Source organism: Staurois parvus, unplaced genomic scaffold (genome assembly GCF_062004578.1).
Source record: "Staurois parvus isolate SC_StPar_1 unplaced genomic scaffold, SC_StPar_1.0 ptg000181l, whole genome shotgun sequence".
NCBI lineage: Eukaryota > Metazoa > Chordata > Amphibia > Anura > Ranidae > Staurois > Staurois parvus.
In genome coordinates, this window is record NW_028317977.1 from 38,333 (window position 1) to 326,690 (window position 288,358).

The 288,358-nt window shown below is 42.0% G+C and overlaps 1 protein-coding gene across 1 annotated transcript; it reads right to left on the bottom strand.

The window, feature by feature from the left end:
* Window positions 1–67,281: 67,281 nt before the first annotated feature.
* STAG2 (STAG2 cohesin complex component) lies at window positions 67,282–230,969 on the bottom strand. Its single transcript, XM_089677198.1, has 35 exons — window positions 230,745–230,969; window positions 150,208–150,342; window positions 149,927–149,983; window positions 149,164–149,242; window positions 148,935–149,078; window positions 144,391–144,487; window positions 142,053–142,129; window positions 141,770–141,974; window positions 141,446–141,597; window positions 127,211–127,284; window positions 126,988–127,111; window positions 126,085–126,183; window positions 125,919–125,998; window positions 123,852–123,959; window positions 122,166–122,277; window positions 116,205–116,322; window positions 109,227–109,330; window positions 106,473–106,565; window positions 105,628–105,717; window positions 105,257–105,460; window positions 104,411–104,481; window positions 103,466–103,553; window positions 103,297–103,377; window positions 103,118–103,210; window positions 97,953–98,127; window positions 92,221–92,360; window positions 88,209–88,310; window positions 82,862–83,010; window positions 79,996–80,124; window positions 79,438–79,643; window positions 79,164–79,350; window positions 78,962–79,075; window positions 72,252–72,378; window positions 70,134–70,211; window positions 67,282–69,171 (listed from the first exon to the last, which is right to left on the bottom strand). The coding sequence occupies exons 2-35, from the start codon at window positions 150,249–150,251 to the stop codon at window positions 69,148–69,150; spliced, it is 3,825 nt and encodes a 1,274-aa protein (XP_089533324.1). The 5' UTR covers window positions 150,252–150,342; window positions 230,745–230,969; the 3' UTR covers window positions 67,282–69,147.
* Between the last annotated feature and the right edge of the window lie 57,389 nt (window positions 230,970–288,358).

Consider the following 288,358-nt stretch of genomic DNA (forward strand, 5'->3'; position numbering starts at 1 on the left):
GGGAGGACATCATATGACATCCTCCAAGAATGAGATAACCGCCTTGTGTCCATCATTACCTTATATGGCAGGCTGGAGGCGGTTAATTTACAGCATTTTTTTCACACTTGCCTAAGACTTTTGCAAAGTACTGTACATGCAATATCCACAGTGGATATTAAAAGGGTTACCTGAAGTTGAACTATGCTTCAGAATTGAGTATTCTCTGCTGCTTTGTTAACAAGGTTGCAAGGGGACAAGAGAAAGTCCTTTTAGTAATAGTCATTTTTTTTTTATATTTTATTTTTTTATACATTATGACATTTATAATATTATGAAATATGTATTGCAGTCTAGCTATAGGCTAAGAAAGAGAAAACAATCTCAGAGAGGCGTAAGAATTTGTACTTAGCCCTCCTGCTGAGCTGTCTCTTCTACACTATATTTCATGGACAACCCTGATTATCCTAACCATGGAAACAACTGGTATTAAAATGCTTCACTTAATGTAATCAGTTTGAAATTCCAGGCCTCATTTACAGCTTTGGTCCAAAGATGTTCTAAATGGCATATTTAACAAGTGTTTTTAGTGCTGTAGACCTTTATGATGCTTTTGAATACTTTGCACAAACCCACTGTTTGTTCATTCTGGGAATCATTTTGTTTGTTTTCTGAACTTTCTCAGATGAATGGTTATGGCTCCCCCAATCGGAGGCTTTGCAGATCAGATTTGCCTAGAATTTAGAGGTAGTACACATTACCAGCTTAAATGTGTGGGGTTTTTTTTGTTTTTTTTTGGCAGGTGTACCTTTTGCAAGAATCAAATTTTTATTTATTTTTTCAGTGAAGAAAGAACAATGTGTGTAAAGGAATAGACAAGGCTGTACTATATAACTAGTCTTTCACCACTAAAGTGATCCTAACATCGAATAATATGTTTTTTGCGCCTATGAATCAGATGTTAAAATCATTAGTGTTCTTTTCTATTCTGTTCTATTTATGTTTATGTTCTGTTCTATTCAAATTCTAATTTATTTTATATGAATTTCAGAAGATTTATATTTCTATTTTACGTCCATCCAGTTTAACAATAAAAATAAAAAAAAGTTATAATCCTATACCACAGTTGATCCAGAAGAAGGCAAAAAACCCAGCAAAGCATGATCCAATTTGCTCCTGCAGGGGAAAAAATTCCTTCCTGATCCCCCGGATCAACTTTACCTATAAATGTTAGTATCTAGTTATATTCTGTGTATCCAAGAAAAAATCCAGGCCTTTTTTAAAGCAATCCACTGAGCTGTCCAGAACCAACTCTTGAGGAAGTCACATTTTCACACCTCTTACTGTGAAGAAACCTTTCCGAATTTTGAGATTAAATCTCTTTCCCTCCAGACGGAAAGAGTGCCCCCTTGTCCTCTGTGATGACCTCAGGGTGAATAGCTCTACATTGAGTTCACTATATGAACCACTGATGTATTTATACATGTTGATCATATCCCCCCTTATGTATTATACATGTTGATCATATCCCCCTTAATCTCCTCTTCTCAAGAGAGAATAAATTCAGTTTCTCTAATCTTTCCTCATAGCTGAGCTCCTCCATGCCTCTTATCAGTTTGGTTGCCCTTCTCTGTACTTTCTTCAGTTCCCCAATGTTCTTTTTGAGAATTGGTGCCCAAAACTGAACTGCATATTCCAGATGAGGTCTTACTAATGATTTGTACAGGGGTAAAATGATATCTCTCTCTGGAGTCTATACCTCTTTTAATACAAGAGAGGATTTTGCTCGCTTTAGAAACCGCAGCTTTGCATTGCATGCCATTATTAAGCTTGTGATCTACCAGAACCCCCATATCCTTCTCCACCATTGATTCCCCCAGTTGTACCCCCCTAGTATGTATGATGCATGCATATTCTTAGCCCCCAAGTGCATAACTGTACATTTATCAACACTAAACCTCATTTGCCACATAGTTGATGCTGTTCTATTTTATTTTCTGTTCTTTTCCCTATTATTTTTCTATTGTATTCTTTTCCCTTATTTTCTATTCTTTTATTTTGTTCTGTTCTTTTCTATCTTCATATTTTTTTTTTTGTTTTATTCTATTCTTGTTTTCAAATTCTATTTCAGTTTCAAATTTAATTCGAATTTTGTACATAATTTGTTTAGTTATTTCAGATTCATTTAAATTCGTTACTATTGTAATTTGGAAATTTGGACACCTCTCTGAATAACGAAAAATTAATCCAAATTTCAAAAAAAAAAAAAAGTGTAGCCTGGCCCAGCCAGCAGCACCAATGTCAGTGTAAAAGAAATAGTGATTGTGTAGGAATACAAGTCACAGGAAGAGGTGCTGCTGGGCCAAGGAGAGGATCACTGGAAAGCTTGTACTGTGCACAGTCACATGGAGAGCCAGAGAAAGATAACTGGGGTGTAGAGAGACGCTGGCGTTGCATGTGGAGTAAGGGACTATTTCCTATTTTCCTGCCCAGGTTGGACTTTTCTGAAGTTGTGGTGCCCAGATTGTAGAACTGCAAGACCAAGAGTGCTGCAAAGGAGAACCTCTCCCAGCAATGCCTGCTGTTTCCTTCGGGGTCGCTACTACTGTGCTCACTTCTAACTGTGCAACTCTTATTTGTCCACGTTTTCCTTCATTGTTCAGTATTCTAGTTACTTGCTCTACTGTATGTGTTGCCTGAATCAACACCCTTTCTTTCACCCTTGGTGCGTCTGACACTGCAGTACTGCCTAGAGGGTTGTTAACACCAGGAACAGGGGAACCCAAACCGCAATTCCTTCATGAGTAAGCCTTACAAATGCTTATTTCAGGACAAAGTCCAAAAAACATGGAAGATTAAAATAAAGTGAGGTTTCTAACAGTTTCAATTGAAAAATAAGAATTTTTCAGCATTAAAGTTTTTTGCCATTAAGTGCCTGATACACAGCTGTCCAGCATGCAGCACTAATTGCCCCACTTGGATTGGCCACTTGTACCATGAATGCACCCCACTTGATATGAGCGCACTCCTAGCACAGCAGTAACATAAACTTCAGTCTAGGTAAAAGACGTTGCTTATAGGACATAGCATAGCCCTCAGGAAAGCTTCTGGATTGTATGTGGCATGCTGATCCCCACCCCCCCATGCTTGTCCCTCCTGAGTGATGTCCCTCACAGGCACCTGGGGCAGGCAGGAGGGGCGTGCCGGAGGGAATCAGTGCAGAACAGTGATGCAAGTTGTTTCCCTCTACAGTTTGACTGTCAGCAATGTTAGAATGCAATCTACATGTCTTCTGCTTGTGATGGACAGGCAGAACGTGGCAGAAGCCATGGGGACCTCTTGCGGAACCCAGATGAGAAATACCCCTCTAGATGTTGGTTTCACCATTTTACTGAGAGGAGGAAAAGAAAAACCAATTAAATGGCCAGTCTATAGGTAAATATTATGCTATGATGGTGGACAACATTAATTGGCTGTTTTTAAAGATGATTAAGATAGACTAATTTGTCAAATGTACCCTCTTACCTGTGAATTAAGGCATGAGAAGAAGACAAAGTAGCATCTACTGTATCCCAAGAATCACTCAGCTGTAGGAAGTACAAGATAGAGCTCACAAGCAAACTAAATTGGATCCTTTCCCCTGCAGTGCCTCCAGGTTGCAGAAATGCAGATTTCTCTTGTCTGAGAACTGTATTGAGAAGTAGTGTTACTTGAATTGTATTCCAGGATTTGCTTGCCTTCAGTGCATATTCCATGCTTCTTTTTTTTTTTTTTTCTTTTTATTATTTCTAATTTTTCTGGAAGAAAACAATGGACAATTTTTTTAATTTTTTTTTTCCAGGCCTTCCCATCTGTACTTGTGTTCTTTTTTTTTTCTTATGTCTGCTATCCCATAGGTGTCTTGTCATTGATCGACCTAGGGGTGGTGCCCCCTTAGATTTCAGTTTCACACTGCAAGCAACTCCCCTCCCTCATGGATGTTGTGCCCGGGCAAGGTTGCCAACCATCCATCAGGAGAAGCTGGAGCTACAACACCTATCTGTTGACACTTGCAATGCCCAGCCAGTACACCCCCAGCCCCCTCCCCATCAACAGGAAAGGAGAGAGGGCTCAGTCTGCTCCGCCTCCTCCCACCCCTATCTCCTGTGCCTGCCCCGCCCACACTGCAATCTTCCATAGTACAGCAGCTGGCAGCTACATCATGGCTGCATGAATGATGCCTCTTGCCTGAGCCTGCATATACCAGGCTGAGGTGAGTGAGCAGTTCACTGAACTCTCCCCATCTCCCTCCCTTCTCTCCTTCATCTGTCTCCCCCCTACTCATTCTTCTAAGAGCTCCACTAACTTGCCCAGTTGATTTCATGTCCAGTTAGCACTTAGGGAAAACTGAACTCTGATGTAAGGGAGCACTCCGCTGGATTCTGATTAAGAGGTCACTCTGCCAGGCTCTTATGTAATGGGGCACTCTGCTGGATTGTGGTGTAAGGGGGCACTCTGTAAGGGAGGACTCTGATGTATGGTGGTAGAACTCTGGGGACACTGATGTAACGTGGGAATTTGGAGACACGGATGTAAGGGAAGGACTCTGATGTATAAGGGAAATGCTGCTGGGAACTTTGATGTAAGGGAGGAGTCTGTTGTGAACATGGCACCCATCCTGACTGCTGCACTCCATATGTTTTGTTTTTTACTTGCTTCTGACCCCTGCACTCTATACATTATGCTTGACATAGATCTGACCCAGGTATTCATTGTCTCAACAGTTGCTGATTTTAATCAAGTTGTTCTTTAAGGTAGCCTCAGTAAGGCATTAGTCTTTTTTTTTTTTTTCGTTCAACCAGTAGATTGAACTCAAGGTGGATGGGGGAATCACTTCTGCTGAAATATTGTGATCTGACAGTGAGGAGACTTCCCTCCCATCAGAATACACTGATCACTGCTGAAAGCCACAGCCAATGGTGCTGATAGAGCAGAAATTTTCCTAAAGGCTGGCTGTACAGAAGTCAATTGCCCATACAGGGATCAAAATTCATCTGGTGCCTAAGACAAAAATATAATGTTTTTGTGTGCATAAAAACACATGTAATGGAAAAATTTAATTTAATAAAATATACAGTATATGTACAGGTACATCACTGGACTTTTAGTGGTTATTTTGGGGTTGTTATTGTGGTGGTGGTGGTTGTTTTGGCCTAAAGCGCCATGTGATGAGGTATAAGCTGAAATGCATTTGAATCTGGAACACTGTGTCATTTTATATGTAGCCAATAAAGATCGATTGTCAAGAGTACTCTAAGTGGCTGGCTATTTATGCTATGGATTCATTCTGGGAATTGAATGTCCTAGCCAGAGCCCCGGTTTCCAGCCCATGAGCTCTCAATACAGCAGTTGAGCTGGGGTAAGATTTGTTTCAGTACAAAATTGCAACACCCCCCATTTTATTCTCAAAAAAATATACAATGTCTGGGGGGGGTTCTCACTGATTTTTACATGTAAACAAAAAGTGCCAGAAAAAGCCTGGTCTTATAGTGATTGTAAACCCTCACCTATAGAAATGAAAGGCAAACCACTCGTATGTACATATTATAAATACCTTTTTTTGTTTCCCCTTTTTTATAAGTGATTACATTCCCTCTTTTCTCAGTTTAATAAGAGCTGGGGGAGGAGAAACAGTGGCACACAGATCTTCCCTATAAAATGCTATGCAGTTTTTTGTTTTTTATAGGAGAGCAGAGGGACTGGCAGTAACACCAGGGATTTCACACAAAAGAATGAGTAAAGACAGGATACACTTTCATACATACTTATTTGCTACCACTAGATGGCCTACACAGCCCAATTTCAGTTCCCATTTAGCTGATTTTCATTGTACAGATGTTTTTGATCCAAGTAATGGAGAGATTTACTTATAAATCAAGATCATCCACTATGAAAACTATTACAGGGAGAATCTCCCTTGCCACTCTCACCCTGAACACTCCACATTCCTCTCAGTCTGAACACTCTTCATAAAGTGCAGCAAAAGAAATGCAGCTAATATGATATAACAATGTTTAAGCATCCTTGAACTTAATTTGTTTCACAAATTGCTGAATATAAAATCGTGAAGTAGACAGAGTATTTGATACAAGTTGCAGACAACCATTTTCTATTTCAATACAAGAGCAGCAATTTCAGCCTCTCCTCAACAACAGAAAAACTCAACTTCAGTCAAAACGTTTTATTTAGTTTAAAAGATAGTGCAGGGGTAGATTATTGTCAGGTTTGTATTGCCATCCATGTCCCCACTGGGAAGACTTGCCTTCACTTCCTGTCAGCACAAAATCATATTTAGTGAGTTATGAAGTGTTAGAACAAGGCAGGTTATACGTTGTTGTTGTGACAATCCAGCACCTATTTCTTGTACAAGCATTGTAGAGACAGGGAGTGAGGGAAAATATCCCTAATGGGGACACAGACACAAGTTAAGGCCTGACACAAAGGCCCTGATTCACTAAGATGTGAGTGTAATAGCAGAGACTGACCATTCAGGCAGACTCCGGTCAATCAATCAGTCGTCTGACCAGCGTCTAGCAAGCTCATTGACGAGCGTCTATTGACTACTTTGCTATCACTGGCACATTTTTAGGTGCAATACCGGATATGTTCGCTAGATGGTGCACAAGCGCGGGCTTTATTTACATTGGCGTTTTCATGATGGCAAAAGAATTCTTAGAATGTTTTAAATACACCTGTACACCTGTATTAGAATTTTCTATTTTCTTCTATTTATTTTCTTGCTGTGTCTCCAAAATGATCAGGAAACTAATGCATTTACTAATGAATGTCAAACATTCTGTACTCAAATGTTAAACATTTACACACTTATATCTCAAATAATTTATATACTTCTAATTTCCCAATATAATTATATATCTTCATTCTCTTTAATCACGTAACTATTCTATGGTAAAGACAAGTGCAGCGCTATAAATGCATGTGATCAATAATGAACGCATGTAAAAACCAAAAAGTGCAAAGAATTGCAACAATGATGTAATATTGTAAATGGTGCTAAAATAAGTTCATAGAATCATTCCTGAATAATGGAATGTCCTTCGTGTGAGAGTACCAACTCAGAGAGTGCCTATGAATGGCACGTGTGGTCTCTCCGTGACGGACAGTAGTGCATGAACTCGTGAAAGGTAAACCACCCTTGGGACTGGTCTACACTCACCAGAACAAAAGTATTAATGTGTATGGGTTATACACTCCACACATCTGGGGGTGCAGCGGTATGCTGGCAGTTATGGGTTAGTCATCCAGCTCCATCCATCCATCCATCAGGGTGGGTGCCCAAATGGTCCTGGGGAGGAATTAGCTCAGCCACAGGAGCCAGAAAGGTGCTCAATAGTGTAGTACACTGTCACAGGGGTGGATGACCTTTCACGAGTTCATGCACTACTGTTCGTGGTTATATTTATCTTGTGTAATACCATTTTAGTAGTCTATATCATGTGACCAGCGCTCGCTCTATCATTTTCAAACAATGGAACTATTCTACATTATAACTCAAACTGTGTCTCCCACAGTGGTTTAGTGGTTAGAGCTCAGAACTTACAGCACTTGGGTCATGGGTTCTAATCCCGGTCATGGCTACATCCTAAAAAATGGAGATCAATTTTCTGGGTTGTGTCAGTGCCAGGAATATTGATCAAACAATTATGATTTTGCCTAATGACTAGAAAGTGGATGAATGTACTCTTCTGCCAATTAGGAAATGTGCAAGTTTCATGCCGTGTATATTTCATTGTAACATTTTTCTCTTTTAAATCTGTCTCCTTATACAACTTGACCCCCTCCCCCACCCCGCCATCACCTGTCCCATATGCAAATCTATGGATCACCGCCCCACTCTTTAACTATCTATTTACTGATCAAGTGAATGTGTCTCATTTTCTATCAGCTACAGCTCAGATCTCACATTATTATACAATTGCTGATTGTATCTCACCACTAGTCTGATTGAATTCACAATTCCTGGTCAGTCCCGTTCCCTGACCTCTAATAAACTTTAGGGCCAGTTCACACTACATGTGTTTCAGTTGCTTTTTCGGCATCACAAACGCACAGAAAGAAGGTTATATGGTTGTCAATGTCATAGTTCACATCAGCGCTTGCATTTTCAGTGCATTGCAGGTGCTGTAAACAAAGTTGACCACGCTGCATTGTTTCTGCACAGAACTGTACTGGAACACATTGAAACGTCCTTGAATGTACTAAAACGCACATGTCCCTAACTACATTGAATACAAAGAAAATAGAAAAAAATAAGTGGAAGGGATATAAAAATGCAATGTAAACATGTCCAAAATGCATTCAAAATGTACTGGAACACACTAAACATGCATGCCAAAAGGGCATGAAAAAACCCCATCAGGAACACATCTAGACTGTTTCTATAGTGTGAACCAGCCCTTAGGACTTGTTCACACCATTGGTGGTGCAGAAACGCATGCAAGAACACACATTTTCCAGCACAGCAAAGAAATGCAATGCCCTATGTAGATGTGCGCAGGTACCATGATGAAAACGTTGTTGCACCTACACACGTCTATTAAAAACAGCCCCATTCACAGCCACAAATACGCATGGCACCACACTACTGTGCGGTTAGGTGCGACACACTTGGAAAATAACATAAAAATAAGCCAACATGGCTAAAACATATCTTGAAAATATGGGGACTCTGATATCCGGCGACAGTCCGTTCACGAACAAGAAGCAATTCTGCACCCCTAAAACCAACATAGAGGAAAGGGATGGTCAAATTGCTGTGCTGCTTCCAAACCACCTCTGGCATGCCAGGGTCATTATGCAGGTCCTCGATGCCAGTTCTTGCCTGCGGCCACAAAATATCCACTGGCCACGAGTGAAGGTGAGTGGAGGACGTGAAGGTGGATTTCTACCAGCTTCAACCGCAAGCAGTACCACTCCTGAAAAATGAGAGCAAATAATCATTGACACGTCATCATGACAGTCAATTCTCAGTGCAGGCTAGCTAGAGTGTCTTTCCTTTTTAACCATTTCAAGAGTTCAAGGAAACATTCTTGGAGCATCTACTGTGTTTGGAAAGGCCAAAGGTCCCCCCCTCCCCCAGGCACACTAATGCTTATGCAGGCCATAGACGGGGAGAAAAACGGCCGATTTTTCTTTTAAAAAATGAAAAATTGGTTGTTCAAGCGGCCGACGTTGCCAGCAATGGTATAAAAAAAAATCGGCCGATTTTCATCCCGTCTACAGCCGGCAAAAAGTGTCTCTGCAGAGAGCTCCGCTATTTCTTTGACAGTTCCTTGACATTTACAGCGGTTGCAACAATGTATCTATTTGTATCCATTTAGGATACAGATGTTTTTATTCGGAAACAAATAGATACAATGTTGCAACCGCTGTAAATGTCAAGGAACTGTCAAAGAAATAGCGGAGCTCTCTGCAGGGACACTTTTTGCCATACTGGAATTCCTCTCATTTTTCATCCTCTTCTTCTTCTTCATCATCATCCTCTTCTTCTTTTTCATCATCATCCTCTTCTTCTTCATCCTCTTCTTCTTCATCATCTTCATCCTCTTCTTCTTCATCATCTTGATCATCATCATCCTCTTCTTCTTCTTCTTCATCATCATCCTCTTATTCTTCTTCATCATCATCCTCCTCTTCATCATCATCTTCTTCTTCTTCTTCTTCTTCATCATCATCCTCTTCTTCTTCATCATCATCCTCTTCATCATCATCATCATCCTCTTCATCATCATCATCATCATCATCCTCTTCTTCTTCTTCTTCATCATCCTCTTCTTCTTCTTCATCATCATCATCCTCTTCTTCTTCATCATCATCCTCTTCTTCTTCATCATCATCATCCTCTTCTTCTTCATCATCTTCTTCATCATCATCATCCTCTTCTTCATCTTCTTCTTCTTCATCATCATCATCATCATCATCCTCTTCTTCATCATCATCATCCTCTTCTTCTTCATCATCATCATCCTCTTCTTCTTCTTCTTCATCATCATCCTCTTCTTCTTCTTCATCCTCTTCTTCTTCTTCTTCATCATCATCATCCTCTTCTTCTTCTTCATCATCATCCTCTTCTTCATCCTCTTCTTCTTTTTCTTCTTTTTGTCTTCCTCTTGCAGGTCACTGCTCATGTGCAGATTTTTTATCAGTAAAAAATCGGCCAATTTGCCCATCATTGCCGCGAAAATCGGCCGATCGGCAAATTCGGCCGTTTTTTTTTCCAACTTTACCGAAAAAAAAAAATCTGCCAAAATACCGAAAAACAGCCGAACAAATAGCCCACTAACGATCCGAAAATCGGCCGATTTTATTTTCGGACGAAAAATCGGCCAATTTTCGACCCATCTATGGCCTGCATAAGATATGGTGTGGCCCTAGGGTCAATGTGTGTTTAGAATACTTCCAAAATGCACATACAAAAACACTCCATCCAAATGCATGTTGCATTTCTATAGCATGTTAAACAGAAAAAAAATGCACTTACATAATGTTAACATGCGCAAGTAAAAGTAGACAAAATCCACATCCTTTTATTCTGGCTTCACATACATGCATTGTGGTCTAACACCGCACTCCTGGGCAAATCACATGCAATTTGTGTGCGTTGCAATTAGAGACAAACATTTTGCACACCTCAAATTGCACCGCATCCGGGCCAAAAATGTGCAGGACCCTTTTTCAGGGTATGCACATGTATTGTACTGTCCAAGGCATTGCACACTAACGCATTGCACACTAAAAATGTCAAATACGTTAGTGTGTACAGTGCATGAGTGTAAAATGCTTTAGTGTGTACAGTGCATGAGTGTAAAATGCTTTAGTGCACACTGCAGTGTACAACGCATTGCACACTGTAATACACTGTAATACCGTGTACACCCACACATTGTAGACTGTAATGCACTGTACACTGTCATGCAGGATGGAGCTACGCATTGCACACTGTGATACGCTGTCCACTGTCATGCAGAATCCAGCAACGCATTGCACACTGTAATACCATGTACACCAACACATTGTAGAATGTAATGCATTATACGCAGTATACATGTCCAGATATTCAAAGATTAGCCATGAAGGCCTAGCTGGTTACCTATTGGGCGACCGCAGATAGCCGAATAACGCTACACTGCATCCAGGCAGCTCTGGGAGGGTGTCATATGACATCCTGGCAGAACGCGCTCTCCGTGATTGCTGTGTCCTAAGGACACAGCTGATCACGTGATGTGGTAAAGGCCAATCACAGCGGCTTTTTACCATGTGATCAGCCATGTCCAATGACACGCTGATCACCGGGAAATGCATTTGCCGGGTCTTGGCTGCACTTTCATCACGCTATCAGAATGTGTGGAAAGTACTGCCGAGAACCAGCAGTTATCAAAGCAGGGGTCGGCCCCGATGATCAGTGCCCACCAGTGCCACCCAACAGTTACGCCCACCTGTGGCCAGCAGTGCCACCCACCAGTGCTGCCTCATCAACGCACATCAGTGTTGCTAAATTACCAGTTTACCAAATGTTATAATATAAACAGACTTTTATTCATTATGAGCTATTTTGTGGTTTATCGAGCAAAAAGTAAAACACACAGCAGCAAGTCAATACCACCCAAAGAAAGCTCTATTTGTCTGAAAAAACTGATATAAATTTAAGATGGGTACAATGTGGCATGACCGCACAATTGTCATTCAAAGGGTAACAGTGCAGAAAGATGAAAATTGGCCAGGACAGGAAGGGGGTAGGAGTACCCAGTAGGCAAGTGGTTAATATCATTGACCCATCAATACCCAGGAGCTAATGTACAGATAAGTAGCATGTGCACCAAGTGAGATTCTGCTAGGCCCCACCCACAAAATTGCAATTACCTGTCCCTCACATGTTATAAACATGTTTGCAATGGCCACACTTACTGTACATATAAGGATCATCTCCTCAGTTGAGAACTGTGCTCTCGCCATGTCCAAATGCCAATAAGGTTATCAAAATTTTCAACCAACACAAAACCTCCAACCACTTGTCATCCACTTACACTCCCCACAACCACTTCCGGGTGCGCGCGCACGTGATGACGGACTTCCAGGATAGCCGTTCATGCGCCATGCGGACACCTGTTTGGTGCTTATTTGTTTGCAATCGCGCATTTTTATGTGCGGCTATGATAGCTTTCGCAAATGTGTGTTTCTTATTGATTTGTTTTTTTTAACCTTGGCTAATATTTGTTGCCAAAGGCCAAAAATAAACAAAGTGTGAACTATTTTATTACTGTAAATCGAATTGTAGAAAACCTGTAGCTGGCTGCACAGTGAATGTGACATTCATTAGTACATAACAATATTGTGGTGCAAGTGGGTTTTTTTTTTTTGGTTTTGAAAAAGCCAGTTTGCACACACTTGCATATTCACGCTCTTACAAGCTACATTTGAGCAGATTATATAAGTATACAAAGTAACTATTAAGGTTGTTCATATATTGAACATAAAAAACACAAAAACATCGGTCAAATATTTATTGATCAAATATATCGTCATTTATTTGGTCAGCAGGAACAAGTAGGTACAGTCAATATCTTGGTGAGTCACAAAAATAGGATTGATGTGGCAAAAATAAAACACTCCTGCTCATAAGAGCTTACAATCTAAAGATACTTCTAGTGAACTGTGTGTGCACAGGTTATAGCAGGAAACAAAGGGGAAGATGAATCAAGTAACATTTTCATGCACATAGGATTTACTTACACAATCACTTAGTATAAAGATCCATTCAAAAAAAAAAAGTCTTCAGATCAAAATATCAAGAAAACAAAGCATGTGAAAAAAAACCCTCCCACCTCTACAAATCCCCTCCCACCTCTACAAATCCCCTACACATACATTTGTCAGCAGGTTTGTCAGAAAAATGCATTGGAGTCTAAATAAGCAAACAAAATTAAAACAAGGGCAGGTTTTAAACAAAACGATTGACATGTGTGAGGCTTTCAATGCAAAGAGAAAAAACACAATCATTGTGCAATAACACACAAACACACTTTACAAGGCCAAAAATATGCAAACATTTCCAGCCCACTTCCAAACACAGCCTGAGTGGTGTCTGGGGCAATTCAGCACAAAATCTCTTCCTCCCCCAAACCACTACAAGCAAGGACTTAGTCACAAACCACCCGGCCTAGTAACAAGCCAAATCACTCCCTACTGCACATCTTTATATAAGCTAGGTTGTATTTGGAGTGTGCCAAACAAGGCCCCACACCCAATGAAGCCACACCCACCACTGACCTTAGTTTGGTCAGTGAAAGTGTTTTCACCTGATGAATCCGCTTCCTACCTGCATTAACCCTTGGTATACAGGCCCCACAAATCAGAAAGATATATACAGTGAAATGTACGTGTGCAGCATACAACAGAACACTGAGCAGGGATGTGAAAGGGAACCCCAATTGGAACCGTTATTGCTACTATGGTCACAATTCCCTCCAGATTCTCGCATGAGTTAAGACAGTCACATGACCACATCTTGTATGCAATACTGAAAATGACAAATCGATTTGACTAGTATGGTGAATTTCCCATCAATTGGCAAAACACTCCAGAAATCAAACATCACCAAACATTACACTCTGGGCAAAGCTGATTTACAAATCCTGCGACTTACAGTAAAGTTGACCATTTCAATGCAATTTTCAAGACATCTGACACAGATCTCTATGCAAATTGCCACTAAAGTAGTACATGTACTACTATAGAAATCAATGTTTGAAACGCACCCATGTGGTCGCTCTAATAGCAGACAATAGGGTGCGACTTTGCAGACGATTTACAACTTGCATGTTGTGCAAATCACATGCCAAGTCCCACTCAATGTGCACGCTATTGGAGCGTTCATATTGTTGTGGTTCAAACTTGGTTGGAGCCGCAAGTAATAATAGAGTAATGAATACACTACTTTTCATGCAATTTGCTGAGAGATCGGTGTCGATTGTCTTGCAAATTGCACTTGAAATCACCATGTACCCCGACTTTGAAATCATGCAACTTCTATGCAAGTCACATGATGTGACTGTGGTGTCAATAACACCACTTAGAAATCTGCTTTAATGTGACCGGGTAGCCCCCAGTAACATTGTTTGCGATTGCCATGCAATTGGCATTACAGGCGACTTGCAAATCGTAGACCAAGTCGCACCCTATTGGCCACTGTAGGCTCTGTTCACATCCAATTGGATTGTGAACTCGTGCAACTTCACTGTAAGTTGGACAATTGCCGCATCGGATTAGATGTGACAGTGGTGTTAGCCCCCAGTAACATTGTGTGCAATTTGCCATGCAAAGGGCAAGTTGCTGGCCATGCCAATCGCATGACAAGTCGCATCCAGGGTGTGCAATTTCAGGTGCGATTTGTGAATTGACATCGTACCTGATATTGGATATAATGAATGTGAATGTGAGTGTATTAACGTACGCCATTTGTTGCAGTGAGAGTTCAAAGGTATTTGAAGATTTTGGCCATTTATTAGCAATTTAACATCTAGACTCAAATAGAAATCGCAATGCTACACACAATTGAAAACACAACTAGTTAGTAATTCTCTAGAAAACACAGTAAAATTGGCAACTTAAACAGTAATTTTCATTTGCATATAGTGTGAACGAAGCAGGAAAATTAACAAAGGAAATAAATCTTTGAAGGCGTGCGGTCTGCTTTGCATTTGGTGGAAAAATCCATACCAGTATTTGTGACAAGTTTGATGTGTGGATTCACCAACCAAGTCTTTTCTCTCTCGCTCACTCTTCTTTGTCTCACTGGCTTGCTCTTCTCTCTCCTGTATGTCTCTCTTTATCACTCTTCAGTATGTTTTTCTCGCTCACTCTTCTTCATCTCACTGGCTCGCTCTTCTCTCTCTCTGTCAGCTCTTTGCTTGCCAAATCCTTCACAAAAGTGGGTTGAGTGTAAACCATCATTATCAAATCTATTAGTGCTCCAGGCTCTTATCTTACCCCATTGTATGACATTCACATAAGGTACAGCTTTGAAGGTGTTTCAACAGACAAGGCCTCATTCTAATTCACATTTTAGGGATCACTTAGACAGAAAGCAAAGATGTTGCCAGAACATCTATTTGAAGACAGCCACACACGGAGATCATACTACTTCCTTGCCGTGGTTGGGATTCAAACCGACAACCCTAGACTTATGAGGCAGTAGTGCTAACCACTAATCCACGGAGCTACATTGCTAATCCAGCCTGTATTTCTGTGCTATGAATCAATCCTAGGTCCCTGGGCAAGTTCAGTGTAACTACCAGATATCTCCAATGTGACACAAATGTTGTGCTATGTTGCCAATTCACATGTATGATGGTTCTATGTATCCCAATACAAAGGATTGCAATACTAATACAGGCGTACCTCGGTTTACCAATGCCTCAGGGAACGTCATATTTGGGGTACAAATGCCAAGCCATTTCAGTCAATTGGTCTGTTTACAAATGTTTGAATAATTTGGTATGGACATGTGGCCTGGTATGGTTCAGGAGGGGGGGAGGCGCTCGCTTGTCCCCCCCCCCCTTTCCTGACCTGCTGGGCTGCATGCTCAGATAAGTATCTGTTATGGATTTTGGGGGGTACCCCATGCTGTTTTTTATTTAATTTCAGCGTGGAGTTACCCCTTAACATCCATACGAGACCCGAAGGGCTTAGTATGGATGAGGGGGGGACCCCACGCCGGGTTTTTTACAAATTGTTTATAATTCCCTGCAATACTTTTACATCAACTGTCAGTGGGGAACTCCGCCGACAGCTGAAACATGAGCGCTGCATTTGTTTTCGCTACTAAAATGCTGCATGAGTTGATAACATAACTCATGCGGGATTGTAGGAGCGACAGCCATGTGTTAATGTTTCAACTGTCAGCGGGGTTCCCCACTGACAGCTGAATGTAAAAAAAAAAAAAAAAAGCGTGGGGTCCCCCCTCCCATCCATACCAAGCCCTTCGGATCTGGTATGGATATTAAGGGGGAACTCCACGCTGAAATAAAAAAAAACAGCTTGGGGATCCCCCCAAAATCCATACCAGACCCTTATCCGAGCATGCAGCCCGGCAGGTCAGGAAAGGGGGGGGGGCGAGCGAGCGCCCCCCCTCCTGAACTATACCAGGCCACCTGCCCTCAACATGGGGGGTGCTTTGGGGAAGGGGGGCTCCCCCCCAAAGCACCTTGTCCCCATGTTAATGGGGACAAGGGCCTCTTCCGTTATTGGGATAATTGGTCAGCCATTTTTTGGGATTTTAGCATATTTTGTTTACCAGTAAAGTTGAATTTTTTGTTCCAAATTTACTGATAAAAAAAATGTGCCAAAATCCCGAAAAACAGCTGACCAATTAACCCACTAACGGCCCGAAAATCGTTCGATTTTCTTTTCGGCAGAAAAATCGGCCGATTTTAGACCCATCTATGGCCTGCTTTACATGGGTCTAAAATCGTCCGCAAAAAAAATCGGCTGATTTTCAGCCCGTTAGTGGGTTAATTGGTCAGCCATTTTTGGGGATTTTGCAACTTTTTTTAATTGGTAAATTTGGATAAAAATTGGCCGATTTTGCAGATCGGCCGATTTTAGCTGCAATGATCGGCAAATTGGCTGATCTTTTAACAGATAAATAATCTGCACATGAGCCATGACCTGCAAGAAAAAGAATAAAAAAAAAGAATAAGAAAAAGAAAAATGCAGGCCTTAGATGGGGCGAAAACTGACCGTTTTAAAAAAAAAAAATCGGTTGTTCAATGGGCCGACGTTACCACCAATGGTAAAAAAATTGTTCGATTTTCGCCCCATCTACGGCCTGCAAATATAATAGCGAAGTAATTACTTCTGTCCCTGCAGAGAGCTGCGCTATTATATTTGACATTAAAAAGTATAAAGGTTGCAACATTGTATCTATTTGTATCCGAATAAAAACATCTATATCCGGAATGGATACAAATGGATACAATGTTGCAGTCTCTATACTTTTTAATGTCAAATATAATAGCGGAGCTCTCTGCAGGGACAGAAGGAATGTTTCAGCTGTCATCGGGGTTTCCCACTGACAGCTGAATTTTAAATTATTTCCGTGAATTAAATAAATAATAAAAAAAACAGCGTGGGTCCCCCCTCTCATCCATACCAAGCCCTTCAGGTCTGGTATGGGTATTAAGGGGGAACTCCACGCTGAAATTTAAAAAAAAAACAGCGTGGGTCCCCCTCAATATCCATACCAGACCCTTATCCGAGCATGCAGCCCGGCAGGTCAGGAAAGGGGGGGGGACGAGCGAGCGCCCCCCCCCCCCTCCTGAACCATACCAGGCCACATGCCCTCAACATGGGGGGGTGCTTTGAGGCAGGGGGGGCTCCCCCCCCCAAAGCACCTTGTCCCCATGTTGATGAGGACAAGGGCCTCTTCCCCACAACCCTGGCCGGTGGTTGTGGGGGTCTGCGGGCGGGGGGCTTATCAGAATCTGGAAGCCCCCTTTAACAAGGGGGCCCCCAGATCCCGCCCCCCCCCCCTATGTGAACGAGTCTGCGGTACATGGTCCCGCAGACTCCTTCACAAAAAAACTAAGTGTGGTGTAAAAAAAACACAGTACAGGGTCTTTGACAAGTCCTTTATTAAAACAATGTCCCCCGAAGTAGATCCAACGTCAATCACGGCGGCAGGGACCCGAAAAAAGAAAAAAAAAAAAGGTTCCGCTCCCGTCGGAGGCTCCCAGCCTTGTGAAGAAGAGGCTAGCTGACAGTTCTTATATAGGTATGGGGCGGGGCCAGCCGGGCACATCATCCCCGCCCCTTACCTATTTGAGAAATGTCACCCTGTCTCTCCGCTGAGGCTAACTAGCTGAATGCAGGAGACAGTCTGACATTTCTTATATAGCTATGGGGCGGGGCCAGCCGGGAACAGCAAGCATGTGACATGGGGCGGGTCACTCGGATGATGTCCCCGGCTGGCCCCGCCCCATAGCTATATAAGAAATGTCAGACTGTCTCCTGCATTCAGCTAGTTAGCCTCAGCGGAGAGACAGGGTGACATTTCTCAAATAGGTAAGGGGCGGGGATGATGTGCCCGGCTGGCCCCGCCCCATACCTATATAAGAACTGTCAGCTAGCCTCTTCTTCACATGGCTGGAAGCCTCCGACGGGAGCGGAACCTTTTTTTTTTTTTCTTTTTTCGGGTCCCTGCCGCCGCCGCCGTGATTGACGTTGGATCTACTTCGGGGGACATTGTTTTAATAAAGGACTTGTCAAAGACCCTGTACTGTGTTTTTTTTACACCACACTTTTTTTTTTTGTGAAGGAGTCTGCGGGAGCATCTACCGCAGACTCGTTCACGTAGGGGGGGGGCCGGGATCTGGGGGCCCCCTTGTTAAAGGGGGCTTCCAGATTCTGATAAGCCCCCCGCCCGCAGACCCCCACAACCACCGGCCAGGGTTGTGGGGAAGAGGCCCTTGTCCTCATCAACATGGGGACAAGGTGCTTTGGGGGGGGGAGCCCCCCTGCCTCAAAGCACCCCCCCATGTTGAGGGCATGTGGCCTGGTATGGTTCAGGAGGGGGGGGGCGCTCGCTCGTCCCCCCCCTTTCCTGACCTGCCGGGCTGCATGCTCGGATAAGGGTCTGGTATGGATATTGAGGGGGACCCACGCTGTTTTTTTTTTTAAATTTCAGCGTGGAGTTCCCCCTTAATATCCATACCAGACCTGAAGGGCTTGGTATGGATGAGAGGGGGGACCCACGCTGTTTTTTTTTTTTTTTTTTTTTATTGTGGACCTTTATTTTTACATTCAGCTGTCAAAATAAATATTATCTAGACCTTTGAAATAAGTAAAATCATTACAGAAATAATTATAAAGGATAAGAAACAAAAATAGAATCACTAGAACTAAGGAAATCTAGTTAGATTACATGAAGATATGCCGAGTGCTGTTTATTAAACACAATAGTCGCGAGCGAGTGCCGGCTCTCAGAGGAATCCACAATCAGATTCACTATTAGTCAGTGGCTAAAAAGCAAACGCCCATGGCAGAAGTCTAAAATGTGTTCTGCACATGCTCAGTTGTATCTGCCAAAGACACTGCACGGGCTTCTAGATTTTTACTGTGTCGATTTCCTTGAAAAAAACGATTTTTAACACATTTTTAATTTTTTTGGAAATAGCAGATATTGTTTAAAGTGAAGTCCTGATATTTGGCAAAGCAAATTTCTAAGTGAACATGTCTCTGCAGTGATTTTTCATGGTTTTAGACTTGCTTCTTAGCAAGTCTGTTTTGTGAGTCTGATTTCGGGCGTGTGTCTTTTTGTGAATTAGATTGGGCATCTGCTTATGGGCTCTGCTCAATAGTGAATTAGGTTGCAGGGTAAAAAATGACGGACGCCCATGAAAATTGGGCTTAAGCCCATAAATATGCGCCCACGCCCAATAGTGAATCAGGGCCAAAGTGTAAGTCTTCCTCACAAATTCTTAAATTAAAAAAAATGGCAGAAGTTAGGTTTTAATCCATGTTTTGTCCCAAAACAGTGCTTTCAAAGTGGCTGAAGTAGATATAAAACTACTAGCCATATGCTGGGCAATTCGGGAAGTAAATCTGTGGAGATCTTCATAAAGTAAGTTTACAAAAGATCATTCAGAAAAATCAGCTAAAAAAAAATTCAATTCAATGAGGAAATTAATGACTTTAAATTTTGACAATAGATACATTTTAATGTAATCTCTTTTCCTCTCACACCTGTACCCCCTTATGAACCAGAGCAGTTTTTAAATTTTTGCTGTGGACATGTTTATTTGACAATATCTTTGTCATTATGTAAGACAACAGATTATTACATACAGTATGAATAGGTCCTCCACCAACACAATACACAGCCTCTTACAAGAAGACAAGACCACAGAGCATGCGGTCTTACACAGCCTTTATAATCAATCGCATGGAAGAACAGGACCAGAAAGCTTCTTCACCTAGAGGAACCTCCACAGCTCGCACCATAAAGGTTGTACTTCAAAGTAGTGGTTTTTCAAACTTGAGAAAGAATATAGAACCATGGGCTGCTTCACCAAAAGAGAACTCCTCAGGCAGTAACGCAAGGTTAAACTTCGTTAAACCAACTTACGATGTATAAAGTGAATATAAAAGAGAAACAAAGGCTCCTCATGGCATAGTATTAGGGCAAACCAGTGTTTTAATAGAAGAAATACACTTACAAACCAACAGTAGTAAAAGCATACGGGTTTGCTTATTGTTTCCAACCGACAAAATGGCCGCAGTACGTAGCACGATGACGTCAGAGAACGTAGCCCCCCGTCAGCTCTTCCATGCAATTGATTATAAACGCTGTGTAAGACCGCATGCTTCTGGTAAGAGGTTGTATATGGTGTTGGTGGAGGACCTTTTCTTTCTGAGACATCTATCACCTTTTCCCAAAATGTGATATAAGAAGGACTTCACCATCACTTTTAAGAACTTTTTTTTTCTTTTTAAGATTTTCTTTCATTTATGCTAATTATAAGAGATTAAGTGCTACTTTTGTATAGTCTTTTATTATTATTTTTGTTACCAGCAATTTTATGTCAGCAGCTTTATTCTCTCTGAATATTAGACATTTAGCGCAGAATTATTTGTGTTTATATTACATACAGTATGTTTTTTATTTTTAAGGACAAACAAAGCTTTCATTTCATGATCCTGTTTTGCAAAAATTAACTTTACACTCAAATTATGGTTCTGGTGCAAAGCATTAAAAAGTGATTTACAAATCAAACGTTTTTTAAATTTTTGTGCTTTTTTTTAAATATTACAATATGAACATTAACAAAAAAAAAAGTTTTAAGTATTTATAGGTTAATAAACAGAAATAAAAAGGCATCAAAATAGGTGAAGAAAGAAGGAGTTAATTAAGGCTAATAAGGGTTAAAAAGGGTTAAATAGACACATTTGTCCTGTTTACTATTATCTTTGAACATGAAAATAAAAGAAAATCCCAAATTGTGGGTTGTCCCCAGAAAAGTAAATCTTACAATGGCAGGGCCGTAGATAATATTTTTTTCCTGGAGGGGTTCAGCCTTGGGTACCCAGGGGACGTTGCTTAGTGCACCTGCCTTGCTAGGTGCGGCAAAATTGTGCTAACAGTGGGAGGTACTTACTCGCTGTGTACAGGATGACATATGCCACAGTCCTTGAAACTAAAAAACATGTTTTAATTTCTGTGCTACAAGAAAGAGCCTAACAGGCATGTACAGGACTCAGCACAATGATTTGTTGAAATGAAACTCTACCATTACATATGCTTTTCTGCAAACAGCCTACCTTGAGGAACTTTAATAGGAACTACTGAGCAACCAGTATCAGCACAATACAGCAGAAATATTGCAGCGGTCAGGAGTATGTCATATACAGCCTGATGTATGCAGTCCTCTTTAGGCAAAATTATACTGGTGGCAGCAAATCCCTGTGACAGCAAACAAATAAGGGTGGGCGAAGGCCTCTCACCACACAGATGCTGCAGATGACCTCCTGATGGTGATCAATCCCCCCTACTGTAGCCAAGCGAGAGGTAGCCAGCTATGCTCTGGGCCTTCCTCTCTAACCTGCCGTCCACATGGCCCTCTGGATCAGCAGTCCATCCCCTGATGGCCAATTCTGTAGTTTGGATGGAGGTGGAAGAGCAGGCCCCACTATCCCTATAGCACAATGGAGGAGTTAAAGCTTAACTCCATGTTTACAGAGACTTTAACCACCTCCCGCCCGCCATATAGTCCAATGACGGGCGCAAGTTGGTTCTCTCGTTCTGATAGGACGTCATATGGCGTCCTTCCATTCTCACCGTGCATGCGCGGCTCAGGGAGCGCGCAGTGCGGCGATCGGTGGTGCGCTGTGTCCCTCGGACACAGCAGATCACCGATCCACGGAAATAGCTGAAGATGTCGGCTCGGTCATGTGATCAGCTGTGTCCAATCACAGCTGATCACATGTAAACAGGGAAATGCCGGTTATCGTCATTTCTCTCCTCTCGAGCTGTCACGCTTGTCTGTTTGTCCTTGCTTTTTGCATGTGTGTTTTTAGTTCATTTTTGATGCATTTTGCATTTTTTTTTTTTTTTAAATTTCGGCCAACTTGTTTCTGGGCAGATTAAAAACTTAAAATGCATCAAAAACACAACACGTGCATTTTTGCTGCATTTTCAATGCATTTCAGGCCTGGTTCGCACTAATGCAGTTTCCATTTTGTCAGTAGTTACAGTTATATTTTGAAATATTGCACATGCATTTTTGATGTGTTTTGCGTTTTTTGAATGTTTGGGGGGGTTTTTGGCCAACTTGTTGATGGGCAGATTAAAAACGCAAAATGCATTAAAAGATGGCAAATGCGGTGCACTTTCTACATGCACTTTCTGCAGTGTTCAAGTCTATTGAACCAAAAACTCAATGTTTTGCATTTAAGAAAAGAAAAAAAGGCCCTGACCCTTTTCAAGAAACGCAGCAGCTCAAAAAAGCATACGATGTGAGCATGTGAATGTGTCCCGTAAGAAACCATGTTAAATAGACTGTAGTGCGTTTCTGCAAAAAGCCCTAAAAAACGCATTGGTGTGAACCAGGCCTCAATAGGGAGGTGAATTTTTTTTTTTTTTTATTCACCAAAAATGCAGTGAGCAGGATTTCTAACATCGCAAGGGAAGCGCAACAGACCAGTGTGAAGACATACATTGAATTTAAATTGATGCATTTTTTCTTGTCGTTTTCTGTTTTTTTAACTCGAAAGCACTGCAAAAACTGCTCAGTGTGAAAAGCAGCCTATTTGCTGAAAATAAATAAATTAATACTAATTAAAAAGTCAAATATATATATATATATATATATATATATATATATATATATATATACATACACACACACACACACACTTTTTTTAAACTGTCTGTTTCAGTTTTCATCCTGAACTTTCAGTTTCGGTCCAAGAATTTTCACTAAATTGAAGCTAATAATTTTTACTTTGAAAGTTGAAAGATATATGGGGGCTTCATTTTGAAAATACTTGATTGGCTGTCTGGCATCACTACATTGAGTCTTTGACATGGAACATGCATGCAACAACTTGCTACAGTGCATCAACTCTGAAAGTACTGAAGGCACTGAATCAGCATGTCATCCAGGCAGCTTGTATGTAGAAGAGGTTCATCATGGCAGCTTCCATAGTTACAACTCTCCTTAAAGTGGTTATAAAGGAAAAAGGGTTGGTTTTTTTTTTTTGTTCTCTGCATTAACCCCTTGACGTCGACGTCACACAAATATGCGGACTCACGGAACGGGGATTTTTTCCGTGGGACCGCATATTTGCGTACCTGTCTTTGTGCTGGGAGCGTGCCGGTCGGCGCACTCCCAGTACAGAGACCGCGGTGTCACTAAGAACCCTGGGTCCCATTCTAACGATCAGGACCCGGGACTCCCGATTCCGGGTCACATGATCGCTGTGATAGCCTCTGATTGGCTATCACAGTGATCAGTCACTGTGCAGCCCGGCCCCCTTGCTTTTTTCTCTCTCAATGAATGGAGAAGAGAGCTATATTGTATCTCTCTAACTCCTGACATAGAGAGAAAAAAAAGATAAATATTAAAAAAAGAAAAATACCTAGATCAAGGTTTGATCTAGTTCAGTTCAAGGAGCACAAGAAAACGTAAAGGGTAAAAGAGGTAACCTTTGCAGAGGGTGATTCTTTGGAAACAACTTGGTTGTGTACAGACTTCATTAATAGAAAGCAGATCCTATACCCACAGCAGCTTGTAATTGGTAAACAAAGAAAAATATGAATGGGACAAGATAGATTAAACCCTGAAATGCGGTCCTGAACGTTGAATTGGGTTAACACATACTCTGTTTTCATTCTTTCTTTAGAAATAATGATTTTGGAAAAAAATACTTCTAGGTTTTTTATTGGAATTTTGCAATAATTGCAGGAAACGGGGTTCATTTTGTGGTTCTTTGCATTTTCTATTCCTTCCTAGTTAGATTAAGATAATGGGATGACCTGATGAATTGATTAATCAGAGAAACGGGTTAAGAGCACTCACAGCAGAACAGCATGAGTGTCAGTGCAACTTTAATGTAATCAGAGAAATCCTAGTATTTTTTTTTTCTAGCTGATTTTTCAGATGTTCCAGTTAGCTGACAAAATAATACAAAAATAAGAGCTTACATTTACTAGAATCTATATGTGACACAGACTCCGAGTCTTTTCTACATTGTGTTCATCCAGCTCGACAAGCATTTAAAGGATAAGTCCACCTTTTCGTGCAGAAATTCACTTTTCATAATAAATAGAAAAGTTTTCCAGGGCCATTTCTGGCCCAGCCATCCAAATGTGCTTTTCTCTCACTTGTGGTATCCACATGAGGTTCAATTTCTTGTGAGTTTATTTGAATTTTGAAATGATTTTCAGATTATCACTTCCTGTAGATCATCTCTCATAATTAATTTCATGTATGCTATCTCCCAGAAGCCTCCACTTCTTAGTTGCATCACAAAAGAGGGTTTGATAGGGTATGTTCACCACTCTGGACCACACATCTTTCATTACAATACTACATTTCACCTACTTTCTATACAATCTGAATGTGCAATCTCCAGATAACCCATCAGCAATGTAGTACAAATATCTGTCTGATTTGACACAAATTTAATAGATTGTTGAGAATAGATTGTCCTCCTATTCCATAGAAATCCCACAGGAACCCACTGTCCACTGGTTTATACCCTTTTCAGCAGACTTTGCAATAAAGAATAGGGATTTTTAGTTCACACATGTTTAGCTGACCAACTGCCTCAAAGTAATCCCTCTATGGCCAGTCCTATTCTGCTCTGCCTACACAAATGCTACGGACACAATGGCAGCGTGGGGCGAACAGACCCAAAGTGGGAGAGAGCTACTAGGTTTAGGTCTGGCCACTGGTCTACTATGCAACAGAAACCAGATATACCTGTGTGTGTAAAATAAATATATACATATACACACACTGACGCAGTTGGCCAGCCTAAACATGTATTGCAATATGTGTGAACTAAAAAACCTATTTTGTATTGCAAAGTTTGCTGGAAAGGGTAATTGGCAGGGTGAAGAGGGTTCTTCCAGAATTTCTAGTGTTAACATGTGGTTACACCCCTTTAGCACCTGATCAATAAATGCATATACAAGGATTTGAATACAGGTATATCTTGTTTTTCCTATTCCATGATTCTGGTAAATCTAAAGGACATTGTACCGAGATTGTACAATTAGATTGCATAGTGTATGGTCATCTTTATACAAGCACATAGGAAGGGGGGTGGACAGAGACACCCGTTCACATCTCCATGTAGCGAAAACTCACATTCGCATGTGTTTGTTTTGGGTATTTTAAAGCGTTTTCACTTGTCACACATAGGGCAGCCCATTCACTTGAACGTACTGTCCTACACGTAACAATCACCCCAGAGAAGCTCTAGAACTTTTTTGGAGAGGAGCAGTTTGTGATGCATTTGCCACACTTGGGGTACTTTTACCATGTAATGACAACACAAACACAATGCACATTTGCAGTGTGTTTCTGAAACACATGACAAAGCGCTCATTTTCTTTGTAGTTTGCCATGCATTCGGAAGCACATAGATGTGAATGGAGCCTCATTATTCTTGTGTTACATAGTTAGTCTGGCTGAAAAAAAGACAAAAGTCCAGCTAGTTCAACCATAAAAAAAAGTTATAATCCTACACCCACAGTTGATCAAGAGGCAAACAAATCCCCCAGCAAAGCATGATCCAATTTGTTCCTGCAGGGGAAAAAATTCCTTCCTGATCCCCCAAGAGGCAATTGGATATTCCCTGGATCAACTTTACCTATAAATGTTAGGCTCCAGTTCAGGGGCGGACTGACAACTCATGGGGCCCCGGGGCAATAGGGGATCATGGGGCCCCTGTGTCCTTGCCCAAATTCAAAAAAACCTATGAAAAAGGTACCAGGGGCATCTCGGGCAGTGCCCGAGTTTCCAAGTGGTCAGTCTGCCCCTGCTCCAGTTATATTCTGTGTATCTAGGAAAGAACCCAAGCCTTTTTTTTTTTTTTTTTTTAAATGCAGACCAATTTCACTTTCAGGCCCCATTCAGACCTAGAGTAGTGGGAGTGCCTGTTTTTTGGCTAATATTTCCAGTGACACATGTGGGGAAGCCCATTGATTTCAATGGACTGCACTATATGTAGCAAAGTAGCTGATGGGACATTTTGGGTTGATGCAGGATGCAAGTTTTTTACTGTGCTATTTTGCTGCATTTGTCACTCGTTTTTCACGTGGCAAAATGTGTGCTTGTTTGGTGTTAACAATTAATGACAATGAAAGCACAACTAGTTAATTATAGGTGTATAAAGGTGACCATACACTATACAAGCTAATTGTACAATCTCTGTGCAATCTCCTTTTAGATTTATCAAAACTTTATCAAAGGAGGACATGCCTATCTATCCAGTATACTCTGTATCTCGAATCAGGTAGGTCCTTGCACTACATAGTTGATGGTAGATCTAAAGGAGATTGTACAATCAACTTGTACAGTGGTATCATGAGCTTTACAGAACCCACACTTCTCTTGTTTTCAATACCAAGCTCTAACCACATAGGCTGTTATCTGATCGCGCCGCACACTCTGCTAAATTAATGATTTATGCAAGATGAAACTAAGGCTGACCATACATTATACAGTTTTCTTGTACGATTTTCCTTTAGCTTTATCAAAAAGCATATAATATGAGATCAAACCTAAACAACACTTTCAAATGTATCCAATTAGGCAGGCCCTTGCACTACATAGTTAAAGGTAAATCTAAAAGAAATTGTACAGAAAATTGAATAATGTATGGCCAGCCTAAGATAGAGAAAAATAATCGTTGCCTGTGTATTTAGTGAGAATGGTGATCACTGATTAACTGCTTTGGAAAACTGCACCTGTGGAAGTGGGTGGTAATGATCTGCTGGAAGGGGGGGGGAGGGAGGAAACCACAGGTGTGTACTAATGAGGTCAGCTGATGAAATCCTTTCTGTGTCTTACTGTTTTTTCTGTCCTAAAGCTTCATACCAGCAAGTGATGAAGATTTCTAAGAAATACAGCAAGGGTTACGGTAAGGCCTTATTCTCAAATACAAAGAAGGCTTTTATTTTTCTGCAGCAGAGGTATATTAACCACTTACCCTCCAGAGGATTGACCCCTCTTTCTGACCAGGCCATTTTTTGCTATACAGCGCTGCTGATCAGCGACTTATAGCTGGACTGCAGTGGGCATTCTGACACTGGGGGGAACTGACAAACTGTCACTGACATCCCCAGTGACACTAATACAGTGATCAATGCTAATAAAAAGCACTGACACTGTACTAATGACATTGGCAGGAAGGGGTTTAACATCTGGAGCAATCAATGGGTTAAATGTGTGCTGTGTGTCTTTTACGGTGTAAGCACACCACTTTGTATTGCACCGCCGGGTGCCAGTGGGGAATCTCCGGCCGGGACCCGGTGATAAACAGCTATAGCCTCCAATGGCTGCATAGGTAGGGCATGCGCGCGCCCCCTACCCAGAAATACAAAATCACATGTGTATATATATATATATGTGATCTAATGCAGCCCTGCTGCTCTGTAGCAGTAGTTCTGCTATAGGGTGGTCAGGAAGCGGTTAATGAAGACATAAATTTTCCAGTCTTTAAACTTTTGGGCACACACAACAGTAATGTCACATTCCTTTAGCTGCTGGACTGTGTGTCCTGCACTTTGAGGATATCCAACTACATCCTACATTTTATTGGAATACTTCAGCTAGAAAACTGAAAGACCTTGCTGCACTCAGTGGGGGAGATTTACTAAAGCTGGTTCACTTAGAATCTGGTGTAGCTGTGCATGGGAGCCAATCAGCTTCTAACTTCAGTTTATTCAATTAAGCTTTGGCAATAAAACCTGGAAGCTGATTGGTTTCTGTGAAGGGGTGCACCTGATTTTGCACTCTCCAGTTTTAGGTGTCCTTTTACGAAAAAGAGATCAGCGGCGATCCTGAGGATCGTTGCTAATCTCCGATCATTAGTGGTTTAGGAAACAGAGATGATCAGCGGAGAACATGTTCTCCGCTGATCATCTCGGCACACAGATGGCCAGTGTATGAATGAGCAATGTCAGCCCTTCACTGGCGATCTGTGTTCTCCCTCCAGATTCTCCAGCTCAGAGCTGAAGAATCGGAGGAACCGCACACGAAGCAGCAATAATTTACCGCTGCTTAGTAAATGGTGTTTGACTGATCTCTTACTGTAATCTCATGAGATTATAGTAAAAGCAGCCATTTTCCAGCGTTTGTAGATTGCTTCTCCCTTCATTCGGAGAACTGATCTACACCACTTCATAAAAAGGCATTCACAGGAGAATTGTTCTCCGAGAATGCCAGAGAGCTGAGCAGCGGTCATTTACCGCTGCATGATAAAAGGATACCTTAGTAAATAAACCCCAATCTGCCTTGAAAAAAATTCCCCATGATGGCACTTCAGGGTGCAACACTAAACTACTCTGCCCAATGCTCTACCTAATTTTTAAAATGGTAACTAAAGTACAATTTGTTGGGGGGGGGGATGTTGCCATAATCTGCAATTAACAACAGTATACTTTCAGATTATAGCACACACCTAGCTCCTTGCAAAGAGGATCCCAGACATCTGTAACCACTGTATCCCCCACCACCGCCATCTTCACTGCTGATTTTTCTGAGTTCCATGGCAATCCTCTTCAGCCTTTAAGCAGCCACTTTCCTGACCTATACGAAGGCTAGGTTCACATATGTGCGGACACCCACACAGAAAAATGTGGACCCGTGGGCGGCCATGAATTCTAACGACACGCCGCCTGCACTGGAAATCGCAACCGCACTGGGAACCGAGGTTTCCAAAGAAGTGCAGGGACTTCTTCCCTGCGTGTCCCGGGGCAAGGGAGTCCATTCAAATGAATGGGCTCTCATGCACGCGCAAAACGCGGCCCACACAAACGCGAATGTGAACCAGGGGTAAGTTCTGTACATACATATAGAAGTTACATTGATTCCAAAACCTGGCCAATGCCCAGCATCTGTAAAATACTGGTAATAATCCAAGAGCGTACACTATGCACCTTACCTTGTACAAAGGAAAATAACTGCTAGGGGAAAGAGGAAGATGTTTTGTTTTGGGGGGTTTTTGGCAGAAAAGGCTTTGCATGTCTCACATCCTAGCAATTTTTTAAAGTTTAATTCCGCTTTAAGAAACCCTCACTGCAAGATAGAAAGTTCCATTCACCTGCTTGCACATACAGAAGCGAAAATAAGGCACATAATAATTTCAGATAGAATATTTTGTGTTTTTTTTTTAAAAGTTCACTTTTCAAAACAGAGATACCTGTCACTTTCTGTAATGTTCTGTGTTATAATGAATACTATGAAACATTGTACCAGAATGTTTCTGGGAAGAGGACTTTGATCTGATACATATTTAGTTTTGTATGCAAATTTTATAAAATCCCCTTGCATGAAAATATCTGATAATTCTTTCAGTGGAAATGTTTCAATTAAAACATCAGTGCATTAATATAATAATTGTTCTGAAGGTCTTGAATTGCAATAGCTAACTGGGCAGTTCATCTCAACATACAGTACATAACAGAAATATTGCTATTGAGGTTTTGAAAGTGTGGCTTTCCTTTCCTGTTACAGTGAAAGATTTATTATGATATAACCCTTGCATGCTTTGAAACCTCTAAACCATTTTTTACCCACAACATATATAGATTTAGGGCCTGTACACAAACTGGTATCTGATACCTTCTTTTTTCTTGATCACTTTTATTAAAACAAAATTCAAGAAAATTAATGGGTTTCCCTTGCAGGGGTTTTTCAGCATTTCTCTTCCAACAGAAATGTACAGACTCCTGGCTTACACTTGCAGCACTGCTGCTCTAGCCTCACGTTTCAGGCCCTTGACTGTCTCATGCAGATAGTCTTCTCAAATCAACCCAGCATATTCACCTACCAGGTACTTGCTGCACCAACTTCCACTTGTCTCCTAAATGGTGCCCATGACTCGTGGACAGATACCTCATCTGTTTGCAAGGGTGGAGCCCTGAACTATAGCCGTGTCTCTAATAAAGGCCCCCATAAACCTGCATAATCAGTGTGCCAGTTGTCTGCAAAGCCTGGTCTCAGGATTGAAAACTTCATCCCTCCCAAGTCTCTACAAAGTCTCTGGACTCCAGGTCCCAAACCAGATTTTACTTACCACTGTGGAAACTGGGAAACCAGTTTCCTCTAAATGAGACCAATGCCATTGAGCCCCTCAACCTGCTTGGATGAGAACCTTTTTCCACACTGTGGCAGGGTACAGCACTGTCACTATATATAGTATACAGTCAGGTCCATAAATATTGGGACATCGACACAATTCTAACATTTGTGGCTCTATACACCACCACAATGGATTTGAAATGAAACGAACAAGATGTGCTTTAACTGCAGACTGTCAGCTTTAATTTGAGGATATTTACATCCAAATCAGGTGAACGGTGTAGGAATTACAACAGTTTGCATATGTGCCTCCCACTTGTTAAGGGACCAAAAGTAATGGGACAGAATAATAATCATAAATCAAACTTTCACTTTTTAATACTTGGTTGCAAATCCTTTGCAGTCAATTACAGCCTGAAGTCTGGAACGCATAGACATCACCAGACGCTGGGTTTCATCCCTGGTGATGCTCTGCCAGGCCTCTACTGCAACTGTCTTCAGTTCCTGCTTGTTCTTGGAGCATTTTCCCTTCAGTTTTGTCTTCAGCAAGTGAAATGCATGCTCAATCGGATTCAGGTCAGGTGATTGACTTGGCCATTGCATAACATTCCACTTCTTTTCCTTAAACTCTTTGGTTGCTTTTGCAGTATGCTTTGGGTCATTGTCCATCTGCACTGTGAAGCGGCGTCCAATGAGTTCTGAAGCATTGGCTGAATATGAGCAGATAATATTGCCCGAAACACTTCAGAATTCATCCTGCTGCTTTTTGTCAGCAGTCACATCATCAATAAATACAAGAGAACCAGTTCCATTGGCAGCCATACATGCCCACGCCATGACACTACCACCACCATGCTTCACTGATGAGGTGGTATGCTTAGGATCATGAGCAGTTCCTTTCCTTCTCCATACTCTTCTCTTCCCATCACTCTGGTACAAGTTGATCTTGGTCTCATCTGTCCATAGGATGTTGTTCCAGAACTGTGAAGGCTTTTTTAGATGTCGTTTGGCAAACTCTAATCTGGCCTTCCTGTTTTTGAGGCTCACCAATGGTTAACATCTTGTGGTGAACCCTCTGTATTCACTCTGGTGAAGTCTTCTCTTGTTGACTTTGACTCACATACACCTACCTCCTGGAGAGTGTTCTTGATCTGGCCAACTGTTGTGAAGGGTGTTTTCTTCACCAGGGAAAGAATTCTTCGGTCATCCACCACAGTTGTTTTCCGTGTTCTTCCGGGTCTTTTGGTGTTGCTGAGCTCACCGGTGCGTTCCTTCTTTTTAAGAATGTTCCAAACAGTTGTTTTGGCCACGCCTAATGTTTTTGCTATCTCTCTGATGGGTTTGTTTTGTTTTTTTTCAGCCTAATGATGGCTTGCTTCACTGATAGTGATAGCTCTTTGGATCTCATCTTGAGAGTTGACAGCAACAGATTCCAAATGCAAATAGCACACTTGAAATGAACTCTGGACCTTTTATCTGCTCATTGTAATTGGGATAATGAGGGAATAACACACACCTGGCCATGGAACAGCTGAGAAGCCAATTGTCCCATTACTTTTGGTCCCTTAACAAGTGGGAGGCACATATGCAAACTGTTGTAATTCCTGCACCGTTCACCTGATTTGGATGTAAATACCCTCAAATTAAAGCTGACAGTCTGCAGTTAAAGCACATCTTGTTCGTTTCATTTCAAATCCATTTTGGTGGTGTATAGAGCCAAAAATGTTTAGAATTGTGTCGATGTCCCAATATTTATGGACCTGAACTGTGTATGTGTGTGTATGTATGTGTGTGTGTGTGTGTGTATGTATATATATACATATATATATATAGTCAAAAGCATTTTGATATGCCTCCAAATCATTGGATTCAGGTGTTCCAATCATCTCCGTGGCCACAGGTATATAAGATCAAGCACCTTGGCATGCAGACCGCTTCTACAAACATTTGTGACAGAATGAGATGCTCTCAGGAGCTCGGTGAATTCAAGCATGGTACCGTGATAGGTTTCCACCTGTTCAATTAGTCCATCCATGGAATTTTCCTTGCTACTAAATATTCCATGGCCATCGGTTAGTGGTATTATAACAAAGTGGAAGCAACTAGGAAGAACAGCCAACTCAGCCACAAAGTGGGTAAGTCATGTAAAATGAAAGAGCAGGGTCAGTGCATGCTGAAGCACACAGTGCACACAACTGTCTGCAGAGTCAATAGCTAAAGACCTCCAAACTACATGTGGCCTTCAGATTAGCACAACAACAGTATGTAGAGAGCTTCGAGGAATGGGTTTCCATGTCCAAGCAGCTTCATCCAAGCCTTACATCATCAAGTGCAATGCAAAGCGTCGGATGCAGTGGCGTAAAGCACACCACCACTGGATTCTAGAGTAGTGGAGACATGTTCTGTGGTTAATCATGATTCTCTGTCTGGCAATCCAATGGACGTGTCTGGATTTGGCAATTGGTAGTTGCCAAGAGAATGGTACTTTCCTGACTGCATTGTGCCTGGTGTAAAGTTTGGTGGAGGGGGGATTATGGTGTGGGGTTGTTTTTCAGGGGTTGGGCTTGGCCCCTTAGTTCCAGTGAAGGGAACTCTTTAAGGCTTCAGCATACAAAGACATTTTGGACAATTTCATACTCCCAACTTGGTGGGAACAGTTTGGGGATGGCCCGATCCTGTTGCAACGTGACGGCACAACAGTGCACAAAGCAAGGTCCATAAAGACATGGATGAGTGAGTTTGGGATGGAGGAACTTGACTGGCCTGCACAGAGTCCTGACCTCAACCCGACAGAATACCTTTGGGATGAATTAGAGTGGAGACTGCGAGCCAGGCCTTCTCATCTGACATCGGTGCCTGACCTCACAAATGCGCTTGTGGAAGAATGGTCAAATATTCCCAAAGACACACTCCTAAACCTTGTGGACAGCTTTCCTTGAAGAGTTGAAGCTGTTATAGCTGCAAAGGGTGGGCTAACTCAATATTGAACTCTATGGACTAAAGGCAAGCATCCCAATACTTTTGGAAATAGTGTGTGTGTATATAATATACACACTCACCGGTCACTTTGTTAGGTACACCTTGCTAATGCCAAGAAAATATCCCCCACACCATTACATCACCACCACCAGCCTGAACCATTGGCAGTATGGAGCCATGCTTTCATGTTTTTTATGCCAAATTCTGACCCTACCATCTGAATGTCGCAGCAACCTGTGCCCATTCTCCTCTGACATCAACAAGGCATTTTCATGCACACAACTGCCACTCACCAGATATTTTATCTTTTTCAGACAATTTTCTGTAAGCCCTAGAGATGGTTGTGCGTGAAAATCCCAGTAGATCAGCAGTTTTTGAAATACTCAGACCAGCCATCTGGCACCAACAACCATGGCACATTCAAAATCACTTAAATCTCCTTTCTTCTCCATTCTGATGCTCGGTTTGAACTTCAGAAAGTCATCTTCACCATGTCTACGTGCCTACGCTGCTCAAGATGATTAAAGGAACACTTTGAATACACATCAGATCTCAATGGGGAAAAATATCATGCTTGATATCTATACTAATATGGACTGGGTAATGTGTTAGGAACGTAAGGATGCCCCATCATTTGATGGAAATAAAAATGATCAACCTAGAGTACTGAATTCAAAAACACCCCGAAAATCAAAGTGAAAAAATGTTGCAGCAGGCTATTCCATTTTGCTGAAATTTCATTGCAGCAACTCAAAATGGTACTTAGTAGTTCTGTATGGCCCCCACGTGCTTGTATGCATGCCTGACCACATTGGGGCATGCTCCTAATGAGATGAATGATGGTGTCCTGGGGTATTTCCTCCCAGATCTGGACCAGGGTATCTCTGAGCTCCTGGACAGCCTGAGGTGCAACCTGGCATTGTTGGATGGACCGAAACATGATATCCCAGAGGTGTTCTATTGGATTTAGGTCAGGCGAGCGTGGAGGCCATTCAATGGTATCAGTTCCTTCATCCTCCAGGAATTGCCTGCATACTCTTGTCACATGAGGCCAAGCATTGTCATGCACTAGGAGGAATCTAGGACACACTGCACCAGTGTAGAGTCTGACAATGGGACCAAGGATTTCATCCCGATACCTAATGACAGTCAGGGTGCCATTGTCTAACCTGTAGCGGTCTGTGTGTCCCCTTCATGGTTATGCCTACCTAGAGCATCACTGACTCACCACCAAAATGGTAATGCTGAATGATGTTACGTTCTTCACGGCTTCTCAAGACCCTTTGCCAGTGGTGGACCTGCCAATTCCGGTGTTCAATGGCAAATGCCAATTGATTTCTGTGGTGCCGGGCAGTGAGCACAGGGCCCACTAGAGGAGGTCGGGTCCCCAGGCCACCCTCATGAAGTCTGTTTCTGTTTGTTTGGTCAGAGACATTCACACCAGTGGCCTGCTGGAGTTCATTTTGTAGGGCTCTGGCAGTGCTCATCCTGTTCCTCCTTGCACAAGGAGAAGATACTGGTCCTGCTGATGGGTTAAGGACCTTCTACAGCCCTATCCAGTTCTCGAGTAACTGCCTGTCTCCTGGAATCTCCTCCATGCTCTTGAGACTGTGCAGGGAGACACAGCAAACCTTCTGGAAATGGCACGTATTGATGTGCCATCCTGGAGGAGTTGGACTGCCTGTGCAACCTCTGTGGGGTCCAGGTATCACCTCATGCTACCAGTAGTGACACTAACCCTAGCCAAATGCACAACTAGTGAAAAACGGTCAGAAAAGATGAGCAGGGGAAAAAAATGTAAGTGGCCTCCATCTGTAAAACCATTCCTGTTTTGGGGTCATCTCATTGTTGCCCATCTAGTGCACCTGTTGTTAATTTCATTAACCGCAAAGCAGCTGAAACTGATTAACCCCATCTGCTACTTAACTGACCAGATCAATATCCTGGGAGTTTAATTGACTTGATGCAATACTCTTATTAAAAATGTCTTCAATTTTTTAAAGTGTGTGTGTGTATCTATGTATGTGTATGCCTTCTAGAAGCCAGTGGGTGGAAGAGGTGGAGACCTAATATGCATATTTATGGGAGTCTTGCCAATTTCCATTATATGGAGGCTCTGGTAAAGTGGTGAGACCATCCCATGTATGACCATATATGAGATAGTCTGGCCAGGGAGAGGAGTAAGGTGGAAGATGGAGTGCTGAGGAAATTGTTGGGGACCTGGTAGAGGTCCCCTGGTTCTGGAGGACTGGCCTGCAGGCTGGGCTTGAGCTGGCTCAGAAGGGTCCATTCAGAGGTACAGCATGAACAGGATCAAGGCCTGGGAGCAAGAAGGACAGAGTGAGTACTCCCAGGGATTCACAAGAGGACAGACTGCCACAGGTAGTAAGCTTTCAAAGGACAGCGCTGTGCTTAATCCTTTATCCTTGTCCTGGGAGATCTTCAGAGCAGCCAGAAGGGCTGGTAGTGTCTGTAGGCTGTGGATCTTGGAGCAGTTCTGCAGGGGAGAGGAGACCTCTCTGCATGTAGTTTACAAGTTGAGCTGATTTTCAGAGGGGCTGCAAGTCCCTAGCCCGTACGGGGCTGTTGCTACTGATCCACAAAGACTGACAGCTTTCAAGGAAAAGAAGGATCTGTCTCTGTAAATAGGAAGGAAGTTGTCCTTGTGCATTAATTCACTCCCTATCCAAGTTATTTTCCCTAATAAAATAACAAAAAAACAAGCTCATGGACTGTTAAATGACTGTGGAAAATATGTGTTGCCTGGTTGTGCAGAGCTTAAGTGTACCTAGAAAAAAAAAAAGCAGCCCTCACAAGGGTAGCGATAGATGGATGTATAGATAGATAGATATACACACACACAAATTTGATGGTTCCCCCTACAGCTCATTGAAACATGGCTTTATTCTTCCTGAAAAGTGATGCTATTACACACAGATGTTACATATATACCTACATGCCTTTGGTGTGTCATATAGTAAGCTCTGGTTAAGAATAGGGAAAAAAAACAAATGTGGGGAATTGGGCAACAGTCAGAAGGACAACTAGGTCTTCACTGTCATTGGTAAAGCACAGTGCCAGATTTATTAATTGCACCCATTTGTGTTTTTTCCCCATATTTACAGTCTACTTTACTAAATTTGTTGCTTATGTGATCCCTGTCTAGACAGGATGTATTTCTTTACTCTTCTTATTGCTATGATGTCAGAGGTCAGGGGGTGGTTTGCTTTACTGTTCTGTGATTGGTGGACAGTATTTTAAATGTTTCTGCACTGCACTATGCACTTATCACATGCCTAACAAAGGGGTCCTTTATGGCTCCAAAACATTGCGCTTTCACCACTGTGATTGCTTTATTAAACAGTTGCATGTTATTTTCAATAACATGGCGTGCTGCTATGTGCCTTGACTAATGTTGACACCGGTTTCCAGCTGGTAGCTGCTACAGCACCCATTAAGGGTAACTCCACTTTTGTTGAGAAAAAAAAAATCCCCTCTGGCTGATACATGTACATTGCAAAGATTTTAACAAACTTTGTTGCAGATTCCTACTTCTTTCTGCCTATGAAGTAATAGCTTTTGGTTAGACAAGCTCCTATGCACAGTGATTCTGAATGGGAATTACTAATTCATTATAAGCAGCTGGTGAATTTTGAGTGTTCTGATGAGAAATGTGGCAAAGCCTACATCATTTTAATATTTATTCAATCTTAGGGAGTATCTCACCAAGAATGAAATTTTTGTTGCAGAGGATGCCTAAAAGCGCACATCCTTCATACAAGCAGGAAATTAAATTTTTGAAGGCATTCTGTACACCAACAGTGTACAAAACACCTCCAGGTTGCCATATTGCATTGAATATTACAGAAAAATACAGCACTGCAGTTCAAAGAGGAAAAGTATTTATTAACAACCCTAAATTACAATATGGCTTGTGTACCAATTTATAATTTTTTATATGCTATATTTTTCTTCCATAAAACTGGAGATACCTTTTACAGCTATCTCCAGGAACGTGTACAACGGGAATATTCTACATACTCTTCAATAGGGATGTGCTACCGTTTTAAAGGATCAGGTTTTTTTGAAGGTAAAAAAAAAATGTGCATTTTACTATTTTTTTTTTTATTTCTTTTGGGAACTTGGAAAGCATAGCACCAGTGATCATTAGATCGTTGTACAGTAACATCATACGTTACACCTTGGATATGGGTGGAACATGTAACATATTACGAAAGGTGAACTTTTCGTATAAATTGGTTGGTCCAGAATCATTATGTAGTTGGCTGTGGATTTTGGCAGTGAGTCTTCTTATTCTCTGTACAGATTAGGTCCCAGGCAGTATGTCCTGCATAGTGACATTTAAGACAGAACAGAAGTTATGCAACACACACCTCAGGTCAGCATTACTGCACAGGTATGCAGATTAGCCTAATTTTACACAAATTGAATATAAGTTAATTGGAGTGACTGGTAGGTGAATCATCATCACCAGTCCTAGATCCCACCTTTTCCCTCTGTGTGACAGATGTTCCAAAACGTTTTGGGTGCAAATCAAATGTATGAACTGTCATTTGTGCCTTCTAGAAGGAGAAACAATTTGAAAGAGGTAGGATGACAAATGTTTCCAGTAGTCAGTGAGGGAATCTGTTTTTATAAGATTGTAGTTAATATGCCAAGCAGCAAAGATAGCAAATAATGAATGATCCACCTGCAATGCAGCTGTTCTTGCATTAAGACCAGAGTAGAGACAGGAAAGAGATCAAAGATTTCCATAGTTTGAAATCCCAGCAGGCCGAAAGTACTCTGTCCTCTCTTCCATCTCTATAGAACCTCTTACTCTGTTTATCACTTGTGTATCACCGAATCAGGTCCGATTAGATCTAACCAAAGATCCATTATCTCCTGCGCTCAAGGACTCAGATCAAACAGGTGTTAGTGACAAGCAGCATGTTGTGTATTCATCCACTGGTGATCAGAGGTTGTGCAGCTCTATCATGAAGCTGGGGAAGCTTAATAAAACTGTAGAGGAAGATGAAAGAGAGAGCGCACAAACCTTGCGCATTACCTCAATAAATAGTGACTAATTTTATTAGAAAGGAAATATACTCACAAAATGATTGTATAACAGGCATAAGTAACCATAATCCAAACAGGGTTACAGGTAAATCAAAAAGGGGGGGGGATGAAGGCTAATGCGTTTCGAAGGGTGCTCCCTTCTTCATCAGAGCTGGGTTTGGCAGATAGAAACTTCAGTATGGCAGAATTCCCATGGCAAGGAGATATTCAGCCACTGAGTGTCAGTATTACAGCAGTTCAGCCTGTTTAATCTTTTTGATTTACCTGTAACCCTGTTTGGATTATGGTTACTTATGCTTTACTTTATTTGGCATTATTGCCATTGTGATCACTATATTGTGAGCTATTGGTCCCAATTTCAGGGATTCTTTTATATACTATCTATTTGTTTTTTTAATCACATCAGTACAGTCCCATTTGGACTTTTTGTTTTCACTGTTTCTTGTTATGGTACCATGTTTAGTCACTTCTTTGTTTTCACTTTAGATCCCTGAGTGGATCAGTTCACTTCACGATAAGGGATTATTATGCACAGTATGCACTAATAGTCACTTATAAACAATAACAATTGCATTTATTTATTAGACAGTAATATTCAGGGTAAGCGCTGCACCAGTATATATGTTTGTCCACTTTAGTATCCATTTGGTATATGGTTGGGTGCTAGCAACCTCCCCCCTCCCCGTTCGATAACATTGTTCATTTAGTAGTGCAGGAGGCTCATACTGTAGTTGTTTGTAATTATCAGGACCTAACGCAAGCTATGTTCAAATGTCATTAATATGGCAACCTTCCCAACTTTAGCCTTGAAAACTGTTCATTATTTTCTACCACTAAGATCACCACCTTTTGAAACAAAATGATAAATGCACAATGATTTGCAGGTTAACAATAAATGCACATAATCAGCAGAGCGCATGTGCAATGTCAGGCTCCTGCACTGTCTAAGGATAGCTGTCTGCCTGATACAGGCAAGCAGCTACTTGAGAGCAGGAAGATTGAGAGCTCGCAATTCATTGAGATATGCAAACTGTCAGCTGCAATGCCTGACAATACTTGTAGTCTATTAATTTACAGGAAACTGTGAATGAATGATGTGTCCATGTGAACAGAATCCTGCACAACCAAGCTGCATAAAGCATGCAAAGCTGTAGACTGATGTGATTATTAGGGTGCACTTACACTGGCATTTTGAACCAATCCACTATGCAGTTTAACACCTTGGACTGGTTAGTTTGTGTAGTATGAGTGCTCTGAACTGTGCCTGGGACCATCTGGGCGAAATTCACTTGTGGTCTGGTATGGTCTACTTCAGTGTGAGTGCAAATTGTGCCACAGCAAAGAACTCTCCAAAAAGGACAATGAAGTGAAACACAGATTACTGGTGTGGTTAGCAGAGGAGTGTACCCAGGAACACATCCTTAAGTCTAGTACACCCAGCGGACTGAATAAAAAAGAACGGAGGTCGCTGTAATAATTATGTGATATTAGTGCAGTGATTTCTCCCGCTGAGCTATTGTGTTCTCACTAGAGATGGGAATGCCTGGAAAAAAAAATAGAAAAATTGGAAAAAACTAAACAAAAAGTGTGGAATATGTTCTATTAAAATGATATATAATATATCTATGATATAGTCGTCACACTATATACAGTGAAGGAAATAAGTATTTGATCCCCTGCTCATTTTGAATGTTTACCCACTTACAAAGAAATGATCAATGGTCTAAAAACCGAATGGTAGGTGTATTGTAACACTGAGAGACAGAATAGCAGCAAAAATTTTAAAAGAAATGCATGTCTAACAAATGATGCACTGATTTGTATGTTCATGAGGGAAATAAGTATTTGATCCCCTATCATTCAGCAGGATTTCTGGCTACCAGGTGTCTTTCATATAAGTAACAAGCTGAGATTAGAAGCAGTCTCTTAAAGGGAGTGCTGCTAATCTAATTTTGTTAGCTGTACAAAAGACACCTGTCCACAGGAGCAATCAAACAATCAGATTCCAAACTCTCCACCATGGCAAAAACCAAAGAGCTGTCCAAGGATGTCAGAGACAAGATTGTAGACTTACACAAAGCTGGACTGGGCTACCAAACTATCGCCAAGCAGCTTGGTGAGAAGGTAGCAACAGTTGGTGTAATCATTCGCAACTGGAAGAAACACAAAACAACTATCAGTCTCCCTAGGTCTGGTGCAACATGCAAGATCTCACCTTCTGAAGTGTCAATGATCACGAGAACAGTGAGGAATACTCCCAGAACTACATGTGAGGATCTTGTCAATGATCTCCAGGCAGCTGGGACCACAGTCACCAAGAAAATAATTGGTAACACACTACACCGACAAGGATTGAAATCCTGCAGTGCCCGCAAGGTCCCTCTGCTCAAGAAAGCACATGTCCAGGCCTGCCTGAAGTTTGCCACTGAACATCTGAATGATACAGAGGAGGACTGGTTGAAAGCATTGTGGTCAGATGAGACCAAAATAGAGCCCTTTGGTATCAACTCAACTCGCCGTGTTTGGAGGAGGAGGAATGCTGCCCATGACCCCAAGAACACCATCCCAACTGCTAAACATGGTGGTGGAAACTTTCTGCTTTGGGGGTGTTTTTCTGCTAATGGGACAGGACAACTGCACCGCATCAAAGGGACGATGGACAGGGCACTGTACCGTCAAATCTTTGGTGAGAACCTTCTTCCCTCAGCCAGGGTATTGAAAATGGGTCGTGGATGGGTGTTCCAGCATGACAATGACCCAAAACACACGGCCAAGGCAACAAAGAAGTGGCTCAAGAAGAAAGACATTAAGGTCCTGGAGTGGCCTAGCCAGTCTCCAGACCTTAATCTGATTGAAAATCTGTGCAGGGAGCTGAAAGTTCGGGTTGCCAAACGTCAGCCACCAAACCTCAATGACTTGGAGAAGATCTGCCAAGAGGAGTGGGCCAAAATCCCTCCTGAGATGTGTGCAAACCTGGTGGCCAACTACAGGAAACATCTGACCTCTGTGATTGCCAACAAGGGATTTGCCACCAAGTACTAAGTCATGTTTTGTGAAGGGGATAAAATACTTATTTTCCTCATGAACATGCAAATCAGTGCATCATTTGTTAGACATGCATTTCTTTTGAATTTTTTGTTGCTATTTTGTCTCTGTGTTACAATACACCTACCATTCAATTTTTAGACTGATCATTTCTTTGTGAGTGGGCAAACATTCAAAATCAGCAGGGGATCAAATACTTATTTCCTTCACTGTAACATGAAGGCCTTAATGAAAGATTTCTGAGACTTTATGTAAAGTTCTCTCAGCTAAAGACAAGCAACTCCTAGAATACAATTCAAGTAACACCATTCTTCTTACTGCAGTTCTCAGACAAGAGAAATCTGCATTTCTGCCACTTGGGGCACTGCAGGGAAAAGGCTCCAATTTAGTTTGCTTGTGTGCTCCATCTTGTACCGCCTACATTTGGGTGATTGTTGGGATACAGTAGATGATGGTTTCTGTCCTCCTTTCAGGCCTTAATTGACAGATAATAGGGTAAATATGACAAATTAGTTTATCCTTATAACCTTTAAGACATCCTATTCATGTTCTCCACCATCACAGCATAATGTTCACCTATAGTATAGTTAGTAAATTGTTTTTTCTTTTCAGCCTCTCGCTAAAATGGTGAAACCAACAGCTAGAGCATTTGTTTTCCAACCGGGGTTCTGCCACTCTCATCTTCTGCTTGAGATGGACGGCAGATCGCATCCCCACATAGCTGACAGCTGATAGTCAAGCAGCAGAGGGGAACAACTTGCATCACTATCCCGGGGCAATCCCACTCCTCCTGTCTGTCCCAGGTGCCTGTGTGTGACGTTACTCAAGAGGGATGAGCAAGGATGGTGGATGGGTATGGGAAATGCCAGATACGATCCAGAAGCTTTCCTGAGAAACTCTGCATGAGGAAAATCCTTACAGACCCCAGTATTTTCCTTCCAGTACTGTTCCCTCCTGGCCCCCTATAATTGAGCATCTGTGCAAAAAAAAAAAGTATGCACAAGTTTCCCATTAAGGAAGAAAGTTTTAGTATTTTATTCTATTGTTTAATGCCCTAAGAAAAATTGTTATTTCTACAGCTTGATGCCCACATCAATGTTCTGTGAGCTGTACATATGAAAATGATTTCAGGGGTTTCCCGAGATCTAGGACTTTTTGCCACGGGTTCCTCAAAGGTAAATGGCTTTTTCACAGCCATTGGCTGCCAGTGCTGATCAGCTGCTAGTCAAAATGCTGATTTTTCCTTGGATAGGTAGCTGTACATGCTATCATGCTGGCTGGATTCTGCTGAAATGCCCGATATTCGGATCGTGTGTACCCAGCAATACAGTCCAGTGTGAGGGCAGACCAGAAGTGGAGAATCAAACTCGGGATCAGTTAAGGGATTCAGTGTGTGTGAACCCTTAGTTAAAAGGGAGGGAGAAAAATGGGATTTTTTGTTACTCACCATAAAATCCCTTTCTTTGAGTTCATTGATGGTTCATTATCCATGAGCAAACAGGGTTTTAGGCTCTGTCCACACCAGTGTTTTTTAGTGCTTTTTGCAGAAACACACTACAGTCCATTTAACATGGTTTCCTATGGAACATGTTTACATCTATGCTTTTTTAAGCTGCTGCATTTTTGGTAAGGGTCAGAGACTTTGTTTAAAGGCAAAAAGCAACGTTTTTACTACAATGGAGTACAATGGAGAAGCTGCACGGTGCTGCATTTTTTGCAGTTTTGCATTTTTATTCTGCCCAGCAACAACAAAAAAAGGGGCAGGTGCTGTGTCCGCCAATTAAATCAGAGAAAGGTATTTTAGGGTGAGTGACTAAAAAAAAATGCAGTTTTCTTTTACGTTTATCGACGGACATAGCTGCAAACAGGGATCTCCCCAAGCAGTGCATAAAGAGGGGCGAGCAAAACCACTAAATGGAGAAAAAAACAAAACAGGGCAACGTGCCAACTCTCCGAACCATCCCAAGGGGTGCCCAAAATCCTAAACAGCCACTTGCAAAACCTTGAAGCAAAAACTAACATCAGAGCATTCCAACATATCAGCCTTACAGAATTTAGTAAACATGCGTAGGTAACCAGGTCAGCACTGCAATGTGAGAAGCAGACGCCTGGTGTTGGAATGCCTAGGAAATGCTAACAACCCTGGTGAAGTGCACCATAACAGGGAAGGGAAGAATCCAGCCACCTAATGGCATATGCCTGCACAATCGTCGGCCGAATCCAAACGGGAAATAGTGGTAGAATTGGCCGCCAAGCCATCTGTAAACCCAAACAGAGAATCAAACCTCCAAACAGATGCCGTCACAGAAAGATACACACACAAATCAACCGAAACACAACCAGGGAATGCAGAGCCACATCAGGGTGCAACGGCTAAGGACACAGAAAAGGAAGGGAAGGACTGAAACACCACCTTGTCCTTGTGTAAAATCAGATAAGGCGGCTTACAGGACAAAGCCGCCAACTCCAACACACTCCAAGCCAAAGTGATAGCAACCAGGAAGCCAACTTTCTGTGAAAGCATAAGGCAGGGGAAATCCTGAATGCTCTCAAAGGGAGGTTCCCGAAGAGCCGATAGCACCAACTTCCATTCCCACGGTGGCAATAGGAATGCACAGGTGGCACCACATGGTGACCCCATGAATGAAAGCACAAACCAATGAGTGCATGGCCAATGGACACTGAAAGAGAACAGCACATCTGGAATATCACCTAACCGCTCCCCTGCTGCAGTCTCGGTATCCAAACATCGGTGAAATGGCCACTACCTAGGCTGCAAAAACATGGCTGCTGGCACCAAGCGCCAATCACAAGAGTGGAGCAGATGCACAAGGGGAACTAGGCAATGTCCCCGCATCCACCCTCAACAGCCATGCCCCGACGGGAATGAACACCGGGGCAGAGGCGAGGGGCGGGAATGGCAGGTGCCCAAAAGCAAGATGGCAAGCCAATAGCCTGCAATGCCGCGTCTTAGATAAGGCCGTGGAAATGACCCATAGCGGCCAAACAAGACGCAGTGTGACATTCCCAGTAGCCAAATTAACACAGACCTAACCCAGAGTGCAGAGTGTCACCCGACACGGCCCACAACCACTGGTCCTGTACCCACGAAGGGAAAGGGAGGAGGCTGCTCATAACACACAAACTGCACGCCGACCCAGTATACCCCCACGTCCCAGGAGGGGGGGGGGGATGTAGGCGCATGGTAGTGTGCACATACTTACTATGCAGGTCATGAGGTAGCCCCACAGGGTCAACCACCCCAGGGAATACCCGTGCCCTACGCCGTGCCCGGAGATGGAAGGGAGGGGGTATCTATTTAATCCAGATGGGTAGGGCTCCTTTGGCAGATCCTCCTCTCCACCGAAGTGGGGGGGGGGCTGTCGGCAAGGGGTAATACTGTGACACAGACTACTGGAGCCCAGTCATGTGCCCCCGAAAGATGTTTAACTTGCTGGCTGCCCCGGTCCAGGATGTGGCATACTTGCGGACGACTGAGCGCAGAGCTAGCAGTCTGCGCGCTGTCGCAGGTCAGACTGGGGTGACCACTGGATCTAGATTACCCAGCCCAACTTTTGATAGATCCCCAAAGGAAAAAGATTAAAGGAAAAAGCTAGAGGACCACAAGCCGCAGCATAAAAAATATGTCCATACTCCTAAACACACTAGACAGAATGACTGGGGGCCTATAGCAAAGAGGGGGTTTTATGTCCGGAGAGGACTGCTCCTAGGGGGTGTCGAGTTCTTTTCTGCCTAGTGTCCTACTCCTATAGGTGGGGCTATAAAACCCTGTTTGGTCATGGATAATGAAGCAGTGTCCGTCAATGAACATAACAGAGTCTGCTTTAAGCTGTTTGTCTGTGGTTTAAAGTGGAACTTTAAGTCAGAAAGTAAAGTCCTGCTAGGTCGCTTCAGACTGGCCCGTTTTGCAGGTATACTGTAGCTATGTAAAACTTATTAAAATCCAGTAATACACTATCTTACTCTGCTCCACCCATGCTCAATTGCTCTCTATTTTTAAGCACTTTGCCAAATTTGCAGAGGCCGGTCTGCTGACAGCCTAAAGATTTAATGTTGCTCAGGACTCTGGGCTTCAGCAACATGGCAGCATTCGACAAGAAGAAACTGACAAATCTAGCGTAATTATTAATATGGAATGTAGTTCCTTGCTAAAGAACATTATTTTTTTTATTGAGTTGCTATGGGTAAAGTTCCATTTTAAAGCCCAAAACCCCAACCACAATCATAAGCTTATCATAAAGGTACTTGCCTTTCCCCTGAAAAAATGCCAGCCTTTTACTCATGTCCCCTATTTCTGCTCTGTTTGCTCTCTTCCTCTATATGTGACTGGGCACTGCTCATTGTAGTAGTTACATGCAATGGTGCACCGACACACTTAAGAACTTGTTACATCAGCAGCCACATTATGATGAGCATTATGTGCAAGTTCATCTGTTGCGCAAATGCTCTACAGTGGACACACCACAGTGCTTTTTGAAAAAACTTTTTACATTAGAAAACATTCAACTTTGCATGGCAGCACATTGCTGCACATCATAAGACAGTGAACTAGGATAGAATGTATGTATACAATCAGCTGATGCTCAGCTGTGTCAGGTATCCATGTGTGCAAGTGTGGTGTAATGGAAATTCATAGTTAAATTAAGATTTAAAATTAAGACCCACTGAGGGTTGATACTCGTGAGCCTGGAAGACTGTATGTTGTATTCCCTCAGTAAAGTATCGCAAGATCTACAGTGGGTGCCAGCTATATTCATTTATTCACACAATAATATGCATTATGATAAAGTGATGCAGGCATACATTCTAACACTGCGTACAGACAGCACTATGGCTTGGGCGTTATCACAACGCATAGGTGTAAGGCCATTTTCCAGATTTTTAGTACAAGTTGCCTACAGTTAAGCATACCTTTTTAGCTTTTTGAAAAAGGTCCACTGCCGGCAACAAGTTATTACAGTTTTATCTTGTAGATATGGGAGAAAATTTGTATATATAAATTGTATATCTTGAACTATTCATACACCATGGCTTTTAGGCGTGTACCTTCATATGATTGGACACTAGCAAACTTTAGAGGACACACTCCCTAGGCACCTGTGTACTAGGTTCTTCTGGGACAGTTTTGGTGCAAGTAGGATCATAGTTTTCCTTTCTTGGTCTATTCTCTGTAACAGAAGAGGCAAAATTTGCACTGGTGGGAAGGCATAAATTACACTGAACTGAGACCAGGGAATTATTAAATTGGTTCTAAAGTCAAAATGTTTTTTTTACCTTAATGCATTCTATGTATTACAGTAAACCCCCCTCAAAAAAACACTTCACTGCCTGTCCTAGTCCCACATGCCCTAAACACTTATCTGGCTTCTCTCTCCATTCTACTGCTGTCCCAGCTGCAGCACTGTCCCTTCATTTCCTGGTCCCACAGGCAGCAGTGGCAGCCATAGGTGAGGAGGGAGCTGTGACATGACTAACCAGAGCTGTATGGATGCACACGGCATAGCACGGGAGTGCACCAGCACATGGCTTGCTGAGGGGGCACCTGCAGACAGGAGAAGAGAAAGCAGGTGAAGCAAGCAAGAGACTGCTCTGTGCAATATTGTTGCAGAGAGCAGGCAAGTATTACATCTCGATTTAAAAAAAAAAAATAGCATTTAGTATCACTTTTAAGACATCGAGTCCAAAGGTCAGGGATCTCTGGTTCTGGAAACAGATGCAGTTTGTTGCTGAAGCTGGAGGCTAGGGTGTCCATATCCGGAATTCCCAATTTTTGGCATATCAAATAAGATATCTGGATTAAGGGCCCATTCCATCCCACTCCAATCCAGGCTGTGTCAGCTGAGGTAGCCCGTTTTCCAGTTTTGCACTCCTGGAATTTGGACAGTGAGTTTCTGTCCATGAAACTATCGTTTGCCTGCTTCCAGGGCAGCCAGACTCCTAGTGCCCCCTTGATGGCTGATGTAATGCAAAGCCATGGCATCGTCTTGTTGATTGGGTGCCTTTCAGAGTAGGGTCCAGTGCTGCAGGATCAACTAGACGGCTCAGAGCTCTGTTTCTGCATTACCATGTTTCTTGGACTGTTAGAACAGTCCTCCCCAGTCTGGGAGACTTCCAGTTATAGGAAAACATGGCTTCGGCCCTGTTGGGAGTTGTGATCTACCAAGATAGGGAATTCCTTGCTTGGCTGCACAGGAGCATCTTGAATGTCCATGGATGTCAATGGTTCCATTTTTCTCAGAGAACCAATTACAGACCTTGCAGATTGCATGGAAAATTTGGGAATTTAAAGGAATTTGTTGAGGGATTTTAAATCTAGAATCGGATAAATACTCCCTGTTGGACTTTGATAAACAGGTTTCAGTAGAATACTTTGGACCTATCATGTGCCAGTACTGGCACAAGACTCCCTGGGACAAGAGGTGGTTCAGGGCGTTCTGCAACCCTAACTGCCCCTGGGCAGTTTTTGGTTGATTTGAAAGATCATGGTGAGGGTATCAAACTCTAATTTATCTGTGACCCAGAGATAGACAAACTGTAACAGTTACACCCCCACTCCCACCACTCTTAGGATTGAGGGTGTCCCTTCATTGTGAAGAGGACTATGGGGAAGGCTTCGTGGCCTTTGTGGGCCAGGCCTTTCACCAAATGGAAGGGCTTAACAGATAGACTGCACATTCTTTGTTTGTGAACAAGGAATGCTTTATGGGATTTTTCAGGTCTTTGTACCCAAAAGGGTATGGTGAAAGGGAAGGATCCAGCTGCACAATGATAAAGCTTTTGCACAGAGGCTACAAGTTTTTCCATGATAGCAAGCAGATTGCATGAAGCTTCCCTCTTCAATATGGTGTCAACCTGAGGAAGAAGAGACTTCCACAGCTTCCTTCAATATGTCAATATCTTCTTCATTCCTTTCTGTCTCCAGCCTTTAGGAATGCATTTTTGGATCTGACTCCAGATGAGAAACAGGAGTAGAATAGGCATGAAGTTTGAGGCCTGGACAAAGCCGGCTGTATTAAGGCCATTGTCACTCTGCGGCCTAAAGCAGAGTAAATGTTTGCCTGGCCCCTTTCACCTCGTCTCTGCCATAGCTATAAGTGAAGTTATTTCCCCATGTCCTGTAATGAATCCTCATGGAAAAGGGTGGGAGAAAGTGTCACAGTACCTTTTATAAGGGATCTAGGTGGAAAAGGACAGTAGAATATGAAACCAGTAGTGTGATGTAACACCTGGTCATCCACCTGAGCCTAAACTCTGGGTGAATGAGTTTTAGTGACATAGTTTTTAGCGTAACAGATACAGTGTAACCCCATCTTACCTGTCCACAATGCTGGACTGTATATAAGTCTAGGCTTTGCCCATCATGGTGGAAATACTCTCCTCGAATGGGTCTTCAGGGAACAGACTGCATTGCACCCTGCAGCTAACTGCATGTGTGGCACAAAGAACCAAAGTAAGTACCTGCCAGTCCACCACCACTGTATTTCCACTGTCTGTATTGGTTTTATCTTGGTTCAATAAAGTGGATTGTTTGGAGTGCAGCCGTTTGGGCGTCCTTTGTTCTCAAAAATTGTATATGTTGCAGCTTACCAATCCTTAAATGTGGTGGCTGCACTAGTGTATTTTTTTAAGTTTTCTTCCCTCTGTTTACACCTGATGATCTGGCCAGTAACACACCTCCTGTTTGAGCATGTCCCCACTGGATAAATGAGCACAGGGGACACAGCAGGCAGCAGCATTGTTAATATGGGGGGAAGAAAGTGTTAAATGTACCAGCAGATTTAAATACACAAATAGAAGCCAAACTCTAGCTCACACTATAGTTACAGCAACAGGTTTGGGATTAAGTTTTACATTAACCACCTCAGCTCCCAAAGGTTTTCCCCCCCTCCCTGACCAGGCCATTTTTCTTGCTATTCAGCACTGCGCTATTTCAACTGGTAATTGCATGGTCATGCAACACCCTACCCAAATTGATGTCCTGGGTTTATTTGTGATATAAATTAAAAAAGAACACAAATTTGGAAAAAAACATTTTCTACTTTCCGTTATAAAAAAATATCCAAACTCAAAGCTAGTTATACATTTAGGCCAAAATGTATTCTGCTATGTGTTTGGTTAAAAAACACTAAAATCCCAATACGTGTATATTAATTGGTTTGTGTGAAAGTTATACCATCTACAAACTATGGTACAGTATCTCACAAAAGTGAGTACATCCCTTACATTTTTGTAAATATTTTATTATATCTTTTCATGTGACAATACTGAAGAAATGAAACTTTGCTACATTGTAAAGTAGTGAGTGTACAGCTTGTATAACAGTGTAAATTTGCTGTCCCCTCAAAATAACTCAACACACAGCCATTAATTTCTTAACCTGCTGGCAACAAAAGTGAGTACACCTCTAAACTAAAATGTCCATATTGGGCCCAAAGTGCCAATATTTTGTGTGGCCACCATTATTTTCCAGCACTGCCTTAACCCTCTTGGGCATGGAGGTCACCAGAGCTTCACAGGTTGCCACTGGAGTTCTCTTCCACTCCTCCATGATGACATCACGGAGCTGGTGGATGTTAGAGACCTTGCGCTCCATCACCTTTACCCTCAGCATCTTTAGCAAGGCAGTGGTCATCTTGGAGGTGTGTTTGGGGTCATTATGTTGGAATACTGCCCTGCAGCCCAGTCTCTGAAGGGAGGAGATCATGCTCTGCTTCAGTATGGCACAGTACATGTTGGCATTCATACTTCCCTCAATGAACTGTAGCTCCCCAGTGCTGGCAGCACTCATGCTGCCCCAGATCATGACACTCCCACCACCATGTTTGACTGTAGCCAAGACACACTTGTCTTTGTACTCCTCACCTGGTTGCCGCTACACACGCTTGACACCATCTGAACCAAATAAGTTTATCTTGGTCTCATCAGACCACAGGACAGGTTCCAGTAATCCATGTCCTTAGTCTGTTTGTCTTCAGCAAAACTGTTTGCAGGCTTTCTTGTGCATCATCTTTAGAAGAGACTTCTTTCTGGGACAACAGCCATGGAAACCAATTTGATGCAGTGTGCTGCGTATGGTCTGAGCACTGACAGGCTGCTACCCCCCCCCCCCCCCCTCCTAACCCTTCATCCTCTGCAGCAATGTTGGCAGCACTCATACGTCTATTTCCCAAAGACCACCTCTGGATATGACGCTAAGCACATGCCCTCAACATCTTTGGTCGACCATAGCGAGGCCTGTTCTGAGGTGGAACCTGCCTGTTAAACCGCTGTATGTTCGTGGCCACCATGCAGCTCAGTTTCTGGGTATTGGCAATCTTCTTATAGCCTAGGCCATCTTTATGTAGAGCAACAATTCTTTTTTTCAGATCCTCAGTGTTCTTTGCCATGAGGTGCCATGTTGAACTTCCAGTAACCAGTATTTATTTATTTATTATTTATTTATCGAGTTTATATAGCGCCAAAGGGTTTGCTCAGCGCTGTACAATAGAGGGGGGACAATACATGAAACAGAACAGTATCATCAAACAGCACACGAGGGGTTAGAGGGCCCTACTCTTTCGAGCGTACAATCTAGGAGGGAGGGGGTAGAGGCACAGGAGGAAACGGCTGTGGGGGATGGAGTGGTAGGAGGAGGGAAGGGCAGCGGCTGTTAGGTGAGGGTGGGGTAGGCTTCCCTGAAGAGGTAGGTTTTCAGGGAGCGCCTGAAGGTGAGGAGGGAAGGTGACAGTCTGATGGATTGGGGTAGTGAGTTCCAGAGGATGGGGGAGGACCTGGAGAAGTCTTGCAGTCGTGCGTGGGAGGAGGAGACCAGGGAGCAAGATAGAAGGAGGTCCTGTGAAGAGCGAAGGGTACGGGTAGGGTGGTACCTGGGAATCAGGTCGGTGAGGTAGTTAGGGGCAGTGTTGTGAATGGCCTTATAGGTCAGGGTGAGCAATTTAAATTTAATGCGTTGGGCAATGGGGAGCCAGTGGAGGGAGAGGCAGAGGGGGGTGGCAGAGGTGGAGCGGCTGGTGAGGTGGATGAGTCTGGCCGCTGAGTTCAGGATGGTCTGAAGCGGGGAGAGCCTGCACTGGGGTAGGCCGGTGAGGAGGGAGTTGCAGTAGTCCAGGCGTGAGATAATCAGGGAGTGTACTAGTAGTTTAGTGGTGTCTGGGGTAAGGAAGGAGCGTATCTTGGCGATATTGCGGAGGTGGAGTCTGCATGTGTTTGTGAGAGATTTGATATGAGGTTGAAAGGAAAGGTTTGAGTCCAGAATGACGCCAAGGACTTTGGCTTGCTGGGCGGGATTGATGGTGGTGTTGTTGGTAGTGATGGAAAGGATGGGGGGGGGGGGGGCGCGGGCTGGGGGGAAGATGAGAAGCTCGGTTTTGGAGAGGTTGAGTTTGAGGAAATGGAGCGACATCCAGTCAGAGATGTCGTTTAGGAGGTGAGTGATGCGGGCGGAGAATGTGGGGGTGAGGTGAGGGGTGGATAGGTAGATTTGAGTATCATCGGCATAGAGGTGGTAATTGAAGCCGTGGGAGTGTATGAGTTTGCCAAGGGAGGAGGTGTAGATGGAGAAGAGAAGGGGTCCAAGGACAGAGCCCTGGGGGACCCCAACAGAGAGGGGGAGTGAGGAGGAGGTGGCACCGTTGTAGGAAATGCTGAAGGAGCGTTGGGATAGATAGGACGAGAACCAGGAGAGAGCGGTGTCTCTGATGCCAAGGGAGAGTAGTTTATTAAGGAGGAGGGGGTGGTCGACTGTGTCAAAGGCCGCGGAGAGGTCTAGGAGGAGGAGGACAGAGTAGTCGCCTTTGGCTTTGGCGGTTAGTAGATCCTTGGTGATTTTGAGGAGGGCAGTTTCGGTGGAGTGTAGGGGACGGAAGCCGGACTGTAGTGGGTCAAGGAGGTTGCTGTCAGTCAGGTGGGCGCTTAGGCGATCGAAGACCAAGCGCTCAAGGAGCTTGGAAGTGAGTGGCAGCAGGGAAATTGGTCTGAGGTTGTTGAGGTCAGTGGGGTCCAGGGAGGGCTTTTTGAGTATGGGGGTGATGTGCGCATGTTTTAGGGGGGAGGGGAAGACGCCAGTAGAGAGGGAGAGATTAAAGATGTGGGTAAATGAGCGGATGAGGGAAGAGGGGGGTGACCGGAGGAGTTGAGAGGGGATAGGGTCCAGGGGGCAGGTAGTGAGGCGGGCTTCTGAGAAGACTCTGCTGACTTCCTCAGTGGTAGTAGGGCTGAAGGAGTGCAGTGATGGGGGGGTTACGGTAGGCAGGGCCTTGGGTGTGGTGGGGGGCAGTGCCGTTGCGAGGTTAGAGGAGGGGAGAGATGAGGGGGTGATGGAAGGGGGGAGGCTAGATGGGGAGGTAGATTGCAAGTTGACTATGTCCTTGCGGATTGCGTCAATCTTGTTGTGGAGATGAGTGGCAATTTCGTGGGCGGTGAGTGAGGTACTAAGTGGAGGAGGGGGGGGGAGAGAGCAGGGAGTTGAAGGTGGAGAAGAGTCGGCGAGGGCAGGTGGAGTGGGTGTTAATCAGGTTAACAAAGTAGGCCTGCTTGGCGGCGTGGAGGGAGGAGGTGTAGGTGAGGAAGGCAGATTTGTAGAGGGAGAATGCATGAGGGGACCTGGTTTTGCGCCATAGTCTCTCCAGCGCACGGCTGCGACGTTTGTATGAGAGAGTGAGAGGGATAACACCAAATTTAACACAGCTGCTCCCCATTCAAACCTGAGACCTTGTAACACTAACAAGTCACATGACACCAGGGAGGGAAAATGGCTAAATGGGTCCAATTGGGACAATTTCACTTAGGGGTGTACTCACTTTTGTTGCCAGCAATTTAGACATTAATGGCTGTGTGTTATTTTTGAGGGGACAGCAAATTTACACTGTTGTACAAGCTGTATACTCACTACTTTACATTGTAGCAAAGTGTAATTTCTTCAGTGTTGTCACATGAAAAGATAGAAAATATTTACAAAAATGTGAGGGGGTGTACTCACTTCTGTGAGATACTGTGTATATATACAGTTGTGTTCAAAATAATAGCAGTCAGACATCACTAACCTGATCAATCACTGTTTTTGGTAGAAATTATATTTCTACATGGCAAATAATTTACGAGCAGGTGTAGTAGAGTAATAGAAAACCAAGTCATAACATGCATGCTGCTGATTCTGTGTAATTGAAAGGGGCATGTTCAAAATAATAGCAGTGTGGAGTTCTATTAGCAAGGTCATTCATTCTTTGAAAAACAGGTGGCAATTATTGCCCTTATTTAAGGAAGGAAGGCAGCAAATGTTGTACATGCTGGTTACAGTGCATTTCTCTCTGAAAGTCTGAGGAAAATGGGTCATTCCAGACATTGTTCAGAAGAACAGCGTACCTTGATTAAAAAGTTGATTGGAGAGGGGAAAACATATAAAGACGTGCAGAAAATGATAAGCTGCTCAGCTAAAATAATCGCAAATGCTTTAAAATGGCAACCAAAACCTGAAAGACGTGGAAGAAAGCGAAAAACTACCATTCAAATGGATAGAATAGCCAAAATGGCAAGGACTCAGCCAACAATCAGCTCCAGGAAGATCAAAGAAGGTCTAAAGTTACCTGTGAGTACTGTTACAATTAGAAGACGCCTAAGTAAAGCCAAGCTATCTGCAAGAAGCCCCCGCAAAGTCCTACTGTTTGAAAAAAGATGTGCTGAAGAGGTTACAATTTGCCAAAGAGCACATTGACTGGCCTAAAGAGAAATGGCGCAACATTTTGTGGACTGATGAAAGTAAGATTGTTCTTTTTGGGTCTAGTGGCCGGAGACAGTTTGTCAGACGACCCCCAAACACTGAATTCAAGCCACAGTACACTGTGAAGACAGTGAAGCATGGTTGCGCAAGCATCATGATATGGGGATGTTTCTCATACTATGGTGTTGGGCCCATTTATCGCAGACCAGGGATCATGGATCAGTTTAAATACATCAGAATACTTGAAGAGGTCATGCTGCTTTATGCTGAAGAGGAAATGCCCTTGAAATGGGTGTTCCAACAAGACAACAACCCCAAACACACCAGTAAACATGCAACATCTTGGTTCCAGACCAACAAGATTGACGTTATGGAGTGGCCAGCCCAATCCCCGGATCTTAATCCAATAGAAAACTTGTGGGGTGACATCACAAATGCAGTTTCTGTGGCAAAACCTAGAAATAGAGAAGAACTGTGGAATGTAGTCCAATCATCCTGGGCTGGAATACCTGTTCACAGGTGCCAGACGTTGGTTGACTCCATGCAACACAGATGTACAGCAGTTCTCAGAAACAGTGCTTATACAACTAAATATTGATTCGAAGGAAAGCAAAATCTTCAAACATTTTTCAGTTTATATAGTGAATGTTTGAGTTTGTAAAGAAGAATACAAACACTGCTATTTTTTTTGAACAGTCTAATATTCACTTTTCTTCAATTTTTTTAGACGAACACCACAAATTTGCTATATTTTTCTTCATGTTTTGATTTGGAATAGAATGTGTAGTGTTCCCAATGCATTTGTGTGTATGGAAATAAAAGCTATTAGAAGGATTTTGAGCTTTATTCACTTTTTTCAACACACTGCTATTATTTTGAACACACCTGTATATAGAATATATATATATATAGGAATTTACGCAGCATTTAGCACCTGAAGAAATATGATAGTCAGAAAGTAAATTGCCAGGGCAATACGAAGAAAAACCCCAAATGACCCCTTTTTGGAAAGTAGACACCCCAAGGGAATTTGCTGAGAAGCAAGTTGAGTCCATAGAAGATTTTCTGGCCACAAATTTTTTTTTAAATGACTAAAACAAATTTAATTAATTTTTTTAACCACAAAGTGTCACTTTAATGACATGAGTGCTCACGCATACCACGGGTAGGTGTGGAATGACACACCAAAAGACATTCTGCTACTTCTCCTAAGGATGGGAATACCAATTTTTGGCATAGGGTTTTGAAAATGGAAAAAAAAAAAAAATTACATTTTCGTTTTCTGTCATTTTCCAAAAACATGTGGCAACAAAAGAGATCTGCAGACCACTCACCATGCCCCTTAGCAAATACCTTGGAGTGTCTACTTTCCAAAAAGGGATCATTTGAGGGTTTGCTTCTACTATCCTGGCATTTCAGGGCCAGCGTTAGAAGTTTATGCCATACATCGCTCACTCTTCCTACCACTTGAAGACCAAGCCTTTTCTGACACTTTTTGTGTACATGAGAAAACAGTTTTTTTGCTAGAAAATTACCTTGAACCCCCAAACAGTATATCATTTTTCTTAAAGCAGAGGCCCTAGAATAAAATGGTGGGTGTTTCAAATTTTTATGCCAAGCTTTTTATTTCACACAGTAACTGCATAGCGATTTTTCAAACGCAAATGTTTTGGAAAAAATACACTTTTTTCATTTTAATGCACAAGAGCACAATATATTGCCCAATTATTTGATAACATAAAAAATATGTTACGCTGAGTAAATACAGTCAGGTCCATAAATATTGGGACATCAACACAATTCTAACATGTTTGGCTCTATACACCACCACAATGGATTTGAAATGAAACGAACAAGATGTGCTTTAACTGCAGACTGTCAGCTTTAATTTGAGGGTATTTACATCCAAATCAGGTGAACGGTGTATGAATTGCAACAGTTTGCATATGTGCCTCCCACTTGTTAAGGGGCCAAAAGTAATGGGACATAATAATAATCATAAATCAAACTTTCACTTTTTAATACTTGGTTGCAAATCCTTTGCAGTCAATTACAGCCTGAAGTCTGGAATGCATAGACATCACCAGACGCTGGGTTTCATCCCTGGTGATGCTCTGCCAGGCCTCTACTGCAACTGTCTTCAGTTCCTGCTTGTTCTTGGGGCATTTTCCCTTCAGTTTAGTCCTCAGCAAGTGAAATGCATGCTCAATCGGATTCAGGTCAGGTGATTGACTTGGCCATTGCATAACAGTCCACTTCTTTCCCTTCAAAAAGTCTTTGGTTGCTTTTGCAGTATGCTTTGGGTCATTGTCCATCTGCACTGTGAAGCGGCATCCAATGAGTTGTGAAGCATTTGGCTGAATATGAGCAGATAATATTGCCCGAAACACTTCAGAATTCATCCTGCTGCTTTTGTCAGCAGACACATCATCAATAAATACAAGAGAACCAGTTCCATTGGCAGCCATACATGCCCACGCTATGACACTACCACCACCATGCTTCACTGATGAGGTGGTATGCTTAGGATCATGAGCAGTTCCTTTCCTTCTCCATACTCTTCTCTTCCCATCACTCTGGTACAAGTTGATCTTGGTCTCATCTGTCCATAGGATGTTGTTCCAGAACTGTGAAGGCTTTTTTAGATGTCGTTTGGCAAACTCTAATCTGGCCTTCCTGTTTTTGAGGCTCACCAATGGTTTACATCTTGTGGTGAACCCTCTGTATTCACTCTGGTGGAGTCTTCTCTTGATTGTTGACTTTGACACACATACACCTACCTCCTGGAGAGTGTTCTTGATCTGGCCAACTGTTGTGAAGGGTGTTTTCTTCACCAGGGAAAGAATTCTTCGGTCATCCACCACAGTTGTTTTCCGTGGTCTTCCGGGTCTTTTGGTGTTGCTGAGCTCAGCGGTGTATTCCTTCTTTTTAAGAATGTTCCAAACAGTTGTTTTGGCCACGCCTAATGTTTTTGTTATCTCTCTGATGGGTTTGTTTTGTTTTTTCAGCCTAATGATGGCTTGCTTCACTGATAGTGACAGCTCTTTGGATCTCATCTTGAGAGTTGACAGCAACAGATTCCAAATGCAAGTAGCACACTTGAAATGAACTCTGGACCTTTTATCTGCTCATTGTAATTGGGATAATGAGGGAATAACACACACCTGGCCATGGAACAGCTGAGAAGCCAATTGTCCCATTACTTTTGGTCCCTTAACAAGTGGGAGGCACATATGCAAACTGTTGTAATTCCTACACCGTTCACCTGATTTGGATGTAAATACCCTCAAATTAAAGCTGACAGTCTGCAGTTAAAGCACATCTTGTTCGTTTCGTTTCAAATCTATTGTTGTGGTGTATAGAGCCAAAAATCTTAGAATTGTGTCGATGTCCCAATATTTATGGACCCGACTGTAGGTATCAACATGACATGCTTTAAAACGGCACATGCCTGTGCAAGGGCGACAAACTACGTACATTTTTAATATTCATAGGTTACCACTTTAGATTTACACAGGAGGTCGTGCTAGAATTACTGCCTTCAAGCTGCCGTTCGTGGTGATATGTCACATGCATGGTGCAATCTCGGTTTACAGTTTTTTTGGGTTTTTTTAAATTATTTTTACACTTTTTTTGTTATAATAGTTATATTGTTATCGCAGGGAATGTAAATATCCCCTGTGATAGCAATAGGCAGTGACAGGGAATCTTTTCTCAGAAATCTGAGGTCTATTAGACTCTAGATCTCTCCTCTGCCCTTAAAGCATCTGATTACACCAAGATGCATTTAAAAATGGCAATGTTTATATCCAGCAAAACTGAGATGATGAAATGCTCGTAGCTTCCAGTTTCTTAAGACTATAGAGGTGATTGGAGCCATTCCAGTCTCCGATCACCTTTATGGTGAGCCGGTGGAATTGCCAGCTGCTTTCTCTGGTTCCCCGGTGGGACGGGAGAACCAAAGAAAGCCATGGAAGGCGGTGGTGTGACATCCCTTCCTGCTGCTTGTAAAAACAATCCAACAGCTAATTAGCTGCTAGGATTGCTTTTAAGTAAAAGCGGACTGCCAGCTGAAAAAAACAATACCAGGACGATGCCCGTAGCTGAAGGCATCATCCTGGTATAACAAATTAAAATCCAGCAACGTACCAGTACGCGGCTGTTCCTTTTTGGGCATATATGTAACAGCAGAGAACATGGGCATATGATGGATTCTCTTTTTCTTTTTTTTTTTAATGTAATGCTCGTGTTGAGGATTAGGCCCAAAAAAAGTTTTAAATTCAGAAATGGTGATAGGTTTCCATGTAACTTGTCTGGCAAGAGCTGATGTAAAGATTATTGCTCCTGCAACGCAATGCCTGCTTTGAACTGTCATGAATAAGTTCATGACAGTTCAAAATAATAGTGATCTGTGATTGGCTATATCTGATCACATGGTACAGGGTGCTGTGATTGGCCCATGTACCATGTGAGAGCTTTGGGCCAATCACAGCTCACCAGAAAGAAAAGCAAAGCTGTTATGGATCAGATTGATTCATAACTGTATTGATAACGTGATTGTGTGATTTCTGTGTCTACCGCGCAGCACTCCCCGTGTTGGTACAGCCACTGTGCCTGTAGCTGCCACCCATGGTACAATGTGGGCGGACAGGAAGGGGTTAAATGGTTTGCCTCAACAGTGTTAACTGACATTTGCAGGGGAGCTGCTTGATTTTCTAAAGAAGAAAAAAAAAATGTAACTACAGTGTGAGCTAGAGTTTGGCTTCTATTTGTGTATTTAAATTTGCTACTACATTTAACACGCTCCTCCCAACAGATTAACAATGCTGCTGTGCCCCCTGTGCTTATTTATCCAGAGCGGGGGCACGCTAAAACAGATGGTGTGTTATGGGCCAGAGCACCAGATGAAAATAAAAAGCCTAAAAAAAGAAAACAAATACAGCCATCAAAGCTAAGAATTAGTAAGCTGCAGTATCATAAAATGTTTGCTTTTGAGTTCATTACCACTTTATTAGTTCATTGAGGCTTCCTGTCAGAATATCTGCTTGCTCGTACATCCCGTACGGCAAGCAGATATTCTGACAGGTCTACAAGAGACCTGCATGGCATCAGCAATATACTGATCACTAGTGTAATTCTTTCCAGGCTCCTGTAGACAAAAAGAACAAATGCACATTTTTTTACCTGTAAAAAAATGTGCATTTTTTTTTTTTCTAAAAGGTGAACTTAGCCTTTAAAACCCTCTATCTGCTATAGGCCTCCAGTCACTCACAAGCCGTGTTAAAGGAGAATTCCATAGAGGGGTGGGTGCTGTGTCAGTCAATGGACTCAAAAAACGGGGATATTATGGTAAAAAAAAAAATAAAAAATACAGTTTTCGCTCACATTCAATTTCTCTTCTGAATTCATGACCAAGCAGTGATGTCCCTCCAAGAAGTGCCACAATAGGGAATGGGTAAACCAACAACCACGGCAACCCCTAACCACCCCAAGGGGTGCCTGAGAGTCCCAAACAAACACCTGCAGGACATTGCGGCCAAAACTAGCATCAAAGGATACCAACATCAACTTTACAGAAATTAGTAAATGTGCACAAGCAACCAGACACCGCTGTGTAAACTTGAGACGACAGAATGCCCAGGAAGAAGTAGCTGCCCTTGCGCCGTAACCAGGAAGTGAGGTTCCCAACCCTTAATGGCATATGTCTGCACAATTGTAGGACGAATCCAATGGGAAAAAGTGGCAGAAGACGCCGCCATGCCTTACTTTGGACCAATCATGAGCACAAAAAGAGAAATCGGACCCACAAAAAGCAGCCGTTACAAAAGGGTACACACGAATCACGCAAACTACGTCCAAGGAGTGCAGGGCCACTTCCTTAGGGTGCAACAGCTGAGGACACTTATGAAGGACAATGTCTTTATTCCAGTGAAAATCTGACACCACCCTCGAAAGGAAGGAGGGGGGAGAATCGAAGCACCACCTTATCCTTGTGTAAAATCAGAAAAGATGATTCCCAGGCCAAAGCTGCCAACTCTGGTACTTGTCGTGTTTAAGTGATAGCAACTACGAAGACAGCCCTCTGTGAGAGCGTAAGCGATGGAATATCTCCAAAGGGGGGCTTCTGAGCCAAGAACACTAAATTTAAGTCCCCTTGTAGCAACGGGAAATGCCCAGGGGGCACCACATAACAGACCCCTTGAATGAAGGTGCGGACCAAGAATGCACCGGCAAGGGGTGCTGAAAGAAAACAACCAGAGCAGAGACTTGTCCAATGATCATGCTGAAAGCAAACTTCTGATCCATGCCACCTTGCAGGAAGGCCAACACCCAAGCACAAAGAGCTAGGATGGAACCACAGGGACTCGCAACAGTGATACAGGCTTTTCCAGGTGTGATGATAAATCTTCCGGGAGGTAGAGTTGGGATCACTGAACCAGATAACCCCCTGCCTTTCAATAACCATGCCGCCAAAGCAGGGTGGAGCACCAGCCCCTGGGACAGCAGATCTCTCGAAGAGACAGACACCATAGAGTGTCTGCTACTAACCATACCACGTCAGCATAGCAAAGATGGCAAGGCCAGCCTGGAACCACCAGGATGACTGGGATTCTTCTAGCCTCTAACCTGTGCAACAAAGTAGGAGGCGGAGGGATGGAAAGGTGAGATTGTACTGGTGCCACTAGCACATCTGCCAGAGGATCAGATGATCATGCCATGAACCTGGGAACGTTCTGGTTGAGGCGGGATGCTAGGAGATCCACATTTGTCATCCGCAGTGAAGACAAAGCTGATGAAACTCCTCCGGGTGTAGGGACTATTCGCCCTGATCCAGTGCCAGACAGCAGTGTAATCCAATTTCAACACCTGAAATGTGGACGGCGGACAAAGTCTCCCTGATGATATACGCCACAGTAGGGGCATTGTCTGACTGGATCCTGGTCGGCAGGCCCTTTAGGCAATCTGTCCAATACATCCCAAGCTCCAGGACATTGATGGGCAGGTGGGCTTCCTCTGGAGACCAGTGACCCTAAACTAAATCTGATCCCAGGACTCCGCAAGTGGAAGAATGTCACCAGCACACCAAGGAATCCTGAGAAGGGTACAAAACTTTATTTAGTGGTCACATTATATATACAGCGGCAATGTTTCGGAGCGACGCAGGGCTCCTTCATCAGGCAAGTGACAAGGTGTAGTGCAAACCAAGACACATTTAACAGACAATCCACCAATCAGTGAAGGCAATCTAGGCCTGACCCCAGCCCCTGGCATTATAAGCCCGCCAATTTAACCAGTTTAAACTAACTGTAAAACACTCAGATGGCAATAAACAACAGAATAACAATCTAAATATAAGAAACCAATGTCACTTTGTGAAGTAAATTAGAACGATATTAGTAACTGTAGATTTGCAATAAGTGAAGAAACAGCAGGCCATACAGTCCCAGAGGATTGTGTACATGTTGTTAAGCAATATGGAGGTGTGCAATCCAGCCTCCAATGATGACCATACCTGCACAGTGTGGGCAACTAGCTCCAGTGGTCTGTCCGATGTTGCTATGGCAACGCTGGAATGCCGAAGCGGCTGTGGGCAATGGGACACATATTAAAAGGGAGGTGGCTGAGCCCCCTAGCGTGGGGAAACAGGTGTATATGATGGAAAGAGAACAAAGTAAGTACATGTACTAGCAGAGAGAAAGGAGGACAGTCAAATGCCAGGGTGGGGGAAAAAAGAAAAAACAGCAAAAATAATAAAGGGAAAGACTTAAAAAAAAAAAATCAGAAACCGAAAAGAAGGGGAAAAAGAAGATAAAGAAAAATACAGAAATATAAATATCAAGTGTAGGCGAGCGCTGGAACTATAAAGCAGCTAGCACCAAGGTATAGGCAACAACGCATTATGGATAAATATATACAAAGTGCAGAGCTAAAATAAGTGAATGATATTATAGTGAAAATAAAGTGCAAAGTCAATCTGACATAGTGGAAAAAAAACAAAACAAATTGATCAGCAGAACAGTCAAGTGCAGCATATAAAAAATGTTCAATAAATCATTCCATAAATGTGAAGTGCAGCATAAAAGTGAGAATATATAAAGTCCATAAAATATCAGTGGAGTAAGAGCTATAAATTGTCCATAAGGATATAAGTACGGCAATCACAGTGAAATATTGTGAAGTTATCCAATAGGGGATCCACCACCTCTGTCAGATGTACACTCAACAAACATCTACCGGTAAACAGTATGTAAGCACATCTCATCTCAGCCAAGGGCAAAAAATGCAGATGGACCCTCTCCAAGATGGCCACCGTTCCGACCTTCGGCAAAGGTGGCGTGACGTCAGCAAATGCAGCTCCACTTGACGCATTTTGTATGCATGCACGTCTTCAGGGGTACGCTACTTGTATCCTTACAGACAATTTATAGCTCCTACTCCACTGATATTTTATGGAGCACCCAGGGAGCAGAGGTTAGATAGAAGGACAGCACTATAAAACTATAATGTGTGTCCCTGATAGCCAAGTGTAGGAAACGCTGAGGTTCCTTGCAGATGGAAAGGTGCAGGGAAGTGTCCTTGCTGACCACAGAAACCAGAAAATTGCCCTGGTGAAGAGGTCACCACTGAGAGAATGGGTACTATCTTCCACCCATGAACCCGCACAAAAGCCTTAAAGTCCAGGATTGGGCAAACCTCGGCTGTCTTGAGAAATGTGAACAGATTGGAATAAAATTCCAGAAACCACACTGATTCAGGCACAGGAACAACCACTCCTCAAAAGAGCATCCTGCACAGCCCCGAATAGAGCCCGCAAATGGGCCAATGAGAGCTGTTGATCGAAGGGGAAAAGACCCATCAGACGGAAAGGGATGAATTTTATTTAGGAGAGAAAAAAATTGTGCACCCACATGCCAGGAATAAGTCCGCTGGCCCGGAAACCAGCAAAGGCAACACCTCACCCTGGAAAGCAGTGAGACAAACACTACTGTTGAGGAGGACTCATCTGCAGGCTTACAGGACTTCAGGAAAAAAGATGCTTAGTGCTGTCCACAGGAGACTTAAGGAGACCTTGTCAAGGACCCATCGGAACGAAAAAACCGCATGCAGAGAAGTCGGTCCAGCCATCTCAGGTGGTTCCTTTCCCATCACGGCCCAAGGGAGGAAGAAACGCTTGCCTGATAATATCATTAAATGTAGCCCCAAACAGACAAAAGCCCTGGAAGTTCAGAATCGCCATGGACACCTTGGAGGACAGGTCAACCAACCAACAACCGAACCAAAGAACCCACCTCAGAACCACCACCAAGACTGAAGTTTGGAGAGAAGTGGGGATGTGTCAAGGGACGCGACACAAATGTACTCCAGCCCCTGGTCCATCAGCTCCACAGACGCATGAGGCATCTGGCTAGGAGTCAAGGTCTGTTTTAAAATCATGGCCCCTTTGATCAGCATCCAAGATACTAGGACCATGGCCAACACAGGCCAAAGCGCACATGGCGATGTCAAACATAGACAATGCCACCGGCCCCAGTCCTGAGATCCGCAGTGTTCCAAAAAAAAAAAAAAACCAAAAAAAAAAAAAACGGGATCACTGTGACCCTGGTGTGCAGGGAGATAGGCAGATCCACTACCAGCGGAGCAGTCCAATGCCTCAGAAGGGCTCCTTAAAAAGGTAAAAGCATTTAGGGAGCATAAATGAATGCCGCAGACTACCCCAGTCCCTGCAGACAAGTATGTTGAAATATGGGGGGTGGGGGGGAAAACAGCAGCCCAAGCCAGCTAGTGTGCACCAAAGGTGACTGGCACCCCAGCAGACGCCCCTGCGGAAGCCTCTGTAAGGCAGTAGCCCACAGACCCCCCATTTGCCTACTGGCAGGGGAACATCACATTTCTTGCCATAGTGGGCCAAGAAGGGGCACCATCCCTGTCCAGGGACCCCCTTCTGGGGTGGAGCCAGAGACAAGCAATGTGTGCTAATAAGGGAGAATAGTGCAGCACAACATGCCCACCACCAGCCCCCCTAGCGAAAGAAATCAGTCCTCTGTATTGAACCTTGCACCACACTCAGGATTCAGTCCCATGACCTGTGCATACAGAGAAAAGCCTGTACACATAGGTCCACTGATCTTGCTGGTGCATGTGTATCACTGGGCCGCTGGGTAGAACATCCCCACAGCGTGAAAGCATTCCCCTTTTTTTTTTCCCCTGGGAGTCCAGGCACCAACAAAATGGCCACTGTTCGAGGCCAACACAAAGATGGTTGACGGCTAAAGCCGATAGGGGCTGCCACAAGAGGCTAAACACAGCAGGAGAAGGGTGCATAAACATGGGCTGTATAATCAGCCCACCTAGGACCTGCCACCCCCACTTATAGCAAGTGCTGCCTACACTGCAGCGGGGGGGGGGGGGGGGGAGTGCCCATAGCCAAGACAGCGGGCAACAGAGCCACGATCAAAACTTGCGGGTGACCACGCGGTGAGCTCCCACCTGCAGGCGGGTTTAATGGGGAACCTAGTCGTCCCCCCCCCCCCCCCCCCCCAAGAAGCCCCAGTGCAGAACTAAAATAGAGTTGTGCTGGAGGAAGCCCACACATCATGTGTCTCCACAAGATGTTTAACTTACTGGCTGCCCAGGTCCAAGATGGGGCATAGTCGCGGCCGAGCAAACGCTGATGGTTTGCACACGCTCGCTGGTCAGACTGGGGTGACCACTGGATCTAGATTAGCCCTTCGCCCAGCCCGGCTGTTGATAGAAGATCTCTGCAGAAAAAAGCCAAAATTCAAAGAAAAAAAAGCTACAGGACTGCAAGTCCTATCAAGAAACAAACACATGCATATTCCTGAAGACACTAAACAGAATGACTGGAAGCCTATAGTAGAGAGAGGGTTTTAAGCCCATAGGAGGTGCCAAGTCTTTTGTCTGCCTAGTGTCCTACTCCTGTAGGTGGGGCTATAAAACCCTGCTTGGTCACAAATTCAGAAGAGAAGCTGTGTCAGTCAATGGACGTAGGAGAAATACAATTTTTGTTTTAGCAAATAATTGTTGCTGTTTTTGGTACCATATAATTATAGGAAAGAGAACCCAGAGATCTGGCAATTACTTTGACAGCTTGGCTGTTATGAGTAACAACAAATGTTCCTGTTTGTTCATTTGCCCTCATAACAGAGTGGACCCTCAATAGGAGAATAAATACCAAAGTATGCAAGAAATTAGCTATATTCCGCTGCAAAAGAAGCTACTCTGCCATAAAAGCTATTTTAAGAGGTACCCTTTCAAAGAGAAGTATGCCCAAAGCCTTTTGGCCATACTATTCTTGCGGGTCACAGAAATGCACTTACCTTTGCTCTCCTCTGACGCAGAATCACTCAACAGCAAGCTAATGCTTGCTGTTGTATGACACTACAGAGCTGATCCAGGATCTGGAGGGATCCAAACCATATTGTCGGAATCCATCTGATTGACAGCTGGCTCTAGCCATCGGCTGAGAGCTGAAGCCAGCTGCACCAACCCCCTCTCCATCACGGAACTCCAGTGAGTACTGGAGGGGCAGTGCAGAAAGCGATGACTGATGGTCACTACTCTGCTCTGAGAAAACAGAAGAGAGCTGAGCGATCAGCGGTCATGTGATTGCTCAGTTCTCATGCAGCATGGATGTTTTTCTGTTCTGGGAGAAATTTCAGTATGTTTAAAAAAACAACAAACAAACATTCTTTGACGTGACAGAGAAATGAAAACATTCAAATACTTTTTCCCTACCACAATGAACCTTAAATAGCTACATGAGGCAACATAAGGTTCAAGTATATACTTGATTACAAAACACACAACAGTGGATATGCTTAAAAAAAAAAAGCTAGAGGCCTAAAGGTTTCCTTTCTGGTATAATACTGGGATTCAGTGATATGTTCTGTTCTGTCTTACACAAGCAACTAAGGAATCTGCTAGTATAGAAACTATTCCTGACTTGTTTCTGAAACGGGCTTCATGTCTGTTCTATTTATCATTATTTCACTAAAGGGGGGGGGGGGGGGGGGGCACGTTTTTGACTGGCTTTTCTACGCATAGTATTACATATTACCAAGGAGCACTTATGAAACACAAACAGCTTACATGTAACTGGCTTCTAAAATAATTATCTCCATTTTATTTATTACTAAATGGCCTATGGTCAAATTTTGATGTGTTTTTGAAGTCCCCAACCTCTATACATTGTTAGGCTGCCCAAACACTGCAAATTTCCACCAACTCCTGGTTACAAACTGCTGGACAGAGCCTGCATCCAATCAGCTGTTTGGGTATAATAGAATAATCTAGCATGGGGAATGCCTCCAACCACGATGTTAGTGAGGATGGAGGAATCTGTTAAATTTTTTTAATTCAGCCTACAAACTAAATGAAAAGAAATCTCAGGGTATGGCCAGTAAAAAAACATCTTGCAACAATCAAATCACACTTCAGACTTTAATGCCTCCACGTTGTCAAATTTCATATTTAACTACATTCAATCACAGCATGTTTTGTGTCGTAACTGTATATTTATTTTTTCATTAGCTATACCCCCCCCCCCCCCCCCCACACACACACACACACACACACACACACACGGAGTAAGCCTATCAAGTGTTGTAAATCTCTGAAGTGAAAAATGAACAAAGCATGTCTTCCTATAGTACGTACTGTATTTGCTTTAACCCAAAGTACTAGCTGCTTTGTTCTCTTTCCTTTTTCAGCAGGATAAGGCGCCCTGCCACACCCCAAAAATGGTTCAGAATTCCAGGAGACAGCCCCATCCTCCACTGCCCAGCACACAGGTAGTGGGGGTCCTTTCCTTGCACACAGGTGTCAGATTACACTCAGCTACCTGCTCTGTTGTGCAGTGTGTGACATGAGATCCCCCACCCCTAGAAATGCTGCATTTCATCTGTGTATCACCTGAGGCCCAGTCACTTCACTGGTTATATGTAGGGGTCTAAAACCACTTAGAAAATATGTTGGCACACAAATAAGGGTAAGAGAAGAAAAGAGCGAAGTCATTTTTAAGCAAAAATGAAATATCTGAAAGAGGAAAGTAAATCGAATTAAAACATCATATACTGTAGTTTATTTTTATTCAAAAAGTTACTGTCTCAAGACATAAATACAAATCAGAAAACAGTACAGAGGACAATAGAATGTGGAGGACAACAGGTTAGGTAAATATATAAAACATTTTAGCTGGTTGAAAACAAAGCTGTAAGAACTGCTTTCACAAAGATATACTCTGCCTAGAGTAAGAAAGAAACTGACTTAAGTTTAAAATCATATATACACAGTCCTCTCAGCAGTTCTACTAAATGCAGTGGTGTGAAGGAAGAATAGGCAGTCATTTCAGACATGATTAATGCAACATGAATCAAGACGGATCAGGTTCTGTGTTAGACTGTGAGGTTTAAAACTTATATTTTAGAAGTCTCTAGTTAATTTATGGTTTTTGGCTACCTCAGCCTAAAGGTGATCATTACACAGTTTAACAGCAGTTTTTTTTTTTTTGTTTGGTTTTTTTTTTTTTTTGTTTTTTTTTTTTGTTTTTGTTTTTTTACACAAGAGAAGTTTGTGTATTGCAAGCATAAGGCATGGAATGACTTAAACCTCAGAGGAAAAAATGAAGACAACTGACAAAAAAAAAATATACACATGAAATATAACTTAAATTTTACTTTTATGTCTAGCTGCCTACGCTGGGCAAAATGAGTTGGGTTGGATGGCAAATATTGACAACTGGCTGTGAAGGATGAAGTGTAGATCAAAGCTTTTATAGAATAAAGCCAAGTGTTGCTTAGTTTCTCAACTAATTTAAAAATACAGGAAATGTACTGTAACCTGCTGGAAGTATACTTAACCTGAAGACTGCTTGCAAAGACAGATAAAACAATATAAAATACAAATTTAAAAATCAGTTCAAAGCGATTATTACCGCTTTAACTATTTTTTTTAAACATTGTTAAAACTTTCAATATATTTCTGAAACCTCAATTTAAGTTGGAATTTAAAAGTAAGAAAAAACTAAACAAACTGCGCAATTATAAAATCAGCACCAATTTATATATATATATATATATATCTCATTTTATTTAAAATTTAGAACCCTATTCCCACACTCTAATAAGCTGTATAATTTCTGTTTAAAGTTTTTTGTTTTTTTTTTTTTTCTTTTATGCAAACATACTACAATAAGCTTCTCTTTATTTGGAGACAAAATACAGTGGCACTACTGGAAGGAATTTCACAACATTACAAGTTTGGTAAAGGACAAGCAAACTTTAAAAGGTCATTAATGAGCAAGCATGGTTATGTCTGGATACCCTTAGAACCAATTACCCACTGACGGGTTTCTGGGGTAGGTGGGTGGAGGCGGAAGAATGGGGGGCGGGAGGTATTCGGTAAGGCTCCTTTATTAAAACAACATTAAAATGGCTCTGCTAAAAAAAAAGAAAGAAAAAAAAGAAAAAAAAAAGAAAAAAAAAAGTGACTGTATTTCATGAGATCAGTCTAATTTGTGACATTTTGCAAAATACAGGAAACTATTACATAACCATACTGAATTATAAATATAAATGCTATGATTTCAGCTCTTATGTGGAGTTAAGAGAACCAACATTATTCATTAAATGGGAGTTTGATTATTTAAAAAATTAATAACTAAGCATTATAACTGGACAAACTAAAATACATAAATAAAAAATTATTTTCTCCAAAATGGTACAATGTAGCTTATTTTCAAACTGTTTACTTGTCCTTTATACTTTTCAGGCATTCAAAACTGCCCGTCAATGCACTTAATCTTGGTAAGCATGTCAAATTCTCCTTAGAGAAAATTCTGTACAGAATTTTAATGTATCTACCACAAATTTGTCATTAAAAACTTCCTCTTCCATTTAAAAAAAACACTTCACCACAGAGTTGATAGATGAACTGGTATTAAAACATTGATACCCCAAGAACCTAGAGAGAAAAAAAAATGAGCGTTAGGAGTATGAAAGAGATGTGGACAGATAAGATGAATTCAAATTAATAAAAGAAGGGGGAAAAAAAGCAGTAAGGCAGCAAACCACTTAAACAAAACAATGAAAATGTTATTGAAGAACGATCTGAATCTATGAAAATGTGATATGCTGCCATCAAGTGTTTGTTATATAGAACTACGTAGTCTCTATATGGAGATGAATGTGGAAAATGTTTTTTTCTAAGTGAACGGTGGCATTCTAACAAACTTTTCTTGTGTTTACATTTTATTTTGTGTCCGTTTTTAGTTTTTTGAAGTACAGTCAAACAAATTGATACAGTAATTGTACGAAAATAAGAAAATAAGTACAGAAAAGTCAACTTAATTTGAAAACTAAAGTGGTTAATGTAGTAAATCTTTATTGCTACTATTATATGCATATATGGTTCTACTGGTAAGCTTCTAGCATAAGGAAGGCTACATGCCTCTAATAAGCTAAGAACGATGACACCAATGTTTGAAAAACCATGACGGTCTAAGCTGGTAACCTATGCAAATATTTCTGGGAGGACAGAGATCTTTTCATTTGTATTCCCCAAGAGAACTGACAGTAATGTTAAGGCCTCAAAAACATACCCAGAGTTCACAGCTTCAATACACTCCACAAGTTTATTATGGTTGTCAAATTCAGAGCCAGAAAAATTATCTCATCTATTAACCACAAACTAAAAAAATAAATCTGTGCTACACAACATCTGTCTGCTAATAATTACTACTAGAAAATGCACTATGCAGTGTGTCAAATCCATTGGGAAGATAGCAACAGTATATTAAAGTCCTATGACAGATTTAGAGAAGTCAATTTCCAGTTATGCTCGCAGACAAATGAGCAATGAAAGCCTTGGTTATGTTGTTATTTCATTATCTTTAATATGGCAGGTATTATGTATTTTAGGCTTACAGATTCATCCATGATTGAAGCAGGATCAAAGAAATCAGGTTTAAGTTCTGTTCTCTCTCTCCTGTTTTTAGATGGAGGCTAAAGAAAGGGAAACAAGTGTCATGATTAGTATTATATAAATCAGGCAAGTATAACAGACCAAATTAATGACCATTTTAACTCTAGTTAAAGTGTTTGTTACCCCTAAAATTTAAATTAATATATGCATTAAAATATACATACTGCTCAGTAACTTTTTTTTTTTTAAGCAGGGTGCTTGCAAAATACCTGGTGATTTTTTTGTTTCCTGGATTTCTGTTTCAAACTGACTATGTATGGCACAGAGGAAGATACAGCCTACATTGGTCAGTTTACATCCCTTGTATACCTACTAGGATGCAGGGTACTGTACCTACTGTGGTTAGTTTAGTGCCATGCCCCCATCTTGCCATGCTCTGTTGCTCAACAGCAAAGCCTCACTCTCAAAACTATAGTGCACACAGATGAAGAATATTCTTCCCCACTGTTTGAGCTGCCAACTGATAATTGAACCACTAGATGGATTAAGGTCAGTAGAGGAGCAGCTGTGAGATATAGAATGTTTGTTATAATGTGTGTGAGAAGGGCAGCAGGAAGAGATAGAAGCCATTATCACAGGTGGTTAGGGAGGGCTGCAGAATGCCCAGACTGGAGCGAGTGCAGTTAAGACACTGTATGAGGTGGGGGATCGGCTGAAGTACTTAAAGATAAAAGCTGGATTGCAGGTGATTGAGATGAAGACAGCTGGAGAATGTTGGAATAGAGTACATGTTGGATCACTGTGTGAGATGGAGAGCAGCTGCAGGACAGGAGGAGAGAGGATACGGCTAGTAGAGATTGCAGATGAGAAAGAGGTGCAGGCTATGTAAGGCAAGAATACAGATAGGGGACTGCCTTGCAAACAGACTGGGAATGTACTTCCTTGGTGTGTGTGACATCAGACACTGCCTACCCACTTAGTAGTAGTACATGTCTCCACTATGAGGGGGAGGGAAGTGAAGGCAGGCTATGCAGTCACATGATCACAGGATTGGAAAAAAAAAACAAAAAGTACAAAAAAACTTAGTTTTTACAAAGCTACATTTGATTATGATAATAAAAGGTTTCCTACATTAAAATGTACTATTTTTGTAGTGTGTTCACATATTCTTTAAAGCTGAACACCACAAACTGCTAAACATACAGCTGGAGGACACATATGGAAGAAGTTTTAGCTGCCAAAGGATTTGTTCTTCTGTCCGGCACAAGGACAAGCTAGACACATCACATCATCATTCTCTCTAATGAAGTTAAACTTGACCACTTTCCCTGATCTTGGTTTCCGACTGGACAGTGAAAGAGAAGCAGCAGGCTGAGGAGGTTATCTTTCCTCCTGAAGGCAAATGTACATTTAGCAATCCAGAATAGCTCAAAGTACTGAAATTTACTCTCCTTGTCTGAGTTCTACTATAAAAGGGATTGCAAGAAGCTGATAAAGATTCCATAGATTGAATTAACCTTTTTTTTTATCATTTAAATCTGCCTGGAGTCCTGTTTAAATATTAATCTTAACTATTAGAACAATGTTTTAAAAGCATAAATCACGGTTTCTTATATAGCTGGACAATGATTAATTTATAACAGAGGTTATACAACTATTTGCTAGAACGCTGCAGCTTGCATTTTAAGGTCTATTCATAATATGCAGGCCACACTGTGGAGCCTGTGGTCTGTCAGCGAGCTCTTTCTACCCAAGGCAGAAGAGAGAACTCAGTGATTGAAGTGGTGGCATAAATGACAGATAACGTTATGCCCTCTCTTCCAAGGACATTTGTAAAGCAGATCACTGTGCTTTTTAAATGTGCCAAGGGTTCTTCCCTTTTTAAAGCTGTGGTATGGCCACAGAAACACCTTATAAACAGATGGCACTTCTATTGCTTCTGCTCCTACCCACAGTGCACACTGTAAAACAACAGCATGATAAATGGGTCAACGGATTTGTTAGTTATGCTCATAAAACCATTATGGAGATAACCATTGGGGATTTTGTCACTGAAAGTTAAACAATTGACCTATTTTACATGCTATTACATATATAAGCAGTGGCTGCTCTCTACTTACCAAGTCTATATCCATTGTATCAAAGTCCATGCCTTCATTAAGATCTTCAATTCGTCCCTCTGAAGACATCATGACATCCTCAACAATAGGCTCTTCATCATCTTCCATTAAACCTGGATTGCGCCGTCTGGTTAAGGGAACAAAAAAAAAAAATTAACAATGTAAATAGTCTTTTTTACTTTACCTTGCAGTAAAATAGAGGGTCATGATTACTAGGACATTAAAGTGTTCTTTGAATCTGCAAATACAAGAAAAAAATATATTTTACTGTGTGCCTAATGAAATCTCAACCATTCAAACTTAACAGATAGCGCATAACTCCAGTTTTATTGAGAACAGAAATATCCTCCAAAAAGGTGTGCTACATACTTTACCCTTTCGCTGTCACATTTTATGCATTTTTTTTTTTTTTAAAGATTTCAGGTCTGAAAATTACTTAACATCCCTTAAAACATTATACAATTTCTGAAAGCAGACACCATGGAGAATAAAATGGTGGAGGTGACAACTTTTATATCGTGTGCAAAAGTTTTGCATAAAATACAGTAAAACTTCCATTTCAGGGCACACAATCACAATACCCTTTTTTGGCACAATATGAAGCTGTGCTAAGTAGATAGATAACCAGCATGTCGAACCTAAACACTGTGTGCACCTGCTGATAGGGACAAACTTTGGAACTCTAATAATGTTCCATAGGCAGAGCTTTAAAAGCCCCCTAGGAGTCATCAATGCTCTCACCCCAGTGTGCGTTTTTTTTTTTTTGTGTGAAAGGTTCTTTTTAATGACACAAGTTAGATCTATTTAGAAAAAAAGGTGCATATTTATTTTACAAATGAGCCTGCAAAGCATTGCAACCGTGATCAGTGGATCTTTGATACAAAGCAGGTTCTGCAGACTCCTCCTCCAGATGTAAGTATTTCAGTTAGAAGTATCAATGATCTAGGAGTGCGCTTATCACCACAGAGAACTACAAGACCGTCTGCACAGTGGTAGACAGGCCTTGTAGTTTATTCATTCACAGATATCTCTGATTGCATGATGTGGCTATGCTGTGGGGGGGGGAAAGAACTCCCTCACACTTTTGGGTGAGGAGAGAGTTTATCTGACACCATGTTACACCCTAAATATGGATGTAGTGTAACATGGTTTTGAAGATGGCGATTGCCCAGTCCTCAGCATTTTACAGCCCCCACACCACATTGGGTCCTTTGGCTGTGTCCGGCCTGTGAGGCCTCGACTGTAAGCATGCATCTCTGAGCCTGTCAGCTTCCACACTGGACCTGTGCTTGTGAAACCTAGAATGACATGCTCAGGGAGATAACTGGTAGGATGAGCAGTTTTTTTATTAAAATGTATGATATGGGAATGACTATGTGACAAATGAAAAGTCTCAGTTGGTGGGGATGAGCCAGAAATATGCCCTGACTTAAAAGACTGGCATCAGTCTTTAGAATGTTGCACTTTAACCCCATCACACCGGCACCTCCCAGCCCTTTAAGGGGTTTCTGACGCCGGGAGGCGGGGTGAGTTTTAGGGTCATGTGACCACTGTAATTGGTTGTCATGGCAGTCACATGATCGAAAAGGTTCCGATCGCAAGGAGAGATCAGGACCTTTCTGTGGGATGTCGGCACATGTGCTCGGAGAGTGCAGGGCATGCGCTCTCAGCACATTTCTTTACAAATGGTACGAAAATATGTGGCCATGTGGCGCCAAGGCCTAGCCACCGAGAGGCATATTTGCATACTGTCGACATGAAGGATGTTAAAGAAAGAGAAAACCTGACCTAAGACAATATCATGGACAGAAGCCACCATGATAGAGACCTCCCAGTTCAAGGATTCAACAGAATAATCTGGTCTACAGACAGCCTGAATTTGTCCCATGATTTGAAAATATTCCTTCGCAAGGCTTTTAAGTGGATTTGAACAAATAGAATTGCTTTGAAGGTGAATACCATCAGTCCTTTCTACAAAACAGAGAAGATCAACATTGGGAGTGAATTTGACTGTGCAGTTTTGTCAACTTCTCCTGGGGTAGAAAAAAATGAAGGGTATCCAGGAGAAAATCTAACAAAGAACACAATGGAATCAAAGATGAATTTTCAATGTTCAGGATCCAACTGAAGTCCGCAATGTGACTGACAACCTGGAGTTCAAAGATCAGAGAGGCATGTCCTCACAATAACAGACTGCCCAATTATCTGATGATTGGAAATTTTTGAAGGCCCATGACTGGTGCAAAGACAGAGGTGAAACTATTTGTAACCCATTCATCGGCTATGCCAACTACCAAATATCTGCACACCACATTAGGTATCCTCCCTACTTGTGATGTAAAAGGTGCTGTCAGACCTTGATGTGTTTGCAGATTTGTCTGCAGGCTAGGATCATTTGGTTTGCCATGGACATTTAGAACTGGGGTGTCAATCTGTGCCTTTAAAGTGGTTGAAAACCCTTATATATACCCAGTGAAGTAACTAGCCTCAGGTGATACAGAGCTGAAACAAAGCCCCCTAGATAAGTTGTACCAGTTTATCTGTTCTCTACAGTCTTGCAAAAAACACAGTTTATAGGATTTTTTTTCTCAGCAGCAGAAAGCAGGGGGTATGGACCTGATGTCTCACACAAAGCAGAGTTAGAGGGCAGAGCTCAGTGAAATCTGAGCTCTGATTGGAGAGAAGAAACACACTCCCCTTCACACAGCACACAGGAAAATGCACAGCTAAGGCCGTATGCTGGAGTTCCCTCCCTTGTTGTCCCCTTCCGGGAAAACCTATAACCACCGATTCATGCAGATATAGGAATGCGACAGCAAAAAGAAATCACCAACACTTTGGATGGTGCAAACACGCACTTTAGAAGGGCATGATTTGCTCATTCTTCAGGTCAGAGATTTACAACCACTTTAATCCTTAGTTTGGGTGGCTAGGGTAAATGAATGTTTTTTACACGATTGCTTTTTCAATTGTTTTGTTCAACTATCTTGTTCAGTGAACAGCACCAGAAATGACTGCCTGCACAGATGATTCCAATTGGGATCTTTGGGATACACAGCAGGCGCAACTCTTCCCTTCAAGTTTGACCTTGCATGTTTGGCAAATTTAATCCTGACTTGATGGGTCAAACGCAAAGCCTTTCATTTGGTATCAGACGTGCTGGAAAAGTTAGAAAAATGTGGTACTCACGACCCGTTGAACTTAGGAAGTACCAGGAAGAATATCAGGAAAATTGACCTCTGTCACTTCAGGCAGAGTGCTAGGCACACCAGACTGACTGTTGATCAATCCCTGAAAACTAGACTGCTTGAAGTGCTCCAAGATAGGCAAAAAAACAAAACAAAAAAAACCCCAAAAAATACAGTAAGAGGAGAGGTTAGTGCATGCGCTCTTCCTCATCACAATGCTGTGTCATCATGCCTGAAAAAAGAAAAATTAAGAAAGAAGGAAATTTAACACGGCGGGTTGGGCATAAACAGTGCCAAGGTGCTGAAACATTAGTTAAAGAACAGCCCAAGATGGAGGAGAGTCCCCCTTAATGACCAGCTTGCAAATTCATAAAAGTAGAAGACAAGCCAAAAGTAAAAAGGAGAACCCTTTCACAAACAGCCCAGTCAGCTACAGATTCTTTTGCATCAAATAACACACAAGCAGCCTAAGTACCAGAGGAAAGACCTCAACACAAGACTGCAAGGTACTCCCAACAGCGAGTACTCAGAGGCTTGGACAGGAACACTGCCCATGCTCTGGGCCAAATAATTTCACAAGAAATCCCCAAAAAACTGCCCAGGCCAAAAAAGCAGAATCGTGGAATATAGACAGATGATCACTGTAGACTGCAGGAACGTGGCAGAAAAAATACCAGTATAATTCCTGAACTAGGAATATTAGAAATTGGCCAACTTGAGAGACTTCCACCATTTCCAATATCTGGTCTGAATCTAACAGAAGCTGTTGATAGGTTTCCATTACTCAGCTGCAAATAATTTCCAGTAAAAAGAGCACATGAAATGGATGCACAAAAACTGCATATATCTGGGGGGATGAGGGGGGGGGGGGGGGGAGGGCAAGATTACATGCAGTTCTTGTTTGTTGGGCCCTTGTCTAACTGGACAGCAGCAAGGCGATACTAAAGATAAAGTATATACTACTTGTCCTTAATCTTAGGAGAGGAGAGCAGGTTGGAGGCAGTATGGTGTTCTTGATGCGCCCTTGCCTACCCGGACAGAAGAAAAAGAATTTGATACCTGCAGATACTGCTGCCTATTGTAGTACTGGGATACACACAGTACCTTTATTGTATTTACATTTCTTTTTTTTTTTAAATTTAAATATTTATTTATTTTTCAAATAAAGCAATACACATTTCCATAATGTAAAAATATAACATTACAAAATCTCATAAAACACTAATTTCATATCATTTTCTCCCCCTTACTCCCTTCCTTTCAACCCTCCCACCTCCCACCCCACTTTAATATACCCCTGACATCTATCTGATCGACTTGTATCTCACATCCTCTGGATACCGAGGCTTGGAAAAAAAGAAGAAAGAAAGACAGGCTAGTTGCTATATTTTCTCCTTTTCCTTGGCCTTTCCTCTTTTCTCTTCCTTTCTTCTTATCCTCTCTTTCCCTTTTCTTTATGCTTACTTACTCAGTACCTTCCTTTACCTTTACTTTGAACTCCTCCCATTTCCCCCATTTCATATGATATGTCCCCATCCTATCTTCCTGCATATAATAAAGTTTTTCCATTCTAGCAATCTGGTCCACTCTATTCATCCAATCCTCTTCCCTCGGTACCTCAACTTTACGCCAAAACCTAGGAATCAGACTTTTTGCTGCATTTAAATAGCACATTATACCCAGTTCTTTATATTTATTTCCAGGTAATATTGAGTTATGAAAAAGACAGGTTTCAGGGTCCAGTCCTATCTCTATTCCAGTGATAATCGTGATTTGATTTCTAATTTTTTCCCAATATACTTGTATTTTTGAACATTCCCACCATATGTGATACATCGTGCCCAACCCTCCACACCCTCGCCAACACCAGGGTTGGTTCTCCTCACTCAACTTGTGCTCTATCACCGGTGTAAAATACCACCTTGTCAAACATTTAAAATTCATTTCCACCTCACGCATGCTAATATTTTCGTGTACCATTCTATATATTTTCCTCTGTGTATGTTCTTCCCACTCCACTCCTAAATCCTTTTCCCATTTTTCTATATATTTTAATTTAAACTTACTATCTAAATCCATGAGAGCTTTATATGCTTTAGCAGTGCTGTGTTTCCCATCACCTCGGTCTTCTAAGTATTTCTCAAATTCATTCCACTCTTTCCTAGTTCTAAGGGGCTTCGTCAATTTCTCCACAAATTGTTTCAATTGATTATATCTCCATATATCTATCCTAGTGAAAATCATTCCCTCTTCCCTTTTCAAATCCTCCAGTGTTCTTAAGTTTACCCCCTCCATTACATCTCTCAGCTGAGCGTCTTCCTTCATAATCCATCTACCTGAAATTTCCTCTTTACCTGGGGGGAAAAAAATCTGAATTTCTTAGTGACATTAATAGTGAATTAAAATCCCATTTCCTCTGTTTGTGCATTTTATCCCACTCCCTTATTACAATTCTCGTGTATATACTCGTGCTCTCCTCTAATTCTCTAAACTGTGGTGGCACCCATACACTCCTACCCAACTCCTTTCTGCTAAGTGTATTTTCAATTGTGACCCAATGTTTACTCTTTGAATTATATGTCCAGTCAAAAATTCTTGCTAAAATGACTGCCCTGTGGTATCTTTTAAAGTCCGGTACTCCCAACCCCCCCTTTGTATTTACATTTCTAATTTAATCACTTCTGATTTTGTTTAACATTTTGTACCAAGCAAATATACTAAGTAAGTTAAGTTAGGTGGGTCAATGCTGCCATCTCCTGGATATATTTTTGAGCCACTGTAAATGCATTCAACACAAATACTGCACTCTAAACTAGAACAATGCTTTCTGCAATATATAAGCCCAAAAGAACAGCTCTAGGGAGTCAAAATTCACCTCACCTGGAGGTATATCTTTATTGCTCAAATGATTAAAAGTAGTCCTCTGAGTGTACTTGGACCGGCCGGGGATCTCATCGCTCCGCAAGTGATGTCACTGCAACCGGGACAGGGGTGGAAATAGAGCCCTGGGAGTGAGGCACAAGCTTGGCTGGTTACCACGACGTGTGCCATGCGCATGCACCCCCTTCCCGGTTGCAGTGACGTCACTTCTGGAGCAATGCAATCCCTGGCCAGTCCAAGAACGCTCAGAGGACTAGTCTCTTTTCGGTCCGGGGACGCAGGTGAGCGGACACTCCACCTCACAATGTCCTGGGTCATCATTGTTCTGCAAGCTTGAGGCACTCACTCTTCTACAACTTTTATAATGTTAATCATTTGAATAAAGAAAAACCTCTAGGTGAGGTGAATTTTGACTCCCTAGAGCTGGTCTTTTGGGCTTACATTCTACACTTCTACTAAAGATATACAGCGGCAGTGGACAAGTGGTCCTCTTATTTGAGCCCAAGCGCTTTGACCCATTGTTCCAGCTTTATGCAATATGCAGACTTTTGCTAGAAATGCTATTACATAGACTGAATTTTAGTTTTTAGTCAACTGATTAAATACCTAGCACAATAAGGCAATGTATAAATGCTTTCTTACATGGCTTGCTGTAGATTAGTCCTCAATTTCACAAAGTTCATGGCTGCTCGCTCTTGCTGTTGCCTTGCAACTTCTTCCTGCTGTCGCTGAGCAAGCATCCACGTTACCTGCGTACTGAACAAATTAAACGTCCAGAATATTATTCTTTTTATTACATTCCACATACCCTGAAATTAGATAAGTATGCACACAAAACACCTACTTGTAATCAATAGGTTGGTGGTGCTCAGGTTGCATTGGATAAACTGGCATATAACTCTCTTCCGGCCTCAATCTCTTGGGATCTCTCATAATAGTGGATGTGAGCTGTGGTGTTTGCATCATGACTGGAGTATTCATTGTCTGCTCCCGACTTAGCCACATGCTATCACTACTACTACTCTCTTCAGCTTTAAGAGAAAGTAAAGATCATCTATAAAATCACAAAGTATGACAGACAAATAGTTCATATTTGACAAATGAACAAAAAGGATTACCTTCTGGTAATTTCCGTTTCGCTGTCGCTGGTTTTGCTTTTTTACTCCTTACAGATCCACCACGTCCACTCATTCCACTCATAACAGATAAAGTGTCATCATCACCTCCAGCTAATAGGGAGTTTCTGTAAGACATCAGTGGTAACCAGACATCTTCTCGTCGAAGGGACATTTGAAATGTCATGAACTTTTCCAGGTATGCGTATCTAAAGGGGAAAAAAAAATGACAATTTAAAGAAAATACAAACAAATGACATATAAAAGTAAAATTATTAAATAGATTTCTCTTTAACATTCCATAGGCTTAGCAACTAAATTATGGAAAAGCTTTGGTTCTCTCCACTCCTCTACTTGTGTTCATCATAGTCATTATATTCATGATCCGGGTCTAGAGAACAGACACACATGCTGCACATATCAACAGGTGATACATTTAGGTTACACTGATAAAGCATTCAACAACCGCTCTATAAATAATTCATAATAATTAGAAAAGATAATTATTACACAAGTCAAGGGGAGCCTATTGAGAATACAGAGGTTCTACTAAGTACTTACACTGTTTTCTTGTCCTGTCTTAACAGTTTTGAAGAGAACTCACTCAGAATATCAAGGAAGGCCATGTTTAGTGGTGGGTGAACTTCTCCTTGTGGACTTGGCTCTTTAAAGGCAAATTCTATACCATCCCTAAAATGAATGTATACATTATTAATAGAAGACAACACAATTTGAAACAAGATATTCTTGACCGTTTTACTAGTCTAACAATTTAGTACCAATATAAGGTCGTTAAAAAGCATACAGTGGTAAATGAATCACTGCTATAAAAAAAAAAAAATACAAAAACCTACAAAATACAAAAAGATAGGAATGAGATTTTAGAGGTGGAACTAATGTAAAACTATGTAAAACAGTTAAAATATACCAAATATTTTATTAACGTAGATATTAAAAATCCATAAAATAAGTGTGGAGAAGCAGAGATGTACTTCTATACAGCTGACAGAGTCCTTTACAGAAAATCTTCTACATGTTTCGCCATCATGGCTTCTTCAAGAAGTTATATGTGTTAAGGATAATAAAAATACAAGATCAACAATGTAAGAAAAAAACTTTGTTGAACATGTATTAGTATCCTACCACGTATTACTCCTGGAATACAGCCAATATCCTAGAGCGCACAGCTCCCCTCAGGTGTAATAGGAGAAAAAGAAGAGCAATAGAGTAATAGTGCTAAAACACAATATAGCACTTGTGCGTTGAAAACACATTCGGGCTCCCAACTTACCAAACCACCAAAAGTGCCAGCTTCCAACCAGAAATATACGATCTCCAAAATATAAAGAGATCAAATGTACTTGTGGAAAGGGTTAAACCCAACCAGATCTGATAAATGCTTTTACACATTTCTCCTTCTTTATTAAGTAAAAACACTCACTAATATCAGTGTTCAAAACTTAAAATACCACACCATTGTATACCGGCAGGAAAACTATGCAGTCACTGGCCACAAGCCCCACTCCTACGTGCAATTCATCTGCAGAAGAACAGTGTGTCCTGAGAGGTTTAACCCTTTTCACGAGACCTTTTGATCTCTTTAATGCAGAAATCATGTATTTCTGGTAAGAAATTTGCACTTTTGGTAGTCTGTAAAGTTAGGAGCACCAAATCCGTTATTTCAAAGCACAAGTTTCCTATCATGCATTAGCAACCCTTTGGGCTATTTGTGGACACTGGGTGTGGACTTTATTGTTGATAAAAGTTTTATGAACACTTTATATTGATGTAATCAATTTTATTTCGTGATTATTATTTTTATTGATGTAAGCACAGCAGAAATATATTTTGTGGTGCACAGGTATTTTCAGTCACAGACTGGTTTTCACATGGTTTTGCACACCGTTTTGGTGTTACAGTTTCTTTGCTTGCCCATCTTCTTTCTTGTTACCATCTGCTTTAAAATACTTTGTTACCACATTTTTTCAAGATACTAAAAACACCTACATTGAAAAAACAAGTCATGTACATAAGTAACATTTGTAACAGATAATCCTTTATAGCAGTGGTACTCAACCTTCCTAATGCCGCGACCCTTTAATACAGTTCCTCATGTTGTGGTGACCCCCAACCATAAATTATTTACCCAGTAATTATAACTCATGAAGTGTCGTTTTACCTCCAATACTGCTGCTTTCAACACAGTAGCTGCTTTTAACAGAGTAGCCGCTTTCAACACAGCAGCTACTTTCTACACAGTAGCTGCTCTTTACACATCGGAAATATGTGTTTTCCGATGGTCTTAGGCGACCCCTGTGAAAGGGTTGTTCGACCCCCAAAGGGGTCGCGACCCACAGGTTGAGAACCACTGCTTTATAGCAAGGTTACGCTGAAAAAGCTCTGATTGGGGGGTTGGGGGTTCCAATAATCTCCCTCTGAGTGAAAATGCTCTCCAAGAAGCTTATAAAGGCTACCATGTCTACGCTCTGTCTATCAATCCCACTATCCTTCTGTTTATTCTGGGATTGATATTCCTCTTGCAGCTACTTTCAGGAAAGATGGCTATACTCTTATGGCTATTAATATTTGAAATCATAGTCACAGCAACATCAAGGTGCTTGGGAGATGGTCTTACAGCCTTTACCTTTGACATGCTAGTCTATAATTTTCTTTCAGATCCCTTCAGAAAACTCTCTCCTTAGATTTTTTGGTTCATACTCAGTGTGGGGCATTTGATAATACCAAAAAGCAGAGTGACAACTTTTTTCACATTTATATAGGCTTACTGACTGAGTACAAGACTGGAGACACTAATTACAGAAAGTAAGGGCTCATTCACACTAGCAGTTGAAGGTTCTGCCATGTTGTTACTGTTCCCCATTAGCATCAGTGGCTGGGGATGTACACATGCCATGGTCACAATGTTTTGCTTGGCAGGAATGGTACCCCTTTGTCATACGTGGTTGCGGTAAGCTAGTGCGGGGTTAAAGCAGGCAATGAGGCAGCAATTCAACTCATCACTGCCTGTCAAATGCTCTCTGAAAAAAGATCTGAACATGAATCGCTCTTAAGTAATTAAAGCATGTGAACAAGTCCTTAGTTTGCAATATCACCATTATCCAATTATTTATAATCTTAACTAAGAGTAGAAAAAACAAATCTGTCAAGCCATTTTATACTATCTTTGTAGAACAAATGATTTATAACTTTTCAGTTTCTGTGCTTCATCCATGACATACCAAAGACATGAAAGAATACATAAGACCGTTGCTTTAAGTTTCACCACATTTCAAATCAATGAGCCGTAAAGGTACAAACAAATCTGTTTGTGGCTGTAATAGATTCCTTTATACTGTTGCAACAGTAACATTACCTTTTATGACTGTTACAGCACTAAAAAAAAAAAGAAAAAAAAAAGTATAATTACTTGTGCAACATTGCAATGGCTTCTCTTGTTTTAAGCTGATCGAGTCCAAAGGTTAAAGCAAATCGTCTTGCAAGTTCTTTTATACCACTGAACGTTGGCGATGATCGATCAAAGTTATAACCATGCTCCTGTAACATCTCATTGAAAAGCTAGACAGAGGAGGGGAAAAAAAAAACCTTGTCTGTTACATTTTGTTAACACATCACAATTTAATGAAGAAACTGCATGCAGTATGATATCAATGCAAACCAAAGTCAATTTCCCCTCAGATTATATATATAAAATGGTCAATGAGGAAGAGGCTTTACTTGCTTTTAGCAAGGTTGGACTCACAGTTAGATACCCCTCTATCTTTAAAAACCATGTGATTTGATTTTATGTGTGGGGTGGAGTCAGGTGGCACCGGACCTGGAGGAACAGAAGTGTGGCAGGAGTAAGCGGATTGTCCCTTAGGAGTATATTGTTCTCAATGCGGTTTGAGTTATCTGACATGTGAGTGCATTTTTAATAAAAAATTTGTAATTTTAAAAACTACTACACTATGGCGGCTCCCATCCCATTTACAGAGGTACAGCACACCAGAAAAACCAAGTGGGCAAGCGGAGTACCTGTCAAAACCAAGTGGCATTCTACCAAATCCCCAAGGTGGGGGAAGTGCATCTAGACCTACAGGGGTTGGATAAAATTATGAAAATGCCAAGTAAAAGAACAAAATCATTAACAATATGTTGTTGGACTGCCTCTGGCATCCAAGACAGCATGAATTCTCTTGGGAGTTGACAAATATAAGTCTTGGATGGTGGATAATGTAATCTTATACCCCACTTCATGCAAAAATCATTCCAGCTTTCGCAGAAATGTCAGGAGGCAGAAAAAGAGCCCGAACCTTGTTCTACAAAACGGACCATACTGTGGAGCCAAGGGAAGGTGCAAGGCTTTGTGTGCATGCTTGTCAAACCACGTTTTGACAAAAAAACACAAAAAAACTGCTTTGTGAATTGGAGCATTATAGTCTTGCTAAATGGCGCGGTCTTCGGGAAACAATGTCTGCGGACCATGGGGTGCACATGGTCGGCCAAAATTTGTACATGGCCGCCGGCGGTGGCTCTACCTTTCAAGGTGATAATGCGACCTAAAGAACACCAAGATAGGGCTGCCCAAACCACGATTGCACTACCACCAAGCTTTACCAGGCACAAGACAGTCCTGGTCATAAGCTTGGGACAGTGTTCGCCACACGTAAACACGTCCTGTGGTTGGTGCTTCATCTGACCATATTACATCCATTGATAAATATTCCACGATTTATAGGTGTTGCACCACTCTCTCCTCTTCTGAGCATTAATATGAGTCACAAGTGGTTTGGTACATGCAGCTCACTCATGAAGGTTTTGCTTATGGAGAACTGAGATTGAGCTCTGCAGTAACTTTTGCAACAGTTTTCTTATTTCGAGTCACAATCCTGTGATCCTTTTCTCTCTTTTGGTCTGTTGACCATGCTTATGCTTTTCAGACGACATTTTCCCGGAACCTGTAAATGCTGTCAAAAACTTTAATACTGTACTGCGCGACAACGCAAATGAATTGGAAAATTCAGACACAGAGGCACCAGCTAAGCGGGCACTAACAATTTTCCCTCTTTGAAGCTCTGTAAACTTGGACATTACTAGCTGTGCACACAGTGAATGACGAAAGTGAGGCTTGCCACCTGTTAGCTAGGTGTCTCATCACACAGTGGAAGCAAAAGAATGTTATATCACTTTCAACGGGAAACTTCATCACTTTGACACCTGCACCTCATGTAGTGTTTCCATACTTTTGTCTAACCTCTGTACCTCGTAGGGGCAGGCAGTTACACAATGACAGGAAGACTCAATGAAATACCTATAGTGCTCACTACCACCCAGGTAATTCATAGATTACTACAAGCCATCAGCCGCAAAGGCTGCCGGTACTTGTAGTTCATTTGATCAGAGATCTCTGTGAATTAATGATGCAGCCGTGTGGGCAGAGCCTTACATGGCCATGTTCATTTCAAATTGTGACAATGGGTGCAGGGAGAAGGTCCCCGGGCACACTGTCACAATTAGCAGGGGGATCGAGGGAAGGCTGCAGGAGCGTGAACATGTTGTTAAATGTTCCACCCTAAAAATTGGTGGAAAATGTAACGTCTTCCCAAAGAGGAACTTAACATTTAATGGAGTTTAAAGGTTCACCTTTCATAACATGGTACATTCATATTCAGGGTGTAATACGTAATATGTTATGAATGCATTGACAACACCAGCTTTGTGAATCGAAGCATTTTACCACATCGAAACAATGGAAAGTGATCTCCTTGGGGTGAACTGGTGGCAGACACCAGTAAAATAACACTATATCCTCATTAGGGAGGAAGGTAGAAACCACTTTATGAAGACAAAAACCTTGTCTCTACATAAGGCAAAAGGGCTCCCATACAGGACAACATTAAAAGCTCTAACAGTCCTGACCTAAGTGGGTCACAAGAAGGCTACCTTTCAGGACAGTAACTTCAAGTAAATGACCCTTATAAGTACAAAATTGAGCTGTTTTAATCCACAGTTACAGAGATGATCGAATAGGGTGAACAATGTGCCTAACCGCTTTATAAAAGTACAAAACCACTATTTTACAAGAAGATATATGAAAGAAATAGATAAAGCAGATCCTGGCCTATGTTAAAGGTTAAATCTTGTTCTACCCCAACTGGAGGAGGAAGTAGGAACACAGTCCAGGAAGGAGGAACACAGTCCACCAAAAATGCAGGGGGAGAAACCACACCTCTAACATCAGTTAAAATAAGTCTTATAGGATTTATGAGCTTTGAGCACAGACAGAATTACTGAATCTGAAAACGCTGAGGCTTCAATAGCCAGGTAGAGGAGTCCTTGAGAAAAAGATCAAACCAATCTGGAAGATGCCACAGCTAAAAGACAAAAAAGGTTAGCGCACCACACTCTCCTAGACCAATCCAGAGCTACAAGAAAGACTGGAGTGCCCTCAGCCTGGATCGTTTCAAGTAGATGAGATAAAAGCTTAAGTGGAACGGTAAAAGGTCAGAGTATGTTGATCCCATTTGCACCAAGACAATTGCTGTATCTGCCATTGGGTCCTGTGTCCTGGAAACAAGTCTGCAAAGCATCTTGTTGAAACCAACATGCTAAAAAAAAAAAGCCACACTGGGCATCTCTAATGCAGATATAGGTATTGACACACCTCTTGATGAGGAGACCATTCTCCCAGGTTCAGATGTTACCTGCTGAGAAAATCTACCTGCCAATTCTCCAGCAGGTGAGCGTCATACTTGAGGCTCATTCGAGGACGGGCTGGACAGGATCTGTGGACTAAGGGACCAGATGATCAGTAAGAAATGGGGGGATGGGGTGCCCAATAAATGAACAATAAACAGACAGGGGACCAGAACTCCACTGCAACTTAGAGATTGGCATCCCTTGTGACAGTTTTCCAAAGTAAGTGAAGAAAAAACCCAGGCCTCCAACGATAACATGGACAGCGACCTGCTATGGGGGCACATAGAAAAGAAGCCGAGAGTGCTGGTGTGGGACCCCAGAGGGGGAGTTTTGGGGCTGCTCTGTGCAATAACACTGTACACAGGAGGAAGCATAACATGCTTATTATTTAAGAGTGGGAAAAAAAGTATTTGCAACTGCTTTAAGTTAAATGCCTCCTTTATGATGGAACTGAAAAAGAGGTTTGAATAGAAACCATTAAACCTTTTGATTGCGGAAACAGAAAACAATAACCCACTGGGACACTGGGAAAAATGCAGCAGCAGTAGCGAGTCTCCTAAAAACCCTTATGGCTGTATGTGCAACACATTAAATTAGTGACTACAAAAACTCACACACACAGTATATACACAACAGTGCAACACAAATGATAAAATTCTTCAACAATAAAGTCCAAACAACAACTAATCATAATGAAATCTGCTCCTGAAAATGAAATAAAGCCCTTCACCAGGTTATTCAAAGAAAATCCCAAGAAGCAACTGCTTCAATGTAATTTCTGCAGCACCAGTGAAACTTGTATGAACATCAAAGTAAAACAACGCTACCACAACTGAATCCAAGGCTTAGCAGAAGGAAGCACCTCAAAGCCTAGAAGGTCAAATCGAAGTGTAAGTATTGTAAAATCACCATACAGAATTACTGAATGGACCACACTGCCTCATCCACTTCCAATGGCACATTTGCCAATGTCCAGAGGACGACAGAAAAACCTCCAATAAAGCAGATTGTCCAAGGCTTGCTTGTATTATAAAATCACGTATAAAACCACATATACAAAAAAACATGCAAAATTTGTGCTAAAGGAGCTGCTACATGTGTGACTGGCAACATGTGAAATCACATAAACATCAAAAAATCTCTTCAGGACGACCCTTTTGGACGACAACCCTTTTGGACGAAAAGAGCAGGGATTTTTTTTTTTTTTTTGATACCTACGCTTAGATTGACCTCTCGGCTTCAAGGTCCTACCTTCTGGTAAGCCATGGATTCAGTTGTGGTGGCTTCTTAGTTTGATGGTCACAGAAGTCTCAATCATGCTGCAGAAAGTTTATTGAAACACCAGTTGTACTTTGGGATCGTTTCTGAATGTCATGGGGGAGGACTTTATTTTAATACTGAGGAGCAGTTTTCATCATTTTTAGTTTTTACTAGGATTTTATTGAAGAATGTTATTATTGCTGTATATATACTGTATATGTTGTTGGCGTTTTTGTAGTGACTAACGTAACGCATTTTATATATATCCATAAGGATTGCTGTTTTGGGGGTTTTTTCCCCCAGTAGTCTCACTATTACGGCTGCATTTTTCACACATATGCTAGCGCTGATGTCTTGCATATTATATTCAGGGATATCATCGGGAATTCTAGATTGTTTTTTCTGCTGGTTCTCACAATCTAAGTTTTTAGAGTTTTCCAAGTTTTTTCCTTGCACAAACATTTGGTATTTACACAGAAATCCCTGAATGCCTGAAAAGGAAGTCCTTCCAATACCAATGAGAGACGGATAAAAAAAGTTAAGCGAACAATTAAGGTGAAGGAGGAAGATTAAACTATTTTCCAATGTTCTGATGCCAACTCAGGCACCCATGCTTTGGCTATATGAGCTTAGCGAAAAAATGTGACAGACAACCATAGGATGGTGGATTAAGATAAAATGTATACACTCCAGTTTACAATAAGCATGGTCTCTAGATTACCCTAAGCCATAAAACATGATGAAGAAAAAAAAAAAAAGAAGACAATTTGTGCAAAGACTAAACAGAGAACAGCTATCAAAAACAGTCTACTTACCTGTTGTAAACTAAGTATAAGTGTTTTTGCACACTGAATCTTATCAATCTGTCGTGTTTTACTCATAGTCTCTTTGATGATGTCCCCATAATCATTGTAATACTAAAACAAGAGAAAATAATTGAATAAGCACCAAGACAAAAAAAAAAGTGAAAGGAAAAAAAGTTTAAAAAAAAAAAGTAAAAGCCATTTTACCAGTTCATTAGGAATAAAGTTCTATTCTAATAGTAAACCTGTCATATTCGCCACTTTATAAAGGAACATCACTGCTAAACAACAGGTAACTTGTGTGGTGTGTATGTCTTTAAATCAGTTCCTCTGTACCTGTTTCAGGCCCAGATTATATATAAAGCGTTTTTGCCTATTCCCAAGTTGAGTGTAACAGTAATTTCTTACCAGCATCAAGCCCAGCACCTTGTCCTTTTACTAACAAATGTTGAAGCTTTTACTGTCTGGGGCTCTAGTATTTGACAGTACAATTGGAGGGAGAGTATAGTCTAGTGTGAGAAGAAGCAGGGCTTTATCATTTCTTGTACAGAAGTGGAGACCCTGTAAACAGCCAGGGTCTAGATGCTAGGACAGTGTGCAGGGACAAAGGATATGGTTTGAAGCGAACACTTGGTGAAAATAAAAGGGTTACTACTACTAATCAGGGAGGGGCCTGGCCTGCAACCACTTGGTCTTATGCTCACCTCTGTCTTCCAGTCTGTCTTTAATAAATGCAGTGGAATCCCTACTAAAAATTGTATTACTTTACTGTGAACATCTAGCATCATTTAGCATAGTGGCAGAAAATGTCTTTGTTCCTTATAGAACCCAGTCAAAATCTTCTGCTCATTTTCTAGATACAGTCAGGTCCATAAATATTGGGACATCGACACAATTCTAACATTTTTGGCTCTATACACCACCGCAATGGATTTGAAATCAAACGAACAAGATGTGCTTTAACTGCAGACGGTCAGCTTTAACCACTTGAGCTCCAGAGGATTTACCCCCCTTAATGACCAGGCCTCTTTTTGCTACTCGGCGCTGCACTAATTCAACTGATAATTGCGCGGTCATGCAATGCTGCACCCAAACAAAATTTACGTCCTTTTTTTCACACAAATAGAGCTTTCTTTTGGTGGTATTTGATCACCTGTGCGCTTTTTATTTTTCACGCTATAAACAAAAAAAGGCCAAAAATTTTGAAGAAAAACAATATTTTTTACTTTCAGCTATAAAAAATATACAGTAAACTCAAAGTTAGTTATAAATTTAGGCCAAAATGTATTCTGCTGCATGTTTTTGGTAAAAAAAATCCCAATAAGTGTATATTGATTGCTTTGTGTGAAGTTATAACGTCTACAAACTATGGTATAGATACTGCAATTTACGCCATTTTTCTGCTTTACAGCGCTGCGCTAGTTTAACGGACAATTGCGCAGTCATGCAATACGTTACATAAATGAAATTTACATCCTTTTTTTCCCCACAAATTCAGCTTTCTTTCGGTGGTATTTGATCGCCTGTGCGGTTTTTATTTTTTGCGCTATAAAAAAAAAGGCTGACAATTTTGAGGAAAAAAAAACAATATTTTGGACTTTTTGCTATAAAACATGTCCAGTAAAAAAAAAATGCAAAAATCAAATTTAGTCATAAATTTCTGCCAAAATGCATTCTGCGACATGTCTTTGCTAAAAAAAAACCAATACGTGTAAATTAATTGGTTTACGTGAAAGTTATAGCGTTTACAAATGGCGGGAAAGATACTGGAATTTTAAATTTTTATTTATACTAATAATGGCGCCGATCAGCGACATATGGCGGCAATCAGCGACATATGACGGCGACCAGCGACTTATGGCGGGACTGCGGCGGACATTTTGACAATGGGGGGGAGCTGACTTGGGGTCACTGACATCCCCAGTGACACCAATACAGTGATCAGTGAAAAAAAACCACTGAAACTGTATTAATGTCACTGGGGAGGAAGGGGTTAACATTTTTAGTGTTCACTGTGTGAGGGGAGTGTTTTACTAAGGGGGCGGGGGTGTGTGCTGGACGGGGGAGGGAGGGGGGAGCTGATCGAGGGAGAGAAACTGTATTCTCCCTCTGCAGCTTGGCGGCGAACTGTCACAGAGCAGGCTGTGTGTAAACAATGCAGCCCTGCTCTGTTTCAGTGTTTACCGCTCATCGCGGGAAAACGGCCGGTAAAAACCGGCCGTGACCCGGCGGCGGGGACCCGCTGCTGACACCCGTGGGACAGGTAGGGTGGGCGCGTGCCTCCTGCCTGTTTTGTAGGCACACGTTTTAAAACGTGCTTTTGCCTACGAGCGCCGCCCTGCCACCGTTTATATGCGGTGGCTGGGCGGCATGTGGTTAATTTGAGGGTATTTACATCCAAATCAGGTGAACGGTATAGGAATTACAACAGTTTGCATATGTGCCTCCCACTTGTTAAGGGACCAAAAGTAATGGGACAGAATAATCATCATAAATCAAACTTTCACTTTTTAATACTTGGTTGCAAATCCTTTGCAGTCAATTACAGCCTGAAGTCTGGAACGCATAGACATCACCAGACGCTGGGTTTCATCCCTGGTGATGCTCTGCCAGGCCTCTACTGCAACAGTCTTCAGTTCCTGCTTGTTCTTGGGGCATTTTCCCTTCAGTTTTGTCTTCAGCAAGTGAAATGCATGCTCAATCGGATTCAGGTCAGGTGATTGACTTGGCCATTGCATAACATTCCACTTTTTTCCCTTAAAAAACTCTTTGGTTGCTTTTGCAGTATGCTTTGGGTCATTGTCCATCTGCACTGTGAAGCGGCATCCAATGAGTTCTGAAACATTTGGCTGAATATGAGCAGATAATATTGCCCGAAACACTTCAGAATTCATCCTGCTGCTTTTGTCAGCAGTCACATCAATAAATACAAGAGAAGCAGTTCCATTGGCAGCCATACATGCCCACGCCATGACACTACCACCACCATGCTTCACTGATGAGGTGGTATGCTTAGGATCATGAGCAGTTCCTTTCCTTCTCCATACTCTTCTCTTCCCATCACTCTGGTACAAGTTGATCTTGGTCTCATCTGTCCATAGGATGTTGTTCCAGAACTGTGAAGGCTTTTTTAGATGTCGTTTGGCAAACTCTAATCTGGCCTTCCTGTTTTTGAGGCTCACCAATGGTTTACATCTTGTGGTGAACCCTCTGTATTCCCTCTGGTGAAGTCTTCTCTTGATTGGTGACTTTGACACACATACACCTACCTCCTGGAGAGTGTTCTTGATCTGGCCAACTGTTGTGAAGGGTGTTTTCTTCACCAGGGAAAGAATTCTTCGGTCATCCACCACAGTTGTTTTCCATTCCCTTCCGGGTCTGTTGGTGTTGCTGAGCTCACCGATGCGTTCCTTCTTTTTAAGAATGATCCAAACAGTTTTGGCCACGCCTAATGTTTTTGCTATTTCTCTGATGGGTTTGTTTTGTTTTTTCAGCCTAACGATGGCTTGCTTCACTGATAGTGACAGCTCTTTGGATCTCATCTTGAGAGTTGACAGCAACAGATTCCAAATGCAAATAGCACACTTGAAATGAGCTCTGGACCTTTTATCTGCTCATTGTAATTGGGATATGAGGGAATAACACACACCTGGCCATGGAACAGCTGAGAAGCCAATTGTCCCATTAATTTTGGTCCCTTAACAAGTGGGAGGCACATATGCAAACTGTTGTAATTCCTACACCGTTCACTTGATTTGCATGTAAATACTCCCAAATTAAAGCTGACAGTCTGCAGTTAAAGCACATCTTGTTCGTTTAATTTTAAATCCATTGTGGTGGTGTATAGAGCCAAAAATTTTAGAATTGTGTAGATGTTCCAATATTTATGGACCTGACTGTAGATAAGGAAGGATGAGCGCTGGAATATGATTAATAGCTATAGGTGACACATGCTTTTTTTTTTTCAAACAAGGTTGCAGAAAATGCACTGGTTGAGTAATGGCAAAGGTAATCATGTACATACCCTCATGTACTGTTTGAAGATGTCCGCAGCAGTGTTCATTTCAACTACATTATATACTATGAGTTTACAGAAAGCTGCAAGCAAATTTCTTCTTTTGTGCAAAGCTTCAATCTTACTGGCCTCATCGTCCTGCTGACCATCTTAAAAACAGAAAAAAAAAATGATTAAGATTCTTTAATACATATGGAAAATAGTGGCAAATGACTGTATAGCACTGAAGGCTAAGCAGGGATTAGTTTACATGTGCAGCAAATCAAAATGTTTTACCGAGTTCCAGTAGCAGCATTGTTGCACCATGTTAGCCATCATCAAAAGCAGTAGTTTGGATTTAGGATGATATAATTTACTGGCTAGCTAAGAAAATAGTAGTACAAGCTTTCAAGGCACACCGACATCTTCTGCCTTGAAAATTTGATCTGCCATTTTATTAGCCAATAAATGGTATCGCACAAATAATAACTTACACAGAATTCCAAAATCAGTAAAGGTGATTTAATTAATGCTGAAATATCTAAACTAAGGAACCATTCATAAACATCTGATTAGATAGGCTACATATCCTACTTAAATGAACGCGTGTCCAATTGGTTTAATTCGAATTAAAGCTTATATTTTAAAAATAAAATCACTGTCACAGGTAACACATTAACAAATGGATGAAATATCAAAATTTCAATCACAAACCATCTCTGTTTTGGGCTCTAATGGCAAATATGTAGAACCATGTTTATACTGTTAGGACAAAATTATTTGTTCAAAAAAAAAAAAGTTGCCATACAAGATTAACACATTTTTCTAATTCAACTACAATACAAAATGTATGAATCCTGGGTGAAATCTGTGGGATTCTTATGTGAAAACATTTATATAAACATGAATAATAATGGTATAAACATGTATATAATTGACCCCTTAGTCATCTGCTTTATAAGCAGACAGTACCAACGCCCTAAACTTAATTCAATTAGATATTTAAGGAAAATATCTGCAAAACAATAGTAAAACATACTTGTGAAATATAAATAGGTATCTTATACTTATACACTCTATAATTCCCTGTGAAATAACACTAAAAAGTCCCACTTTCACCCTTGAAAGCATAAATCAAGTAGAATAAACCTTTTCAGTGTCAAATTATGTGAAACAAAAACCCCAAATAAAGTCCAAAAATCTTTCTCCAATTTCTGAATAAATTCACAGTATGATTCCAATAATTTCCGTGTACCTCAAAAACAAAGATAACTCAATAGTGTATTATCCTCAATAAATAAAATTAAATAAAATTCATAAATAATCAGAAAAAAAAATTCCTCATTATTTCTGTGCACAAAATGTGAAAACACTTGTGATAGTGAAACACTCATTGTAGTATTTATATATACGCTTCTCCGTGAACACTGTGTGTGCACATCTAAGTGGGTGAATCACATACCCTTCCCTAATACAGGGGTGGGCAACTGTGGCCCTCCAGCTGTTGTAGAACTACAAGTCCCATGAGGCATTGCAAAACTGACAGTTACAAGCATGACTCCCAAAGGCAGAGGCATGATGGGGCTTGTAGTTCACCAACAGCTGGAGGGCCACAGTTGCCCACCCCTGCCCTAATAAATAATAGACGAGCCTTATATGAATACAGAGATTCAGAGAGGGATATTATAGATCCACTGGCACCACATGGATACCTTGTGATCCCTCAATGCTCACTCCAAAACTCTCGCCTCCTTAAGCTCCATATCATTCATAGAAAAAGAATAAAGCCATATAGTGCAGTATGTATAGAAATATAAAGATCCACACTTTAATAATTACGCTTACATATAAAACTTTTTTTAAAAACGCATATAAATCCCATGACTCCACCTCAAGCAGCTTCCTGGAATGCCAGACTGTGATAACCACACTAAATATGGCCGCCCTGCTACTTCCGGTTTTTTGTGCAACGTCCAAAGTCACATCCCTTGACGTGATTTGTCACTTCCTTGACTTCCTCATAAGGAAGCTGCTTGAGGTGGAGTCATGGGATTTAAATGCATTTTTAAAAAGTTTTATATGTAAGCCAGAAGAGAAGAAGTGTATATATAAATACTACACTGAGTGTTTCACTATTTTGGACTTTATTTGGGTTTTTGTTTCACATAATTTGATGGACCATAAATTGAGTGCCCTGATGATCAGTGTACATGTCTCCTCTGAGGAATGCCGATTACTGGCTCTCCACTCCTCACGAGCTGTCAGCGTGAGGAGAGAAATGCCGTTAACCGGCATTTCCCCTTTTACATGCGATCAGCTGTGATTGGGCACAGCTAATCACATGACCAAGCCGACATCTTCGGCTCTTTCCGTTGATCGGTGATCCGCTGTGTGCAAGGGACAAAGCGCACCACAGATCAACGTGCTGCGGGCTCCCGGAGCCGAGCACGCGCGATTAGAGTGGGAGGACGTCATATGACGTCCTCCCAGAACGAGAGAACCGCCTTGCGCCCGTCATTACCTTATATGGCGGGCGGGGGGCAGTTAAAGGATAACTTCACCTTTCGTAACATGTTACACATTTTCAGGGTGTAATATATATTCACCCATATTCCTATACCTGCAAAAAAATGTGTAACTATTATTTTATTTCTAAAAGGTGAATTTACCCATTAAAGTGATTGTAAACCCTTACATATACCCACTAAAATGACCTCAGGTGATGCATAGCGATGAAACAAAACCACCTACATAGGTTGCACCTATTTATCTGCAGCCCTCTCTCCTCTACATCAGTTCAAAGTCAATAATTTAAACAGCATTACTGAGCTTCTAGAGGCAGAAGGCAAAGATCTGACATCATACACTGCACAGCTCAGAGAGGAAAGATCTGTGTAGCCTCAGAGCTGGATTGAAAGGAAGGGATACACCCCAAACTACACAGCACACAGGAACACATACAAAGTTGAGGATATGGTGTACTGGAGGACTTCTCCCTATCTTCCTTTTCCTTTTGGGAAAACCTTTCATCAGTGAGTCATGCAGAGAGCAGAGGAACTAGACAGCAGAGAGATATCATGCTAGGTGCCTTGGATTGAGACCCTATAAAAAAATGTGCTTTGTTCATTTTTCGCTTCAGAAGTTTACAACCACTTTTAGAGGGTTCATCTAATCTTCATAGAGAAATAGTTGGAAGAGACGATGCAAAGTCTTGTGATCATGGGCATTTTAACAGACACAAAGTAGAAAATAGCAGTGGTAGAAGAAACCAGCTGAACTTCTGGTGCACACAGCATCAAAAAGAGCTGAACAGTCTCCCCTGGAAGCTATAAGTAGAAGACCAATTCCCCAAAGGTGTCAGCTCCTCAGTCAAGAACTGAAGTGACTCAGAATCAGACAGGCTCTGTGGACTATGGCTCAGACACTCCTGAGGCCATGGGCAAATCATATAGAATTTGCAAGAGAAGGTGCCTCTGCAATTAGAGTCAACCAATAACTGGTTGATTTGGGTTATAAAGTCTTGCATGACCATGACATAAAAACCTCAGCTGAAAGGGGAGAAGATCCAACCACACCTAACAATGCCAAAGACGACTCCAAGGAAGGTGGAACCTCTAAGAGCAGAGGATAACATGATTCATGTCTGTAAACATTGGCTTGCTCAGTAAGTGTACTGTAAGCAGCCCTGGAGCCTTTAGAATGTGAGTTGGGGAATCTCGGTACATACTGTCCTCCAAGTGACTTTGAAAAACATGTTGCAACATGTAGTGAAAAAACTAAGCCCAAGCTGAGGCAAGGACTTGAGTAGGCACAAAACGAAGCAGCTGGTGCTGAGTGTCGCAGGTGACCAAGTAACTAAAAGGCGGGTAGGGGAATTAGGTAGAGATCAGTTGATTCACAAGGTGCTTCAGAAGCAGCATTGGCAGCAAGAAAGTGTTTCCTCCATGCAACACTTCACCTAAAAAGTGAATTCAGCGCTCCATCCCCTCAGCCTTAATTGTTACGGTGTAAAAAAAGTGATGGAAAAAACTTAAACATGGCACCCAATGGATATTAATGATGAAGCAACTCCCAGTACTTCAGCCCGACCAGCCTTGGGTAATGCGTGTGTTCCTCAGAGACTGGGTCACAACAAAGGCTGTGGTGTGGTCTGGACCAAGAGAGTACCCTGTGGCTAAAAATACACAAGGTCTGGAAAGAGCCACAATGCAGAGCCCAGTACGTAAAGGTCATATACAAGGCCAGACCTGCAATCTTTAGTTCAGTGTCGTCCGGGTATGGCAACCAAACCGAAAGCTGAGGATACCTTGATCCTGATAGCTGCCTTGTAGAAACTATTATGTGCAGCCTAATTGAAGTAAAAAATAAATCTATAGAGTACCTAGTAGTTTCATTGAATGAAAACAAAAAAATGGGCTAGCAAAAGAGGAATTTTGACTTGCCTGTAAATTTCTTATCTGGGAGCACATTACAGCACACCGGCAGAATATTCATATACCATGGGTTATAGCCATGTACCTTCAGGTGATTGGACGCTTTTGAGGACACACCCACTGGGCGCCTGCCCTGCAACTCTAAACAACATTTAGAATCCTAAATTTTGTAGCAAGATATGCAGAATAACCATGGAATAGATGGGAAGGTGGCCTGTGTTCTGTACGGCAGTTCAAGATATGGAATTTAAAGTCTAAATTCCTCTCATCTTAAATCGTATACGAGATGCAGGCAGAGTATCATACACCATGGGAAGCCTGCAAGCAATGAACGTGGGCAACAATTAGGCAAAAGAGAAGTGTACCAACAGGCCCAGTCAGAAGACCAAATTTCAGAGTGCTGTGAGAACCTTGCAGCCAAAAGTTGTATCTGCAGACGACTGGACGTCCTCCAGGTAAAATTTTGAAAAAGTGTGAACAGAAGGCCAGGTGGCAACCCTACACAGATGGGCTAAAGAAGCTTGGTGCCAGGAAAAGCTCAGAAACCCCCATCATTCTGGCAGAATAGGCATGAAAAAGCACAGAGGATGACTTTTCTTTGTGAACATAAGCTCTTGCAATCAGACTACTTATCCATTGTGTAATGGTGGACTTTGAATCAGAGTGTCACTTGAGAGATCACGAAGACAGAATAAACACAGAATCCATCTGTCTGATTGGAGCAGTATAGTTTAATGGCTCTATGTCCAAGCAATGTAGAGAGAATTCCTTTGAATGCTTAGTAGTAGGGCATTTGGATGGTAGGACAATGTTCTCATTGAGGTGGAATACTAAACCACCTTTTGGAGAAAGAAGGCCTTGGGGGTAAAGTCAACCTTGTCATTGCGAAGCATGATGAAAGTCTCTTTACAGGAATGGGCCGCCTGTTCAAGACATCTGACAGACATGATGGCGACCAAAAAAAAAAAAAAAAAAAAAAAAAAAAAAAGCTAACTTGCATGAGAGATCCTCTGTGGCAGTGGTCTTTCTACTGACACCCAACAATTGAGACAATATTTCTCTCACCAATACCAATGATGTGGCGTTATTCCTCCAGGCGCTATGAAAGTTTTTTTCAAGTGTAAAGTGCACTGCTGTGCTTTGGAAATGTGTAGTTTTTTTTCTAAATTTCCTTTTTAAAAGTACAGGTATAACCCTGGTAATGCAATACTGTTGCTTTTTAAGCAAGCCTCTAAAAGCAAAGCTGTAGCGAAACATTTCAGATGTCTACCAATATGGAAGTGACATTTGTATCTATGTCAAAGTCTTACAAAACATATATAGATGTACCTGAACTGCTGTTGTCATCATCCTGGTCAATGAAGACATGATCCAAAATAAAGCTGAGAAGCTCTGACTGCAGCGAAGAATCTGGTGAATACACTAGAGGCTCCATTGTTTCCCGACCTCCAACCACAATCTGATGGCTGAAGATCATTAGCACATCACAGAGAATAGTGAATGCCTGCAAAATATTGCACATAAAGATAACTTACAAAAAGAGAACAAAGTTAAAATATAGCTTTCCATGTCAACACATTCATGCATCACGTGTTTATGCACAAAGTAAAACTAAAAGGTAAAATTTTCTTTTTTGATACCGTAAGGGAGGGTTATAACCTCTGTATTTTTTTTTGTTCTCTGTGACCCATTAGAGAGAAAAAATCCCTTTAAAATTAGGGAATTCCTTACTTTCACCAGGGTCAATAGAACAAATGTCTCCAAAATTCGAGAATTTGGATGCCAGCTAATTCTCCAAGTACGTGTTGTTTTCCACATATATAAAACACTCATGCTTAGGTGCTACAGTCTTGTTTTACTCATAAGGACAAAATACTACTGTAAGTTAGTTTTTAACCACTTGCCTACTGGCACTTATACCCCGTTCCTGCCCAGGCCAATTTTCAGCTTTCAGTGCTGTCGCACTTTGAATGACAATTGCGCAGTCATGCAACACTGTACCCATATGACTTTTTTTAAATTTTTTTCACACAAATAGAGCTTTCTTTTGTAGGTATTTAATCGCCACTGGGTGTTTTATTTTTTGCGCTATAAACAAAAAAAGAGCAAACAATTTGGGGGGAAAAAAAAAACTTTTACTTTGTTTCTATTATAAAATTTTGCAAACAGATAATTTTTCTCCTTCACTGATGTGCGTTGATGAGGCTGCACTGATGAGGTGGCAAGAATAGGCAGCACTGATAATGCTGAACTGATAGGCGGCACTGATGGGTGATGCTGAATTGATGGGCGGCACTAATGGGTGGCACTGACTGGTGGCACTGCAGGGAACTGTTGGGCAGCACTGCTGGGTGGCACTGATGGGTACAGGTGGGCGACACTGCTGGGCACTGATCATCAATGACAGCGTGAAGAAAGTGCAGCCAATACCCGGCAACTGTATTTACCCAGTGATCTGCCGTGTCATTAGACACAGCTGATAATGTGGTAAAAGGCCACTGCGATTGACCGTTTAGCATATCACGTGATCAGCTGTGTCCGTAGGACACAGCGATCACTGGCGGTGCGTTCTGGAATGATGTCCATGGACGTCCTCCCAGAACTAGACAACCACGCTGTAGCTGTCTTTCTGCTATAGAGCTGCAGGGAAGAGGTTAAAGCGATGGTGTAGATGTAAATACAATTAGGTAAAATTAGAGTAACTAGAGCTTGTTTTGGAATTATACACAAGGTTCTCAAATTACTGGAGCCTTTATAGCGTTGCTGCCCAAAATCATGTAAACAGGTTCAAAAACTCTACAAACTTCCATGGGAAAATATAGATTTGCACAGATGTATTCTGTAAGTTTTTTCTCACATTTAGAAGCTTTGCATTTCTAAACTTTACTTACACTTAGGCTTTTATTTTCTCACTAAAAATGGACAGTTAAGTTAGGTCACAAAAAAAAAAACAGACCTCGCATTTTAGATGTCAGCAAGGTCCACTTGAAGGTTAATAATCAATAAACCACCTGTATGAGAAGCATCAGACAGCAAAAGCCATTGTGTGACTCCAGGGCTGTATACCAATTTTAGAGAAGTAATGTTATTGTCAGTGAAGCTGACCCAGAGATAGTAATAAGCTAAAGACAGACTTCTCATTTCAGTCTGTACATGGAAAAGCAACAGGCTCTCTCTTATCCCAATGGAGTTCCTTGCACTCTCCTTTCCTGACCCACTGTTTTGTTCATGAAAGGAAGGGAAGAAAAGCTATCATAGTGAGTATGTCTAGGTATTGGTCAGCATGGGATTCATTTTTCCTCCCATGTGACAGTAAACAGTGTTTGATTCCTAGCCGTTCAGACATCTATGCTGTCTCATAGAGGCTGGGATTGAATCTTCATACTTCTGAAAGATAAGCCTAGGATCGACTTCAAGCTTAAACAAGGCTACTTCTTCTCACTCCCACAGGTACATAGAGTACTGAGTGACTGAAAGGAAGGCAAGCATAAAAAGCTGCTAGCGCCAGCTCTCTAGTAAACATGTTGCTTTGTCTTGCATGAAGTGCACTTAAACACATGGTTTAACAAATTTACAAATGGAAACTCTGAAAAGAGGTCACTCACAGGGTTGCTGATAAAGCTGACTTCACACCCATGAGCTGTACTAATATGCACATTTTATTGTGCGTTACTTCGTGTGGCATCTCTTTCCTATAATGGAAACCCAACTCAAAAATATACAAAGTGGCAAAGCACCAGTGCACTGCATTTTTTTTTGATGTGTTGTCATGTGCTGGCAGCCTATTTTATATGAATGGACTGCACTCTAATATACACTTATTGCCAAAAGTATTGGGATGTTTGCCTTTACACGCACATGAACTTTAAGGACATCCCAGTCTTAATCTGTTGGGTTCAGGATTGAGCTGGCCCGCCCTTTACAGGTATAACAGCTTCAACTCTTCTGGGAAGGCTGTCCACAAGGTTTAGAAGTGTGTCTATGGGAATGTTTGACTGTTCTTCCAGAAGTGCATTTGTGAGGTCAGGCACTGATGTTGGACGAGAAGGGCTGGCTCACAGTCTCTGCTCTAATTCATCCCAAAAGTGTTCTAATCGGGTTGAAGTCAGGACTCTGTGCAGGCCAGTCAAGTTCCTCCACCCCAAACTCACTGATCCATGTCTTTATGGACCTTACTTTGTGACCTGGTGCGTAGTCATGTTGGAACAGGAGGGGGCCATCCTCAAACTGTTCCCACAAAGTTGAGAGCATGAAGGTGTCCAAAATGTCTTGGTATGCTGATACCTTAAGAGTTTCCTTCACTGGAACTAAGGGGCCAAGCCCAACCCCTGAAAAAAAAACCCCACACCATAATCCCTCCTCCACCAAACTTTACACTTGGCACAATGCAGTCAGGCAAGTACCATTCTTCTGGCAACCACCAAACCCAGTCATGTCCATCAGACTGCCAGAGAAGCGTATTTTGTCACTCCAGAGAACATGTCTCCACTGCTCTAGAGTCTAGTGGTGGCGTGCTTTACATCATTGCTTCCAACGCTTTGCATTGCACTTGGTGATGTAAGGCCTGGATGCAGCTGCTCTGCCATGAAAACCCATTCCATGAAGCGCTCAATGAACTGTTGTACTAATCTGAAGGCCACATGAAGTTTGGAGGTCTTTAGCTATTGACTCTGCAGACAGTTGGCGACTTCTGCGCACTGTGCACGTCAGCACACGCTGACCCCGCTCTGTCATTTTACCAGGCCTACCACTTCGTGGCTGATTTGCTGTTGTTCCCAGTTGCTTTCACTTTGTTATAATACCACTAATGGTTGACTGTGGAATATTTAGTAGCAAGGAAATTTCACGGATGGACATTTTGCATGGGTGGCAACATATCACGGTACCACACTTGAATTCACTGAGCTCCTGAGATCGACCCGTTCTTTCACAAATGTTTGTCTACATGCCTGGGTGCTTGATGTTATATACTTATGGCCATGGAGGTGATTGGAACAGCTGAATTCAATGATTTGGAGGAGTGTCCCAATACTTTTGGCAATATAGTGTATATCAGGTAATGTACCATAACCGAAAATGAGACCATACAAAGCTGCCATAGAGTTTGAACACCTCTAGGATCAGATTCCATGTATAAAGAGATCACCTCACTTTTACTGTACTTACAACTAAATGCAATATATCACTTATCTTTCATAATTAACCACTTCGCCTATCACACAAGTTCACCCCTTATGGACCAGAGCAATTTTTACAAATTTGCTATGGACTTGTTTGTTCAGCCTTAACTTTGTCATTACTTAAGATAACATAGATAGTAAGGACAAACAATGCTTTCTTTTTGTGATTTTTCTTGCAACAATTTTTTTCTGCAATCCTTAATCAAACACAACAAAACTAAAAAAACTTTTTTCTGACAAGTGTTAATTTAAAACTAGTGTTGCTGCAAGTAAAAAGTGTACATTGTATTCTGTAATTTGTCCTGTTGAAAATAACACCAAAATTATGATTCTGGTACAAAGCATTTCAAGGTTAATTTACAAATAAAAGCGTTTTCTTGTTTTTATAGGAAATGTATAAATATATGTTATATATGTAAAAACATTAACTAAAAAACAAACAAAAAAGTTTTCATGACACTTTTTTACTTGTTAGGTTGCTTTAAATGACATCAGCAAATCAGAGTTCATTACTTAAAAGGGTAAGTTCACCTTAAATGTTCCACCCTAAAACCGGGTGGAACATGTAACATGTTGCCACTGCTGCTGCCGCTACCTATAGGACCTAACACCTTCTCCTCGAACTCCTTATCACAATTTTTTAAAAATGTAGCTGCGCAGGGCTCTGCCCACCTGGCAGCGTCATTCATTCAGAGAGTTCTGTGAATGGGAGAACAAGTACGGACAGCCTTTCCAGCTGTTGGCTTGTAGTTCTCAACTACCAGATGGCTGGTGAGCACTCTAGGTAGCTCATGATTTCTTCCTGTCATTGTGTAATTGCCTGCCAGTACAAGGTACAGGCAGACCGCTTACACTGACAGTGTGCAGGAGCCCTGCATTGCACCCATTATCTGCTGATCACTGTGGTACAATGCTTTGCAGGCACCTAGTAGAAAAAATAAATTCACTTTTTTTTTCCTGCAAAAATAAGTGCATTTATCCTTAAATCTGCAGACAAATTAACAGAGTAGATAAAAGTATAACATTATGTTAATTTTAATCTTTTCTGTTCTGGTCTGGGGAGTGTTTTGATAAACACTGTCAGGCTCCTTTTTTAACAGTTTCAGCTGCCTTGTGTACTGAGCAGTCCCGGCTTTGATAAATCAGAGCTGAGAATTGCTGGGAGTTGGGGGGGTGAGGGGTCCCTGTAGCAGGGTTTACAGACTGGACATGCTACACATGCCTTGTGTACAATGAAGAAGTTCAAAATCTGGTACAGAACAGGAAAAAAAAAAAAAAGGTATTTCACAATTTGCCAAAATGATAGGTACTAACCTGTTCTTTAACAGCAGTGTGCACATTGGTAAGGTAATGTTGACATATCTGACAAAATACTCTCATTTGCCTCTTCAAATTGATCAACTCTTCCTACAAAAAAAAAAGTACCATCAGATCAAAATTTAATGCGAACTTGGCACAAAGACTAGATCAATGAAGGAATACACCACAAATACCTTCGATGAACCCGCCTCTGATATTTTTGCCAGTTGCCATAGAATCACATAATGTGTGCACTGTAAAGCATGAATGACAATCTGAAAAATAAATAAACAAGGTATATTTGAAACTCCGCTGTCATCAAGATTTTATTATGCACATAAATTCAACTAATTTCAAACAAACCTGCTCAGGCATATCTCCATTTTCTATACCAGTTTTCAAAAGCTTGTAATTGCTGCTGAATAAATCCCACCTAGAGAGGTCATGTGCACTAAAAAAAAAAAAAAAAAAAAAAAAAAAAACAATCAAACTACTGTTAGCTGTATTTTCCAGCATACACATTACATCAAATGCTGCCAGAATCTGCCTTTGTCATCCAACAATAAGCAACAAAAGAAAAATATAAGAGGTTGCCTTAGAATTATCAAAGTGAGCCCCTCATCTATAGACAATGCAAAGAACAATAGAAGCTTGTTGTAATATCTGCTGTTAAATTATCCTCACAGACATTGAGGAAGTAAAAGGAAATCTTCCTGACAGGACACAGACTTGATTCACACATGTGCAGTGCAGATTGAAGCTCAGGTTTAACAGCTAATTGATAGAGTAGTTCACAGGTTCATGTCAGGTTTACATTAGGTTCATGACAGTACTAGCTCAGGATATTATCTTGTTCATACATATGCAGTTTAGAAACGGTTCCCATAGAAGTCAATAGCCTGTAATCCGTACCTGAACCGGACTGCTCTGCTCAGAAATCAAACAGGACTCTTTTAAACCGCACTGAATCTGCACCACACATATGTGAACAGGCATCATAGGAAGCAGTGTTATATCAAATGTCATGCGGATTGGATACGGTTCAAACCGCATCCAATCCTCGTATATGTGAATGGGCACTCTCAATGCAGCACATTCAGGAATTTCGAACACAAACAAAATGTATCCTGTTCGGAGTCTTGCTATGTCCAGAATGTAAAGGTCAAGAAGCTCAAATCTAGCCAACCATCAGTCAAGTAAAAATGTTTGTTTGTTTTACTTTATTGTATAATATTACTAGGTCAACACCAGGAGAAACATCTATGTAATAAGAAACCTATACAAAATGATTTATGAAAAACACCTTACTTGTGGAAAGCGGTTATTCGTTTTAGCGTGGACAGCACTTGGTATGCATCATCTTCATCTGGCTCCTCTTCCTAGAAAGGATTATCAGAATAATACTATAAAACACAAAACTCCTAAGCTCCAAAGAGTATTCTGATAAAATGTACTTTATTTAATTAGGTTCTTTTACAAAATAAAAACATCATATGGAAGAACGGTCTGTCCAGGAAGTAATCCGTAAGACTTGCTGCTGGATGATCATGTGACTGCAGGTTCAGGCAAGTGAAAAAGGGGTTTAGAGAGTTTGTCAACTGAGTGATCATATTGGGGAGGGGGGGGGGGGGTGATTACGTTGCTACTTGAGTTGGACTTTAGAATCACCTTAAGGTTTTAGATGTATATGAATCCTTAAAGACTTACATTTAAAAAGACAAACATGTCTATACTTACCTGCTCTTTGTAGTGATTTTGCACAGAGCAGCCCCCGAACCTCCTCTTCTCAGGAACTCAATAGGCGCTCCTGGCCTCTCCTCCTGTCAGGCACCCAAGTATGCGCACTCTCCAGCCCATTCACACATGGAGCCATGGCTCAGCCCTGCCCCTTCTCTCTTCTCATTGACTCGCTGGCTGTGATTGACAGCAGCAAGAGTCAATGAGAAGAGGGAGTCCCAGGATAGTTGAGAATCCAGTGCACATCGCTGGATAGAGAGGGACCTTAAGTGAGTATTGGGGGTAGGAGCTGGGGGGGATGCTACACACAGAAGGTTTTTCACCTCCATGCATAGAATGGATGAAGGTAAAAAACCTTGAGCCTTTACAACCAATTTAATATGGAAAGATGATACATTTGAAATAAATCCCACTCACCTCTTGCAAGAAGTCCTCAAGAAGGCGATTGAATTTATCTGCCAGTTCATCAATTAACTGACTTTTCGCAATGTCCACTCTGTTAAATATTGTAAACTCTTCATTGCAAAGTGCATGGTAGGTTTTAGAACACGCTTCCAAAACATCTGTATCTGTATGCTTTTCTACAATATTCCGTATTTGCCGTAATAATGCCTCTAAATGCTTTAAAAGGAAAAAGAAACAAGAAAAAAAAATTAAGGAAAAAAAAAAATCACATCTATAAAATTTGTCCTCAGATTGCAAACATGTTTTATTTAAACAATGCATGGGAACAAGAAAGAACATTGGTGCAGAATGCATGCAATTTATGTTGGCTCATATATAGTTACCTTTTCCAAACGTCCCGTTGTATAAATTTCCAAGTCAAAATACTGCGGCAGCTGCAGAAGATTTGTCACTTTCTCTGCATCTACTGAATACTATTACAAGAAAAACACATTTGTAAATTATTTTTTCCCCATGTTTGTAACCTAATTTGGTTAGAATCGTAAGAACACAAAGCATTCGCTCTAGCAGAGATCATAGAGCTAATGGCAGGAAATTAAGCAAATGTTTACTATCTTAGTCCACCTTAAAGTGCACTGTGGAAACAGAGGGTACACAAACTTTCCTCCAGGTTTATGATCTATAAATCAATTTGTGTCTGTACTCGGACGATGCACTAAGCTCCTATTTTGCTATAAAAGAAATTCACCAGAGGTCCTAATAAAAAGAATGCATTGGGTTTATCAAATGGATTTACAAAACCAAGATGACTTAGCTCATTTCTGCTTATATATTTGTCTTTTCAAAAGCAGAGTTGATGGGATAAATATATCTCTTCTTACTAGCCACAGTAGGCGAAGCTAAGAGTTATGTAAAAGAACAATTTGCTAAAAAAGTCACCAAATAAAAACAGAGTGACTGAACCTATTTGCCTACTGAAGAATTGTTTCTGGGGGAAAATAAAAACCTTGCAGATTCAAAAAGCTATATTTAGAAATGGTTACCAAGTTTGAATCTCTAAAAGAAACACAGCAGAGGATATAAATGAAACAAAAGCATTACTGGTATCGGTACCTGAACCAGCGCACATAATATTGAAAATTACCATTTTAAAAATGACTTAATTACTACCAAAAAGAGGTTAACAAATGCTTATATATTATTATAAACACATGACAGTAGTACACACTTTTGCTAACAGCTGAGGGAGGGATACTGCAAAGAGCTCTGTAAGCCGTGTTTTGTCATCTAACTGGGATTTCTTTTCTTTCGCAGTCAACACCTAAAAAAGAAAAAAAATGAATTGGTTATATGAAACAGCTTTATTGGACTAGACAAGCTTTCAATATGTCAACATTTACAAAAAAAACTACAAAATTACAAGTAAAAAAAAAAAAATCAAGTATAACTAAAGGCAAACCTATTTACTTTTTTTAGTTCTGGATAGACAGGAGAGAGATTAGAACACCTGTAAGATTTTTATTGCTCTGTGTCCCTGGTAAGGGAGATTCGCCCTCTCTATTTGTCATCGTTATGTCATCATCAAAGGTCAAATAAAAAGAAAATCCAAAATTTTGGAAAGTCCCACAACAAGAAATGAGGGAAAACCTAATGGGGACACTAGTTATGGAAAGCCTATTTTGGATGGATGTCCTCTCCCTTCCTGTTTTGGCTATGGACCAAAGAAGTGAAGGAATACCTCCCCAATGGGACAGATGGGAAAAAAAATAAAAATTGTCCCTTACACCAACAATTTTATATATATATACATACATACATACATACATATACACACAGTTGTGTTCAAAATAATAGCAGTGTGTTGAGAAAAGTGAATAAAGCTCAAAATCCTTCTAATAGCTTTTATTTCCATACACACAAATGCATTGGGAACACTACACATTCTATTCCAAATCAAAACATGAAGAAAAATATATCAAATTTGTGTTGTTCCTCTAAAAAAATTGAAGAAAAGTGAATATTAGACTGTTCAAAAAAATAGCAGTGTTTGTATTCTTCTTTACAAACTCAAACATTCACTATATAAACTGAAAAGTTTGAAGATTTTGCTTTCCTTTGAATCACTTAATTAATATTTAGTTGTATAAGCACTGTTTCTGAGAACTGCTGTACATCTGTGTTGCATGGAGTCAACCAACGTCTGGCACCTGTGAACAGGTATTCCAGCCCAGGATGATTGGACTACATTCCACAGTTCTTCTCTATTTTTTGGTTTTGCCTCAGAAACTGCATTTTTGATGTCACCCCACAAGTTTTCTATTGGATTAAGATCCGGGGATTGGGCTGGCCACTCCATAACGTCAATCTTGTTGGTCTGGAACCAAGATGTTGCACGTTTACTGGTGTGTTTGGGGTCGTTGTCTTGTTGGAACACCCATTTCAAGGGCATTGCCTCTTCAGCATAAGGCAGCATGACCTCTTCAAGTATTCTGATGTATTCAAACTGATCCATGATCCCTGGTATGCGATAAATAGGCCCAACACCGTAGTATGAGAAACATCCCCATATCATGATGCTTGCACAACCATGCTTCACTGTCTTCACCGTGTACTCTGGCTTGAATTCAGTGTTTGGGGGTCGTCTAACAAACTGTCTCCGGCCACTAGACCCAAAAATAACAATCTTACTTTCATCAGTCCACAAAATGTTGCACCATTTCTCTTTAGGCCAGTCAATGTGCTCTTTGGCAAATTGTAACCTCTTCAGCACATGTCTTTTTCAACAGTGGGACTTTGCGGGGGCTTCTTGCAGATAGCTTGGCTTCACATAGGCGTCTTCTAATTGTAACAGTACTCACAGGTAACTTTAGACCTTCTTTGATCTTCCTGGAGCTGATTGTTGGCTGAGTCCTTGCCATTTTGGATATTCTTCTATCCATTCGAATGGTAGTTTTTCGCTTTCTTCCATGCGTTTCAGGTTTTGGTTGCCATTTTAAAGCATTTGCGATCATTTTAGCTGAGCAGCCTATCATTTTCTGCACTCCTTTATATGTTTTCCCCTCTCCAATCAAATTTTTAATCAAGGTACGCTGTTCTTCTGAACCAGCATGTCATGACTGTTGGATTTCTATTACCCTACTACACCTGCTAGTTCTTTTTTAAAATCCTCTGTTATGGCAAAATTAAACAAAAAAAAAAAAAAAAAAAAAAAAGGATTTTTGTATTGTAAAAATCTGTTTCTTGAAGTTCACAGAGGGACAGAAGAATTAAAGTTTAGAGACAGTTGGGTTATACTGAAGCTTACAAAAGGATATGGACACTGGCAAACAAAAATGAAGCTGACCTGTCTGGTATAACCTCTCCACTCCCAGCATGTCCAAGTTTTGTAGAAAGCAGTGCCCATGATAAGTTTACAAACACAGCAGTCGGACCTGTATCCCTAAGCAAAATCCATTAAATAAATTTTATGGTAAATTCATTGGGAGGCACACGATTCAAAAATCCAATAATTTTTCCTCCTGAGAAAAGGCCGAGGATGGGGCCAAACCCATCAGCCACAGGTAAGGACTACAAGGAAGTAGGGGGACAACAGTCCAGACTGTCAGTGTGAGGCCCATGAGAAGGGACACTGCGGGCCTTCCCAGAATGGTTAGTGAATCCTGTGCTGGAAAAGCACAATGCAGCACTGGGACTGCTGACCTAGCATTGGGATCTGATATGTTTCATTGCTTAACCAGGAAAACTTAGTTTAGAGTACCAGACGATGACTTGGGTTACCCATGAACCAATGTGAAAACACTGTTCTTCCACAGATACAGTACAATGAGTGTAAACATTGTCACCCTTACCCAAGACAATGGTAAGCTGCAATATATTACTTTTTTTTCATGGGATTTAATACATTTTATATCACAGCTTATTTATTTATATATTATGGATAAAAAAAGCATAAAGACGACAATTATTAAATCTTCAGAATTACCCTTTTTCCAGTTCCTCTACCAACAGGAGGATGGCATTCAGCAGCTTGTCGAATAGTACAGAGCATTATTTCAATTAGTGCACTTTCTTGCCGATCTGTGAGAGCTATAAAACAATGGAAAGCACAAATTACATATTAAAAAATTATGGTGAGAAGACATGTAGAATATATCATTTTGTACTGTACCATATTCTACGAGTTGTAAGTACTTTATTTTTGAAGAAAAAAAAAAAAAGTGATTTTTGGTTTACCTGTAAAAATCCTTTTCTTGGAGTGCATCATATGATCTCTTCATATCCATTACAATATGGTTATGCTGCCACTTTCAGGTGATTAGAATTGTACACTAGCAGAAAAAAAAAAAAAGACAGGAAATCTCCCAGGCATAACCCCTCATAACTAGGCATTGCTTCAGTTTTGTAGCAAGCCATGAAATAAGGAGAAGGGGAAGAAACCCTGTATCCATCCCACGATATAGGGTATCGTCATATCAAATTACAATAGGGATGTCCCAAAGCAATGAGTGAAGGGAAGGCAAAATGGCAATAAGTTAACAGGCCCCAATATACCCCATGTACAAAGGCAAGCGCCAAGGAATGAGAAGCAATGGGTCTCTGAAAGAGGACCCCTGATGCTGAAACTTGGCCTTTGATTGTCCTCAAAGCCAGATCCTGGCTAACCCCAGATTGGAGAAATGCCAGGATATGACCTCTGACATACTTACAAGGATGAAGTCCTCAAGCTGGGAAATACGAATATTGAGTGCAGAGACTGCAAAGATATGACCATCATACTAGCAAAAAAACTGAAGCCTTGGCTAACAGGGAGGGAGTCCTGGCAGAGGACTTCCCATCTTTTTTTTTTTCCCCCAATCACCTGAAGGTGGCAGCATAACCCTATTGCAATGGACAGGAAAGATGTTCTGTGTCCAATAATGTTCAATAAAGAAAAACTGAAACTATGCCTAGCTGGGAGGAGATTGCTTGCAGCAGAAGTCAATCACTGGGTCACGTCCGGCGATTCTTGACTGGCACTCGGTGATCGGCGCTAACGCTGAGAGGGAAGAGATCTGTGTGTAAACAACACAGATCTCTCTCCTGTCAGCATAGATATGCTGCTTTCTAAACCTAAACCTGTCTCCCTGAACCAGCACACAGCACACAATGTAAGTACAAGACAACACAGTTAACTGTTTGATCGACCCAGATGTTAACCCCTTCCTGCCCAGTGTCATTAGTACAGTGTCAGTGCTTTTTATTAGCACTGATCACTGTATTAATGTCACTGGAGATGTCAGTTGCCACCCAGTGTCAGAATGCCAACCAGCAATAAGTCGCTGATCGCCACCATTACTAGTATTAAAAAAAAAGTCAATAAAAATTCCAGTGTATATATACCACCATTTGTAGATGCTAGAACTTTCACATAAACCAATTAATTTACATTTATTGGGATTTGTTTTAGTAAAGACACGTAGCAGAATACATTTTGGCCTAAATTTATGAAGAAATTTAATTTTTTAATTGGATAGGTTTTATAGCAAAAAGTCAAAAATATTATCTTTTTTGCCCAAAATTGCCGGAAAAAAAGAAAACCTGCATAGGTGATCAAATACCAACAAAAGAAAGCTCTATTTGTGGGAACAAAATGACAAATTTCATTTATGTACAGCGTTGCATGAGCGCCCAATTGTCAGTTAAACTAACGCAGAGCTGTTTTTCAAAAAATGGCCTGGTCAAGAAGGCGGGGGGGTAAGTCTGGAGGGAAAGTGGTTAAGACATCCATTATTTTTCTGTCTGCCACTGTTTAGATTTCCATTTACTTTCAGTTTGGTCACTGAGGTAGTGAATTAACACTTCCATGCTGAGCTCAAATGGTGTCAGAAATGTGGGCCTTCTGAGGCACTGAATATCTGCATTTGTGCTGGTAGTGCATTCCATAATGCGATCTCAGCACAATGATCAAGCTGTCACCAACAGCTCCTGGTCTCATACTAAGGAATGGTCACGGTAAATGGCTATCACCATTCACTGTGATCATATATTAGACTTTTTTCATTGTTCTTGTTTGGCTAGGAGAAAAAAATTGCATGTAAAAGAAAAAAAAAAGAAAAAAGTGGTTTCATACACCATGGGTATGTACGGGCATGTACGTTCAAGTGATTGGACACTGGCAAAGCTTTAGAGGATACACCACCCGGACATCTCCCTTACAACCCTACACCACTCCATTAAGTTCTCCATGTTGTAGCAAGCAATACAGAGCAAACAAAAAAAATGGAAGGGGAGGGTATGTGAGGGAGGATGTGTCCTCTACTGTATTTGCAACATATGGAATTTAAAGATAAGTCAAAACTCCTCTTATTTTAATTGTGCAGTGCAGGACACAGGCAGAGTATTCATACACGAGATGTCCCGTAGGGTGGGCAACCACGAGGCCAACAGACCTGTGCTAACAGGCCCAACAACAAGGGTCAAAGACCCAACCTCAGACAGCTTCTGTGAGAACCTGGCAACCAAAAGCTGCATTGGCAGAAACTGGATGTCCACCTGGTAAAACTCTGAAACAGCATAAACACAAGATCAGGTGGGCTACAGAGGCTTGGTGACAAACTGCCCAGGAATTCCCACCACTGTGGGAGAATGGGCATGTAAAAGCACAGGAGGAGATTTCTCTTAGAATTTAAGTTCTTGCAACCAGACTTCATATCCATCATGCAATGGTGAACTTTAAAGCAGGGAGTTCCCATGCAAGATTCAGGGACCAAAAAAGTAATCTGTCCATCTGATTGGAGAAGAAGCCTTGACGTATACCCTAATGGCTCTGACTACATCCAGGCAATGTACAGAAAATTTCTTTGGATACTTAGGAGCAGGACACATGGATGGGAGGACAAATGTCCTCACTGACGAGGAATATTGAGACCACCTTTGGGAGAAAGGATAGCCTTGGGTGTAAGACAACCTTGTCATTGTGAGGTATAAGAAATATTCTTTACAGGAAAGGCCACCAGTTCAGAACCAGTTCTGGCTGGCCTGGCCTGTGAACAAAAAGACTACTTTGCGTAAGAGAACCTCTAAGGGAATATCCCCAATAGGTTCAAGGGGTGTTTTCTGCAGGGCAGATAAAAACCTACTGAGATCTCAAGGAACCACAAGATGCTACAAGGGGAGCACAATATGAGATAAGAAAAACAAGGCAGAGTGAAGCCACATCCATCCCACTGTGGTCAGTTTTAAGGCTGTGCTGGGAAGCACAGCCTGCTTGCCCTCCAATGGCCACAATTTGTGCTGACATGCCCCCTTGCACAGCTAATCATTGGAAATATCAGTGTAATGCTCTCTCTTTGCCTCTTACTCACCAAAGAAAGCACACCAAATCTGCACAATATAATAGAAGTTTATGGTTCGGTGCAGCTGGTCTGCAGACGCACTGTGCTGCACCCAGAGATTAGTGTGAAAGCAGCCTAATAGTTATTAACCTTTATAGATGCTAATATGACCACTGCTAAAGAGCTGTGTGTGTGTGTTTAATACACTGACCATTTTTTCCCCTCTTCCAGCTTCTGCTGGCATCGCTCTTCAGGCTGCTAGAAAGGCCCCAGATGAACTGCACTTGGTATCACTCTGCCTGGGATAGGAACTGTTGCTACAGAGGAAGCATCGGCTTATGCGGCCCCTATTCTCTCCATGGCCGTCTGCTTGCTGAGCTGCCAACACTGGCTTGATGCACTCTGATGCTCTGGGATGGTGGGTCATGATCAAAAGGGTTGCCGATGAGGGCTCTGAGGGCCACAGGTTGGGCACCCCTGATTTAGGCGATGGAAATTGAGATAGTCCAGTCCCAGATGCCCACACCAGGGATGTGGACCACAGAGATCGCCGAAAAGTGATTTCTGTTCAAAAGATGATCTGGTTCGCTTCCACTAAGGCAGCCAGACTCTTGGTGTCCCTTAATAGTTGATGTAGGCCACTGCCATGGCAATGTCTGACTGCATATTTATTGGGTGACTCTTCAAAAGGGGGGGCCAGTGCATCAGGTACAGCCTGATTGCTCTGAGCTCGAAGATGTTGATGGGAATTTAAGGACTTTCCCACTGATATCAGCTGTGACTTAGAAGCCCTGAGTCCTGAAGAGGGCAATCAGAGGTGCCAAGACTTTTGTGAACATTCTGGGAGCAGAGGATAGACCGAAAAGCAGTGCGACAAATTGGAAGTGGTTGCCTGCCACTGCAAAGCACAGAAAGCACTGATGAGGCAAGTATATAACATGCAGATACACATCTTGGATGTCCATGGATGTATTTCCCTCGTCTCAGACAGGCAATTACTGCCCTTGCAGATTCCGTGTGTATTGCTGAATTTTGAAGGAATCTGTTGAGTGATTTTAAATCCAGAAGAGAATGAATTGGGCCTTGGCTACCGCAAAGTAGTGGAATCTTGAAACTGTCTTTCTGTGGTATTGGCACAATGACTTCCTGGAACAAAAAAATAGTGCAGGGTATTTGGCAAATCCAACTTTCCTTGGGTATTTAGTGAATTAATTGAATGAGGAAAGAAGTGAGGGGTAACATTTTGAACTCTATTTTGTACTGCTCTGAAACCCACAATTGAATCCACAAGTCTGGGATACCTGGAACCTAGAAAGAGACAAAACTTTAAAAGCCCCCTTCCCCACCCCCACCACAGGAGTGAAGGCTCCAGTCTGATTGTCTACTATTGGATAGTATAGACTTATGAAATTGTGGCGTTTGTGAGTATACATCTGTTTTATCCCTCAATAAACTTCTTGTCGCTGAGGTAATGCACAAGGCTGGTGCGCCTTCTTTTGTTCTTTTTTGCAGCATTGTCCTAGACTTCCCCAGCCTTCTAAAAGGGCTGCACAGCTTTGATCATTTGGTGGATATGTTTCGCTAAGGATGGTCTGCCCACTAATTCCTGATCTGGGTCTCTGAGCACAGGAGGCGATTTGTTGTTTCCTCCCTCGGGGGTATAGAACTTCAGCAAATCTGCACCTGCAGGTACTGTCAAGAATCTGAGGGAACCCTTATCCTTATTTGGGAATGCCCAAAATTAAAAGACTTCAGGAATGAAGTAGAGAGTATGATTCAGACTATACTGGGTGTATCCCTTAATAAAGATCCAGCCGTGTAACTCGGTGAATGACTCTCCACTATCCAACAAGAAATTTAAAAACTCTGCTGAAATATTTGCTCACAGTTGCCAAGGCCTGTATTCCGAATTAATGGAAAATCACGAACTCCTCCACAATAGCTCATTGGTGGGCAAGGATTGAAGAAATACAGGAAAAGGAAAACCTCAACATGCTCCTGAAGGAACAGGAGGACAAATATTTGAAGATTTGGACTCCTTCATTCTTTTAGAAACCATCCAGTTTCTTTGACTATATGCATGGAAATACCCTGGAAAGAGACGCATCACTAGACACCCGCCCCCACCCAGCTCCACCCTCCTCTTTCCCCTTCCTTCTACCCACCTCATCTTCCTTTCCCTTTGTATACCCGCCTCCATTCTTCTGGTTCTTATCCTCTTTTACTGTTACTTTTTGTGCACTGCACACTACTGTTTACTTACTGTAAAGGTTTTCTCTCTTTTTGAATGATGAATACCTTGGATTTCAACATCCACCGATAATTGTTGATAACTTGCTGACATACCACGCAGCCTTTGTTCCTTACTATGACACATGCTCTCCTATTTCTGTGTTTTGCATTACTGGTTATATTATATGTATATCTGTGTCAACTGATTTTTCATGTGGAAAATGTTATTTAGCGCTGTTATGAACAGATCCTGTTCTGTATTGTAATGCCAAATTCCTTGAATAATAAAGTATTAAAATAAATAAGTAAATAAACTGCCCACTTGATGTATTCCTGAAAGAGAGCTGGAATTGGATGCTGAAATTGTGTTAAAGCAGGCTCCTGCTCCAACGGACAGGACATTTCATCACTCCAAGATGGAGTGTTCTGCAGGTTTTTGGCATAGCAAATGTTTACCTGTGATTTTGTATTGTCTCCCTTTTCGAGCTCACATAGTAGATTTCAGCATACAGGATAAACGTGCCCGTAAGACATATGCAGGTGTAGACTGTCTTATAACAAATTCTTGTAGGGAAAGGGCAGGAGGAAGTACCAGAGTACATTATAAGGGCTCCAGGTGAAAATGGTAGTTAAGTGTGCGACCAGTAGTCTGATGCAACACCTGGTCATCCACCTTAGACTAAGCTCTGAGTGGCTGAATTTCAGTGCCAAGTTTGAAATATGTACAAACTTACAAACACAGCCCTGTTTTTAAAGTAACAGCCAGAGCTACAGTGAGACCCTGTCTTATCTATCCACGGCACTGGAAAGCATGTCAAGTCCAGGCTTTGCCCATCATGATGGACATACTCCTGAAGGGGTCTTCAGAAGCTTGGTTCCATAGCCACTGACCACAGCCCTTGACCTGTATAGCACCCTGTGGTTAACCCAAAGCATTGCACCAAGTACCAAGATGAGCTCCCATGTAGGTCCCCATAGCATGGGGTCCAGGTACAACTCCACAGGTTTTACTGAGCTTGCGGAGGTCTAGGTACACTGTTTCTAAGCTGGCGTTCTAAAACAGTAAGGGATTAATTGAAGAATTTGAGGATAAAATAATAAATTATAATAAATAAACGAATTAAGCGAAGGGTCTTTGAAAGTGAAAAGGTCATCACCTTCAGAAACTAGCATAAAACGGAAGGCTCATGGAGTGCAGTGGGATTACAGGGGAAGCATGTCTTCTAAACTTTGCCAGGGTCTAATCCACCTGAAGATACAAGCCTATACACTATGGTGTATGAATAACTCTGCGTGTGTGATATATGATTAATATTATTTCTTTTGGTTTTTCACAGCTTTACCAGCTGTTTTACAATAATCAAACAAAAATACTTTTTAAATTCCTTCTGTAGTATCAATCGAAAAATACTTACGCTCCTCTCCATTTAAAGGGTCATCCAACAGCAAGCTATTCATACACTCCCAATCCTTTAGCAAGTCTGTGGCACAATCCCACATGCTGTCTACAAGGTATGCAGCATGTTCATGCAACTATAAAATGAGATAAATACAAAAGTTCAATGATTTAAAAAAAAAAAAAAAAAATTCAAAATAGCAAAGATGCATATACAGTGCATCCAGAAAGTGCCTACCTTTTGCCACATTTTGTTATGTTACAGCCTTATTCCAAAATGGATTAAATTCATTTTTTCCCTCAACATTCTACAAACAATAATCCATAATGACAACCAGAAAGAAGTTTTTTAAATTATTATTATACAGGATTTATATAGCGCCAACGGTTTGCTCAGAGCTTTAAATTACAGTGGGAGACAATACAGTTAAATACAAGAGGGATTTGAGGGCCCTGCTCCTTGGAGCTTACAATCTAGGAGGGAGGGGTGAATGGTACAGTAGGTAGTCACTGTGGGGGATGGAATGGTTGGAAGAGTAGAGGATTCCAGAATTAGCAGAGGGCGGGATAGGCTTCCCTGAAGAGAAAGGTTTTCACTGATCGCCGAAAGGCAAGTAGAGTAGGCGATAGTCTGATAGATTGGGTAGGGAGTTCCAGAGGATGGATGACGCCCTGGAGAAGTCTTGGAGACGAGCATGGGAGGAGGAGACAAGGGAGCTAGAGAGTAAGAAGTCTTGCGAGGAGTGGAGTGTACGGTTTGGGTGATATTTAGAGATAAGATCGGTTATGTAACTGGGGCAGTGTTGTGGCTTTATATGTCATTGTTAGAGTTCTGAATTTTATCCGTTAGGCAACTTGGACCCAGTGGAGGGATTGGCAGAGAGGGGTGGCGGATACAGAACGGTTAGTGAGGTGGATGAGTCTGGCAGAAGCGTTCATGATAGACTGAAGAGGGGATAGCCTGCGATTAGGTAGGCCAATGAGAAGGGAGTTACAGTAGTCGAGGCGTGATATGACAAGGGAGTGAATAAGTTGCTTAGTGGTTTTTGGGGTTAGGAACGTTTGTATCTTGGAGATGTTGTGGAGGTGAAGTCTACATGATTTTGTCAGCGATTGGATCTGGGGCTGGAAGGACAGATGGGAGTCTAGGATTACACCTAGTACCCTGGCGTGAGGGGATGGACTGAGGATGGTGTTAGCGATGTTTATGGTGAAGTCAGTGGGTGTTGCGCAGGCGGGGGGGGGGGGGAAGATAGATATGTGTGTCATCATCATAAATCTTTGCAATTTATTAAAAATAAAAAAAACACCACATGTACATAAGTATTCAGCCTTTGCCATGACACTCAAAATTATGCTCTGGTGCACCCTGTTCCCACTGATCATCCTTGAGATGTTTCCACAACTTGACTGGAGTCCGCCTGTGGGAAATTCAGTTGATTGGGCACGATTAGGAAAGCCATAAACGTGTCTATATAAGGTCCCACAGTTAACAGTTCATGTCAGAGCACAAACCAAACCATGAAGTCTAAGGAATTGTCCGTAGACCTCCGAAACAGGATTGTATCAAGGCACAGATCTGGGGAAGGGTACAGAAAAATGTCTGCAGCATTGAAGGTCCCAATGAGCACAGTAGCCTCCATCATCCATAAATGGAAGAAGTTTGGAACCACCCGGATTCTTCCTAGAGCGGGCCGCCCGGTCAAAATGAGCAATAGATGGAGAAGGGCCTTATCCAGGGAGGTAACCAAGTACCCGATGGTCACTCTGAAAGAGCTCCAGCGTTTCTCTGTGGAGAGAGGAGAATCTTCAAGAAGAACAACCATTTCTGCAGCACTCCACCAATCAGGTCTGTATGGTAGAGTGGCCAGATGGAAGCCACTCCTCAGTAAAAAGGCAAATGACAGCCTGCCTGGAGTTTGCAAAAAGGCACATGAGGGACTCTCAGATCATAAGAAACAAAACTCTCTGGTCTGATGAAACAAAGATTGAACTCTTTGGCCTGAATGCCAAGCGTCATGTCTGGAAGAAACCAGGCACTGCTCAGCACCTGGCCAATACCATCCCTACAGTGAAGCATGGTGGTGGCAGCATCATGCTGTGGGAATGTTTTTCAGTGGCAGGAACTGGGAGACTAGTCAGGATCGAAGGAAAGATGAATGCAGCAATGTACAGAGACATCCTTGATGAAAACCTGTTCCAGAGCGCTCTGGACCTTAGACTGGGGGTATGGCTCATCTTTCAACAGGACAACGACCCTAAGTACACAACTCACATAACAAAGAAGTGGCTACGGGCCAACTCTGTGAATGTCCTGGAGTGGCCCAGCCAGAGCACAGACTTCAACCCGATCAAACATCTCTGGAGAGATATGAAAATGGCTGTGCACTGACGCTCCCCATCCAACCCGATGGAGCTTCAGAGATACTGCAAAGAAGAATGGGAGAAATTGTCCAAAAATAGGTGTGCCAAGCTTGTAGCATCATACTCAAAACAACCTGAGGCTGTAATTGGTGCTAAAGGTGCTTCAATAAAGTATTGAGGAAAGGCTGGGAATACTTACATATATGTGTTTTTTTTCATTTCTTAATTTTTAATAAATTGAAAAACAAATAATTTCAAAACAAACTTCTTTCATGTTATAATTATGGGGTATTTATTGTTTGTAGAATGTTGAGGAAAAAAATTAATTTAATCCATTTTGGAATAAGACTATAATGTGGCAAAAGTTAAGCACTGTAAATACTTTCTAGATGCACTGCAAGTTTATGTCTTGGTACAGACACAAACATCTAACGTCTGCACAGTACAAAAAGAGAGCTTAAGCAAAAAGAAAAAAAATGCTATTTAACTACTTCAATCGCTATGGACCAGAGCAAGTTTTACATTTCTGCAAGTTGGTCTTTGCTTAACCCCTTCCCATCGGCGCCTCTCGGCCCTTTACGAGTTTCAGAAGCCGGGACGGGACGGGCGGGGTGGGGTTTAGGGATCATGTGACCGCCGTGACGCGTCATCATGGCGGTCACATGATCGGGAAAGATCAGACCAGGACCTTTCCGTGAGTACCGGACATGTGTGCTGGGAGCGCGCAGGGTGCATGCTCTCAGCACATATGTTTTTTGTTAATTGAACGCAAATGTGCGGCCGCTTGGCGTCTAGGCCCAGACGCCGGGATGCCGCACATTTGTGTGCTGCCGACGTGAAGAGGTTAAGATGACAAGGTAATGCATAAATTCTTTTAAAGACAGTAAAAACCCAACAAAACACTTTTTTCAGCAGAATTAATATAAAAATATCGATCCAGGTGTGCGTCATTAGACGTCCTTTTGAATCGCCGCTGCACAGTCGATGACCGATCTGTGTACTGGCCCGTTTAAACAACGGTTGGCTTCCTTTTATGCCATCCATTGTATACAGTTCTGTTGCTAGCTGTGATTGGTCACAGTGATCACATGGTACAGACTGGCCAATCACAGCCCATCTGTGCCATGTGATTAGCTGTGGTCAATCACAGCTAATCACAACAAAAAACATTGAATTAATCGATTTCATTCAGTTAAAATGCTTGCCTATAGCAGTAAAATTCACTGCTATAGGCAATCAAAATGTGTATAAAAAAATACTGATCCTTTCAGTCAGTGTCCTTGATTACTGCCAAGCCAGTTATATGATGCTGTACTGCACTGGTGACAGTACACTAAAAAGAAGAAAGAAAAAAAAATTTGAAAAAAATGTTTTCCAAAAAACTACGTAAAAATAAATTACAACGTCAAAAAGCTTGTCATGCCTCGTATTAAATACCTTAGACTATCTACTTTATAAAAAGGGGGATATCTGTACTGTTCTGATATTTTTGGGCATCAGGAAATAGGATTGACCGTCAGTACAGCAGGATTGATTGATTTTCAGATATATACTATAGTTTGTAGACTCTATAATTTTCCTACAGACGAAATAATATATGCTAATTTGGGTTATTTACACCAAGGAAATGTAGCAGGATACATTTTGGCCGTAACTTTTAAAGAACAATGACTTATTTGCAAAATTTTAGACAAAGAAAACCTTTTTTTATTTTTGGTCTTTATTTACCAAAAAAAATAAAAATAAAATAAAAGCCAGTGGTGATTAAATATCACCAAAAGAAATGTCTAGTTCTGTGAACAGAAGGATAAAAATTTAGTCTGGGTAAATTAACAAAACAAACAAACAAAAGTTTAAAATAAAAATAAATAGTAAAACAGAAACAAACAAAAAAATCAGCAGAAAAATTGTATTAAGGGAGGAGAAAAATAAGAAGGTTATTTGGGCTGATTAGAATAAAGTAAGGTCAATAAGGGGTTAAACAAAGGACTTTTTTTTTTTATATATGCCATGCAGCTTTAACAGACTTCATCTGCAGATCTCAGCTCATCCCTTTGATCTACAAATGAATAAACAGAATGGTAAAAAAGTAACATTATGTTACTTTGTATCTTCCTATACTGGTGCCTGAGCAATGTTGTTTATAAAAACACTGATTCAGGCTAAATACGAAAGGCATAGGAGCGCTACAATTACATAACCGAACAAACGGTAGCTGCTGTTATAAAGTGATAATCGCCTCAAATGCAAAAAGATAAATGCCCACCACACTGATGGATAACAGAAAGAGGAAGCCAGGAAAAGGCTGTTACACTCAAGTTTGAACAAAATCTTTCATAGGAGATAAACATGTGATACACAGCAAAAGTGAAGTCTCACATTAAGGCTCCAATCACACTTGTGCAACTTCAAAATCGAGCGATTTTCATTGCAACTTTGGCTTTGATCAAAAATGATTGTTTATGCTCTACAAAGTTGCATGTGTATCATTCAGGTGAGGCTTTAATGCGACTTTGGAGGGTTTACACTGAAGTATATGGCCCTCAAGTCAAACTAAAGTCAGACCAAAGTAGTGCAAAAACTACTTTCAAGTCGCTGTGACTTGATGTTGCACAGATGTCAATGGTGCTCATTGGGAAGCGTGGGGTGCGACTTGTCCCCCAAAGTCGCATGACAAATCACACACGTTTGAATGGGCTCTAAAGTAACACTACATGGAGCCTTCCTTCTGCATGGTACCTGGAAGAACAACCTTGAGCCAAATTGAGGGGGCATTTTTTTAACATCAGGAGGCTAGAAAGAGATTACCTAAATGGGCAGAGCTGCACGGAGCTAGGACATATGTTTGATGTGTTATATTGACTCACTTGCTAATCCAAGGGTCTTTCCTTGTCTGGAGCTATCCCATCTTCGAGCACAAGTAACAATGCACAATATCCATCAATCATACTTTACGTGGATTAAAACTGGCACTGAGCACTGACACAAGTGTGGACGATTAAGTTTGGTTACTGACTGTTTATATTTTTTCACTGATTTAAACTGCTTTTGTGCCAGCTGCCAAAAGGTTCTCTCAGTACTCAGCAGGGAAGGGAGACTGGACATGCTACACATGTCCAATGTACATGAGGAAGTCGTTTTGGGCAAGTGTAGCATGCCGAAAGTCTGGAACTAATTTGGGGGGGGGGGAGGATTGTCAACACAACAAAAATGAGGTTTAATCAGATTTGTGAGGCAGAGGAAGTGATTGACCAACTCTGCTGGATCAGACTAATGGCGACTCAACCACTCACAGAACCCAACCTCCGCCATAGCTAAAACCCATGGCCACAGGTAACATACATACAGATAAATTTACATATGCACTTTCAATCTCTGCATGAAGTAAAGAGATGTTTAAGTGAACTCTTGTGAAGTTGTGAATTTGAGAAGGTTAGGCCTCAAAATCAATTCAAGCGACCCACCAGATTGCAGGGAACATTAAGTTCCTGCTGAACCAAGTGAAGCTTCGGTAATAGTCTTGTTTTCAAAAAAGAACTATTAATATGTAAAGTATAAAAAATTAGAATGACTTAACATCTAACAAATAAGATTATAAGAGTGATTAATACATTACCTCACTCTCTAAAAAGAAAAAGACCAATGTCTTGACAAGATTGGCATTTGGGCTAAGCCTTCCCCTTCGTTTTAAAATCCCATCATCTTCAGGCTCTCGACAGCTAAACAACCTAGAAAAATATAAAAATTCAGCCAAATATTTTTGGTGCACATTCAAAAATCATATTACGTGACTGTTTTCAGCTCATTTTTGAAGATCCCGGTGAACGGGACCTGGTGATCATGTGATCGCTATGTAAGCAAAGCTGTTATAAATCAATGTCATTCATAACAGCTCTGCTTCTCTTCCTAATGAGCTGTGATTGGCCCACAGCAGTCACATGATACATGGGGCCAATCACAACACCCTGTACCATGTGACCAGCTCCAGCCAATCACAGATCACTATCCTGAGCTGTCAAAACTTAACTCATTCATGACAGTTCATGAATGAGTTAGGTTAATGACAGCAAACTTTGCATTGCAGTTGCAATTTCAACACCCACCGTTTTATTCTCTAGGGCCTCTGCTTTTAAAAAAAACCTATATGTTTGGGAGTTCAAAAGTAGTTTTCTAGTAAAAAACTGTTTTTTCATTGTGAACAAAAAGTGTCAGAAAAGGCTTGGTCTTCAAGAGTGGGTGATGTGTGGCATAGGCTTCTAATGTTGGCCATGAAATGCCAGGATAATAGAAACAACCCCTCCAAATGACCCTTTTTTGGAAAGTAGACATGCCAAGGTATTTGCTAAGAGGCATGATGAGAGTTTTGCTGATCTAATTTGTTGCCACAGGTTTTTGTAAAATGAAGAAAAAAACAAAAAATTTATTTTTTCTTTTCATTTTCAAAACCCTGTGACAAAAATGATATCTGTATTATAATCACCATGCCTCTTATCAAATTCCTTGGGGTGTCTACTTTCCAAAAAGGGGTGGGGTTTGTACTATCCTGGCATTTTAGAGCCTCCGAAACTGTGATAGGTAGTGGGGAAGTGATGAGAAAATATGCCCTTTGAAAGCCTGGAGTTGGTCATTGGATTTTGGGGGCTTGTATGTAGCTAGGCTGCCAAAAAGTCTCTCACATGTGTTTTGGTGTGTTATTCCACATATACCCATGGCATGCATGAGCAATATATAATTAAAGTGACAACTTTGTGTAAAAAAAATAAAAAAATTGTCAAATAAAATGTTCCATGGACTCAACATGCCTCTCTGCAAAATCCTTAGGGTGTCTACTTTACAAAAAGGGGTCATTTGGGGGGGGTTGTACTACCCTGGCATTTTAGCACCTCAAGAAATGTGATGGGCAGTCAGAAAGCTACGTAAATTCCTATATATATATATATATATATATTATAGTTAGTAGATGCTATAACGTTCACACAAACCAATTAATATACACGTATTGAGATTTTTTTGTTTTTTACCAAAGACATGTAGCAGAATACATTTTAGTCTAAATTTACGACTGTGTTTATTGGATAAATTTATAAACAAATTTTGATTATAGTGCAAAAAATAAAACCCGCAGAGGTGATCAAATACCACCAAAAGAGAGCTCTATTTGTGTGAAAAAAGGACATAAAAATTTAATTTGGGTACAGCATTGTATGATTGCGTAAGTACCAGTTGAAATAGTGCAGAACAACAAAAAATGGCCTGGTCAGGAAGGGGGGTAAATCCTCAGGAGGGCAAGTGGTTAACTTACTTTTTGTACAGAAATTCCCCTGCTGCAACAGCTACTGGTCGGTGTGCAGAATAAACCAGGTGGTAAACATTCTCACAGTCCTCAGCAGTAAGAACTTCATCACTACTTCTACAGAAAGGTAATGCACAACAAAACAATTGTTAGAAGTAATTTTAAGCTACTGTAAGAAAAAATCATAAAAACATTACACTATGAAAATATGTTATACACATACAATAGAGACTAATGACACAAACATGATTTCTGGGAATTAGACAAAATGTAAACTTTCACTGCCAACCTCCCCTACACGCAGTGCAAGGGTTAATGACTCATTTAGGCTAGAGGAACCGGAATAAGGAGAAAAACTTCTTTTATTCCTCGTTTTCGCAGGCTTCCCAGTCCAGCATTGCCCTTGAGGTGCTTCATGCACAGATTGCCTCCTCTCATACAATGACTACTTGATAAAGGCAGGAAAACCTTTGTGTCTATCCTCACTTTAAGTGATATTTAAAGTGGCTGTAAATTCAAATTTTACTTAAATTAATTTAAAAATTTAAATAAAAATTGGTTTTAGAGGAACAGCCAGTGGAAGTATTTTTTTAACTTCATAAACAGAATGCATTCAAGTAAAAAAAAAAAAAAACAACTTCTTTACAACCACTAGTTTTAGACTCCAGTCTTATTTTTTTTCCCCAGAAAACAGGTAGCAAATGACTTTTCTAAGTTCAAAGTTACTCAACTAAAATTGTCTATATTTTCTGCCCTCTATCATATGCACAATTAAGTATATGCAATAGGCAATATTTTCCTGGCAATCGCTTCCTCTCCTGCCCGAAGACAACTCTGAGTTACAAAGTCTCTCTTCTCAACTCCTTCAGTCATTGACCAACTTTAGTGGTCATCTTTAGTAACCCATTACATCTGTATTTAGGGTGTAATATCTAAAAGTAATAAAGAGCACCTGCCAGCACTAGATGACATGAGGATGAAATTACATGCGGCATAAATGTGGTCCCACCCACATGCCCAGGGAGATAACAGCAGGTAGTGATATCACAGGTACATACAGTCTGAGTTTGGCCTGATTTTGGAATACTATTGCCAAAACACAAATCAGAAGTGGAATCAGTTGAACAAAAAGGCTAGGTTCACACAACACGCAAAGGAAAATGCTCAACTTCTCTCTACTGGACAGGCTTAGAGGGATGGTGCCTTACGTTTTTACATTGCTTACATCTTCCTCCACCCCCACCAGTCCCTTTTTTTATTTTTTTTAATTTTATTGGAATGTCACCAAGTTACAATTCATTCATTGTTATGATGAGCAACAGTGCATAAAAAATCAGGGTACAATAGAGAGCTACGCAGTGGAAAAACGCAGCATGTTGCAGTTTCACACTGATCTGCCGAGCAGCAGATGGAGCAAACGGAGCACACAGGCAACCATAGTTTTCTGTGTGCCCTTGCAGAGAGCTGTTTTTTTTTTTACTGCATAAAAACCCAGTTCTCTGTAAGAGTGTGATCATGCCTTAAGAAAGATTGTAATGTTTGTAGGAATTAATTTTTAATACTTATTTGCATTTATAAGTACATGGATGTTTCGCTTTAAGAAGAAATCATGTATTTATATTAAAGCGGAGTTCCAGCTGAAAAAAAAAAAAAAAAAAAGTAAAAGCAGCTACAGTTTTTGTAGCTGCTGACTGACTTTTAAAATACAGTCACTTACCTCTCCCTCAGTCCAGTGGAGTCCTCACCACGGCTGATTTCATGGCTGTCTTCTTTCTCTGGCATCTTCAGTGTGGCTACCCAGCTGTGACAGCTTGCGGCTTCACAGCCGGGTGCCCACTGCACATGTGCGAGAAGTACTGCGCTTTGTAAATGGCCCCGTAGTCTTCTGGGACCTGTCACGCAGCAGAAGTGAGCACCTGTCAAATTCGGGTACCCGGTCCTCAAAAGGTGCCAAACCTTAATGGGGAGCAGGGGACAAAGACTTAAAGCGGAACTTCCCCTTTTGGGTGGAGCTCCACTTTAAGAGCATGGAAGTAAAATGATGTATTAGAGGTAAAATGAGAAACACAAACTCACTGTAAAACCAGCGTCAAGAGCTTTATTGCTTGCACTGCAACATCATATTCCTTATCAAGAGTCATTGATACAATTCTATCCTGCAAAAGAGAAAAGGATTCCATGATCAGATATATAAAGTTAAGAAAAAAAACTATATAAAAAGAGTAAAGTAAAAAAAAAATACCTTGAAGCGACTAGTGAACAGCTCTAGTTTGGAGTTTAGCTCTCTGTTGTAATAAAGGCCTTGCAGTGCTGTAAGGCATTTCAACCGAACTTCTCCTTGCTAAAAACAAAAATATTGGACAAACCACATTAGTAACAAAGTATACATGAAAAAAAAAAATCACAACACTTGCAACAACTGGACCAAATCGGGTGTATGACATAAAGCAGGGGTCTCCAAACTGCGGCCCAAAAGGCCCTTGGGGCACCATTTCTCCCGCTGAGACCAACAATGGGGTAGTACTTCTTCCATTGAAACCAATGCTGGGGCACTTTTCTTCCCACTAATACCAATGATGGGGCACTACTCCTCCTACTGACCATCAACCCTGCGGCCATGTTTATTCTCACTGATGCTGGGGCCAGGACATTTTCTGTCCTCGCTGGCCCTCCTAAAGTCTGAAGGACAGTATACTGGCCCTTTATTTGAAAGGTTTGGAGACCGTTGACATAAAGCATAATATAAATTACATTAAAAAAAACTGACCTGTCTTCCCAAAATAACCATGTCATATACAAACCCAATGAGTCCTACAACCCTGCACAAGGGTTACCAAAATTAATACCTTCTCCTCTATACTGATCACTCATTGCAATATGGTAAGAATACTTGCCTATTGTGATGAAAATCCTACTCTGGGCTCCACATCAGCATTTAATTACTATGGGGTTTTGTCACTATACAGTACCTGTGTGTATGATTTGTGGCAAAATTAAACAGTTATAGATCTGTGCATTTTGTTTCCATCAGACCTTGTTCTTCCTCCCTGTCTAGACTCAAGTGCATTCTTAGCTATCAGAGGTTAAGTAAATATATGTGGTGTGCAAAAGAGTAGCTTCCTCATCTACAGACACCACTGCTTACCTTATCATGCATTGTCCAACCAACATATTTTAAATAGCTGTCATTTAAGAAGGCATCACTATACATTTTCATCCAAACACCAATCTCTTCTATGCATATAGCTCTAATTTCAGCTATTGCATCTCTAAAAAAAAAAAAAAAAAAGAAGAACAAAGCATTAGGAAACAGCAGAAGCAAAACAAAGGCAGCATTTATATTTTTGGCGATACCTTATTTTACATACCGATATCTATGTACAAACACTCCTTTGAAAATTGCATTCATCATGTTTTCTATCTCGTCCTGGTTCTCTTGTAACTGTGAGGGAAATTAAAAAAACAAAAAAAGAATAGGTTTAAAAATAGCCGTAAAATAGCAAAGAGGCATGATTAAAACAGAGGCAACCAGTAAACTTTGCATATGGTGTGGTGCAGAAAGCAGCAGACAGGATACTTGAGGCAGAGTTCCAGTCTTCGGTGAAAAAAACTTAAAGTCAGCAGCTACAAAAAAAAGTAGTTGCTTACTTTTATAAAACAGCCACTCACCTGTCCTTGGGGATCCAGCGATGTCCTCAACGCAGCATTGTTTACAGTACGTCCTGTGTTCTGGCACAGGCATCTTAAGTGTGGGCACGCAGCTGTGACAGCTTTGTGGGAGAACTTCTGCTATTGATCGCAGCGGAAGTGGGAGCGGATACCTGTCAAAAATCAGGTGCCTGCCCCCCAAAGGTGCCAACCCTTAACAGGGAGCGGGACTTCAAGGCCTTAACCATTTCAATACCGTGCAATTTTACACCTTCCTGCCCAGGCCAGTTTTCAGGTTTCAGCGCTCTCACACTTTGAATGACAATTGCGCGGTCATACAACACTGTACCCAAACTAAAATTTTATCATTTTCTTCACACAACTAGAGCTTTCTTTTGGTGGTATTTAATCACCGCTGGGGTTTTTATTTTTTGCTAAATTAACAAAAAAAAGACCAAAAATTTTGAAAAAAAAAACACATTTTTCTTTGTTTCTGTTATAAAAGTTTACAAATAAATAATTGTTCTTCATAAATTTAGGCCGAGATGTATTCTGCTACATGTCTTTGGTGAAAATAACCCAAATTAGGATGTATTATTTAGTTTGTAGGAAAGTTATAGAGTTCACAGACTATGGTATAGATCTGAATATTGATCAATCCTGAAGTACTGACAGCCAATCTAATTTCTTGAGGTCCAAGAATGTCAGAACAGTACAGATATCCCCCAAATGACCCCTTTTTGCAGCGTAGACAGTCCGACGTACTTCATAAGAGGCATGGCGAGTTTTTTGAAGTTGTATTTTTTTGTCATAATTTTTCCGAAAATGAAAAAATGAAAAAAATTATTTTCACTATTTTTTTTTTACATACTGTCACCAGTGCAGTACAGCGTCATCATATAACTGGCATGGCGGTGAACAGGGACACTGACTGGTGACAGTATGAAAAAAAATATATATATATATACTTTATTTTTTTTTAATTTTTTTATTATATTTAATTTTTTATTACATCTTTTTTATTTTTTTAAGATTTTTTTTCATATTTTACTATGACCAAAATAGTACAAAATGGTACATGGTACCAGCAACGGGAGCCAGTACTCGGATCTGTCATCGGCCGTGTCCGAGGTGCACGGCCGCCAACAGATCGCACTGCTACGCCGCTCTGCACTAGCGCAAACGGCGCATGTGCGGGAGCACGCCAAATGGCGTGCACCCGGAATGGAGGAGCACATCTGAAGCCGCCGGGCGGCTAATGGTTAAGGAAGAACATACCCTTTTGGGTGGAGCTCTGCTTTAAAGAGTGGAAGAGTTATTTTCAATAATGGAGGTGGTTGTTTTGACAGCAGGGATTGTGAGCGAGGAATTAATGCTTGATGTCAGGAAAAACGTACTGGGAGCTAAGAGTTAACACAGGATGGCTGTGATCAGGGCTAGAACACCTATCAAGTTTGTAACATTATGGGTGCTTCATTACAGATTTAGTCTAACTCCTGTTGAAAAAGGACTAACAAGACATAAAAGAAACTCTCCAACAGCAACAGAGAAAGGCCAAAATTTTACTTTAACCCCTTAGTGACCGAGGGTAAAACAAATGTTAATGCCTAAGCACAATTTTGCAACTGTGAAATGTGTTAGTAAAACCATACACATCATTGCAACTACTTTGTGTATCCTGGTGGATTATACCTGCTTTTTAGATTTACAGGACAAATTGGGATTGCTTTTGGTGGTAAATGGTAAAGGATATCTCCTGATTTTTTTTTTTTATTATTATTATTATTATTATTAAAACTGGCCCAAGTAGTAGTTTTTTTTCAAATTTAGCATTATATTTCTTTCAATTACCATAATTTACCACCAAACTACAACTCAAAATAATTTTTCTACTCCTGACGATAGCAGCAATACCACATATGTGTTAGTTGTTAGCCCAGAAGCAAGGGTGCACATTTTGCATTTTTTTTTTTATCTTGCCTAAAACACACTGGCACAGATACAGATTTGTGGGGGGGGTTTCTTATTCTACCCAAAATATGTGACCTTTGACCCTGACTTTTAACCCTTACCTTGACCCCAACACTAACCCTGGAAAACCTTGATCTAGTAATTTTCTTTATCTTTTCTTTTTTATTTTATTTTATTTTTTTTACACATTTTCTATCTTCCACTCCTGCAAGGGAAAGATACAATGCATCTTTCCCTTCATTCAGAAGAAGTAGTAAACACAGGGGTGGGCTCAAAAATGACTGAACACTGTGACAGCCAATCAGAGATTCAGGGGTGTGATTAGGAGTCTCGGGTACCGATCGCTAGTATGAGACCTGGGGCTCTTGAAGGGTGCATATATATGTTTGATAGGTAGGAAGGGGTTAATATCACTTTAAAAAGAAAAATATTTTTGTTTGTGGTTTGTTTTGCTAATAAGCTGATAACAGAACTTACATGCTTGTCTTTTACAATTATTCATCTCTACACTTCCTCCTCATGCAGCCCCTTCATTGTGCTGCCCAACTTCAGGTATGTGGGTATGCCCCTGTGCCTGTCGTGACCTGTGATGTCTCCACTACATGCATGCCACAAGTCTCCTCTCAGGTATAATCACTCTCCATTAGGCAAGGCTTTTTGTAACAAGGCATAAACCAGGAAGAGCCGAGGCAGATCTCTGTGTCATGTGATGTACTCCAAGAAAAAGAATTTAAAGACGCACATAAAAATGATCAGTGGATTGAGCAAGAAAAAAAAAAAAAAGACTAGAGAACCCTAACTACACATGCGAGGTGGATGGGGAAATGCTACCGCTTTGCCACTGTATTCTGAAAGCATGGAGCTGCCAGCGCTGATCAAGCAGCAAAAATCAGAGAAGGCAGTTGTACAGAGGCCGATCAGTAGATCGACTTCTGTACATCCATCCTGCTCATACATGGATTAAAATTCGGCCAATCCAAGCTGAAGTGGCTAAATTTCAATTTATGATAAATTGCAGCAGTTAACTCGAGGTAACATCTTACAGCAGAAAGCACATCCAAAGCTCAAAGAGCCTTGGCCCTCAGCAAAGTCGCTTAAGAAGAAGCCAGCAACCCAATGTCCAAGGGTGAGATTAAATGAAGAAACCACCTTAGCTATAAATGATGGCAGAGGCTACAGAACCACCCTGTCCCAGTACAAGGCTACCATAGCACCTAAGACAATAGCAATAAACAGAAGCCTTGCTAATGGAGAGCAATTATGCCTTGGACTTCCTGTCTTGTTTATTGCCAGTGTCCAAACACCTGAAGGTGGTAACCTTACTACTTTAAGGGCTAGGAAGATGCAATTTTGACATCACAACAGCAAAGTACGGAGAGCCTTACACAGTCCCTACTCAGTCTTTCGAAAAATCGAAAAATAAATATTTAGGCTCGACATATATTTACAGCCCAGCACCATGTTTACTAGGACTTTTTAAATTGTTTGGGCCAAGCTGGCCTGAACAAACTATTTCTTTCACAAAACAGATGTGCCTTCTGGGCACACTGCATAACCACTTGTGGACCAGTGATATACCAGTGCATCGCTGGACTTTGAGTGGTTATATCTGGATGATGGCCTCATTGTTTTTTCAGCCAGCAGTCAACTTTCTTGTAAAAGCAATTCTAGTGACTAATTAGCTGTTGGATGGCTTTTAAAAGAGGCAGAAAAGGACGTTTCTCACACCTGCCAGCTTCTGCGGCTCTACCAAGCTCTCTTATTCCACCAGGAGACCTGACCTTGCAGCTGGCAGTTCCGCTGGAATTGCCCCCATCATCTCTATGGTCTGAGAAACCAGAAGTGACAAGCATTTTGTCACTTCTGGTTTTGACAGTTCTAAACAAACCCTAATGGTTTGAAAAAAAAAAGCATTGGATCATACCAGTCTTGGTATGGTACAAAGCTTTTAAGGGCAGGAGAAATATGGGGTCTAACAGACCCCAGATCTCTCAGTAAAGAGGACTTGTCACTGCCTATTGCTATCACAGGGGATATTTATATTCCCTTTGATAACAATAAAAGTGATTAAAAAAAACCCCACAACATTTAAAGGGACAGTGTAAATTTTAAAAAAAATTTAAAGCACTCCCACCCCCCATGCTAGTGCTCAAAGGTAAACGCACTCTTCAGCCCTACACACAGACATAACCAGCGATCACATCACACATGTGAGGTATCACCGCGAACAACAGATCGAGAGCAATAATTCTAGCACCAGCCCTCCAGTGTAAATCTAAAATGGTGACCTGTAAAGGCTTTTAAATCAATGCCTATGGATTATCTGTCACTGTTGCACGGGTGGGTGCCATTTGGAAGCGTGACATGTTTGCCATCTATTTGCTCACCGTAAAATCACCTTTCATATTTTAACAAAGAATTGAGTATTATATTGTGTTTTTGTGCACTATAATTCATTAAAGTCCCCCCCCCTCAAAAAAAATAGTGTTTGAAAAAAAACGCTGCACAAATACCATGTGATATAAAAAATTGCAACCCCCACCATCATATTCTCTAGGGTCTCTGCTTTAAAAAACCTATAATGTTTTGGGGTTCTAAGTAATTTTATAGCAAAAATAATGATTTTGTCATGCAAACAAAAAGTGTCAAAAAAGCCTTGGTCTTTAAGACTCGCATATCTAGTAGAGTGTGCCGTGACAGGAAAGGGTAGATATGTGATCCTAAATGACCATAAATTTGGAAAACTGTCAACCTAAGTCATCTAGGGATGGTGCAACGAGAAGCCAGTGTTTCATTGCAGGGTCCATCCAGTGAACAAATAAAATCAGTCTTCCTACAGAGGCAGTTGCTGAGAGACTCATGCTCAGAGCCTGAAACACATCCAGACAATGGAAGGGATATGCCTTTGGTAACCTGGAGCCAGAAGCCAGACAGATGGATGGATGGAAGAACAATGTCTTGGTTGTGGTCAAGGTAGAACTAACTTAGGCAAGAAGAAACTCTATGGACCGCAACACCATCTTTCTGTATCTAAAACCAGAGAGGCCTCTTGCAGGATAGGATTGCTAGTTTATATACCTGCATCACAGAGCTGATGGCTCTAAGTACACCACCTTGTTGGTAAGATTACAGAGGGAGGAAAGTCTCTTAAGATCAAATGGTGGCTTCAGAAATGCAGAGAACCAGATTCAAATCCCACAGAGTCATAGGGCGCTACATGGGGGATCACAGTCAAAGTCTCAGTAAAGGAGTGAGAGCCCAACCGTCTCTGAAACAGAACAGAAAGGACAGAAATCTGACCCTCGATAATCTTGAAAAGCAAATGCTGGTCCAGGCCCCGTTGAAGGAAGATGAGAATTTGACCTATAAACTCCTAAGGTAAAAGCCCCTAGACTCATACCAAGTACAGTGTTCCTTCCTAGCCTTTACCAAATAGAAATGATGCAGTCTCTCAAAATCATAGTGTAACCTGCCATACCGTTAGGGCCAGCAGCTGAAAAGGATGGCAAATCCATCTTTGAGACAAAACATCACGATGATGTGGAAGAGCCCAAACAGTGTCTGTTAAGAATCTTACCAGCTCACTGTACTATATTTACCAGAGACCATCATTATGATCCCGTGAAGCAGACCAGGAAGACATTAATCGGGAGAAGCCATGGAGCAGGGTGAACTAATATCAAGCAATAAATCTGTCTAGGTATTAAATTGACTTCTCCTACCATGATCAAATGTTATATATAGATGTTTGAAGTGAAAAAGAAGTATCAGAACTGCTTTAAAGGAAGGCTACTATCAGGCACAAGACTCCTCTGAAAAAAGAAGATTCAGATGACAGGTTAGCCAAAATCTGAAATCAGGGTGTCTGAAGTTTTTCCAGTGGAAGAAAAAGACTCTGGCCCTAAGCAGTGTCCAGGACTAGACCAGATACTCCAAATGAGTCGATTCCAGCAACAATTTCTGAAGGATTAGGATCTATTCTAACATCTAAATTGTCAAAACTACATTAAACAACAGAGATCAAACGGTTTTCTTTAACAGAAGGTCATCTAAGTATCCCACAATAGGGATGCTACGATAGTGAAGTAGGAGTAATAATTAGGGCCAGCATCTTGGTGATCACCTGAGGCAGCAACTAAAGGCTGAAGGTAGAAACCCAACTGGTAGTATACTGTAGGTGTCTGACAGCAAAGCATAGGCCCTGATGCACTGAAAACCCGTATATAAACACACGTTATTGATGTCAGAAAGCCTCCCAGGTGCAGGACAAAAGAAAGTCCTTGTAGATTCATGACTAGGATAAATGAAGATATTCAAAGTTTACAGTTCAAATGCCTGCACTGGATACGGATACAGTGAAAAGGGTAGAAACAAATCAAGAAACTGTGTTGCCATAGGAACTGGGGCAATGACACCTAGGTAAAGACCCAAGAAGGCTCAATGGAAATATGGTTATCTGTGCTCATACATAGGAAAAATGGATATGAGAAAGCAAGGAGGTGTAAGGGAACAACGCTCAAGTTTGTAGCCCTGGGATACCACCTCTTTCACCTAAGGGTTTAAGATACAAATTCCTCAAGTGTTTGCAAAACATGCCCAAACAGTAGATACTAAGGTCACAATGTCCTAGTCTCATGCAGAGGAAGGTTTGTTTGAGCATTCGGCAGTGCCGGAACTTGTGAGCAGACTGGAAGGTCTCAATGTGAGGAGCATTGCAGAGGTGACGCAAAAAAAAGACAATTCTTAACATTAAAGAATTTGCAGGAAGATAGGTGTTCTTACCACCGGTAATGTCCTTGATAAAATATTAGATCCACAGGGATGTTGTCCACAAAGATTAAATGTTCCTTACCTGCAGATTTTAAAGTTTAGCTCTTTACCCAAGGGACCCAAGCATGTGTACAAACATGAAATCCATGCAAGAAATAATACAGGAAGGCTTTAGTGGAGCAACAGCTATGTGCAGAATGCTTACTATAACAAAGGAATCCAAGGTTCAGTAGGGAAGTATTTTCAATATTAAAGCAAAATCAAGAACAGGGAAATAACCTCAAAACAGCCGGAGGAAAGTTAAAAAGTAGGGTTAGAAAGAAATATTTGCACATGTGCATTGCTGGAAATGGCGGCAACATAATTCCCCAGCTCCATTCCCCGCCGGTTGTTTGAGAGCTGCTAACTGCTGATATGAGACCTGCCTGGCAAACTACTGCATACAATATACCGAGAAATGGAGATAGCTGCGCTTATTGGAGGACACTCAAATGTAGCCTTAGACTCAATCATTGATAAAACCAAAAGGTCCCTTAGCCCACTCCTGTCCCTTATCCAAGACAGGAACTAAATAGGCAAGAATGCTTTATTGCTATGATATTGTAAACATCTGGAGAGAATTAAACCCCTTCAAGAAAGATGATACATTTTACTCCCATGTTCCCAAACTCTTAATCTCCATCTCAAAAGCAGAATGCCCACCCCAGAGGAAATATAGATCAAAATGTAGGGTGGCAGAATTAAAAAAGACACACTGAAAAACAAAGTGAAAAGATAATGCAGCAGGCTAGTCCATTTTGCTGAAATTTCATTGCAGCAACTCAAAAATGGTACTCAGTAGTTTGTATGGCACCCACATGCTTGTATGCATGCCTGACAACGTCAGGACATGCACCTAATGAGACGACGGATAGTGTCCTGGGGTATTTCCTCCCAGATCTGGACCAGGGCATCACTGAGCTCCTGGACTGTCTGAGGTGCAACCTGGCGGCGTCAGTTGGACCGAAAAATGATATCCCAGAGGTGTTCTATTGGATGTAGGTCAGGCGAGCGTGGGGGCCAATTCCTTCAACCTCCAAAAATTGCCTGCATACTCTCGCCACATGAGGCCGGGCATTGTTGTGCACCAGGAGGAACCAGGACCCACTGCACCAGCGTAGACAATGGGTCCAAGGATTTCATCCCAATACCTAATAGCAGTCAGGGTGTCATTGTTCAGCCTGTAGAGGTCTGTGCATCCCTCCATGGATATGCCTCCCCAGACCATCACTGACCCACCACCAAAATGGTCATGCTGAACAATGTTTCAGGTAGCATAACGTTCTCCATGGCTTCTCCAGATCTTTCACATCTGTCACATGTGCTCAGGGTGAACCTGCTCTCATCTATGAAAAGCACTGGGTGTCAGTGGTGGACCTGCCAATTCTGGTATTTAATGGCAAGGCCAATCAATCTCTATGGTGCCTGACAGTGAGAACAGGGCCCACTAGAGGATGTCAGGCCCTAAGGCAACCCTCATGAAGTCTGTTTCTGATTGTTTGGTCAGAGACATTCACACCAGTGGCCTGCTGGAGGTCATTTTGTAGGGCTTTGGCAGTGCTCATCCTGCTCCTCCTTGCACAAAGAAGCAGATACTGGTCCTGCTGATGGGTTACGGACATTCTACAGCCCTGTTCAGCTCTCCTAGAGTAACTGCCTGTCTCCTGGAATCTCCTCCATGCTCGAGACTGGCAATGGCATATATTGATGTGCCATCCTGGAGGAGTTGGACTGCCTGTGCAACCTCTATAGGGTCCAGGTATCGCCCCATGCTACCAGTAGTGACAACGACCCTAGCCAAATGCAAAACTAGTAAAAAACAGTAAGAAAAGAATAGGGGAAAAAATGTCAGTGGCCTCCAGCTGTAAAACCATTCCTGTTTTGGAGGTTGTTTCATTGTTGCCCCTCTAGTGTACCTGTTGTTAATTTCATTTCATGAACACCAAGTACCTGAAGCTGATTAACAACCCCCTCTGCTACTTAACTGACTAGATCAATATCCTAGGAGTTTAATTGACTTGATGTTATACTCTGATTAAAAAGTGTTCTTTTACTTTTTAAACTAGTGAAAGTCAGAAAAGATGAATAGGGGAAAAAATGTTCGTGACCTATAAAAACATTAATGTTTTGGGTGTTGTCTCATTGTTGCCCATCTAGTGTACCTGTTAATTTCATTAAGACCAAAGCAGCTGAAACTGATTAACCCTCTCTGCTATCTAAATGGCCAGATCAATATCCCAGGAGTGTAAATGACTTGATGCTATACTCTGATTAAAAAGGTGTTCCTTCAATTTTTTTCAGCAGTGCATATAAAGCCTGACTTGCTTTACACTACCTGCTCATTCAGCAGCACATAAGGACATTCTGGAAAGTGAAATCATGGAGGCTGAAATTTTGCAGGCCATTAAACAAACGAATGCCTCTAAAAATCTAGGCCCCGATGGCTTTTTGGCCTCTAATTGCAGAAAATGACAGCAATGCAGCAAATTATCAACAAATCTCGTTGACTGATCAATTGCAATTTGAAATTGCTAACAAAGATCTATGGCAATAGACTGAACAGATGCCTAGCACATTACATTACACACGTGGGTCAGGTCGGATTTGTCCCTGGGCATCATGCACCGCACCAAATTAGGAGAGAAATCAATCTCATCACACTCTGTTCCAACTGGGATGGAAGGGGGCAGACGGGGGATGTTATTGTCTTTGGAACTTCATAAGACCTATGAAGTTCCACGGGACTACATTCTCCTTTATAACTCCTTGGAAAGGTACTTGCGGACATGGTCCCCGTATTCTCTCTCGATTGAGCAGAATCGCTGCCATTAAAATGACCACACTTCCAAAAGTTTAATATTTTCATTTTCTTCCCATTCCAGTTCCCCCCCCCCCCCCCCCCCGCCCATCTCAAAAGATTTCAATCTCCGATCTTTAAATTTATCTGAGGCTTGAATGGCTGTAGAGTTACGCATAAAACCCTGTATGCTACAAAATATTCAGGAGCTCTGGGAGGTTCCACAACTTCAGGGATATCACAAGACAGCTCAGCTAACCCTGTTAACACAAATTTTTCCCACTTGTTATAGACCCGATTGGGTCAAGCTGGAACCCCAAGTGGGTTCCCCTCTCCACATAGATCTACTTCTGTGACCCCTGGGCATCTCCCCTCACTGCTTCTCATGGTGGACCATCAAGGGACTACACAAAATAAAAGCGGATTCCCACATGTGCGGTACGGATTGAAGCTCAGGTTTCACCGCTAATTGATAAAGTATTTGTTTACATGTTCACGGCAGGTTTAGGACAGGATTAGCTTAGGATCTTATCTTGTTCACACATATGCGGTTTAGAAACGGTTCCCATAGAAGTCAATAGCTTGTAATCCACACCTGGACTGAACTGCACTGCTCAGAAATCGGACATGACTCTTTTTAAAAACGCACTGAATCCGCACAGCCAGTGCACCAGACATATGTGAACAGGCACCAAAGGAAGCAATGTTTTTTTACATATGCAAAATGGATGCAGTTCAAACCGCATCCAATCTGCACATATGTGAAAGGGGAACCAAAACATTTCCTTGACCAGAGGGATAAAACGGATACAGAATATTTTCTCCAAACTCTTGGGATGCCCTCAAGGGAAATGTTCTGCCCTCACCAAATACTTCAGATTTGAATTCTCTTAAGCAAACCACGGACGAAGTTTCTTTGAGGACACTCTTTGAGGATAGGTGTATACGGGACACTGGCTCAAAAGGGGGCATATCAACAATGTACCTTCTTCTGTCTGACCCTTGACAGAACTACCCCACCAGTTAGCTTGGAATCGGGACCTGGGAACAGACATAGATGTTGAGGACTTACAGTGGGGATCGAAAGTCTGGGCACCCCAGCTAAACATTTGTATTAATGTGCATAAAGAAGCCAAGGAAAGATGGAAAAATCTCCAAAAGGCATCAAATTACAGATTAGACATTCTTATAATATGTCAACAAAAGTTAGATTTTATTTCCATCATTTACACTTTCAAAATAACAGAAAACAAAAAAATGGCGTCTGCAAAAGTTTGGGCACCCTGCAGAATTTATAGCATGCACTGCCCCCTTGGCTAAGCTGAGACCTGCCAGTGTCATGGATTGTTCTCAATCATCGTCTCGGAAGACCAGGTGATGTCAATCTCAAAGGTTTTAAATGCCCAGACTCATCTGACCTTATCCCAACAATCAGCACCATGGGTTCTTCTAAGCAGTTGTCTAGAAAACTGAAACTGAAAATAGTTGACGCTCACAAAGCTGGAGAAGGCTATAAGAAGATAGCAAAGCGTTTTCAGATGTCAATGTCCTCTGTTCGGAATGTAATTAAGAAATGGCAGTCATCAGGAACAGTGGAAATTAAAGCAAGATCTGGAAGACCAAGAAAAATAACAGACAGAACAGCCCGCAGGATTGTGAGAAAAACAATTCAAAACCCACGTTTGACTGCACGATCCCTCCAGAAAGATCTAGCAGACACTGGAGTTGTGGTACACTATTCCACTATAAAGAGATACTTGTACAAATATGGTCTTCATGGAAGAGTCATCAGAAGAAAACCTCTTCTACGTCCTCACCACAAAAATCATCGTTTGAACTTTGCAAATGAACATATAGACAAGCCTGATGCATTTTGGAAACAAGTTCTGTGGATGGATGAGGTTAAAATTTAACTTTTTGGCCGGAATGAGCAAAGGTACGTTTGGAGAAGAAGGGGCACAGAATTTAATGAAAAGAACCTCTGTCCAACTGTTAAGCATGGGGTTGGATCAATCATGCTTTGGGGTTGTGTTGCAGCCAGTGGCACAGGGAACATCTCACGAGTAGAAAGAAAAAGGGATTCAGTAAAATTTCAGCAAATTTTGGATGGTAACTTGATGCCATCTGTGAAAAAGCTGAAGTTAAAGAGAGGATGGCTTCTACAAATGGATAATGATCCTAAACACACCTCGAAATCCACGGGGGATTACATCAAGAGGCGTAAACTGAAGGTTTTGCCATGGCCTTCACAATCTCCTGACCTCAACATAATTGAAAATCTATGGATAGATTATTAAAAGAGCAGTGCGTGACAGACAGCCCAGAAATCTCAAAGAACTGGAAGACATTTGAAGGAAGAATGGGCAAAGATACCTCAAACAAGAATTGAAAGACTCTTGGCTGGCTACAAAAAGCGTTTACAAGCTGTGATACTTGCCAAAGGGGGCAGTACAAGATATTAACTCTGCAGGGTGCCCAAACTTTTGCAGATGCCATTTTTTTTGTTTTCTGTTATTTTGAAAGTGTAAATGATGGAAATAAAATCTAACTTTTGTTGACATATTATAAGAATGTCTAATCTGTAATTTGATGCCTTTTGGAGATTTTTCCATCTTTCCTTGGCTTCTTTATGCACATTAATACAAATTTTTAGCTGGGGTGCCCAAACTTTCAATACAAACTGTATCTAGATGGTCTTCTGTGGTGCACAAAAGTATTCTCAACCCCTTGCTGGTTGAGGCAAAGTTCTATCTCGATGGTACTTGGTGCCTGCAAGACTCGGTAAGATTTTCCCTGAGGCATCCCTGAGGGAACCATGTACCATATTTGGCGGACCTGCTCAAAAATAAAGTGCTTCTGAACTACAGAGCTTACCCTCATCTACTCTGTGACCTCTTTAACATTACTAAATATGCCAAAATTGCTCTTTTTAATGATTTGGTGGATGATATCTCTAGACACTCAATCTCTTATCTTTTAACATTTTACTCGCTGCGAAAATATCAAATGCAAAAGCCTGGAATAATCTTTTGGTGAACATTGCCACTAAACATAAGCTAAACAAAAGCTATCCTGAATAATGTTAATGAAAAGATAGCTAGTATTCTATGTTATAGGCATGACAGATTTGAAAAAAATCTGGAACCCCTGGATTGGATATGTACAATCACCTATTTGACCTGGAGGCCAACATGGGGAGTTGGGTGTCGGATTGAATGGAGCAACTTTTCCCTCTCTTACTTGTTTCTCTCCTCTACCACAATTTTATATCTAGACCCTTCTTTCCGTTCCCCCTTCTTTTGTACTAAGTTTAACATGCTTAACTGTTTTGTTATGATGGACACTTTCATATTTTACTTATTGTTTTAGACCAGTGGTCTCCAAACTGCAGCCCGGGGTCCGGATATGGCCCTTTCAATGCCTTTATCCGGCCCTTGGGATACTATTCCTCCCACTGACACCAACAATGGGGCATAATTCCTGTCACTGATACCAACAATAGGGCACTATTCCTACCACTGACACAAACAATGAAGCACTCTTCTTCCCACTGACACCAATAATGGGGTATTATTCCTCCCCCTGATACCAACAATGGGGCAATATTCCTCTCATGAACAATAGGGCATTGTTTACACTCAGGGCATTTTATACTCTTATTGGCCACAGTCCGGCCCCCTGAGATTCTGAAGTACAGCAAAATGGCCCTATGTTTAGAAAGTTTGCAGACCCCTGGTCTAGCCAATTATTTGTACTCCGAGATCAAGTTAAATTATTGAAAAAGAAAGTAATATTTTTTTACCGAAAAGTAAATGCAGAGGTAATGAGTCAGTCAACAGTAAGGGAATTCAAACATGCTTGGGACAGAGTCATAAGTCACTCAGAAAAAGATAACAAACAGCATTAAACAAAATGATTAAAAATTTAAAAAAAAAAAAAAAAGAAGGATTTCCATATCCAGCCTGAATTTACCAGTAGTTGTTGGATTCCAGAAATTCAGGGCTGTTGCAGAGAGAGATCCCCAGTATACAACTGGGGAGACCTGTGCCTGTTGGCTGGCTGGAGAACTACCACATCTGACAAGAATCTAACAGCAGCTGTTGAGGGCAGAGAAATTATTCCAAACAAGCAGAGAACAGCAGAGCTGAAGAAAAACAAGTCCACTCTCCTGAGGACACTAGCAAAAAAAACTGTGATGATGATAATAGTGGGCGAGATAAACCTATGCTGACCAATTTTTTGTTTGTTTCTCATGTTGTCCATTTCACCGGTAAGCAGCAGTATAACCTAACAGCTAAACAATTTATGTGGCCCTCAATAGACAAGATAGAATATAAAGCAAAAACTATAAGAGCAGTGGTCTACTACTAATTCTAACCTCCTTTCTCTTCTGTAGTAAAAGTTCCAGTCTGTCATTGGCCCTTTTTCCAATCATCTTGTTTCTCTCTGCCTCATACTGCCTTTGCGTATTGTCCATGTTGATACTCAAGTTCAGGGCGACATTAACCAAGGCTGTCATTAGCTTCATTGCTACAAGAAGGAATTTAAATAATTAGATAAGCCTAAAAGTCAAATCTTGGAAATATTTAACATAAGAATGAAGAGATGCAGTGGTATATCATGCAAGCATAGATAACATATAATACATTTTTCCAGTATCAGATGCAGTCAACTACATCAAGATAAAGAAGTAGATACGAACCTGCTAATGTACTTGTATGGCGAAATGCTCGAACTTGGGAATCAGAAAGTCCAGTTAGAAGAGAGATTACGGTGTCCATCATGTACTCATCATATATGATACTGTATTGACACTGGCGAACTAAAACACCAATGAACTCACAAAAACTGTATTTAAATTTCTTCCACTGTGGACCAGCCATTGTCAATGGGTAATCTCCACTATCCTATAAAGATAAACATTGCATCAACAATTACACCATAACAGCAGCATGTCAAGTGCAAAGGGAATTGAGAAACAATACCTCATCAAATTCTTCCGTCATTCTTCTGATTATTTCTGAATTTTGCATGTGACGGAACATGTCTCCAGTAACAACACCTGTTGTTCAAAGATGTAAGTCAGTTTCATAAAAAGGTTGCTTAATATTTAGAAGACAACATTCAGAACTATAAGGGGAATATGTCAGTGGTTTTGTTGATATTGCCCATAGTACAAGGAGCCTAGCTGTCCTTTACTGCTGGTTAAAGAATAAGTGCTAAAATTAACTATCATCTTCATATATTTTCTTTATGTATTTTATTAGGATTTTTTTTTTATTTTACATTTCTTTTTAGCCAGGCACATGTGAATAATCAAATAAAATTATTTTAAATGTATGGTTTTGCAGCTGAAGGTGGAAAATGTGAGTTATAATAAAACAAAATTGTAAACTGAAGCATCACACCATTGCTAAAATCTTCCATATTTAACGTTATCCCAATAAAAATGGGGGGGTTCCGTGAAGAGTAACCAACACCTTGCAGGGGGTCCAAAACCACCCCCATTCATCAGGACTTGCGATTACAATCAATATACACGGACTAGAAGTGACTTAAGACTTTTAGGCTCCAAGCACACCATCATGTTTTCATGCTCTTAGAAGCTGTTATTAGCATTTTTTTCTGCTCCTTGAAGCTAAATAGTGTTATCCTATGTTTCCATGCCGACTCTACTTTAGGCTATTAGCATTTTTTGAGCTTCATTGTCTAGGACAGCGGTTCTCAACCTGTGGGTCGTGACCCCTTTGGGGGTCGAACGACCCTTTCACAGGGGTTGCCTAAGACCATCGGAAAACACATATTTCCGATGGTCTTAGGAACCGAGACACCGCTCCTCTATCCGTCTCCAGGAGGGTCCGCCCACATGCAGATACGCCCACATGCAGATCTGCCCCCCCATGTCCCCGCTCAGCCCAATCTTCTGCAGCCCATTAAATTTACCCCTCTCCCTCGTGTTTTTCGGATGATTGGCACTGTAGCGGCAGCGATCAGGAATGTCATGAGCTGCACATTCTCCTACCCGGGGAAGAGCTGTGTTATAATGAGGAAATGTGAGGCTGTGCAGCTCCTGGAGATGAATGGCTACAATATCCTAGCTGCTGAGCCATGGCCGGCCCTCCCTGAGGCCGCCTCCCATAAGTATTCCACTGCACTGCAGGACACTACAACTTCACGTCTTGTTTCCTTGAAGAACACTCGCAGAATGACGGACTCGGCACAACAGCCTTCTGAGCGGCGTGGCTGCCAGGCGACAGGGACGCTATGTGCTTGCGATGGGGACGCTATGCACGTGTCTTGTGAGTGACGTTGACGTGGTGGGCAGGCTCTGTGCTGGAGACCGGGAAGCCGTACAGCTTACCGGCTCTCCTCTCCTCACTCGCTGTAGAATACTGCAAATTTTTCGGAAATTACATTTTTTTTGGGGGGGGGGGGGTCGCTACTTAATGACCAAAGGACAAATAGTGTGGGTCTCGTGGTTCCACAGGTTGAGAACCACTGGTCTAGAAGAAAACATTTTTTTGTAGATATTTTGGAGCATTTTTCCAGCAGAAAAAAAAAACGCTAAATGCTCCTAACTGCTTTTTTTTTTCCTCTACATGTACTGTAAAAACACTAATAAAAGGCTAACCCTCCTAAACGATACTTAAATGCTTTTACCAGTGTTTTTCATGCGTTAAATAAAAAACAAACCAGAAAAAAAAACACAAAAACAAAAAACACTAGTGTGCATGGAGCCTTAATAGTATTTCTCCCAGTAGGATAACAAACACAGGTCTTGACAGCAGTTGGTTGTTACATTAAACTACAAGCCAAGATGGTTGTGGAGAGTCTCTGGGGTATAGAAGCTGCCAGCCTGGGAACCCAATCACCTACATCAACTGATCATCTACATCAACACCAACACCTTAAGGGAAGATAGCAATACTAATAGATAGCCTTATGGGTTCGGCACCATTTTCACTCTTTCCATAACACACTTTTATAAAAACAAAATAATGTGATTTACACATGTGGAGTGTACTCCACTGGTTTCAAAAGGTATGTAGCTGGTTGCAAAGAGAAAGACAAGCAGAAAATGTGCCCAGTCACATGACATGTCAAAGTTAAATGATTGCCCCTCCTCCGATCTCAGAGCTCCTGTTGCTGCTTTGAATAAAGACAACTCTCCGAACTACCGTAAGCTCAATAGCATGGCCTGAATTTCAGGAAAAGGATGCAAAATGCAGGCTGTGGTACAGAGCAATAAACAAATATGGTACTGAAGTGCATGTTGCAAAATGACATAAAAAGCACATTAAAGTTTCAGTATATAAATCATACCTTTGCATCCAGAGCACTGAATGAAAAAGTTTATGAGATCAAGAAGTGCTACATCTCTGTTGTGTTTATATGCTTCTATCCAGTCATCCACTACAGACTATAAAAAGAATTGAAAAAGAAAGTTACAGCAAAATTACATCAAACATACCAGAATTTTTTAAAAAGTGGTCAAAAGCATTTTTAGGGTAATATATATTTCAGTTTTATTTAACAAACAAAACAAACAAAAAAAAGGGATAATTTGCAATGAGACTACAATCAATGTGGCAAGGAACAGGTCTGATCAAGGGGATAAGAAAAAATAAAAAGCACACTGCTTAGCCTTACCAAACTAATTCTGCACAATTATACAATTGCACCTTTAATCCTTTCGCTGCCAGCGCTATTTATGCTAACGGTTTGCTTTTTTTAAATTTTTTTTTGACACGTCAACTTCTACCAGAGGATTTACCCCCCTTCCTGACCAGGCCATTTTTTACGATACAGCGCTGCATTACTTTAACCAATAATTGCGCAGTCATACAACACTGTACATAAATGAAATTTGTCATTTTTTTCCCACAAATAGCTTTCTTTCCGTGCTATTTGATCACCTCTGCATTTTTTTATTTTTTTGCGCTATAAACAAATTTGACCGTCAATTTTGAAATTTTTTTTTTACTTTTTGCTATAAAACATATTCAGTAAAAAAAATAAAATAACATTTCGTCATAAATTTAGGCCGAAATATATTCTGCTACTTGTCTTTGCAAAAAATAACAAAAACCCAATACGTGTAAATTAATTAGTTTACGTGAAAGTTATAGCGTCTACAACGTCGATATATATACTGGAATGTATTTATTTTTTAATACTAGTAATAGCGGCGATCAGCAACTTATTAGCGGGACTGCAGCAGGCATTCCGACACTGGGGGGGGGGGGGGGGGGACTGACTAACTGCCACTGACATCCCAATGACACTAATACAGTGATCAGTGCTAATAAAAAGCATTGACACTGTACTAATGGCACTGGGCAGGAGGGGGTTAACATCTGCGATGATCAAAGGGTTAACTGTGTGTTGTGTTCTGTTTTACTAGAGAAACATACTGCTGTGTATTTCTCTGCTGTGCACAGAAACACACAGCATCATGTTACTGCTAGCAGGAGAGAGACCTGTGTTGTTTACACACAGGTCTTTCCCGTCAGTAATACTTGGCAATCGTCGGCGGAGAATCTCCGGCCAGGACCTGGTGATCAACATCTGTAGCCGCCAATGGTGGTGTGGGTCGGGCGGTGCCCTGTAGCAGTAGTTCTGCTGTAGGGCAGTCGGGAAGTGGTTAAAGGAGAAACAGAGAATTAAAACACAGCACATGGAACAGCATTCACATTCAATGAGCAGTGTCTCTTGAGCTATTAGCCACTGTTTTAGTTGAAATCTAAATGTCCTCTGGTCCACCACCATAACACCACAGCTGTGCACTGAGTGGGGGAGGGGGGGGGTCATAAGACTTTGGATATCAACTAAAAAAGCAGAAAGCAACACAAGGGACACTTCTCACTGAAAGCAAGTACTGTCCCTTTGCTGAATTAAAAAAATTATTTAACTTTGTCTTTAAAAAGCACATTTTAGGCCTGAAGAGTAATTAAAACCCTCACACATTAAATACTTTCTAAAAGCAGAGACACTGGAGAAAAAAAAAATGGTGGTAGTTCCCAATTTTTCTGACACAAAATATCAGCACAACTATTTATCATGGTTCATTTTTAGTAAAAAAAAGAAAGAAAGAAAAATACAGGCAAGTTAATTTTAGTACACACAAAATTGCAATACACTACTCAGTCTTTAGTAAAATATAAAAGATGCGGTCTTACTAGGAATAATAAATGATAGCTTGCGTCCACAAAATGGGGCATTTTATCACAAATACCCTAACAGTGGCAAGATCTAGGAAATAAAAACATGCTTCCCACATTGATGGTCTTAAATACCCTGAAGCTCCATATCTATTTTGAAATTCTCTTTGCCTAAATGCACTGTTCATGGCCTAAATTTCAGAACAATTGGGCCTGTTGGCTAGCAATCAATAAATGCACTGTTCATAGATGACTTGTTTTATTTTTTGTAATTCTAAATCATTCCATATACCACATAAACTATCTCATTGCGTAACAAACAAATCTAAGATCTTCTAAGGTGCACGACACAATTTCAGATGCACCATTCAATTAATCTTTCTTGTTGTTTCTGTATGTGACCTACACTTATGCAATTTGCCTAGTTCACAATACCCGGTCCCCTCCTCTCCAAAGTGACCTTCCATTCTTCTCTACCCTTGAGTAGACAGGTCGGGCATCTCTGAATAGTGCAGACTTTGAAATTTTTTCCCATCCGTCATTCTTTGCAATAAAAATATAAGCTACTGTACAGGCTTTGCATACTTAAACCAGTGTGCAGCACTAGATTTGTACTTTTTTTTTGCACTGAATTTATTTAAACTACAATAAACTATGGCTATTACTATATATATATATATATATATATATATATATATATATACACACACATATATACACACAAACATTACACATGCCTGTAAAAATGCAAAACCAAAAAAATTCCCTGCACTTAGTGTAGAAATTAAAGATATGAAACAACAGCAACACTGAAATATCCAAGTACCAGATGTCAAAACATACTAAATAGGTGATATACTTTAAAGTGTTATTCATACCAATGTAGATACAAAAACGCATTGATAAAATGAATGCAAAAGTTTTAATAAAACTAAAAATAGAAGAAAAAAAAACAAAATAGAAGACCATCAAAGAGTAAGTATATATGGAATAAAGTGCAAAAAAGCCCTAGATTGACAATATCAAACTGTGAAGGAGTGCAAATAAGTGCTCTCCATGACACCAGTGCTCACACACTCCCTACCAGATGGAGCGATTGCAAACAGATCAATTGTGCTTTGCTGTGATACAGTCACAACATAACCCAACGGCCATTCAGATTTGATATGGCTCCAGACAAATGGAAAAACAACTTACAGCGATCAAATGCACCTCATGGTGACACAGCTACAGTATCTCAAACAGCTGCACTGGCCTGCACATGGGTCAGATAAATCCTCGCTATATATTCCTCTCCAACCGTCACACTGAACATTTGCAGGCAAGAAAAAAAATTGGGAGTCACCACAAGGCGCATTTGATCTCTATATGTTGTGGTCTTTCATCTGGTCATCAGGAAAATTTGACAGTGAACCTTACAAACCTCTGCTACAAAATAATAACCAGTTCCCATCTACAACTCAAAACATGTATGCTTGGCATCAGAACAGATATTTATAGTCTCCTTTAAAGTGGCTGTAAAGGCTTAAGTTTTTCTACCTTTGTGCATTCTATGGATAAAAGGTAAAAAATGTGTGCAGCAGCTCCCCCCAGCCCCACTTAATACTTACCTGAGCCCAATCGTGAACCAGCGATGTGCATGAGAGGCTCGGCTCTCCGAGAGAGGAGGGGGGGGTCGCGTCGTGGCTTTGTGTGTGAATGGATAAGCAGAACAGCGGGAGTGAGCCTGTTTGGGTGCCCGCAAAGCAAACTGCTTGCTCTGAGGGCACTAGGCAGGAGGAAGGGACCAGGGACCCGAGAAGAGGATAATACCACTTTAATCCTGGCCTTTCAATATGGTGTGTTACTGTATAACACATTAAAGGGTTAGCACACATTTACCAGAAAAAAAAAAGTCTATGCAGATAAGGTGTACCCGTAAATAAAAATAAAATGTGCAGCTTTAACCATAATTGAAAAAAGCCATTGCTACAGGTGTAGGCCATTTACGTACCACATGAAACCTGACTGGAAAACTCCCAGGATGTTGCCAAGCGAGGCCCAGCTATAATCCTCCTTCACAGGAGTGAGCTACTGTATTTCTGATTCAAACCTCCTCATAAACACTTTCTGATGGTGCTAATTCTGAACCGATGGTGAAGGTGAACAGTAACAGTCAGGCCTTGCTTAGCAATGTCTTGAGAACTTTCTATTCAGGCTTTAAGAGGTACATTAATGGCCTACACCTATAGCAAGGGCATTATTCAACTTTAGCCAAAGCTACACAGGTTGTGTTTATTTACAGACACCCGTTATCTGCATAGACAGTTTTTTGGTAAATGTGAAATAACAAGACATCCCATCCATTGACAATGTGTTGTCAACACACAGAAACTGAAAGGCTTCATTTTTAGGCTGCATAGTATGCATTGATCCTGTGATTACACATTCGAATGGTCCTGCAGGTACCGTCCTCCCGCCAACAACCTATGTGCAGTTTAGAAACTGATAAGATTATGGCATGTCAGGCTCACATGTGGTACCCTTCTGCCTGCCTTTTAGGAGAGGGCAATCAAACCACTGATGTTAAATCTAAATGTGTAAATTTACCGGCTTTTTCATTTTACAGCAAAACCAACTTATGATCAATGTCCATATGAAAAGTTTTTTGTTTTTTTTTAATCAATCATCACAACACATTCAAAAGTGTCTGCCAAACTGTATTACCTGCATTGCACTTTTGCCCATCTTAACCACTTCAAAGAGCATCATGTTCTCCACACCATTTTGTTGGTGATGACCATTCATCCAATTGGGGCCACCAGGTCTCAAAGAACCTTTCCCTTTTTCAGTGGCATTTTTTTTTCCTTTCTGTAAGTGGAAAGAAATACAATAACTCAAGTATTTTATGCCTATTAAAATATTTTAGGTAACAAAACGAAAAAGCAGAACATACCTTTCCTTTGCCTTGTTTTGGGGCTTTACCTTCAGTGTCATCAAAGTCCGTGTCAGATGAGAAATGGGTTTCTGGGTCCCTGCATTATGATGAAAAGGCAACTTCATAATCACTTTCGATAAACAAGAATACAGGACATCATATAAACATGCCAAAGATCTACAGTACCCTTCTTATTTATATTCTTAGTATTTGCCCTTCTCGTTCCACACAAGTTACCTGCAATGTCTCCTTTCCTGTCATTACATGCTGTAAAAAGTGGCTCCCAAAAAAATGAACCAAAACATTATTGCTTGACTATAGTAAGTTATTTTGACACTAGCAGGTAATCCAAATACCACCTGACATAGGCCAGGCATGTTTGTGTTCATATCCAACACAATAGTGAGTGCCTGCACACTGTGCATAGGACTCCAGTCTGTTTGCCACATACACAAATGTTCCTTTCACTGCCTCCTGCACCTAATAACCATCTGTATCCCTCTCCACAGCTCAACTTGTAGTTTGAGTGTTTAGCAGTCAGTGGTGCTGTCACAGTGCATGCACATAATGAATTCTTTATTAGCAAAACACTGCTGTCTTGACTCTCGAAAGCCTACCACACAAAGTGTGGCAAGATGGGTCTTGGGAGTTTTGGGGGACATGCTCACCCCAACAGAAAGTGAGAACACTCCCCTACACAATTAATTCTACTTTAAGGTAAACTTTCATGGTAGACACAAAACACTTTTTACATTTTTTACAATTTATATAGAGAACATACCTGGGTGGTGGATTGCAGGAAAGTGGGCCCATATCATGAATTGAAGGATCCAGAGGCCTTTTCAAGAAACATTACAATGTGTTAATTTTATCTGATCAAATTTCTTAGGGAATCTGTTATAAAAAGGTGACTACAGCATACATAATAGTATAAAAGTTCAAAGGGAATTTCCAGTTAAATTTGAATATCCCCACTTATTTCAGAGCCTTTGTTTTCTCATTTGTTCTATCTACAAAAAAAAAAACAAAAAAAAAAAAACACGTTGATATAGAAAAACTTACTGGAGGAGACTGAAGTCTGTTTGGATTTCTGGTGCAGCTATCATTTCTTTATCATCTTCTGGAAAACCAACGTCCTTGGAATATTTGGTACATAGACCTCTTCAGAAATGTGATAACCAGAAGCAACTGTAAAATCTAAAGACAAAAATACCATTTTAGTTCTTAAAGAAACCTAAAATAAAGCATTGGTACACTAGCACGTACAAAAAAAAAAAAAAAAAAAACACTACAAAAAACAACCTATCAGAATACAAAATCACATCCATTATGTGCTAAAGCAGTTACAAAAAAAAATGCTGTTTTTGGGAGATTACATCTCATATTTAGATTATGTTTTTTTCCCCCTTTGCATGAAAAATGTGTTATGATAGGGACACTGTGTTTTATGATGAAACCCGCATTGTGAGCTAAGGTTTCTCAAGCTAAGCCAAGTTTACTTTTGGGATTTGACTCTACCAAAAAAAGAAAAACCGATATTGGTTGGTTCTATGATACACTATTAGATATCTAAAAACGTCACAACCCTAAGGCACAAACCAGATTTCAGCTATTAGGTAAATAGCAATTCTACTACCACCACCAAAAACTACAGTATGGGTAGTTGCAAGAAATGCTTAAAGGAGAACTCAAAATTTCATATTCCAAATGTGATACACAACTCCAGGAATCATGTTTAGGAAGGACTGTAAAAGTCAAGTGTAATGTGTTAATTACTTACTACCACCCTTTACTTTACAAGATACAGTCTCTGGCTCCCCCTTCCCCCCAGGGGGACTAGGAATACTAGCATTATTATAAAGTGATTACTCCTTGTCCCCGAGTATTACTTGATATAAGTATTCTGCCCTGCAGACTACCATCTTTCTGGCTACTTTTTATCAACTAATACATAGGTAACAGACATTATTGGCAAATGGTATTGCTGCATGAACAGCAGGATTTGTGGAGTACATTAAAAGAGAAGTTCACCTTTACACAAAAAATAATAAATGCACTTTTTCTGCAAGTAAAAATATGGGCATTTATTATTTTTGGTGTTTTGAGCCTGTAAAGCAGTGGTTCTCAACCTTTCTAGCGCCGCGACCCCTTAATACAGTTCCTCATGTTGTGGTGACCCCCAACCATAAAATTATTTTCGTTGCTACTTCATAACTGTAATTTTGCAGTAGGAGGAATAGTGCCACGTCATTGGTGTCATTGGGAGGAATAGTGCCCCGTCATTGGTATCAGTGGGAGGAATAGTGCCCCGTCATTGGTATCAGTGGGAGGAATAGTGCCCCATCATTGGTGTCAGTGGGAGGAATAGTGCCTCGTCATCGGTGTCAGTGGGAGGAATAGTGCCCCGTCATCGGTGTCAGTGGGAGGAATAGTGCCTCGTCATCGGTGTCAGTGAGAGGAATAGTGCCCCGTCATCGGTATCAGTGGGAGGAATAGTGCCCCATCATCGGTGTCAGTGGGAGGAATAGTGCCCCATCATCGGTGTCAGTGGGAGGAATAGTGCCCCATCATCGGTATCAGTGGGAGGAATAGTGCCCCATCATCGGTATCAGTGGGAGGAATAATGCCCCATCATCGGTGTCAGTGGGAGGAATAGTGCCCCATCATCGGTGTCAGTGGGAGGAATAGTGCCCCATCATCGGTGTCAGTGGGAGGAATAGTGCCTCATCATCGGTATCAGTGGGAGGAATAGTGCCCCATCATCGGTATCAGTGGGAGGAATAGTGCCCCATCATTGCTGTCAGTGGGAGGAGGAATAGTGCCCCATCATTGGTGTCAGTGGGAGGAGGAATAGTGCCCCATCATTGGTGTCAGTGGGAGGAGGAATAGTGCCCCATCATTGGTGTCAGTGGGAGGAGGAATAGTGCCCCATCATTGGTGTCAGTGGGAGGAGGAATAGTGCCCCATCATTGGTGTCAGTGGGGGAGGAATAGTGCCCCATCATAGGTGTCAGTGGGGGGAATAGTGCCCCATCATTGGTGTCAGTGGGGGGAATATTGCCCCATCATAGGTGTCAGTGGGGGGAATAGTGCCCCATCATAGGTGTCAGTGGGGGGAGGAATAGTGCCCCATCCTTGGTGTCAGTGGGGGGAGGAATAGTGCCCCATCCTTGGTGTCAGTGGGGGGAGGAATAGTGCCCCATCCTTGGTGTCATTTGGGGGAGGAATAGTGCCCCATCCTTGGTGTCATTTGGGGGAGGAATAGTGCCCCATCGTTGGTGTCATTTGGGGGAGGAATAGTGCCCCATCGTTGGTGTCATTTGGGGGAGGAATAGTGCCCCATCGTTGGTGTCATTTGGGGGAGGAATAGTGCCCCATCGTTGGTGTCATTTGGGGGAGGAATAGTGCCCCATCGTTGGTGTCATTTGGGGGAGGAATAGTGCCCCATCGTTGGTGTCAGTGGGAGGAATAGTGCCCCATCATTGGTGTCAGTGGGAGGAATAGTGCCCCATCGTTGGTGTCAGTGGGAGGAATAGTGCCCCATCATTGGTATTAGTGACACCAATGATGGGGCACTATTCCCACTGACACCAATGATACTTACCTTGCAGACCCCTGCTCCAGCCTGGGCTCGCTCGCTCCCTCCCTCTCCCATGGTACCGACACTTACCTGTCAGATGTCTTCCTTCACCGGCCGCTCTCCTCCTCTTCACTCGCTCGATCTTCGCGGTGCCGCTCGGCTCCTCCTCTCCAAGCTCCACCTCCTTGCCGGTGATTGGCCGCCTGTGTGCCTCTCCTGAGCTACAGTGCCGGCGGCCAATCACAGGCGAGGATTGATCTCGAGGTGTGTCCAGATGACAGGGGGGGCATGTCATCCCGCCCACACCTGGAGACGGCGGTGGCGGCGAGGAGCGGTGTCTCGGTTCCTAAGACCATCGGAAATATGTGTTTTCCGATGGTCTTAGGCGACCCCTGTGGAAACGTCGTGCGACCCCCAGGTTGAGAACCGCTGCTGTAAAGCATTGTTCCAGGGATCAGCAGATCACTGATGCCATGCAGGTCTCCTGCACACCGTCAGACATAGGATATAAATCTTTTATATAAAAAACTTAGTACTAAAGGCTGAGACTTTTTTGCAAAGAAATGCACAATACTGGTAAACCTTTCAGATGCCAATCTTTCCTGCACAGAGACCTGAAAGTGATGGTAAACAGATTTAAAAATAAATATATAAAATTTAAAAAATGGTTTTGTACAGAGCAGCCCTGATCCTCCCCTACTGGGGTCCCCCACTGGCACTTCTAGCTCCGCTTACCTTCAAGAGTGCCCCCCCATAGCAAGCCACAAAGTATAGTATACAGCACCCCAATAGCGACGTTTAAAAAAAAAAAAAAAAACTTCTGCCTTTAGAATTACTTTAAATCACTTCCTTCACCTGCCCAGGACTACATGCAGCAAGAGGCATTGTTTCCCATACATTCACAAGTTCTCAGGTACTTACTGACATGTGTGGACCGTGTACAGAGCTGTGTGTGTGCTGCACTGTGTATACTGACATGTATGAATGGTGTACTGAGCTGTAAAGCCAACTATTTTTATAATCAATTATAAATTTATTATGTCAATTAGTTGTTTTAGCCCTAACCAACTTCAGACAATTCTGAAGATAATTCCTGGTATATGAAGTCACTTTCTAAAGTGGAGTTATGGGTAAATGCTGAAAATTAAATATGTAGTCTGTCACTAGTATTAAACACAAAATTTTTTGTTCCCCACATTTATTACCCGTTTCTGTAATTGAATTTGTTATTTTCCCACTTCCTTTAACTACTTGCCCTCCAGAAGATTTACCTCCCCTCATGACCAGGCCATTTTTTGCTTTTCGGCATTGCACCATTTCAACTGGTAATTACGCGGTCATGCAATGCTGTACCCAAACAAAATTTATTTCCTTTTTTTTTTTAAATAAATAAATAGAGCTTTCTTTTGGTGGTATTTGATCACCTCTGTGGTTCTTACTTTTTGAGCTATAAACAAAAAAAAGACCAAAAATTTTGGGGAAACAAAAAAACCACATGCACATTAACTGGTTTGTGTTAAAGACAGTGTCTACAAACTATGGTATATATATTGGAATTTACAGTTTTTACTTTCTGACTGCCTATCACATTTCTTGAGGTGCTAAAATGCCAGGGCAGTACACCCCCCCCAATTACCCCTTTTTGGAAAGTAGACACCCCAAGGATTTTGCAGAGGCATGTTGAGTCCATGGAACATTTTATTTTTTGTCACAAATTTTTTGAAAATACATTTTTATTTTTTTAACCCAAAAGTTGTCACTTATTGCGCATGCATGCCATGGGTATATGTGGAATAATAGCCCAAAACACATTCTTCTACTTCTCCCAAGTATGGGGATACCACATGAGAGACTTTTTTTTGCAGCCTAGCTACATACAGGCCCAAAAATTCCAATGGCCACCTCCAGGCTTTCAAAGTGCATATTCCCTCATGTCACTTCCCCACTACCTATCACAGTTTCGGAGGCCCTAAAATGCCAGGATAGTAAAAATATCCCCCCCCCCCCGTCCCCCCCCAAATGATCCCTTTTTGGAAAGCAGACACTCCAAGAAATTTGATAAGAGGCATGGTGAGCATTTTGCAGATATCATTTTTGTCAGAGGGTTCTGAAAAAAAACAAAAAAAAAAAATACATTTTCGTTTACTTTCTTCGTTTTCCAAAAACTTGGCAACAAATGAGATCTGCAAAACACTCACCACGCCTCTTAGTTAAATACCGTGGAGGGGGCGGAAGGTTTTTCACTGTCCTAGCATTTCAGGGCCAACATTAGAAGCTAATGACACCAGGTCCACAACTGCTCACTGGTGCTGAGGGGCAGGGCCTAAACATGGCGGCGACGGAGAGCATGATGTGAGTGCTCTCCGACAACCTCCGAGCTGACCATCCCGAGAACCCTCATGGTGTGAAGCCCTACCTGAGCGAGGAGGTCTCCAAAGGGGGAGAAGCTGGCGCAGTAAAGGGAGAGGAGAGCGGGCACGGAGCTCCGGGAGGAGAACACGCTGCGGGGATCCGAGTGCAGCTGTCGGGTTGCCGGGGAAACGGAGCAGGGCGGCGTGAGCACGCTGCTCGCCGCAAAGGAGCACTGGGAAGCAGAGACGCCGGCCGGTTCCCTGACAGGAGAGGGGAGACACCAAACCAAGCCCTAAACCGGCTCGAAGGAAAGAGGGAGGACTTTGAATAAGGTGGCTGTGGGGAGCGATTGGCACTAGCTTCTTGCTGGGGCCCGCTCCCTGACCCACCCAGTAACCCTCATTAGGAGCTGACCTAACGGAGACTGGAGGGCTGGGAAGCTGAACTCGGAGAGCCAGAGAGGGGAGTTGGTCTGAGGCTGCAGAGACACGATGGTTCCCCCGGCGTTACATGAGTGGAGAGTCGTGAGGCTGAGAGGAGAAGTGACGCTGTAGGAGTAAGGGGCCAGCTGCGGAGGACCCCTGAGGGAAAGAGGAAGCTGGTTGGCGTCCTGATGTGACAGGGTGCTTCCGGCTCATAGCTGCCCATACCCCCTGGCCGGCTGTTCGATCCTGGGTCAGGGAGACCCATGAATATCAGGAGACCCATCCTGTTTCCCCGAGACGATACAGTATCGGAAACCCAGAGGAATCCCCCCCCAGGACTGAGCAGCAGTGAAGGTCCTCCACACAAGCCTGGAGTCACCGTCCTCAGAAGGGAAGGGTGAGTGAAAGCTGCTGGGAGCTTATTGTGTTGTGGACCCCTGAGTGACATAGGCGACCAAGGGGTGAAGGAGGGGAGGATTCCCAGGGGTTAGAAGAGAAGAAGAGAGGAGGCCCAGGTGTCCTAGGAGAGTAAAAGATATAGGAAAAATAGCAAGTCTATCAAGATATACAGAGGACATGAAGAACAAAGGTCCCAAGGGAGCAGGGCTCAAAGGGGCTCAAACAGGAACAATAAAGAAATTCACATCATATGGAAATATTACGCCAGAAAGGTCCCAAGGCGCAAGCGCAAAAGGGGAAATGGACACTAGTTTAGGAAATAGTCCTAGATTATCACTGGGCATGAATAGCAGTTGTAGCCAACAAATAGTGGATGGCTTGGGAAAAAAAGAATCTGATGGTGAACTACAAATACCAAATAAGAAGGAGATGATAGAAATGTTTCAAAATTTTGAAAAAACGATAAAACATGAAATGACAGCTATTCGAAATGATTTAGGGCACCTGCTATCAAGAATGGAAGAAACAGAGGAGAAAGCTAAAATCCAGGCCCAGAATATAGATAAGGAAAAAAATAAGCCAATTAGAAAATAACCAGAAAAAAATGATCTATAGGATGGAAGTTCAAGAAAACAAAGAAAGAAGGTGTAACCTTAGAATACAAGGAATCCCAGAGACTGCAAAAGGGGAAATACTATATGAACTAGTTAAAAAAAATCCTAAACTCCATAAGAGACAGACCTGAAACAGACGGAATCAAGTTAGACGGAGTGTTTAGAATAGGAAAGTTCAAACAGGCTACTGAGAAGGAAAGACCGAGAGACATAATTGTCCAGTTCCAAAAATTTGGGGTCAAAGATGAGATTTGGAAGAAGACCAAGGGAAGATCATTAATTAAGTATGGAGATTTGACTATCCAAATCTATGCGGACTTAACAGCAGAGACCCTATGGAGAAGGAGATCCCTGAAACCCCTGTTGGAGCAAATGAGAAAACAGAATGTGCAGTATAGATGGGGTACCTCAGCATCTCTAATTGGTTGGAAAAATGGGGTCACAGCGTATTTGAGATGTCCGGAGGAATTAAGGGATTTTTGTGACAGACTGGACTTGCAAAGAATGGAGATAGCTGGGTGGGAAGAAGAAAAAGAAGATAAAGGAAATACAGATGATACAAGAAAAGAGGACTGGCAGCATGTCGGGGGGAGGGGGAGGGAGGTCCCGGGGTTGGGGAGGGAAGGGAGGGAGAATTAAGTAGAAAATGATTTTTTTTTTTCTTTTTTTTTTATTCTCTCTTTCTTCCCTCTCTCGCCCCTGGTCTTTCCCCTCCGGATGTTGAGACCCTCTTGGAGGCTCCGGTTAAGGGAGGGAGGTAAAGAGTAAAGACTCTTGCTGAGTCTAGATTATAGAGAGAGGGGATCGGGGTGGTCAGAGGAGAGGTGAGCCGTACATAGGCGGAGCTTACGCCCTAAGTTTTAAATCAATGGTGGAAATAGATCCACAAATGCTTTGTAGGCAGTTTATATGCCTAAAAATGGGATGGGGAAAAAGAAGAGAGGGTGAGAGGGGTGGGGGGTGGGGTTGGGAGAGGGGGGTTTGGTGGGAGGGAGTGTGGGGAGGGGAGGATGGGTTAATAAGCTGCAAGATAGTAGGGCCTAATAGGAGGAGGTGTACTAGAGGAGAGATAGACAGAATTAAGAAGGATGGAAGAAATACAGTTTATAACATATAATGTGAATGGGTTGAACTGTCCTGGGAAAAGATTTAAGCTGTTTAAAGAGTTACATCATAGGGCAACGTCAGTGGTATTTTTACAGGAAACACATTTTGAGATAGAGTCAAATGTGAAATTAAAATCTAAATATTATCCAACATGGTATTACGCTGACTCTCCAATAAAAAGAGCAAAAGGGGTGGCAATAGGGTTGGCAAAGAATATGAGATTTGAGCTGGAGGATAGAACAACCGACCCGGAGGGGAGATTCCTGTTCTTGAGAGGTAAATTACAGGGAATCGAGTGTACGTTGGCCAATATATATTGCCCCAACAAAAAGCCGGAGATCTATTTGAAAGGTCTGTTGAAAAAATTGATAGACTTCAAAAAAGGGCGTTTGATAGTAGCAGGAGATTTAAATCTTTGTATGGACCCACAAAAGGATACAACCTCCCCTGTGCAGAGAGAAGGCGGTAGGTCTCTGAGAGCTTTGAAAAAAGCGATCCACGAGTACCAACTGGTGGACACTTGGAGAATAATGCATATGAAAGACAGAGACTATACCTTCTTCTCTAATGCACATGAGATATACTCGAGACTGGATTATATCTTAATAGATCATCAACTCATAGAACTATTGGTTAAATTAGAAATAGAGATGAGTACATTCTCGGATCACGCCCCTGTCATAATGAAAATGGGTTGGGGAAGACGGTGGACGGGAGGCCTAGGATGGAGGTTAAATGAGGCCCTTCTCTTGGATGAGGATATAGCTCAGAGGATTGGGGAAGAGATCAAGGTATATTTCAAGGAGAATGAGACAGAGGAAGTATCGACAGCCACAGTATGGGAAAGCCACAAGGTATATATAAGAGGAATTCTGATTGCAATGGGAGCAAGGAAGAAAAGAGAAAGAAGAGAGAGGGTTAGTGGGCTCTTAAAAGAAATTCTGGAGTTGGAGCAGATACAAAAGAAGAAAATAACAAGAGAATCAAGACAGAAGTTAATGGATAAAAAAAATGAGTTAGAGAGATTGTTGGATGAGGAGAAGAGAAGAGTATATAATAAAGTATTAAGTGAAAGATATAGATGGGGAGACAGGCCAGGAAAATACTTAATGAGAGCTCTGAATAAAAAGAAGAATAGAAATTATATAGAAAAGATAAAAAATCCTAAGGGGGAGTTGGTTCACTCAACTAAAGAGACTATCAAAGTGTTCACGGAGTACTAGAGAAAGTTGTATAATATTAGCCCCCAAGGCTCTCCAAAAGAAAATGGAGAGGATATCAACAAAAAAAGGGATGATATATTTAAAAAACGCAGGATTACCAAAGTTAAGTGAAGTACGATTGAACTCCTTGGATGCGGAGATTTCCCAAGATGAAATAAAAGCAGCATTAAGAAGTACAGGGGGTGGAAAAAGTCCAGGACCGGATGGGTATACAATAAAGTACTATAAAAAATATAGTGGAATATTGTTACCTAAGCTGAAGAAGTATATGAACGATCTGGGAGGGGGGATGGAGGGGAGAAGAGAATCTCTTCAGGCCCATGTTGTACTTATTCACAAGGAGGGAAAAGATCCTTCTCAGTGTTCCAGCTATAGACCAATATCATTATTGAACACCGATACTAAGTTGTACGCAAAGGTTCTAGCAAATAGGCTGAAAGATCTAATGCCGGAATGGATTCATGGAGATCAGGTGGGCTTTGTCCCAGAGAGAGAGGGTAGAGATAACGGGTTGAGAACTATGATGCTTATTCAGAAAAGTAGAAAAGGGAAAGCCCCGGAGGTACTATTGTCGATTGATGCCGAAAAGGCGTTCGACAGAGTGCATTGGGGCTTCATGATGGACAACTTAGAAGTATTGGGGATTGGAGAGAGAAAGCGGGAGTGGATAGGTAAATTATATAGGGAGCCCACCGCAATTATTACGGTAAATGGGGAGAGGTCGGAATCCATTGCGATGTCCAATGGGACAAGACAGGACTGCCCACTGTCCCCCCTGTTGTATGTTTTGTCATTGGAACCCCTGTTATCAATGATAAGGAATAGCGGAGCGGTAAAGGGAATCCAGATAGAAAATATAGAACACAAAGTAGCGGCCTTTGCGGATGACCTATTGTTTTATGTAGGCAACCCCCGAATAACATTACCAAATATAATGACGATCTTGAAGGAATATGGTGAACTATCAAATTTAAAAATTAATCCAACAAAAACAGAGATTCTGAACATCAACATATCAAAGAGTGAAAAGGAAAAGCTTCAAAAAGAATTCCCCTTTATATGGAGAGAAAAAGTTTTAAAATACCTAGGAATAAAACTTGCTATCTCATATAAACAACTGTATAGATTAAACTATATTTCTTTGATAAAGGAGATCAAGGAGGAACTAAAAATATTAGAAGGAGGAAACCCATCATGGATAGGACGTATAAACCTAGTTAAAATGATAATTATACCTAAAATACTGTATAAATTCCAAATGGTTCCAGTCAAACTCCCAGAGGCTTTTTTTAAGATAATAAAAAAAATGTTAACAAGATATATTTGGAGGAATAAAAAACCAAGAATATCATACGAAACATTGAGTAGGACTAAAGAGAAAGGGGGAATGGGTTTGCCAGATGTCAAGAGATACTATAAAGCAGTAATCTTAGCAAGAATCTACGACTGGACATTTAACCATAAGGGGAAGAGTTGGGTAAAAATTGAAAATGATTTGAGTGGGATTAGTTTGAGTAAGATGATATGGGTCCCAGCACACTATAGAAGAATTAAAGAAAACACAAGTATTTACACTTTAAATGTTTTAAGGGTATGGGATAATTTACACAAAAATATGAAATGGGAATTCAACTTCATATTAATGCCTCTTGCAAATATTGAGTATTTCCCCCCAGGAAAGGATGAGATATCAGGGAGATGGTTCAAAAGGGAAGATATCCAACTGAGAGATGTACTGGTAGAGGGGGAATTGAGACCATTTAAAGAATTAAAAGAGAAGAAGGGAGACATTTTTACTGGAATAGATGAGTGGAAATATTACCAGTTAAAATGTTTTATTGGAAAGCTACCAAAACCCCTGAGATTAAAAAAGGAGTGGAATATGTTTGAAAGACTGTTAGAATCACGTAGAGATGGGAAACATGGTATTGCTAAGATTTATAGAATACTCACAGAATTAGACACAGATACAAAGTTAATTTTTATAACAAAATGGGAAAGAGATCTGGAGGTGGTGTTAGATGAGGAGCAACAGAACAAGATATTTAGATTGATACACGAGAATGTTAGTATGAGAGATGTTGAGATTAATTATAAGTGTTTGACACGATGGCATATTACACCGAGCATTGAGCACAAAATGAGTGGGGAGAATTCAAAAATGTGTTGGAGAGGATGTGGGGAGATGGGCACGGTGTTTCACATATGGTGGCAATGTCCGAAAATTCAGGCTTTCTGGAAGACAATAGTTAAATTAATAGAAATAATAACTGGAAATGACATAGGGTTAGACCCAACGATGTGTCTCCTACATAATGTTCAGACAACAGTAAATAAATATAAAGATTCAGGCGTATGGTACTATTTAAATGCTGCAAAAGGATTGATACCCAAGTTCTGGCAGAAAACAGAGGCCACGAAGGAGGAAGACTGGATCAATAGAGTAAATCAGATTAGTAGAATGGAAAAATCCTACTATATGCAGGAAGATAGGTTGGGAATATATTATACGAGATGGGAAAAATGGGAAAAAATCAGGATTGAAAGAGAAATATAGAAAACTTTAAACTAGGAAGTCACTTAAAGTTATTGGGCCCAGAGAGATTGGTGAACTTGCAGAGGGGAGGGAGGGTAGAAACGGGTTGGGAGGGGAGGGAAAGAAAAGAGGTATTAGAAGGGGCAAAGTAGAAAGGTAATGAATATTTATATGTATTGTGTCCCTTCTTATGGAATTTTTGTAATAATATGAAAAATTTATAAATATTTAAATTTAAAAAAAAAAAAAAAAAAGAAGCTAATGCCACATACCACCCACACGTGAAGACCAAGCATTTTTCTGACACTTCATGTTCACATGAAAAAAACTTTTTTCCTAGAAAATTATTATGAAACCCCAAACATTATATTTTTTTAAGCAGAGGCCCTAGAGAATAAAATGGTGGGATTTGAAATTTTTTACATCAGCAGTATTTGCGCAGCAATTTTTCAAACACAAATAATTGGGAAAAATACACTTTTTAGAATTTTAATGCACAAAAACAATATAGTGCCCAATTGTTTGATAGCATATAAAAGATGTTATGCTGAGTACATAGATACAAAATGACATGCTTTAAAGTTGCGCATGCCCGTGCAATGGTGACAAAGTACATACATTTTTATTATCGATAGGCGATGCTTTAAAAGCCTTTAAAGGTCACCAATTTATAAATGCACAGGAGGTCTAGGGCTAGAATTACTGCCCTCGATCGTATGTTCATGGTGTACCTCACATGCATAGTGCAATCTCTGTTTACATACCGACACGGTACCAACGCTTGAGTTTGCCTTTGCGCACAAGCACAGGAAGGGGGGAGGGGCGGGGGTGATTTTTTTCTTTTTAATTTTTCTTTTTTTTACACTGTCCCTTTCTTTTTTTCTTTTTTTTTTTTTGATCACTTATTATCACAGGGAATGTAAATATCCCCTGTGATAGCACTAGGCAGTGACAGGTACTCTTTTCTGAGAAATCTGGAGTATATTAGACTCTAGATCTCTCCTCTGCCCTTAAAGCATCTAATCACACCAAGATCAGTGTAATCAGGTGCTTTCCCAATTTAAAAATGGCGCTGTTAACCTCCCTAGCAGTATGATTAAGTCAATATTTCTGTGCTCAAAGCGGTACCTTTTTTTGCATGGAAATATGTCTTTTTTTTTTATTGTAGGCCTGTAATTTTTAGGAATAACTCACTGAAATCTGTCCAAACAAGAGTCTAGTAAACATCCCGGGTATGATAAAATTTGAAACACAAAATCATAAATTATAATATAATAATCATAAAAAATATAATAAATTTAATTCAATAATATAATCAAACCAAAAACACAAATTTGAAATAGAGCGCCAAGTTTGCACATCACTGAGCTTAGTCGCAAAATCGTTTTCCCCATGAATCATCGCTCAATTCTGCAAGTGTTCTCTAGCTGGTCTAAAACCGCTTTTGACATAAAGGGAAGAAGAGTAAAAATGCAGGCAGGGCACAGGACAAAGCAGTAGGAACAAAATGTATGTGAAATGCTTTGAAACTGTAATGTTTTACTATGTGATTTTAGCGTATTTTGTGAATGTCACTTTTTAAAATTTTTAAATTTCCCGCCGGTTCCTGCCCCCGTAAGTCCCGATGCTTGCAGGGACTGGAACCCAGAAGATGGATGCCGGCATCGGCCGGAGGAGATGGCCGGGGACGCTGCAGCGGACACATCGCAGGAGTGAAGGACAAGGTAAGTGAAACTTTGAATCCCTGTAGCTCGGGGTTACCGCTTTTGGCACTGACTAATTAACCCTGAGCTACACTTGGGAATACCACCAGGGAGGTTAAAGTCCGGCGAAACAGAAATGATTAAATGCTTGTAGCTTCCAGTCTCTTGAACCATAGAGATGATTGGAGCCATTTCTGGTCTATGGTCAGCCACCAGAACTTCCGGCTGCATTCTCAGGATTCCCCCTGTGGGACAGGAGAGCCCAAGGAACTGTAGAAAATGTGGAAAGTGGCAGGGATTGTAAAAACAATCCAGCAGTTAACTGGCCACTAGGATTGCTTTTACATGAAAGCAGACCGCCAGCTGAAAAAAAACGATACCAGGTTGATGTCAGTACATTGCTGGTCCATGTTGGGTATAGAACAGCAGGGAACATGGGTAAATGATGAATCGGGTCTGTGGACCAATATGAAAGCAATTCAATCTTTTCTGTTTTGTTGAAGGTTAAGTCCAAAAAAGTTTGAAATTCAGAAACCGTGATAAGTTTTCATGCAAATTGTCTGGCAAGAGCTGAATTTGGGTGGGCGGTAATGTATTATTGTGCGTATAAATTGCCTTGGGCCAGAATCAATTGGTACAAATCTTCCATGAAAAACATCAGAGGAGCTAAACGCTAGTGCTGGCAGCGAACAGGGCTGATCTGCTAACACTGCATTTTTGGGGACACTATACAAAAAGGAGGCACTAGTATAGTTCTGTTCACGATTATATTAATCCGTACAAACACTATACTAGTAATGGCGGTGATCAGTGTGAGTGCGATAGTGAGAGCAATCTAACGCTAGCTGACCCTGGCTTGGAGAGGTGCGAACTGACTCTGACGCTATCTGACGTCACTGCTGGCAGTAATGAAGTGATCAGTGAAAAATTCTATATACTGATACTGTATATATATATATGGCACTGGCTGGGTGACTGGGTGATCATAGGGTTAATCGGGGCGATCAAAAAGTGAAATATGCTAATCTATGTGTAAAATGTAGTACTTTTACTCGGTGCCATGTTTGTTCTGCTCTCCCTGAACCCGGGGAACTCTGTGCAAACCACTGCACACAGCAGGCAAGTAAAGACATGTTTGTTATTTTACAAAAAAAAAAAATTAAAAAAATGAACTTTTAGAATCGCTTTAAGTAAAATAAGAGTATAGCAATATAATAGCGTTTCCAAATATAGCAATATAAACAAATTATGAGGTTAACTTATGACACTACATAGTCAATCAAGTGACATTACTCCTGAAAACCATTCCAATTTTTAGGCAATGCTTATTGCATAGTCCAAGTGGATCACTGAGCTGGGCTCCCACTTTTACCTGAGAAACATATCAGCTATCCTGCAATTAGAGACTGTAAGCATTTAAAGTACCCAAGGACAAATTGAGATTATATATATATATATATATATATATATATATATATATATATATACATATACATATACATACACACACACACACACACACACACACACACACATACATACATACATAAACACACACACAGGTGTACCTCGGTTAATGTAATATTCGGTTTACGAAAGAAAATCAATTGAAAATAATGCCTCGCTTTACAAATTTTTTTACGATTTTTTTTTCGCAATACAAAGTATGTCGGTGCTGATTTTTAAATGCAATTGCTGGCTTTTTATTTTCTTCACTATAGCTCACAGAATTAACTGACACTTTCCCAGGAGCTAAAGGATACTTTATTTCTTTTATCTCGGGAAACAAACTAAAAGGAAACTCTCTTTTAGCTGGGGGGAAAGTGACAGCTGATTCTCTGAGCTATAGTGAAGAAAAGAAAAAAAAGAGGCAGAAAACAGGAAAAAAAAATCTGAACTAATGGACTGCAGACATAGTACAGGAGATGACCAGAGACTGCGGACAGCACAGGGATGACCAGAGACTGCGGACAGCACAGGGATGACCAGAGACTGCGGACAGCACAGGGATGACCAGAGACTGCGGACAGCACAGGGATGACCAGAGACTGCGGACAGCACAGGGATGACCAGAGACTGCGGACAGCACAGGGATGACCAGAGACTGCGGACAGCACAGGGATGACCAGAGACTGCGGACAGCACAGGGATGACCAGAGACTGCGGACAGCACAGGGATGACCAGAGACTGCGGACAGCACAGGGATGACCAGAGACTGCGGACAGCACAGGGATGACCAGAGACTGCGGACAGCACAGGGATGACCAGAGACTGCGGACAGCACAGGGATGACCAGAGACTGCGGACAGCACAGGGATGACCAGAGACTGCGGACAGCACAGGGATGACCAGAGACTGCGGACAGCACAGGGATGACCAGAGACTGCGGACAGCACAGGGATGACCAGAGACTGCGGACAGCACAGGGATGACCAGAGACTGCGGACAGCACAGGGATGACCAGAGACTGCGGACAGCACAGGGATGACCAGAGACTGCGGACAGCACAGGGATGACCAGAGACTGCGGACAGCACAGGGATGACCAGAGACTGCGGACAGCACAGGGATGACCAGAGACTGCGGACAGCACAGGGATGACCAGAGACTGCGGACAGTACAGGGATGACCAGAGACTGCGGACAGTGCAGGGGATGACCAGAGACTGCGGACAGTGCAGGGGATGACCAGAGACTGCGGACACAGTACAGGAGATGACCAGAGACTGCGGACAGTACAGGAGATGACCAGAGACTGCGGACAGTACAGGAGATGACCAGAGACTGCGGACAGTACAGGAGATGACCAGAGACTACGGACAGTACAGGAGATGACCAGAGACTGCGGACAGTACAGGGATGACCAGAGACTGCGGACTGCACAGGGATGACCAGAGACTGCGGACAGTACAGGAGATGACCAGAGACTGCGGACAGTACAGGGATAACCAGAGACTGCGGACAGCACAGGGATGACCAGAGACTGCGGACAGTACAGGAGATGACCAGAGACTGCGGACAGTACAGGAGATGACCAGAGACTACGGACAGTACAGGAGATGACCAGAGACTGCGGACAGTACAGGGATGACCAGAGACTGCGGACTGCACAGGGATGACCAGAGACTGCGGACAGTACAGGAGATGACCAGAGACTGCGGACAGTACAGGGATAACCAGAGACTGCGGACAGCACAGGGATGACCAGAGACTGCGGACAGTACAGTACTGATGATCAGTGTAGCCCCAGCAGTACCACCTGTCAGTGTCCATCAGTGCCAGCTGTCAGTGCTCACTCATCCCACCTGCCAGTGCCAATCAATGCCTACCAGTGCACATCAATGCCACATATCAGTGCCCATCTGAGCTGCCTTTCAGTGTCACCCATCAGTGCCAGTCAGTGCCACCTATCAGTGCTGCCAATCAGTGTCGTCTATCAGTGCCATATATGAGTGCTGCCTTTCAGTGCCCATCAGTGATGCCTGTCAATGCCCATCAGTGCCACCTATCAATGCCCATCACTGCAGCCTCATTAGGGCACATCAGTGAAGGAGAAAAATCACTTATTTACAAAATTGTATAACAAAAACAAAGAAGAAAAACTTTTTTTCAAACTTTTCAGTAGTTTTTGGTTTAAGAAAAAATAAAAAACCCAGAGGTGATTAAATACCACCAAAATAAAGCTCTGTCTCAAAAAAATTATAAAAATTTCATATGGGTACAGTGTTACATGACCGCGCAATTGTCATTCAAAGTGTGACAGCGCTGAAAGCTGGAAATTGGCTTGGGCAGGAAGGGGGTATAAATGCCCTGTAGGATAGTGGTTAAAGATATATAGTTTATTATCATACAGATTTTTTTCTATCATGTTGCATGCCAACGAATGTGGCACCTTTTGATTTTGTGTGTATGGCGAATACACTGAGATACAAAAGTGACTGGTGTCACAAGAGTATTCTAATCATTACCAGCTACTACAATACACTGCATCTCTGCTTTACTGTATACAGTGGGGCAAAAAAGTATTTAGTCAGCCACCAATTGTGCAACTTCTCCCACTTAAAAAGATGAGAGAGGCCTGTAATTGGCATCATAGGTAGACCTCAACTATGAGAGACAAAATGAGAAACAAAATCCAAACAATCACATTGGCTGATTTGGAAAGAATTTATTTGCAAATTATGGTGGAAAATAAGTATTTGGTCAATATCAAAAGTTCATCTCAATACTTTGTTATATATCCTTTGTTGGCAATGACAGAGGTCAAACGTTTCCTGTAAGTCTTCACAAGGTTGGCACACACTGTTGCTGGTATGTTGGCCCATTCCTCCATGCAGATCTCCTCTAGAGCAGTGATGTTTTGGGGCTGTTGCTGGGCAACACGGACTTTCAACTCTCTCCAAAGGTTTTCTATGGGGTTGAGGTCTGGAGACTGGCTAGGCCACTCCAGGACCTTGAAATGCTTCTCACGAAGCCACTCCTTCGTTGCCCGGGCAATATGTTTGGGATCATTGTCATGTTGGAAGACCCAGCCACGTTTCATCTCCAATGCCAATGCTGATGGAAGGAGGTTTGCACTCAATATCTCACGATACATGGCCCCATTCATTCTGTCCTGTACATGGATCAGTCGTCCTGGTCCCTTTGCGGAGAAACAGCCCCAAAGCATGATGTTGCCACCCCCATGCTTCACAATAGGTATGGTGTTCTTTGGATGCAACTCAGCATTCTCTCTCCTCCAAACACGACGAGTTGTGTTTCTACCAAACAGTTCTATTTTGGTTTCATCTGACATTCTCCCAATCCTCTTTTGGATCATCCAAATGCTCTCAAGCAAACTTCAGACGGGCCCGGACATGTACTGGCTTAAGCAGGGGGACACGTCTGGCACTGCAGGATCTGAGTCCCTGGCGGCGTAGTGTGTTACTGATGGTAGCCTTTGTTACGTTGGTCCCAGCTCTCTGCAGGTCATTCACTAGGTCCCCCCCGTGTGGTCCTTGGATTTTTGCTCACTGTTCTTGTGATCATTTTGACCCCACGGGGTGAGATCTTGCGTGGAGCCCCAGATCGAGAGAGATTATCAGTGGTCTTGTGTGCCTTCCATTTTCTAATTATTGCTCCCACAGTTGATTTGTTCACACCAAGCTGCTTGCCTATTGCAGATTCAGTCTTCCCAGCCTGGTGCAGGTCTACAATTTTGTTTCTGGTGTCTGACAGCTCTTTGGTCTTCACCATAGTGGAGTTTGGAGTGTGACTGTTTGAGGTTGTGGACAGGTGTCTTTTATACTGATAACAAGTTCAAACAGGTGCCACTGATACAGGTAATGAGTGCAGGACAGAGGAGCCTCTTAAAGAAGAAGGTACAGGTCTGTGAGAGCCAGAAATCTTGCTTGTTTGTAGGTGACCAAATACTTATTTTCCACCATAATTTGCAAATAAATTCTTTCCAAATCAGCCAATGTGATTGTCTGGATTTTTTTTCTCATTTTGTCTCTCATAGTTGAGGTCTACCTGTGATGCCAATTACAGGCCTCTCTCATCTTTTTAAGTGGGAGAAGTTGCACAATTGGTGGCTGACTAAATACTTTTTTGCCCCAGTGTATTTTGTGCACTAATGTATTACTTTTAGTTAATTTAGGAAAATTTATATATTTTCTTTGTAACAATGTCAGTGCTTTATACCCTGGAAACTATATTCCGTTATGATAAAAAAAAAAAAAAAAAAACAATAAAACGATAACATGGACATTAAACACCACTTTAATTTTTTTTTTTACATTTTTCCACCAAGTATAACATGTAACTAGCTTCAAACTGTACTTTTTACAGTAAACTGTTTTAATGTGCAACAGTCTGAAATACTCATTAACTGCATAATAATACCTGTACCCTAAAACATAGTTGCACATTTTGTTAAACATGCTGATATATATGTATTTTACAGGTAAAGAAGCAAATGGAAGCCGGGGAGGGGGCTTAAACTGTGTATTAAAATGCAGAGTGTGCTACTATGTGTACAATTTCCATACACTGTAATTTATCTCCATGGGCATTTAAATTGACAGATTCCGAATTTTTAAATATTGACTCCCCCCCGCCCCCAATCAAAACTTGCATAACCTGTTTTGCTGAAAACAGTAGAGCTCATTTTAGTAAGCTTTGGGAATGTGCCAAAGCAAAGCAGCGTACTTCTGAAATAAATCAAGTCATCTCAGGAAACAAAAATAGAAATTTTTTTTTCTTCCAAGACACAAAATTCTACTATTCAGCCAAAATAAAAAGGACTATCCATAAACCTATGAAAAACAGCTGTGCACCAGCCATGTCCTTGGTTGTATTACATGGCTGTACTTCAAGATCACAAGGTGGAGCTCTAGCCCAAGGCAATCTCAAGCAAACTGCAGACAGGTCAACCAGAGGTTGACCCACTTATTTATCTCCCAATATTCTTTTTACTTCAAACTAATACTGCAAAAACCGAGTGTATGAAATTACAATATTTTGTCAATAAACTATGTTTAACAGAATCACATTCCCAGTGTGTAAACATTTTAACTTCAGGAAGCAATTCAGTACTACTATGCCCAGAAAAAAATAAAAAAGGGAGGAAAAAATATTTACTTTAGCCAAGCTAAAAAGCACACAAAAGGAGAACATAAACCAAATTTGCTGTTCTAATTTACCTCCGATTCAATCTGAAGATATTTTGAATTGCAATACATGTTTTGACCACAGAGGGTGTTGTGCCACTGGCTAAAGTCTCTCATGAAGCTTGAATGATGAACTCAAGCAAGCAGTATTTGCTTCTAAACTAACTCCAAGTAACCTATCAATGCATTAACAGGAAAAACAAAAAACATTCTGAAAAGGAAAAGTGTACTGTCTATTAAATTATCATGGCTTCAACAACAAGAAGCATGGCAGGATTAGTGGAAACCCTCTAAAATTAACTAGGCTACCATGCCCCATTCACCCTACACAATAGTTAAAAGTCAAAAGAAGCCTAATGAACAACACTTACAAATGTCCTATTTATGTAGAGGCACAGATGTTCAGACAATGGTCCTGAATAGTTGACTCTACCTCACAAAATATCAATAAGAGTTGACGACCCGACAGTAAATTGTACAATCACAATGCCACTGAAAGATTTTCTGGGATCTTACTGTAACAAAGTATGTAAACCTAACAATTCATATTCGTCATATCCTGTGCACAACCTTTCACTGAGCAGCTCGTTGAGGTCCTCCCCGAGATCATATGTGGCTCACAGAAGTGAGTACACCCCTCACATTTTTGTAAATATTTTATTATATCTTTTCATGTGACAATACTGAAGAATTGACATCTTGCTACAATGTAAAGTAGTGAGTGTACAGCTTGTATAACAGTGTAAATTGGCTGCCCCCTCAAAAGAACTCAACACACAGCCATTAATGTCTACACTGCTGGCAACAAAAGTGAGTACACCCCTTCATAGCAAAGGGGAAAACAAACCCTAACGCCCTAACACAGTTTTGCAACTTTGGCACGTGCTGGTAAAATTGTGCATACAGTATCATCGCAACTACTTAGTGTATCCATGTGAATTCTTTTTTTTTTCCTTAGGACCAAATTAGACTTTCATTTGATGGTAAATGATAACAAATCCCTCCTGATTTTCTTATTATGAAAGTTAAACTGGCAAGAAAAAAATATATATATTATATATAAATAAATGTAGCTGTGTATTTATTGCTATTACCATAAACGATACGCAAAATAAATTCCTCTGCCCCCGACGGTCACAGAAACACAACATTTTGTTTACATTTTTCTCCTCTAGCAAGGAAAAAGATACCATGCATCTATTAATTATTTCAAAAAAGGGGGTGGAAGGGCGAGCTGTACAGTGACTAATTACTGTGATAGCAAATCAGAAGTAACAGAGGATCAGGTGATCACGTCTCCTGGCTCCCAACAGTTATTATGGAACTAGGGGCACTTTGAGAGCACAAAACACAGGTATACATATATGCGGTCCCATCGAAAAAGACCAGCTTCTGTGAGGCTGCATATACACTCACTGGCCACTTTACCAGGTACACCTGTTAAATTGCTTGGTAACACAAATTGCTAATCAGCCAATCACATGGCAGCAAATCAATTTATGCATCTAGAAGTGGCAAAGACGACTTGCTGCAGTTAAACCCGAACATAAGATTGTGGAAGAAAGGGGATTTAAGTAACTTTGAACATGGCATAGTGGCTGGTGCAAGATGGGCTGATTACCAAACAGTTGAACAGGTGTACCTAATAAAGTGACCGGTGAGTGTATGTGTACAGTCAGCAAGAAACGGTTAAAGTAAACCAGTGCCAAGACTATGCACATTAACCCCTTACTGCAACCCTTTAAATGTTACTAAAGCCACAACACTAAAATTAAACTGTATATGCAGTAAAGCATGCTTGTTATACTCCCTGTGGAACAGAAAGGGTTAATCCTCCATATTGTGTAAAAAAGGCTGTTTGATCCTGTCTGCTCTTCTTCCACAGTCCCCAATCCATCTGCTGATAGTACAGACCTCTAGGAGGCCTTCTAGCAATACACACCAAACTGAGCATGTGCAGTTTTTTGTTTTTTTTTTGTGGGGATGGTGACTGTGATCAGCACAGGGCCAATCAGCGCTGTCCAGAGGGTCATGAAGTCATTTAGCATCATAGCACAAAGAATGAAAACTCCTCTTACAAGATTAACCAGTGCTTGGCCGGACACCGACAGAAGTCACAAAACTGTAATATACTGCTGATGAGAAAAGATATTGACTAAAATAATTGCAATTCTATGTTCTGTGTACTGTGGGAGACCAGATATAGTGAATGCAGGGTCCTGGGTTTAATAACACTTTAACCACTAGCCTACAGGACACTTATACCCCCTTCCTGCCCAGGCCAATTTCCAGCTTTCAGTGCTGTCGCACTTTGAATGACAATTGCGCATGCAACATTGTACCCATATGAAATTTTTATAATATTTTTGTGACAGATAGAGCTTTCTTTTGGTGGTATTTAATCACCTCAGGGTTTTTTATTTTTTCTTGAACCAAAAACCACTGAAAATTTGAGAAAAAAAAGTTTTTTCTTTGTTTTTGTTATAAAATTTTGTAAATAAGTGATTTTTCTCCTTCACTGATGTGCGCTAATGAGGCTGCAGTGATGGGCACTGATAGGCGGCACTGATGAGGAGGCACTGAAAGGCAGCATTGATACATGGCACTGTTAGGCGGCACTGATGCACACTGATAGGCAGCATTGACGGATGACACTGAAAGGCAGCTCAGATGGGCACTGACAGCTGGCACTGCTGGGGCTACACTGATCATCAGGGCACACTGATCATCAGTGCCCCGATGATCAGTGTACATGTCCCCTCCGCGGAAAACCGATTACCGGCTCTCCTCTCGAGCTGTCAGCGTGACAGCTCAAGAGGAGAGAAATGTCAATAACCGGCATTTCCGTGTTTACATGCGATCAGCTGTGATTGGACACAGCTGCTCACGTGACCGAGCCGACATCTTTGGCTCTTTCCGTGATCGTTGATCCGCTGTGTCCGAGGGACACAGCGCACTGCCGATCGCCGTGAGCTTCCTGAGCCGCGCATGCGCAGTGAGAATGGGAGGACGTCATATGACGTCCTCTCAGAACGAGAGATCCACTCTCATTGGACTATATGGCGGGCAGGAGGTGGTTAAAGGCGCTGTTAGTACTGAAAGCAATTCCTGGGCTTCCCAGTCACATGATTGGCTGTCACGAGGATCATGTGATTGGGAGTCTAATAATATTAATAATAACAACAACATATAGGGAAGCACAGATACCCTTTTTAGATTGAGCACAGATACTTTCGGTACTCGCCGATACAGAATATCAATACATTAAAGAGTGATTTAAACAGGAATGTAGTGCAATTCCTGTCCAAATCGCATGTGGTTTTTTCCCCCGAGTTACTGACTGTAACCAGTGCCTTGAACAAATGATAACGGGCAGGGGTTTTAGAAGAAATTCTGCACTTACATCTGAAAGCAAACAGTCTGCTTGTAATGTTTACATGTAGTCCTAGTAGCAGCCAGGAGTGTGTGTAAAAATCAACCTGCTGCTGCTTCTGCTATTAGCCTTATGTCAGTGGCAACAAAAAGGTATGAACAGTACAGGAAGAAAAAGAAAAAAAAAAAAAAAATCAGTGCAACACATTCATGAAATTATGTCAACGCAGGTCAACTCAAATGCATTTAGTGTGCACTTCAAGTTGTCACATATCCACTGAAAGTGTGGCAAACCAAGCCTAAATCATGCCTGTCTTTATCTCCATTATATGGAGGATGATGGAATTAGTATTTTACACAAAGGTAAGACTGGTTTGTGTACTTAAGGCTCACTCACATGAGCCCAGAGGCCCATACAGTGCACAAGAGAAATTTGTTTGCATGTATGGCACAGTGTGGGGCTGTGTGCAGGCAGCCTGTGTTAGTCAATGGAGATGCAGAAGCTGTATGGATTCAACAGCACATCTGAGCTTGATAGGCATGCAGGGACAGGTGCAAGGCCATGAACACAGACCGTGTTAATGTGCCATTATTAGCTCACAGAAAGTGAAAAAGATACAGCATTTCTGATGCTACTTTTCTGTATTTGCTGAAAATGTTCTTACCCTGAAAAATGAATGAATGCAGCGATCACATCTAAAGACTGGTAATATGCAGTATATTACAGTTCTGTTCTTGGGTTTATTTATTCCTTAACCACCTTCCGCCTGCCCTATAGTACGATGGGCGCAAGGTGGTTCTCTCGTTCTGACCGGACGTCATATGACGTCCTACCATTTTCACTGCGCATGCGCGGCTGAGGGAGCGGATCAAGGAAAGAGCCGAAGATGTCGGCTCAGTCATGTGATCAGCTGTGTCCAATCACAGCTGATCACATGTAAACACGGAAATGCCGGTTATTGGCACTTCTCTCCTCTCGAGCTATCACGCTGACAGCTCGAGAGGAGAGCCGGTAATCGGCTTTCCGCGGAGGGGACATGTACACTGATCATCAGGGCACTGATCATCAGTGTGCCCTGATGAGCAGTGTGGCCCCAGAAGTGCCACCTGTCAGTGCTCATCAGTGCCACGTGCCAGTGCCCACTAGCGCCACATCAATGCCACACATCAGTGCATACCAGTGCACATCAATGCCACATATCAGTGCCCATCTGAGCTTCCTTTCAATGTCACCCATCAGTGCCAGTCAGTGCCACCTATCAGTGCTGCCAATCAGTGCCAGTCAGTGTCGCCTAACAGTGCCATATATCAGTGTCACGTATCAGTGCTGCCTTTCAGCGCCCATCAGTGATTCCTGTCAATGCCCATCAGTGCAACCTACCAGTGTCCATCACCGCAGCCTCATTAGCGCACATCAGTGAAGGAGAAAAATCACTTATTTACAAAATTGTATAACAAAAACTAAGAAAAAAACGTTTTTGTTTTCAAAATTTTCAGTGGTTTAAGAAAAAATAAAAATCCCAGAGGTGATTAAATACCACCAAAAGAAAGCTCTGTCTCAAAAAAATGATAAAGATTTCATATGGTACAGTGTTGCATGACCGCGTAATTGTCATTCAAAGTGTGACAGCGCTGAAAGCTGGAAATTGGCCTGGACAGGAAGGGGGTATAAGTGCCCTGTAGGCTAGTGGTTAAAGCTGTAATTTAATCAGCTTACGTTTTCCCTTCCCTGGTTCCTCCTTTCAGGCATGTGGATGGATCCCGACATTATTATCAGGATCGCTGCAGAGCTTCGACCAGCTTGGAGAGGTCATCTTAATCTGGATCACAGGAGTGCAGAAAAAAAATGAGAAGTATGAGCCAGGAAGCTGTGGCCATACTTCGTTTAATTTAAATGCCAAGACAAAGTCCAAAAACAGGTATTTTTCCAAAAAAAAAAATGGAATTACTGGTTGTAATCTGACAACTACAAAATTGTTTGTCAAGATGGGCAAGCACTTACCAATATCAAATAATAAACCTTGCAAATACCCAGAAGCTTATGTCAGAGGGACTGTCAACACAACTGAAAATTTGACCAGTCTCATGGCATAATTTCAGCTCTATGTCTAGCTCATTCATCAACATGTATATTAGTACAATACCACAAAATGGACAACAAATAGCCACTGTAGTTAATAGGCCACAGGTAAAACAAGCCAAAACAATTATATTTCTGCTTCCATTTTTTCATTAGTAAAAATAAAATGCTCAAGGTTACTAGAGTTTATTCTTTAGATAATTACAGAAATTTTGTTACTAGAGCTGGCATTTTTCACAAGAATACTGATCTTGCATTTGTAGCCTTGATAACATGTGAGTCAATTAGGGCCAACAAATGGAATATTTTTATTGCCCGCTATGACAAACCAGGTTCCTTATCTCAGGGAATGTAAAATGCAATCTAGCTGGTCACAATGGACAGCAAATTCTTCTCAATTCCAATTTCTTACCCCTAATTTTATCTAAATAACTAAATTTATAAGGCCTCACATCACATGGGCCAATCAGACAAACAAATCTTAATGCTGTATGGGCTATCAGTTCCTAACAATGTGGAGCTGCACACAGGATATTTTCTTTTTTTTTTTTTCTTCTTCAATGGAGACAGAGTGCATACAGACTCACCCAAAGCTAAAATTTTGACAGGGCAGCACTGTCAAAAATCAGAGCTGCAGGAGAATCCACATGCTCTGTTTCCATTGACAAAAACAGGCTGCCTCAGAGCTTCACAGAACAGGAAAAAAAGGCTCTTCAAGCTGTATAGACCAATTTGCACATGAGAATGAGCTCTAATGCAACATTCCCTTCAATATACAATATATTGGACATGGCAGCAAAGATAGTCAGCCAAAAGAGGTAAGGGAGCTTACCAGATTTTATTGCATATTTTAAGTGAAAACAGTCACAGCCTGTCAGGGTCTTATTATTACCTATGTAACTGTTGGAAGACTTTTCTTTACTCAATCAACATGCTCTGTCAACCCTTCAAAATGTACAGCGTTAAAGTGGTACTATAGGTAAAATGTTTCCCCTCCCCCCCCCTACCTTCATGTATTGCCTGCAATCAGGTAAAGAAACGTTTTGCGGATAACTGTGCTCACCTCCTCCCCAAATCACTAACATGCACTATCAAGCGCTCTGTCAGTTTGCAGTTCTGCTCTTCGCTCTCCCTGCTCTCATAAGCTTGGCTGAGAGCAGAGGGAGACACTGGCTCTGCTGCGGTTATTAAATTCAAACCCTGTGAACAGAGAACAGGTGGGGGGGGGGTTTGCAGGGCAGAATCACACTGTGTCAATGGAAGCACACAGCCCAGCTCAGGCGTAAGTCCACATGTCGGCCCCCATAGCAAGCACATGTTATGGGGGCAAACACAGAAGAGGAGGAGCCAAGATACCTTTGTACAGAGCATGTGAGTATGTTTATTATTCTAATAAGAGAAATGACTTTAGAATCTCTTTAATGTCCCCGTACTGTATGTGATTATGTTGCGCTACGCCCCCAGTCCAGAGCGTCAGGTGGAGGAGGAGAGCACTGGAGCTAGCTCACACAGAGTGTAAGGCAAGTGATAAAGCCTATTCTGAAATACTCCAGACATAACAAGCATGTAATCCTTGCAGTGCAGGAGGTAGAGCAACACTGCAAGGGTGGATTTATTATTTAAATGTAATCATTTCTCTTGGATCTACATGTTAAGCTGGCCATAGATGGATGGAACTTTGGGCTGGTTCAGCAGTACCAGTTGAATTTTAATCCATTTATGGGCAGGCTAGCTATACTGAAAGTTGCTCCATCATTGAACTTCAGTACAATCAGACTTTTTTTTTTTTTTTTGTTGCTGTTCAATCACTGCTGGCGGCTATAGCAGCCAGAAGTGATCATTGTATTCTGACAGCTAGAAAACATCTCGGTCAGAATTTAAAGCTCAGCAGGAGGGATACCCCCATGAATACTAAATATGTTGAGGGAAAATCAAGCAATATTTTTTACCAGAAGACCGTGGTTAAGTTAATCTTTCTAAGGTTTCTGTTGCCAACAACTGTGGGCCACTCAAGGACTTATTTTCAATATCTGGAAGCAGGGTCAAGCTCAAGACGACTCAAAAGAATTTTTAAATAGAGTATAGAATATAGAGTAGACTGCGAATGTTGTGTACTTCATTTTGTTTCTTGATGTCTTAAAAACACTTTTTTCTTCTACTAGAGTAGAGCCCCGCTAGAGCTCTCAAAGAAACCAGCAGAAGCCAAATGGTTGCCAAAAAAAGCCAAACAGACTGCCCAGCCAAAATAGGGATAAGGAGGCAATTGGGTATAATTATATGTACAATGGAACAACCATTATATATCCAGGGGTGCTCTTGCTTCTCGGTTTTAAATTATTGTTGTGCTAAACTGCTAATTTTCACCATGCACATTTATGAGTTACCCCGACATATTGATAATAACGCATGTACCATGTTTGTTGGACAAGATGGTTTAAATAATTATAGTGAAATACAGAGCTCTCTAAAGTGACTAGTCTAAAAAATGTCTGCATGTGATAAAGGGGAGAAAAAAAAAAAAAAAAAGGAGGCTCAAATATTAAAAAATAAATGTGAAAAATCAAATTTAGGGCAGCATTATAAAACTCAAAATATGTGGATGCTTAACTACTTCAATGCTGGGCACCTTTACCCCCTTCCTGCACAGGCCAATTTTCAGGTTTCAGCGCTCTCACACTCTGAATGACAATTGTGCAGTCATGCAACACGGTACACAAATAAAATGTTATTTTGTTTACACAGCTAGAGCTTTCTTTTGGTGGTATTTAATCACCACTGGGGTTTTTATTTTTTGCTAAAATAACAAAAAAGACTGAAAATGTTGAAAAAGAAAAACCAAACAAGTTTTTCTTTGTTTCTATTATTAAAAAAATGCAAATGTTCTTCATAAATTTAAAAAATCTTTTATATATATTTTTTATCTAAAAAAATTTTATATATATTTTTAATTTTATTTGTATTTAAGTTGGAGTTCCCTTTTAAGTATGTACTGGCCCTTTAATATGTCTGTCTAATTGATTTATATCTCTTGGTAAAGATTATATTTGGGGCTTGGGGCTTTGAATATAGCCATTACCTTCTCCTTAATGCCATTTTTATGAAATATAATTTGTCTTTTATAATGTTATTATGGTGGGAGCTCATCAGCATGGAATACTTGTGTATCACGATTCCGTATTGGGAGCTCTTTAATATAGAAGATGTGTGTATCATGATTCCGTATTGTTGTCACCTGACCACCGCTAGTGCAGTGCATAAATAATGAGTGCGACGCCTCACATCCATCCACTCCGTGAGGTCCATGACAAAACGCGTAGGGCGGAGCCTGTGGATGTGACATCATTACGTTCCCGAGCAGTCTGCGCATGCGTGTTCGAGGCTTGGTTAGTTTGTCTTGATTATCACACTTGTATTGCTGGTGTCGGCTAGGACACCTCTATTTGTAAGTGCAATATTGTTTTGAATAAACAGGAAGTCTTTTAAAATACTGCACCATGAGTTCTCTATTTTCTTTTACCCTACTTGGTCTGGATATCTGAGGAAAAGGTCTTTGAGAAGTGGATCCATCTTGCTGAGTGTTCCCTGCAGAGTATTGCTCCTTGAATAGCTAGTTATCAGCACAGTATTACATCCTTCCACAGAATATTGCTCCCAGAGCAGAAAGCGTTTATGCTGCTTTATAATTTGATCAGCATATTGCTCTGGTGAGTTTATTCATTTTATTTGGTGGTGGATTTACACATGGTGATAATTGTTGGATGCGAATTAGTTTCTTCATTTCAACACTATAATTGGACTTTATAATTTATATTTCATATATAATTTTTTTGTCACTATTATATGTGGGTTTATGAAGCCCAACCTTTTCAATTTATGATTATCTTCATAAATGTAGGCCAAGATGTATTCTGCTACGTTTCTTTGGTGAAAATAACCCAACTCAGTATTTATTATTTAGTTGGTAGGAAAGTTAGAGTTCACAAACTATGGGATCTAGCTGAAAATATATCAATCCTTAAGTACCGACAGCCAATCTAATTTCTTGAGGCCCAAAAATGTCAGAACAGTACAGATATCCCCCAAATTACCCCTTTTTGCAAAGTAGACAGTCACAACATATTTCATAAGAGGCATGGCAAGTTTTTTTGAAGTTATAATTTTTTTTATCATAATTTTTTAGAAAATTTAGAAATTAAAAAAATATTTTCAAATTATTTTTTACATACTGTCACCAGTGCAGTACAGCATCATCATATAACCGGTGTGTCGGTAATCAGGGATACTGACTGGTGACAGTACGAAAAAGAACATTTTTATAATTTTTTTTATAAACGTTACCAAATCAAAAATAGAAAAAGCGCCACACTATATCTCAATAGAATTATATAATAGCAGCAAAACCCAACCAAAAATTATTATTATTATTATTGGCAAAGTAAACAATACATAAAAAAGGAATGCGCTAAATAAAATATATATCCATATTATTAAAATGTCCATAATCACTCTGTGCAACATAATCAAGTGTCCATAATTAATTTGTGCAAATCAAAAAATGTTTTAAATATATATCACTCCTCCGTGAATTCATATATCAACATAATTAAATATCCATAATTAATTTGTGAAAATTACAAAATTCAAAAAGTTTATAATAAAAATATATATGTCTCCTCTGTGAATTTCATAAATTTGTGACTAATCCACCACCAGATAAATTAGATGGACTCACCAGAGCTACAGTGGGGATCGAAAGTTTGGGCACCCCAGCTAAAAATTTGTATTAATGTGCATAAAGAAGCCAAGGAAAGATGGAAAAATCTCCAAAAGGCATCAAATTACAGATTAGACATTCTTATAATATGTCAACAAAAGTTAGATTTTATTTCCATCATTTACACTTTCAAAATAACAGAAAACAAAAAAATGGCGTCTGCAAAAGTTTGGGCACCCTGCAGAACTAATATCTTGTACTGCCCCCTTTGGCAAGTATCACAGATTGTAAACGCTTTTTGTAGCCAGCCAAGAGTCTTTCAATTCTTGTTTGAGGTATCTTTGCCCATTCTTCCTTACAAAAGTCTTCCAGTTATTTGAGATCTCTGGGCTGTCTGTCACGCACTGCTCTTTTAAGGTCTATCCATAGATTTTCAATTATGTTGAGGTCAGGAGATTGTGAAGGCCATGGCAAAACCTTCAGTTTATGCCTCTTGATGTAATCCCCCGTGGATTTCAAGGTGCGTTTAGGATCATTATCCATTTGTAGAAGCCATCCTCTCTTTAACTTCAGCTTTTTCACAGATGGCATCAAGTTACCATCCAAAATTTGCTGAAATTTTATTGAATCCATTTTTCCTTCTACTCGTGAGATGTTCCCTGTGCCACTGGCTGCAACACAACCCCAAAGCCTGATTGATCCAACCCCATGCTTAACAGTTGGACAGAGGTTCTTTTCATTAAATTCTGTGCCCCTTCTTCTCCAAACGTACCTTTGCTCATTCCGGCCAAAAAGTTCAATTTTAACCTCATCGGTCCACAGAACTTGTTTCCAAAATGCATCAGGCTTGTCTATATGTTCATTTGCAAAGTTCAAACGATGATTTTTGTGGTGAGGACGTAGAAGAGGTTTTCTTCTGATGACTCTTCCATGAAGACCATATTTGTACAAGTATCTCTTAATAGTGGAATAGTGTACCACAACTCCAATGTCTGCCAGATCTTTCTAGAGGGATCGTGCAATCAAACGTGGGTTTTGAATTGTTTTTCTCACAATCCTGCGAGCTGTTCTGTCTGATATTTTTCTTGGTCTTCCAGATCTTGCTTTAACTTCCACTGTTCCTGATGACTGCCATTTCTTAATTACATTCCGAACAGAGGATATTGACATCTGAAAACGCTTTGCTATCTTCTTATAGCCTTCTCCAGCTTTGTGAGCGTCAACTATTTTCAGTTTCAGTTTTCTAGACAACTGCTTAGAAGAACCCATGGTGCTGATTGTTGGGGCAAGGTCAGATGAGTCTGGGCATTTAAAACCTTTGAGATTGACATCACCTGGTCTTCCCAGATGATGATTGAGAACAATCCATGACACTGGCAGGTCTCAGCTTTGCAAAGGGGGCAGTGCACGCTATAAATTCTGCAGGGTGCCCAAACTTTTGCAGACACCATTTTTTTGTTTTCTGTTATTTTGAAAGTGTAAATGATGGAAATAAAATCTAACTTTTGTTGACATATTATAAGAATGTCTAATCTGTAATTTGATGCCTTTTGGAGATTTTTCAATCTTTCCTTGGCTTCTTTGTGCACATTAATACAAATGTTTAGCTGGGGTGCCCAAACTTTCGATCCCCACTGTATATGTTGCTCAGATTAAAGAGCAGCAATAGCGCTTTTGCTCTGAGAGCGATGGGTAAACGGTATCCAGGTGATAATTGTAGTAACTTTTCAATCACATCCAGGTAAATACTAATCTGTACCGCCCCTTGATGACGTCGCGGTGACGAAACGCGTTGGGAGTGGCCTACTTGATGCTGACGTCAGGACGCTCTTTTGGCAGTGTGTGTCGGAGGTGATCCGCGGTAAGCGGAGATCATTATCAGTGCAGTGCTGTATATTGCTGTTGAAGCTGGTGTCTGTCTGGACACCTTTCTTGTGAGTTGTTTGGCATTTTAAATAAATTTACATGTGTTTAAAACGTACTGCACCATCAATCTTTTTCCTTTGTCCCTGAGTGAGATTCATATATGGAGATACGGTGTTAATGGAGAGATGCATCTTGAGATCTATGGCTGTAGAGTATTGATTATTTCAATGAAATCGGATTACCATTAGTATTTACCTGGATGTGATTGAAAAGTTACTACAATTATCACCTGGATACCGTTTACCCATCGCTCTCAGAGCAAAAGCGCTATTGCTGTTCTATAATCTGAGCAGCATATAGCTCTGGTGAGTCCATCTAATTTATCTGGAGGTGGATTATTCACAAATTTATGAAATTCACAGAGGAGACATATATTTTTATTATAAACTTTTTGAACTTTGAAATTTTCACAAATTAATTATGGATATTTAATTATGTTGATATATGAATTCACGGAGGAGTGATATATATTTAAAAAAAATGTTTTGATTTGCACAAATTATTATGGACACTTGATTATGTTGCGCAGAGCGATTATGGACATTTAATAATATGGATATTTATTTTATTTAGCGCATGCCTTTATTATATATTTTTTATAAACTTTATTTCAAATTACACTATGACCAAAGTAGTATAATGTTACCATAGTAACATTGTACTACTTTTGGGGAAGTGATTATTTTTTTTAATTTTTTTTACACAATGTGATTGCTTATACCAAAGAATTTATTTGCTATAAGCAAGCATTTAACTGAATGAAATCGATTCATTCAGGTTTTTTTGTTGTAATTAGCTGTGACTGGCCACAGCTAATCACAAGACACAGATGGACTGTGATTGGCCCAGCCTGTGCATGTAATCACTGTGACCATTCACAACTAAACACACTTGTATACAATGGATGGCATGAAAGGAAGCCATCCATTATTTACAACTGTCATGTGACCTGCTGTGCCACATGGTATTGGCAACAGGGCCGGTACACAGATCTGTCATTGGCCATGTCTGAGGTACACTGCCGGTGACATCTCACCACAGCACGGCCCTGCGGGCACGAGCAAGGCGCGATCCGGGAAGGACGTCACATGATGCCCAACCCGGATCGACGAGAGTCCCGCCCAGCCTATAGTAAAGTCATTTTAGTATAGGATGGGCGGGAAGTGGTTAAAATAAACTAAACTTTCCCTATAAAGGATAACCAAACATTCAAAGAAAGTGCACATATCCTGTTTGCCCTTTAAGGTGACCTAATCGACCCCCACCTCCCTCTCCAAAGGACAGCCTTGCATGGCAGTGTGGAAGCAGAGAGCAAGCTCTCAACAATGGGCCAGAAGTCTTAATTTGTATAAAAGAGAATATCCTAACCCCACCCTCTTTCCTGAGGTGCATGCTAACCAACACACATACATGACCTCTGGAGATTGTTATGCATCTTTTGGCCAACTAAAAAAAAGGAGCAGACAAAATACATGCACTCTCTCAGAAGTGCACATATCCTTTAAGCCAAGTAAACAATATACTGAAGGATAAACACATCCAAGGAAAGACTGGTAACTGCTGAAAGTTCATATGTGAGTATATAGATTTGCAAAAATGACCTTTATTTCATACACTATATTGCCAAAAGTATTGGAACGCCTACCTATACACGCACATAGGCTTTAATGGCAGTCTTAGTCCTTAGGGTTCAATATTGAGTTGGTCCATCCTTTGCCGCTTCAGGAGCTTCACCTCTTTTGGGAAGGTTGCCCACAAGGTTTAGGAGTGTGTCTATGGGAATGTTTGACCATGCTTCCAGAAGCACATTTGTGAGATCAGACACTGATAATGGACGAGAAAGGCCTGACTCGCAGTCTCCGCTCCAATTCATCCTAAAGGTGATCTATCGGGTTAAGGTCGGTTTAACAAGTCCTGTACACATGTCCTGGTGTTTTATGTATCCTTTGGATCAATAAATATTCACTATACTCATCAATCCTCTGGTGTGCGGCTAACCCTTCTTCCTATTGCATCATGTCTGGTGGCGAGCCAGAGCCTGCACCTGTCTTGGATTGATCCAGATTGTTTGATGGAGCAGTAATACTTCTGTTTTTTGGGTTGAGGTCAGGACTCTGTGCAGGTCAGTCAAGTTCCTCCACCCCAAACTTATCCATATCTTTATGGACCTTGCTTTGTGCACTGGTGCGCAGTAATATTGGAACAGGAAGCGACCATCCCCAAACATTTCCCACAAAGTTGAGAGCATGAAATTGTCCAAAAAGTCTTGGTATGCAAACGCCCTATGAGTTCCCTTCATTGTAACTAAGGGGCCAAGCCCAACCCCTGAAAAACAACCCAACATCATAATCCCCGCTCCACCAAACTTAACACTAGGCACAATGCAGTCAGGCAAGTATCGTTCTTCTGGTAACCACCACATGTCCATTGGATTGCCAGACAGAGAAGCTTGATTCGTCACTCCAGAGAACACATCTCCACTGTTCTAGAGTCCAGTAGCGGCGTGCTTTACACCATTGCATTGCACATGGGGATGTAAGGCTTGGATGCAGCCGCTCGGCCATGAAAACCCATTCCATGAAGCGCTCAATGAACTGTTGTACTAATCTAAAGGCCACATGAAATTTGGAGGTCTTTAGCTACTGACTCTGCAGACAGTTAGTGAATTCTACGCACTGTGCACTTCAGCATGCGCTGACACTTCTCTATCATTTATGTGGCCTACCATTTTCTGGCTGAGTTGCTGGTGTTCCTAGTTGCTTCCACTTTGTAATAATACCACTAACAGTTGACTGTGGAATATTTAGTACCAAGGAAATTTCACGCGTGGATTTATTGCACAGGTGGCAACCTATCACGGTACCACGCTTGAATTCATTGAGCTCCTGAGAGTGACGCATTCTTTCACAAATGTTTGTAGAAGCAGTCTGCATACCTAGGTGCTTGATTTTATACACCTGTGGCCATGGAGGTGATTGGAACACCTGAATCCAATGATTTGGAGGGGTGTCCCAATACTTCTGGCAATACAGGGCATGTTTGAAAGTCTCCTTGTGCATGCCAGGCCTTTCACCAGCAACAAAATCCCCACTCTCCTACTGCCCAAACACTGCAAATAGAAGCCCCACATGCATTCTTTATCTGGCATATCAGAAAAAACCACAGCGCCCAGGACCAATCTATTAACAAACAGTTATAAGTGAAATGCTGCAGTGCATAGGTATATAAACCAAAACAAATATTCCAATATAAACCAGCAAAACACAATTAATAAATAATAAATAAATATAAAATAATTTTCAAAGTCCAGTGATGAAAATAAGTGACCACAATCCCGTGACACAAAAATCTAAAAAAATATATATATATATAAAAGTCCAGTGATCTAAAAAAAAACTTTCTTAAAAAATAAACTTCAGTGCTTCAAATAATTCTTCCACCATCAACCAGTGCCAAAAACCAACATAAACTGCACTCACCAGATATTGGTGAGTAAAACACCTTTCAGGATTATTTTGGGCTCCTGGACCCCCTTTGAGGACTCCTCTATTTTCCACCTCAGACCTATGGGTGATTCTTCATTCGTCTTTTTTTTTAGATCACTGGACTTTTATATATTTTTTAGATTTTTGTGTCACAGGATTGTGGTCACTTATTTTCATCACTGGACTTTGAAAATTATTTTATATTTATTTATTATTTATTAATTGTGTTTTGCGCTGGTTTATATTGGAATATTTATCTGGCATATACCCAGTATTAAAAAAAACAAAAAAACAAAACAAAATGCACACGTACACACACACACACACACACACCCCACCACGGACTTGCTGTATGTCTCAAGAAATATAAAAAATTTAAAAAAAAAAAGTCATACAGAAATTGTCAAGCTGACAGGCTGCAGTATTAGCATAGTGACTGCTTTTGGAGAGGGATTAACCCCTTCACGCCTAAGGGTAAGACAAATCTAAATACTTAAGCACAATTCTGCAAAGTTGACATGTGATAGTAAAACCATACAGATCACCACAACTACTTTGTACATCCAGGTGAATTATATCTTGTTTTTTTCAGGACAATTTGGGCTTTCATTTGGTGGTAAATGGTAATGGATAGCTCCTGATTTTTTTATTATCAAAGGAAAACTGTCCCAAAACAGTAAAAATAAAAAATTATTATTATTTTTTTATTATTATTTAGCTGTGTGTTTCTTGTTACAAACATAACCTACCACCAAAGAACAACCCAAAATAAATTCTCCAGCACTTGATGATCGCAGCGATACCATAGATGTGTATGTTATTTGTTGTTTGTGCCCGTAGTACAGCCCAAAAACAGTAGTGTACATGTTGTTTTTGTCTTTTTTTTTTTAACCTAAAACACAGACACGTTAACACTAACTGACACTTACATTAACACTGACACCAATTTTATTTTTAATCCTGACCTTTGACCTTGATCCAAACACTAACCCTGGCACTGAACTAGATCAAACCTTGATTTTTCTTTATTTTGAAATTTTTTTATTTTTTTTTTTAAACAAAATGTTTTCGTTCTATATGCCAGGAGTTAGAGAGATACAATGTATAATGTAATGTATATGATACAATGTATCTCTCTTCTCCATTCATAGAGAGAGAAAAAAACAAGGGGGTGGGCTGTACAGTGACTGATCACTGTGATAGCCAATCAGAGGCTATCACAGCAATCATGCGACCCAGAATCGGGAGTCCCGGGTCGCAATCGTTAGAACGGGACTCGGGGCTCTCAGTGAGCGGCACGCTCCCAGGCTGCATATTTGTGTGACGTCGGCATCAAGGGGTTAAGGAAAACATGCCCACTTAGCAGCACCCTGTGTAAAATGTATTGCTACTGTAGATGAGAAATATGGGTCTGTCTCTGGCTGCAATGTTCTAGTTTACAGAAACAAAGACACAACTTAAACACTCCTTTGCCACCTCACATGGGCCAGGAATGCAAGATTATTGTCCGACGTCCGGGACATGCAGTTTCAGGCACCAGGCTGGTTTTTCTTTTTTTTTTCTTAAACTCCAGCCCTGCTGCTGGCAAGTAGTCTCGTTTTACTCAATGGGAGGCGATTTTGGAATTGAAGTCGATGCACAGCTGGGTGTTTTGGAATCGCAGCAGAATCAGCGATTCTGCCAGCGATTGCAAAATGCATGTTCAGGTGCCATTATTTTCACGACAACAGTGCAGTTTTGCAGTGATTGTCGCACAACTAATTGCATAGTGTGAAGCTTTTCGCCCAAAAGAAGCTCCTGCTCCTTTTTGGGCGACAAGCTTCACAAGCTGCAATTTGTTGAAACTGCAGCACTGTAAACCAGGCGCACCATGTTTTAGGTGCCATTGAAAATAATGACACCTGAACCTGCGTTTTGCGATTGTAGTGCGTTTTGAGAATGCAGGCAGATTTAACGCGTTTCTGCAACAATCCCCAAACACCCAGGTGTGAAAAGGGCCTAACAGAACGGACACTGGAGCTTGATTTGGCTGCTCAACAGGTGCTAGTACTGAGCACCCAAGTAGTTCAATGTGCAAGGGCAACCTGAAGGAATAAAGTTGTTCTCTTTTCTTATTGGGGCCAGCGCCTAAATTTACTTGCTCAGATGTACTTCTACTAAAACATTAAAAGGGGCCTGACACTCCCCTTTCCTGACAAGTACCCAACCATTACACTGCAAGGTCTCTCTCTCCTCCAGGCGGGGGGAGGGGGTTGTAGGAGAAAAACAGCACAATGTTAAAAGTTTTTTGTTTTTTTTTTTAATCAGGAAAAGTAGATTGGGACCCTTACTTAGTCCCTTCGACAAGCAGTTTTTGTTATTTAAATTTCCACGCCACTGTTGGCTCTAAGTAGGGGATACTAAGGATGGCCATATATCATACAATTTTTCCTTATGTTTACCAAAACCATATAAATAGGTCAATTGTAAACATTTTCAATTTGTGTACAATCAGGCAATACATAGTACACTTTAGTATTAATTCATTTCAACGGACAGAATAAAGCTTTATATTCATCATCTTTCCTGCCAAAACACCACAGCCAGGAAAAAAGGCATCTTGGAGAGATTGATACAAGTTACTTGCTCCTGCTGTCACTAAGACACTCACCAGCAGCATGCTTTTTGTAGCACTTGTCATGATGGGGTTAAAAAAATTAGCCCTTTACTTAGCACAAATACAGCAGATAATCACTACTATAAGAAATGAATTTATACTGTAAAAGAGTGTGTGTGTATATATACAGTTGTGTTCAAAATAATAGCAGTGTGTTGAAAAAAGTGAATAAAGCTCAAAATCCTTCTAATAGCTTTTATTTCCATACACACAAATGCATTGAGAACACTACACATTCTATTCCAAATCAAAACATGAAGAAAAATATATCAAATTTGTGTTGTTCCTCTGAAAAAAATTGAAGAAAAGTGAATATTAGACTGTTCAAAAAAATAGCAGTGTTTGTATTCTTCTTCACAAACTCAAACATTCACTATATAAACTGAAAAATGTTTGAAGATTTTGCTTTCCTTTGAATCACTTAATTAATATTTAGTTGTATAAGCACTGTTTCTGAGAACTGCTGTACATCTGTGTTGCATGGAGTCAACCAACTTCTGGCACCTGTGAACAGGTATTCCAGCCCAGGATGATTGGACTACATTCCACAGTTCTTCTCTATTTCTTGGTTTTGCCTCAGAAACTGCATTTTTGATGTCACCCCACAAGTTTTCTATTGGAATAAGATCCGGGGATTGGACTGGCCACTCCATAACGTCAATCTTGTTGGTCTGGAACCAAGATGTTGCACGTTTACTGGTGTGTTTGGGGTCGTTGTCTTGTTGGAAAACCCATTTCAAGGGCATTGCCTCTTCAGCACAAGGCAGCATGACCTCTTCAAGTATTCTGATGTATTCAAACTGATCCATGATCCCTGGTATGTGATAAATAGGCCCAACACCGTAGTCTTTCAGGTTTTGGTTGCCATTTTAAAGCATTTGCGGTCATTTTAGCTGAGCAGCCTATCATTTTCTACACTTCTTTATATGTTTTCCCCTCTCCAATCAACTTTTTAATCAAGGTACGCTGTTCTTCTGAACAATGTCTGGAACGACCCATTTTCCTCAGAATTTCAGAGAGAAAATGTTGTACATGCTGTAACCAGCATGTACAACATTTGCTGCCTTCCTTCCTTAAATAAGGGCAATAATTGCCACCTGCTTTTCAAAGAATGAATGACCTCACTAATAGAACTCCACACTGTATTATTTTGAACATGCCCCTTTCAATTAGTGATTCAATGACACAGAATCAGCAGCATGCATGTCATGACTGTTGGGTCTGTTGGATTTCTATTACTCTACTACACCTGCTAGTAAATTATTTGCCATGTAGAAATATCATTTCTACCAAAAACAGTGATTGATCAGGTTAGTGATGTCTGACTGCTATTATTTTGAACATAACTGTATATATATATATATATATATATATATATATATATATATATATATATATAAATATACACACACACACACATATAAACACATACATATACATACATATACACACACACGTCACTCTATTAGGTACAACTGTTCAATTCCTGGTAACACAAACTGCTAGTCAACCTCCACATGGCAGCAATTAAATACATTTAGACATCTAGACATGGTGAAGACGACAAACTGAACATCAAAATGAGAAAGGGGATTTAAGTGACTTTGAATTTGGCATGGTTGTTGGTGCCAGACGGGCTGATATGAGCATTTCAAAAACTGCTGATCTACTGGGATTTTCAAACACAACCATCTCTAGGGTTTACAGAGAATGGTTCAAAAATGAGAAAATATCCAGTGAGTGGCAGTTGTGTGGATGAAAATGTCTTGTTGATGTCAGAGGAGAATGGGCAGACTGGTTCAAGATGATAGAAAGCCAACAGTAACTAAAATAACCACTCATTACAACTAAGATATGCAGAATACCATCTTTGAACACACAACACATTGAACCTTGAAGCAGATGGACTACAGCAGCAGAAGACCATACCGGGTGCCACTCCTGTCAGGTAAGAACAGAAAACTGAGGCTACAAAATTGGATAACAAAAAGATTGGAAAAACGTTGCCTGGTCTGATGAGTATCGATTTCCCACATGTGGGGTTAATATCTGTAATGTGAAATATATTCCATCAAAAAATAAAAATAGTGTTTTTTTTAGGTTTAAGGCACGCGTGTAATAAGAGTATTGACAGGTGTAATTTTATTGAAAGTGTTACTAAACCCAGGACCCTGCATTCACTATATCTGGTCTCCCACAGTACACACAACATGGAAATGCAACTATTTTAGTAAATATAAACTGCTAAATACCTTTTCTCATCAGCAGTTAGAACAGGCTTGTGACTTCTATCAAGTGTCTAGCAGAGCACTGGTTACAGCTTGAAGGAGGTGTTTTCATTCTCCTGCAGCAAGATGACACTCTGTCTGGAGAGTGCTGATTGGCCCTGTGATGATTACATGCACTATCCCTCCCCAAAAAAAAAAAAACACCTCTCTAGCAATACACACCAAACTGATCATGTGTAGTTTGTCCCTAGCATCTGTTATATCAGGAGATATTTGGAAGAAGGAGAGGATCACAGAAGAGAGGATCAAACATCCTTTTTACACATTGTGGAGGATTAACCCCTTAGGTTCCACAGTGAGTATAACAAGCATGCTTTCCTGCATATACAGACAGATTTTACGGTTGTGGGCTTGGTAACACTTTAAAGAACAGAGAACAAATGATATGTCACAAAATTCTGTATGGATTAGCAACTTGAGTGGAAACAGATGCCACCTTTAATTATAAAGTAGCCTCAGTCTGAGAAAGCTCATCACAAAAACACAAGCAAGGAGTTAAAAGGTATTATGAATCTTCCTACCTGCATCTTTTGTTTTTGACCCTGCAAAAGATGTGCATTAATGCTCTAGTTTTATGGGGTGATTTGTTGCTCTGGTTGTACAGCCTGCAGTAGAGTAAATCTTCACATTTAGGTGTCAGCAATTTCAGTTTGTGTTCAAATATGAGGCATGGCACTGCCCAGGGTTATACATGAAAACTTCCTGTGAAAAAAAAAAATATATATATCCAAAAACCCCTGGGTCTCTCAATCTAGTGCTCTTCAGGTGCGAGGTAATTAGTAATTAGATCTGAAACAGACCAAGCAGGCAGAGCAATTAACAGAGGGATCACCATATACTCCAACACATTAGTACCTCCACATTTGTGATGCAACACATAGGAAATGGTGACACATGGATTGCGACCCGTAACAACAAGCTACCTGTCCCTTTAACGAATAGGGACAAGCTAGGTGAACGGTAACCTGGACATGGGGATCCAAATCAACCATGAAACTACAAACTGCAGCCACAACATACGAGCCCATCATTACAAGGTAGGGCAATATGTAATATATGACTACACCGATACCTCGTGTAAAACATTCCTGTAGTCCGTGACACTAAATTGCAATCCTTGTTCAATTATCAATTTTACACTGACAGTAGGAAGCCGACTGGATACTTTGCACAACAAAAAATGTTCATGAGTGCACTTGCATGTATAAATCATTAAGGATCTATGGACACATACACCTTACGTCTACAAAGAGGTGTTTATCTCTGTGGCCAATCTCAACTATTGCAAAAGAAAACAATGGTCTCGTGAATGGATGCCAAACACAAGTAAAGCAGTATGAAACCCAAAAGAAAACGTATTATATTGCAGCTTACCAATTCTCTGCAATCGTTTCCTTTGTAAGGGCTCATGCACAAGGAACTTTTTGCCATCTCCTAGATGCCTTTCCTCCTAGCAGTGGTGTTTTGGCAGAAAGAAAAAAAAAAAAAAAACACTTGAAGCCTGCAAACTCGTAAACCAGATTTAGGCACATCAAGAGCTTGAGCGTTAATTTATTTCATTGGCCCGAATAATTACACACACATTTAGGCGCACTTACAGGTATCAAGCATTTTTTTCTGCCAAAATGCCACTGCTCCTGGACACTCTGAGAGTGGGTTCTTTTTCTGCCTCTGAACTCCTCTAAATGCCTATATGTGCATGAACACATAAGCTAACATACAGGAGCATTTAGAAGGTAGGCGGAGGAAAAAAAAAAAAAAAAAAAAAAAAAAAAAAACACCAGGCACTCCTAGGAGGAGCAGAAAAAAAATGTCCATTGTGCAAGAGGCCTTGGGCTTTCTTTCTTCTATTTTCATCTGGTGATCTGGTTAGTAAGTCTGTTTTTCAGCAGAAAAGCTCTCTTGCAGTTACAGGAATGAGACAGACCATGTAACGCTGGCAGGGGTGCTTAAAATGAAGAGCATTTATGTTGTGCCAAAAGGAAAAAAGTTTTTTGTAGTAAGTAAGGATTATAAAGTTTTAGCTGGAGTTAATCTTCATTTTTTTGTGTATTTAAATCCGATTGTACATCTAACACTCCTCTCTTCCAAGACTGACAATGTTGCTGTTAAAATCTGCCCCCTGTGGTCATTCATGCAGAGTGGCATATGTTACATTTTCGGTTTTGGGTTTAATACTACTTTAAAGAGAGCTTGCTTATACAGCGACAGTGAAAAATCTCGATCAAATCAATATTTGGTTGAACTACCCTTTGACTTCAGATCAGCATCACTTCTAGGTACACGCAGTTTTTGAAGGAACTCAGGATATAAGTGGTTTCAAACATCTTAGAAAAACAAACCACAATCTGGGCTCTGAGGGAGAAAAATCATCACTTACAGAACTCCTGGTTATTCTTTATACTGGCACATCACAGTGCACCCCACTTACCTTGTGCTGCTGCTGGGAAAAAACTGGGGGTGGAGCTGGGAAGCAGAAAGTGCAGAGTCAGGAGGACCAGAAGAGGGCTGGTGTCAACTGTCAGAGTCTACTGAATGCTGAGATGAGGGGATGCTGCAGCTACACAGAGAGGCACAGGATCTGTAGGAGGAGTTCTGAGATGAGAGGGGCTGCAGGGAGAGTTCCCCCTCTATGCTTCTAACAGCTGAGACAAGGTGGGGGTGGAGAAGAGGGGGGTGCAAGGGCAACAAGAAATGGCCTGGCAGGCTGCATTCAGCCCGAGGGCCTTGTGCTTGACACATGTGCAGTAGATGAAAGACACCATGCTTACTTTCCTTCGACATAAGGGGGTTTATTTACTAAAGCTGGAGAGTCCAAAATCAGACTCCCTTCTGCACAGAAACCAATCAGCTTCTAACCTCAGCTTGTTCAATGAAGCTTTGGCAATGAAACCTGGAAGCTGATTGGTTTCTATGCAGAAGGGAGTCTGATTTTGGACTCTCCAGCTTTAGTAAATAAACCCCAAGATGTCCAACAGTGCCATCAACACAGAGCTCATATAAACCAGCGGGACCCAGGTACACCCATCTACTGTCCAGAGTAGTCTGGACAGAAGTGGTCTTTATAGAAAAATTGCAGCCAAAAAGCCAAACCTTGACATGGAAACAAGGCTAAGCAACTCAACTATGTACAAAAACATAAAAACTGGGTCACAAAAAAAGGCAGCAGATGCTACGGACTGATGTGTCAAAATGTGAAATATTTAGCTGTAGCAAGAGGCAGTTTATTCATGAAGGATTGAAATGTAGTATAATGAGCACCTGCAGGCAACAGTGAAGCATGGTGGAGGATCCTTGAAAGTTTGGGGTTGCATTTCTGCAAATGGAGTTGGACATTTGATCAGGATCAACGGTTTCCTCAATGAGAAATACAAGCATAGCAATACAAGCAATACAAATACAAGAAATACAATACGTATCCATCATGCCATACCATTCGGGAGGCATGTGACTGGCCCCAAATTTATTCTGCAGCACGACAATGACCCCAAACATAAAACAGTCAATGGCATGAAGAACTAACTTCAGCATAAAGAAAAAAAAAAGTTTCCACAAGCGCTGTGTGTACCTAGACAAATTGATGCTGGTTTGAAGTCAGAAGGGTGGTCACACCAAATTTTTGATTTAGAGTTCTCTTCTGTTGATTTACTTTCCATTTTGTTCATGGATAGAAATAAAACTATTGACAATTATATTTCTGAAAGCATTCCTTTTTTCACACAACTTTGCAGAAAAATATTTTTTGCATTTAAGTAATTATGTGTTGATTTAAGTTAATATTGTTGATGATTGTAGGAGTATGTTATATATACACATAAGTGAGTTATATATGCACATGCACTTTATGACATTTTATTTAATGAGAAAAATGCTAAAGGCACCTGGTGTTCTAAGGGTGCCATGGATATAAAAAGTCTACACAACTGTTAAAATGTCAGGCTTCTGTGATGTAAAAAAAAATAAGACAAAGATAAATCATTTCAGATTGTGACCTATAAATTGTACAACTCAATTGAAAAACAAACTGAAATCTTTTAGGGGGGTAAACATAAAAAACTAAACTAATGTGGATGCATAAGTGTGCACACCCTCCTATAACTGGGGACGTATCTGTGTTCAAAATTAAGCAATCACATTCAAAATCATGTTAAAGAGGAGTCAGTACACACCTGCCATCATTTAAAGTGCCTCTGATTAACCCCAAATAAAGTTTAGCTGTTCTAGTAGGTCTTTAACATTTTCTTAGTCGCATCCTACAGCAAAAGTCATGGTCCGCAAAGAGCTTCCAAAGCATTACAGGGATCTCATTGTTAAAAGGTATCAGTCAGGAGAAGGGTACAAAAGAATTTCCAAGGCATTAGATATACCATGGAAAACAGTGAAGACAGTCATCATCAAGTGGAGAAAATATGGCGCAACAGTGACATTATCAAGAACTGGACGTCTCTCCAAAATTGATGAAAAGACGAGAAGAAAACTGGTCTGGGAGGCTGCCAAGAGGCCTACAGCAATATTAAAGGAGCTGCAGGAATATCTGGCAAGTACTGGCTGTGTGGTACATGTGACAACAATCTCCCGTATTCTTCATATGTCTGGGCTATGGGGTAGAGTGGCAAGATGGAAGCCTTTTCTTATGAAGAAAATAATCCAAGCCCGGTTAAATCTTGAAAAAACACTTATGTTACGGTCTGATGAAACCAAGGTTGAACTTTTTGGCCATAATTCCAAAAGATATGTTTGGAACAAAAACAACACTGCACATCACTAAAAGAACACTATACCCACAGTGAAGCATACTTTGGGTTGTTTTACTTCAGCTGGAACTGGGGTCTTTGTCAAGGTAGAGGGAATTATGAACAGTTCCAAATACCAGTCAATATTGGCACAAAACCTTCAGGCTTCTGCTAGAAAGCGGAACATGAAGAGGAACTTCATCTTTCAGCATGACAACGACCCAAAGCATACATCTAAATCAACAAAGGAATGGCTTCAACAGAAGAAGATTAAAGTTTTGGAATAGCCCAGACCTGAATCCGATCGAAAATCTGTGGAGTAATCTGAAGAGGGCTGTGCACAGGAGATACCCTCGCAATCTGACAGATTTGGAGCATTTTTGCAAGGAAGAGTGGGCAAATAATGCCAAGTCAAGATGTGCCATGCTGATAGACACATACCCAAAAAGACTGAGTACTGTAATAAAATCAAAAGGTGCTTCAACAACGTATTAGTTTAAGGGTGTGCATACTTATGCAACCATATTATTTTAGATTTTTATACGTCCTTCCACCTAAAAGATTTCAGTTTGTTGTTCAACTGAGCTGTACAGTTTATAAGTCGCATTAAAAAGGTGGAAAAACTTCTCAAAATGGTTTATCTTTATCTCATTTTTTTACATCACAGAAACCTGACATTTTAACAAGGGTGTGTAGACTTTTTATATCCACAGTACGTTTTGGCTGTAAGTGTTAATATATAAACACACAAACACACAAGTGAGTGACATATGCACATGCACTTTATGACACATTTTTTAGTTCTTTCTAGTTTTATTTCAAACACAAAATACTAAAGGCACCTGGGTTTGTCCACACTTGCGTGCGTTTTCTATACACAACTGAGTAATATATGCACATGCACTTTGACATATTTTCACTGTACACAAACCGTTTTTATAGAAAATATCAATACCCCAACACTTTAGGATTTAAATATACAGAATCACAAAAAAGGTTTTTTCTTCCGCCTTAAAGACATAAGATAGATATACACCTGATATGGTGAACTGATTTATAGGGATAGTCCGAGTAGAACTGTCTATTTGTATATGCTTTTTTCACACCTGCCTAAAACTTTTGCACAGTAATATATATTGCCAAAAGTATTGCCTGCCTTTACAAGAACTTTAATGGCATCCCAGTCTTAGTCCATAGCGTTCAGTATTGAGTTGGCCCGCCATTTCTAGCTATACGAGCTTCAACTCTACTGGGAAGTCTATCCACAAGGTTCAGGAGTGTGTCTATGTGAATGTTTGACCATTCTTCCAGAAGCGCATTTGTGAGGTCAGGCACTGATGTCGAACAAAAAGAAGACCTGGCTCACAGTCTCTGCTCCAATTCATCCCAAAGGTGTTCTGTCGGGTTGAGGTCAGGACTCTGTGCAGGCCAGTCAAGTTCCTCAACCCCAAACTCACTCAACCAGGTCTTCATGAACCTTGCTTTGTGCACTGGTGCGCAGTCATGTTGGAACAGGAAGGGGCCATCCCCAAACTGTTCCCACAAAGTTGGAAGTATGACATTGTCCAAAATGTCTTGGTATGCCGATGCCCTAAGAGTTCCCTTCACTGGAACTAGGGGGCCAAGCCCAACCCCTGAAAAAACAACCCCACGCCATAATCCCACCTCCACCAAACTTTACACTTGGCGCAATACATTGCCTGTTTGCTGACCATGTGTCTGCCTGCACCTAAATTCACCTAACTGCACATCCCACTGACTACATTCCTGCAGGACAGCTATAGGTGTTGCTACACTAAGCTATACTCCTTGATCACTCATACAGAGGCAATCATTACAATACATTGGTTCTGACACGATTGTTATCTTGGGTATCATACAAAACAATCACGTCTGGAACATAATTAGTTCAGACACTTAAGAAGTATCACATGTAATATCAACATATTCAGGAGTAGAAGTAGAATGTGGTTTTGTGTGTAGTTCTAAGTATGCAATTTCTTTACTGCATTTTGTAAAAGCCTGTGGCAAAAATGGCACTCGCAAAAGACTCACTATGCCTGTCAGAAAATACCCTGGAGGGTATACTTTCCAAAATAGACAATTATGTTTTGTTCTGATGTTTCAGGTCCTCCAGAAAATTAATAGGTAGTCAGGAAATTGGATGTGTAATTTATGCTCCTTGAATTTTAGGCCCCTCTATGCATCTAGGTTGAGAAAAAGTCTCAAACATATATTTCATACTCAGGAGCCGTAGCAGACTGTGTTTTGAAGTGTAATGAAGTATGCATATGTTGCGTGTGAGAAATAACATTGTGGGGAAGAAAATTAAATTTTTTCATTTTCCCCAAAAAATGTGATAAAAAATTACAACTTCAAAAAACTCACCATGCCTCTTAGTAAATACTTTACAATGAACTTTCCAAAAAGGGTATTTGTACTGTCCTGGTGTAAGAAGTTAAAGTCAGTACATAATGAATACTAATATATATATATATATATATATATATATATATATATATATATATATATATATATATATATATATATATATACATATATACACACACACATACATACATATACACACACACACACACACACACACATGCATACATACACATATATATATACATACATACATACACACACACACACACACACACACTCACATTTTTGTAAATATTTTCTTTTCTTTTCATGGGACAACACTGAAGAAATGACACTTTGCTACAATGTAAAGTAGTGAGTGTACAGCTTGTATAACTGTAAATTTGCTGTCCCCTCAAAATAACTCAACACACAGCCATTAATGTCTAAACAATAGTGAGTACACCCCTAAGTGAAAATGTCCAAATTGGGCCCAAAGTGTCAATATTTTGTGTGGCCACCATTATTTTCCAGCACTGCCTTAACCGTCTTGGGCATAGAGTTCACCAGAGCTTCACAGGTTGCCACTGGAGTCCTCTTCCACTCCTCCATGACGACATCACAGAGCTGGTGGATGTTAGAGACCTTGCTCTCCTTCACCTTCCATTTGACGATGCCCCACAGATGCTCAAAAGGGTTTAGGTTTGGAGATATGCTTGGCCAGTCCATCACCTTTACCCTCAGCTTCTTTAGCAAGGCAGTGGTTGTCTTGGAGGTGTGTTTGGGGTCATTATGTTGGAATACTGCCCTGCAGCCCAGTCTCCGAAGGGAGGGGATCATGCTCTGCTTCAGTATGTCACAGTACATGTTGGCATTCATGGTTCCCTCAATGAACTGTAGGTCCCCAGTGCCGGAAGCACTCATGCAGCCCTAGAACATGACACTCCCAGCACCATGCTTGACTGTAAGCAAGACACACTTGTCTTTGTACTCCTCACCTGGTTGCCACGACACACGCTTGACACCATATGAACCAAATAAGTTTATATGACATGGTTCCAGTAATCCATGTCCTTAGTCTGCTTGTCTTCAGCAAACTGTTTGCGGGCTTTCTTGTGCATCATCTTTAGAAGAGGCTTACTTCTGGGACAACAGCCATGTAGACCAATTTGATGCAGTGTGCAGCGTATGGTCTGAGCACTGACAGGCTGACCCCCCACCCCTTCAACCTCTGCAGTAATGCTGGCAGCACTCATACATCTATTTCCCAAAGACAACCTCTGGATATGACGTTGAGCACGTGCACTCAACTTCTTTTGGTTGACCATGGCAAGGCCTGTTCTAAGTGGAACTTGTCCTGTTAAACCGCTGTATGGTCTTGGCCACCGTGCTGCAGCTCAGTTCCAGAGTCTTGGCATTCTTCTTATAGCCTAGGCCATCTTTATGTAGAGCAACAATTCTTTTTTTCAGATCCTCAGAGAGTTCTTTGCCATGAGGTGTCATGTTGAACTTCCAGTGACCAGTATGAGAGTGAGAGCATGACACTGGGGAGGGAAAATGGCTAATTGGGCCCTATTTGGACATTTTCACTAGGGGGTGTACTCACTTTTGTTGCCAGCGGCTTATACATTAATGGCTGTGTGTTGAGTTATTTTGAGGGGACAGCAAATTTACACTGTTATAAGCTGTACACTCACTACTTTACATTGTAGCAAAGTGTCATTTCTTCAGTGTTGTCCCATGAAAAGAAAATATTTACAAAAATGTGTGTGTGTGTGTGTGTGTGTGTGTGCGCGTGTGTGTGTGCACACACTTTATAGACTATAACTTTCACACAGTTCAAATAATATACATGGACTTGGGTTATTTTTACCAAAGAAATGTAGCAGAATACATTTTGGTCTAAATTCATATAGAGATTTTATTTGCAAAATTTTATAACAAAACTGAAAAAAAATTAATAAAAAAAGTCTATTTTTTTCCGTTTATATAGAAATTTTTTTTTAAAAAAAACCCTTGGTGATTAAATAACACCAAAAGAAAGCTCTGTCTCAAAAAACAAACAAAAAATGTCAAACATTAATTTTGGTGCAGCGTTGCATGCCAAAGTAAATGTTTAAGTGTGACAGTGCTTTAAAAAAAAAAAAAAAAAAAAAAAAAAAGGCCTGGGCAGGAAGGGGTGAACAGTGTAAACATGTCCGGTCTTGAGGTGGTTTCTCATCAATGCTCTTTTGTTTTGTTTTTTTGACATATTGTAAAATAGGTCAGTTTAAATATTGTAATAATATATATATAAAACACAAGTAAGAGAAGAGACACTACCAAATCTCAAACTAGAAATCAATCACTGACAGAAGTGTCTCTTACACAGCAGAAATATAGCTATGAGGTGGCACACAAGTGTCAGCAAGTACACTCCTTGTTTTCAAGAGGAACTAGTGAGAAAAAAAAAAAAAAAAATATATATATATATATATATATATATATATATATATATATATACTGCTCAAAAAAATTAAAGGAACACTTTGAAAGCACGTAAGATCTCAATCGAGAAAAATATCAAGCTGGATATCTATACTGATATGGACTGGGTAATGTGTTAGGAATGTAAGGATGCCCCATCGTTTGATTTTCAGGGTGTCTATGAATTCAGTCCTCTGTAGGTTGATAATTTTCATTTCCATCAAAGTGAAAAAATGATGCAACAGGCACCATTTTGCTGAAATTTCATTATAGCAACTCAAAATGGTGCTCAGTAGTTTGTATTGTCCCTACGTACTTGTATGCATGCCTGACAATGCCGGGGCATGCTCCTAATGAGGCGACGGATGGTGTCTTGGGGTATTTCCTCCCAGATCTGGACCAGGGCATCACTGAGCTCCTGGACAGTCTGAGGTGTAACCCGGCGTTGTCGGATGGACCGAAACATAATATCCCAGGAGTGTTCTATTAGATTCAGGTCAGGCGAGCATGGGGGCATTCAATGTTATCAATTCCTTCATCCTCTAGGAGCTGCATGCATACTCTCACCACATGAAGCCGGGCATTGTCATGCACCAGGAGGAGCCACTGCACCAGCATAGGATCTGACAATGGATCCACGGATTTAATCCCAATACCTAATGGCAGTTTGGGTGCCATTGTTCAGCCTGTAGAGGTCTGTGTGTCCCTCCATGGACATGCCTCCCCAGACCATCACTAACCCACCACCAAAACAGTCATGCTGAACGATATTACAGGCAGCAGAACGTTCTTGCCAATGGCTTGCCAATTCTGGTGTTCAATGGCAAATGCGAACTGAGCTTTGTGGTGCCAGGCAGTGAGAAAAGGGCCCACCAGAGGACATTGGGCCCTCAGACTACCCTCATGAAGTCTGTTTCTGATGTTTGGTCAGAGACATTCATACAAGTGGCCAGCTGGAGGTCATTTTTTTTTAGGGCTCTGGCAGTGCTCATCCTGTTCCTGTACAAAGGAGCAGATAGCGGACCTGCTGATGGGTTAAGGACCATCCACAGCCCTGTCCACCTCTCCTAGAGCAACTCCCTGTCTCCTGGAATCTCCTCCATGCTCGAGACTGTGCTGGGAGACACAGCAAACCTTCTGGCAATGGCATGTATTGATGTGCCATCCAGGAGGAGTTGGACTGCCTGTGCAACCTCTGTAGGGTCCAAGTATTGCCTCATGCTACCAGTAGTGACACTGACCCTAGCCAAATGCAAAACTAGTGAAAAACAGTAAGAAAAGAGGAGTAGGGGAAAAAATGTCAGTGGCCTCCAGCTGTAAAACCATTCCTGTTTTGGAGGTTGTTTCATTGTTGCCCATCTAGTGTACCTGTTGTTAATTTTATTTCATTAACACCAAGTACCTGAAACTGATTAACAACCCCCCCTGCTACTTAATTGACCAGATCAATATCCTAGGAGTTTAATTGACTTAATGTTGTACTCTGATTAAAAAGTGTTCTTTTACTTTTTTTGAGCAGTGTGTGTGATATATTAATGGTTTCTGCTTAAGCATCATTAAAGCAAAGCTCCACCCAAAAGGGGAAGTTCCCCTATAAGCCTTTGTCCCCCGCTCCCCATTAAGGATAGGCACCTTTGGGGAACGGGAATTTGACAGGTACCCACTCTCCCACTTCATCTGCTTATGTCTAGGCGGAAGCGGAGGTTGTCCTTCCCCTTCTCTCCCTGCAGTCTTCTGGAACACGTGACAGGTCGCAGAAGACTACAGGGCCATTCACAAAGTGCAGCAATTCGCGCGCACGCGCAGTGGGCACCCAGCTGGAAAGCCGCAAGCTGTCACAGCCGGATGCCCACACTGAAGATGCCGGCACAAGAAGATGACTGGTGAAGCCAGCCGAGGTGAGGACACCGCTGGATCAAGGGACAGGTAAGTGTCTGTACTTTACAGTTACAGCTACAGTTTTTGTAGCAGCTTTTAATTTTTTTTTTTCAGCTGGAAATCTGCTTTAACATTTCTTCAAGCTCCCTACAACAAAGCAATATTTAATTTTTTTGAGCTCAGATTCATTGTAAAAGTTGTGGTTGTCATTATAATGCCAAAATCGGTCTGGTCTCAAGCGGCTAATTTACAAATCTCTACATTTATTATAATATACAAAAAATAGAGCATTTAAAATATATTAAAGCAAATATTGCAATGCTAAAGTGAAATGGAGGGCTGGTTCACACCAGATGCAGTCCACTGTGTTTTGTCTGCATGAAAAATGCATGCAGTGTTCTCCATGTATTCAAACTGCTCTAGTTCACAACAGTGCAAGTCATTTTTCGGTGCAGAAGGAAAAAAAAAAAAAAAAAAAGACATGCTGCATTTTTTCTGCATAGAGCCAAACTGGAAAATAGCAAAATGCATCAAGAATGCACAGGAATGGAGTGTGGTATGAACTGTGCGCAAAAACACACCCGGAGTGCATTCTTATGGTGTGAACTGGCCCTGAATCCAAAATACTATTTTAAAAATGTCCCCTGCCCCACCGTGCATATCCTGTGTTTAAAAAAAGAAAAAAAAAGGGATCTCCATACTCTCCTTTTTCCAGCCTGGTCCAGTGACCAGGTCCTGCAGCTCCGACTCTCCTTTGGCGCTGACTAGAAATTCCAGGAGACATGACATCAACCACAGGCTTGCATGGCCCACTACTTTCACTGCAGCTCACTGAAACTGGGGAGCTGGAGCTACACAGAATCACGTGCTGTCAAGTTTTTCTTCAGTCAGTGGGCTAATTTTAAAAATAAATCCTGCATTGGCACAAGAGATGTGGATGCAGGAATCCCCCCCCCCCCAAATCCCTCCTGTCAAACCAGGAGGGCTACACACAGATTGAAAGTCGGCCAGTCCGTCTCAGTCTCCCAGATTCACTTAGCAGTCTGAACTCCCTAAGCCCTATGGACAAAGAATCTCTCCCCAAGCATGGAGTGCTGTCTCTGAGTGAAGCACACCTGTGTCTTAATGGAAGCCCTTGCACTATGGCCAGGTCCTTCATTATAAGGGCTGTGCACACCAGCACTCACAATCTGCCTGTCTCCTACATGACCTGGACAGTCTGATGTACATTTTGTTCCCTCCCAAAACTTAGAAATCTCCAAACTCCAGAACCCAACCCAGGAATATAAAAAATTAAAGACCACCTTTCTTTATTCAGAATCAAAATTCCAGAGCCCTATACTCAGCATATGTGCAAACCCTGTGTCATTATCAGTGCTTCACATGGCCACACTATAAAATACGTTTCATTGGAGTTTATGAAATTGTATGAACATGGACAGAAACTTTGTTACGGAGTAACGATCAAGGACTCATTCCTTGAATGGTCTAAACGTTGTGAGTGGTGTGGCCCAAGGTTCTTCCCTGGGGCTGATGCTGTTCAATGTGCTTATTAATAATATAGAGATTGGAATCAAGAGCTCAATTTCAGTGTTTGCTGATGATACCAAATTCCGCAAAATAATAACATCAGCAAGAGAATGTAGCATCACGACAGGAAGACCTTGACAAAATAGGGGGTTGGAAATCTACACGGCAGTTGAGGGTCAATATTGAGAAATGTAACGTTGTAAAATTGGGTAACAAAAATACACATGCAAAATACACATTAGGAGGGGTTACCCTGGGAGAAACAGTGATGGAAAAAGATCTGGGGGTGACTATAGATTACAAACTTAGCAATAGCATGCAATGCCAAGACACAGCCAACAAAGCTAGCAAACCATTGTCATGCATTAAAAAGGGTATGCATTCCAGAGATAACTCAAGAATTCTACCCCTTTACAAAACACTGGTTACACCTCATCTTGAAATTGCAGTTTAGTTTTGGTCACCAATCCTCAGGAAAGACATTGTTGAAGTAGAATTCAGCAAAGCACAACTAAATTTTTAAGGGGTATGGAGGACCTCAGTGGAGGATCAGTTACATAGAGTAGCTATTCACTCTGGAGAAGAGGTGCATGAAGAGTGATATGATTACAATCTATAAATATTTCAAAGGTGATTTTGAGAAACTGTAATAAACTGATCTCTAAGGTTCCTGAAGAGGACACACAGCCACAACTCAGGTTAGAAGAAAGGAGGTTTAACCTCAGATTGTGGAAAGGGGTCTTTATTGTTAAAGCAGTAAAAATTTTAAACTTCCTTCACCAGGAGGTGGTAATAGCAGACTAGGTCGACAATTTCAAAAAGCTTTTAGATGTCTTCCTTGCAGAATATACTTGGTTATTAGGAATTTTATGGGAATTGTTTGAAAATAAAAATCACACACACAGTTTGAAATGAATGGACGAGTGTCCTTTCCACCCTTACAAACTGTTTAATGTATAAAATGCAACTATGTAAATTTATAAAATGCATTGTGCTGCAGTTGTTTGCTTTATATTAAAAGAAAGGAAAAAAAAAAAACAAAAACACAAAAACACATTTATGCTCCCCATATCTGGAAGCACTGGATATTTTGCATCAGCTGAAGTACAGAAAGGAGCAGTGCGGAAATCAATGGAATGTCCAGTATCAGTGGGTTGGGAGAGTCTTTTCACAAACACAGCAACTATCCCCAAATTTAGAAGAGTGACTGCATCTCTAAAGTATATCTAAACCCAAAAACAAAATTTGTATAGGCTGTATTCCTTTTTCCTTTTCAGACCAAGTACATTTTCTACAAGTACAGAAAAATACCTGTTCAGATAGAAATCCAGTATCCTTGAAATTGCATGTGTACCTAACTGCAATCTTAAAGAATTCCAGGTACTGATATTTTTATAATTCCATTGGTCTAGCTTGGAGCACTGAAATTACATTACACAGGCCATTCCTTATTATTTTGCAGACTGTTCTGTCTACGTTGACCAGGCTCTGCTAGTGAAGAAAGCCATTGCCTTGAATGACTTAGCACAGCATGTAAAGCACAAGAATCTCTTCAGTCAGCATGCCTTCTGACAAATAGACATGAGATGTCTCTGGATAAGCCTTTCACAACCATTTTAACACAGAGTAACCCTTGATATACCTTTTTAATCACAGGAAACGTCTGCTAATAATTACTATATCTACAGCTCACTTTCACGTGATGGTCACTTTGAAGATTGTTCCTTCTATTTGTGGTCATTGGGAAGCATCCCCCACCTACAGATAGATAAAAAGATCATTGGTGTAAGCGTTCAGAGGCAGAAATTGCTCAAGAAACCCCTAGCAATCTCTGCAGGAACCTTGGTTGAGAAAGGCTGCTCTGGATGCTACAGATTTCAGCCAGATGAGACATTTTCACAAGGCAATTGGTGAAACCAGCAGTATCAGAGCAAAAGCCATGAGGTCAAAAGGAACTGCCAGCAGAGCTCCGAGGCAGGATTATTGCAAGACAGATCTGGGGAAGGCTACAAAAAAAAAAAAAAAAAAAAAAAAATGCTGCTGCACTGAAGGATTTTAAGAGCACAGTGGCCTCCAAATGGAAGAAGTTTGGCACAACTGGAACTCTTCCAAGAGCTGGTCGCCCTGCCAAACTGAGCAATCAGGGGAGAAGGGGCTTAGTAAGAGAGATGACCAAGAACCCGATGGTCATTCTGACTGAGCTCTAGAGCTCCTGTGTGGAGATGGGACAGCGTTCCATAAGGAAAACCATCACTGCAGTCCTCCACCAATCTGGGCTTTATGGCAGAGTGGCTAGACGGAAGCCTCTCCTCATGGACTGTGAGGGTTGAGAGAAAGCTGAATAGAGCAAAGTGCAGATATATCCTAAATGAAAACCTGTTCTACAGAGCTCAGGACCTCACACTGAGCCAAAGATTCACCTTCCAGCATGACAATCTTAAGCACACAGCCAAGACAACTCAAGAGTGGCTTAGGGACAACTCAATGTCCTAGAGTGGCCCAACCAGAGCCCTGCCTTGAACACTATTGAATATCTCTGCAGAGACCTGAAAATAGTTATCCAACAGTCACTAGCCAACCTGACTGAGCTTGAGAGGATTTGCAAAGGAAAAAAATGGAAGAAAATCCCCAAATCCAGGTGTGGAGAGCTTGCTGTGACATACCAAAAAAAAAAAAGTGAAGGGGGTCTGAACACTTTATGAATGCACTGTATATGCGCCTGACCACCTACTTCTGTTAGCTTGCTAAAGACTGTGAAGGAACAGGAGTGGTAAGGCAAAACCTCTTCTCACTAAAAGAATATGAAATTCTAAAATTGACCATCCTAGATGTAACAAAGCTTCTCAAAAGAACTACGGTTGATTCCTAGAAAAGCAGAATGTTCTGCATAACACAGGCCTTGCTGCACCTGGCAGAACACACAAATCAGCTGAATCGAATGCTGCTTTTCCAGCATGTCCCTTCAACAAAAGCAGATCATCAGACCGGCTTCTGTCAGAAGGACAGCTGTACCAGCAGTCACCAGCTGATGTTCAGACCGTGTGTGCCCCAGCTTAAAGTGGTTGTAAACCTCAGACAAAAAATGAACAAAGCATACCCTATAGCAGTGATGGCGAACCCGTGGCATGCGTGCCACAGCCGGCACGCCGAGCCTTATCTGTGGGCACGCCAGGAGAATACCGTATTTTTCGCTCCATAAGACGCACTTTTTTTTCCCCCAAAAAAGGGGGGAAAATGTCAGTGCGTCTTATGGAGCGAATATAGAGCGGCCGGTCCGGTATTTCCACCGCCGCCGTGTCAGAATACCGGGCCGGCCGCTCAGCTCTGCAGTGGGACCGTACCTGTCCCTCTATCCAGCGGCGCGCTGTCTTCCCGGCTTCTGTAGTGTGCGTGACAGCCGGGTCCCAAGTGCGCATGCGCAAGAAGCAGTGCTCTTTGTGAATGGTAAGGCGGTACCTGGGACACATGACAGATCCCAGAAGCCCCTGGACCAATCACAAAGCGCAGCTCTTCTCGCGCATGCGCACTGGGCATCCGGCTGTCCGACGAGCGCCCACACTACAGAAACCGGGAAGACAGCGCGCGGCTGGATAAAGGAACAGGTAAGATAAAAAAAAAACTCTGCGAAAGTAAGAGCGGGTACCTGTCAAATTCAGGTACCCGCTCCCCCTCCCTCCCCAAAGGTCAGCAGTCATCTGTACTGTCCGCAGTCTCTGGTCATCCCTGTACTGTGTCCGCAGTCTCTGGTCATCCCTGTACTGTGTCCGCAGTCTCTGGTCATCCCTGTACTGTGGCCGCAGTCTCTGGTCATCTCCTGTACTGTGTCCGCAGTCTCTGGTCATCTCCTGTACTGTGGCCGCAGTCTCTGGTCATCTCCTGTACTGTGTCCGCAGTCTCTGGTCATCTCCTGTACTGTGTCCGCAGTCTCTGGTCATCTCCTGTACTGTGTCCGCAGTCTCTGGTCATCTCCTGTACTGTGTCCGCAGTCTCTGGTCATCTCCTGTACTGTGTCCGCAGTCTCTGGTCATCCCTGTACTGTGTCCGCAGTCTCTGGTCATCTCCTGTACTGTGTCCGCAGTCTCTGGTCATCTCCTGTACTGTGTCCGCAGTCTCTGGTCATCCCTGTACTGTGTCCGCAGTCTCTGGTCATCCCTGTACTGTGTCTGCAGTCTCTGGTCATCCCTGTACCGTGTCTGCAGTCTCTGGTCATCCCCTGTACCGTGTCTGCAGTCTCTGGTCATCCCTGTACCGTGTCTGCAGTCTCTGGTCATCTCCTGTACTATGTCCGCAGTCTCTGGTCATCCCCTGTACTGTGTCTGCAGTCTCTGGTCATCCCTGTACTGTGTCCGCAGTCTCTGGTCATCCCTATACTGTGTCCGCAGTCTCTGGTCATCCCCTGTACTGTGTCCGCAGTCTCTGGTCATCCCTGTACTGTGTCCGCAGTCTCTGGTCATCCCTGTACTGTGTCCGCAGTCTCTGGTCATCCCTGTACTGTTAATTAGTTTGCACTACTGTACGAGTTGTTTTTTCTAAACCAAAAGCTCGATATTCAGGTTTCATTGCAGTGTTGGCACTTTGAAAGAAATAAGTTGGTTTTGGGTTGCAGTTTGGGCACTCGGGCTCAAAAAGGTTCGCCATCACTGCCCTATAGTGTGTACAATAAAAAGCATTAAGTGTCATTTCTGTCTGCTGCTTCATTTCGCTGCTATCAGCATGAATCACTACTGACAGGTTTTCCTGACACCAAGAGTAAAATGGTGACAAGGAGGAACCTCCAACAAATTGGCAGCCTCAGCTCTGTTGCTGTGTGAAGAGGGGTATTTCTCTTCCCTCTAATCAGCTCCTACAGTTCTCCTTTGTATGTCAGGTCTTTGCCTCCTTTCTTACCTCTCAGTCAAGCTTTATAAAATTCAGCACTTTGAACAGAAGTAGTGAAGACTGCAGATAGACAGGTACAACATATGTAGGAGGATTTGTTTCATCTGTGTATCACCGGTGGCCAGTTTCTGGGTGTATGTAAGGGTTTACAACCACTTTAAGTATACAGTGGGGATCGAAAGTTTGGGCACCCCAGCTAAAAATTTGTATTAATGTGCATAAAGAAGCCAAGGAAAGATGGAAAAATCTCCAAAAGGCATCAAATTACAGATTAGACATTCTTATAATATGTCAACAAAAGTTAGATTTTATTAACATCATTTACACTTTCAAAATAACAGAAAACAAAAAAATGGCGTCTGCAAAAGTTTGGGCACCCTGCAGAATTTATAGCGTGCACTGCCCCCTTTGCAAAGCTGAGACCTGCCAGTGTCATGGATTGTTCTCAATCATTGTCTGGGAAGACCAGATTATGTCAATCTCAAAGGTTTTAAATGCCCAGACTCATCTGACCTTGCCCCAACAATCAGCATCATGGGTTCTTCTAAGCAGTTGTCTACAAAACTGAAACTGAAAATAGTTGACGCTCACAAAGCTGGAGAAGGCTATAAGAAGATAGCAAAGCGTTTTCAGATGTCAATATCCTCTGTTCGGAATGTAATTAAGAAATGGCAGTCATCAGGAACAGTGGAAGTTAAAGCAAGATCTGGAAGACCAAGAAAAATAACCGACAGAACAGCTCGCAGGATTGTGAGAAAAACAATTCAAAACCCACGTTTGACTGTACGATCCCTCCAGAAAGATCTGGCAGACACTGGAGTTGTGGTACACTATTCCACTATAAAGCGATACTTGTACAAATATGGTCTTCATGGAAGACTCATCATAAGAAAACCTCTGCTACATTCTCACCACAAAAGTCATCGTTTGAACTTTGCAAATGAACATATAGACAAGCCTGATGCATTTTGGAAACAAGTTCTGTGGATGGATGAGGTTAAAATTGAACTTTTTGGCCGGAATGAGCAAAGGTACGTTTGGAGAAGAAGGGGCACAGAATTTAATGAAAAGAACCTCTGTCCAACTGTTAAGCATGGGGTTGGATCAATCATGCTTTGGGGTTGTGTTGCAGCCAGTGGCACAGGGACCATCTCACGAGAAGAAAGAAAAATGGATTCAATAAAATTTCAGTAAATTTTGGATGGTAACTTGATGCCATCTGTGAAAAAGCTGAAGTTAAAGAGAGGATGGCTTCTACAAATGGATAATGATCCTAAACACACCTCGAAATCCACGGGGGATTACATCAAGAGGTGTAAACTGAAGGTTTTGCCATGGCCTTCACAATCTCCTGACCTCAACATAATTGAAAATCTATGGATAGACCTTAAAAGAGCAGTGCGTGACAGACAGCCCAGAAATCTCAAAGAACTGGAAGACTTTTGTAAGGAAGAATGGGCAAAGATACCTTAAACAAGAATTGAAAGACTCTTGGCTGGCTACAAAAAGCGTTTACAAGCTGTGATACTTGCCAAAGGGGGCAGTACAAGATATTAACTCTGCAGGGTGCCCAAACTTTTGCAGACGCCATTTTTTTGTTTTCTGTTATTTTGAAAGTGTGAATGATGGAAATAAAATCTAACTTTTGTTGACATATTATAGGAATGTCTAATATGTAATTTGATGCCTTTTGGAAATTTTTCCATCTTTCCTTGGCTTCTTTATGCACATTAATACAAATTTTTAGCTGGGATGCCCAAACTTTCGATCCCCACTGTACCTATATACATAGACCTCTCTATCAGCCCGTGGGCTGAACAACAGCAATCTATTGCTCCACCCATACTAAAGAGTGTGGATGGATGTAGGAATACCTCCTTTTGGCTATTGCACTCTGACAGCTGGAATGTGCAGCTATCAGAATACCCAAACAGTGACTGCATCTGGCTGGATGCAGTCATTGTTTAGCTGATAATTTTCCACTCAGCTCTTTCCACAGGGCCTTGATGGCAATATGTCAAGAAGGCCTCCCATTGCTCAAATTTCAGCTGAATAAACAAGAATTTGCCAACATCAGGCTGTATATGGCTGGCTTAAGACTGCATTCACACCTGAGGGTCCAATGAATGTGCGCAACAGCACACATTCAACGAAATAGGCAAACATGTGCCACACTTGCGGTGCAATTTATTGTTAATGACACCTTAAAAGAGGCAAGCAAATGCACATTTTTAGCTGTGTCCAACTAGCCAAAATGAGTGTTTAAGCTTAAAGCCCAAAACAGGTATATGAGCTACTTTGCAACATTTGTCACGCCTAGGGCAGCCCTATGCACATAACGTGAAAACATGCATTCACACGACAATAGCTGTGAATGTAGAGTTCTCAAGCATAATCAAACCTATAGTTTATGAATTGAAGTACTGATGGGGTTGCAACAAGAAAAACCACAGCGCCTTCACTGGCGTAATAATGACATCATTCCACCAAAGTAATTGAAAAAATGTACAGAATGTGATATCACACAATATATTCGTGAAACCAAATGCCAATGAGTACTTGGTTTCACTGCCCTTGACACCTCACTGTGGGCTACTCAAAATAGAAATTAACTTTGATTGTGTGCTGGCTAGCCTCTCTGCTGTTTTGGACACTGCACCCTCACTTTCGGTAGAAGTTTTTTGTCAGCCAGTCACTGTCACTTGAGGAGGCAGGGAGATTAGTTTCAGATTGTCTTGTGGATGTTGTCCTTCTTTGATTCCTTGTATAGCTGTCCCTGGTAAGCCCGGAATAAACTCCTCCCTGCTGAAAGTCTTTGCGGGCCAGCTATGAACTGTGTCCAGCATGAGATCGCCAGTGTGCATATGCAGTCTGGTTTCTGTGCATGAGTAGATGATATCTATGACTGTCTTTATGATCCCCAGGCTGGAGGCTACGTTTGGGTCAGTCATGACACTTTATTGTAAGTCCACTGCTACCATACTGCAAGTTATTTACCATCTGGAGGTGATCCTTAAGGGGACAGTACAAAGTTTGAAATGTTATTCTTATTTACACATGGATAATTATTTTCACTACAATTCTTTGCAATTTTATTTTTACATTTATTTTGGTGGGATGATGGCATGACAATGAGGGCGAAAAAAAAAAGGGGGGGGCTATGGTTGCTATGGTATGCAATTTTCTATATAGGTTGTGTTAACGTCGCCCTGAAAAGTACCAGAAACCTACCTAATCTCTTGTGCTTCTGACTTAATATGCGTGAAACGTAGTGCACATATATTGAAAAGCATTCGTAGCATGTGCCAAAAATCAAACAGTGATTTCACACAGGAGTGTGTCAGTTTCTGCACCCTATAAAACTAATATCTGTGCCACAATGTGGCGTACATACTATTCATGGATATCCATATTGGGCTAACTGTCTGATAGTGGTGCTCTGAAATAAAAAAGTCTGGTGCCGAAACCGAAACCAAAATTGAAGGATGCACTTGGCCGAAAACGTCAGTTTTTTAAAATGTTCTTTTTTTTTCATTAATCAGGCTGGCATTTTTTGGATGAAAGTCTATGGGACACGACTTTGCATCAAAGTCTATGGGACGTGACTTTGCATGAGAGTTGCCTTGACACGATTCTTTTATAATAAAAACGCTATTATCGACACCTTTTTTTCTATCAGCAAAATGTTGATAACACTATTTTCGGCCAATACATTTCAGCTGCCGATATATTGGTGCATCCCTACTGTATGATAAGCATCTGAATAGACATTTTCCAGAATAATGAGCCTGGAAAACATGCCTTCTCCATTCATACCTAGCTGAGCAGAGGGAAGAAGACAGCTGGCAGGTCTTGATCATAGGGGAGAGAGGAGAAGCAGCAATATAGTGAGATTCTATAGCGTTTTGTATCGTTCAGTGCAGAATGACAGCACGTCAAGAGTGCATCATCCCGGTGCAATGTGTGTCTAATAAAACAGACACCACAAAAAATACAATGGAAAAAAAAAATCAGTACAAAAATATACACTAAAGTCAACGTTAGGGCACACACAAGCAACAAATTACCAACATTTTGGTAAAATATAAAAGATGAGGTTGAGCCACGTAAATAGATACCCAACATGTCAAAGTTTAAAATTGCATGTGCCTATGAAACGGCACACTTTAGAACTCTATATTTTCCATAGGTGAAAGATATAATAGCCCATACAGGCAGGGGCGGACTGACCATTTGGAAACATGGGCACTGCCCAAGGGCCCGGGGTCAGTAGGGGGCCCCATGAGATGCCCCTGGTACCTTTTTCATAGGCTTTTTTGAGTTTGGGCAAGGACACAGGGGCCCCATGATCCCCTATTGCCCGGGGGCCCCATTAGTTGTCAGTCCGCCCCTGCCTACAGGGCATCTATCTAAAGTTAACAGTAAAAAATGGGTCTAGAATCATTCCGCCCACTCCTGCATGCACACTGATCTTATAACATGTGTAGCACAATCAATGTTTTCATGCACAGGCACCACCGATGCATGCATTTGTGTTAGTTTCTGTATGTAAATGTGGATGTGGGGCACGGGGCTCAAAAACGTTTGGGAGATTTTAAGTGCCTTGTGTGTAGATTTGTTTTCGTTTCTTTTCACACTGTCCGGAACTTTTTCTGAACTTTTCTTCAACACATATGGGACAAAAATGCCCATACAAAATGCATTTTTAGTGACAGGTTCTCTTCAACGAGACATCAGGGGTCTAACAGGAAGGGCAAATCTCCTTCCCCTCTACCCGGTTGCACCCACCATGCTGGTCTCCAATCCAGTGATTGACATGCAAAGCCCGGGAAACGTGGCAGAGGCACATTGTGGGAAATTAAACCCGCATAACTGTGTGTGCAGCTGCCGAATCACTTCCATCTGACAGCCAACAGTCAGCTTGTCACATTCCAGACTTTGTAAAACTCCCCAAAGCCATATTTTCTATGGCGGTGGCAGTAAAAGGGTTAAAGCAGCAACATATAAATAAAAGGAGATATCTGGATCTGGAAGGTATAAAGTTGATTTTGCTTCCTTGATGAAGCTAGAAATCTGGTTGTTTACATGACAGCACTGGTAGCCTGCCAAATACTGTTCTCATAGAAAAAAAGCAGTGCTTGTGTTGTGAACTTTAACGTGTTACTAAACTCATTACCCTGCATTCACTATATCTGGTCTCCCACAGTACAAAGAACATGGAAATGCAATTATTTTAGTAAATATAAACCGCTAAATACCTTTTCTCATCAGCAGTTAGAGCAGTCTTGTGACTTCAGCAGAGCACTGGTTAAAGTTTGTAGGAGGAGTTTTCTTCCTGTTCTAGGAGGATGTGAAAGTCCTGAGCATCTGTCTGGACAGCACTGACTTGCCCTGTGCTGATCACATGCACTCCCCCAAGAAAAAAAAAAAAAACCCTATCTAGCAATACACACCAAACTAAGCATGTGCAGAGTAACTAGGGATTCAGTCTGTATTAGGTGGTCATTTCAACAAGAGGAGAGGCAGAGAAGACAGGATCAAACAGCCTTTTTACACAATGCAGAGGATTAACCCCTTAGGTTCCACATTGAGTATAACAAGCATGCTTTACTGCATATACAGACAAACTGTACTGTTGTGGGTTTAGTAGCACTCTGTAAAAAAAACTAAGGTAATAGCGTTTTAGGAGCGTTAGCGTTTTATTAGTGTTTTTACAGTACATGTAAAATAAATAAAAGCTAGAAAAAAAAGCTGTTAAAAGCGTTTTAGCAGAGTTTAGCATTTTTTTCTACAGGAAAATGCTAAAAAAAAAACGCTACATAAAAAAAAAAAAAAAAAACAACATTTTTGCTGCTAGACGCTGAAGCTCATAAAATGTTAATACCAGTGTGCATGGAAACATAGGATAACACTATTTAGCTTCTAGGAGCAGAACAAAAATGCTAACAGTTTCTATGAACTTAAAAAACTGCTAGTGTGAACAGAGCCATAGGATAATGTTAATCCTAAGTGTTCATACACACTGTGTAAGGCTATTAGCATTTTTGGAGCTTCAGCGTCTAGGAGCAGAAAAAAAAAAATATTTTTGAAAAGTTCTCTCCTCTGATCTTTCTTGTCATATTGCCCACTGGCTGTGATGCCCAACTCTAGGTATGTGGGTGCCCCCTATGCTTGTCAGGATCTATGGAGTCCCGCTCAACTCAACAATAAATTTGTGCTTCCATTTAGAACTGCAATCTTATGTGCAGATGTGTCTGAGGGACACTGAGCCAAACTGTGGAGGAGGAGACAGTGGCTGATACGGACCTCCGGAGCATTAGAAGATCAGCACTGTAGGTGAGGTGTACATGGGGGCAGATGACTGATGATTTCTGCAATAAGCACCAAACACCAGAAAATGGGACATCGTGGGGCCCATTGTTGGTAACTAGTATTTAAAAATTTATTTTTCACTAAACTTCAGCTTTAAATTTTATATATATATATATATATATATATATATATATATATATATATGTGCACACATACAATTGCACGATCATGCAACACTTTATCCATATAAAATTTTTATGAAAATAGGTCATTTTTCTTTCACTGACGTGTGTTGATGAGGCTTCACAATAGGCCGCACCGAGATGCAGCAATGATGGTCACTGATAGGAAGCACTGATGTGCGGGGTTTGCTGAGGGCACTGACTGGCAGCATTGATGGGTGGCACTGCTGCGCACTGATCATCAGTGCCGATCTGCTATGTGACAGCTGCCGGTTATCGGCAGTACTTTCCTCACGCTGTCAGTGCTGCCAATAACCAACAACTGTATTTACTTCGTGATCTGCTGTGTCATAGGACACAGCTGATCATGTGGTAAAAGGCCGCTGTGATTGGCCTTTTACCTCATCACGTGATCAGCTGCGTTCGTAGGACATATCTATCACGGAGATGGCTGGGTGTGCACCGCTGGGGGAGGGCGCGTTCTGAGAGGACGTCATATGATGCCCTCCCAGAACTGGACAACCGCGCTGTAACCGTCATTTGGCTATAGCGTGGTTGGCAAGTGGTTAGAAAGTGTTACTAAACCCAGGACCCAGCATTCACTATATATGGTCTCCCACAGTACATAGAACATGAAAATGCAATTACTTTAGTAAATATAAACTGCTAAATACCTTTTCTCATCAGCAATATATAGTAGTCTTGTGACTTCAGCAGAGAATGGGTAAAGCTTGTAGTTTTCTCTTTCTGCTCTAGGAGGATGCAAAACCCCTGACCTCTGTCTGCACAGTGCTGATTGGCCCTGTGCTGAGCATATGCACTCTCCCAAGAAAAAAAAAAAAAACCTCTCTAGCAATACACACTAAACTGAGCATGTACATAAGGGCTACAGGTTCCGTCTCTCTCATCAGTGTGGACATTTCAACAAGAGGGGCACAAAAGTCAGGATCAAACCGCCTTTTTACACAATGCATAGGATTAACCCCTTAGGTTCCACAGCGAGTATAACAAGCATGTTTCACTGCATATACACACTGATTTTACTGTTGTGGGTCTAGTAACATTTTAATTTACTTACTTTTCTTGTGTTCACTTCCTGGTTTCCCTAAAAGCACTATTGACATAATCACTGCCACACTGAGGCCCCCTGAAAAGGCAATATTATCAGTGCCATCAGGAAGACCTCGTACCTAATCTTGAAGATCTAGCATTATTGTTGCACTGCGCATGCACAAATCATCATGTGACCCATCTCACACATGTGCCATATAACATTACATCTATCGGTTTGCAAAAAGAAAGAAAGAAATGCCTTTATCACGAGGTCCCTGTGGGAAGGCTCTCTTTAAGCTGGCAGATGTTATGTACAGCGAATGCAAGAGATGAGCCACATGAGATTACGCACTTAATTTTGCACATACAACAATGACTATATTACAAGCTTGCCTGGATTTGAGCAAGGCACAGGCAGCAGAGAGGTAAAAAGGTCTAAACAGAAAGAGGCAGCATGGAGGAAAGCAAGTGTACTTTATATGAAGTAGAACTAAAAGACCAGCATTTTTTTTAAATTTTGTATAGAGTAAGGAAGGGTTATAACCCCTGCCAGAAGTTTTTTGCCATCTGTGCCCCATTGGGGAGATTTCCATTGTGCCATGGCCAAAACAGGAAGGGAGACAATCTCTACAAAAAAAGGGAATTCCAGGGTGTCACCAGATCCACTGTCCCCACTGGAAGACTTCCCCTCTACTACTGTTCTGGTGTACACCCAAAATTTGGGATTTTTTTTTTTACTTTTTCTTTCAATAATGGCAAACAGAACAAAAACAAAGAGTGAATCTCCCTAACAAGGGCACAGCAGGAAATAAAAACTGACAGGTGTTCTAATCCCTCTCCACTCTATTCAAAGCTGAAAAAAAAGGATTTAGTTATACTTTAAGTTTTAGGCCTCGTGCACACTGAACGTTTAAAATAAAAAAAAAACCCTCTTCTAAAAGCTGTCCTCCAGGCAGCAGTGTTTTTGCAGAAATAACACCTGATGCTTGTAAAAGTATCTATAAATATAATTCTCAAATAAATTCTAACAAAAAGAAATATATACATCAAAAAAGGATAACGTGATAATCTGCAAAAAAAATATATAAATGTGTAAACGAAAAATAAAACATCACACATTGAAGAAAATGGTGAGACAATGTACATGCATCCCTTAAAAAGGGGGAAAAAAGTGACATAAATCACAAATAAACAAAGTGATAAGTAAATGGCAAAAAATATGCCTGAAACAGTGCCATGACCAGAAAACTCACAACTGGTGTGAATAATATACAGTGAGACTGTCAGGATAAAAACTTGACTCAAACAAAACTTTCAGACCGCACAAAGTCCTTCCACATAAATGTGTTACAAAATGTGACAAGTGACCAAAATAAACAATATAAGACTCATTTGATCAAATCCCTAATTGGGACTTTTTATGTGTTTTTGTTCACACAAATAAGTGTCACGACAATATATCACAATGAGCTGCAAAAAATAATAAAAAACATAAAAAACCTCTACTAGCCACGTATTGCCACTAAATAGTATAATAATGAGCAACAAATGTCTCCATGTGAACTGTTCAAAGTGAAAAAATTCCACGGTGATACAGGTGAAACAAATTGGGATCTGTCACCGGCTGGATTGCCCCCTCACCTTCATGCAGCGACCCCAAAGGGCCAATAAGCCTCCTCAATATAAGATACAGCAATACGGCCAATCAGCATAAACAATCCGGTTTAGCAGTAGTGGTGGTATCCCCCTTATGGAACAATAGGTATGACCAATCCTGATATCCAAACTTTTTTTTAGGCAGGATGATAAAATCAGCCAACTCACATCTACGTCAAGAGGGCTTCTTAAAAATGATGGGGACATTTTATTTTACCTTGCTGAGCAAAAGCTGTTGTCAACATCCTGTGTAGCTAGGCAACAGCCAAGTACAGGTGGCAGTAAAATCCAGCTGAGCAACAAGACAGAAGGGAAGGTATAGATAAGAGACGTGGCAGAGTAATGACATGGTATTGATGAGGATGAAGCTATGTAAACCCCACCAGCACTTGATGCTCATCGCAACCTAAGGCAAGTAGATCTGGAGTGGGGACATCCAGGCTGGCTGCATTAAATTACAAAGGAGCAGTAAGCTGCTCAGTCATCTTGCAGGTTGTGATGACTTGTCCCTTTCAAAGAAAATAGGTGTCCGTAATATCTATGGATGAAAAGATATCTGTGACATGTGTACAGTACTCCATCACTGATTTAGGGCTCAGTTACACTAGCAGCAACCCTTGCTGCCACTCCAAATAATCTGATGTAGATCACTTTTCATGGAGTGGTGGACAGGCAGTGTGGAGGAAATATGTGATATCCTTACCACCTGTTTTAACCCCAAAAAGCCTACACTACCATGCAAAAACCCATTGTATTGCCTAAGGGATAAGCGAAAAAAAAAAACAATTCCTCCATTCACACTTTACAGTGTGGGTTGACTAATCTTCTGCTGTGGCCAATGTACTTTGACAGTCAGCTCCACTGGCTGTCAAAATACCCTAACAGCAGCAGCATTTGACCAGATGGAGCCACTTTTCAGTCAATTTTCTGCCAGGCTCCTTTGATTTTTCAAACAAAATATGTTGAGCAGGAGGTAGCTGACAGGGCCATCCACTGAGCAAATTTTAGCCAGTTCCCGAAGTACCTCAGAAACCATCCACTATGCAGTGTCAAGCCAGTCATACATGGATCAAAATTCAGCCAGTTCAGCAGGGGTATACGGTTTCTCAGGTGAAGACCTTAGAGTAGGTTTACCTACTTTATCCTTGTGAGCAAGACCATCTAGTGAAACATGTTTAGGGAGTTTTTGGGGTGGAGACTATATGTATGCAGTTACTATATTGTCAGCAGACTAAAGTATCACGAATGAGCAAATTACAGAATGTGACTCTTCATGCTATATTTTCATGTTGAATCACAGAGGTCATGTGAGTGAGAACTTCGTCCTACCCCCGGGTGTGCACACCCACTTAAGAGCCGGCTGACACATATGCTAATTGGATGCATTTTGAACTGCATCCAATTTGCATGACATGCGAAAGAACATTGCTTTCTTCTGTGTTCCTTTACATATGTCCTGTGCACAGTGGGAGTGTGGATTCAGTGCTAATTGAAAAAGAGAGTCCTGTTTTCTGAGCAGTGCAGTCCAACTCAGGTGCGAATTCAGGCCCATTGACCTCTATGGGAACGCATCTGAATCGCACATGTCTTTTGTGAACAGGATAAAATCCTGACCTGATCCTGATGTAAACCTGACCTGAACACACTGAACAACCACTTTTTCAATTAGCAGTGAAAATGGAGCTTCAATTCGCACCACACGTGTGAATAGACATAGAATACGGAGGCTGGACAAAAAGGGGTTAAAGAGGAACTTCACACTCTCGTTCAACACTATTTTTAATCCATATGCTGCTAGCATTAGTAAATAGATAGGAAAGTATATCCTATTTACTTGTTTTAAATACTTTTTTTTTTTTTTTTATATGTCTTCAGTTACTTACAGATTTCCATGCCTAAGCAAATTATGTCATACATCCCAGGAGTCTTCAGGAAAGCAGGAGCTTTCTTAGTTAAGCACACCCTCCTGTCTACAGGCCAGAGCTAAGGGCAAGTAGATTCCAGGAAGTAAATGTTACATGAATCATCTGCCCTTACTCAATATGGCCACAACCAGAAATAGGGGGTGTTTTTCAAAGTGATTCCTTAGCAAAATAAAGCATGGAGACATGAATGGATGGCCAGGTTTGCTTTGAATACTAAAAGTGAAATAAATTGTGTTTTTGGTGCTCATATGCAGCGTAATCCCACTTTAAGAATCAAAGCGAAGCTTAACTCCTTGATGCCGAGCACACTTAATATGCGGCCTCTCGACAGCTGGGCCTTGGTGCTGAAGGGCCGCATATCTGCGTACCCAATGTAAACAACAGATGTGCTGAGAGCACACACCCTGCGTGCCCCCTGCACATTTACCGGCACCTCACAGAAAGGTCCCGCTTGACACTTGCTGTTGGGAGCTTTCCGATCATGTGACCGCTGTGACAGCCAATCATGGTGGTCACATGAACCTAACTCCTGCCCCGCCTCCTGGCGTCAGAAACCTCTTAAAGGGACAAGAGGCGCTAGAGCCAAGAGGTTAAATATGTTTTTTAAATAAAAAGGCAAATTCATTGTTTTGTAATTGTTTATAATGCAATCATGTGACTGTCTCCAGCTGACTGCAATTTCAAACATTGTTGAGCAGCGTTATTTAAGGAAAACAGGTAGTCATGTGAAAAGGTCAAGGCAACGTCTGTAAATTTAACTTAAACTTATTTGAAAAGGCAAACAGACATTTATTCAATAAAATCATCTTTATCTGTAGCAACTTTTAACTGAAGGTAACATAACACTGATATGGAGTATTCAAGCTCAGTCTTAATTCACAAAAAAGCAAATCTGTTACATGGAAAAGTGAATGTTTATATAATGCTTTATTGCAGTGCAAGTTAGGCTGGTTATAAACCAGTAGAAGCTCGTTAAATTGGAAGGAGCAGAATGAAGTTTCTCTTGAATGTACAAACTTCTAACTTTGTGTGTGGTTTTCGTTTGGCAACGACAGTTCATTCTACTGAATTTCTATAAGTGTAACTAGCTTTATATCCTCAAAATGTGACTGATGTATCTGAGCAGCAATGTTAATTACATGATGAGAAAAATCGGACGAATAAAACGGTTTCCAGAACAATCATCCAGTAATCTGACCGTTAGTACAGTATTCAGCCATAAAAAAAAAAATTGAGTCACCAGCACCACACATGCTCGGAAACAAAAGAATACATTACAATACTATACATCATTACAGGAATCTGTATTCTGTCCTGTGTGATTTTTCATATCTCTAGTAACCGGTTCATTTCCGACAGGAAACTAGCATGCAAAAAAAAAAAAAAAAACACAACACAAGCGTTCATCCGATATGGTCACTGTGCGTTCTACGCCTATACATTAACTTTTTTTTCTGGTTGAACAAAACAACACAAAAAAAAAGGATCCGATTACCTCAACCACACATTCACGGTGGATGGGGAAGCTATTGTTTTCCGAACTCAGGAAGACTTCTCCATTGTTGGAATACACTGATCTACAATCAGCAGCACTGATTGACCATGAAAACCCAACAGGCTGGTTGTACAGAAATGGATTGGTAGACAGTCTTCCATACAACCAGGGTGCCCATACAAGGACTGAAATTCAGCCAGTCACCCTGCTGAACTGGCTGAATTACAATCCATTTGGGCATGATGACTGTACCCAAGTCTATCAAAGTCAACGTGGGTACAAACCAGCCTGTTGGGTTTTTTTTTTTGTACATGTAATCATGTTCTGCTGACAGGGAAGGCTCCTCAGCAGTAGAATACAATAGGATTGCGGAAGGGGATTCCCCCATCAACACTGACTGTGTGTCTAGCAATACACAGAGGGAAGGGTGAGGCCACACCTATAACTGTGCTTATATAACTCCTAAGCAGCGGTGTCACCAAGCACCATTAAATGTGGCGTCATAGTTCTGTTTACTGTAGAAAAATTACAAATCTCATTCTATTCTCTTACTGACAAATACTACAAAAGTAGTAACTCCACTACAAAGATAGTTATCATCAGGCACCAATTACATTTCTGGCCAGAGTTCAGCTTTAGCCACTTGCCTACCAGCACCATTTATAGAAGGATTTTAATCACACTCAGCTGTTACAGCAATTGGGTGCATTTCCACATTCAGCCAAGCTGTTGGATTTCAGGTGGTTGAATTTTGAATGATTATTTTTTTAGAAAATTTGAAATTTTGTGCGTTTTGTAATACAATGGTGCCAACATTGATTTGCAAATTCGACCAACCAAGCCTTCAATCTCACCTCATGCTGCTACAGAAAATAATTTATGTAGCTGGGAAACTTCTTTTCCTTCCAGATCACAGCTCATGCTTATTTTCGATTATATTTCTCCAATCAATGATTAGAAATTTGTTAATTTATCAAAAAATTTCCAACATGCCCGATCACTCAAATTTGATGGCCGCACGAGAATCGGCAGATTCTGCAGGCCCACTAATGGTTCGAAATTCTAATGAAAATTCTTAACGTGGAGCTCCAGTCACAACAGAAAAAAATAAAAGTCATCAACTACAAAAACTGTAGCTGCACACTTTTAAAAAATAGACACTTACCTGTCCCTTGATCCAGCGATGTCCTCACCACAGCCAATTTCACTGGCCGCCCTTTCACCCCGGCATCTTCAGTGTGGGCAACAGCTGACATCACAGCGGGGTGTCCACTGCGCATGCAGCACTATGCTTTCTGAATGGTCTCAGTCTTCTGGGACCTGTCATGTGTCCCAGAAGACTAAGGGGAGGGAGGTTGGGGGAGAAAAACTACCGCTTCCGATCGCCTTACAGCGGAAGTGGATACCTGTCAATGCTTGATGTAAGGGGGGCACTCTGATGGGAACGCCTGATGTTACAGGGACACTCTGATGGGAACGCCTGATGTAAAGGGGCAATCTGAAGGTAGCAACTGATTTATGGGGGAAGCCTGATGGTGGCACCCAATGTCATAAATTACTCTGGAGGGGGAACCTGATGCAAGGGAGAACACTAATGGGGACATTTATTTTCGGACCTTGGCAAGAAGATTTTAGTGACCGGACCTCCTGGAATTTTAATTTAATACCCCTGCTCTAGGCCTTTTTGGAGTTTCTACAGCAGCTACTTTTACTCGTCGAGGCAACAATGTTAGAACTGATACAAAGAGGAAGAAAATTAGTTTGATAATGTCAGGTTACAGGAGCACTGAAGGTTATAACTATGGCTTGTCAACTGAGAGCAAATTATTAATAAAGTAGATTAAGAGGACAGAACAATCAACCACTGGATGTAGGGAAGCACCGAAATTTTGGTGGCCGAAAAACACCCCTTTCGGCCGCAATGAAAAAAAACCGCCGCCCGCCCACTGCCACCACCACTCAGTAGTTCAGCCGTACCTGAGAAACCATTGATCCCGATGCTGGGCACAGAGATGAGTGAAGGAAAGATGGCCGCCACTCTCTATGCCGTTGGAGGACTGGAGCGATGTCACTTCTGGTTCCAGCCTTTTTTCAAAGCACTAGATCAATGCTTTTTTTTGATCCAATGCTTTACATTGTCTTATTGACCCCATATCAACTCCTATCCTCCATAAAGAGGACCTGTCACTAATTATTTATATCACAAGGGATGCTTGCATTCCTTGTGATAAGAATAAAAGTGATTAAAAATTTTTTAAAGGGACAGTGCAAAAAACAAAAAAAAAAACATTAAATACATTTTAATACAAGTGCCCCTTATCCCATTTTGCTCGCACGTAGTGGTGAACGCATATGTAGGCCATGCCCACATATGTAAATGGTGTCCAAACCACACATGTGAGGTATCACCACGAAAGTCAGAGCAAGAGCAATCATTCTCGCACTAGACCTCCTCTAACTTTACACTGCTAACCTGTAGAAATTTTTAAAGCATCGCCCATGGAGATTTTTTTAAGTACCACAGTTTCACACCATTCCACGAGTGTGAGCAATTTTAAAGCGTAACATGTTGGGTATCTATTTACTCGCCATAACATCCTATTTCATATTTTACAAAAAATTAGGGCATATATTGCTTTCTTTAATCAAAGTGTATTTTTTCCAAAAAATATATATTCACTTTTAAAAACTGCGCATTTCGGTTTTTGGCCAAGTGCATTTTGAATTTTTGGTTTCGGCACCAGAATTTTAATTTCGGTGCACCACTAATTGGATGGAATGGTGTCTAAATGGCTACTTGAAGTCAGGGACACACAGAGGGATAATGGTGGCACAGATTTCCTTTTCTGTCCCAGGTTAAAAAAAAATTAAAATTAAAAAAAGACAAGTAGCTTATGAATATATTCTTCCTTTATCCTGCTCTAGATTCTCAAAAAATATGTGGCCCCAACATTTCATTTTCCTGATATAGGCCTGTTGTACCATGTACAAAAAAAAGTATTCTGTTCTCTTTGCATTGCTTTCTTTGTGTGAAATGCCTGGTATTCCTGACAATCCCTCTACTTTCCTATTACAATCGGACCACATTAGGCATAAGAGCATGGCATGGTCAGTTTTCTGGCTGTACTGCAAAGTCAGCCAATTCTCCTCCAATGATCTGAACAGCCACTCACTGGGAAGCAAGCTGGGGATCCCCTCCGCCCACCCAGCCATGTCAATCATTCACAAAAAAAAAAAAAAGTTCTGTGAATGGGAGAACTACAAGTACTGACAGCCTTGGTGGTTGAACGCTTGTAGTGCTCAGTGAAATACCAGGCTTTACCTGCAAAAAGATATGCATTTATTGTTATCTTTAACAAAGGAGAACTTATCACTTCTCCTCTAAAGCAGGCCATAGACGGGCCTGTTTATCGGCCAAATTTTTGGCCGATAAATGAAAAATCGGTTGGTGCCGTTGCTGCCACCAATATCTGGATTTTCCAGCACGACCGATAAAAATAAATGAGAAGATCCGCGAAAAATGGCCAATGGGCTGGCCCCACTAACGGCGTGCATATTGGCCGATATTTCGTGCGGACGAAAATTCGGCCAATAGACGACCCGTCTATGGCCTGCATAACCCTTTAGCTGATAGGTTGGGGGGGGGGGGGGGGGGAGTTTACACACACTCAGAGATCATCCCACACTCAGCATGCCACCACATGTTCAGAAACCATGCAAGATTAAATCAAAAGGGACCATAGTGCAGCAGTAGATTAAATAAAACACTTTATTTGCCTTCGTATTCTGCTGACATTTAGTCGGTTATATGAAGATATAGAGTGCACCACAGAACTCATATATGCATGTTTATGCTCAAGTTTGCTAAGGCGCATAGTCTAAAAGGGCAAAGTGTGGTGCACATATCATGGGTGGAACACACTTTTGGTGATTTGGATACTTATTGAATGGGAGTTTTACTCTATGGAGAGATGTTCAAAATTTAAAGAGATACTATACAGTTAGTGTTTTTCTTTTTGATGTGTTTCACCAAATGAGATCAACTCACCAAGGATACTGGAGAATCATATGTATTGAAGCAAGGATTCCTAGAATTGAGAATAAGGGTAGATATTGAATGAGGTGGATGGCAAGATTCTTTCACACGGTGAAAATATGTTTGGCACACTTTTTATTTTCATCTGAGCACACCAATTTATTTTTAATGATGGTTTACAAATTTTAAAACATACTACACTATATGCAATTTATGTTTTTACACATGATGCAAGAGAAAAACAGTGGGAGCACATTGGCAGTAAAAAGAAGACGCATGTGCAATTACTGAAAGCCTTTATTTCTTCATTATATGGTGAGAGCATAAGAAAAATATAGTTACCCATTTATGGAAGTCTGTTTTGATACATGAACTTTTAAAGAAACTGCAGAGAATATAATAAGCGCTGGCTTATGTGTCCAATTGTATCCATTTACTCGATGAAACCTCATCTTTTATATTTTACAAAAAAAATGGGTAATGTATTACGTTTGTGTGCCTTAAAATTAACTTTAGTTTATTTTTTACTGAAGTTTTGTGTTTCCTAGACCTCTGCGGTAATATCATGAGATATAAAAAATTGCAACTACTACTATTTTGTTTTCTAGGGTGTCTGATTTCAGAAAACATATAATGGTTACAGGGTGTCTGCAATCTTCAGGCCCAACATTATATTTTTAAACGTTCAAAAAAAAAAATAGCTCTGGCAGCAAAAAAGAAGGTTATAGGGAAAGTAGAGACACACACTTTATCAGTCGTACTTTGCCTCAAATATGAAATCAAATGATAACCAAAAAGCACTGCGTGTTGTTGCCAATTTACAAAGTGCTCTACCATTTTACCATCACTTATTCACACAATATACACCGACTGGCCTCTTTATTAGGTACACCTGTTCAACTGCTTGGTAACACCAATTACTAACTAGCCAATCACGTGGCAACAACTCAATGCATCTAGACGTGGTGAAGACAACTTGCTGAAGTTCAAACCGAACATCAGAATGGGGAATAAAGGGGATTTAAGTAACTTTGAATGTGACATGGTTGTTTTGCCAGGTGGGCAGAACTGAGTATTTAAAAAACTGCTGATCTACTGGGATTTTCATGCACAAGCATCTCTAGGGTTTACAGAGAAAGGTCTGAAAAAGAGAAAATATCCAGTAAGTGGGGACAAAAAAGCCTTTTTGATGTCAGAGGTTGAAGGAGAATGGACAGACTGGTTTGAGATGATTAAAAGGCAACAGTAACTCAAATAACCACTCGTTACAACCAAGGAATGCAGAATACCATCTCTTAACGCACAATGCGTCGTACCTTGAATCAGATGAGCAACAGCAGTAGAAGACCACACCAGGTACTATTCCTGTCAGCTAAGAACAGGAAACCAAGACTACACCAAAATTAGACAATAGAAGATTGGAAAAATGTTGCCTGGTCTGACAAGTCTCGATTTCAACTGCAACACTAAGATGGTAGGGTCAGAATTTGGTGTTATCAACATGAAAGCATGGATCCATCCTGTCTTGTATCAGTGTTCAAGCTGGTGATGGTGGTGTAATGGTGAAGGGGATATTTTCTTGGCACACTTTTGGACCCTTAGTACCGACTAAGCATGGTTTAAACCCCACGGCCTACCAGAGTATTGTTGCAGACCATGTCCATACCCATCTTCTGATAGCTCTTACAGCAGGATAATGTACCATGTCACAAAGCTCAAATCATCTCAAACTGGTTTCTTGAACATGACAATGAGTTCACTGTACTCCAATGGCCTCCACAGTCACCAGATCTCAATCCAATAGAGCACCTTTGGGATGTGGTGGAACGGGAGATTTGCATCATGGATGTACAGCTGACAAATCTACCACAACTATGTGATGTTATGTCAATATGGACCAAAATCCCTGAGGAATTTCCAAAACCTTGTTGAATCTATGCTATGAAGAAATAAGGCAGTTCTAAAGACAAAAGGGGGTCCAACCCAGTACAAGCAAAGAGTACCTAATAAAGTGGCTGGTGAATATACATATCTGTTTAGAGCAGACCACAGGCAGTATACCACTGCACTGGAATGATCTCTCTGGGCTTCATCTGAAAGATCTTGGGAAATCAACAAAAATCATCAAATAAACTTTACCAGTTCTGTTTATAAAATGTTTTCACATAAGAGTCACTCATTTTTCTAATGCAACCGGAAAAAAAAGGGTTATTCCAGGGTGAAAGTTGTGACTCTTGGGTGAACACATTTAAAAATAGATCCTGTAAAGTGGATAATCAAAAAAATAAATGAGTTTCACATTAAAATGTATTACAAAATTATCAAATAACATTTGAACAACAAAAGTTTTGTTTATGTAATTCTAATTATGGTGGTTCCCTTGTGCAGCTATAAATCAAACCTAAAATAAGAATGAACAAGGCCTCATGTACACATGAACGCCTCTAGATGTTTAGCTCTCCTGGCTCTCCTTTTTGGTCAAAACATTTCACTCCTGAACGTGATTCTTCTGCGTTCAGGAGAGGAATGTTTAACTGCCCCCTCAACTCTGCTGCTCCTAAATTCTCGTAAAAGCCTATGTGTACACTACACTAGTAAAAAAAAAATTGAAATAAAAAAAAAAAAAAATCCCTCTATTATACAACTTAACCACTTCCCGACCGCCCTATAGCAGATATACTGTTACAGAGCGACACAGAAGCGCAAAATCATGTATATATACGCGATTTCGCATTTCTGGATAAGGGGTGCGTGCCCTACCCGCGCTGCCATTCACCGGGTCATGGCCGGGGATTACTCACTGGCACCCGGTTATTGCCGAGCATCTCCGACGGATAGGAGAATTGTATGTAAACAATATAGTTCTCCGTCAGCTCGTGCACACTGCTTTGGATGGCTGCACACAGCACAGCCATCCAAAAGCAGTGTGATTACAGTGAAGCACAGACACAAGTAAAACAGCATACAGTTAACTCTTTGATCGCCCCTCATGTTAACAAATTCCTACCCAGTGCCATTAGTACACTGTCAGTGCCTGTTTTTTAGCACTGATCACTGTATTGGTGTCACTGGGGATGTCAGTGACACTAAGTCCGTTCCCCCCAGTGTCAGAAGTCCCGCTATAAGTCGCTGATGGGCGCCATGACCAAATTAGATTTTTTTAAAATTTTTACTGGACATATTTAATAGCAAAAATATAGTTTTTTTCTCAAAATTGACGCTTTTTTTATAGCGCAAAAAATAAAAACGTACAGGCGACCAAACACCACAGAAAGAAACCTCAATTCGTGGGTAATAAAAGAACGCAAATTTCAATTGAGTGCAGCATTGCATGACTGCACAATTTCGGTTAAAGTAACGCAGCGCCGTAAACGCGAAGAAAGGCCTGGTCAGGAAGCGGGTTAAAGGGCCTATGTTTTCAAATAAATGAACAAAGCAAAATAGTTCCGATTTAAGAGTAATACAACTATATACCCCAATACTGGTACACTGAGGGTGCAGACCACAACTTTTCTCATGCAAATTATCAGCTACATAAACATTTTACATGTTGCATAAAAAAAAATAAAAATCTTGATGTATACCAATAAACAAAACCATCTTGGTGCAAGACTACAGTTTGTGTGCAAATGTAAATGACCTGTGAACATAGAAAACCAGTAGTAGATTTGGAAAATAAAGCATGACCCACTTTCAATGTCAACATCTTCTGTTTCTTAGTTTTTTTCTTTATGTTATTAATTACAGTCTTTGCCAAACAATTACTCAATGAAATCATAGTACAGCTGTAATATTCCCCTTAGTCATGTTCTACTGGCTATGTATAGAATGCAGCACAACAGGTTAAATGTGTTAACTCGGCAAACATGCGATGCTACAGCAAACCAAAGCAAGTCACACTGGAAGCAGCAGAGCGTTGTATTGAGAGAGAGACAACTTGTTACCACACCCACCCTACATCACCAACAAATGAGAAGCAACAGAACAGGAGGGTGGCAGTGTACAAGCCTTGAAGGCCCCACGGTGGTATGACGCAGTTGGGCTACCTGATCTTCCCCTCCCTCTGACAACATTGTTCTTTTACAAGGAAGACAACATAGCATAAATGGGAGGAGACACTCCAACTTTTATATCCTCGGTTTGATCTTAATATGAGAGCAATACAATTACTAAATGCTATTTACATTCTGCATAGCAGTTGCCTGTAAAGATCAATATTTTAGCAGGGTTATTCCAGTAACACAAACAATGAGGAAAGAAAGTGAATGTAACATTTATGAAAAATTACACATTAAAATAATATACACTTAAAAGTCACTTTTTTTTTTCTTGTTAGACAAATGGAGTACCCTGGGTTTACTAGGCTTTGGATTAATCCCATAACAAAAGGGTGGGATTGGGAGGTAACCCACTATAGAAACAGTAAACATAGAGGTGTGGCATATTAGGGAGGGCGGTACCATGGGGGTATGAATCCCATGACAACCAAGGGAAAGGGCGTCTGAGAATGTAGAAAATCCAATCAACTATACATGTCAAAATAAAACAATATACACCTACAAAGTATATTCTGGAACTAAACAACTAAAAACAAACTGCCAAACACAAGTGGAAATATATGGTAAAGAGTTTCCCAACATCTGGTGCTGTACTGTACAGAGGCTATTCATAGGAAGACAGAAGGATCGCCAACTTTACGGAATACAATATTCTGTGCCAAGTCAGCAGAATAAACCTTCGTCTTTTTAATATTATGTCTTTTATATGGATATAGTTTTTTCTAAAAGGTGTGTCATAAAATCAAACATTCACACACTGACAAGTAACTACATTATGAAGCATATGTTACTTTTCATTCCTGAGCCTCAACTAGCTATGTACATCTGTTTACCCACATGTGTGAAGTGAGAGGACCTGGCATGAACCAAACTGATCATTTAGCTCACACTAGCAGCCCTGTGATTGGAACATGAAATAATCCCACCCAAAGCAGCACATCCTGGATCACACCACCTACAATACTCAGCTTGCCAGTATTTACAGAGCTTGTCATCTGCCCGCCGACTACACTATTAAACGGACGCACCATCGCTCACCTTTCGGGGACATCTTTTAAGCAGCTGTGAATATTTTGGGTCCCCCCCCCTTTAACACCACCAATGACCATTTCTCAAACAGACACAAATAATAATTTCCCCAAAAGTAGAAACTCGGGCATATCACAGGGGGATCCCTCATCTGCCATCAACAAAGATTTCACAGCACAAGTCCCTTTATTTTGGCCATGTGACTGCACTGATCACCTGAGCTGGGACTGTAGAGGAGGGATATGCCCGGCTCCTGGTGTGTGGACTGAGCCCCCAGTGACATGTGATCTCTGACCTTCCACGAGAACACGTTCACAGGAGCAGCCATGACTTATTTGGGAGTCCTGGTCCCAGCTGTGACCGCATGTGACAAACAGGCCGGCGGCGGGGTTCAGCCCAGGTTACACCGCGCACACTGGCGCCAAAACACGGGGCGAAGCTCCGGGCCCTCCCCGGACCACATCCTCCCAGCCTGGGAGCGCGCGGAGCCCGAGCCATGGCCGCGGACACGTGACCTCGGCCGGTTGCTACGGGTTACCGCGGACTTAGTTTGGCGCTCCGACAATCCGGCGGCCCACAGAACACAGAAGGCCGGCCTCCCCGAATCGGGGACAGCGCACTGTGGGGGGAGACAAAAACGGGGAGCCCGGGAGAGCAGGCAGAGCCCAGGAAGAAGAAAAGGCCGCGTCCGTCCTCCCTCCCCCCACCTCTCTCCGCCTCCCTCCCGGCCGCCCGCCCGCCACCGTCGCTTCCCTCAGCCAGGCCCAGGACTCCCACCTACCTCCGAGAACTACGCGGGGAAACCCTGCCCCCCGCCCAACTCCGCTCACAACACAACAAGGCCGCACCGAGGAAACTTCCACCAACGTGTCCGCCATTTTACAACTTACCTCAGCTCCAGCACAGCGCGCCTCCCGGGGGAGGGCCTCGTCCCGCCGGCCGCTACTAATCCCGACAGTGGCCACAGGCGGCGATCCCACAGCGAAGAGTCACCCGGCGACAAGGCCTGCTCTCTCTCCGGGCCCGGGATGACAAATACGAAGCGCTTTGGCGGCGGCGGCTCGGGGTCGGTTGAGTTGTTCGCTCCTCGGCAGCTCGAAGTCGAATGAGGCGCGCAGGCGCCACCTGGCGGCCACAAGGCGGTGTCCGGCTCTCGCTGGGGCGCAGCGCCACCTAATGGGCAGAGCCCTTGTTTTGGTTATTTAACCCTACCGTTGCCGGGCCTCAGTCAACATTCGGGAACCCCTACACTGCCGGACGTGCACGGAATTCCACCCGTGCGAACTAGGCAGTGTCTTTTGTTCTACAGATTGTTGCTGTAGATCCACCTTGCCGTGTTTCTGCTCAGAACGTTGTATATAACATACGATCTTCGCATGGAATCGTTTTAATCCTTTGTTAAGGCTTTTGAAATATAATTGTACAAAGAACGATCTTTCAAAAATGAAGGAAATTTTTCTGGATGTATAAATCTGGCTGGTCGCCTTACCTCTGATCGGGCGATCTGTATGGGATTTACCAACAACTATGTAGTAGGAGGGCCTGCCTGTCTGCCTATAAATGGCATGCAGTGCTGAGACAGGCCCCTGTACTCCATGTTTGTTGGTAGATGACAATGTACAGAACTGGCCATTCTGATGGCACCACGTGTCCATCTATAGATCGCACTCAGTGCATGGCTTTGAACGATCTCTCTATATCTATAATTGGAGGAGTATGGCCAGCTCATCTGCTGTCAGCTGTAGACTTGTACAGTTCAGTAACAGGTGCAGACTGCCCATGTGTGTCCACAGACATCTGAACACTTCACTCTGATCTGCTGAGTTGTAGCATGTCTTCCGTTTGATACATTTCTGGACAATCTGAAATGATACAACTATTGGAGGCTCCTGTGTTCAACTGGCACACATTCCAGCCACACTAGGTTCCTGCGATATAAGCCCCCCATGGTATAAAGCACCCAGAAACCAGGGCCTATCACCCATGTCTGCCATCTTCCACAGACCTCAGTGGGACGTATTCCTGTACTTCCACATTGCCAGGGACCAGCAGTTGCCTTTTGAAAACTGAAGCAAGTAGCCAGTGAAATGTCTTGTTTTCTTTTCTTAAAATACAACCTACCTGCCGTTCTTTATAAATATTCCCCACTCTTCTTACTGTAGTACATGTATGTACACTCAGATGCAACCTGTATGAAACACTAGGCTGTTAGGGCTTGTTTACACTTGTAGTCTTCTGAAGAGTGATCCACTCAGAGTGTAATGTTTCCTCCTAACTGCCTGTTTCAGCCCTTAAAAATCCTCACCACTGTGCTGCTTTCTGCTTGCATTGCATCTGACTGTAGCAAACCCATTTATTCATATTGAGCAGGACGTACTGCCCACCAAACACAACACGGGGCATCAATTTTACCATGTTGCGATGCAGAGTGCCTCTGCATGTGTATACCACCCTCATATGGCTCCCAACTTGGAAAATGGGGGGAGGGGGCAAGTGCTGTTAAAAACAAACATGGCTCAGCTGCCTTTTTTTTGCTATCCCCTCCCCCTAACTGTAAGTGAAAATGAGACCTTTGTGATCACAAAACAAGTGGGTTCCTTAAAGTGACTGTGCCACTTGAACCCCCCCCCCCCCCCCCTAAAAATAGAAATTGTATTGCGGGCAGCAAGTCCTAACCTCACTGTCATTAAAAGAATCTTCAGAATCTGATGGACAATGGAACCATAGTGGTCAGCAGGAGTCAACGTCTTCTGCAGCACAGTGAATGCCCTGCTTCTAAGTAAGGATTGAGGGCCCCATTTACACTTACACGCCGCACACAACATGCATTGCGGTGTCATTCATCTGCAATGGCATGTTAATGTACTAAGACAACGCGCCTGTGTTGCAGCATGCTGCAGTGCAAGGTAGTGTATTTGGTTAGAAAATAGTCATGCTGGATTTTCAGAATGTTAGGCTAGGTTCACACTTATGCAGATTGTGTTTGATCCGTTTCTGCAATACGTTTTTATGTGTTTTTGAAGCGTTTTGCTTTTTGTTTTTTCTTTGTTGCTAAGCAGATTCAAAACGAAAAACATGGCAAAAATGCACTACATGCTTTTCTGCAGAGTTTCCATTGAAGTCTATAGAACCAAAAACACAACTTTTTGCATTCAAAAAAGTCCCTGGCCCTTTAAAAAACACACTGGAAAACGTGGCGATGTGAACGTGTCCCATAGGAATTCATAATAAATGGACTGTAGTGCGTTTCTACAAAACGCTGCGGAAAACGTTTAGGTGTGAACCTAGGGTTAGGGTATACTGGCTGTCCATTCATTTCTATGGGCCGCCTTAACACAAAGCACATTGCCATGCAACATAAAACTGCAGTGAAGAAAGTGGACCCTCAGTCTTCACTTTCTTGGAGTGTTTTATAGCTGAAATACACTTACAAGCACATATATTTTTTGTCAGGCTATTTTGTATTTCATGTATTAGATTGCATTTTAGCACATGGGGGGCTGCATGTCTTTCATGCTAGTTTCTGTAGAGATTTTCAGGAGGAGGAAGGATCTTCCTGCTTCTTGTATGAAATGTGCATATGTGAACATTGATAAAGAACTGGAGCAGAATCTGTAACAACTGTACATAGCAACCAGTCAGCTTTTAACATCAGCTTGTTTAGTTGAGCTATGAAAATGAAAGCTGGAAGCTGATTGGTTGCCATGTACTAGCTGCTCCAAATTCTGTCTGCCCAATCTTCGTAAATTCCACGTTTTAAACATGACTTCATTCATTCCTAAGAGAAACCCCATAGCAAAGTGTCTAGAGTGCACACACACGAACACAACATACCACCTATGTATAATAAACAGCGTGCTGTCTCTATGAGGACATACTGTATATATGAATGCCCTGTATGTCCATCCAAAATCTGACACGTCTTCTCAAAAGTCCAGGAAATAGTCCATAGATGAGGACAATTTGAATATTCCTCCTGCTAGTATGAAGTCATTTTCCCGTGTTCTTGATCTTGGCTTTATATTGAAAATCCTGCCCTCCTGAACCTTGTATGTTGATGTATTTAAAGGTTTCAGTCATGTTTTCCCTTTCCTTTCTTTCCTCCAGACTGTACATGTTAAGTTCCTGAACTCTCTCCTGATAGGTTTCTCCCCCAGACCTTTCACCATCTTAGTTGTCTATCTCTGGGCTTGTTCTATCTTATCAATGTCTTTCTGTATGCCCATTCATAACAGCTTTCATGCTAATACCTGTGTGGAGTATACATTGTGTAGGGGTGGTGATTTGCATTATAACAACACATCACACTCTTTACTTTTGTGTCTTTTTGTAGAAACCTGCTTACCAATGCGACTCCCTGCAGTGTTGTTCAGTGCCTATAAATGGGTCTGCATTTTCATACATGGACTGCAACACACCTCAATGCAGCTATAGAGCTTGTTATCTTGTGAAAGCCCTTGCTGCCCCATTGAAAAGCATCCCACAGTGGACAGGTGGTTAAGAGGTCATATGTCCCCTTTTCCATGGCTGTTTTAGCCTTGAAAATGCCGGCCCACCACAGTACGAGTGCATAGTTGCAGAGCAGCTCCATCCACTTGAATGGGTTGCATTCAGCAGAGCTGCTGCCCACCAAACACAACAGGAAGTTTATTTTTTGCCACAAATCACGGCCTTGGCATGCATGCAGCCCTGAGTGGCCACACACCTAATGGCATTAACACGATGTTCCCAACGCACACCTTCCTGAAAATGGCAATTCGGTATTGCTGGGGGCTGTAGTGACCACAGGTTGAGAACCGTAGACAATCCAAATGAAGAAATGTCACCGCCACACCAAGGTTTCCTCAAAATGGGTCCACAGCTATATTTTTGTGGTCACATGGTAAACACAAGACAACGTTTCGGAGCCACATAGGGCCCCTTCGTCAGGCAAGTGATGTCAATTGCCTGACGAAGGGGCTCTGCATGGCTACGAAATGCTGCCTTGTGGAAAATAAAGCTTTGGACCCATTTAGAGGACACCTTGCTGTGCTAGTGACACAATGGTGTTCGTTCTCCACTTGCCGTGACATTGAGCCCATGTTGTTCTATGTAGGTCAATGGACATGGTGCGAATGAGCCCTAACTTGTAATATTACATCTTCTGGGCCCTAGTAGAAGCCGCATCTATTTATTCACGTGTTCGGGCATTTTTGGTGAAGGATAGGTGAATCTTGTGTGAAAACACAGCTCCTATGAGCTGGTTTCTCAGATTTGGGATCAGGGTGAATCCTGTGGTGTATGAGTGAAACACCCTTTGTTCGGTTCTTTTGTTGCTGGGAAGACACAAAGAGGAGCTCAGCAGGACTCCATAGTAGGAGCAGAAAAGAGCAGACAAGTGTCAGCAATCACTTCCCAGCTCAGGCCGGCACACAATACTACAACAAGGTGGCCGGGGGATTATCAGCCATTACAGCCCCACTGCTATTTGTTTCCATAATCGTGTCAGTGGCAGCCTCCTCCCCTCACACACAAGGGTTAAGAGGAAGTGGAGCTGACTGGAGAAGATGGGGGGAGAGTTGCTGACACACATGCGCTGTGCTTTCCTTGTCCTCGCCGGGAGGCCGGGATGTGTGTCAGGGGAAAAGCTTAATAAACACCGCACACCGTAATAAACAAACGTCCGGCCAGGAAACATGGCGTCCTTAACATGCTAATTGGAGGCAGAGCTGGCAGCCATTGTACTCGGAGGCCGCGGTATTCGACCCACCGGCCCTCCAGGCTAATGGCGTATGTTTTTATTCAGCGGCCGCCATGGCGCCTGCTCGCTTTGCCTACGTGCCGCTGTGTGGAGGGAGGGACTGTAAACAGGAAGGAGGACTGCTCACAGGGAGCTGATAGGGAACATGGAGTGTAGATGTCCTCAATACTCATTACTGTGCATATGTCTGAGCAGTGCTACCTTCTGTCACAGTAAATGGGAAGCCGGATTCAGTTATATTTAGTCACAGCTGTGCACTGTATTAGAAACATTTTTTTTTTAAATAAAATATTTGCCCCAACTATTTTTCATTCTTTGTGTATTACAAAGAGGCTGCTGATCTCCTGCGTTCTCCTTGCAGATGTTTCACACACACCATCCTTGGCACACAAAATAGGTATTTCTACATTTGCTGTACATGAGCACTCAGCAGGGGCGGACTGACCATTTGGAAACTCGGGCACTGCCCAAGGACCCGGGATCAGTAGGGGGCCCCATGAGATGCCCCTGGTACCTTTTTCATAGGCTTTTTTGAGTTTGGGCAAGGACACAGGGGCCCCATGATCCCCTATTGCCCGGGGGCCCCATGAGTTGTCAGTCCACCCCTGGCACTCAGCAGAGTTTAATTACTTGCCCTCCAGAGCTGCTTTGTTACTTTATCTGACAATTGTGCGGTCGTGAAATTTATGTCCTTTTTTCCCATAAATGGAGTTTTCTTTTGGTGGTATGTGATCACCTCTGCGGTTTGTATTTTCTTTGTGCTATAAAAAAACCCCGTCCATTTTGAAAAAATATATATTTTTGACTTTTTGCTATAAAACATACCCAGGAACAAATGTAAAAATTTCTTCATAAATTTAGGCCAAAATGCATTCTGCTACATGTCTTTGCTAACAAAAAAATATCCCAATACATGTAAATTAATTGGTTTATGTGAAGGTTATAGTGTCTACAAATGGCAGTCTATAAACTGGAATTTTAAAAACATTTTTATACTAGTAATGGCAGTGATCAGTGACTCCATTCTGACACTAAGTGGGAACTGACTAACTGCCACTGACATCACCAGTGACACTAATACAGGGATCAATGCTAATAAAAATCACTGACACTGTACTAGTGACACTGGGCAGGAAGGGGTTAACATCTGGGGCGATCCAAGAGTTAACTGTGTGCTGTGTGTTTTTTACATCATGTGCTGTGTGTGTGTATCACTACACATGCTGCTTTGTATTTCTCTGCTGTGCAGAGAAATACAAAGCAGCATGTCCTTGCTGACAGGAGAGAGACCTGTGTTGTTTACACACAGGTCTCTCCCCTGTCAGCTGTTACCCAACAATCACAGAGTGCCAGCCGGCACCCAGTAATTGCCATCCTTAGCCACCAACAGCAGCGTGGGTAGGACAGTGCACGTGCCCCCTACCTGGAAATGTAACTCACGTGTATATATATATATATATTTATATCTTTATATATATATATGTGTGATTTTGTGCAGCCCTGCCGCCCTGTAGCAGTACTTCTGCTATAGGGCGGTGGCAAGTGGTTAATACTCCAATTACAGGTGTACCTTGGTTTACGAACGCCTTGGTTAACAATTTTTGGTTTACAAATGAAAATCCATTGAACATAATGCCTCAGTTTAAAAATGTTTTACAAATTTGTTTTCTCAATACGAAGTGTATGTCGGTGCTAATTTTAAATGCAATTGCCGGCTTTCTTTTTTTTTCGTTTCTTTACTATAGCTTACAGAATTACCTGTCACTTTCCTGGGAGCTAAAGGATACTTTGTTTCTTTTATCTTTTAACAAACTAAAAGGAAACATTGTTTCTTTTAAATCAGGGAAATAAACTAAAAGGAAATTTTGTTTCTCTTAGCTGGGGGGAAAGTGATAGCTGATTCTCTGAACTATAGTGAAGAAAAAAGAAAAGCAGTAATTACATTTAAAAACTGGCACTGACCTATAGTGGCAGCGACTTTTTAAGAAAAAAATTTTGACCTCTGGAACGGATTAATTGGTTTTCGATGCATTCTTATGAATTTTTTCTCAATGCAAAACGTCCCAGAGAACGCATTAAATTCGTAAACCGAGGTACACCTGTATATGCACATTGACATGCCCATTATAGTGCATTGTGAGAATACGCTGGTCAGCCATAACATTATTGCCACTGACAACTCAAGTGAATAACGCTGATTACCCCGTTACAATGGCACCTAAAAGTGGTGGAATATATTAGGCAGTAAATAAACATGTTCCTGAAGTTGATCTTGTGAAAGCAGAAAAAAAAATCGGCAAGCATAAAGAGTTGCGCAACTTTGCCAAGGGCCATGGTTGTAATGGTTAGATGACTGAGTCAGAGTATCTCCAAAACTATAGTTCTTGTAGGATGTTCCTGGCCTGCACTGGTCAGGACCTACCAAAGAGATCCAAGGAAGGAAAACCAGTGCTATAGGTAGCCAAGACACATTGATGCACATGGGGAGCGAAGGCTGGGTTATGTAGTCTGATCCAAAAGTCTGTAGCTCAAATTTCTGAAAAAGTTCATGTTGGTTCTGATAGAAAAATGTCAGAAAACACAGTGCATCATAGTTTGTTGCATATGGGGCTGAGTAGCCGCAGACCAGTGCCATACTGCTAAATAGGCAGAGTGGGCCCCGGCCACCCTCACTGTAAGGGCTCCGCGACAATTAATCAAAATAATATTGATTTGATTTTGAAAAAACATTGCAATGAACCATCCTTAAATTGTTTACAAAAGATAGAAAATCAACTTAAAGAAATTAAAAGTTAACATTAACCCCTTCCTGCCACCAACTCCTGGCCCTTTAAGAGGTTTTAAATGCTGGGAGGCAGGAATTTCAATCATGTGACTGTTAGTCACAGCAGCCACATGATTGGAGAGCTCCCTGATCGATCGCACGTAGGCATTGGGAGCCTTCTGGTACCAGCCAGTAACTGTGCTGGGAGCGTGCAGAAATGTTTTCATTTGTGATGCATATAGGTAGCTTCTCGGTGTTAAAGCCCACCTGCCGAGAGGTCACATATATGCATACAGCCAGTGGGAACAGGTTAAAGACTTTATAGAGAAAATACTGTATTAATGAAATGTACTGTATACTATAACATCTTAAAGTATATAAACAAGAGACATCAGGTTCACATTACAGCTTGTCCCTTAAAAGCTCATCTTCTTTCAGCTGTCAGTTTGTAAAAACAATTGGTACAGCCTATGTATGTGTAATGTACAGTAGTGATGGTCAACTCAATCTAGGGGCTGACATGCACACAACTTAGTTCAATGTTATCCTACTAGAGCGTATGCACGAGAAACCTCCAGAAATCTGCAAGGGGGCCCCCAAGGTTTGGACTACCTAGGGACCTCCACAGAGTTTATTCCAGCACTGCTTCAGACCAGGCGGACTGCCCTTGCTGATCCATATTCACAGCACCAGTGAACATGAACATCTGAAATGGACCACAGAGCAATAGAAGATGGTAGCCTGGCCGATGAGTTAAAAAATGGTTTGAGGAACACGAGTTCAAGGTGTTGACTTGGCATCTAAATTCTCTCAATCTAATTGAGCATCTATTGGATGTTCTGGAAAAACAAGTCCAATCCATAGATGGTCCCAGCTGGCAGCTTACAGGACCTAAAGGATCTGCTGCTGAAGGCTGACAGACACCACAGCATAGCTTCAGAGGTCTAGTGAAGTTGATGGCTTGGCGGGTTTTGGTGGGTGGTCATAATGTTATGGATGATCGGTGTATATTGAACCTTTGTAGTGTCATAGAATAGGCCTGAGGAAAGAAGAGCTACCTCTAAAATGTTGCCATGTTAACCACATTACACAGGAAGTAGGCAGCAATACACATCTCCCAGGTTCAGGTTGATGTACCACCGGAGCTCTAGCATGGACTGTTCTCCAGCAGGAGGACATGGGTGTAGCCAATATCCATGTCATGAGTAAGGCTGTTATGGCTGAAATGCGTTGACTGTTGGCTGTATTTCACTGCTATACAAAAAAAATCTAAAATCTGCCATGTACAGTGGTGCTGGCTGTCTCTGTGGTAGCCGATATCCATCCCTGGGCTGGAGGACAGCATTCTAAGTAGAGCCACAGGCCCCAGCTTCTGTCTTTCTCTACTCTACAGATTAATCGACCAGATTATGTTCCATTCATTGGCCATTTGTCAAACGTGACGTAAAATCTAGAAATCACAAACTTTAATCCAAACCATATTGAAGGCATTTTCTAGGCTAATAGGCAAGGGATTGTTAAACAAAGGACAAGGGGAGTTGGGCACTGCTGGGGGGATGTATTAATGAAAAATAAATGTTTATATGCACCAACCAGGATAGTCTTCCTTTTTATGCAGCACACTTACTAGCCAGTCTGCAAAATAACCAAATTGCCCTGTTTAATAGTTTACGTTAAAAACAGAGGGTTTTGTTTGCACACATTTGCAAACATATGCATAAGCTGCAGTGTCTATTTCAAGGAACCTCTGTATATACTGAGTTCCTAACTTTATTATTTTTCCGAGCCTCCATAGTAGGAGCACATACTGTATATCAATGGATAGGTTGAGGGCAGGTGTGCCTGGAGGGAGCCCACCCCTCCTTAAAGACATAGTGTCCATGGGCTTATGCATATAATTGCAAATGTGTGCAAACAAAACCCTCTATTATTAACATAAATTGTTAGATGGGGCAATTTGCTTCTTTTGCAGGTTGGATGGTAAGTGTGCTGGCAAATCTTTTGTTTGTTTGTGATGTGTGTTGCCCTTCCATGTGCACCTTACTGTAAAGGCTAGATATAGGTTGGGCTGGTTGCCATTTTTGTACAGTTGTTTGAATTGGTTGCAGGGACTCACTGGATGCCTTTGCTGCCGTTGTGCTATTGCTGGGTGTCACACATGTCTCTGTACCTTTATTCTTCTCTTTTTTCCTACAGTAGGCTGTACAATGGATCATGGGTGCAATGACAGGCAGCTTCAGACATGTTTTCTAGCTTCCTTGCTCATACCTCTGCATCGGCTTTCTATTAGAAAACTGCAGAAGGTGTCAGTGAGCTGCAAGGATGCTCAGCAGTTTTGAACATGACAGAAGTTGCACAGGAGAGGAAACCCCACCCACTGTTACAGGAAGGGGAGGGGGGGGGTGATATGGGTGTAACAAGTTCCAAAGGTGAACTTATCCTTTAACCACTTGCCTACCGGGCACTTGTATACCCTTCCTGCCCAGGCCAATTTTCAGTTTTCAGCGTTGTCGCACTTTGAATGACAATTGCATGGTCATGCAACATTGTACCCATATACATTTTTTATCATTTTTCACACAAATAGAGATTTCTTTTGCTGGTATTTAATCGCTAATGGGTGTTTTATTGTTTGCGCTATAAACAAGAAAAGAGCAAAAAATGTGAAAAAAAAGTTTTTCTTTGTTTCTATTATAAAATTTTGCAAACAGGTAATTTTTCTCCTTCACTGATGTGCATTGATGAGGCTGCACTGATAGGCAACACTGATGGGCACTGATAGGCAGCACTGATGAAGTGGCACAGATAGGCAGTTTCGCAAACGTGCGCACCAGAGACTGATGCAGTCCTCCATTTTGTTCAGAGTTCTCCATGTTCCCCCCTCCTCATTCTCCCCCTTCCTCTCCGTTCAGCCACAGTGACATCTGGTTGTGGGTCACTGGCAGGCTAGAGCCGGCAGGGAGCCCAGAGCTGTAAAACACTTCTCTGAGCCTGGGCCTAGCTGTCCAAAGAACCTGTGCAATTTAACACCTCGTATAAGATAACGGAGCCTTCCCAGGAGTTCAAGGCATTCCAACGAAGCACGAATCAGATAAACACTTTTCAAAATCCATTTTTCCCCTATGTCTCATATCTTGGAATATGAGAGACTTACATAAAAACCAGACATATCGTCAGATTGGCTAAGAGAAGCCGAACAATTTGATGGGTCACTCGCCTTGTCTCGAATACATAGGAAAGCCGAAAAATAGATCTCGTGAACCGTTCAGTGTATAATTTCATAATTCATATCTAATCAATCCTCAGACGTGTCTGTATAATAATCTACCTGCGGGTGGAATGTCACTTGTGCAGATGTAAAGTTATGGGCCAAAATATGAGTTACGGGAGATTTTGGCTCTAGTTTAGGTCTACGCCCAGACGACCCCTCCCTAAATGGGGTATTGGTCCTTGACTTCAGAGACACCCCCTGCTGGGGTGCTACAAAATGGGTTGTCAGGCCTAAGAGAGTTGAGTTGAAGACGTCTCCCATTTTAACATCAATACCACCTGGGAAGACCCGTGCCCTTTTGCTCTGAAACTTGGAGCTGCTAACCCAGGACTTTGGCAAGTACCTTAACCCTTTCACCTCCCTCTGATATCTCTTTGCTGTGCTGTTGGTCTCTGTATGTTTATATATATATCTTAGTTACCTCTTTTCTGTAAATATTTTTATTGCACCCGTTTGACCTTTTAGTAATAAATCTTTCCTTCTGAAAGTGTTGAACTGTTTCTATAGCACTTTATTGCAATTTACGAATTCCTGCCTCTAAAGAGAACGCTACTGTGTTTGTTTAACCCTCTGTATAACTGTGTTATACAGACGATTACCTCAACCATTATAGTGTTATAACTGATATCGCAGAGTTTCCTCTTTCTCTGTACAAAAAGGAGGTGGTGGCAGTGTGAAGGGTTAATTGCGTAATTAACCTGACCCAGTAACAATCACTCAAACTGCCGGTACATCGATTGTGGTCCAATTAGCTGGAAAATCGTTGTGCAGGGTGCAGCTGGGTGTGGCATTGTTACGCACATGACATCACGGTTTTAGATCGGCTAGTCCTTCAGTCACGAGTTTGGTGAGAAGGTCTGGGGTCTGACGCCGCGATCGTGACAGGCAGCACTGATGGGAATTGATAGGCAGCACTGATAGGAGGCATTGATGAGCTAGCACTGATGAGGCGGCACTGATGATGCTGCACTGATGTGCAACAATGATGGGCACTAATAGGAGGCACTGATGGGCAGCACTGATGAGTGGCACTGACTGGGCACTGCTGGGTACAGGTGGGTGGCACTACTAGGCACTGCTGGGCACAGGTGGGTGGCACTACTAGGCACTGCTGGGCACAGTTGGGCGGCACTGCTGGGCACTTGTGGGTGGCACTGCTGTGCACAGGTGGGCAGAATTGGTGGGTGGCACTGCTGGGCACTGATAATCAGTGCCCTAATGTAAGGTGCCGATCCATCCTCTGACAATTGCTGGTTATCGGCAGTACTTTTCTCATGCTGTGACAGCATAAAGAAAGTGCAGCCACTAAGCGACAACTGCATTTACCAGTGATCTACTGTGTCATTGGACACAGCTGATCACGTGGTAAAAGGCCGGTATGATTGGCCTTTTACCACATCACGTGATCAGCTGTGTACGTAGGACACAACAATCATGGAGATCGCCGGGGGCGTGCGGGAGGGGGCAATCTGGGAGGACGTCATATGAGGCCCTTCCAAAACTGGACAACCACGCTGTAGCTGTCATTTGGCTATAACGCAGTTGGCAAGTGGTTAAAAGCTGAATACAATTAAAACAAAGTACACAAAAACACTTAACCAAAACAACCCCACTGTCAGGAGCATGTAGCGCTCCTGCTCTCTCACAGCGGCTGGTCTCATGTCAGCATCCACATGAAAGCTTGCAAAACCTGTACTCGCTCTAAGGCCTTAAAAGTCAAACCCTCTGGAATACCCCTACCTTTGCCTGTCCCTAAACACCTTTGGATGCACATTCAGACTAACTTCTTCTCAGGTTCTGCTGCCTCTACAGCTGCTGATGCAGTTCACTCTGCATCTACACCTGCCAATGCGGTCCATTCTGACTGTACACTTGCTGATGCAGTCCAGTCTGTCTCTACACCAGTTATTCCATTCATCTCTTGGATAGACTGCCTCATTCAGCCAGGTGGGGCCCTCAACCTTTTCTTCAAGCCACTCTGCTTATAGCCTGTGTTCCAGCTCTCCAGTTTGACATGTCACCTGCTATCCAGCCTGGCATTACTGGTCCTCGGTCTACTGTCCAGTTTGGCTCCATAGACTGTCTGCCTGCTAACCAATCTGATCTTACTGATCCTCTGGCCATTGCCCAGCCTGATGGTCCTGTGCTGGATGCCCAGTCTGATGGTCCGGTGCCCGATGTCCAACATGCCTCTAAGGGTCTGGGGGGCCCTTCCTCAGGGGGGGAGAGTAATGTCAGAAGTGTGTAGAACTCCTGCTCCATCAAAGTTGCTGGTCTCATTCCAACATCCTGGTTTTGGTTGGATGAGTGGTCTGTCTGGGTGGAGACCAAACCTGATTTAAGCCAGACAAGCCCACAGTTTCATGCTTGTGATAATTGTATTTGTAACACCTGCTCCAAGCTCCCCGTTTGTATGCCCTGCTCTGCTAGTTTGGATTACCTCGTTGATGACCTTGGATGGAATATCGACTACTCTCTGAACTCTGCCTTTTGACTACAGATTTGATCCTGACTATTCTGAACTTTGACTGTCTTGTACCTGGACTGGCAGGCTTGGCTGTCTTAAATCAGGTTTGGTCTGCACCCATCACAACCAAAACCGGGATGCTGGAATGAGAGCAACAGCTGTGATGAAGGAGTGCTACACACTACTGACAATCCAGGGATGAAGCCGTTTTTAGTCCGAAAAATAAATTAAAGTGCCGTATTTCAGAGATAATAGCCACACATACAGTGTAAATTGCTTGACTGGGTTGCAATGTAAGAAGACAGACACAGACAGTTTTTTATCACAAAATAATAATTGTAGTGTATTCCAGAGGCATTGGGGTTAATTTACCAAAGCTGGAGAGTGCAAATCTGGCTCACTTCTGCACAGAAAACAATCTATGCAGAAATCTGCCCCTATTCATATGGAGATGGTTGATGGCTCACCTTCATTGTCAGGATCTGTGACCCATGAAACAGTTCCTCTGGTACTCCAATTTGAGGCTAACTACTGTGAGGAGATCAGCTTTCAGCTGATTACATCACCCAAATGTCCTGTCATCCTGGGTTTCCTACTCATAATCCCTCCATTAACTGGAAAGCACAGAGAACCTTGTTGAACAAATTCCCCAATGATCAAGGAATCACAAGTTGATGTGGTAGCCACCCAGTCATATGACAACATTCCTCCTCAATACCATGAGTTCCGAGATTTCTGTGACAGAAAGAATGCAAATCAATTACCTTCTCATCGCTTGTATGACTGTCCCACTGAACTGCTTCCAGGGGCAGAAACACCTTTTGTTTGCCTTTTTAATCATCAGAACCTGAATTAAAGATACTCAGTGAGTGGCCTGATGAGAATTTAGAGAAGGGAACTGCAAGACACTCAACAGTTCCTGTAGGTGCAACCCTGTTCTTTGTTGAAAAAAAGGACTCCACCTTGCGCCTGTGCATCAATTACAGAGATTTGAATCAAAATCTGAAATGTTGGAAAGACTCAATTCTGGCAAAATCTTTTGCAAACTAGATTTATGGGGGGGGGGGGGCATATAACCTTGTCTGCATTCATCAAGGAGATGAATGGAAAACCACCTTTAGAACCAGATGTGGACATTTTGAATGTTATGCCTTTTGGCTTTTGCAATGCTCCGAAATTTTCCAACACTTCAAAAATTATGTTTTTTGGGATCTGTTAGGCCACTTTGTGTTTGTTTATTTGGATTATATTCTCATGTTTTCTGACAGCCTGGAAGAGCATCACAAGCATGTTTGCGGTGTCTTTGAAAGATTAAGGAAGAATCAACTTTACATCAAACTGGAGAAATGTGAGTTTCAGCAAACCCAGATCCAGTGATGCCAGGTGGAAGTGCTAACCACTTAGCCACTGTGCTGCCCACAGTTAACCTCGGATAAGGCCCCTGACATTACCAAAGGGCTGCACATAATGTTCAGGTTATGTAATACTTGGGAGGACTGTCAGAAACTGCAGACCATAGAGGAAATGAGGGTCAGAGAGTGTGGATTTGCTACATTTGTGGCTAGGGATATGCTGCAGATAACAATACAAAACTGTAAACATGTTAGATGAGGCTAATAAAGATAAATGCTATTATCCTAATCAATGTTCCCAAGACATCCAATATCATCTTAGAAAAACATATCAAACAAAAGGAGTAGTTTGCAAGACAGTAGTATCCCTCACTTCTGCGTCTAGAACAATCAGGGCATGAACTGACAATATTGAAGCAGTCATTAATCAGGGCATTGAAATAATTGTGGCTTTTGATGAACCCAAGTTAGCAGCTGACTTTGTGGTGGAGGCCTATATAGATTCGATCAGTCTAGAGCACCACTGCAAGAAAAGCTCTGTGGTTCAAGCCAGTGGCGGTGGCCTCTTTAAAGCAAACATGGTATTGCATTCCTTTTGATGGGAATGCATTATTCGGTGAGAAGTTCGATGCAGCCATCAGAAAAGTAAATGGGGATAAGAACAGGAGAAAAAGATTCACCACAAAAAAATTACAACAGAGATCTAAATATGTCACATCCTATTGGCCAGGTAGAGAATTCAGAAGGGGATAGAAGGGATCACAAGACACTTTTTTAAATCAGCAAAGCCCAAGACCTCCTCTTTAACTCAAAATAATCAGAAGTCTTTTTGACTCCTTGCCATCCAGGACTGTCCAGTAGGCATGAGATTGAGGGAGCTTAGTCAGACCTGGAACAGGCAGTGCTCTTTTCAGTGGGTTCTTGTGACTACTTTGAAACGTTACTTTTGGAAGTAAACAAAAAAAGCCTTTTCAGCAATATACCTGAGGTAGGGTTGTCCCCATACAGACCTTTTTGACTCTCTAATTATTGCCAGGTTCCCTGTATTTTACACCAGATATACATGTTAGGAAGTGGTAGTGGATGCTCTGACCCAGCTATGGAATTTTAAGTTGTGATAGGTGAATCCCCCCACAACCTTGATGCTGAGATTTTTGCAATGCCTGGTGGGGTAGACAGTCATTATCTTAGCTGTCATTCCATATTGATCTTGATAATCTTGGTTCACATTCCTAACTCATCTGCCAACTTGCAATCCACTGCCTCTACCTCAGCCGTCACCCATGCGACTACTGTTCCAGGAGGAATTTATACATTTCCATCCAGACAGTGAATATGAAAGCATGGAGATTGAGCGCAGAAAGCTGGGTTGTTTTCCTCCAGTTGTTGAGACATGGCAAGAAAATTCTCGATGAATGCTTTTTATTGTAGAGTTTTCAATCCTCTGTCTCCAGAAGTAAATTGCATCCTACAGTTTTTACATGCAGAACTAGACTTTTGTCTGAGACTCAAGATTCAAATTTAAGATTTCATCTGTCTGATATCACTGACATAAGATGGGAATTCAATCTTTTATTAGAGAGATTTCTGAAAGCATTCCTTTGGCTTAGGCTGCCCAGGTAAGACCTGTATCCCAAGTGGGACCTTTCCTTGCTTTTGCATTTCCTTTCCTTGGCTCCATTTGCTGCAAAGGAGGAATGTCCACTAGAAAGCATTACTCCCGATGCTTCCCTCTTGGTAGCTATTACATCAGCTTGGAGTATTTCAGAAATACTTTTGGATGTTAAGACCCTTATATCATGTTTTTACTGATACAATTGTTTTGCAACCAATCCATTAATTCGTCTCTAAGGTGCATCTGTGGTCCATTGTAATAAAAACTGGGCATTGCCACTTTTTCCAGATGAACAAGATTTTACGAAACTGCATAAGTTGGATATGACCAGAACTCTAAAGTGCTACCTTTCAGGTGCGGGTCCTGGCAGTACTACCCTCCTCCCAGGACATCCCCTGGGCCAGGTTTGTGAGGAAACCTCTGGTGGAATTCTCTTGTTAATCTAAGGGCAGGAACATTCTTTTTCTGGGTCCCAAGAATTTTCATCTGGCCCATACCTTCCCATTCAAACAGGTATTGTAATTTATTCCTAAAGATCAAGAATGTTCTCAGCCACAAATTCTTCTTCACCTTGTACCTCAACAGCTGGAGGAGGTGGAAGATTTCTTCCAGAAAAAAGGATTGCTATGAAATGGTTTGAGTAACAACATGTGAAAATCTGGGTGAATCTTCATACTGTCAGGAGTGAAAGGTGACTGGATTGATTTGGGCAGAAATCTAAAAAGGTCCCACAAACCTTTGACACAGCTCAACAAATGGCCCATGAATCTTCAAATGTTTGGTAGATAACCAAACTTTGTCATCCACATGAAAAGTAGGGAGTGATCTGCAATATCTGTCAACAGCCTTCTTTTAATACTCTTGAGCCTCCTTCAAAGTATCAGTCAAATTCCTCTAAATCTGTTGGTAACAGCAAGGATTGGAGGTGAGATAGGGAGATCAGGAATACAATCTGGATGATACCTGGTATTTAAGAAAAAAGGGCTTTGCGAAGTGGAGCTATGTTTAGAATGGTTATAAGCAAGTTCTGCTGTAGGATGATAGTCCATGCAGTCACCCTAAAGATAACTAACAAAATATCCAACATGCTGCTCTAAAGTTTGATTGATTGTCTTGGTCTGACCGTTAAAATGAGGATGAAAAGCAGAAGATAGATTCATTGTTACACCAAAAGCTGAGCAAAAGCTTTTACAAATTTTTGAAGTAAACTGTATTCCTCTATCAGACACCACTTCATCAGGAATTCCATGTAGTTTAAAACATCTTGAACCATTAACTCTGCAGTTTGTTCAGAAGAGGGTAACAGGTATAAAATGAGCCAGAGACGGTCAACGGCTACCAAGATAGTGGTCAACTCTTTTAGGGAGGAAAATTAATCATGAAGTCCATATAAATTAGCCCTCATGGTCTTGATGGAACAGGGAGTGGTTGAAGCAACCCCAAAGGAGATGATCAGAGTGTTTTAATGTGTGCACCCAGTCATCCTGAAGATAACTAACAAAATATCCAAGATACTGCTCTAAAGTTTGGTCCTTTGTGTCTGACGATTAGACTGAGAATAAAAAGCAAAAGATGGGTTAATTGTTATACCAAAAGCTTATGCAAAATTTCAAAGTAAATTGTTCTCCACTGTCAGACACCAGTTCTTTAAGAATTCCATGTAGTTTAAAGACTTTTCGAATCATCAACTCTGCAGTTTGTTCAGCATAGGGTACCAGGTAACAGGCAAAAATTAGCCATTTTAGTGAGATGGTCATTGGCTACCACGATAGTGGTTATCTCTTTTAAGTGAAGAAGATCATCCACGAAGTCCATAGAAATTGACCCCCATGGTCCTAATGGAACAGGAAGTGGTTGAAGCAACCTCAAAGGAGAAGACTGGGGTGTCTTATTGCGTGCACAGGTCAGACACAAAATCACATAGTTCTTGACATGTTTCTTGTAATCAGGCCACTAAAAGGAACATGATAATTGTTCTTCCATCTTGCACTGTGTGCACAATTATTAGGAAAGTGAGTATTTTGACCAAATCATCATTTTTATGCATATTGTCCATCTCCAAGCTGTATAAACTTGAATATCACATCTTCCAATGGCAACATAGTATTTCTGGCTAGACGCATGATGGAAGCATTTACCACAGGAGGTAATCATCAAAAGAGCTGGGTATCTGAATCCAACAGCGGATAAAGCCTAAAGAAACAGTTATGTGCCCACTATTCCAATATGAGTTCTCTGATTTCTTCAGAGGGAAAGTTGGTTCCTTTCTAATGAGAACAGGAAAATACTTTTTGGATTTGCAACCTCCTTAACCACTAGCCTACATGGCACTTATACTCCCTTCCTGCCCAGGCCAATTTCCAGCTTTCAGTGCTGTTGCACTTTGAATGAAAATTGCGCGGTCGTACAACATTGTACCCATATGAAATTTTTATCATTTTTTTGTGACAGATAGAGCTTTCTTACGGTGGTATTTAAGCACCTCTGGGTTTTTTATTTTTTCTTAAACAAACCAAAAACCACTGAAAATTTTGAAAAAAAAAATGTTTTTTCTTAGTTTTTGTTATACAATTTTGTAAATAAGTGATTTTTCTCCTTCACTGATGTGCGCTAATGAGGCTGCAGTGATGGGCACTGATGAGGAGGCACTGGTAGGTTGCACTGATGGGTGTCACTGATTGGCATTGATAGGTGGCACCGACTGGCACAGATGGGTGACACTGAAAGGCAGCTCAGATGGGCACTGATATGTGGCATTGATGTGCACTGGTAGGCACTGATATGTGGCATTGATGTGCACTGGTAGGCACTGATATGTGGCATTGATGTGGCACTGGCACAAGGCACTGATGAGCACTGACACAAGGCACTGATGGACACTGACAGGTGGCACTGCTGGGGCTACACTGATCATCAGTGCCCTGATGATCAGTGTACATGTCTCCTCCGCGAAAAGCCGATTACCGTCTCTCCTCTCGAGCTGTCAGCATAACAGCTCGAGAGGAGAGAAATGCCGATAACCGACATTCTCCTGTTTACATGCGATTAGCTGTGATTGGACACAGCTGATCACATGACCAAGCAAATATCTTTGGCTCTTTCTGTGATCAGTGATCCGCTGTGTCCGAGGGACACAGCACACCGCCGATCGCCGCGCGCTCCCTGAGCCGCGCATGCGCGGTAAGAATGGGAGGACGTCATATGATGTCCTCCCAGAACAAGAGAACCACCTTGCGCCCGTCATTGGACTATATGGCGGGTGAAAGGTGGTTAAAGTGTATATTACCCCAACATTTCATATCTATATGTGCCTTTGTTACCATGTACTTGCAATAAAAAGTATCCTGTTCTGTTTACATTGCTTCCTTTGTATGAAATACCTGGTGATCCTGCCAGTCCCCCTGCTTTCCTATTTTAGACTGACCACAGCAGGCATTGAAGCACAACCATCACAGTGTGGTCAATTTGCATCTTCTTGAGAGCACAGTCTGTGTTTACTCCAGTGGTCAGACTTCTGCTGACATGCCCCCTGCACAGGTAATCACTAGGAAGATCAGTGTACTGCTATTTCTCTGTCTCCTGATGACATGCCACCTCAGGAGTGTATTTCTGTCTCTGCATTTTACTCAGGACTGTGCCTGTGCTCTGTTCAAACTGCGGTTGACCCCCCTGCACACTATCAAAAGGAGTTTTCATCTCCCGTCTCTCTAAGTCCCTTATGCAGCTGAGAACAGAGATAATGAAAAAAGGTATTTATCACGGTTTTATATACACTTATATTCTTCAATTACCCCTTCATCATCTGAAGGTTCTTCATCAGACTAAGGCTGCTGTGTGTTCCCAGAGGAGGATTTTTGAGCAGCTGAGGGCCTCGTTAACTCTTGTGGAGCTGCACACTCCATTGGATCATTGTTAGTGCAGCCTGAGACCTGAAGCTGTTAACCGCCACAGCTCCAAAGTTCAGCATCAGGAAGATACCAAAATGTCAAGCCTTAAAATTGTGCATGCCTGTGAAATAGCAACAAACATTCGTATCTTAAGTTTTCCATAGGTCATGCTTTAGAAGTCCCTACAGATGATCAGTTTAGCTTTAACTGTGAATAATGGCCCTGAATTATTTGTCATATCAGTGTGTACAGCATTATGCAACGTGGAGCACAAACAACATTCTCATGTGTCTTGACACGTGTTTATGTTTGTGTGTGCCTGTATTTGGCGGGGGTGGGGGTATTGAACATTTTTTTAGGGAGTGATTTAATTGCTTGGGTGTCAATTTGTTAATGCTTTTTTTACCCATCTTTTTTTTAATCACATGGGGAACAAAAAGTAGTTTTTCTGCACCATTTTACTGAACTTTAAATGCCCTGAGTTCAGGTCAAACTCATGGTCAACCCAACCCCCAAGCTCATCCCTGCTCTATACCTCATCAAGGCTGTGTACAGCATATGTGCTGTTTGTACTTACCCCATGTGAGTCATCTGATATTCAGTGCACTCTCACTTTTTTATGTATTTCGTTTTAAAGGTTTGACCAAAAGTGTTTCTTTGTGCTGATTTTGAGAGCTTCAAGGTCTACAGAAAATAAATATCCATCCTGAATTAGGAAGTGTCACTTGGGACCACTTATAATCGTATATAAATTAGCACAGAATTACTTTTGTTTTTGCTTTTATTCCAGTGATGTCTTGTGGCTTTTTCATGGTGGGTCATCTGACGGTGATGGTTGAAATGTGATTACTTGCAGTACATTAATATGGACATTAGATGGTGGTGGCCTGCCATTCAGGGTCACTCACATGGAGAGAACCGCCCTCTGGAACTTATATGCTGTATAGCAGGACTTACCTGTTGAGCTGGACAACTAGGGACTACATTTCCCAAGAGAGGTATCATGTGGCTGGGGTCATATAAATATCAAACCCCAGAGGCTTGGCCAGGGGAGTGCTGGGAGAGACTAAAAGAGAAGGTGTGCTGACAGCTGAAGTTCGGGACTAGGCTCCGGAGCTGGAGGGAGAGAAAGAGCGGAAAGTGCCTACTGACCACCCAGTCTGCCACACTGCCCAGCAGGCCAATCTGACAGCAGGAGAGCAGACGGGATGTTGAGTCTGAGCCGGAAAATCCATGGCCTGACCCCGTTTACAGAGACTGCCCGCTACAAGCCACTGTACTACTTAATCTGGTGAGAGAGACCCATGCACCCACCAATCAAGTGAATAATGACAGTTGCCATCCCAGCTATCTACCTACACATAGTTGTGAACATTACATGTAGTTGCTTCAGTATGCAGCCTAGTTCACGCAGTCACCATTGTTGAGATACATCTACATTGCAGTTTCTTGTACAAGCTGATGGCAGGATACACAAGTTGCAGGCCAGGATATAGCAGTTTCCACTGAAACAACAAGTTTCTCTTCCTCAACAGAGCAGGATTCCCATTACTGTTAACTTTTGCCTTTGATGTACAAAAGGAAACTGTCTTTGCCTATACACATTCATGCCAATTGCTGCTATTCATTACTTCAAATCTGCTCCATGCTGAGTGTTTTAAAGCGGACCTTGCCCTAATTCACTACCACCAAGAGGAAAGATGTTAAATCTCATTTGTTCCTTCACTATCTTTGTGTTGCCATCACAAGAAACTTTATCCCACACCTCAACTCAACTTCATGCCAACTGGCCACCAAGGAGCACACAGAACACATTGTAGTGTTCTTAAAGGGACAGTGCTCAATTTCAACTGAGAATTCACTTTCCTTCACATTTAATCCTTGTTATCTAGTTCTGAGGACCCACCATGAGCTTACCTGTTTCTTGTTAGTTGTTTTCTGCTCAGTGGGGATTCAGCAGTTTCCTCAGATTGGAGGCAGTGGATTCTTTCTAAAAGCAGGCCTGCTAACAGTTATCGTTGCTTTATGGTGAATGCCGTTACATTTGCTCACAGTTACCAAGAGTGGTTATATTTGCTGCACTTATCAATGTCATTTTGTTCTTTCTGACCAAGATACCTTTAATTCCAACATAAACCTCGCATTGGTTTACACGAACTTGTGTGTGAGTCCATTTTACAGTTGTGATTTACTTTGGCCACAGGAGCATGGTGATGTCAGCAGAGGTTGGGTTTGCCACAAGAGGTTCATATTGACAAGGAACAGAAAAAACTTCTTAGCAACCCTTAAGGGGGAAGTGCTACATGTGGATTGTGTTGAAACAGCCACTTTTTTCTGTTGGGAGAGTATGTGATATCGCAGTAGTACACTTGGCAGACAGGGGCAGAACCCTATAAGAGAAAATGTCTCAATAAGGAACTTCATGGCAAGGTCACCAGTTATTATTATAACAAAAGTTACAAATTCACATATATTGGAAATTAAGTGGGTTGAATGATGTTAAGTGACATTCAGTGCAGAAGAGGATTGAATTGCACAGCGGTGAGTATGTGGGAAATGACAACCTGAGCATTTTTTACTCACAGATTCAGTGGACTGATATTTGAAATTGTTTGACTAGCATGGACTTGAGCTAAAGAACCCATCCAGACTTATACTGCAGTGCTTTAGGGTTCACTGTGTTGTGATGTATTGTGTATTATTATTATTATTATTATACAGGATTTATATAGTGCTGACAGTTTACACAGGGCTTTACAACATAAGGGCAGACAGAACAATTACAATACAAATACAGGAGGATTCAGAGGGCCCTGCTCATTAGAGCTTACAATCTATTGTGTATTTAATGACTGTACTGCTAGTCATTAAGAAAACGTTGTTCACAGTGCACTATGCCAAATGGTGGGAAATGCACAGTAAACTCAACAGAGGCAGTGCTTGCATCACTAGTTTTGAGCTTCAGGGCTGCCTGTTTTCACAGGCAGTGTATGTATATACAGCTGTAGTTACAGCTGGGAGTACTCAATGAGGGAGATTTCTGTACCTATACAGGATTTCACCACCACAGCCTCATGCAGGAAGATTTTGCATGAAAAGCCCTGACAATGCATGAAAGCAAGTGTGTTGCATGTGGTGCAGTAAGTTGTGGAGTAATTCCAATGTGCAACTTCATAAAGGCCATATAGCTGGAAGAGCTTACAGAGTGATGCCCCTCCTTAGGAGTCCTGATAATACACTTCATGATACCAGGTTTGGTAAGTGCCCTGATGATAATGTAGCTAGTATGTCCAGGAATTAATTTTCGAAACATCCTTCATGGAAGCACACCCACAGGAGAAATTTAGAATGTCTATTTGGGAACCATGGAGTTGTGGTGAGCAACAGTAGAGTATACCTTTGGAGGCATACTGGGGCCCTTGCAGATGCCCCTTTAGATTCCATGTTGGAAGTGGTGCATAGGAAGTTAGAGTCCCTGCAGATGGTAGCTGACACAGATGTACAGAGCAGGTCATTGCTGGTGTGTTCTGATAACTGGGTCGAAACAGAAGGGAATATGTAACAGGCTAGCAATCTGTCAGTATAAGAAGAGGCCATTTGAACAAAGATTACCATGTAAAGAATCCCTAACCAGATGTGAGGTAATGGTTGGCAGGTTTGTGGATGTGTTATGTAGTATCTGGTAGTGTTAGTCACATTCATCTACACTTGTTCTGTTAGGTTAAAGATGTTTCACAGCTTAACAAGGCAATTTTTCATTTCCTGAACTGGGAATTAGTAAATATACTTACCTCATCCTGCTTTTCGTGGCATCTAAGCAAGAATGACATTGCCATGCTTCCAGCAAGATCCTGAGTACTCCAAATGGATCTACTGGTTCAGTAGAGACTGGGTGAATTTTGATCCATCTGTGGCCATTGCCATTCAAGTTGACCTAGTGATCAACTTCTCTCCAAGGGAATGTGGAAGCTTGTAATAGTAACTTGTGCCACATCCTAAGTCAATGTATAAATTAGAATTTGAAAAATCATGGACTTTATAGGCACGTACACTCCAACAGACATATTTTTTAAAAACCTTTTTTAACTTTTTTGCAATCTTTAAAAAGAACAGCAATCCATAAACACTTCTATCACGTAACAAAAATAGCAACCTAGATAATTGGAATAGGTTACCCTCTACAATTACAATGCCAGTATGGTACCCAAGGCCACAACTATCTGTAGTGCTTGTTCTCTTCCAAGATGGGGGATTTTTAAAATTCAGTTGTAGCTTACTCTACATGGTTTGCAACAAAAGGTTGCTTCCTCAGGAGATACATTGTTGCATCTATGTAAGGAAGTGCACAACACAGTTTTACTATACATGCATCTATTACAAGCAATGGATATCTCTGAATATTAAAACAATTTTTACTCACAATGTAAAATAACAGTTATAAATTGAGTATGGCAAGGAGGAGCAGAGACCAATAGAAGTGTGTGCCCCGGTAGGGGCAACTTATGCTCAGGAGCATGGTGGCAGTGTGAGAGTATCCATCCAAGCGTGCACCTGTTTGAGGTAGCGGTGGACAAGCAAGCATGAGGGCCATAGGAGGCAGGTATCTGTGACACACATGCATGGCAACAGCAGATGTATATTATATGGCCACTGCTATTTATTTTGACACTTACTTTGGGTACATTCTTACTTAAATTTTAGAGCTGGACTTTACCTCTGGCAACAACTAGGGGCATGACCCCAATGTCTAACTTGGCCTACTGATATACACTATATTGCCAAAAGCATTGGGATGCCTGCCTATACACACACATGAACTTTAATGGCATCCTGGTCTTAGTCAGTAGGGTTCAATATTGAGGTGGCCCACCCTTTGCAGCTATAACAGTTTCAACTCTTCTGGGAAGGCTGTCCACAAGGTTTATGAGTGCGCCTATGGGAATGTTTGGCCATTCTTCCAGAAGCGCATTTGCGAGGTCAAGCACTGAGATGAGAAGGCCTGGCTCACAGTCTCCGCTCAAATTCATCCAAAAGGTGTTCTGTCGGGTTGAGGTCAGGACTCTGTGCAGGCCAGTCAAGTTCCTCCACCCCAAACTCACTGATCCATATCTTTATGGACCTTGCTTTGTTCACTGGTGCACAGTAATGTTGGAACAGAAAGGGGCTGTCAGGGCTCCGGGTATGACCAGAGGTATGTGAACTGACGCAGGGAAACGCAGGCTTCAGATATGTTATAAACAATATAATTTATTAATACTAACAATACAAAACGCAGTGCAATACTAAAACATAAACACAGTGCAAACGAACCAAACCACCCACAGATAACATTACATACAATGCAAGCGTAGTTAGGCAGGCCGGGTCAATAACAATCGGGCAGGTAGGAACAGGAGGAGCAGGCAGAGAGTAGTCAGGTCACGAGCCGGGTACAGCAACTAACGGACAGGTAGGTACAGGGGGTCAGGCATAGAATGGTCGGGGTCACAAGCCAGGGATCAAACAGGAGAAGTCAGCAGAGGTCAGGATCAAGCAGGGTCGGCAACAAGTCAGTCAGGCAGGAACAGGAATGCAGGTAACAAGATACAGGGGCCCATGGAAAAACACACACCAAGGCCCAGACTGCAAGTCTGGCCATCCCTTAAATACACCTCCATAATCAGCTTCAGGTGTTTGGCTGACTGCAGGGTTGAGTCTCTGATTGCTGAGAGCACCCGCTGCCCAGCCCTAGTACTGCAGCCCACAAGGCAGGTGAGTCCCACCATTACTGGCAAGTCCATTCCTGACAGTACCCCCCCACAAGGAGCGGCCTCAGGATGCTCCAAACAGTCCTAGCTGGGCAAACTGTTCGACCGCCCGGGTCTGGTAACTGGCGGGATATCAAAGACTGGCACATCGGGCTGGACTCCGGGCAGCGGCACATCGGGCTGGACTCCGGGCAGCGGCACATCGGGCTGGACTCCGGGCAGCGGCACATCGGGCTGGACTCCGGGCAGAGGCACATCGGGCTGGACTCCGGGCAGAGGCACATCGGGCTGGACTCCGGGCAGAGGCACAACGGGCTGGACTCCGGGCAGAGGCACATCGGGCTGGACACCGGATCACCAGGCGGAGCAGCAGGCACCGGGCCACCAGGCGGAGCAGCAGGCACCGGGCCACCAGGCGGAGCAGCGGGCACCGGGCCACCAGGCGGAGCAGCGGGCCACCAGGCGGAGAAGCGGGCACCGGGCCGCCAGGCGGGGCAGCGGGCACCGGATCACCAGGCGGAGCAGCGGGCACCGGGCCCCCAGGCGGAGCGACAGGCGCCGGGCCCCCAGGCGGTGCGACGGGCGCCAGGCCCCCAGGCGGAGCGGCGGGCGCCGGGCCCCCAGGCGGAGCGGCGGGCGCCGGGCCCCCAGGCGGAGCGGCAGGCACCGGGCCCCCAGGCGGAGCGACAGGCACCGGGCCCCCAGGCGGAGCGACAGGCACCGGGCCCCCAGGTGGAGCGACAGGCATCGGGTCATCAGGCACGACAGCGGGCATCGGGTCACCAGGCATCAGGTCATTTGGCTCGCCAGCGGGCATCCCGTCATCTGGCAAGGCAGTGGGCACAGAGTCACCAGGCACGACAGTGGGCTCCGAGTCAACTGGCATGACCGTGGGCACTGGGTCAGACATTGGATCGTCTGGCTCGACAGCGGGCATCGGGTCACCAGGTATGACAGCGGGCACTGGGTCATCAGGCGTGATAGGATCATCAGGCTGGATCAGTTCATCAGGCTGGGTACAGACATCAGGCTGGGTACAGACATCAGGCTGAAGTGCGGGTGCCGAGGCACCAGGCTGAACCATGGAAGGCAGGTTCTCAGACGGCAGGCTCACCGGTTTGGATACTGGCAGGATGGTACTGGTTGGAAAGAATTTTCGCTTTTTTCTGGTTTTAACTACTGGAGCACTGCAAGTAAACGCAGGTCTGCAAACGAATGGAGCAGCTGAAGACAGAAAAGAGCTGGAAGATGGAACAGAGGAGGGAGCAGCCGCCACAGAGGACCTCTCCACAGGGCCAAAGAAAGGATAGGTGCAGCGAGTGGGAGCAGGGGACTGGTATGTGGTAGTTAGCAGAGTATACTGGGCCGTCACTGGGGGTGCTGTCGGGGATGCAGGAAGAGTGCCTTGAGCAGAGGAATGACGTTGCAAGCTGACTGAGGCTGGGGGCAACAATTCTGACCATGTCTGCAGTATGGGTTGAACAAAGCTGAGCTTACACAAAGCCTGTCTGATCAAAGACTGCACTGCGTTTATACAATCCCTTAATACCTGTGGTGAACATGCAGCATAATGCTCCAAGAAGCAATCCACATCATCCTCTAATAACCATACCAGGGACTCTACCTGGTCTGCACTAAATGGTGGCAAAAAGTCATTCCTGCTTTCAGGGGTACCAGATGAAGCCAACTCTACACAAACCTGAATCAAAGGTTGCACCTCAGAGAACTCTGTGCCCTGATCTACTAGAACATGAGCGATCCGTATACATTCTAGCAGTTGATCCCGGGTATACTCCCTCAGAGTCTGATAAGCATATTCTCTGTCATCAAAAACCAGCAGCGACAAAATACACAACCTCATCAAAATCCATCCTTCCCAGCAACAAGCCAAGATGGCTTCCCTGTGCAGCCACTTCTGGCCAGGATGGGCCTTGGTGTAATGTCAGGGCTCCGGGTATGACCAGAGGTATGTGAACTGACACAGGGAAACGCAGGCTTCAGATATGTTATAAACAATATAATTTATTAATACTAACAATACAAAACGCAGTGCAATACTAAAACATAAACACAGTGCAAACGAACCAAACCACCCACAGATAACAATACATACAATGCAAGCGTAGTCAGGCAGGCCGGGTCAATAACAATCGGGCAGGTATGAACAGGAGGAGCAGGCAGAGAGTAGTCAGGTCACGAGCCGGGTACAGCAACTAACGGACAGGTAGGTACAGGGGGTCAGGCATAGAATGTTTGGGGTCACAAGCCAGAGATCAAACAGGAGAAGTCAGCAGAGGTCAGGATCAAGCAGGGTCGGCAACAAGTCAGTCAGGCAGGAACAGGAATGCAGGTAACAAGATACAGGGGCCCATGGAAAAACACACACACAGGCCCAGACTGCAAGTCTGGCCATCCCTTAAATACACCTCTGTAATCAGCTTCAGGTGTTTGGCTGACTGCAGGGTTGAGTCTCTGATTGCTGAGAGCACCTGCTGGCCAGCCCTGGTACTGCAGCCCACAAGGCAGGTGAGTTCCACCATTACTGGCAAGTCCATTCCTGACAGGGGCCATCCTCAAACTGTTCCCACAAAGTTAGGAGCATTACATTTTACAAAATGTCTTGGTATGCTGATGCCTTAAGAGTTCCCTTCACTGGAGCTAAGGGGCCAAGCCCAACCCCTGAACCCCCCCCACCCACACATACACCATAATCCCCCCTCCACCAAACTTTACACTTGGCACAATGCAGTCAGGCAAGTACCTTTCTCCTGGCAATTGCCAAGCCAGACATGTCCATCAGACTGCCAGACAGGGAAGCGTGACTGCTCTAGAGTCCAGTTGGGGCATAGTTTACACCATTGCATCTGACACTTTGCATTGCACTTGGTGATGTAAGGCTTGGATGCAGCTGATGGTCATGGAAACCCATTCATGAAGCTCTCTATGTGCTGTTTTTGTGCTAATCTGAAGGCCACACAAAGTTTAGAGGTCTTTAGCTATTGACTCTGCAGACAGTTGCCAACTTCTGCGCACTGTGCGATTCAGCATGTGCTGACCCCGCTATGTCATTTTATGTGGCCTACCACTTCGTGGATGAGTTGCTGCTGTTCCCAGTTGCTTCCAAGCTACAATTGGAATTTAAAAATTCCCTATCTTGGAAAAGAACAAGCACTACAGATATTGGTGGCATTTGGGTACCATACTAGCATTGTGATTGTAGAGGGTAACCTATTCCAATTATCTAGGTTGCTATTTTTATTATGTAATTTACTTGATAGAAGTCTTTATAGATTGATGTTCTTCTTTTTAAATACTGTATTAAAGATAAAGAAGTTCTTTTTTTTAATTAAGTCTTTTGGAGTGTATGTGCCCATAAAGTCCATTTTTTCAAATTCTACTTTATACACCTAAAATATGTGCCTGGGAAATCTGGCTGATCAAGAAACAAATTCCAGCACCGACAGCATTTTGGCTTGGGGGTGGGGCTGTGAACAAATAGGCAGCTCTTGCTTGTAGTGCAAGATCTGTTTTAAAGCAGGCCATAGAAGATGTAATTTTCTTTTCAGTAACCATGGGTTGCAGGAAAGAAAACCGCTTGCTCAGGGTGGAGAGCAGAAATCACACACTGCAGAGCTCAGTGAAGAGAGCTCTGGGAGCTGTTTGAAGGGAAGGGACACACCCCTCTTCACACAACTCACAAGAACAGAGCTGAGGATGGCAATCTGCTGGAGGTCCCTCCCCTGTGACCATTTTTCTCTTGGTGTCAGGAAAAATCATCAGAAGTTACTCATGCAGATAGCAAAAGAATGAAGCAGGAGACAGAAATGACACTTAGTGCTCTTAACTGAGACAAGTATACACTATAGAAGGATATGCTTTATTCATATTTCATGTCTAAGGTTTACAACCACTTTAAGTGTATCAGTACTGCTTCTCTTTCAAATGTCTAAGGTGATCCTTACTAAATAAACAGACCACAGTATGATCAATAGTCTAACTATGAGAGCTTTTGAATATGCTCATATACATTTAAGTCCATATACAGTTAGGTCTATATATATTTGGACACAGGCACAATCTTAGTTTTTTTCATGTATTTACCAAAACATATTAAAACTATTGTTATATAATGGATATGGGCTGAAAGTGCACACTATCAAGTTTAATTTGAGGGTATGTACATCCAAATTGGAGTAATGGTTTAAAAATTACAGCTCTTAACAGTAGCCTGTCACAAACGTGCGCACCAGAGACTGACGCAGTCCTCCATTTTGTTAAGAGTTCTCCATGTTCCCCCCACACCCCTCATTCTCTCCCTGCCTCTCTGTTCAGCCACAATGACATCTGGTTGTGGGTCACTGGCAGGCTAGAGCCAGCAGGGAGCCCAGAGCTATAAAACACCTCTCTGAAACGGGGCCTTGCTGTCCAAAGAACCTGTAAAATATAAGACCTTGTATAAGATAAGGCAAGCTTTCCCGGAGTTCAAGATATTCCAAGGAAGGCGGGACCAGCTAACACTTTTAAAAATCCATTTTTTCCCTATGTCTCATATCTTGGAATATGAGAGATTTACATAAAAACCAGATATATCGTCAGATTGGCTAAGAGAAGACGAACGATTTGGTGGGTCACTCGCCTTGTCTCGGATACATAGGAAAGCCGAAAAATAATCTCGTGAACCGTTCAGTGTATAATTTCATAATTCATATCTAATCAATCCTCAGAAGTGTCTGCATAATAATCTACCCGCGGGTGGAATGTCACTTTTGCAGATGGAAAGTTATGGGCCAAAATATGAGTTACAAGAGACTTCGGCTCTAGTTTAGGTCTACGCCCAGACGACCCCTCCCTAAATGGGGTATTGGTCCTTGACTTCAGAGATACCCCCTGCTGGGGAGCTACAAAATGGGTTGTCAGGCCTAAGAGAGCTGAGTTGAAGACGTCTCCCATTTTAACATCAGTACCACCTGGCGAGACCTGTGCCTTTTTGCTCTGAAACTTGGATCTGCTAACCCAGGACTTTAGCAAGAACCTTAACCCTTTCACCTCTCTCTGATATCTCTTTGCTGTGCTGTTAGTCTCTGTATATTTTTATATATATATATCTTAGTTACATCTTTTTCTGTAAATATTTTTTATTGCACTCGTTTGACCTTTTAGTAATAAATCTTTCCTTCTAAAAGTGTTAAACTGTTTCTATAGCACTTTATTGCAATTTACGAATTCCTGCCTCTAAAGAGAACGCTGCTGTGTTTGTTTAACCCTCTGTATAACCGTGTTGCCTCAACCATTATAGTGTTATAACTGATATCGCCGAGTTTCCTCTTTCTCTGTACAAAAAGGAGGTGGTGGCAGTGTGAAGGGTTAATTGCGTATTTAGCCTGACCCAGTAACAATCGCTCAGGCTGCCGGTACATCGATTGTGGTCCAATTAGCTGGAAAATTGTTGTGCAGGGTGCAGCTGGGTGTGGCATTGTTACGCACGTGACATCGCGGTTTTAGATCGGCTAGTCCTTCGGTCACAAGTTTGGTGAGAAGGGCTGGGGTCTGACGCCGCAATCGTGCATAGCCAACCCCCCTTTTTCAAGGGACCAAAAGTAACTGGACAGTTGAATCAAAAGCTGGCCAGGTGTGGGCTACTCCTTCGTTATTTCTTCAGAAATTAAGCAGGTAAAAGGTCTGGAGTTGATTTAAGTGTGGTATTTGTATTTGGAATCTATTGCTGTGAAACTACATCATGTGTTCAAAGGACCTGTCCATGCAAGTGAAAAAGGCCATTGAAAGTCTTCAAAAACGAAACAAATCCATAATTTATTTATTTATTTTTATTTCAGGTACTTATATAGCGCTGCCAATTTACGCAGCACTTTACATATATATTGTACATTCACATCAGTCCATCAGAGATAGCAGCAACATTAGGAGTGGCCAAATCAACAGTTTGAAACATTCTGAAGAAAGAAGAATGCACTGGTGAGCTCAGCAACATAAAAAGGCATGGACATCCATGGAAGACAACAGTGGTGGATGATCGCAGGATTCTCTCTCTGGTAAAGAAAAACCCATCCACAACATCCAGACAAGTGAAGGACACTTTCCAGTAGGTGGGCGTATCATTGCCAAAGTCTACAATCAAGAGAAAACTTCACGAGAGCAAATACAGAGGGTTCACCAGAAGGTGCAAACCATTCATAAGCCTGAAGAATTGAAAAGCCAATTAGACTTTGCCAAAAAACATCTAAAAAAGCCAGACCAGCTCTGGAAAAGCATTTTTTGGATGGATGAAACTAAGATTAAGCTGTACCAGAATGATGGGAAGAAAAAAGTATGGAGGAGGCTTGGAACAGCTCAAGATCCAAAGCACACAATGTCATCTGTAATACATGGTGAAGGCATTGTGATGGCATGGGCATGCATGGCTTCCAGTGGCACTGGGTGATTGGTGTTTACTGATGATGTGACAAAAGACAGAAGCAGCTGGATGAAGTGGAATATTCTGCAATGGCCGAGTCAATCACCTGATCTCAATCTAATTGCGCATGCATTTCATTTTCTGAAGGCAAAACTAAAGGCAGAAAGACCCAAAAACAAAGAACAACTGAAGACAGCTGCAGTTAGAGCCTGGTAAAGCATCAGAAAGGAGGAAACCCAGTCTCTGGTAATGTCCATGGGTTCCAGACTTCAGGTAATCATTGCCAGTGAAGGATTCTCAACAAAATATTAAAAATGAACATTTTATTTATGATTATATTAATTTGTCCAATTACTTTTGAGCCCCTGAAAATGGAGGAACTGTGTACAAAAATGGTTGCAGTTCCTAAAATTTGTACCTGATATTTATGTTCAACCCCTTGAATTAAAACTGAAAGTCTGTACTTCAAATTCATTTGGATTGTTTTTTTAATTTATTCTGGTGGCATACAGTGCCAAAAGGATGAAAATTGTGCCTGTGTCGAAATATATATGGACCTAACTGTACATATATTGCCACATGTAGTGATTGTACCAACTTATATTAGAGGTACAGGATACATAATCAATGAATTAAGAAAAATCAAGCGGCAGGAAGAAGAATGGTTGATGACAAGTGTTACAAAATCATTATGTATGATTACAGAGACCCAAAAAGTGCTGGAAACAAAACAGGGCCATCATCTTAAAAAGTGTGTAATCTGTTTTGAGTAAGTTACTTTTGGTTGGGGAGTAAATTTGCACCTGGATAGGCTAATCTATTCATGGAATTGTGCAAGGAACTATTTACAAAACTATATAATCCAGATTGCCATTTAGAATTTAGCAACAGACACTGGTAATTGTTTAGATCTAAAAATTAAAATAAAATATGAGTGGCAACCAGTACCTTTAAGAAACACACTGGCTATATACTGGTCTTCTAGGGTCAGGAAATTGCTAAAAAGTTATACAAGGGGAGCTATAAAAAAGAAATTGTGAAAAAAAGCATTCAAAGAGGCCAAGAATAAAAAGAAGATGGATAAAAATGATGCACAAGAGAAAACTGGAAACATTCCATTCATCATGGATTAATAACATTATGTAAAAAAAGAGAAAAGGATTACACATACTTCTCTGCCCCTCATCAAAAATAGTCTAGACTGGATTATTTTTTCACTACTCAAAACGGGTTTGTCTTGGGTGCGCAGTGCCACTATTGAACAAATGAACCTCTCGGATCATAGCCCTATTATGTTGACCTTAGACTTATCGGAGTGCAATTACGCCCACAAAATCTGGAGGTTTGACCAGGCCATGCTCAAGGACTTGCCCACGCAACAAGCTATTCACACGCAACATCAGACCCCGACCGCTCCAGCCCTGGCAGACTGATCACACCAAAACCCTCAAACGACACAGTCGTGCCCTGGAGCGACTATGGCGCAAAACAAAATCCCAACAAGCCTTCACCTGCTACAAATCTGCCTTCCACACCTACACCTCCTCCCTCCACGCAGCCAAACAAGCCTACTTCCTGACCCTCATCAAGACCCTCTCCTCCAATCCTCGCCGACTCTTCTCCACCTTCAACTCTCTACTCTCTCCACCCCCACCCAGCACCTCACTCACCGCCCTTGAGATTGCCAATCACTTCAAAAACAAGATTGACACAATTCGCAAGGACATCGCCGCAACTCACACGCCCTCTCAACCCATCCCTCTCACACAGCTACCCCTTCATCCCCCCTCCCCCTCAACATAACCCGCAGGGACTTTGTCGCTGCTCAAACTCCCTCCAACCCCGTTCCCCCTCACTCAGCTACCCCCTCATCACCCCTCTCCCACCACTGCTCTGACCTCCACTTCCACCCCACCCTACATTCCTCATACTGAAGCCCCCCCAACACTCCGCACCTTTGACCTTCCTACCATCGAGGAAGTCTCCAAGATCCTCTCTGATGCCCGCCTCACCACCTGACCCCTTGACCCTATCCCCTCACAACTCCTACGACCTCCCTCCCCCTCCATCCTACGCTCCCTCACCCACATCTTCAATCTCTCCCTCTCCTCAGGCACTTTACCCTCCCCTCTTTAACATGCACACATCACCCCCATACTTAAAAAGCCATCCCTGGACCTCAATGACCCGAACAACCTCAGACCCATCTCGCTGCTCCCATTTACATCTAAACTCCTCGAGCGCCTCGTCTACATCCGCCTATGCTCTCACCTCAACGACAACCACCTCCTCGATCCTCTACAGTCTGGCTTCCGTCCCCTACACTCCACCAAAACCCCCTTACTCAAACTCTCCAACGACCTTCTAACCGCCAAAGCTAATGGCCACTATTCAGTGCTCCTACTCCTTGACCTCTCTGCGGCCTTCAACACAGTCGACCACCCCCTCCTCCTCAAAAAACTACACTCCCTCGGCCTCAGAGATTCTGCTCTCTCCTGGCTCTCATTCTACCTGTCACAACACTCCTTCAGAGTTACCTATAATGCTACCACCTCCCCCTCACTCCCCCTCTCTGTTGGGGTCCCTCAAGGCTCTGTCTGTCGGAGATCGCCGCGCCGCTGGGCTTGGCGCAGGCGCAGTACACCTTCCTGTACGCGGGCGCCGGGACTTGGCCGACCGCGGCAACCAGGTTCGCGCATGCGCAGTAGAGACCACGGGCGCACGCCTGGCACCAATGACAGCGCAGGGCGGGATATTTAAACGGCCCTGAGCTGTCATTCAGTGCCTTTTGGTCTCTTGTATCCTGTGAACCTGTTTAAAGTAAGTTGCTGACCCGGATTGTGCCCTGACCTTGCTGTTTTCTCCTGTTCTTGACCCTTGCTTGCCTGACCTCTCTCCTGAATGCCCCCTATTGGATCTGACCTGCTGTTGCTGACCTGGCGTGTGACCCGACTATTCTTTGCCCGCTGCTCTGTACCGCACCGTCCCCATAGTTACCGACCCGGCTTGTATGACCTTGCACTTGCTCAGCCATCCATCCCTCTCAACGGGGTCTCCAGACCTCCTCATACCTGGCTCTCTCCCGTGGGAGCCCCTGGCGAATACCCCTACCACTGACGGGTGTCCTCAGTAGTCACGACCTGGTCCTGGGGTACTCCAAGTCCATCCCCACCATCAGGGGCCCTGGTGAACAAGTACTCTGGGGCTTAGACTCCGTGCGCTGGGAACATCCGATCAGTGGAGTGCTAGTGGTACCGCCGGGCGGTCCCTTACACTGTCCTTGGGCCCCTTCTCTTCTCCATCTACACCTCCTCCCTTGGCCAACTCATACACTCTCACGGCTTCAACTACCACCTCTATGCCGACGACACACAAATCTATCTCTCAACCCCCCACCTCACCCCCTCAGTCTCTGCCCGAATCACACACCTACTGAGCGACATATCAGACTGGATGTCGCTCCACTTCCTTAAACTGAGCCTCTCCAAAACCGAGTTTCTTGTCTTCCCCCCAGCCCAGACACCACCCCCCATTGACTTCTCCATCACATCCAACAACGCCACCATCAAACCCGCCCCGCAGGACAGAGTACTTGGTGTCATTCTGGACTCCAACCTATCCTTCCAGCCCCAAGTCCAATCTTTAACAAACTCGTGCAGACTTCACCTCCGCAACATCGCCAAAATACGCACGTACCTAACCCCAGAAAACACTAAACAGCTCATCCACTCCCTCATCATATCACGACTCGACTACTGCAACTCCCTCCTCACTGGCCTGCCTCCCCGCTGGCTATCCCAGCTTCAGTCAATCCTGAATACGGCTGCCAGACTCATTCACCTTTCCAACTGCTCCGTTTCCGCCACCCCCCTCTGCCAATCCCTCCACTGGCTTCCGATTGCGCAACGGATCAAATTCAAAATCCTAACACTGACGTACAAAGCTGTACATTCGTTGCCCCCACAAATGTCACATATTACGGTCATCCCCAAGAAGAGGAAAGATCCCTCTCTTAATGTGGATCTGAAATTGTACACGAAAATAATCGCAGCTAGACACATCCCTTTATTGTTTATTGATATCTCCAGACCAAGTGGGTTTCACACCGAGAAGGGAGGCTAGGGACAATACCATTAAAGCCATTAACATTCACCACTGGCTTTCCAGCCACTCCTGTCCTGGCTTTTTTCTATCCATGGATGCTGAGAAGGCATTTGATAGGGTGGCATGGGACTTTATGCAGATGGCTCTAGCGGTCGTGGGCTTAGGTCACACTATGCTTTCCAGGATTATGGCTATTTACTCAGGACCACAGGCTAGGGTGCATGTTAATGGGATGCTATCGGACGCCTTTCCTATCTCTAACGGGACGCGTCAGGGATGCCCCCTATCCCCGATTCTTTTTATACTTATTTTGGAACACTTCTTACGTGATGAATCCAGATATACATGGGATCACCATCGCAGACCATGAATACAAAATGACGGCCTACGCGGATGATATATTTATTTTTCTCACAAGTCTGTTGACATCACTCCCCAATCTTCTTCGTGAACTGAAAGTGTATGGTGATCTCTCCAATTTTAAAGTGAACTTGTCTAAATCCTTTGTCCTTAATGTTTCTCTGCCACCTGCTCTGGTCTCGCAATGCCAAGCTGCTTTCCCTTTCATCTGGCAACTGTCTTCGATCACGAATTTGGGCATCCAGCTTCCTGCATGTTTGTTGGACCTATATAGTAGCAATTTATTGCTCCTTTTAACATCTCTTCGAGCAGATATCACCTTGTGGGACAGACCATGATTTTTGTGGTTTGGTAGGGCTGTGATTGTGAAGATGATGGTACTCTCTAGAATATTGTATGTTATGCATACTATCCCTATTATGCTGCCTCCTTCCTTTTTTAAAACTTTCAAGCTTTAACTCTTTTATCTGGAATAAGCGACCTCCCAGAATTGGGCTCAGACGGCTGATGCATCCTAAGTCGAAAGGGGGCATTGGCCTCCCTAATTTCAGACGATATCACCAGTCATGTCTGCTTGTGCGTCTGGTAGATTGGCATCTTCATGGTGAGACTAAGGACTGGATTCCCTTAGAACAGGCTTTTTCCATGCATCCTTTGACTGCTATCCCCTGGAATACCCGCTCCTTTCCGTCGGAGACTCTTAAGGCACACCCACTGATTGTAGGTACGCTGTGGTGTTTTGGGGCTTTATGTGGCAGACCTAAGATATCTTCTGTCCCGGGACCCATGACCTCTATTTTCCAAAACCCCACGTTTTTACCAGACTTATGTCCGCAGTGTCAGTGGAGGTGTGGGCTCCAAGGGAGTCCCAGGGCAGGGGAGTCTTTTGTCAAGGGCAAGTTTGTGCCTCTTCAGCTTCTTTCCTCTCGACCAAATGCAGAAAACCTTTCAAGGAGGTCATATCTTCAGATACGTTCGTTCCTGACTCACTCTTCCCGAAGGGTGGCGGTCCAGAGACCTACTACCCTCCTGGAAGACCTGTTTGCTTTCTTCTCCTTGCCGCCACCTTATCTCTTCTATTTACCTACTGTTACTCAAGCTCGATTTACTGTGCAAGGATTTAGCCTTGCGAGCATGGAATGATGATTTATCCCAGCCTCTTTTGGAAGACAACTGGGAGACAGCAAATTTAACGTCCCTCAATTGCTTTCTGAATGTGACAGTACAGGAGCATTGCTATAAAGTGAGTTCCAGGTGGTACAGGGTTCCCTCTCTGCTCCATAAAATCTCTCCCTTGGTACTGGATGTTTGTTGACGCTGTGGGGAGGAACGGAGCTCTTTTCTCCATATTTGGTGGAGCTGGCCTCATATTCAGATTTACTGGAGGCAGGTCCACAAGGTGGTTTCCAGGGTATCTTCTTACCCTTTGGAGTTCTCCCCTGTGCAATTCTTGCTCAACCATTCCACGGTCATGAAGGGGGCTTACAGGAAATCTCTGGCTATGCATCTCATTAATTCAACAAGGAGACAGTCGACGGTTCCGTATATGAGGGAGGTTCTTGAGAGTGACTCGTGTGTCTGAAATGGAAGAACTAATTGCTGTCTCAAAAGACAATATGTCGAAATATCGTATGACTTGGGCTTGTTGGTTGGGCTTTCAGTCCACAGTGGGGTATGCGTCTGCTCTGGGGAGACATTGATTGGGGATGATGGGTCTCACCCACGCCTTCCTCGTGAGGTCCAGGACGAGAGCTTTATGGTGTTTCAAGCGCTCTGAGCAGTCTGTCATTTATGGTCAGGACTTCTGGATCCCTCTATTAGCCTCCGGCTACGCTGCCTTCCTACCCTTCTCTCTCCCCCCCCCCTTTTTTTTTCTCCTGTTTCCCCCCTTTTCCTCTATTAAAGTTTTTCTCACTGTTATTTGGTGAACGCTGACTAAGATTTTGATGTTCTCTCATACACCCCCTACAATCCTGCAGCAGTGTATTGTGATGTCATATATATGGAAGACGTTTCATCATTATTTTTTTTTTGTTTTTCTCACCTTACTTGCTGTATACTGAACAATTTGGTGATTATTTTTTGGCATTGACCACATTGTCCCTAATTGCTGCCATGTGCTGTTTGTTTGTATACGACGTTATGGGCTGATCTTTGGTGTTATGTTCATGTATACTATTGTCTGTCTCAATAAACCCTTTATGCAACTAAAGAAGAGAAAACTGGAAATATTCCATTTATTATGGATTAATAAAATTATATAAAAAAGAAACAATTATGTTTTGCAGAAAGATGAAATATTAAACAAAATCCTGACTGAACAATCTAAATTCATACACTGAAAAAAAAAAAAAGATTTATATATTATTACAGGTACTTATATAGCTCTGACAATTTACATAGCACTTTACATAGGATTATATAGATCCTACCAAATAGGATCATAAAAAGTTTTATAAGGAATGAGAAAGTACCTAGAAATCGGTTTGGAGACTTGAAAGGAATTTTTCACTGCTGTGATCTTCTTCTAAGATGTGGAATATTTAATAACGGTGTAAAGGGGAATAAATTGACTAAAACCTTTTATTCAGTAGTAACTGAAAAATGAATCAATGCATAGTCTGCCACTGGGAAAAGGTGGTGGTTTACCTCCTTGAGTGCACTTGTCCTATATAATGTAGGGGGAAGACAAAGAGGGCAGGACATGTTCGTTTTGAAGACTATATTGAAAACATATACAAAGGGTTAAAAAGTCTGAAATTTATTGGCACTGAGCAGGTAAATAAAATTGAAGAGGAGGTCATATTGGGCAAACCATATGCCAAGGAAGAACGGTGAATATTTCCATTTGCAAATTTTTGCACCAACTGTTGTTACCTTCTCATTAAGCTGCTTGGCGATAGTTTGGTAGCCCAGTCCAGCTTTGTGTAGGTCTACAATCTTGTCCCTGACATCCTTGGACAGCTCTTTGGTCTTTGCCATGGTGGAGAGTTTGGAATCTGATTGCTCCTGTGGACAGGTGTCTTTTATACAGGTAACAAAATGAGATTAGCAGCACTCCCTTTAAGATACTGCTTCTAATCTCAGCTTGTTACCTGTATGAAAGACACCTGGTAGCCAGAAATCCTGCTGAATGATAGGGGATCAAATACTTATTCCCCTCATGAACATGCAAATCAGTGCATAATTTGTTAGACATGCATTTCTTTTTAATTTTTTGATGCTATTCGGTCTCTCAGTGTTACAATACACCTACCATTCAATTTTTAGACTGATCATTTCTTTGTGAGTGGGCAAACATTAAAAATCAGCAAGGGATCAAATACTTATTTCCTTCACTGTTAATATGGCTAAAATAGTGTCCTTTGCTGTTACTCTGTGGTGATTTTAATGCTGTGGCAAATTTAAATAATGCAGGATGGTGGTAGATTGATTGGGTGTATTTTAAACTTGGACCCTTTTAGTGATTTACAAATGTTGAAATCATGAATAATTCTGGCTGTTAAAAGAAGTTATCCTCTGCTTGTATAGAAGATAAGGCCTATGTAGGACGCTTTGGCTCTGAAAAGCAAGGCAATGCCAAGACTTGTTAAGCTGGTGGTTTGTGCTCATTTATTTGGAAAACACCTCATTTCAGCATCTACATTGTTTGCATTTTACAGGCTTCTTTTGCAAGAATTTGGAGTGTGTCCTTCAAGCATTAATCACTAAAAGCCTCTTCACATCAGTGCACTCTAGTAACAGTAACATGTCATGTGCACTGGTGTATTACAATGCAATTATTTCTGAATGGCACCCCAACACACCTTCCTAATGCACCTGCATTGCAGCAAACCGCAAATGTTGGTAATGCAATATCGTGCATTGTGATGCACTGTGCTGAAAATAATATTTGTCTGTTGTGGTGCATTAGGCAACTTATTCAAATGATTAGGTTGCCTTAACAAAACACAAATTTAAAGTGGTTCTAAAAGATGAAGGTCTTTTACCTTCATGCATTCTATTCATGAAGGTTAAAAACCTTCAGTGTACAACTTCCCTCCCCCTCCCCCCCAATACTTACCTGAGCCTGATCCAGCGCTGTGCATGGGGTCTCTCTCGCTCTCTCATTAGCTGAGGCACACAGCAGAGGGAACCATTGGCTCCCACTGCTGTCAATCACAGCCAGTGAGGAGGGAGCGGGGGGCAGGGTGGGGCCAAGCCACTCTCTGTGTGTCCTATGAACATACAGGGCTGACTTGGGAGCAAGCACAAACCAGTGCTTCCAGAGCAAGTAGCTTGCTCTGGGGGCACTCGGCAGGTGGGAGGGGCCAGGAGCGCCAACAGGAGACCCAAGAAGAGGGCTGGGGCTGTTCTGTGCAACGTCCGTTGTACAGAGCAGGTAAGTGTGACATGTTTGTTATTTTTTTTAAACATTTGTACCTTTGCAATCACTTTAATACATGATTTAAAATGCATTAACTTACATAAATTTAAAGTGGTAGGAAACTCTGGTCAATTTACCTGCAGGTAAGCTTATAATAAAGGAGATATTTGCATGTTTTGCACACAGCACTCTGAACTGAGGGCACAGTGAATGTGTTGTCAATCCTGAGCTCTATCCTGCAGCCGTGACTCCTGTGTGTATGTGCCGGAGTGACGTCATCGTGGCTGGGACCCACAAACCCAGAAGGTAGGTAGAAGGGTGAAAATGGAAGTTCTTTAAGTGGTGACAGTGTGCCACTGGAGGCCTTCATTTTACAGGCAAGTCTTTCATAATGTGCTAATAAGCTATGCATATTATTAAATTATGTCATTGACTTGCAGGGGGACCAGATTTTTTTGTTTTTTAAACTAAACTTTACTACCACTCTAACGCACTGCAATGGACCTAAGTGATGGAAAGGGGCCCTATGAGTAGCAGGTGATAAATATGAGAAGGAATACAAGGAACCTAATGTATATCTTAATTTCAACTGAACAAGATCCATTTTGTTTAATGTATATGCTTCCAAATATGTTGTAGATATTGTACATACTTACCTTTAAAGCGGATCCACCCAAAAAGGGAAGTTCCACTTTAAGCCTCCGTCCCCTGCTCCCCATTAAGAATTGGCACCTTTGGGGAGCGGGGGAGAGGGGGTACCCGAATTTGACAGGAACCTGCTCCCACTTCCGCTGCGTTCGTCTAGGCGATCAGAAGCAGAAGTTGTCCTCCTCTCCTCCCTCCCAGTAGTCTTCTGGGACACGACAGCTCCCAGAAGACTACGGGGCCATTCACAAAGCACAGCACTACTTGCGTATGCGCAGTGGGCACCCGGCTGTGAAGCCACAAGCTGTCACAGTCGGGTGCCCACACTGAAAATGTCGGCGCCAGGGAGAGAAGACGACCAGTGAAACCAGCCGTGGTGAGGACACCGCTAGACCGAGGGACAGGTAAGTGTCTGTATTTTAAAAATCAGCAGCTACAGTTTTTGTACCTGCTGACTTTTTTTTTTTTTTCCAGATGGAACTCCACTTTAGGTGTGAGAGGCCTTTCCCTTTTTTATTTTGATTTTTAGAGTACATCTTATTATATATATGTGCTAGCTTATGGATTTAAAGGCCACCTTCAAGCAAAAGCAATAATGTCCCTAATTACAAGTTCAAAAAAGTCTCAAACAATTTTCTGCTCACCTGAGTCTGCTGTCATATGACCATTTACAGCACCTCTTCTTGTAGTGGAGACTACTGATCCACCACTGCAGTTCAGGTCTGCAAACAGCCAGTCTTGTTTCCTCTCCTCATTATGCCAGCACTGAGCTCTTCAAGATATTGCAGCATTTGGTTAGGTTTTGACACACACACACATCCTGGGACCAGGCCCTATCTATACATAGAGATCTAACTACAATCCATCTATCCCTCCCTCTGTGCAACCACCCACCATTTTTTGGACAAGAACATGGTCAATCCGCTGTAAAGTAAAAAGAAGCAAAGTCATGAGACTAGGGCCTTAAAGGGTGCATGGTACCCCTGCACCAGCAGATCATATTTCAGGATTGAAGCCCCAATATGATCCCTCCAAACTAGGAAACAGCCTGTCAGGTACCATAAACCAGGCAGAGATAGAAAGTGCAGTTAAAAATCACCCCTTTAATCAAAGAGCAAATATAACATAGATCAGGAGCGTAGTCAAAACAGAAGCCAAGGATTGGATGCCAGTGCAGGTAATCAGACAAGCCAGGGTCAGGAAACCAGAAGTCAGCGTAGTCAAGAGCCAAAAAATCAGGAACAGGAACCGGTAGAGATGTTAGCAAGACCAAGTAGTACACAGGAACACAGGCTGGAACACACTGGAGATCATGTAAGGGCAAAGAGGAAATGAGCTTAGCTGATAAAATAGCAAAAAGGGCTGACTGCAGGCTGGACCAATGAGGCAGATAATGGTATCCAGGTGAGTCACTGTGGAGATAACGAGTGGCTGGTAATTAGCCGATAGCTGAGAAGGTTATAAGAAAAGAGCTGCTCCTTAAGTAGCAGGAGCCCAGCCCTGACAGTACCCACTCCTTAATAATCCCTCCCCCTTGGAAGGGGGGGTACCAGGCTTGAGGGGAAAATGGAAATGGAAAGCACAGAAAGGGCAGGTACACCCAAGAATGAGACCCAAGAGTTTTCCTCTAGACCATAACCCCTCCAGTGAACTAGAAATTGTATGCATATACGAAACCTACAGGAGTCAATAATAGATTGTATCTCATATTCCTCATTGTTGTCAACCTGAAGTGGGCGAGAGCATAGTATCGAGGTGGTATAGTGGTTACACACCAAAGATTGTAACAAGGAAACATGGAATACATTGGAAATATGCATGTTGAAAGGAAGATCTAATGCGTACACCACTGAATTAACCCTACGGAGTATGTGGAAAGGCCTGTTATACCGAGGCGCCAGTTTTAGTGAGGAAATACAGAGTCTGAGGTTACGGGAAGACAGCCAGACCCTTTCCCTAACTTAGTAGGAGGGTGCAGGTAGGCGTCAGCGGTCAGCATGGAATTTGTACCTCTCTCTGGAGTGTTGCAAGGATCCTTGGATCTGCACCTAAGTGGAACAGAGTTCTTGATGTTCGTCTAACACAGGAATTCCCTGCGGAACGAATTTATGAGGCAACATGGATGGCTGGAACTCATAGATCACCATAAACGGAGATAATCAGAAGGTGGCATTGATGGCGTTTTTGTGAGCAAACTCTGCCCAAGGTATCAGGTCCAGCCAGTTGTTATGGTGGTCTGAAATACAGCAACATAGGAACTGTTCCAAGGCTTGGTTGGCCCATTCTTTGGCCCCATTGGACTGCGGGTGATATGCCAAGGAGAAGGAAAGCTGAATTCCCAACTGTGCACAAAAGACTCGCCAAGACCTGGACACAAACTGGCTACCCCGTCCAAGATGATAACTTTAGGTAACCCATGGTTACCCGAAAGACCTCCCAAACGAATATTGATGCCAGTTCTTTGGACATAGGCAACTTCATTAGTGGAATGCAATGTGGCATTTTTGAAAACTGGTCAACCACCATAAGAATAACTGTATTGCCCAGGAAGTCAGGTAAATCCACAATAAAATCAATAGACAATTAGGTTCAAGGCCTCTCTCCACTGGGTATGGGTTGTAGAAGGCCTACTGGAAGGTGTCGGGGTGTTTTATTCTGAGAACACACGGGACAAGTGGCTACAAAGGTAGTTACATCAGCACGGAGACTAGGCCATTAGAATTGTTTAGACATAGACCATATGAGTTGATTTTTTCCTGGGTGCCCAGCTGCCTTGGAAGAATGGTAGGTCTGGAGCAAAGCAGTGCAGAGATTCTTGGGGACAAAGCAGCGGTCATAAGGTTTTCCAGGAGGAGAATGGGTGAGAAAATTCTGGCTTCTCAAATCCAAAGGTGAAGTGAGACTAGTGTGAATAGTGGTCAAAATAGAGTCCAGAGGTATCACAAGAGTAGGAACAGACTCCATTTTGGAAGAGGAGGAAAACTGCTTCGATAATGCATATACCCTTATATTACTCATACCAGGTAAGAATGAAACTATGTAATTAAAGTTTGACAGAAAAAAGGCCCACCAAGCCCTTCTAGGAGATAAGCATATAGCCTCAGACAAGAATGTGAGATTCTGATGGTCAGTCAACATGAGGATTGGCACAGTAGTACCTTCGAGGAGATGCCACCATTCTTTAAGAGCTAAAATGGTGGCAAATAATTCTCTGTCCCCAATTTTGCAATTGCATTCTGCAGGAAACTTCTTTTATAAAAAGCAGCCACAAGGATGCATGGGGCCCACAGGGGTAGGACGCTAAGACAGGAGAGCGTCTACTCCAGTCTCAGATGCATCAACTTCAAGAATGAAAAGTAATATAGCATCAGGATGTGTCATCACTGGGGCTGCAGCAAAAGCAGCCTTGAGGCATTCAAAAGCTTTAATGGATTCTGGAGACCAATTCTGGGGGTTGCCCACTTTCCGGTCATATCAGTCAGCGGTTTGACCAGAGGAGAAAATTATGGATAAATTTCCGATAATAATTGGCAAAGCCAAGAAAACATTGTAGAGGATGTAGACCTATGGGTCAAGGCCACTGTAAGACTGCAAACAGTTTTTCTGGGTCCATCAAAAACCCGGCAGCAGATATGACATAACTCAAAAATGTAACCTGTTCACGATGAAACTTGCACTTTTCCAACTTGCAATACAGGTTGTTCTCTCTCAACCTCTGTAGCACATGGGAGACGTCTGTGTGGTGGTTCTCTAAGGATTTTGAACACATGAGAATATCATTAAGGTAAACCACCACAAATTGCTGCAGTATACCTTGGAGGACATTGTTAATAAATTCCTCGAAAACTGCAGAAGGCTTGCAGAGACTAAAGGGCATTACGAGGTATTTTTAGTGCCTGCTGTTAGTTTTAAATGCAGTTTTTCATTTGTCGCCCTCTTTAATCCTCACAAGATTTATGCCCCTCTCAAATTGAGCTTAGTTAAGACTGTTGCTCCCTTGAGGCAGTCAAATAATTCCGTTATCAATGGGATCGGATAAGCATTTTTAATAGTAATGCGATTGAGACCCCTATAATCAATACAGGGTGTCAGTTCAGCACTCTTCTTTTTCACAAAAAACCCCCCAAAAAGACAGCACCAGCAAGAGAAGAGGATTTGCGGATGAACCCATGAGATAGTGAATCCGCAACATACTTCTCCATAACCTTATCCTCCATGACAGACAGGAGGGCAAACCCAGCCATGAGGAGGAATGGGACCAGGTTGAAGATCAATTTTGCAGTCATAAGGCCGATGTGGCAGTAAAATACTGGCCTGACCTCTGTCAAAGACATCAGAGAATTCCAGGTACTCCTCTGGCATAGAAGAGACTAAAGACGTGCACCCTACTCACTTTCTGAAAACAAGGATTAGTGCATTGTGGCAACCATGACAGAACCTCCGCTCTATTCCAATGAAATGATTGTGTTTCTGTAACCAAAGATAACCAATGACAACTTGGTAGCAAAGTGAGAAAATGACTTGGAATTGGATTATCTCATGGTGAAGAGCTCCTACAGCCATGGTCAACAGAGCGGTTTCATGGGTCACATGGGCAGGCAGTAGAAGTCTCCCATCAATAGCCTCCATCGCAAGTGGGGAGGCACGAGGCTGCAGTGGCATCGAGTGCTTCAACACAAAGGCACTATAAATGAACAAGCCTGCAGTCCCAGAATCTATTAATGCCTGGGTGTCAATGGAAAACTCAGACCAGGAAAGGATAACCGGAACTACAGGCTTATCATTAAGGATAGCTGGGGATGCAAATATGCCACCTAAGGTCTATCCACTACAGGACCTCAGGTTCAGGTGTTTCCCGAACTGATTGGACAAGACTTCAATAAGTGACCTGCTTGGCCACAGTAAAGGCACAATCTCTCCCTTCTTCTAAAGGCCCTCTTTTCAGCACAGAGACATGTAAAGCCCAGTTGCATGGACTCTATTTCACTGGAGGATGTGGGCCCAGGAGGCATGGAAGGTGAGGGAGGCAAGAGTGGGAATGCAAAGCTCGGAACCAAATGTACAGGAGGCTTCCACAAGCACTCCTTAAAGGAAGGTTTCTCTTGGAGTCTGGGATCAATGAGAATGGCAAATGAGATCAACTCCTCAAGATTCTTAGGTATACCTCAAGCTGAAATCTTATCTTTAATGTTACCAGAGAGGCCATGGGAAAAAGCAGCCACGACAGGCTCATTGTTCCAACCAACCACTGCTGCCAGAGTACAGAATTCAATAGCGTAGTTAGCAACAATTCTTGTACTCTGTTTAATGGACATGAGGCTCTAGGCAGCAGAAATGGAGAGAGCGGAAATATCAGATACACTTTTAAAGGATGCCACAAACACAGGGTAATTCTGGACAACAGGTTTTTGTGTCTGCTATAGAGGGTTTGCCCAAGCCAAGACTATGTCTGAAAGCAAAGAAATAATGAATCTTACTTTGCATCTGTCCGTAAGGAACACCTAGGTTAGCATCTCAAAATATAATCCAAGCTGGTTGAGAAATCCTCTGCAGTGAGCTGGATCGCCCCAAACTGCTGGGGAAGTGCAGCAGAACCAGTCATAACACTTACAGTGGTAGTATCAGACGCAGCTGCCTGAACCGAGATAACAGCAGCAGTAGGGATGGCTTGCAACACTGGTTCTACTGGAGCAGCAGGAGGGTAGTAGGATCCAGATGAACGATTCGGATTAGGAGCATTTGTAATGCTATAGCAAACTCAACCAAGTGGTGGTTCTGCTCATCCAATCTGGAAAACATATTATGACTACGTCGATTGCCTGCATCTTCTGAATTCATGGCCCTTAAAATTAAAATCACACCTTTAATGAAATAGCAAATATAACATAGATCAAGAACGTAGTCAAAACAGAAGCCAGGGTTTGGATGCCAGTGCAGGTAATCAGACAAGCCAGGGGCAGGAAACCAGACGTTAGCGCAGTCAGGAGCCAAAAACCAGGAACAGGAACCTGAAGAGAAGTTAGCCAGACCGAGTTGTACACAGGAACACAGGCAGCAACACACAGGAGATCATAGACCACGCAAGGGCAAGGAGGAAATGAGCTAAGCTGCAAAAATAGCAAATAGCAGGTGAGCCACTGTGGAGACGAGTGACTGGTAATTAACTGACAGCTGAGCAGCTTCTGAGCACTAAAAGAAAAGAGCTGCTCCTTAAACAGCAGCACAGTCCTGATAGTAACAGGGCTGAACTGGCACGGCAGCATTTACTTTTGCAGAGGATACCCAAAAACAACTTATGATACATGGCAACATCTGACAGAGGAGGTGGCTGGAAGATGGTCTGGCAACAAGGCACTTGGATGTGGAAGGGCTCCTAGCTGGCGACACAGGCTAGCAGTCCCTACTCTATCCCTCCTCCACTGGAACCTTTCTGTGCGCTAGACACACTGTCCTTGACCAGCGGGTTTCTGTCCCTGACCTAGCCACTTTAAAAATGTGCGCCAACTGAAAGGGGACAGTGCCATTTATTAGCACTGCCCACACTTAAGATGTCCACTAAGGTCATCTAGGGCAGGACTGATGCACAGAACCAAAAAAGCATTCGGGACACAGTATTATCAGCCCCTTATGGATCAAAGACAAGCATAATACAAAGATGGTCCAAAATAAAGTGTTGGAATACAGTGTTCATGTGTTTTGTGCAACAACTACATCAGTATTCAATAGATATATTCTGCAACAAGTAGATGGCAGTGTTTATATGTTTGTAGCTGCATATATGATAAACTCTGTCTTTTCTCCAAATAAAGTTTCCTGTTTGCAGTGAAGCAAGCAGAAAAGTTCATGTGGACTGTGCACTGTCTGTGCTGTACGGCTATATACAGAATTTCTAACAAAGTCAACTTAAAATGAATTTAAAATAAATAAAAGCAGTCCACTTTGAGCGTACTACATCATGGGTATTCTACTATTAAAATCCATATGGCCATAAACAGCGTTATCATAAGGGGCTGATAATAGTGTGTCCCAAAAGCTTTCTTGGTTCCGTGTATCAGTCATACTTTGTTTAATCCACATCTCCAGGTGATTACACCCATAGCAGCTGTGGACCACTTGCATATATTAATTGTGTGATTTCTGAATATACACCGTAGAACTCAGCACTAGAGAATTGGTTGATCTTTACAGGTCATCCAGGGTAGCAGTGTCCAATCAGACAGCTGTTCTCCTGATACCTACGGAAGCCTCAGAGGAACGTAAGTTCCCTCCTTTCCTCCACTCTCTCTAAATGGCAGCTGCCAAACTGCACCACCTGTGCAAGCAGGCCAAACTGCACCTGCCTACGAGGTTATCATTTCTTAGATGCTGCATTTGTTTTCTTTTTAGGTGTTTTTTTCCTTTATTTTGCCCTATTGATCTTGTAAATAAGTCAGTTATCCAACTTCCAATGTAATTAGTTAAAGCAGTATTAAAACCAAAAACATGACATTAAAACTACAGTGGTGTATGTCTGAGACAAGATCCACAAATTTTGAAGTCACGGTGCAGATTATATAAGCCTTTTGATTGCCAGGAATATACCACATCTTGTAAGGAGAGAGAAACACGGTAATTTTTATTAAGAATTAAAAATGACAGTGGATAATGTCAGAGACAACAGCCAGAAATATTGTACAACAGCAATGAATCAGTTGGAGTAGAACACAATGTGAAATGGTCACACAGCATTTTGTCTTACAAACCTAAATCTACATGCATATATGACAGAAAATAAAAGGAAGAAATATGGTCAAGATCACAAAAACAGCATTTGAGCTGTTGTATTATGCCACATTTTAAACTTGACACAAAGCATACAGTTGTTCAGGCCAAATATGCACAAGAGTGATTTTAACACTATAAAAATAAAGGAATACTGTGCATACTGCATAGGTATTTTTTCAGTATTTCTGATGGGCCTTATTGTCACAACCACATTACCATTCAGAGTTGGAGCAACAAAATCAATTAAAACAATTTTCTTTGGAGTGGCGGATTTTTACAATAATAATAATAATAATAATCTACACAAGGGCTTGTCAAATCCAAGGTGTCAGGTCGCCATGGCAACTAGAAATTGCACGTTGGCACCTTGGTTAACACACTGCCCCCCACTGACTTCAATCGCACCCTATAGACTTCAATGGGAAATCACATCCCATAGACTTCAATTTGAAATTGCGCCCCATAGACTGCAATGGGAAATCGTGCCCCATACACTTCAATGGGAAATCGTGCCCTATAGACTTCAATGGGAAATCGTGCCCCATAGACTTCAATGGGAAATTGTGCCCCATAGACTTCAATGGGAAATCGTGCCCCATAGACCTCAATGGGAAAACACGCCCCCATAGACTTCAATGGGAAAACACGCCCCCATAGACTTCAATGGGAAAACACGCCCCCATAGACTTCAATGGGAAAACACGCCCCCATAGACTTTAATGGGAAAACACCTCCCACAGACTTCAACACGAAAACGCCACCCATAGGCTTTATTGGGAAAAAGCCTCCCATAAACTTCATTGAGAAAACGCTTCCCATGGACTTAAATGCAAAAATGTCTCCCAAAGACTTCAATGCAAAAATGCCTCCCAAAGACTTCAATGGGAAAGCATCTCCTATTGACTTCAATGTAAAAATTGTTGTCAATAGCAATCCTATGTGAACAATTATCTCCGCATGCCACTCTATCACTTGCGAGTCTGGAACGCACTGCTACAAACTTGCACAGGACACTTTTCATAATTGCACTCAAAACACTATGCGTGTGGATCACATCTGTGTGAACCACCTCAAAAAGAACACAAAATATCTAGCCTGTCATGCAAATCTGTGAGTTTCAAAATGAATCCAGAATCACATATATGTGAACCAGGGGGACTCCATGCACACCTGGGCATTTTGGGATTGCAACAGAATCGCTGTGATCGCAAAACTGTTAGGGCAGGGCTGTGGAACGGACAGGTAGGCCTAGTGTCAGGGTAACACACTGACTGACGACAACCACCACCAACAGACCGCGGAGTCTAAGTCCCAGGCTGCCCTTCACCAGGGTCCCTGATGGTGGGATGGACTTGACGCAGCCAGGAACCAGGTCACGGCCCCCGAGACACCCCAGCTGCGGTAATGGCTGCTGCCAATGGCGTGTAGCTGGTAGGAATGACAATAGCGTAGTCAGGCAGGCCAGGTCGACAACAACGGGACAAAACGGTACAGAACAGTAGACAAGAATCACAGGTCACGGGCCGGGTTCAGCAACGGAAGGTCAGATCAAAGGAAAACACAGAGAATGGTCTAGTCACAAGCCGAGTCAGATACCAGAAGAGTCACGAGAGTATACACAGAGCTGTAGCGACACAAAGACACAAGTGCAAAGAGCACGTGCAGATCACAGGCTTATATGTACTCAGCCACACCCTCTGGGGGATGGACCTCAGAGACCTGAAGGCATAAAAGACTCCCACCATGCTCTGCAGAAACCCAAGATGGACGCCAGTACATGAAGCCGCACAATCTCTGGGAAAAGGTAGGACCTTGACAAAAACACAGCTTCTGGTGCCATTATTTTCAATGGCACCTAAAACGTGGTGCAATTTTGCCATGATTGTTGCATGGCAAATCACATCGCATGACATCCCAGGCGCTGACAACCCATGCTACACTAAAAAAAATTACTTTTTAAGCTGGCTCCTAGATTCAAGGCAAATTTGCCAAGCCCAGATATACACACAGTACTCATAATATTTCTACATTTTATTTTAGACCTCATTGGCTAAACTACATTTATATTTATCTTTGGAGGACCCAAAAAAGGTAAAATTTCTATTTTTCAGATTCCAAATGAGGTAATGTGCCACTGGCAGCATACCTTGTATTTCTACAGCTTCATTTAGATCACTTTGGCTAAATTAGATCCCCATTTATCTTTGCAGAAATAAAAATGTAAAATGTTTGTTTTTTAGATTCCACTAGAGGTCCTACACACAGCATGGTATTCACAATAATTCTACCTCTTTTAGACCTCATCGACTAAACCACATCCCCATTTAGTTTTGAAGTGTACAAAAAGGGCAAGTAAATATTTTTTTTTTAAATGAAAACTATTGTGTGTTCAATTCATGCACTTCAAGATAAACTAGTCTGTGTTAACTATCAGAAGTCACGAAAGAAAGAGTCTGATGATACACAGGCCATGGATACGACACATTCCATTTTAGCTCTTTCAGCTCTGGTACCAACACTAAATAATATTGGACATCAGTCAACTGACACAAATCCTTTATCTTTGACATTTTTAACCCCTTAGGATAACCAGAACTGTGCCAGCCTCCTTTTGAGATTTGGAGGAGCCCATACTTTTATGTTTCAACTTTTTTTTTTTTTTTTACTCGGTTCTCTGTGTTGAAAGGGGAATCCCTCCAGCAGTGCTGTTGTGCTCTGCCAACCAGAAGCCTTCCCTGCTGGGAGAACACAACGATCACTGCTAGTGGCTATAGGCACTGACAGTATTCACAGGTAAAAAATCTGACAGGCTGGTTGTACCCAAGTCGATTGATTTACCTGGGTACAACCACCTACCCATAGATGGATCAAATCTTGGCCAGCCCCTGCTGAACCGGCAGAATTTTGATCCATCTATGGCCACATTTAGGAAAGCTCCTGATCTAAATGGGCACTCTAAGGCGATGCTGATGTTAGGGGGACTCCTGATCTAAAGGGGGGCCCTAAGGAGGCACTTTAATCTAAGGGACTCCTGATCTAAGAGGAGACGCTAATCTAAAGGGGAGATCTTATGTAAAGCATGATCCTGATCTACAGGGGGACTGCTCATCTAAAGGGGTCTAAAGGGGATGCTGGCTTAAAGAGGCACTTTAAAACTGCGTTCCACCCAAAAGGCGAAGTTCCGCTTTAAAGATTGGTCCCCTGCTCCCCATTAAGGATTGGCACCTTTGGGGAGCGCGCGGGGGGAGATGGGTTGTCCTCCTACCCTCCCTCCCCGAAGTCTTGTGGGACACGACAGGTCCTAGATGGTGACGAGGCCATTCAGGAAGCGCAGCGCTACTCGCACATGCGCAGTGGGCACCCGGCTGTGAATCTGCAAGCTGTCACAGCTGAGTGCCCACACTGGAGATGCCGGCCTCCTGGAATACAGGATGGTCGGTGAAATGGGCTGCGGTGGGGGCAATGCGGGATCGTGGGACAGGTGAGTGGCTGTTTTATAAAAGTCAGCAGCTACAGTTGTTGTAGCTGTTGACTTTTATTTTTTTTACAGAGTGAGTGGAGTAACTCCACTTTAAATCTAGGAGGACTCTTATGTAGGAGAAGATTCGGATCTGCAGGAGGACTGATCTAAGGGGGAACTCTGATCTTAAGGAAAATTCTAATCTAAAGGAGCACTCTGGATTTAAGGGGGGGACGACACTGAATAGGTAGACCTTGTAGTTTTGTTATCAACACTGCTATAACCCTTTAAGTGCCACTGATGGACATTGAAGGTTGAGGGATTTTACACCAACTCCATGCAGCTGCAGCCACTGGGAATGCATGTAAACTGATAAGCCAACTGTTGGGTGTCAGATGGTAGTGATCCAGCGGCTGCAGAGTTAATACACACCCTGTAACAACTGCCTGCTATTTGTCCCCTAGAAAAAAAAATTACACAAAAGATAATGTAAAGAAAAAAAAATTGGAGTTACACCCCAGCACCCTCCACAAACATTTTTGAGGCCTCCCCACTCACATGCAAGCACATATGAATGTATGTAAAACGCATGCATGTAACTCCTCTACCCCTCCCTCCATGTAGTGTTCTGGGACATGTGACGGGTCTCAGAGGACTACAGGACCATTCAGAAAGTGCAGCGCTTCTCCTGCATGTGCAGTGGGCACCCGGCTGTGAAGTTGCAATTACAGATGGGGAGGAGAGCTGTAAGTAAACAATACACATCTCTCCCCTGTCAGCTCCTGCACACTGGTATGCATGGCTTTGGATAGCAGAGCCATGCAAAGCAGTGTGCTGACAGTGAAGCACACAACACACAGTTAACCCTTTGTCTGCCCCTCATGTTAACCCCTTCCTGCCCAGTGTCATTAGTACAGTGTCAGTGCTTTTTATTAGCACTGATCACTGTATTGGTGTCACTGGGGATGTCAGTGACACCAAGTCAGTTCCCCCCCCCCCCCAGTGTCAGAATGTCCACCGCAGTCCCACTATAAGTCGCTGATCGCCGCCATTACTAGTAAAAATAAAAATCCCAGTATATATACCGCCATTTGTAAACGTTATCTTTCACATAAACCAATTCATTTACACGTATTGGGATTTTATCTAGCAAAGACATGTCGCAGAATACATTTTGGCCTACATTTATGAAGAAATGTTATTTTTTTACTGGACATGTCTAATAGCAAAAAGTCTAAAATATAGTCTTTTTCTCAAAATTGTCGCTTTTTTATAGCATAAAAAATTAAAATCGCACAGATTAAAAACCACCGAAAGAAAACTCAATTCTCTGGAAAGAAAACCCCGTAAATTTCATTTTGGTGAAGCGTTGCATGTCCGCGCAATTCTCAGTTAAAATAATGCAGCGCCGTAACGTAAAAAATGACCTGGTCAGGAAGGGGGGTAAATCCTCTAGAGGGTAAGGGGATACACGTGTGCAAAAATATATACGACTGTGGCAGAGAAAGAGTATAAAACCTCTCTCTGTATATATATATATAGATATATATCTATATATATGGGGTCTCGCTCATTTTCCCTGTAGAGATCGGTGATCACATATCATCTTCGTACGGTAGGTGGTAGTAGCAGCAGATTGTCGGCAGGTGTGTAGTGCTCTGATATCTAATAAATGGAGGCGGCTTCATTAAAATAGCTAACCAATCACAGCCCGCGCCCACAGCAAGGTCCCGTAGGCGCTACCCTGACGCAAGTTGAGCGTAAACAAGCCGTAAGTTCCGCTAAGAATTGGCGCAAAACGGGCGTTCAAGGAACATAAGATAGGCGCATCGGTGCTGACAGGATTCCAGATAGCTGAGCACACCCCAGAGCTCGGACCGCCCCCTTATCTCCGCTTATCACCACCACTGGATCTTTGAAGGCAGACAGAATACCAACCGTCTTATTGGCACTGATGTCTCCCAGTAGGTAGAGCGATGCATAAGGGCACGCCCACCCAGGTCTTCCCTACGTGTGATAGGTGTGAGGGTCCGGAGTGGGAGGTCCTCAGATGTGTCATGCAGAGGTCGGTGTGTAGATAAGCTGTACATGTATGGATGGTACAGCCAGTCTTCTTATACCGGGGGAAGGGCAGACATGGCGGGGTTGCCTGTCCAGTGTGAAAAGTTTCTGTGAGGCTCCACAACCTCCTCCATGTTCTCCCATTGTACAGCTTCTGCCTCCTGCTCTCCTCCTACGGATCTCATTGGACAGCAGCTGTCAACCTGAACCCTCCCCCAGCACAGACGATATCACACCTTATCTATAAACAAAGCCCGATTGGCTGAGCCCCCTGTCCGGTATGTCAGTGGCTTTGCTGATTGGTTTACAAGTCTGGACGCTGCACTAATGTACTGCCATTAATACAACGTATGAGCGCCTCCAGCTCCATCCTTACTTATCATCTCATAGGGCGGATGGTTATGGTTGTGAGTGCTGTGATTGGTGCGTTCCCCGCAGACAGTGATTGGACAGATGTGCTGTCACTAGGTGTATAAAGATTGAGATGAGCGGACAGGTTGTGTGTCTTGTGGGACGATCTCCCATCAGCAGGGAGAGGAATCCGACCTGCCCTGTAAAGAGATGTCATTCAGCCTGCGGTGTGTGTTCTGCTAGCAGAGTCATGGTCTCTCCTGCACAGGGGCGGACTGAGAACTCATGGGGCCCCCGGGCAATGGGATCATGGGGCCCCTGTATCCTCGCCCACACCCAAAAAAGCCTATGAAAAAGCCAATGAAAGGTACCAGGGGCATCACATGGGGCTCCCTACTGACCCCGGGCCCTTGGGCAGTGCCCGAGTGCTTGAATGGTTAGTCCACCCCTACTCCTGAACACTCTAGTCACCTCCTGGGTGTGGAAGCAGTGCCTGGAGGATGAAGGAATTGGTACCATTGAATGGCCCCCACACTCGCCTGACCTGAATCCAATAGAACGTCTCTGAGATATCATGTTTATTGGTCCTTCCGATGCCACCAGGTTGAACCTCAGACTGTCCAGGAGCTCAGTGATGCCCTGGTCCAGATTTGGGAGGAAATACCCCAAGACACCATCCGTCGTCTCGTTAGAAGCATGCCCCGGCATTGTCAGGTATGCATACAAGTACAGGGGGGCCATAAAAACTACTGAGCACCATTCTGAGTTGCTGCAATGAAATTTCAGTAAAATAGACTAGCCTGCTGCATCATCTTTTTACTTTGCTTTCCAGGGTGTCTTTGAATTCAGTCCTTTGTAGGTTCATTTTCATGAAACGATGGGGCATCCTTACGTTCCTAACACATTACTCAGTCCATATCAATATAGATATCCAGGATGAGATTTTTCCCCATTGAGATCTGATGAGTTTTCAAAGTGTTCCTTTAATTTTTTTGAGCAGTGTGTTACCCAATTTTTTTGGTAAAATATGAAAGATGAAATTGTACCAAGTCAATAAATATCCAACATGTCACATCTTAAAATTGCGTGCAACTGTGAAATGGTAACAAACTTTGGTATATTATATCTTCAACTGTGAACGCCCCTACAGGTCATCAGTTTAAAGTATATGTAAACCTAACCTTGTAAAATAACCAATTCAGTTTAAAAAAAGAAATGCAATGTAAAAAGTGTGTGTGTGTATGTATATGTACATATACACACACATAAACAGGTCCATATATATTTGGACGCAGGCACAAAATACTCTTGGCTCTGTATGCCTCCAGAATACATTAAAACTAAATCCAAATGAATTTGAAGTGCAGACTTTCAGCTTTCATTCAAAAGGTTGGACATAAATATTAAGTACAAATTTTAGGAACTGCAACCATTTTTATACACAGTCCCTCCATTTTCAGGGGCTCAAATGTAATTGAACAAATGAATATAATCATAACAAAAATATTCATTTTTAATATTTTGTTGAGAATACTTTACTGGCAATGATTGCCTGAAGTCTGGAACCCATGGACATTACCAAAGACTGGGTTTCCTCCTTTCTGATGTTTGCCAGGTTTTAACTGCAGCTGTTTTCAGTTGTTCTTTGTTTGTGGGACTTTCTGCCTTTAGTTTTGACTTCAGCAAGTGAAATGCATGCTCAATTGGGTTGAGATCAGGTGGTTGACTCAGCCATTGCAGAATTTTCCACTTCTTTTCCTTCAAAAGCTTCTGGGTTGCTTTTGCAGTGTGTTTTGGATCATTGTCCATCTGTACTGTGAAGTGCCGTTCAATCAATTTTGCTGCATTTGGCTGAATCTGGGCTGACAGTATATCTCTAAACACTGCAGAATTCCTCTGGCTGCTTCTGTCACATCATAAATAAACACCAAGCACCACTGGACCCAGCACCACTGGAAGCCATGCATACCCATGCTATCACACTGCCTCCACCATGTTTTACAGATGACGTTGTGTGCTTTGAATCATGAGCTGTTCCAAGCATTCTCTACACTTTTTTCTTCCTGTCATTCTGGTACAGATTAATCTTAGTTTCATCTGTCCAAAGAATAGTTTTCCAGAACTGGTCTGGCTTTTTT

Bases quoted from the DNA above. Each gene is read 5' to 3' on its own strand.
- STAG2 (XM_089677198.1), bottom strand. From the start codon at position 150,251: ATGATAGCTGCACCAGAAATCCAAACAGACTTCAGTCTCCTCCA. The intron at 103,211-103,296 runs GTATTTGTGGTG...TTTTTTTTGTAG, and splicing joins CAGAGGCGGGTTCATCGAAG to GAAGAGTTGATCAATTTGAA. The intron at 98,128-103,117 runs GTTAGTACCTAT...AATATTTTGCAG, and splicing joins ACACTGCTGTTAAAGAACAG to GCATTCACTATTCTCTGTGA.